General features: G+C 44.9%; 7 protein-coding genes and 3 pseudogenes across 7 annotated transcripts; 6 read left to right on the top strand and 4 right to left on the bottom strand.

Moving 5' to 3' along the window:
- The first annotated feature begins 31,822 nt into the window (after positions 1-31,822).
- Positions 31,823-37,427, top strand: LOC136475830 (calmodulin-binding protein 60 B-like). The gene is made up of 9 exons (XM_066473467.1): positions 31,823-31,980; positions 32,086-32,203; positions 33,969-34,044; positions 34,134-34,192; positions 34,548-35,041; positions 35,113-35,273; positions 35,368-35,571; positions 36,137-36,338; positions 36,571-37,427. The coding sequence occupies exons 2-9, from the start codon at positions 32,112-32,114 to the stop codon at positions 37,131-37,133; spliced, it is 1,851 nt and encodes a 616-aa protein (XP_066329564.1). The 5' UTR covers positions 31,823-31,980; positions 32,086-32,111; the 3' UTR covers positions 37,134-37,427.
- Positions 37,428-40,937: 3,510 nt separating this feature from the next.
- LOC136471212 (CASP-like protein 2C2) lies at positions 40,938-42,728 on the top strand. Its single transcript, XM_066468948.1, has 3 exons — positions 40,938-41,217; positions 41,322-41,472; positions 42,170-42,728. Exons 1-3 carry the CDS (start codon positions 41,039-41,041, stop codon positions 42,419-42,421), a joined length of 582 nt encoding a protein of 193 aa, XP_066325045.1. The 5' UTR covers positions 40,938-41,038; the 3' UTR covers positions 42,422-42,728.
- Positions 42,729-54,591: 11,863 nt separating this feature from the next.
- On the top strand, positions 54,592-69,236 carry LOC136471211 (F-box/FBD/LRR-repeat protein At1g13570-like; annotated as a pseudogene).
- Positions 69,237-73,756: 4,520 nt separating this feature from the next.
- LOC136468624 (uncharacterized) lies at positions 73,757-74,305 on the top strand. Its single transcript, XM_066467124.1, has one exon. The coding sequence runs from the start codon at positions 73,757-73,759 to the stop codon at positions 74,303-74,305; it is 549 nt and encodes a 182-aa protein (XP_066323221.1).
- An 8,488-nt stretch (positions 74,306-82,793) lies between these two features.
- On the bottom strand, positions 82,794-87,457 carry LOC136475829 (4-coumarate--CoA ligase 3). Its single transcript, XM_066473466.1, has 5 exons — positions 86,626-87,457; positions 85,450-86,002; positions 83,564-83,777; positions 83,351-83,453; positions 82,794-83,175 (listed from the first exon to the last, which is right to left on the bottom strand). The coding sequence occupies exons 1-5, from the start codon at positions 87,301-87,303 to the stop codon at positions 83,059-83,061; spliced, it is 1,665 nt and encodes a 554-aa protein (XP_066329563.1). The 5' UTR covers positions 87,304-87,457; the 3' UTR covers positions 82,794-83,058.
- Positions 87,458-106,897: 19,440 nt separating this feature from the next.
- Positions 106,898-109,470, top strand: LOC136471209 (probable small nuclear ribonucleoprotein F; annotated as a pseudogene).
- Positions 109,471-109,638: 168 nt separating this feature from the next.
- LOC136471208 (fasciclin-like arabinogalactan protein 3) lies at positions 109,639-110,800 on the bottom strand. Its single transcript, XM_066468947.1, has one exon. It carries the CDS (start codon positions 110,716-110,718, stop codon positions 109,771-109,773), a length of 948 nt encoding a protein of 315 aa, XP_066325044.1. The 5' UTR covers positions 110,719-110,800; the 3' UTR covers positions 109,639-109,770.
- A 2,689-nt stretch (positions 110,801-113,489) lies between these two features.
- Positions 113,490-118,129, top strand: LOC136468623 (uncharacterized; annotated as a pseudogene).
- Positions 118,130-135,918: 17,789 nt separating this feature from the next.
- Positions 135,919-140,253, bottom strand: LOC136471207 (squamosa promoter-binding-like protein 5). Its single transcript, XM_066468946.1, has 3 exons — positions 139,451-140,253; positions 137,716-137,888; positions 135,919-136,594 (listed from the first exon to the last, which is right to left on the bottom strand). The coding sequence occupies exons 1-3, from the start codon at positions 140,170-140,172 to the stop codon at positions 136,197-136,199; spliced, it is 1,293 nt and encodes a 430-aa protein (XP_066325043.1). The 5' UTR covers positions 140,173-140,253; the 3' UTR covers positions 135,919-136,196.
- Positions 140,254-207,726: 67,473 nt separating this feature from the next.
- On the bottom strand, positions 207,727-209,814 carry LOC136468622 (uncharacterized). Its single transcript, XM_066467123.1, has 2 exons — positions 209,393-209,814; positions 207,727-208,993 (listed from the first exon to the last, which is right to left on the bottom strand). The coding sequence occupies exons 1-2, from the start codon at positions 209,812-209,814 to the stop codon at positions 207,727-207,729; spliced, it is 1,689 nt and encodes a 562-aa protein (XP_066323220.1).
- Between the last annotated feature and the right edge of the window lie 53,004 nt (positions 209,815-262,818).

Here is a 262,818-nt window from a genome sequence, read left to right as displayed (position 1 = left end):
AGCAAGTTCAACTAGTACGGATGGTTATTTATTCACATGTCCCGATATCATCGCAGTAGTCTGTCAATCACCGTACTTTTTATTTTAACTTTTTATGAAATGAAAAACTTAGAAAATAGTTAGAAAATTATAGAAAATCCGTACTAGTTGAACTTGCGGACCGTGTTCAGCTCAGCGAGTATGTTCTCTGTCGAGTGGTAACAGACATCAAGGAGGAGCTTTGATTCTACGAGGGGAGAGCGACAACGGTCGTGGGAGACCATGTTCCCTTCCTCGTAGAATCGGAGCTCTTCCTTGACCAAGTACGGTGCCGTCCGGTGGAGAAATGCTCGCCGAGATGACCACGTAAGCAAGTTCAACTAGTATGGATGGTTATTTATTCATATGTCCCAATATCGTCGCAGTAGTCTGTCAATCACCATACTTTTATTTTAACTTTTTATGAAATAAAAAACTTAGAAAATAGTTAGAAAATTATAGAAAATCCGTACTAGTTGAACTAGCGGACTGTGTTCATTTTGGCGAGCATGTTCTCTGCCGAATGGTAACGAACATCAAGGAGAAGCTTTGATTCTACGAGGGAGAGCGACAACGGTCGTGGAAGACCGTGTTCCCTTCCTTGTAGAATCGGAGCTCTTCCTTGACTAAGTATGGTGCCGTCCGGTGGAGAAATGCTCGCCGAGATGATCACGTAAGCAAGTTCAACTAGTACGGATGGTTATTTATTCACATGTCCCGATATCATCGTAGTAGTCTGTCAATCACCGTACCCAAACGTAGTATATATATAAATATAAACGATAATCAATTGTTATGTGTGTACACTCCCATTCTTCTGTTAATTTGCGGAAATATCATGTGAATTACTTACCTGCCGTAGTAAAAGACGAGAACACAATGACTATTAAAAATATCATTGTTTGGAGATCTAGATAATTTTATAGTTTTTTAATTTTATTTGTTTATAAAAGGAGAAATTTATAGTGTATTAAAAAATGAGTATAGAGAGTAGATGGCAACTGCTTTCTGGGTTCTCGGCCTCTCATGGGTTTCCAAAGCGACTTAGGCCGGGCCCTCCCTCTCATTCCATGCGGCAAGTGTCGTGATGAGACGAAGATTGTGATGGAGTACCGAGTGAAGAAGGAGGGTCCCAACAAGGATCGTATCTTCTACAAGTGTCTAGATTGCAATGTGAGTTATTTTATCGTATTTAATGATTATGGTTAGTTTATACCTATTTTCATGATGGTTGTGATTAAAGTTCTAATTTTTGTTTTAATTTCAGTGGGATGGCAGTGGACTATGTTCAGGCTTCTACTGGGAGGAAGAGTATGTTGAACTCGTGCAAAAATATCTTGCACAATAGGCAGATACGGCGGCTAATGAGGCAGTGATCTAGCCGAAGAAGCCCAAAGATATTGCACAATCGGAGGATCTGTCTGTTTTAGTTGAGATTGGTCGCGAAATCTTTGTGCTCCTGAAATATATTTTAGCTTTAGTTCTTTTAGTGGTAGTTGGGATTGTCTACATTGTAGCGATGCTTTCATAAATTTGTATCTTTTGTGGTGGCACGCATGTTGTATAAATAATTAATTATAATCTAGGTTTTTAATATGGTATTTATGTTATGTAATGCAGATGAGCCGTCATTGGATGTATAATGCTAATCGCCGCTCCCAAGAGTTCATTGACGGCGTGCATTCTTTGTTACGTGCGACCGAGGCAAACAAATGCGACGGTTTCATGTGCTGCCCATGTGCCATATGTAAGAATACGGTGGAATATCCTTGCTCAAGGACTCTTTATTCACACTTGTTCAAGTCGGGTTTCATGCCAAACTATATTTGTTGGACAAAGCACGGAGAAATTGGTGTTGTAATGGAAGAAGGTGAAGAAGAATAATGGGACGATAATGATATTATTCCCGATGGTGCGTACTTCAATGATACTACAATGAGAGAAGCTAAAGAAGAGGTAGCCGCAGAAGATGAGCCGGCTGATGATCTTTCTCAGGTCATTCGTGATGCACAAAGAGAATGTGAAAGTGAAAAGGAGAAGATCAAGTTCGAGCGGATGCTAGAAGATCACAAGAAATTGTTGTACCCAACTTATGATGCAGGGCAGAAAAAGTTGGGAACCACACTATAATTGCTGCAATGGAAGGCAAAGAATGGTGTATCTGACAAGGGATTTGGAGAGTTACTAAAAATCCAAAAGAAGATGCTTCCAAAGTACAATGAATTGCCCGCCACTACCTACGAAGCAAAACAAGTTGTCTGTCCTATGGGGCTAGAAATAGAGAAGATACATGCATGTCCTAATGACTGCATCCTGTACCGTGGCAAAGAGTATAAGAAATTGGATGCATGCCCGGTATGCCATGCGTCGCGGTATAAGATCAAGCGAGATGACCCTGGTGATGTTGAGGGTGAACGTCCGCGTAAGAAAATCCCTGCCAAGGTTATGTGGTATGCTCCTATAATACCACGCTTGAAACGTCTGTTTAGAAACAAAGAACATGCAAAATTGTTACGATGACACAAAGAAGACTGTAAGGTAGACAATATGTTGAGACACCCTGCTGATGGGTCCTAGTGGAGAGCAATCGATAGAGAATTCCTGGAGTTTACAAATGACGCAAGAAACTTAAGGTTTGCTTTAAGTACAGATGGTATCAATCCTTTTGGAGAGCAGAACAGTAGTCATAGCACTTGGCCTGTTACTCTAAGTATCTACAACATTCCTCCTTGGTTATGCATGAAGCAGAAGTTCATTATGATGCTTGTGCTCATCCAAGGCCCGAAGCAACCTGGTAATGACATCGATGTGTACCTGAGACCACTTATTGATGAACTTCTTATTTTGTGGAATAAAGAAGGTGTACGTGTGTGGGATGAGTACAAATAGAAACACTTTGATCTGTGAGCATTGTTGTTCGTAACAATCAATGATTGGCCCGCTCTAAGTAATCTTTCAGGACAGTCAAACAAGGGATATAATGCATGCACACACTGCTTCAGTGATATTAGAGGTGTATTCTTGAAAAAAATGTCGAAAGGTCATGTACCTTGGCCATCGTCGATTTCTTCCTACAAATCACCCCGTAAGAAAGAAAGGCAAGCATTTTAAAGGGAAGGCAGACCACCTGACCAAGCCTCGCAACCGAACCGGTGAGGATGTACTCGATATGGTCAATGATGTGAAAGTCGTCTTTGGAAAAGGACATGGAAGCCAACCTGTTCCGAAAGACGCTAACGGTCATGCACCCATGTGGAAGAAGAAGTCTATATTTTGGGACCTACCCTATTGGCAAGTCCTAGAGGTCCGTAGCTCGATCGATGTGATGCACCTGACGAAGAATCTTTGTGTGAACCTGCTAGGCTTTATGGGTGTGTATGGAAAGCCTAAGGACACATTTGAAGCACGACAGGACCTGCGTTGTTTGAGAGAAAGAGACAACCTACATCCAGATAAGACAGAGACAACCTACATCCAGATAAGACAGATGATGGACGCCATTACTTACGTCCTGCTAGCTACACTCTAAGCAAACAGGAGAAGGAAATCATGTTTGAATGCTTAAACAACATCAAGGTACCATCTGGATTCTCCTTGAATATAAAGGGTATTATAAATGTGCCAGAGAAGAAATTCTATAACTTAAAGTCCCATGACTGTCATGTTCTCATGACGCAATTACTTCCAGTTGCATTAAGAGGAATTCTACCTCCAAATGTACGTCTAGCTACCATGAAGCTATGTGCATTCCTCAATGCAATTTCTCAGAAGGCAATTGATCCAACTGATCTAGCTAAACTACAGAATGATGTGGTTCAATGTCTCGTCAGCTTTGAGTTGGTGTTCCCTCCTTCCTTCTTTGATATTATGACACACCTCCTAGTTCACCTAGTCAAGGAGATTTTCACTCTTGGTCCTGTGTTCCTACACAACATGTTCCCTGTAACACCTCGGGTGTTAGCCTTGCATAACTTGACTTGCATAACATGAGCATGAGCATCAAGCATCCATAAATCATCATTTATAATTGAAACATTTGATCGAAACATATGAAACATTGCTTGTTATTTCATGTTTCTTAGAACATATGCATATGATCATGTATAAATGAATGCAAGTGGGTAATGCTAGTCACTACAACACTTTAGCCACACTTAGGTTAACAAGAGGAACCTTGTTCATGAAGGCCATATTTCATGATCAAGCACTTAAGTGATATTTCATGTGTTGAACTAAATAGCTATATGAGTGACAACTACTTGAAATGCTTAAATGACCTTGCAAATTGTTTTAACATGCTTAGAGTATCATCATGAACAACTTTGGTATTTAAGGCTAGGGCTAGTTTGGTCATTTAGCCATGGTTTGAATGTGTATCATGTTTTCAAAGTGACAAGTTTGACTAAAGTTGAACTAGGTGTTAGGGACCTTGCATGGAGGAGTTCACTAAAGCAAAGTTGTAGTGTTTGACATAAGGAACAACTTTGATTTTTGGGCCTTTGACTGAATCAGCTCCTAACATGTGTGAAATTGGGTTTCAAAAATTAGAGAAATCACAAATTCTACACTTAGCAAATTTTGCTAAGTCGTGAAACCCTAACAGCCTGACAAGCTAACCTTCAGGGCTTTATAACTCGAGTTTGGGTGAGAATTAGAGCTCGATCATTGAACAACAATTGAAGCTGGTACATAGGGCTATAAATTTTGTTTAGACGACTGATGCTTTGGAGCAACGAATTAGCGGGAAATTCAGCGTCAAATCTCGTCGTCAGGCTCGGCCATCGCGCGACTGACGAAACTGAATCGACTGAATCGCGGCGTCATGGCCGACCGGCTTCAGGCTTCGCACGCCGCGTGGCACGGGAAACGGCCGCGCGTCGCCGCCGGTCTGTCCGCGCAGGCCACGCCGCGCCCGAGCGCGCCTTCTTCACGCCAGCACTCGCCCGCAACGCCCAGCGCCTGCATTTTCGTTTTCCCGGCTCCTCCTTCGCCGTTCGCAGCGCCCGCAAGCACAGCAGCAGCGCCGCCGTCGCCATTGACGGCACAAGCCTCGCCTAGCCGCTTCTCCATCACCGCAACCGCATAGCCGTCTTCCCCGTGACTCCCTGCGCCCTACCGTGCCCGCTGTTAGCGCTCGGTAAGCCCCAGCGCCGTGCGCTAGCTCGCCGGAGCTCCGCCGCCAACCCCGTCGTCGCGGCCACGCCGTTTTAGTCTACCACTCCACGCGTTAGTTGATGCGCTAGGTTTCCAGTAGCTCGTAGATGCTTGTCCGCGCGTTTGATTGAGCCTCCGAGGTCGTCACCGGAGTAGCGCCGTCGTCCAGCGTCACCGGTCCGCCATGGCCGCCGCCGCTAGCTCTCGGGTCAGCAATAGGGCCGGCCAAGTGGCTCAATAGGTTCGCCAGGTCATGTAGGTCCTACCCTGATGACCTCACCGCCGGCGAAGCTCGCCGTCGTCGAGCCGCAGCCGCGCAGTGCCCAGCAGCGCCGCTGCTCTGCTCTATGTCGATGACGTGTGGGGTCCCCTGACCAGCGGGTCCCACCTGTCAGCGACAGCAGTAGTGTAGGCTAAACCATTTTTGAATCCAGTTTTGAGTGGTTTTGTTATTTTTGTATCTGCAGATTGGTAACTCCAAAAATGTTGAAATAAATATGGTTGTGTTCCTTAGGAAGTGTAGTATTTAGGAAAAATATGTTCTTGGCTTCAACAGTAGAAATTTTTGGAGATTTAAATAGGGATTTCAAATGTGCTTTTGAATGCATTCAAATTTGTTTATTTTATATCTAGAGTTCCTGTGCTCCAAAAATTATGAAATTTTTGTGGTAGGCTATTCTTGTTATACATGAGCTTGGATAAAAATTTGAGGACCAGTGCATGTGTAGATCTATAGTTGTAGATTTTTCTTTTATAAATAGTTAATCCTTGCATGAATTTTTATAAATTAATTATAAGTCCAAAATTCATGAGATTTATTGGAGATGATACTAGTACCATATGGATGTTAGGAAAAATAAGAAATCTGTTGCTTGACACTTTTCAATAGGATTTTCCATTTATGCTATTTCAAGCCTTGCTTCCTTATCATTTTTGTATAGAATGTTTTACTTAGTAAAATGACCTGAAATTTTTATAGTAGTCCTTTGATAGCATTATTAAGGCTCTGTAAAATTTTGGGAATTTATTAAGCACATCTGATATATATTTATTATTTAACCTAGATATCTAAATAAAATAATAAAGGCAATTTAATAAATAGTTTGGGCTTCACCATTATATTATCTTAACTGTATTTGGTATTCTTACACTGTTGGTAGGTTCTAGGTTGTCAAATTTTGAAGGATTACATAAAGTAGAAGTATTCTTACTTATATTGCATGTTAAGTCACTTCCGGACTGATTCTAGAAAATGATGAGTTGCATGTTGAAACTGATGTGGACTGTAAAAAATGGTTAATAACAAAGTTGTAGAAAATTTGATAAGCTTTCCAGAAAGTCCAAGATCACTAGATTTGGAATTGTCGAACTCTAGTTATGAGTGAAACAAGTAGATACTGTTAATGGCATAGTCGATGCTTTGTAGAAGTAGTTAAGTAGTAAGCAAGAAGAGATATGCACCTACTCAAACAACGTGATGCACTTGTTAACATATATGCATTCGTAATACTCATACCATACTCATGCATCTAGGATCGGAGGAAGAGATCACGTTGCTGGAATTCGAAGAAGCCGAGGAAGGGAACCCGCAGGAGAATCCGCAAGTCCCCGCTCCCGAAGGCGTGGAGCAGAACCCTGAAGAGCTTCCGGAGTGCCCTGACCATTGCCCTACTTCCTTTCTGCGAGGCAAGCCCCGGAGCATTATAAGTCTCCCAGTAATTTACAAATGTTTACTTACGTATTTATGATTGATGCATTAGGTTATAAGAGTTGAATGAAACCACTTGATGCATGTACATTCCTTGTCCAGAAATTACACCTTTAACTGATATAGGTCCAGGATCGAATTTATGCTTAGCCATGCTTAGACCGGTAGAAGTCGGGTGATGTCCTGTCACCTGCGAGATATAGGTGGATACCGGAGCACGGTTGGCTATATCTGCTATCGTGGAACAGAACCATGTGGTAAAAGTAAATTGAGACCGGACGGGAGGTCGATAAGGAGACAACAAGGCATGGAGGTCTTGGGTGTGGACTTATCCCCGTCTGTGTCGATCAAGGACCGTACCGTTGTTGGAACTTCTGACAAGATTGAACGCATGCCTCTCACTTAGCTGGCCGGATAACTCGTTCCGACCGCGAAGCCGAGTAATTCAACTCAGGCCGGGAATCGTTCTGTTGTGCGCTCCTTCCGGGGAACGATCAGACTGAGCCCAAGGGCAGGCTTGGCCTGAGCATCCTGGCATCTGGTGTTCCAGATTGTGCGGCGCAGTACGAACCCACGAAATGTGTACCGGAGTTGTACCAAAGGTGACCTAAGACTATCATGGCTGATAGATCTAGGTTTGTGTTAGGAATAAATTCCCAGCTGGTTGAAATCGATTCGAATCGCCGTCTCTCCCGGATAGTGAGAAACTTGGCTAGCTCCAACATCGTAGTAACTGTGTTATAAAACATGATGGTTCAAATGAATATGGAATTACAATACTTGCTATGGTTACTATTGTATGATTCTAAATAATATACCACATGTTTGGCATAGGATAGTTGCTAACCTAGAAATGGATAGTTATAATTAACTTGATAAAAGAATCACAACTGTACAACGGTTAATTGCCTTTTTCGCAAAATGTTGTCAAGATACGTCCACTTATACAGCCGTGCATAATCCTTGGAGTCATTTTATTCCTGGTTCATGACGGGTAAGTCTAGCTGAGTACCTTCTCGTACTCAGGGTTTATTTTCCCATTGTTGCAGATGGCACTGTGTATCATGGTTATTGCAAGAGTTGCTTCTATCCCGCTGTGGATGAGGAGTAAGCCTTGGGCAGGCTTCCTTAGTAATTCCTATCCTTGCTTTTGTGGACCGTGATCTGGTTTGGCACTGTAGTAAACTATGTTGGAAAACTTTATCTCAAACTTATTTGCTTCCGCTTTTGTTTATCAAACTTGTTTTGTAATAACTTTTATTCGTACTCTGATGATGAAACGTATCTGTGAACTTTATGTAATATGTGGCATGTATGTTGAATCCTGTACGATCTTGGTTGTTGTAAATCGTTTATCGAGACCTGTCGTGGTACTCGACGGACTACTGGGTTTATATGGGTTCAAGTATGACAGTGCGACCGCTTGCGGATTGCCATTATACTTGTATTCTTATAAATTGGTCGGTTCTGCGACAGCTGGTATCAGAGCAAGATTCAACGTTAATTGTCACAAGTGTATTTAAAACAAAAGTTTTTGTTTTCTAAAAACCCTTCTCTAGCAACTAATAGTCAAATAATAGGTATTTGAAATCTAAAGTGTGCCATTGATCACTTTCCTTATGCCCAGATTAAGGACTATTAGGTGGCTATTTAAGTACTAACATGGGGGTTTTTACTTCGTCGTCCATACGGCGTGCTATAGTATGGATGCCATTCACTTGAGTGGTAATGTATGGATCACTGCCTCTATGTCAAGGTAAGATGAGTGTATGACCGCAAGATGTGAGCGTGCGGTCGGGAAGAGGTAGCTTTGGTACGGCTATGTATACATGCTCGCATGTGTACATGGTACGTATTTAATTGTGGGTTTAAATTATTGTTGGGTAGATTGATACGGAAGTATATGTATGGGGATACATATATGGAAGTATTTACAAGTACATTCTGCATATTCTTTATGGGTTTAGGGCTGAAATGAAATTTTTTTTGCAGGAACACTAACAACGAAACGTGTAGCTCGACTAGTTACGCTATTATGAGAGAACGTATGTATGCCACCGTGTCTACCGTTAGAAACAAATTTTTCCTAAGTTTGTGAGGACGTACGGCACGAGCATGCATCATGTTAAATTACCATTCACATAACTACATTTGTTCCTCCCCTTATAAGATTCTTACTCGGTTATGTAACTCTTATCCATTATGGCATTGTCTCACCAAAGGGTACATGTTGATGGTGCAGATGGCACGCACCAAGCAGACTGCTCGCAAGTCCACCGGAGGTAGAGCTCCTAGCCGTCAGCTTGCTCCACGTACCCGTCAACGTCACACGTTCCTTGGAGAGTTTGGGATGCCTACACTCTTGTGGAGAGTGCTCAGCTATGTAGGCTATCCTGATGGAATGGAACCCCGCTACTTCTGGGCGAATGAGCGGTTGGGAGAAGGTCTCTTAGTTACCGTGGAGGCCGTTGTCCGTCCCCGAGGTGACGAGTCTGAGTGGACAGGTTGGTGTTATGAGTCGACTGGCAGGACTGCTGAGGAAGCAGCTGGCAGGGCAGCCTTTGGAATCTTGAGGAATATCATGGAACGTTTTCCTCAGGAACTGGCAGCCGCTTTGGTTGGAGTCTTTCCAAGAGGTAATCCCTCCACTGACTCATGGCAGCAGGCAAGAGGAAGACCCTTGGAAATTGGTGCCGTAGAAAGGCAGAACAGCGATAACCCTGCAATGAGCGCCATGTTTGCAATGATGAGAGTGTTAGATGGAGTTGAAGGTAGCCTCAGACGTGTGTCTGGTGCTCTTGGTCATGCCCGCGAGGACCGACGTCAGCTTCAGAGGGAGCACGACGCCGAGATTGAAAGGCTTACCGAGGAGATGACTAGGTTAACTCATCAGCGGAATGCAGCCTGGTCCCGGGAAGATGTCCTGAGAGCTCGACAGTTTGAGCTGGAACAGCAGCTGGCCAATGCGGAAGAGTACAATGATAATCTGCATGAAGAGGTTCACCTACTGCACAATCAGCTCCACCCTTATGTACCACCTGGAGCCGCAGAAATGGATCTAGAAGGGTACGAGGAAGAAGAAGAAGTGGCACCTGAAGAGGAAGTCGAACCTGAGGAAGGAGATGATTCTGCGTCTGACCTTGATAGTGATCATGATGAGGATTAGATCGCTTAGCGTGTAGTGGGAAGACTAATGTATCACTTTTATTTATGTAATGGACATGTAGTTTGAAGTTGGTATTAGTAACCAGACTATCATGTAATATTAATCGCACGTTTGGGTAAACGTCAATGCAATCCCAGTTCCTTGTCGGTAATCACGCTTTAAATTGCATGCGTTATGAGCACGATAAGGGGTCGAATTGGTGATGTCATGTTGCGAGAATGAATTATTATGCCTCTGTTTTTATTGTGCTTTTGAGAATTTTCTCTAGTAATTTCAGTTTGGCATGAGTACCAAATTCATCTGCAATCTCTTGGCATCGACCAATAATCGCTTATTGTTGCAACTTCGCAGATGACGCGCACCCGTGCAGGAGCTAGCAGCAGCCAGGATGGCAACCATGATGACTTGCCACCCCCACCGCCACCGTCTGCTCAGGAGTTCTTTACCCAGTTCTTGGGTAGCCAGAGGACAATGGAAGAAGCCTTGCGCCTCATCGCGCAAAACACTGCTCGTGGCCACCCACAGCAACCAGGGGCCGAGCCAAATCAGCACAGTACATTCAAGGAGTTTCTGGACACGAAGCCTCCGATCTTCAAAGTGGCTGAGGAACCACTGCAGGCCGATGAGTGGCTGAATACCATCGAGCAGAAATTTCGTCTGCTAAGGGTCACCGAGCACCTCAAAGCTGAATATGCTTCTCATCAGCTGCAAGGACCAGCAGGAATCTGGTGGACGCACTTTCTGTCGTCTCTGCCTGCTAATGCGAGAGTGACCTGGGATCAATTCAAGCTGGCTTTTAGGGGACACCATATTCCCCCGGGCCTGATGCGCATGAAAGCAGCAGAATTTATGAGGCTCACTCAGGGAACCAAGTCACTCACAGAATATATGCACGCATTCAACAACTTGTCAAGATATGCTCCCGGTTTCGTGGACACAGAAGAGAAAAAGATTGAGAGTTTCAAGCGAGGGTTGGGTACCAAACTAATGAAGACTATGGCAAATTCTCGATGTGCCACGTACAATGAGTTTATTAGTGATGCCTTGACCCAAGAAAACCACAACAACTTGCATGCAGTTGCTAAGGGTCGCAAGAGGGCATATGAGGCCAGTGCATCCGGATCTTTTCAGTCAAAAGCGCCTATCGCAGCTAGGCCACCATTTCGTCCACCTGCATCCAAGTTCAGGCCTCCACCACCGAAAGCTCAGAATAACAGGCCACAGAAACCGTTTCGTAAGGCGTTCACTATTGCCTTATCAAAAGGGAATGGTAATCAGGACAGCTCCACCGGATTCAAAAGTAATCAACCTTGTTTCAACTGCAACCAACTGGGTCATTGGTCCAAGGAGTGCCCCCACCCCAAGAGGAATGGCAACCCAAATCAGAACAATCAAAGGCAGATGAATGCCAGGGCACGTCAGGGACAAGTGCATTATACCGCTGTGGAGGAGGTGCCCGCCGGAGAAGTTGTCACGGCCGGTATGTTTCTTGTCAACAAACACCCCGCTGTTGTTTTATTTGATTCAGGAGCTTCTCATTCATTTATGAGTCAAGCATTTGCATCTAGACATGATCAAGAAATAATTGAAGTAAGTAAAGGGGGTTTTAACATAAGTTCAGCAGGGGGAACTGTTACTACCAAAAAGATAGTCAAAAATGTACTCATCTTGATACAAGGGCGGGAGTACACCACAGATTTGATAATATTGCCGGGATTGTCGATAAGTGTAATCTTAGGCATGAATTGGATGAAGTATCATGGTGCTCTTATTGACACTAGCACCCGTACTATCATGTTGAGAGAACCCACGGGAGGGAAAGCTTTTCTAGTTCCACTCTCCCACGATTTCGAACCCCAACATTTAGCCTGTGCTATCCAAGCCACCACCATATGTGATATCCCAGTGGTTTGTGAGTTTCCGGATATATTTCCAGAGGAATTACCAGGTCTACCACCGGATAGGGATGTGGAATTTAAGATCGAATTAGTGCCAGGTACCGCACCCATATCCAGAAGGCCCTATAGAATGCCACCCAATGAGTTAGCAGAACTCAAGGTTCAATTGCAAGATCTATTGGACAAAGGTCTTATCCAGCCTAGCTCATCTCCGTGGGGATGTCCAGCATTGTTTGTGAAAAAGAAGGATAAGTCACTAAGAATGTGTGTAGATTACAGACCACTCAATGCTGTGACCATCAAGAACAAATATCCGTTACCCCGCATTGACATCTTGTTCGATCAGCTAGCGAAGGCAAAAGTATTCTCCAAAATTGACTTAAGATCAGGTTACCATCAGATAAAGATCAGACCGGAGGATATACCGAAGACTGCCTTCTCTACTAGGTACGGCTTATACGAGTATTTGGTTATGTCTTTCGGACTAACAAATGCTCCAGCCTACTTTATGTACCTAATGAACTCGGTATTCATGCCCGAACTTGATAAGTTCGTGGTCGTGTTTATCGATGACATATTGATTTATTCGAAAACTGAGTCAGATCATGAAGAGCATCTGCGGATTGTCCTATCCAGACTCAGGGAACATAAGCTTTATGCCAAGTTTAGTAAATGTGAATTCTGGATGAGCAAAGTACCTTTCTTAGGTCACATTTTATCCAGAGATGGGATCTCAGTAGACCCATCAAAGGTGCAAGAGGTCATGGATTGGAAAGCCCCAACTTCGGTGCATGAAGTTCGGAGTTTCCTAGGGTTAGCAGGATACTATCGTCGGTTTATTCCAGACTTCTCAAAGATAGCTAAGCCTATGACCAGACTACTTCAGAAAGATGAGAAATACAAGTGGACACCAGAATGTGAAATAGCTTTTCACACCCTCAGAACCTTGTTGACTACAGCACCAGTGCTAGCACAACCAGACATTGAAAAGCCTTTTGATGTATTTTGTGATGCATCAGGAATAGGTTTGGGATGTGTACTTATGCAAGAAGGGAGAGTAATTGCATATGCCTCTCGGCAACTGAGAAAACATGAAGCCAACTACCCTACACATGATTTGGAACTTGCAGCCGTTGTCCATGCACTAAAGATATGGAGACATTACTTGTTGGGCAATGTATGTCATATCTATACTGACCACAAAAGCCTCAAGTATATCTTTACCCAGCCAGAACTGAACATGAGACAACGTAGATGGTTGGAATTGATTAAGGACTATAATTTGGAAGTGCATTACCATCCGGGTAAAGCAAATGTAGTAGCTGATGCACTTAGTCGGAAGTCCCATTGCAACACTATGGAAGCACTATTGGAAGATGGATTCAACTTGTTACATCCTGCCGTACTCCACAATATCACAATCAGTTGTTCGCTTGAGAGCCGAATCATAGAGCTACAGCAGACAGATGTAGGAATAAGTCACATCAAGAGAAAAATGCAAGAGCAAGAAACAAAACACTTTAGATTGGACGAAAGAGGTGTATTATGGTTTGAGGACCGGCTAGTGGTGCCGAAAGACCGTGAGCTAAGGAATCAGATTTTAGAAGAAGCTCACTCGTCCAAATTGTCTATCCACCCGGGTAGTAGTAAAATGTATCAAGATCTAAGAAATCGTTTTTGGTGGACTAAGATGAAGAAAGAGATCGCAGCCTATGTTGCTAGATGTGATAACTGCAGCAGAGTGAAAGCCGTCCATATGAAAACCGCTGGATTACTTCAGCCATTGCCTATTCCAGGATGGAAATGGGAGGAGATCAGTATGGACTTTATCATAGGCCTTCCAACGACGCCCCAAGGTCACGATTCAATCTGGGTCATTGTTGATCGTCTCACAAAGTTAGCCCATTTTGTACCAGTTCACACAACATATCACGCGGGTAAATATTCTGAGTTATATGTTTCCCAGATCGTGAAGTTGCATGGAGTACCCCGGACCATAATATCGGATAGAGGACCGCAGTTCATAGCTCGTTTCTGGGAGCACTTACACCAAGCTTTGGGAACCAAGCTAATAAGAAGTTCAGCTTATCATCCGCAAACTTCAGGACAGACAGAGAGAGTAAACCAAATCCTAGAAGATTTGCTTAGGGCTTGTGTTATATCTTCAAAAGGTTCATGGGAGAAATGGCTACCTTTAGCTGAATTCTCCTATAACAACAGTTATCAAGCGAGTATCAAAATGGCTCCATTTGAAGCCTTGTATGGCAGAAAATGCAGAACTCCATTGAATTGGATTGAGCCCGGTGAAAGGAGATATTTTGGTATTGATTTTGTCAATGAAGCCGAAGAACAAGTACGTATCATCCAACAACACATGAAGGCAGCTCAATCAAGACAGAAGAGTTATGCCGATAGACGAAGAAGACCACTAACTTTTGAAGTAGGTGACTATGTGTACTTAAGAGTATCACCCATGAAAGGTGTGAAGAGATTTGGGATGAAAAAGAAGCTTTCACCAAGATATGTAGGGCCATACAAAATCTTGGAACGAAAAGGAAATGTTGCGTATAAGCTACAACTACCACCAGAGATGAGTGCAATCTTTGATGTGTTCCATGTTTCTCAGCTAAAGAAATGTCTTCGAGTACCGGAAGAAGCTATTGCACCCACCAACGTGCAACTTCAATCGGATTTGACTTATGAAGAAAAGCCAATTCGAGTATTAGAAGTGATGGAGAGAGTAACAAGGAGTAAGATCATTAAGTTCTATAAGGTGGTGTGGAACAATCATAGTGAACAAGATGCTACATGGGAAAGAGAAGATTATCTGCAAGAAGTTTATCCCGCCTTTTTCCAAGAATGGTAGGTCTTGCAAATCTCGGGACGAGATTTTTATAAGGGGGAGGGGCTGTAACACCTCGGGTGTTAGCCTTGCATAACTTGACTTGCATAACATGAGCATGAGCATCAAGCATCCATAAATCATCATTTATAATTGAAACATTTGATCGAAACATATGAAACATTGCTTGTTATTTCATGTTTCTTAGAACATATGCATATGATCATGTATAAATGAATGCAAGTGGGTAATGCTAGTCACTACAACACTTTAGCCACACTTAGGTTAACAAGAGGAACCTTGTTCATGAAGGCCATATTTCATGATCAAGCACTTAAGTGATATTTCATGTGTTGAACTAAATAGCTATATGAGTGACAACTACTTGAAATGCTTAAATGACCTTGCAAATTGTTTTAACATGCTTAGAGTATCATCATGAACAACTTTGGTATTTAAGGCTAGGGCTAGTTTGGTCATTTAGCCATGGTTTGAATGTGTATCATGTTTTCAAAGTGACAAGTTTGACTAAAGTTGAACTAGGTGTTAGGGACCTTGCATGGAGGAGTTCACTAAAGCAAAGTTGTAGTGTTTGACATAAGGAACAACTTTGATTTTTGGGCCTTTGACTGAATCAGCTCCTAACATGTGTGAAATTGGGTTTCAAAAATCAGAGAAATCACAAATTCTACACTTAGCAAATTTTGCTAAGTCGTGAAACCCTGACAGCCTGACAAGCTAACCTTCAGGGCTTTATAACTCGAGTTTGGGTGAGAATTAGAGCTCGATCATTGAACAACAATTGAAGCTGGTACATAGGGCTATAAATTTTGTTTAGACGACTGATGCTTTGGAGCAACGAATTAGCGGGAAATTCAGCGTCAAATCTCGTCGTCAGGCTCGGCCATCGCGCGACTGACGAAACTGAATCGACTGAATCGCGGCATCATGGCCGACCGGCTTCAGGCTTCGCACGCCGCGTGGCGCGGGAAACGGCCGCGCGTCGCCGCCGGTCTGTCCGCGCAGGCCACGCCGCGCCCGAGCGCGCCTTCTTCACGCCAGCACTCGCCCGCAACGCCCAGCGCCTGCATTTTCGTTTTCCTGGCTCCTCCTTCGCCGTTCGCAGCGCCCGCAAGCACAGCAGCAGCGCCGCCGTCGCCATTGACGGCACAAGCCTCGCCTAGCCGCTTCTCCATCACCGCAACCGCATAGCCGTCTTCCCCGCGACTCCCTGCGCCCTACCGTGCCCGCTGTTAGCGCTCGGTAAGCCCCAGCGCCGTGCGCTAGCTCGCCGGAGCTCCGCCGCCAACCCCGTCGTCGCGGCCACGCCGTTTTAGTCTACCACTCCACGCGTTAGTTGATGCGCTAGGTTTCCAGTAGCTCGTAGATGCTTGTCCGCGCGTTTGATTGAGCCTCCGAGGTCGTCACCGGAGTAGCGCCGTCGTCCAGCGTCACCGGTCCGCCATGGCCGCCGCCGCTAGCTCTCGGGTCAGCAATAGGGCCGGCCAAGTGGCTCAATAGGTTCGCCAGGTCATGTAGGTCCTACCCTGATGACCTCACCGCCGGCGAAGCTCGCCGTCGTCGAGCCGCAGCCGCGCAGTGCCCAGCAGCGCCGCTGCTCTGCTCTGTGTCGATGACGTGTGGGGTCCCCTGACCAGCGGGTCCCACCTGTCAGCGACAGCAGTAGTGTAGGCTAAACCATTTTTGAATCCAGTTTTGAGTGGTTTTGTTATTTTTGTATCTGCAGATTGGTAACTCCAAAAATGTTGAAATAAATATGGTTGTGTTCCTTAGGAAGTGTAGTATTTAGGAAAAATATGTTCTTGGCTTCAACAGTAGAAATTTTTGGAGATTTAAATAGGGATTTCAAATGTGCTTTTGAATGCATTCAAATTTGTTTATTTTATATCTAGAGTTCCTGTGCTCCAAAAATTATGAAATTTTTGTGGTAGGCTATTCTTGTTATACATGAGCTTGGATAAAAATTTGAGGACCAGTGCATGTGTAGATCTATAGTTGTAGATTTTTCTTTTATAAATAGTTAATCCTTGCATGAATTTTTATAAATTAATTATAAGTCCAAAATTCATGAGATTTATTGGAGATGATACTAGTACCATATGGATGTTAGGAAAAATAAGAAATCTGTTGCTTGACACTTTTCAATAGGATTTTCCATTTATGCTATTTCAAGCCTTGCTTCCTTATCATTTTTGTATAGAATGTTTTACTTAGTAAAATGACCTGAAATTTTTATAGTAGTCCTTTGATAGCATTATTAAGGCTCTGTAAAATTTTGGGAATTTATTAAGCACATCTGATATATATTTATTATTTAACCTAGATATCTAAATAAAATAATAAAGGCAATTTAATAAATAGTTTGGGCTTCACCATTATATTATCTTAACTGTATTTGGTATTCTTACACTGTTGGTAGGTTCTAGGTTGTCAAATTTTGAAGGATTACATAAAGTAGAAGTATTCTTACTTATATTGCATGTTAAGTCATTTCCGGACTGATTCTAGAAAATGATGAGTTGCATGTTGAAACTGATGTGGACTGTAAAAAATGGTTAATAACAAAGTTGTAGAAAATTTGATAAGCTTTCCAGAAAGTCCAAGATCACTAGATTTGGAATTGTCGAACTCTAGTTATGAGTGAAACAAGTAGATACTGTTAATGGCATAGTCGATGCTTTGTAGAAGTAGTTAAGTAGTAAGCAAGAAGAGATATGCACCTACTCAAACAACGTGATGCACTTGTTAACATATATGCATTCGTAATACTCATACCATACTCATGCATCTAGGATCGGAGGAAGAGATCACGTTGCTGGAATTCGAAGAAGCCGAGGAAGGGAACCCGCAGGAGAATCCGCAAGTCCCCGCTCCCGAAGGCGTGGAGCAGAACCCTGAAGAGCTTCCGGAGTGCCCTGACCATCGCCCTACTTCCTTTCTGCGAGGCAAGCCCCGGAGCATTATAAGTCTCCCAGTAATTTACAAATGTTTACTTACGTATTTATGATTGATGCATTAGGTTATAAGAGTTGAATGAAACCACTTGATGCATGTACATTCCTTGTCCAGAAATTACACCTTTAACTGATATAGGTCCAGGATCGAATTTATGCTTAGCCATGCTTAGACCGGTAGAAGTCGGGTGATGTCCTGTCACCTGCGAGATATAGGTGGATACCGGAGCACGGTTGGCTATATCTGCTATCGTGGAACAGAACCATGTGGTAAAAGTAAATTGAGACCGGACGGGAGGTCGATAAGGAGACAACAAGGCATGGAGGTCTTGGGTGTGGACTTATCCCCGTCTGTGTCGATCAAGGACCGTACCGTTGTTGGAACTTCTGACAAGATTGAACGCATGCCTCTCACTTAGCTGGCCGGATAACTCGTTCCGACCGCGAAGCCGAGTAATTCAACTCAGGCCGGGAATCGTTCTGTTGTGCGCTCCTTCCGGGGAACGATCAGACTGAGCCCAAGGGCAGGCTTGGCCTGAGCATCCTGGCATCTGGTGTTCCAGATTGTGCGGCGCAGTACGAACCCACGAAATGTGTACCGGAGTTGTACCAAAGGTGACCTAAGACTATCATGGCTGATAGATCTAGGTTTGTGTTAGGAATAAATTCCCAGCTGGTTGAAATCGATTCGAATCGCCGTCTCTCCCGGATAGTGAGAAACTTGGCTAGCTCCAACATCGTAGTAACTGTGTTATAAAACATGATGGTTCAAATGAATATGGAATTACAATACTTGCTATGGTTACTATTGTATGATTCTAAATAATATACCACATGTTTGGCATAGGATAGTTGCTAACCTAGAAATGGATAGTTATAATTAACTTGATAAAAGAATCACAACTGTACAACGGTTAATTGCCTTTTTCGCAAAATGTTGTCAAGATACGTCCACTTATACAGCCGTGCATAATCCTTGGAGTCATTTTATTCCTGGTTCATGACGGGTAAGTCTAGCTGAGTACCTTCTCGTACTCAGGGTTTATTTTCCCATTGTTGCAGATGGCACTGTGTATCATGGTTATTGCAAGAGTTGCTTCTATCCCGCTGTGGATGAGGAGTAAGCCTTGGGCAGGCTTCCTTAGTAATTCCTATCCTTGCTTTTGTGGACCGTGATCTGGTTTGGCACTGTAGTAAACTATGTTGGAAAACTTTATCTCAAACTTATTTGCTTCCGCTTTTGTTTATCAAACTTGTTTTGTAATAACTTTTATTCGTACTCTGATGATGAAACGTATCTGTGAACTTTATGTAATATGTGGCATGTATGTTGAATCCTGTACGATCTTGGTTATTGTAAATCGTTTATCGAGACCCGTCGTGGTACTCGACGGACTACCGGGTTTATATGGGTTCAAGTATGACAGTGCGACCGCTTGCGGATTGCCATTATACTTGTATTCTTATAAATTGGTCGGTTCTGCGACATTCCCCTTAGAGAGATTCATGGGAGTCCTAAAGAAATATGTTCACAACCATGCTCGCCCAGAAGAAAGCATCGCCAAGGGCTATAGAACAGAAGAGGTCATTGAGTTATGTGTTGACTTTATTCCCGACCTTGACTCGATTGGTGTTCCTGAATCGAGACATAAGGGGAGACTAAGCGGAAAGGGGACACTAGGGAGGAAAACATATATTGGTATGGATGATGATTATTTCAATAAAGCGCACTACACAGTTCTACAGAACTCCTCTTTGGTAGATCCGTATATTGAGACACACAAGGATCTCTTACGATGCGAGTTTCCAGGGAAGACTGAAGCTTGGATTACGCGTAAGCATATGGAAACTTTTGGCGGTTGGTTGCGAAAAAAATGTCAAGGTGATGAGAGCGTCCATGAGCAACTGTATTTATTAGCTATGCAACCATCATGGCATATCGTCACATACAAAGGGTACGAGATAAATGGGAACATATTCTACACAATAGCCCAAGATAAAAGGAGTACCAACCAAAACAGTGGTGTCCGCATAGATGCCACAGACCCGAATGGGAATAAGCAGATATATTATGGACGCATAGATGAAATATAGGAACTAGAATATGTACCTACTTTGAAGATTCCATTGTTCAAGTGCCAATGGGTCAAGGTGACCGGAGGCGGGGTAACAGTAGACAACGAGTATGGAATGACAACAGTAGACCTTAGTAATATTGGGTACAAAGACGAACCATTCGTCCTTGCCAAGGATGTGAATCAGGTGTTCTATGTCAATGATATGTCTACCAAACCAAAAAGAGGGAAAAACGATAATGACTCAACCAAAGAGCCAAAGCGCCACATAGTTCTTTCAGGGAAAAGAGTCATCGTGGGAATTGAGGACAAGTCGGACATGTCAGAAGATTATGAAAAGGATGACCGAATTCCGCCCTTCAAAGTAAACAAAGACCCTAGCATCTTGGTAAATGATGAGGACACTCCATGGTTACGAAGCGATCATAACCAAGGGACATACGTAAAGAAGAAGTTCACTGCTGTGCCCACTTGATGATATAGTGATTTAATGTAGTGTGTGTTTGAGATATTATGTAATAATTGTGAATTCAGATGTTTATTATGTCATGTTTCAAATTAAATTAATGTTTGATTGGGTGGGATTTCTCTCTCAAAAAGGTAAATTAGGATACTGAGTGATGAAAAATTAAAATATTAACGTTAAAATGATGTAAAAACAAATTTCCTGTCCAAAACCAATAGTTTTAATAATTTTAATTAAACACTATATTTTTGCATTAACGAAATAATAAATATTAGTTACATTATGTTTTATAATTCTAACAAAAAATAAAAAAATTTAGGTTATAGATTTTTCCTATGTGCAATAAACAAAAAGAAAATCCATATTTTTAACAAAATAATTTTATGCCTTTTATTTAATTTACTATGTATTTAACAAAAACTATTGCATTTCTATTGTATTTAACAAGACTATTGCTTAAAACAGGCGGGAAACGAAACTGCAGCCCACCTTTACTCCCGGGTGGGAATCCCACCCGGGAGTAAAGGTAGGCTACAGTTTTGTGGCCCGCCAAAAAAAACCCTTTACTCCCGGTGCGTGTTACCAACCGGGAGTAAAGGTATACCTTTACTCCCGGTTGGTAACACGCACCGGGAGTAAAGAGACCTTTACTCCTAGTTGGTAATACGCACCGGGAGTAAAGAGTTTTTACTCCCGGTTGGTGGCTGGCACCGGGAGTAATTCTCTCTGATATATAACCTCCAGCGCCTAGCGCAGATCGATCCGCTCGTCTTCATCCTCGTCGAACACCGCCGCCCTCTTCTTCCTCGCGCCGTCGTCCGTTCGCCTTCCATGACACCGCCGCCCTCTTCTTCCTCGTGCGGCCTCCACCGCGTGCGCTTGTGCCCCTCCTCCGCACGCGCCCGTGGCCCTCCACCATGCCCTCCTCTGCGCTCGAGGTCCTCCACCGCGCCCGTGGCCCTCCACCACGCCCGAGGCCCTCCACTACCGAGCTCGAGGTGATATGTTCGTCGATCTCTTTGTACATTCTTAGACGGTGGCTGGAAACTGAACATTGTTTCACGAATCTAGAACACTGCCTTTGCTCAATAGAAGAATTTTTTCTATCTTCATAGATCAATGTTTGTTAACAAAATTTTATCCAAATATATTTATGTAGGGTTTTTTTGAAGGATTTATTGTAGGATATATAATGGTCAAATAGGAACTCAATTTGGATACCCAGTTTGTAAACTAAGTGTTTTTAGTTTATAAAAAATATCACATGTGATGATGTAAGCAGTTTTGGTTAGACTTGCATGCATGGCTACAGACAATGAAGGAAAACTTCAACGTTTCTTCATTTGTGAACTTTGAATATACAGATATAGTATATTAATGTTGCTAAAGTAATATGAGCATTACATATTTTTTCAACTTTATATCATAGCATCAGAGATCGCCTGTAGAAGAAGAAAATAAATTCTTATCATTTCGGAAATAGTAATGGTTATATTAGCATAAGACACATATACTTACATTTCATAATGACTTATACTTACATTATCAACATAGAATTTTCTTATATGATGAATGACTACATGGTTCACATGGTACATAGGATCACAACATCACGCACCGACACCGCCCCAGCCCGCCTCACGTCGTCGTCATCATCAGCATGCCGGCCCGCCTCACGTCGTCGTCGTCAGCACACCGGCCACCACGCCGACATGTATATATATGTCATTTGTATTCATATGCATGTATATATACGTCGCGGAGCACCGCCGCCCTCGTTCGCCCATGCATTTCTATGTATACGGCGGAGCACCACCGCCCTCGTTCACCCATGTGTACAGACATATATATGGTGGAGTGGAGCACCACCACTCTTGTCACACTGCCCTTTCTCGTGGCCTAGTTGATCAACATTCGTATTATCGTTATTGTTAATGTTAAACAATCACACCAGGGCGAACCGCGCTGTTGATATCACCGACGTGGTTTGCCCTAGTCACCGACGCAATTTGCCCTCGGCCGTTTATGTATAGCCCTAATTCGCCCTAGTACCAACATAGTTCGCCCTAGTGTGGCGAATTGCGTCCTTGGCCGAGGGGCAAGATTTAATAATGCATATTGTTCGTAGATTTTACGCATGTAAGCAAAGATTTGGCGTACTATATATTGGTTTTATTTTTTGAAGCTAGATGGCCGACCTGAGAAACATGGATGAGGAGGAGTTGATGATGAATTTGATCAACACTGGCACTCAAGTTGCTGGTGATGATGGTGCTAAAAATAACGTGCAAGAGGATGTAGATGACGAGAGTCAGTACTTAGCTCTTGAACAAAATGAGCAACAACATATTGGCCAAGTATATATTTTTTATTATTAGCTATATATATTATCATATGTCTTATGTGTGCTCATGACATTAAAAATAATATTTATGTTTTGTAGCCCTCTGGATCGACATCAACAACTACAACGAAGAGTAAAAATGTTCGAGGTCCCAAAAAGCCATTGGAGGGCCGCTTCATCATCTCGGAGTTCAATGTGGATACAGGAGAACCGGGGGGGCTGAATAAAATGAAATTTGTGCACCACTGTGGTTACCTTGTACGGGACCGGCTTCCGATTAGTACCTATGAATGGAAGAAGAAGACCAATGCTCCTCATATCAGTTTTGTCTCCGATCATGACAAGGCATTAATTTGGAAAGATGTCTTGGTACATTTCACGCTCCAAACAGATGGTTATGATGATATAATAGATGGTGATGAATTGAAGGAGCGAGTTAGGGATTGGGCAATGAAGAAGATGGCCACCCAGTTTCAGACCTAGAAGAAACACCTATACACGACGTATGTCAAGAAGAACATAGCACCAGATTTTACTGTCCTAGGCCCGATCTCAAAGCAGAGGCCCTATTGGGATGAGTTTGTACAGTACAAGACTTCGGAAGAGGGTGTGAGTCGGATGATAAAAAACCAATGTAATGCCCAACAGAAGACATACCACCATACCTTGGGATCAGGTGGCTACCCGACTGCCATTAAGAAGTGGAACAAAATGGAAGCAGACCTTCTTGCCAAGGGTATCAGACCAGAATCACTCGAGTGGGGAGAACGTGTAAAAAATTAGTTTTTCGGTCATGGGGGAACACTAGACCAGGAGATAGGGAAGTGCGTTTATGGCGCAAGACTGCAAGAAGCAGTAGAAAGATTGTTTTATGCTTAGAGAGCTACTGCTAGTGGTGCGTTCAGGCCTAACAGAGAGAAGGATGAGCTGACATACGCCATTGGGACTATTGAACATGGTGGCCGAACTAGAGGCAAAGGAAGTGTCTCGTTGGAGCATGGATTCCCTCAGGACAGACCTTCCTACAGAAGTCGCCAGAGAAAGAAGGAAGAAGAGGCACAGCGGCTCTAGAGGTTGGAGGAAGCGGTGCGTGAAGCACAGGAGCGGGGAAAAAACCTTGAAGCAAGAATGCAGGAGGAAATCAGAAGGTAAGTGCAAATAGCAGTGAGTGCAAGCAAGCAGGCATCAGAGCCAGGAATCAACATTAGCCAATCTATTCAGTTGAAAAGCAGCTGTGCTTCCACGGAGATACCAAATCAAGGGGACATAGGACTGCGCTTCCCTGTGGATGACGTCACTAAACCTTGTACAATGTGTGAGCTACACATTCCAAAGGAGAATTCCACAATCAAGGTGGCTATCGGTCTTGTTAATCCTATTGACCGAACCAAGACACCAAGGATTTATGGGAATATAATCCAAGAAGGATATGCTACCATCTCGGTAGATAAAGCTGAAAAAGGTTTTAGTGATTTGCCTCTTGACATTCCTAGAGGTGATGGCGAGAAGACTCTAGGAGAAGCGGAGAAGACATTTATTCTATGGCGCAAGCGCTACATCATCATTCTAGGGATGTCAGCTCCACCTCCTCCTAAACTACCTCACCATAGGTACGTGCGGATGAAAACACTACATCAGTAATTTGTATTGGCTTAAATAATTAACAATCTGCTCATAATAATATGTCATTCCTTTTTTTGTAGCAGATCCTCCCCCAACCTAAATCTAATTGTTCAATCGCCAGATCATCATAGTGCTCTATACGATGACATTGTGTTGGAAGGCGAGGCTACATCCACACCATCTCCAAGGAGGTCTCCAACGCCGCAGCCGCCACCTCCAAGGAGGTCTCCAACGCCACTGCCAACACCTCCAAGGAGGTCTCCAACGCCTCCCCCGCCCCCGCCTACCAAGAAGCCTAGCAAGAGGCCAGCCCCTCAAACGAAGAACCAATCCCCGCCTGCAAAGAAAGCCACCGTGAAACTAAGGGCTATTCCCAAAATAATATCTGAAGAGAAGGAAGAAGGAACTGATGCATATAAAAAAGACATGTCTAGATTCTATGATAAACTTAAAATGAATCAAGAAGCAAGGAGAAACCCGGATAAACCGTACTTCTTCGTAGCTCCAGATATTCTAAGAAAAAAGGTGACTTCTTACCAGCAACAACAGCGGGAATCTCGTAAGCCGTCCAAATCAACGTTATTGGACTATGATCGCACTCTCACCAAGTCAATTGAGGCGGCACAGAAAAAGAAGCAGGCGGGGAAAGGAGTTGCCCAACTCGGACAACAAGCGCACCAATCAATCCCCCCGCTAGTTGTTGGTAATGAATATGGTTCGAATTTAGGATTAATGCATCAGGCAAACATACCTCTGGATGTCGATTTGGATCACCTTGGTGAATTTCTTGATGAGACTGGTCTCGACCTTTACCAGATGTTTGGTGATGGAAATATTGAGAGTGCGGCGGAGGTTGATATTTGAAAGAAAAAATTTATACTAGGCCAGAGTCTATACAACCCTCAAGCCTTATCTGATCTGGGGACGCAAATGTACCTGCTAAACAAGTGGTACATGCAGGCGTCTACCAGTGGAGACTTCTGCGTTGGTGTTAGAATTAGAGACGAACATTGGTTCCGTGGCGATGATGTTATGTATGTTGACTTTGCAGAATTTCATCAACTATGCCACCTGACCTCTCTGGACAAAGTTATCATTAGCTGCTATTGCCTGTAAGTAATAATTCTTTCGATCTTTTATTAAACTCATCATATGTGTGTATATGCATATAAATTATCCTAACAAGTACTATATATATGCAGATTTACAATGATAGAGCTCAGAAAGGAAGGCTGCAATGAAATTGGTTTTGTTGATCCCCATATAGTATTCAAAGACCCAATTACTCCAAAGACTAATTGGAAGTCTGAGTCAGAGAGTAACCTCATGAACTTCTTAGTGAACCAACGCCACAAGAAGGATATACTCTTTCCCTATAACTTCAAGTGAGTGTTAATCATGTCGATCATCCTTAATGGCTCATATGTTGATTCTAGTTAATTAATGAGTGTTATGCGTTATATCCTATAAACACATGTAGCAATCACTGAATATTGATGGACATCGATCTGGTGAAAAGTCACTTGATAATCTATGACTCGATGAGAAAACCACAACAAGACTACCAAGATATAATAGATATTATCCAGGGGTAATTTCGGGATCTCTAGCAACTATATATACACACAAACATGATGATTAACTATATCTGATGACGTGGCAAATTTTTTATTGGACAGTGTTTGGAAAACCTTTATTGAGAAGCAACACATGAAAAAATGCAAAGCGCCACTGAATGTAATCCCTTTGAAAGTAAGTTCCCTGAATCGCATCATCTTTATTAATTAAACATATAGGTTTCACCGGATCACCAGATTGGATGACAAATCTTTTTCTCGTAAAGTGGTGTCTGAGGCAGGAACAGGAAAACAACTACTGTGGTTACTATGTTTGCAAGTTTATCAAGGTGCTCTCCCAAAAAACTCCTACAGAGAGACTCAAAGTACGTTAAAAATACACTATATATTCATTTAATTATTATTATTGATTATGTTACTATGTCTTTTTATATATATATATATATGTACATATATTAATTTATTTTCCTTTAATTCAAACCTGTAGACTCGATGGTTGGAGGAAAAGGTCATACGACAAGACCAAATCAAAGCAATTCAAGAGTCTATAGCCGGATTTTTTAATGAGCAAGTCATCGATTCCAAGGGCGAGTTCTACTTCGACCCAACACTGCCATTGAAGCCAAGCTAGAGGATGAGAGAATCTTGTTATGTCACACCAACTGTAATGCAATCTTTTGTAATATATGCACATGAAATAATATAATGTAAAATACACATATGCATGTATATATATATATATATGCTTGAATTATGTGATTTAATATGTTCATTGTGCTTGAACCGAAACATACTATACGCGCGTATAAATGTATAATTAGCAGCGTACAATACGACTTCGAAAACCTATTTTGAAAAGAAAACAAAAAAATGAAAAGAAAAGAAAAAAGAAAAAAACATTTAGTCCTGGTTCGTATTACCAACCGAGACTAAAGGTGCCGGCCATCGTGGCATGTCGGGAGGCACCTTTAGTCTCGATTGGTGTTACCCACCGGGACTAAAGGTTCTTCTTTAGTCCCGGTTCCTGACCCGGGATTAAAGGACCCCCGGATGCTTGCTCCCGGGCGGGGAACCGGGACTAGAGGGGGTTTCCCACCGGGAGTAAAGCTCTGTTCTCTACCAGTGTATGCAACTATCTATATATGTATCCAGAGTTGATCTCCAATAAATTGTTTTAAATAATGCATATCCTAGATTTCTCTCCGTCAAAGCAACTAATGATAAGCTTTGTCTTATTAACCACCCTTTTATTCATCATTGGACAACAAAATAACTTGAATGCGGCAAATTACTCATAATGTTTAAATATTCAACTTGAGGAAAAGATAATCATACAGCCATGTGTATACTAATATAAATGTAATAAGAAACAAGCGATAGTAAGAAAAATGGAGAGGAATCCTCAAAAGGAAAGGAGAAGATTTTTAAACAAGAGAATCAGAGAGTGAACTTGCACATACGCGGCTAGTATCAACATGCCACGGGGCATGGTGGCAGTCCCGGGCTGGTGGGGTAGCGGCCGGCGTTGAGCAAAGCTTGTGGCCGAGGGTGCCCACCTAGGCGTGCTCCACTATTCCCCGTCAAGTGTTGTTGGATCATCTTGTAGGCTGTTCGGCAGTACTGAAAAATAAGTTAAAATATTGTTCTAACTGATTGTTGCGAGAGAAAATACTGTTATATCTGAAAACACTGTTCACATGAACAGTGTCGTTGTGATTGCGCTGGCCAGCCCAGCCCCAGCCGGCCAGCCAGCCGAACGCGCTCTTGATTTAATCCGTAGTATGCATGAACCTGCCTGGTACAGAGAAAACAGTTATTAATGAGTTAAAAATTAATTTATTGCCGGCGAGTGTGAGGTCTAAGTCCCTATTTGGATCCATGAGGCTAAACTTTAGCCCGAGACTAAAAATTAGCCCTTAGAATAAAGGGGCTAAAGGTTTCCACAAGTTCATAATTCAGGACCACAAGCTCTATGAAATATACTCCCAAACTCAGATAGTCCGTCTCGTAGGACACAAGTTTATACCCGTCATAGTAAATCTAGATGCTTTCTGATTTATTTTGGTTCATTTAATATACTGTTTGGTAAAATTCTAGATCTCAGAAGTAGTATTTTGGATCCAAACTTTCCTGAAAATGTTTCTCTAGAGAAATGTAATTACGGAGTGAAACCACTTAGCTAGCTAGCTAGAGAAGAAACAATCAGAATCAGAACATATTACGAATGTGCCTTTTGCTCGTTCCTCGCTTGCAAGCTAAAATTGAAAAATGTTTCACCTTATTCGATGGGAAAATGTGTATTTTTCTCGAACAAGAAAAACGTATTCTAGCTACAAATGCTATAGATTCTTATTTAAAAAAAATCAAATGCTATAGATTCGGGTTGCCAAATATGGCCTAAGTGTAGGCACATGTGAGTGAACGGTTTCATAAAAGAAAAACAAAGTATCATTGTTACGAAGTTTATTAGTTGCTTACTTGCTTTTAGATCAATAGAGATTTAGGTTAAGGACATTTCCCGCCGTTTTTGGAAACATATACTAACTCATACTCTGAGGATACCATCAATATATTCCTCAATAGAAAACATATACACTGTCTGGATCCGCCGCCATGGTATACAATTGCTTTTGTAGTGTGCCGTCTTGTTGCGAGAAATCACATATTGCTTTGTGTTACTAATTGTGTGATACTCTAAGTCTAATAGGTAGCGCTAACATTGTCGCCCACATCGACCATTGCTATCACATGGATGGAACGTGTTTTATACAGAAATGAAAATTTCAATGCAACTCTATCCTGGCTTAGCTTTACATATGACATCCTCTGTTATGAAAGAAGCCACCTACATATCTCAGTATCATTTGGTGTGAACAATATGATTGCACTAGATATGGTATTATAATATCTCGAAATACAAGAAAATGGTATTTTTAGCTGTACAAAGCTAGGAAAACATTTTATTTCTCTTAATTAAAAGAATCATTGCCATGTTAAAAAGTATTTTTATTTGGGAAATTGTGTTATTGCCCCTTACACAGATGTGCAATTGTGATTTTGTCCACGTTTTTCTAACTTTGTGATTTTGCCCTTAACTGTTCACAAGTCAACGCGATTTTGCCCCTGGTCAACGCAAATTTGCCCCTATTTTTACCGTTGACCAGGGGCAAAATCGCGTTGACTTGTGAACAGTTAAGGGCAAAATCACAAAGTTAGAAAAACGAGGGCAAAATCACAATTGCACATCAAAGTAGGGGCAAGAACACAAGATCCCCTTTTTATTTTATCTAGGTCGAGGTGTGTCGGTGTTTCGGATCACCGGCTAGTAAATTTGTATCTGCGCGTCTGGTTCGGATGGTGTGCTCGGAGGACACAAGGATTTATACTGGTTCGGGCAAAATGTCCCTACGTCTAGTCTGCTGCTGCTCGTGTTACCAGCACTAGTTTGTAGTAGGGGTTACAAACGGGCGAGAGAGGAAGAAGTTCCCAAGTCTCTAGTGAAAAGATCGAATGGAGTTGAGTCTAGTTGAGCTCGTTAGCCGTGTGCTCGTTGCCCCTTCTTGGGGAGTCCCGCTTCCCCTTTTATAGGCGAAGGGGAAGGCGCAGGTTACAGAGAGAGAAAAGGAGAAAAGCTAGTGAGAAGAAGACCTCCGGGGGCAGCGCGTCCTTTTTCTCCTTCATGCGGGTCCCGCCGACGCTGTAGATGGCGACGGGAACGACTCCACGTCGGGCTCCTGTTCACCATTGGTGCCATGCCCCGACGTCATCAGCTGGTCGTGGCATTCCATCCCGTCCCGGCGGACGGCGTGGCGAACCGGCGTGCCTGTCAGCAGCCGTTCGGGGAGTAGGTAGCACGGCGACCACGCACCTGTCACTGTTGGCGATGTGAACCCCTGGGCGTGGCCTGACGTGGCTATGGGTCATGTCGAGACGTGCCCGCTTCCCTCCTGGTGTCAGAAGTTTGACCCCGGGGTCGTACCCGTAAACCTGTAGTGGTTGGAGGCGGTACGGGTCCCCGTCGGGTCAGACGGAGCCCGCGCCCCAGGGGTCGGGCGAGACTGAGCCCGTGCCCTTAGGGTCGGGCGAGACGGCTCCCGTACCCTTGGGTCGGGCGACACAGGGCCCGTACCCAAGGGGTCGAGCGAGACGGCTTCGTACCCTTGGGGTCAGGCGACATGGGACCCGTGCCCAAGGGGTCGGGCGAGATGGAGCTCGCGCCCCAGGGGTTGGGCGAGACGGAGCCCGTGCCCTCAGGGTCGGGCGAGACAGAGACCGTTCCTCCGGGGTCGGTCGAGACTGAAATATGTCCTTGATTATCTAGGCGAGTCGTCGTCCGCGGTCCTCAGATCCCCTCTTCGGGTATCCCTAATACTGATACCCGACAAGGTGGTATGAAATATATTGGGGCTTAAGGTTTGTACTCCTGTTTTGAAGCGAAAAGGTGATTTTGTCCTCATTTTTTTAACTTTATGATTTTACCCCTGCGATTTAAAAAAAACGAAGGCAGACTTTACCCTCTGCTCTGTGAAGTCCCTCTAATGGTGCTAACTACTGAAACAAAGGATAACTTTACCCATGCGTTTTTACCCCTATTTTATTTTGGTATTTGTGTTTTTACCCCTATTTTTAGATCAGCAATTTGACAATTTTGATACATAATTATACAATTCAACCAGTGCAAAACTCAACAATTTTTAGAACAATTCAGTAGCATTTCAGCTAACAATCCATATAAACATAAATTAGTATCACCCATATAATCAGGGACCAGAAACGCAACTAGCTTGATGTCCCACGGTGCTAGACTCGACAGAGCTGAGGAGGAAGAGACAAAATCAAACACTTCACTGCTCAAAATTGAAAGCTCGTAGATGGAATCGAAATTGCTACTGCCCAAATCGAGTTCCTTACCTCGGAAACATATTCTCTAAAACCAAAATCGAGCATTATGCCGTGGAGGTCAAGCTTTCTGCCGTTGAATCGAGCGCCTCAAGCTTCAAGCAAGCTGGGTCTTAAGTGTGTCGTGTGTGCGGTGGGAGCAGATGGGAAAAGTAGGACGTGGAGAGAGTTATCTATCCTAATGGGGTGTGCACGTAAAATAGAAGGCCTAGGGAACCCGTGCGACGTCCTAGCCACCGCCGGCACGAGCCAAGGGGGTAGAGGGAGGGGGAAGGCGGCGGGGAGGGGGAGCGCCACCGCCCGGTGATGCCGCTGAAACCCTAACGTGTGGTCAAGAAACCTCCCAACGTGATTCCTCCCTAACGCGCGACGGTGCGAGCGAGATAGGAGAAAAGCTTTAGGGGCATTGCTATCTTTTTGTCTAGCTGCCTTTTCTTTTTTGTTTTATTTTGGCTATTTAATCCAACCAGTCCCAACGGTGTTAGAGAGTAGGGATAAACGACTGCTTTGTTTGAAAACGACGATGGCAAAAATCACAAAGTTAAAAAAGAAAGGGTAAAATCACCATTGAGATTTGGAGTAGGGGTAGAAACATAAAATTCCCAAATATATTTGTGTGTGTATAAGCGTATTATCATTTTGGGAAAATTTTCATTTTTTTCTATAAGAATAGCATTTCCCTTTCATAAGACGTCAGAGTAGAAAAGGAAGTCATAATTTTTTTTCTTAAGGTAGTTGGGGTACCGGGCCTACTCGCGTGTTGATTATTCCCTTGAGCCTGCTCCATATGGTGGTAATCATTATCTCCTCCCGCCCCCGTCATGAGATCACGCCGTTCGTGGACCGCCCTCGCCCCCCGCCCCCGCCGCGCTCTCCTGCCCTTGGATATTTGCGTGCGCCGAGGCCAAGTTATCCAATCAGATTGCGACGTCACTGTCACTGCGGGGCCCGCTTCCGCTTTTTGCTTCGCACCGTGCCGCCTCGTACCCGCCTTTGTACCATAGACGTCAGGTGGGACCAGCATACCCATCCCAGCGTTGGGCTCAATGTCAGTGATCCATTTGTGATGGACGAGTCGATGGCCGGGTGCGAAGTGTTGGCAGTAATATACAGTACATAGGTTCATTCCCCCCACCACATCGAACTGTGTGCGCGGTCGGTCGCTCCCCTTCCCTTTGTCCGTCCGCGATCTCGGCTGGCCCTCGGCTCGTCTCCGATTCCGGCGTCCGAACAAGGTGAGCAATCTCTCCCCCCACCCCTCTCCCTCCCAACTGGTTATTCGCGCGCGCCGAACTGTAGAGGGGCTGAATCTGACGCGAATTTCACTGGATTCGGTGCAGATTTGCTCGGGGTCCTCGTGCCAGCGATGAAGGAGAAGCGTGGGCTCGAGGACGCCGGCGGCGGCGCCGGCGACGGGCGTCCTGATGCCAAGAGGGCGCGGCCTCCGGCTCTGGCCAGGTGAGGAACTCTCCGGGCTCCACTTTTGGGCGTGGTTAGTTTCGTGATGTGCTTCTGTTTGACAAGCTGTGGAATTAGTTGCATGAATGGGGAGCACTAGCGGGAGCCCTAGACTTACAGTATTATATGCAATCGGAAATTTGTGCCTGGATTACTTTTCCGCTGATCTGTTATGGTAGTGAGTACCTGTGGAAATGGTCCCGTGTGTTTTACCTGTGGAAATGGTCTCGTGTGTTTTTTACCTGTGGATATGGTCCAGGGTGAGCTGAACTCGAGCTCTGAAATCATCTTCAGTGGCTAGTAGTGACTGGTCTGTGCTAAGAGCAACGTTTAAGCTAGGGTTTGGTGCACACTGTTTTAGAATTGGCTGGAATGATGGCAAACTGGTTGGCTGGATCATGGAATTTGGAAGAAACATTATTCTTGGTGTGCGTGTTAGGTTTTTTATGTAGTAGGCGCAACTCGTGAAAGCATGTACCTTAGCATGGAGTATTCATAGTGCTACCTTATCCAAAATGGAAGGTATTTGTATCGAGTATCGTTACTATTGACCTAATGTCTTCGTTAGTTGGACACGAGTAATAACGCTTACCGTTGGGTTTTCGGCAAATCAGGTAATGCCCCCTGTTTATTTCAAAGTTGAAGTAACCGCTGTCGAGTGTGCGTTACCAGGTAAGCAAAAGAATCGAGCCCAGCTTGGTAAGGGTGTAGTTCAGTGGCTGCATGCTCAGCCCACTCAAGTTCAAGTCCTATTCAATGCGGATTTGGGTGCCTGTTTCTTCTTAACGTAAAGTCACTTAATTTCTCCAAGTTTGGTGTACGTTTCCAGGAAGTATGTAAAGATCTCAAGTGAAATTAGAGCATGGTAGCCTATGCAACCATACATTGTTGGTGTATATGAGTCTAGACAGATTCAGGGACCCATGGATTGTTGTAAAACAATAATTAGGAATAGAGTTATCCTTCTAACAGTGGCGGAGCTCTTGGTAGGGCTAGATATGGCCAACACCATACCTCAAATTTGATGTCCTCTTATTTATCCTGGCTATGTTCTGTATTTTTTGTGCACAACGCTACTATGCCACCATACCTTTTATCTGTCCTTCGCCACTGCTTTCTAATAACCAATGTTATAATTCAGTTGCATGTTAAGAGATCTAACTACGCAACAACAACAACAACAACAAAGCCTGTCAATCCCAAGCAAGTTGGGGTAGGCTAGAGTTGAAACCCACCAAGAGCCCCAAGTCACGGTTCAGGCACATCAATAGCTGCTTTCCAAGCACTCCTATTCAAACATAGATCTCTAGGTATATCCCAAGCCTGGAGATCTAACTACGCATCTAACAACATAAATGAGAAAAACGCCAATGCACCTTAGCACACAGGGTTTCACATGTGCAGCGCGTCCAGTCTCGAAAGATTTAAAAAACACTTTTGAACTATACTAAAACGCCAAAAATAGCTCCAACACTAACAAAGTTTAACATGAAAACACTACAGACACGTTACATGTTCCCTCAGAGAAGGACCACAGCTCACAGGCGTCACTGATCATGCTTGGCCACCCCTTTAAGTAGCGATTCCTTCATGCACTTCCAACCTTCCTTCCATAGTTGTTGCACTTGTATGGATGTAGATTTTCTGTTGCTGACAGAACTGGCTCTCTTGCTTGTTTGGCGTTTTATTTTAACTTATTAATAACAGATTTATTAGTGACCTATCACATTCTAGTCGTCGTAAACAGTCTCTATCTACCATGCAGTGTTATTGTTGAAGCGTTAAAGATGGATAGTCTGCAGAGGCTCTGCTCATCATTGGAACCAATTCTTCGTAGAGTAGTAAGAACATTATGTAGAAACTATTCATCAAGCACAAATGCATCCATTCCTTTATCTGGCTCTGACTTTGTTCATCATTTACTTGATAGGTCAGTGAAGAAGTGGAGCGCGCACTGGGCAGACTTGGCCCTGCAGCAATCAGTGGAAGGTATGCTGTTCCATATAGGCTAAATGCATATTTCCTTTAGGTTCTTCCACTATTCCTTCTGCATTAATAGCATCTTAGCAGAGTGTAATCCTATCACCTTCAAATTAAGGAGAATTATTACACACATTAGCTGTGTGCTTATATTCTAGATGTAAATTCACAAAACATCCTTTTTCTTATTCAATTCAACACTGTAAGTAGTTAGTGGTAGTAGTTGCTTCATCAATGACGTATTCATGGAGCCTATTTAAGAATAAAGCATTTTGCTTCACTTGCCATCCTGGGTAGCTTGCAATCCAAATAAGGATGCATGTTGATGCTAATGATTTTTCCCCTCTCCTTTTAAATATGACAGGTCTTCCCCGAAGCGAATTGAAGGTCCAGATGGAAGAACTCTTCAACTCCAATTCCGGACAAGGCTGTCACTTCCCCTTTTTACCGGAGGAAAAGTTGAAGGGGAGCAGGGAGCTGCAATTCATGTTGTTTTGCTTGATGCTGGCACTGGTTGTGTTGTATCCTCTGGACCAGAGTCGTCTGCCAAACTTGACATTGTTGTTCTCGAAGGCGATTTCAACAATGAAGATGAGGAGGGCTGGACAGGGGAAGAGTTTGACAGTCATGTTGTGAAGGAGCGTGAAGGCAAGCGGCCTATTTTAACTGGTGATCTACAAGTCACACTAAAAGAAGGTGTCGGGACAATTGGGGAGCTTACATTCACAGATAACTCTAGCTGGATAAGGAGTAGGAAATTCAGGCTTGGCTTGAAGATTGCCTCAGGATTTTGTGAGGGTGCTCGCATTCGTGAGGCAAAAACAGAAGCCTTTATGGTTAAGGACCATAGAGGAGAATGTAAGTCCCGAAAATTTATCTGTGTATTTCTACTTGACATAGATCTAAACTATTTCAATTTCATTATCTAGTGTACAAGAAACACTATCCACCTAAACTGAAAGACGAGGTCTGGAGGTTGGAAAAAATAGGGAAGGATGGGTCATTCCATAAGAGGCTGAACAAATCTGGAATATCTACAGTTGAGGATTTCCTTAGGCTCGTGGTTCGGGACCCACAGAAATTGCGCAGCGTAAGTTCGCGTGTGGGTGTGTTATTAACTTGTTATTATTATACTTTCATTTTATGTGTTTTGGCTTCTGACTATAAATGCTATTCTGTGATAGATACTTGGAAGTGGTATGTCCAATAAAATGTGGGAATCCCTTGTGGAACACTCAAAGACCTGTGTCTTAAGTGGAAAATATTACATATACTATTCTGATGAGAGCAGAAGTATTGGTGCTATTTTCAACAACATCTATGCATTCTGTGGGTTGATTTCTGGCGAGCAGTTCTATTCATCTGAGAGTCTTGATGATAGCCAAAAGGTTAGTATTGTTATCAACTTAGCTTATATTCAGGATATTAAGTGACATTACATATGTTTTAAGTTGTCTTCCAAGATAAAACTAAATTGCATACTGATGCTATTCTTTGAAAACTATGCAAGACGATGTTTTTTTTTTAAGATCGTGCATGTTGGATACCACAATTGTCAACCTGTAGAGCTTAGAAATCTTAATAAATTTCAGTTCAAAACATGATGTTATGTTACATTGATCTAGAATCTAGATTTGTTCAGATTCCATTCTGCACAAGGATGATGAGGTTGAAAATGTGTTTTTTTAAGTGTCCACTGTCCAGAACTTCCATGTCATTTACATGGAAGGTACCAAAGCTTTGAGAAGTTTTTGAATTATGACCACTTTACTCAATGTGTCAGAGCTCTTATGGCCTTCTCTATTGATGCGGGCATGCAGCTATTCTTGAAAAGTATGAGCTTGTAGTAATTGCCTACTCAATTGAAGTAGCTTTCTTTTCATTGCCCAGATGATTCTTTTAATATTTTTCCTGTAAAAATGCCACTAATTAGGACTTCATTGTTCTTTGCAGCTGTTTGCTGATGCATTGGTAAAGAAAGCATATGATAACTGGATGTATGTCATTGAATATGATGGAAAAGGTCTTTTGAACCCTAAACCAAAGAAAAAGGCTGCATCCACTGGTCAAGCTGAGACACATGCTCCTGCGGTTGGTGCAACTCCATATCAACAACACCTCTCTTCAACGAGCATGCCAGGGCCATCACCATCAGGTGAGCAGCATCTGAGGCCCACATACGATTACCAGAGTTATATTTTCTTGGTTGTTTCAGTTTGTAGCTTATGTTAACTGGAAACCCTAATTGTTGTTGTTTCACCTAAAAAAAAAAGTTGTTGTAAGTACATCAATATTGATAATTTGATATTCAATTTGATAGGAGGCTCTAAGACATGTATATATGTTACTTCATTATTTGAACGCCATGCTTCTTTAATTTGTTTCAGGTGGAACTGATTCCATAGGGTATGGTGTTGACCAATCAGCAACACATCCATCTCAGCTCCAGAGTTCATCCGCCAATGTCCAGCCGCCATATGATGACACATTTTCGTTCTTACCACCTAACATGCTGACAGGATCTGCAAATGATGCCATGGGTCTGGAACTGGGCCAGCTGCAGCAAGTAATTTCTCAAGGCCAGGCAATTCAGCCAGCAAACGTGGGATATGGTGATTGGCCCAGAAACCGTGACAGTCAGTATGCTGATGACTTCACCGAAGACATTCGCGTCAAGAGCCACCAGATGCTCGAGAGTGAGGACATGCAGCAGCTGCTGAGGGTCTTCAGTATGGGTGGAGCTTCTGGCAGTTTGCCAGACGACACGTTCAACTTCCAGCCCTACATGCCCTCTCCCTTACCGAACCTCGGGTTCGAAACTGAGCGTAGCCATTCATCTGGCAAAGCTGTTGTTGGCTGGCTCAAGATCAAGGCAGCAATGAGGTGGGGAATTTTCGTCAGGAAGAAAGCTGCTGAGAGAAGGGCGCAGCTGGTCGACCTGGAGGATTAACATCGTGGCTTTACAATGATCAAGGTTGCGTTGTAAATTACTAGTAGTTATCTGCCCCCTATACCGTCCTGTTACCTTTGAGACAAGTTTCTGAAATGTACAACGAGTAATTTTGCTATCTTGTACAGAATTCACCTTGTTTGCTTGTGTTAGTTGTGTAACATAGCTCTGCTAAGCTTAACAGATGACTATGCTTGTGTACCCCTTTTTCCTAGCTCTTCTAGTGCAGAATACCGTGACTGTGCGAATTTATCCAAAGATTAAAGTGTGTATGTTGATGCATTGCTTTTTGAAGTGTCTTTTGCAGAACTCCCTTGCTGGTAACATTCATGAATTTTATACGAGACCACATCTTTTTGCCTTGAGTAATCAACAAGTAATTCCTAGATTGCTCATTTTGCCCTGTCCTACCGGCAATCTTTGCACCCTTGACCCCTGTACTTCATTAACTGAGCCACATTAATCTATTGAAGGTAGAGCTCCTGTCATCTCTTTAAAAAAAAAAAAAAACTGTTGCAGGGTTCAAAGGACACTGCACTCTTCTACTGGAATGAAAGGGAAACCCGGAACACTTGGATTGGTAGACCTGTCACTGGATGAAGTCAACCGGCAATCCAACATCGTTAGCAGCACGCACCTGCTTGTGATCTTTCACAATTAATTTCCAACAGTGATCTGTGATCTTCCACAATTAATTTCCAACAGTGATATTTTTAATGCACTGGCAGGAACAGTGTACTCGAGGACCCGTCGACGACTGAACTGCGACGGCGTCCAGGTTTTTCAGGCTCAGTTTTCGTAATTTCAGTTATCTGATCACCCATTTCAATTCTGCAATTTCATTTGTTTTTGCACGTATCTTATTCGTACAGACTCTCAAGGAACATGGCCAGAGACTCGTATCCTTGATTGCAAAAGATGGACCATCTGGAAAAGCCAGCCAGCTGCGAACCTATCAAGTGTCTCGGAAATATTCGGCAGATCCATAAATCCAAGAGATGGACTCGTCGAATCGACTAATTTTGAAGTTTGTAATTTTTGGTTATCCGCTGCAAATGAAATACATTGCACGTGCTGGTCGAACTGGTTTTCTTTTCGGTTTGATGTCAGTTCAACATCAGCTCAAAATGAAATACAGTACATTGGAGTGAGTGAAGAACTGAGGGCCTGTTTAGTTACCCCAATTCCAAACTTTGGCACTATGCAAAAAGAAGATTCCCCGTCACATCAAACTTGCGGTACATGCATGGAGTACTAAATGTTGACGAAATCAAAAACTAATTGCACAGTTTAGTTGTACTTTACGAGACGAACGTTTTGAGCCTAATTAGTCAACGATTGGACAATTATTACCAAATAAAAACAAAACGCTACAGTACGCTACAGTGGTCCGGAATTCAGTCGGCGCCAACTTTGCAAGGAACTAAACGTGGCCTGAAGATAGTAGCCCGTCGCATTCCAGGCCGTTGAGGGTTTGACGCGGATTAATAAGGCTCAAAAGGCTGAACATGTGGCCGTGGCGAGTCTCGTTCTGTGTTTCCTTTTTAAATAAATATTAAATGTGCCGTTCTGTGGTTAATGTGTTATAGTACAGTGTACAGAATTCTGATGGTTCCATGGCCTTACACGACAGGCTTACACTCCCAATCAGCATGGCCAATAATTCATTCTCGATAGACACATGGATAATAATACTTATACTACTCATGAATGGGGAAAATAGTTTTTTTTTTCCAAACGACAAAATGGCGAGCAAATTTAGAGCATATTGACAAATATTTTATGTATGCTTTTTTCCCTAATAAGTTCACAGTAGGGGCATGCCCCTCCTGTCTTGCCTCAAAGAGAGAGAGAAGAAAACCACTGGAAAGATGTTCATATGTATCTAGACTAAGATTTTGATTTGCAACAAAGTCATGTGTTTTCTTCTAGCCTGATCAGACTTCAGACCGTATAAGATTTTTTGAAAAAAGACCGTATAAGATAAATAAATACTCTACCCATTCCAAATTATAGTTTATTTTGGCTTTATCATAATGTAAGTCAAACTACTCTAATTGTGACCAAGTGTTAAAAAAGTACTAACATCTATGAGTTCAAATAAAATGCTCTACTAAAACGCATTTCATAGAGACTTTAATGGAACTAATTTGATTTTTTTTTTTGCATTTCTGTATAAACTTAATCGAAGTTGAAAACTTTGATGCAGGACAAACATAAAAGTGACTTATGTTTGGTATGGCGGGAGTACTTAAGAACGCAGTGTATAGTATTTGATTGATGTAAAACTTCGCCTTTAAAATTCCACATGCATGTAACCATCTACTCCCTCGATCCCAAAATAGATGACGCTTTTGACTTATATCATGTTTGATCATTTGTCTTATTCAGTTTTTTTAGCAAATAATAAATAAATAAGTTATTATTAAAGTATCTCTAGTGATAAAATAAGTCGTAACAAAATAATTAATATTTATATAAAAAATTCTGAATAAGACGAACGGTCTAACAAGATGTGTAAAAGTAAAAAACGTCATGTATTTTAGGACGAAGGAAGTAACTGCTACTAAATAGTGTTGTTGGATATTTACACGCCATTGTTTTTTTTTTTGAAGGAACAGGAGGGGCTTTAAGACCCCTACTGGAATTAAATTAGAATGTAATACTTATACATGACACATGGACAATAATACTTATACTACTCATGAATGGGGGAAATAGTTTTTTTTTTCAAACAACAAAGTGGCGAGCAAATTTAGAGCATATTGGCAAATATTTTATGTATTCCTTCTGAAAAAAGAAAACAACTGGAAAGATTCTCATATGTATCTAGAGTCTAGACTAACAGTCTACAAGGAATATTTTCTGATGAATGATTTTGGATTTGCAACAAAACTTTTTTGACCAGACCGTATAAGATAAATAAATACTCTGCCCCACTCCAAATCATAGTTTATTTTAGCTTTATCGTACTGTAAGTCAAACTCCTCCAATTTTGACAAGTCTTAAAAAATATACTAACAGCTACGAGTTCAAATAAATGCTCCACCAAAACGCATTCCATAATTTAATGGAACTATTTTGGATTTTTTTTTTTTTGCATTTTTGTATAAATTTACTCAAAGGCGAAGACGTTTGGTTCAGGACAAACATAAATTTGGAATGGCGGGAGTACTTAAGAACACATTGTATAGTACTCCTATTTGATTGATGTAATCATGTAAAATTCCGCCTTAACAAAAAGTCCGCACATGCATATGTAGCCGTCTAACTGCTAAGAAATAATAATGTTGCCGGATACACGCCATTGTGGTACTCTATTTTGGAGCAACTCCGTAGCGTAGCGTAGTTGTTAGGTCGCGAGGTTCTCCGGTTATGGCGACCCATTAGGGCCCATTCGGTTAGGCATTCCCGGCCTTGAAGGGCCAGGAACATTTCCAGCCATTACAAAATATAGAATGGTTTTAGGTCCGGAACAGTTTCAGACCATTTCGGGCTGGAAACCAACGGGCCCTTGGTGAGGTCAAACTCAAACCAGTAGCATGAACCATCACCACCTGGCGAGACAAATACTAGTCCGTACTACTCTAGTAGCTTGTTACTAGCTCGTGCCCGTGTATACACCTACACTACTAGTTGGATCCGATTGGATTGGGTCCGTCCGGTAGTAAGCTGATCCAACGCCGGGGAAGCTGGACACACGTTACACACCACCGGTGCGTGGCGCGGCGCGGACGGTGCCGTGCCTGTGCCTGTGCCTGTGATGTGCCTGTGCGTACCCACGTCTATAAGAAGAAGAGGCCCTCTCGTGTTGCGCTTGCGGCGAGGAAAACAAGAGGAAGCCGAAGCTAGCGGCCTGCCTAGCGGACAAGAGCAGAGGACCGAGGCGTCGAGCGAGGAGCGACATGGCAGGGGGGCAGCCGCCGCCGCCGCCGCCGTCGTCGGTGAGGACGGAGCGTCTCCTGCGGGCGGCGTGCGCGGCGATGGCGGCGGCGGGGGCGCTGCTGCTGGGGTTCAGCGCGCAGACCAAGACCGTGTTCTTCGTCCAGAAGAAGGCCGTCCCCAAGGACGTGCAGGCCCTCTGGTACGTACGCAGTCTCCTTTGCTCACCTTCTTACCACGCTAGGCTTGCACGATCGCTGGAAGCGCGTAGATTGATGTCCTTGCGTGTGCCTGCCTGTCTCCCAGGGTGCTGATCGTGGCGGCGGCGGCGGCGGCGGCGTACCACGCCGCCCAGCTCGCCCGGTGCCTCTGTATGGACCGCCTAGCCAGCGGCGGCGGCGCCGGCTGCGGGCGTCTCGGGAGAGCGGTCGCGTGCGCCTCCTTCCTCCTCGACAAGGTACGTGTCACGTCTCGAGTCTCGACGCGACGCACACGCTTTTGCTCTTGGCTCTTGATTTCGCCGGGCACCGGAGCAGATCGCCCTGCGCTGTGCCCCAACCGTTTCCATTTACACAATTACACCCGTCGCTCTCGCTCTCGCCTAGTAGCCAGCTCTATCAGATTCTTGGCAGCTCCGCAAACAGAGTAAAGTTCTCGTGCCGTGCGGCACTGCACACCTGCGAGGCTGATCAGAGCGGCGCGTACCCCCGTCCGTCGCCGTGTGTTCCACGTAGGAGACCGGACCAGACAGGAGCCGTGTTCCCTCATCGCTCAGTCACTCGTGCAGTTGCAACTGCATCGGGTGCAGTACCACCAGTACAGGGTACACCAGCACCAGCATCGTCTTCTGACTTTGAGCCTGTTCGCTGGTTGATTTTTAGACTGATAAATTCGATTGGTGTTGGTTTATTATGAGAGAAAAATATTATCGACTGACTGATAAGTCCTAACTGAAACCAAAGATCAACAACAGGCTGTTTGAGCTGCCCGGACAAGACAAAGATAGCAACCCCAACCACCTCCTACTTCTAGTTGTGCCTTCTACTTACGCTGACCGTTACTGCTGCTATACAAATTTGCTCTCGTGTTTTTACTGAGACGGGGTTGGGGAAATGACGAAATGTTTGCTGCTGCCAACTTGGTTTGCATTGCAGGGATGCGCGTACATGGTGTTCGCGACGACGGTGGCGGCGCTGCAGGCGTGCTTCGTGGGGCTGCTCGGCGTGGAGGCCCTGCAGTGGAGCAAGCTCTGCAACATCTACACCCGCTTCTGCGAGAAGGCCGCCGCCGGCATGGTCTGCAGCCTGCTGGCCGCCGCGGGCATGGCCGTCCTCTCCACCTTCTCCGCGCGGGACCACTTCCGCCGCCGCCCCTGCTCCCCGTGCGTGCAGGTGCAGCAGCTCTAGGAGAAACTGGTTTTCCGATACGAAAGCATCCATCGATCGAGCTTGTGTGCAGCGTGCACAGAGGCTGATTTGGGACGGCACGAAAAGCAGGCTAGATAGTGTAAACATGTTGCCGGCGCCTTTCGTTTTGGAGAGAGAGAGAGTGTATATATATATATATATATATATATATATATATATATATATATATATGTATATATATATATATATATATATATATGGCAAGGCTACTGTTTACCGATTAGGGCCTGTTCGATTGGGGCCATTCCTGGCCGGAACATATCCTGGTGATGCATGGTCATATAAAATACAGTAGTATTCCTGGCTGGCCGGATCCGTTCCAGGACTTTAATACGTGAAAACCGAACGTACCCTTCAGGAAAAAGGGAATAAGACAGGACCATTCCGTTTTTTTAGAGTATTTGGTTAGCGGAAAGGAGCACAAGGTCTAACCTCTTTGAAGAATGTTCTTAGAATATTCCTCTAAATCACATGTACAATATGTGAATATCGTACTATATCTCACATAATGTTAAAAAAAATAGTAAAACATAAAATAAAAAAACTACATAATTAGAGTAAAATAAATTAAAATATAGAAAACATGAAGGAAAAGAGAAAAAAAGAAGATAAATGAAAACGAATAAAACAAGAAAATAAAAAAGATAAAGTAAATAAAACAATTGATTATAGGGGAAAAAAAGGATAAACAAATTAAAAAAACTAAAAGGAAGAACAAAACCCATAAGAAATAACAATAACACAAAAGGAAAAAACACAATATAAAAATAACATAAGTGTCGGAGATATGTACCCAGGATACTCGTCACATGGATAACGGTTAGGAATATTTTCTTGATTTCTTGTCCCTATGACAAATTAAGTATGACCCTAGCCTTCAAGGAAATCTTCCTTGAGTGTCAAAACTGCCAAAGAACCTTATCTTGATGGCCTTGACGGTTAGGAATTATTTTCTTTATTTCTTGTCCCTGCGACAAATAAGTATGATCCTAGCCTACAAGGAAATCATTCTTGAGTACCAAAACCGTCAATGAAACTAATTTCCCTTGTCTTCTATATGTAACGGAGTTTCCTTGACGGTTTGTGGCCAAGAATTATTTTCTTGACGGTTTAGGCCATTTTCTCGGCGGCCTTGGGCAAATTGTGGTAGTGAGGAGCCGATGTGCGCGACGGCAGAAGATCTCATTATGTGATTTGCTGTTGGACACTATCAGCTCAATAATTGGTCGAGTATCATTATAAATTCCAATATTTTTGGCACAACACTTTAATCTTTTCTACGGTTTGGGAGATTAAACTGCATGTGAACATCTCCCAGGTTCAATAATGGCAAGACGCGGAACTCCACAGAGCAACAACCAAACCTGAGGCAGCACACATGTCGAGTTGGCTTCGCACAGAGCCTGATCGTGGACAGCACAGGTTCATCAGAATTCACACATGACTGACGAGCGACGAACACACTAGTTCAGCTATCAGACGAGTTCAGGAATCCGTGCGGCCCAACACAGGCGTGTTCAGTCTTCTCCTTGACTTTCCTCTTGCCCCTTCCTGACAGAAACACGACGGACTTACTACAGTTACATGACAGAATTCAGAGGACCTACCGACTCGACACAAACAAAACTCTGTAGCAGTGAAAATTGCCCCGGCTCTGGTCTGTAGGCGTTTAGAGGGCCCTGAGAGATCAGCAGTAGAAGCCATGGCTCGCCTGGGGAGGTGGCGCCTCATCTGCTTACATTGGGACCTCAATGAAATTGACGAACTCAGCGTCGCCAGCCCCGAGGTGGGTAGGCTCGTCGACGAATCGCTTCTCCAGGTCTGCGATCCCGCCCACCAGGTGACCTCTCAGGAGTTCCAGTCCTGTGGCTTTCAGCACCAGGTAGGCGAGGTTGAAGCAGGCAATGTCGAGTTGCTCTTTGGCCTCGCGATCCTCGCATTCCTCCACGGACCCGTCGCCTCCGCATGTCGCCGGGCTACCCGGGGAGCGCTGCAGGAGGAGGGCCCGGATGCCCTCGATGTGGTCCCTCATCTCCTTCTTGTCAACCTCCTGCCACCGCAAACCAAAATCAATCATAAATAAATTAAGATGAGTACCTGATTAGTGATAATTTATGGAAAAGACATTATAGATGTAAAGAAACTATGTAGGGTTATTGTATAATAATTGGAAAAAAAATACATGGTTCTGATTAGGCAGAAAAAAATATGCTCACAATTTCTGTCATTGCACAAGCATAGTGTTTTCTAACTACGATCCCAGCTCCCGCACACAAAGAAACTTTGTTAGTTAGACAACATCTATGTTCAGTGAAGGGAAGCGTTTAAAGCCATACAAAGCATATAAATCCGAGAGATTAGGAAGTACATACACCATTTTAGCACTTCCAAATACCAAATCAAATCGTGCTCGAATTAGTCACTAATTGAAGCCAGTAACAAACCGGCAAAGAATCAGACACACACACTCCCAAAAATGGAATCGTGCCTTAATGGAATTCGTTGCGAATTCAAGCCAGTAGAAGAATTGAACCCACACACTTCCCAATTGCACCCAAATTATTGGAGAAGGGATTTATCCGTCCTAATTCTTTACCATGGGGTTGTTCAGCTATTTTGTGAAGAAAAAGGACGGTATTCTACGGATGTACGTGGATTACCGCCCTCTCAATGCGGTAACCATTAAGAACAAGTATCATTTACCTCATATTAATACTTTGTTCGATTAGTTGACCGATGTCAAAGTGTTTTCAAAGATTGATCTTCGTTCTAGGTATCATCAAATTAAGATCCGGTCATAAAATATACCAAAGACAGCTTTCTCTACTAGGTATTGCCTGTATGAATACCTAGTCATGTCTTTTGGTCTCATCAATGCTCTTGCATTCTTCATGTATCTTATGAATTCAGTCTTTATGTCGAAGTTGGACAAGTTTGTAGTGGTGTTCATTGATGATATTTTGATATACTCCCAGAACCAAGAAGAGCATGCACAACATCTTCGGATAGTACTGACTCGATTAAGGAAACATAAGCTGTATGCTAAAGTCAGCAAGTGTGAGTTTTGGTTAGATCGAGTGTAGTTTTTGTGACATGTTCTAACACCTGAAGGTATCTCTGTAGACCCAAGTAAGGTGCATGATGTGTTAAATTGAAAATCTTCCAAGTCAGTGCATCAGATTCGTCAGTTCCTTGGTCTTGCTGGTTATTATCAGCGCTTCATTCTTGACTTCTCCAATATAGCTCAGCCGATGACCAAGTTGCTCCAGAAAGATGTCAAGTTTGTATGGAGTCTGACTTGTGAAGAAGCTTTCCAAACCCTAAAGAAATTTCTTACCTCTGCTCCTGTTCTTGCCCAACCAGATATTGACAGGCCATTTGATGTGTATTGTGATGCCTCAAGGATTGAACTAGGATGCGTGCTTATGCAGAATGGACGTGTGATAGCTTATGCTTCACGTCAGTTGAAAAAGCACGAGATGAATTATTCCATCCATGATTTAGAGTTGGCTATTGTGATGCACGCTCTAAAAATTTGGAGGCATTATTTGTTGGAAAATATATACATTTTTACGGATCACAAAAGCTTCAAATATATCTTCACTCAGTCCGAGCTAAACATGAGACAACGGAGATGGTTGAAGCTAATCAAGGATTATAATTTAGAGGTTCATTACCATCCTGAAAAAGTTAATGTGGTAGCTTATGCTTTGAACCGAAAGTCGTATTAAGTTAAAGAAGCACCCTTGTCTCTCAACCATGCTGAGGGCTAGCCCATATTGCTCGTCTTGGATTTACTCGAGCAAATTATTATAGAGCAAAGGTACGATGCTTCGAAAATCCCGCACATCAAGAAGTTAATTGTCGAAGGGCGTGGTCCTCATTTTAGTATTGATGATCAAGGTGTAGTGAGGTTCAAGAACAAATTGATTGTTCCCTCAAGTGAGGAACTTAAAAGAAAGATTTTGGAGGAAGCTCATCATTCCAAGTTGTCCATCTATCCAGTAAGTAACAAATGTACCATGATTTGCGCCACTTGTATTGGTGGGCAAATATGAAGCAGTATATCACAAAGTACATCGCGGAGTGTGACACTTGTGGAAGAGTTAAGGTAGACCATATGCGTACCCTAGGATTTTTGCAGCCCTTGCCTATCCTTGTTTGAAAATGGAAGGAGATTTTCATGGATTTCATTGTGGGTTTACCCCACACGTCAGGGCTATAACTCTATTTGGATCATTGTGGATCGCCTTACCAAGTTCACTCATTTTCTCTCGGTGGATACCAGATATTCAGCCAAGAAGTATGTCAAATTGTATTTTGATCAGATTGTGACCCTGCATGGAGTTTCTCTTACTATCGTCTCTGATAGAGGGTCAGTCTTTGTCTCTCATTTTTTGGAGCAACTTCAGGAGTGTCTTGGTACTAGTCTCCTCCGAAGTTCAGCTTATCATCCACAAATTGACGGCCAAATAGAAATGGTAAATCAGGTACTTGAGGATATGTTGAGAGCTTTTACCATTTCTTTTTCTGAGAAGTGGGATGAATGCTTGAACTTAACTGAGTTTTCTTATAACAATAGCTATCAAGAAAGCATCCATATGGCACCATTTGAGACTCTGTATGGCAAGAAATGTAGAACACCACTTAACTGGGTTGAAGTAGATGATCATGGATATTTTGGGCCTGATTTTATCAAAGAAGCTCGAGAGCAAGTGAGCATTATTCAGAGCCATTTGAAGGCAGCTCAAAGTCATCAGAAAACTTATGTGAACAAGTGAAGAAGGACCTTGCAATTTGAAGTTGGTGATCATGTGTATCTCAAAGTGTCACCCATAAGAGGGGCATCGCTTTAGTGTCCAGGGAAAGCTAGCCCCTCGCTATGTTGGACCGTACAAGATTTTGGTCTAGTGTGGTTCTGCTGCCTACCATATCCAGCTCCTAGATATTTTGTCAGCAGTGCAAAATATCTTTCATGTTTCTCAGTTAAAGAAATGTTTGCGGGTCCCCGATGAAGCTGTGGAAATTGAAAGACTTCCCCTTCAACCCAACTTATCTTATATTGAGCATCCTATCAAGATCTTGGATGAAAAAGAAAAAGTGACTAGAAACAGTGTGGTGAAGTTTTATAAAGTTCAGTGGCAAAATCACTCGAAGGACAAAGAAATGTGGGAGCAAGAAAGCTATATCTTGAAGCATTATCCTCACCTTCTTTCTAGTTCATTGAGGTAATTGTTTAAATCAGAATTTATTTCTTATCTCTTTTCCCACACTAGGCACACGAAATCTCAGGACGAGATTTTATTTAATGGGGAAGAGCTGTAACACCCTCGGTGTTACACCCTAAATCATTCACTAAAATATGTCATGAGCATCATACTTATAGGGTAATGCATGTGATGAAACGAATAGGTGAAGTATTTTAACTAAAACGATCAATAAGAATGCAAAATGAAAAGTTACTCCACGATTTGTACAATTATCAAGTATAGTTGTAAAGCAATTTTTATTTAGTAAAATTACTATAGAACTTATATATGGGGCTTAAATAAAGTTTGGACTGTGAACTTTGTAGAAGATGATGAAATACTTGCTGTTAAAAAATAACCTTGCTAGCTAATATTTCTAATGGCTTAGAAATGCAATTTGAAATAGAGTTCAACTCTAAACTTCGAAAAAAATTTCAAGTCGGTTGACAGTTAGACATTGCTATATTTAGCAAACTATTTTGAGGAATTAGGTTAAAGAGTGATGTAGTGTTATAGCTTGATTAAGTAGCCTCATATACCATCTTGAGTGTAGTGAAGACCGTTTATGTTTAGGAGTAACGGTTTGGTCGCGGTAGAAGCTTTTAAAATCCGTGCACAACACATTCCCGGTTTGCTTCCCCCGTGTGGACGCGGTCACCTTGCATCAGCGGTCGACGTCGCCGTGTCGGTGCACCTCGCACGCGCCCTCGTGTTGCCGTGCTGGGCTGGCCGTGTGCCATGGGAATAGTCATGGGCGTTGCCATGTGAGGCCGCCGCCGCTGTCGCGCGGCCATGTCGCGCTGCTGCCCGCCCTACGCGCTGTCGTGTTGCCAAGTCCACCGTGCATCACGACACGCCTACTGTCGCTGCCGTTGCACCCCCACGCTCGTGTCTGCGCCGCAATGCTCTGCGCCCTGGCCCGATTGGATTCTGTGCACGTGGTTGCATCTGCCGTCGTCACGTCATTGATGGCGTTGCGGCGCGTAGGCCAAGCTGGCGTGAACACGCGTGTGCTCGTTTGCTAGTGGCTAGACTAGGTCCCTACGGTTATGTCAACCGCGTCCCGCCAAGGCATGTCACAGCAGAGCCCTAGCTGCATTCCACCGTCCTCGCTGTCTCCCATCTCTCTGTCACCGCCGTCGCCTTGCGCCCATGAGTGTGCCAGAGATAGGTCACCTCTATTCAATTTGGCTCGTCCGCACATACGCCCTCATGTCTCCTCATCGCCCGGCGCCACACCGCCTTGATGATGGCCCAGCTAGGCGCCAATTTGGTGTCTTCCCGATGGTGCGCCGTTAAGGCCGTGTCGTGGCCATGACCGAGGGAAGACCTCCCATCCCTCCACCCAAACCCAATTGCCCACACCAGTAGGTGTGCCTTGCCTTTCTCTTCATCATGCGTGCCTTGGCTTAGTTGCTACCAGTTCCACCCCACCGCTGACGCGACCATGCCGTCGCGGTGCGCCGCCTCACGGCTCGGCTACACGTGGCTAGCTCATCTCCACCACTCTCTTCGCCAACGGTCACCGAGCTAGGCTCACTATAGCCTGTTAATGCTCACTCTCTAGCTAGATGGGTTCGTTGATGCTTGAGTTCACCAGGGTGATCGTGCCACCGTCGTGGATGACCACGTATCGCCATGGCCGGCTCCAGCGTGTCCTGCCGCCCCGCGCTGCCACTAGGTGTAGCTGGTTGAACCGAGGATGAAGACCGGTCCGACCGTCAGGCCAATGGCAATCCTAGGTGGTCGGCGTAGCTGTGCTAGGCCACCACTCGCCACGTCGCCGCGCACTAAGCCACCGCGTGCGCGCTGGTAAATTAGAGAAAGTCGGGGGGGGGTTAAGTGAGAGGGTTTGTGAGTAAGTAAAATAGTATTGGTCCTTGGTTGCGAATTAGGGGAAATGCAAGGTCTCTTTTGCTAAAAAAAATGCTGACGCGCGCGGGACTCTCCCACCATGGGCCGCCTCGCACGTGGGCCTGCTTCACGTGGGCCGAACCTATGGGCCGCGCGAGAATTGGTTTTCCTTTTTCCAGCAAATTAGCAAATATTTTTCTAATTTAGTTTTGAGCCAATTTTTGGAAAATGATAGCAAATTCTGTAGATGTCCAAAAATTGTGAAACTAATTTTGTTAGGTTCTTAAAATTGTGCTCTATCTATTAGTGTATTTAGTTCATATATATATATATATATGTTGATACCAGTGGCTATTGAATCATTTGAGAGTGCTTAATATGATTAGGTTAAATAATTATAGGAATTTTTGTGGTAGATTGGTGATAGCAAAAACCCTAAAAATTTTACAGTAGGTTCATTGTATTATTATGTGCTCACTGTAATTTTTGTAGTTGTATAATAGACTTAACATAAGGGTAGTTAAATGCTCTTTGTTTTAAATATACATTAAATCATTAGTAGAAATAAAGATATATTCTTCATTTGTAAAGCTAGGTGTTTGTTAGTTGAACCCAACACTTTACTTGATGAATATGATAGTTAGCTTAGTATCTTAGTCACTAGAGCTAGCTTAGTAGTTTACCATGTGTATTCTTATTTTAAGAGTTGTTGTTGCCTTAATGCTAAGTGTTGCATCATCATCGCATGTATGTAGAGAATGAGTTGATGGAGATCATGACCATCGGAGATCATGAGTTTGAGGAGGTGATTGAAGAGTACGAGGAGGAGATCCTCATGTAGGAGGAGGTCCTAGAGCCGCCACTGACTGACTGAGCTAACACCACGCCTGCCTAAGGCAAGCCCCGGTGCATAACCGTTATTTTGAATAATTACTAGAAATATATATATGATGTGTATTTACGTTACAGGATTTATATTGAAACTACATACATGGATATATCTACCTATGAGTCCTATTAGCTTAGGTCGAGTAGCTGCCATGCTTAGGTTTTTCGGTAGCGTGAGTAACCTGTCGTTACTCACAATAGGTGATTATTATTATCACTCTCATGATAAAATGGTGAAAATAAATAAAGACCGGGCAGGGATATGGTACGTGTATTGGTGGGTGTAAGAGGTTGTGTCCCGCGACCAATGGAGCATAGCTTGGTTACACTATTTTTCCTGTCCGTATCGGTTAAGTACCGACCGTTGCATTGGAATCTAGTCAGGTCACAGACTTATTATCCCGAGCACATACTTATTTATGGGAGTAGAGAAGGCTCGCTGCTCTCTTGTCGTAGGTTCTGGCTCTTTTTGGACTGACTGATTGAAGGCGGAGATGGTGGAGGTCTAAGCACCACACTGAGTCTGGGATTCATGTGTGGAGGCTTGGAGTCCAAGTTTAGACGGGGACCTGAACCCCTTGACAGGAAAGTGATGGGTTGGTCCTGCTTGTGCCTGTGGTATAAGCGGGGCGTGTGTTTCGGGGTACCCAACAGGGCACATTGATTCGTGAATCATCGGATAATCCGATACGACTTATCTACAATCTAGCACCGTAGTAAGAACTAGAAGATGAAAGATGGTAAAATAGATCTATTTGCTCAACTCTTGCTTGAAAGTAGAACATGTGCTTACCTAGAATGGTTAGATAATGAACTAATCATGACTGCTAATAAGAAACATACATAAGGATTTAGTACTAGTATTGCTTTCTACAAAAAGGAAACTCAGCAACCCATAAAGCTTATCATATCATTTGGAGTCAGAAAATTATTCTCACTAGCCGGGTAAGTCTTGTGAGTACATTGTGTACTCAAGGTTTATTTACCCCTATTACAGGTGCAGCTTAAATAGTAGCTATTGTGTGGAGGATTCTTCTGGTGGGCACAGACGGATCCTTGTATTCTACCGTTAGAGGTTTATTGTAATTCCGCAGTTTAAATCCCGCACTCTGAACTTGGTACTGTAATAATGTATTTCTAAGAACTCTGGTCGTATGAAATGGACTAAGTATTGTAAACTCGTTCTCATTATTGAATACTGGAGGAAAAACGTGGATTATTCGAGTTCTCCCTTGGGGTGTGCTCGACGGAATCCGTCCGATGTAGCTTGCTTTCGGGGTGCTTAGTGTCTGGTGGAAGATAAGCGCCTCCAAAGGTGTGTTATTTTGGACGATTCTATCACACTACCTCCAGTGCCATCTCCCTGATGGCACCTATGAGAGTACTTTGTTGTTATTTTTTTTTTCTGATCCAAGCTATTGCATTTTAGGAGTTCCTTTAGTGTGATTTGTGTTTAATTACTTTATTAGGAATGGGAAGGTCAATTGTTAGTTGTCGAATAACGAGGCCCATACATGAATTTCCAGCTGTGTTTTCTTCTACTCTTTCGTGCTCAAAATGATGCTCGATAAGTGAAGTTAGCTTTCACGTTTTTAGTTTCTGTGAATCATGCATTTCATTTTTTTTACTATGGATTTAAAGAAGCTATCCTTTTTTCTGAAGACATCCTTTTTTATGTGGTCAATGAAGGGATTATGGTCAAAAGCAATTATGGTGCCTATTATTTCAGCCATCTGACATAATCAACACAAAATTTTCTTTTCTTTTAGTTTTGTGTCTTCAGTAATTTTATCGCCTTAAGTTGCACTGAAACATGGCAAAATTACTAGAGAAAAACGTAAAGTTAACTGTACACTAGAGATTAAAGAAAATAAGATTGCCTAGTGTGGTTATAATATATAGGCAGCGTATGCTATGGAAACCAAGGAGCTGTGCAATCTATGCAAACTCTAATCTAGACCACTGGACTCTAATCCGATGGTTAGAGGTAAAGGTGGGTTATTTTAGCACTTAAACCCCCCCACTCATCCCATCTAATCCAAGATTTTGCAAATCACCCCAGCCTCAGCCTCAGCGCCTGTACGGTTCCCTTCCGTCTCCTCGCGATCCCCGTACGGCGCGATACAGCGCCACGACGACGCCCGCGACGAGGCCTGGCCGCGCCGTTTCGTTTACGGCGCCGCCGTCCCTCGCGTTAGTATACAGCGCGGTTGACTCGAGGAGGCAATCGAGGAGCTCGACCCAGCAGCCGCCGGCGCCAGCGCCGGAGGCCTCTGCGGACGGCAGCGGCCCGGCCTCAGCGAAGCGCGCGGTGACGGCGACCCCCAGTAGCTGCTTGTCTTTGGCTGTATATATTGATCGATCGATCAGCTGGCCGGATCGTCCACGACAGTACGTACACGTACGTACGTGAACACTAGATCTTTGGCTTAATTTGCTGCCTGCCTTTCTGACAGTATGTACGATCTAATCTAATAAGGTGTGCTGCACTAGTATTCGTTTACATATAATCTAATAAGGTGTGCTGCACCAGGTGTGCCCGCTGCCGCCATGGAGACCGACCAGGGCGACGCAGGAGAAGGAGCAGGGCTTCCTGGCCCCCGTGCGCGACCTGTGGCGTTGGAGACCGCCGCTGCCGCTGCCGCTGCCGCTGCCACCAAGTCTCAGGTCGCCGTTGATCCCGTCATCGCCGTTGATCCCGTTGTTGCCGATGATCATGCCGTCATCACGATCGACGCGGTCGACGCCGGAGCTGGAGTCCACCTTGAACAGCCAAGCACACCTAAGCCGAAACCTTCTCCGAGTTTAGTAGTAAGTTGCATAGAACATATGGTTTTTTTGTTTGCAAAGAACTAGTTTGCTTGGTCTGTTGCTCATACAATTTTACACTTGTATAGGACACAAATTGCAAAGAACATTTGAAGCCTGTAGTTGGAATGATCTTTGATACTCTCACAGATGTGGAAACATTTTACAAATCGTATGCACACGAAGTTGGTTTCTCTGTTCGTGTTGGTCAGCACAAGAAGGAAAATGATGAAATATTATTCAAGCGGTATTGTTGTTCAAGGGAAGGGTACAGACAGGAGAGCGTAAAAAAAGTTAGTGGTGAATCCGAAAAAAAAAGAAAGTCACCAAATGTGATGGAATCCAGATGTGGTTGTCAGGCACATATTGTTGTCAAGCTTGACAGTGACAAAAAGTATCGAATATATTCAATGGTTGAGGCGCACAGCCATTGTTTTGTGTCGCCAGATAAGAGGCATTTGCTACGATCCAACCGAAATGTCAGTGAGAGAGCAAATAGTACTTTGTTCAATTGTCATAAGGCTAGCATTGGCACATCACAAGCATATCGACTTCTCCATGTCAGAGAGGGTGGGTTTGAGAATGTTGGGTACACAAAGAGGGATTTGCAAAACTATTTCAGTGACCTCAGAACAAAAATCAAGGATGCAGATGCACAAATGTTGTTGGCTGTCCGACAACACAGAGTTTGTTACCTTTAGTTTGTTTTTTTTAATTCGGAAGAACCTATGTTTGATTGATCAGTACCATTGTCGAAGTAAATGTGCAATGTGCTACTGCTAGTTCATTTTGCAAGCTCGTGTGTGCAATTGTTGATCGCCGTGGACGTGCATGCTACTGTGTGCATGCTCCTGTTGTTTGGTTGCGGCACCAGGTGACTTGTGTTTGGCTTGCGTATATGCATGTCAGGTTGTCAGGATGGGGAGGAAAAATGCAGTCATGTCAAGTCTGAATTGTTATCTTATTACATTGCAACTGTACGCTCTGATTAACTACGAACACATAACAACAAAACAAGAACAATAATACTACTAGTCTAGTACCGCCACATGAACACAAAAGAGAGAAGTTTCGTTCATCCAATGTCACGAATCAAAATCCTCATCCTTGTCGTCGCCCCTCCATATCAAATTCTCTCCATTCTTGATCCTCCTCATCCTGGCCATCATCTCGTCAATGGTGATGTCGAACGCGTCCCTCATCTTCCCCTCGATCCTCACCCTTGCGTCCCTGTACAGCAACCACGGCAAGGCCGTCGCGGCCGGCGCCGTGGCTCCTCTCGTGGGCCTCCTCCTATCCGGCTAGCCGGCGGGCCTCCCCAGCGATCCTCCTCCTGACCGGGGTATGGTGACCGGAGTATGGTGAGGAATTCAGAACAACGCCTGCATGGGGCAGTTGTTAAGAGAAGAAAAGTAGCAAGAAATTCCCTTTGCAATCTCCCGATGGTATGCAATCAATTCATATTGAAATTTAGTACATGACAGTGTGTTACTTTTCTTGGATTAATTTTGTTAGCCATGTACTGCAATGGTACTTTTTTAGCTGTCGGTGTTGAGCACTTCAGTTATAATAATAATGCTATTGTTTTTACTGTGTAGGATATTTTATCAACGATCTTGTCGCTGTTGCCAATAAATGACGCTGTAAGGACAAGTGTATTGTCAAGAAAATTGAAGCATGTTTGGTGTAGCCACACCAACCTAAATTTTGATAAAGGTTATTTCAGGCCCTTGTAAGGTTATCATTCAACCCTCAAGGATAAGGAATTTGTTACAAGGGTTGATACAGTCCTTCAGCAGCACAGTGGAATGGGGGTTGAACATATGAAAATTAAGTTTTGGCTGCACAGGAAGCATGCAGATCATATTGATAGCTGGGTTAGCTTCGCAATCGTGTCGAAAACAAAGAAATTTGTTATTAATTTATCAGGTGGGTCTAGGGGTTCATTTTTCGAACGGTTATCATGGGGTGGACGGATAAGGCGGATGGTAGGAGAAGAACCATATAGTTTTCCTTCACAGTTTTTCAGCCCCAACAATTGTTAGAGCCTTACCTTAGTGGATGTGAGTATCACAGATGAAGATGTTCAGTGTATGCTATCCACATGCAATCTTCTGGAGTTTCTTGAGATTTCCTATTGTAGCATGGTTACTAGCATACGAATACTTCATCCATTGGACCGGCTTATGCATTTGGTAGTGGATATCTGCCCAAAACTGCAAGAAATTGTGCTCAACTGTAGCCCAACAACATTCCAGTACAGTGGTCGCATGGTTCCATTGAAATTTGCTTCAACATCCAGGCTGACAAATATTAATGTTGTGTTCTTGACTTACCAATCTGCTCTTTCCTACATGGTCACTGGTTTCCCAAGTACTTCACCAAGGCTCGAGACTCTGACCTTATATTGTTATGAGCGTGAGGTTCGTGATATCACTGGTAGAGAACCGAGCTTTACTCCCGGTGGGGAACCCCCTCTAGTCCCGGTTCCCCACCCGGGAGCAAGCATCCGGGACTAAAGGGGGGGTCCTTTAGTCCCGGATCAGGAACCGGGACTAAAGGAGGACCTTTAGTCCCGGTGGGTAACACCAACCGGGACTAAAGGTGCCTCCTGACATGCCACGATGGCCGGCACCTTTAGTCCCGGTTGGTAATACGAACCGGGACTAAAGGTTTTTTTTCTTTTTTCTTTTCTTTTCATTTTTTTGTTTTCTTTTCAAAATAGGTTTTCGAAGTCGTATTGTACGCTGCTAATTATACATTTATATGCGCATATAGTATGTTTCGGTTCAAGCACAATGAACGTATTAAATCACACAATTCAAGCATAGAAATATATATATATATATATATATATATATATATATATATATATATATATATATATATATATATATATATATATATATATATATATATATGCATGCATCATATATATATTTACATGCATGCATGCATATGTGTATTTTACATTATATTATTTCATGTGCATATATTACAAAAGATTGCATTATAGTTGTTGTGACATAACAAGTTTCTTCTCATCCTCTAGCTTGGCTTCAATGGCAGTGTTGGGTCGAAGTAGAACTCGCCCTTGGAATCGATGACCTGCTCATTAAAAAATCCGGCTATAGACTCTTGAATTGCTTTGATTTGGTCTTGCCGTATGACCTTTTCCTCCAACCATCGAGTCTACAGGTTTGAATTAAAGGAAAATAAATTAATATATGTACATATATATATATAAAGACATAGTAACACAATCAATAATAATAATTAAATGAATATATAGTGTATTTTTAACGTACTTTGAGTCTCTCTGTAGGAGTTCTTTGGGAGAGCACCTTGATAAACTTGCAAACATAGTAACCACAGTAGTTGTTCCCCTGTTCCTGCCTCAGACACCACTTTACGAGAAAAAGATTTGTCATCCAATCTGGTGATCCGGTGAAAGCTATATGTTTAATTAATAAAGATGATGCGATTCAGGGGACTTACTTTCAATGGGATTACATTCAGTGGCGCTTTGCATTTTTCCATGTGTTGCTTCTCAATAAAGGTTTTCCAAACATTGCCCAATAAAAAATTTGCCACGTCATCAGATATAGTTAATCATCATGTTTGTGTGTATATATAGTTGCTAGAGATCCCGAAATTACCTCTGGATAATATCTATCATATCTTGGTAGTCTTGTTGTGGTTTTCTCATCGAGTCATAGATTATCAAGTGACTTTTCACCAGATCGATGTCCATCAATATCCAGTGATTGCTGCATGTGTTTATAGGATATAACGCATAACACTCATTAATTAACTAGAATCAACATATGAGCCATTAAGGCTATGATCGACATGATTAACACTCACTTGAAGTTATAGGGAAAGAGTATATCCTTCTTGTGGCGTTGGTTCACTAAGAAGTTCATGAGGTTACTCTCTGACTCAGACTTCCAATTAGTCATTGGAGTAATTGGGTCTTTGAATACTATATGGGGATCAACAAAACCAATTTCATTGCAGCCTTCCTTTCTGAGCTCTGTCATTGTAAATCTGCATATATATAGTACTTGTTAGGATAATTTATATGCATATACACACATATGATGAGTTTAATAATAGATCGAAAGAATTATTACTTACAGGCAATAGCAGCTAATGATAACTTTGTCCAGAGAGGTAAGGTGGCATAGTTGATGAAATTCTGCAAAGTCAACATACATAACATCATCGCCACGGAACCAATGTTCGTCTCTAATTCTGACACCAACGCAGAAGTCTCCACTGGTAGACGCCTGCATGTACCACTTGTTTAGCAAGTACATTTGCGTCCCCAGATCAGATAAGGCTTGAGGGTTGTATAGACTCTGGCCTAGTACAAATTTTTTCTTCTAAATATCAACCTCCGCCGCACTCTCAATGTTTTCATCACCAAACATCTGGTAAAGGTCGAGACCAGTCTCATCAAGAAATTCACCAAGGTGATCCAAATCGACATCCGGAGGTATGTTTGCCTGATGCATTAATCCTAAATTCGAACCATATTCATTACCAACAACTAGCGGGGGGATTGATTGGTGCGCTTGTTGTCCGAGTTGGGCAACTCCTTTCCCTGCCCGCTTCTTTTTCTGTGCCGCCTCAATTGACTTGGTGAGAGTGCGGTCATAGTCTGATAACGTTGATTTGGACGGCTTACGAGATTCCCGCTGTTGATGCTGGTAAGAAGTCACCTTTTTTCTTAAAATATCCGGAGCTACGAAGAAGTACGGTTTCTCTGGGTTTCTCCTTGCTTCTTGATTCATTTTAAGTTTGTCATAGAATCTAGACATGTCTTTTTTATATGCATCAGTTCCTTCTTCCTTCTCTTCAGATATTATTTTGGGAATAGCCCTTGGTTTCACGGTGGCTTTCTTTGCAGGCGGGGACTGATTCTTCGTTTGAGGGGCTGGCCTCTTGCTAGGCTTCTTGGTAGGCGGGGGCGGGGGAGGCGTTGGAGACCTCCTTGGAGGTGTTGGCAGCAGCGTTGGAGACCTCCTTGGAGGTGTTGGCAGCGGCGTTGGAGACCTCCTTAGAGGTGGCGGCTGTGGCGTTGGAGACCTCCTTGGAGAGGGTGTGGATGCAGCCTCGTCTTCCAACACAAAGTCATCGTACAGAGCACTATGATGATCTGGCGATTGAACAATTGGATTTAGGTTGGGGGAGGATCTGCTACAAAAAAAAGGAATGACATATTATTATGAGCAGATTGTTAATTATTTAAGCCAATACAAATTAATGATGTAGTGTTTTCATCCGCACGTACCTATGGTGAGGTAGTTCAGAAGGAGGTGGAGCCGACATCCCTGGAATGATGATGTAGCGCTTGCGCCATAGAATGAATGTCTTCTCCGCTTCTCCTAGAGTCTTCTCGCCATCACCTCCAGGAATGTCAAGAGGCAAATCACTAAAACCTTTTTCAGCTTTATCTACCGAGATGGTGGCATATCCTTCTTGGATTATATTCCCATGAATCCTTGGTGTCTTGGTTCGGTCGATAGGATTAACAAGACCGATAGCCACCTTGATTGTGGAATTCTCCTTCGGAATGTGTAGCTCACACGTTGTACAAGGTTCAGTGACGTCATCCACAGGGAAGCGCAGTCCTGTGTCCCCTTGATTTGGTATCTCCGTGGAAGCGCAGCTGCTTTTCAACTGAACAGATTGGCTAATGTTGATTCCTGGCTCTGATGCCTGCTTGCTTGCACTCACTGCTATTTGCACTTGCCTTTTGATTTCCTCCTGCATTCTCGCTTCAAGGTTTTTTTCCCGCTCCTGTGCTTCACGCACCGCTTCCTCCAACCTCTGGAGCCGGTGTGCCTCTTCTTCCTTCTTTCTCTGGCGACTTCTGTAGGAAGGTCTGTCCTGAGGGAATCCATGCTCCCACGAGACACTTCCTTTGCCTCTAGTTCGGCCACCATGTTCAATAGTCCCGATGGCGTATGTCAGCTCATCCTTCTCTCTGTTGGGCCTGAACGCACCACTAGCAGCAGCTCTCTGAGCATAAAACAATCTTTCTGCTGCTTCTTGCAGTCTTGCGCCATAAACGCACTTCCCTGTCTCCTGGTCTAGTGTTCCCCCATGAGCGAAAAACCAATTCTTTGCACGTTCTCCCCACTCGAGTGATTCTGGTCTGATACCCTTGGCAAGAAGGTCTGCTTCCATTTTGTTCCACTTCTTAATGGTAGTCGGGTAGCCACCTGATCCCAAGGTATGGTGGTATGTCTTCTGTTGGGCATTACGTTGGTTCTTTATCACCCGACTCACACCCTCTTCTGAAGTCTTGTACTGTACAAACTCATCCCAATAGGGCCTCTGCTTTGAGATCGGGCCTGGGACAGTAAAATCTGGTGCTATGTTCTTCTTGACATACGTCGTGTATAGGTGTTTCTTCCAAGTCTGAAACTGGGTGGCCATCTTCTTCATTGCCCAATCCCTAACTCGCTCCTTCAATTCATCACCATCTATTATATCATCATAATCATCTGTTTGGAGCGTGAAATGTACCAAGACATCATTCCAAATTAACGCCTTGTCACGATCGGAGACAAAACTGATATGAGGAGCATTGGTCTTCTTCTTCCATTCACGGGTACTAATCGGGAGCCGGTCCCGTACAAGGTAACCACAGTGGTGCACAAATTTCATTTTATTCGGCCCCCCCGGTTCTCCTGTATCCACATTGAACTCCGAGATGATGAAGCGACCCTCCAATGGCTTTTTGGGACCTCGAACATTTTTACTCTTCGTTGTAGTTGTTGATGTCGATCCAGAGGGCTACAAAACATAAACATTATTTTTAATGTCATGAGCACACATAAGACATATGATAATATATATATATAGCTAATAATAAAAAATATATACTTGGCCAATATGTTGTTGCTCATTTTGTTCAAGAGCTAAGTACTGACTCCCGTCATCTACATCCTCTTGCATGTTATTTTTAGCACCATCATCGCCGGCAACTTGAGTGCCAGTGTTGATCAAATTCATCATCAACTCCTCCTCATCCATATTTCTCGGGTCGGCCATCTAGCTTCAAAAAACAAAACCAATATATAGTACGTCAAATCTTTGCTTATTACATGCGTAAAATCTACAAACAATATGCATTATTAAATCTTGCCCCTCGATCACGGACGCAATTCGCCACACTAGGACGAACTACGTCGGTACTAGGGCGAATTAGGGCACGAGAAAGGGCGGTGTGACAAGAGTGGCGGTGCTCCACTCCGCCGTATATATGTCTGTACACATGGGTGAACGAGGGCGGCGGTGCTCCGCCGTATACATAGAAACGCATGGACGAAATGCATATGAATACAAATGACGTATATATACGTGTCGGCGCGGTGGCCGGTGTGCTGACAACGATGACGTGAGGCGGGCCGGCGTGCTGACGACGACGACGACGTGAGGCGGGCCGGGGCGGTGTCGGTGCGTGATGTTGTGATCCTATGTACCATGTGATCAACCATGTAGTCATTCATCATATGAGAAAATTCTATGTTAATAATATAAGTATAAGCCATTATGAAATGTAAGTATATGTGTCTTATTGCTCATATAACCATTACTATTTCCGAAATGATAAGAATTTATTTTCTTCTTCTACAGGCGATCTCTGATGCTATGATATAAAGTTTGAAGATAGTCTTCCCGGAAAAAAATATGTAATGCTCATATTACTTTAGCAACATTAATATATTATATCTGTATATTCAAAGTTCACAAATGAAGAAACATGTGATATTTTTGATAAACTAAAAAACGCTTAGTTTATAAACTGGGTATCAAAATTGAGTTCCTATTTGACCATTATATATCCTACAACAAATCCTTCAAAAAAAAAGACCCTACATGAATATATTTGGATAAAATTTCGTTAACAAACATTGATCTATGAAGATAGAAAAAATTCTTCTATTGAAACTGCATCTTGAAATAATGGCACATCATATAGTGATGAATATATGGCGGTTGATGGGCTGGATCATTAGCGGATGGTTCGTAGCGTTGTTTCCAAATAATATATAGCGTGTTTATTATACAAGCCATGGATTTACATCGATCTAATTAATTTCTAAAGTAATTTCATTGGTGATCCTTAATTATACTTGTCATTTAGAGTTCCAAATATTCAAAACTTGCCTTAAGATATGTTTTTATTTAAAATCATTTAGAGTTCCAAATATTCATTTTTAGTTTCTATAGATTTTGTGATTCAAAATTTGGAATTTTCAATCGACCTCGACCGTTGACATGGCTTACACCAAAGTTGTAGTTTTCGACGTGATCTATAACTCGGCAGTGGAGGGCTCAGACGAATGTACAAAGAGATCGACGAATATATCACCTCGAAGCTCGGCAGTGTACGTACTGGAGGGCCTCGGGCCGGCGCGGTGGGGCAACGCGCGGTGGAGGGCCTCGGGCGCGGAGGAGGGCGCGGTGGAGGGCCACGGGCAAGCGCGGAGGAGGGGCACGGGCGCGCGCGGTGGAGGCCGCACGAGGAAGAAGACGGCGGCGCCGGTGTCACGGAAGGTGAACGGACGCGGCGCGAGGTCGAAGAAGAGGGCGGCGGTGTTCGACGAGGAAGAAGACGAGCAGATCGATCTACCAGGCGCTGGAGGTTATATAGCAGAGGAGAATTACTCCCGGTGCCAGCCACCAACCGGGAGTAAAAACCCTTTACTCCCGGTGCGTATTACCAACCGGGAGTAAAGGTGCCTTTACTTCCGGTGCGTGTTACCAACCGGGAGTAAAGGTATACCTTTACTCCCGGTTGGTAACACGCACCGGGAGTAAAGGCTTTTTTTTGGCGGGCCACGAAACTGCAGCCCACCTTTACTCCCGGGTGGGCTTCCCACCCGGGAGTAAAGGTGGCCTGCAGTTTCGTTTCCCGCCTGTTTTAAGCAATAGTCTTGTTAAATACAATAGAAATGCAATAGTTTTTATTAAATACATAGTAAATTAAATAAAAGGCATAAAATTATTTTGTTAAAAATATGAATTTTATTTTTGTTTATTGCACATAGGAAAAATCGATAACCTAACTTTTTTTTATTTTTTGTTAGAATTATAAAACATAATGTAACTAATATTTATTATTTCGTTAATGCAAAAATGTAGTGTTTAATTAAAATTATTAAAATTATTGGTTTTGGACAGGAAATTTGTTTTCACATCATTTTAACGTTAATATTTTAATTTTTCATCACTCAGTATCCTAATTTACCTTTTTGAGAGAGAAATCCCACCAAATCAAACATTGATTTAATTTGAAATATGACATAATAAACATCTGAATTCACAATTATTACATAATATCTCAAACACACACTATATTAAATCACTATATCATCAAGTGGGCACAGCAGTGAACTTCTTCTTTACGTATGTCCCTTGGTTATGATCGCTTCGTAACCATGGAGTGTCCTCATCATTTACCAAGATGCTAGGGTCTTTGTTCACTTTGAAGGGCGGAATTCGGTCATCCTTTTCATATTCTTCTGACATGTCCGACTTGTCCTCAATTCCCACGATGACTCTTTTCCCTGAAAGAACTATGTGGCGCTTTGGCTCTTTGGTTGAGTCATTATCGTTTTTCCCTCTTTTTGGTTTGGTAGACATATCATTGACATAGAACACCTGATTCACATCCTTGGCAAGGACGAATGGTTCGTCTTTGTACCCAATATTACTAAGGTCTACTGTTGTCATTCCATACTCGTTGTCTACTGTTACTCCGCCTCCGGTCACCTTGACCCATTGGCACTTGAACAATGGGATTTTCAAAGTAGGTGCATATTCTAGTTCCCATATTTCATCTATGCGTCCATAATATGTCTGCTTATTCCCATTCGGGTCTGTGGCATCTATGCGGACACCACTGTTTTGGTTGGTACTCCTTTTATCTTGGGCTACTGTGTAGAATATGTTCCCATTTATCTCGTACCCTTTGTATGTGACGATATGCCATGATGGTTGCATAGCCAATAAATACAGTTGCTCATGGATGCTCTCATCACCTTGACATTTTTTTCGCAACCAACCGCCGAAAGTTTCCATGTGCTTATGCGTAATCCAAGCTTCAGTCTTGCCTGGAAACTCGGATCGTAAGAGATCCTTGTGTGTCTCAATATACGGATCTACCAAAGAGGAGTTCTGTAGAACTGTGTAGTGCGCTTTATTGAAATAATTATCATCCGTACCAATATATGTTTTCCTCCCTAGTGTCCCCTTTCCGCTTAGTCTCCCCTCATGTCTCGATTCAGGAACACCAATCGAGTCAAGGTCGGGAATAAAGTCAACACAGAACTCAATGACCTCTTCTGTTCCATAGCCCTTGGCGATGCTTCCTTCTGGGCGAGCACGGTTGTGAACATATTTCTTTAGGACTCCCATGAATCTCTCTAAGGGGAACATGTTGTGTAGGAACACAGGACCGAGAGTGAAAATCTCCTTGACTAGGTGAACTAGGAGGTGTGTCATAATATCAAAGAAGGAAGGAGGGAACACTAACTCAAAGCTGACGAGACATTGAACCACATCATTCTGTAGTTTAGCTAGATCAGTTGGATCAATTGCCTTCTGAGAAATTGCATTGAGGAATGCACATAGCTTTACGGTGGCTAGACGTACATTTGGAGGTAGAATTCCTCTTAATGCAACTGGAAGTAATTGCGTCATGAGAACGTGACAGTCATGGGACTTTAAGTTACAGAATTTCTTCTCTGTCACATTTATAATACCCTTTATATTCGAGGAGAATCCAGATGGTACCTTGATGTTGTTTAAGCATTCAAACATGATTTCCTTCTCCTCTTTGCTTAGAGTGTAGCTAGCAGGACGTAAGTAATGGCGTCCATCATCTGTCTTCTCTGGATGCAGGTTGTCTCTTTCTCTCAAACAACGCAGGTCCTGTCGTGCTTCAAATGTGTCCTTAGGCTTTCCATACACACCCATAAAGCCTAGCAGGTTCACACAAAGATTCTTCGTCAGGTGCATCACGTCGATCGAGCTACGGACCTCCAGGACTTGCCAATAGGGTAGGTCCCAAAATATGGACTTTTTCTTCCACATGGGTGCGTGACCGTTAGCGTCTTTCGGAATAGGTTGGCTTCCATGTCCTTTTCCAAAGACGACTTTCACATCATTGACCATATCAAGTACATCCTCACCGGTTCGGTTGCGAGGCTTGGTCAGGTGGTCTGCTTTCCCTTTAAAATGCTTACCTTTCTTTCTTACGGGGTGATTTGCAGGAAGAAATCGACGATGGCCAAGGTACACGACCTTTCGACATTTTTTCAAGAATACACCTCTAATATCACCGAAGCAGTGTGTGCATGCATTATATCCCTTGTTTGACTGTCCTGAAAGATTACTTAGAGCAGGCCAATCATTGATTGTTACGAACAACAATGCTCGCAGATCAAAGTGTTCCTGTTTGTACTCATCCCACACACGTACACCTTCTTTATTCCACAAAATGAGAAGTTCATCAATAAGTGGTCTCAGGTACACATCGATGTCATTGCCAGGTTGCTTCGGGCCTTGGATGAGCACAGGCATCATAATGAACTTCCGCTTCATGCATAACCAAGGAGGAATGTTGTAGATACTTAGAGTAACAGGCCAAGTGCTATGACTACTGTTCTGCTCTCCAAAAGGATTGATACCATCTGTACTTAAAGCAAACCTTAAGTTTCTTGCGTCATTTGCAAACTCCGGGAATTCTCTATCGATTGCTCTCCACTGGGACCCATCAGCAGGGTGTCTCAACATATTGTCTACCTTACGGTCTTCTTTGTGCCATCGTAACAATTTTGCATGTTCTTTGTTTCTAAACAGACGTTTCAAGCGTGGTATTATAGGAGCATACCACATAACCTTGGCAGGGATTTTCTTACGTGGACGTTCGCCCTCAACATCACCAGGGTCATCTCGCCTGATCTTATACTGCGACGCATGGCATACCGGGCATGCATCCAATTTCTCGTACTCTTTGCCACGGTATAGGATGCAGTCATTAGGACATGCATGTATCTTCTCTATTTCTAGCCCCATAGGACAGACAACTTGTTTTGCTTCGTAGGTAGTGGCGGGCAATTCATTGTACTTCGGAAGCATCTTCTTTTGGATTTTTAGTAACTCTCCAAATCCCTTGTCAGATACACCATTCTTTGCCTTCCATTGCAGCAATTCTAGTGTGGTTCCCAACTTTTTCTGCCCTGCATCACAAGTTGGGTACAACAATTTCTTGTGATCTTCTAGCATCCGCTCGAACTTGATCTTCTCCTTTTCACTTTCACATTCTCTTTGTGCATCACGAATGACCTGACAAAGATCATCAGCCGGCTCATCTTCTGCGGCTACCTCTTCTTCAGCTTCTCCCATTGCAGTATCATTGAAGCACGCACCATCAGGAATAATATCATTGTCGTCCCATTGTTCTTCTTCATCTTCTTCCATTACAACACCGGTTTCTCCGTGCTTTGTCCAACAAATATAGTTTGGCATGAAACCCGACTTGAACAAGTGTGAATGAAGAGTCCTTGAGCAAGGATATTCCACCGTATTCTTACATATGGCACATGGGCAGCACATGAAACCGTCGCGTTTGTTTGTCTCGGCCGCACGTAATAAAGAATGCACGCCGTCAATGAACTCTTGTGAGCGGCGATCAGCATTATACATCCAATGACGGCTCATCTGCATTACATGACATAAATATCATATTAAAACCTAGATCATAATTAATTATTTATACAACATGCGTGCCACCACAAAAGATACAAATTTATGAAAGCATCGCTACAATGTAGACAATCCCAACTACCACTAAAAGAACTAAAGCTAAAATACATTTCAGGAGCACAAGGATTTCGCGACCAATCTCAACTAAAACAGACAGATCCCCCGATTGTGCAACATCTTTGGGCTTCTTCGGCTGGATCACTGCCTCATTAGCCGCCGTATCTGCCTGTTGTGCAAGATATTTTTGCACGAGTTCAACATACTCTTCCTCCCAGTAGAAGCCTGAACATCGTCCACTGTCATCCCACTGAAATTAAAACAAAAAACTAGAACTTTAATCACAACCATCATGAAAATAGGTATAAACTAACCATAATCATTAAATACGATAAAATAACTCACATTGCGATCCGGACACTTGTAGAAGATACGATCCTTGTTGGGACCCTCCTTCTTCACTCGGTACTCCATCACAATCTTCATCTCATCACGACACTTGCCGCATGGAATGAGAGGAAGGCCCGGCCTAAGTCGCTTTGGAAACCCATGAGAGGCCGAGGACCCGGAAGCAGTTGCCATCTACTCTCTATACTCATTTTTAATACACTATAAATTTCTTCTTTTATAAACAAATAAAATTAACAAACTATAAAATTATCTAGATCTCTAAACAATGATATTTTTAATGGTCATTGTGTTCTCGTCTTTTACTGCGGCAGATAAGTAATTCATATGATATTTCCGCAAATTAACAGAAGAATGGGAATGTACACACATAACAGACTACTACGACGATATCGGGACGTGTGAATAAATAACCATCCGTACTAGTTGACCTTGCTTACGTGATCATCTCGGCGAGCATTTCTCCACCGGACAGCACCGTACTTGGTCAAGGAAGAGCTCCGATTCTATGAGGAAGAGAACACGGTCTCCCACGACCGTTGTCGCTCTCCCTCGTAGAATCAAAGCTCCACCTTGATGTCCGTTACCGCTCGACAGAGAACATGCTTGCCGAGCTGAACACGGTCCGCAAGTTCAACTAGTACGGATTTTCTATAATTTTCTAACTATTTTCTAAGTTTTTATTTATATATACTACATTTAGGTACGGTGATTGACAGACTACTACGACGATATCGGGACATGTGAATAAATAACCATCCGTACTAGTTGACCTTGCTTACGTGATCAACTCGGCGAGGATTTCTCCACCGGACGGCACCGTACTTGGTCAAGGAAGAGCTCCGATTCTACGAGGAAGGGAACACGGTCTTCCACGACCGTTATCGCTCTCCCTCGTAGAATCAAAGCTCCTCCTTGACGTCCGTTACCGCTCGGCAGAGAACATCCTCGCCGACCTGAACACGGTCCGCAAGTTCAACTAGTAAGGATTTGCTATAATTTTCTAACTATTTTCTAACTTTATATTTATATATACTTTAACCTTCTTTCATGTAAATATGCAAGCTTAAAGTGATTTTGAGCTCAAATTGCTTACAAATGAAAAAAAAAACCACAATAAAGAACCATAAATATATATAGTGAATAAAATGGCATAAGAAAATGGTAAAAAATGAGAGTATGAGATTGGTAACCTTTACAACTGAAGAATCGACGGAGGAATCGAAGAATGGATGGAGGAACAATGGAGGGAGGGAGGAAGCAAGAACACTACTGCAGTGAGCTTCAAAATGTGCTGAGCTCGGGCTCGGGGAGGAAGGAGGAGACGGCCGATTTATAAAGGGAGAACATTTAGTCCCGGTTGATAGATCCAATCGGGACTAAAGGTAACTTTCCAACCCCGGGCGCAGCCACGACCCGGGAGTAGACCTTTACTCCCGGTTGGAGCCACAAACCGGGAGTAAAAGTATATCTTTAGTCCCGGTTGGTGGCTCCAACCGGGACTAAAGGTCCCTGCCACCTCTGTCTGGCGCAGTAGCCGTTGGGCAGGGACCTTTAGTCCCGGTTGGAGCCACCAACCGGGACTAAAGGTATTTCTAGTCCCGGGGGCAAAAAATTCCGGGACTAGAGCTCATTTTGGCCGAGGATCAAAGGTCTGTTCTCTACTAGTGTATGTCCTCTATGGCTCTATTCTGTACGTGCATGTATATCACTAAGGTCAAATCCATCTTTTTTTTTTGTTTGTCATCTCTGTTGCAGAGAACAATTGTACCTGAAGGGCCTTTCAAATTTACTTGTCTACGGGATTTGAGGTTGGATTTAGTTGTCTCTGGCAAAGAAACCAGAAATGTCGATGTCCTTGATTATGCTTATCTCCTGAAGATTGCTCCTTTCATGGAAACAATGGAGTTGCGTGTAAGTTTGTTTCATTGTGTGGCTTTAGAGTACAGATCTCATATATGACATTTTTGGTTGTGATAAGAATACCAACGACAAAAGAAAATTACGAGGACAGTGATTATTTATGTTGCCTATTGAGCAGTTGGTAATGCTAGCCTGCTAGGAGTACATATCGACATGCAGTAGCCATGCAGTAGTTATTTGTTTTTTTTTTTGTTGAACTGAATATATGATCTGTCTTTCCTCCATAGCGTATATTGATATTTTCCAAATTTTAATGCATGCATGTATTGGTATGTTTCCATTAGATGCGGATCCGGTGGCACCATCTACCATATTGCAAAGAAGACGGAGAGCTAAGGATTGGTCTCCCACACCAGCACGCCCATCTCAAATATGTTCGTATCAGTGGCTTTTTTGGCCACAAAGACCAGGTGGAGCTGGCACTTCACATCCTTGGCAGTTGCATGGTGCTCGAGAAGATGGTGATCACCCCAAAGCTAGAAATAACAAGTAGCCCTTTCGAACCATCAGAGTCTGACTATAAGCAGCATTACGTGGATGGCCAACGGGTCGCCACTGAATTTGTCTGCAAAGCAGACCATCGCAATGTTGTTAATGTGGTAAGGGTGCCTGCTGAGAAGACGAAATTCGAAGCACCTGGACCCCGCGACGGCGAGGAGCAGAAGAGGAGGGCTGTCGCGCTGACAACATAGAGGACGTCCTCGTCCCCTTACAGTGCGCTAAAATTATGGAGATGGGAAAGTAGACTTTGTCCAGAATGTTTGAGCTGCTGTGACAGTGTCGAATCTGTTAGCTCAGTTTAGTTTTTTTTTTCCTGCGATCAAACAAATGCATGTGCCACTAGTCCAACATGAAATATGGAATAAAAATGTTCTATTTGCTAAAGGTATCTTGGAGCATTAAGATAGTGTTGACGTGAATTCCGCTCACATTAAGGGTTAGATCGTCCGAGGCCGCACATAGGCCAAAACATGCAGCAGCAGGAGGCCCAAATAGCGAAGTCGGTTATGCAGTTTAGACGCTCGTTTGTCGCCCAAAACACCTTCCTGCAAATCTCATTGAGAGAGGTGCTAGACAGAAGGGGTTGCGAAAGTTTGAGGTAGGAGAAGAGGGTAGTACATTGGTTTTTTGACTGATTGTGTGTGGAGGGGGTGGTCGTATCACATTAGTAAACCTATTCCACACGAAAGATTTCTCACGAGATTAGACAAGTTCCTATCAAATTAGATTTGAATTGAACTTGTACTGCCAAAACCGGCTCAGACCGGTTTCAAAACTAGCTAGGGTTGGTGTTCTGAGCCTCGGACGAAGACCCCCGAAAACCCAGCCTGGGTCTATTTTAGAAACTGGCATAGGCTCGTTTTGTCTGAGGGTTCCATGATCTAAATTGCTCAAGGTTAATGGTGCAGCTTGAAGTGAGATTTAGGAGGGACAACATGCTAACCTCAAGAGAGATTAATTTTAAGACTAAAAATCATTATTTACATGAAATGAATTTAAAAAAACTAGTGGTCATGGTTAACTTTAGTCTACACAAATATCATTCACCGCTTAATAAAATAGAATGCTTACAACTACACTATCAATATTGTCAGGTTCATAAACCCGGGGTCCCTCACGGACCGGCTTCCCCGCAAAAGCTCGGCCCAATAAAACAGCACGCAACTCATGGGCCAGCCCAAGTACCTGAGCGACAGGCCGGGGGAGCGATCTAATCTCCGACCGGGAGGTCAGGCCGAGGAGGAACATCGCCCGTTTTCCGACTCCGGCCCACCTCTCCGACCGGAGCACTCGCTTCGGTCACCAGCCCGCCTCCGGACGGCCTCTTCAACCGGAAGGTCTGGCCAAAAGCACTGCTTCCAACTCTGACCCCACGCTCTCTGACCAGGGGATACGCCAAGCACCTACTCACTGTTCTTCTCCGACTGGCACAATCAGAGCCGACTGGAACCAACCGACCGGGAACGCCCGCTCGGAAAGGACCAGGGAACGAACGGAGAAAGCAAAGCAGGGCGCACAAGTCAAACCATGATACCAGGACCATACCCTGTACGCCTGCAGAAACCGTACTCTATAACTTCCCTGACACAAACAGTGTTGTAGGCGCCGATATTTTCCCCTACAGTATTGTGGGCGCCATTAACTCCAATACGGTAAGGCACCCCCAAATGCCTCTGGGCATCGACAGTGTTGTAGGCATCGGGATTTACCGTACCAAGTGAACGTGGTGCAACTCCTCACATACCTCTGGGCATCAACAGTATATGCAGGTACCGACGTTTGCCATACCTGAAGAAGACAACGCAACCTCCCACATGCATCTGACATTCTACAGTGACATCAACAGTGTTGTGGGCGCCTACCATTATCTTGTGCCCGCCGGCATGGACAACAAAGTTCAGTAGCATATGTACCCTCACCCTCTCACTTGTAAAGCCATCCCCTTTATCTATAAAAAGGGATGCACTCCCTCCAACATAACTCAGTCCCTATAGATTCATTAGATAGACCAAGTTCACTATTCCACAACCACAGAACCGCCAGGTTCGGACCTTAAGCACATGCTTGAACACTTAGCTCGTAGCGGAGCTCCTATCGCTCTCGGTCCTTCCGACCGGAGTCCGACTGGACCTTTCGTACACCCCATCTTTCTCCTTCTCATTTGTAACCCCACTGCAAACTTCGAGCACCTGGGTTCAGGAATAAAGTCAACGACCAACTCAAACTGGACGTAGGGCACGTTGCCTAAACCAGTATAAACCATATGTCATTGAGTGCTAGGCCACCTTCGATCACAACGTATGGCAAAACCACAAATATTTACGTGTTGGTCACTTTCTGCACCGATAGTTGGCGCCGTCCGTGGGGAAGACGTTGTACGTTCAACACTTTTTAATCATCGGATGGCCCACTTTTCTACCACCCTCGCTGCGGCGGGGTCAGGTGATACGATTCACTTTGACTCACTGGAGTTTCCAACACTCTCACCCATTGGGATGTGGGTTCCACCCGTCTTTAAACCATCCTAGGCCTTCATCTTCGGAAGCCTAGACTTTGTCGCCGACTGGCTCGGCATACTACCCTCCGCGAGGAGGCACTCGTTTCGGCACCCATCGGAGGGGCGCCCTCCATCGACTCCGGGACGCACGACTTCAATGACGCGGCATCTGCGCTTCATTCCGAGCAAACTCTCTGCTCAAACCCCGCTGTAAGTAATATGCGTACTGTTATTTACTCTTTATCTACTATCTCCCGCCGATCATATGAAGGGACCGTACTGCCCACGCTATGAACACCGTACATTCGGTTCCCCTATGGCCTCGCGTCCCCTGTGGATGCGTACGCTTGGAGGCTCCGAAGAATGCTGGCGCCATCCCCCCTCACGTCCGAACTCGTGGGAATGGCGAGCTACGCTCCCGCCACTCTCCACGAACTCCCGGATGACGAGGGGGGAGCGATGGCTCCAGCATCGGTGATGTGGCACCTCGCCACCGTCCATCCCGGGAGTGCGCCATGGCGAACGCTCCGGGACAGCCTCCGGTGGTTGTGGAATCTGCGCAGACTCACACCCCTCTGGACCCGCGTACGAGGGCCCTCGCGTCTGCGCAAGCGCACGCTGAGGAATTATGACAATGACGGTAGAACTAGCCGCCGCCTGCGCCGGCGCGGTCGGTACAGCATGTTGCGCCCCATGCGCCGGCGCGGTCGGTACCGACAACGACATCATGAACGAGGGGAATGATCTCCCACAATTCGCTCAGGCTGGCCAAAACATCGCTGCTGCGGTAATGCTTCTGTGCGGTGTTCCCGAGCCTGTCGACCCCTAGGAGCGGGCAGTCTACCAGAACCTTCGGGTTCTAGTAGAAGTTGCCACTATTCAACAGGTGAAAAGCTCCACATCGTGACTCCGACAAGCACCCTCTCTCCCTATCGGGGGAACAGGGACGCGCCAAATGGATCGCTCCATTCGCTCGACGCTATAGCCGTCAAGCGTGGCTCGAGGGCAGCAGCCGCGCCACGGTCTGACCTAGCGCCTGCCCCACACTGACCACCGATACACGAGTGGCCTGGTCTGCACCAGGACGCTCACAGCATCGTTAGCAACCGGCATCGTGCTCGGCACGATGATGATGTCCACCGGGCGGCAGCAAGAGCAGGTGACATGGATCCCAGCCAAACCATCGAGGGGAGCGGTGAAACGTGCCCCAGGCCCGGTCGCCGACCGGATGACCGGAGCCCTAGCCCTGAGGGTCTGGAGCCATGGGCCTTTGATCGGCGTATCCGGAGAGCGCTGTTCCCACATCGCTTCCGACCGCCCACCAACATCACCAAGTACACCGAGGAAACAAACCCCTATATTTAGCTCGAAGATTTTTTGCTCGCCTACCGAGGCGGAGGGGTGGATGATGACTATTTCATTTAGTATCTCCCCATCTGTGTGGGGGAACATGTTTGGACATGGCTTGAATTCCTCCCACACGGCAGCATCCACGACTGGGCGGACCTCAAGAGGGTCTTCGTCGGGAATTTTTAGGGGACGTATGTCTGCCTTGGGAACTCCTAGGACCTCAAGAGTTGCTAGCAGGAGCCTAGCGAATCCCTACGGGACTACATCCATAGGTTCTCCCAATGATGCAACTCCCTCCCTGATGTCGTCGACGCGGACGTCATCAGCGCGTTCCTCTCTAGGATGACCTATGAGTCCCTAATCCACAAGCTTGGATGCCTGAAGCCCCGTACCACTCGCGACCTACTCGACGTCGCCACTAACCATGCCTCCAGCGAGGAAGCGGTCGGAGCGGTCTTCAATGGAGGTCAAGACAAAGGCAAGGCCAAGCGCACAGACCAAGACGAGGGCCCCTCCACATAGAGAGGCAAGAAGAACAAAAAGGACCAGCACCGACCGGACAACATCGCATTGGTTGCCGCAACTGTCCGCACGGGCAAGCAGCCCCAACAGGGCCTGCCTGACCACTTCAACAAACTCATGGATAGCCCATGCACCAACCATGCCTACCCCATCAAACACCTCTACAAGGACTGCGAGCTCCTCAAATGTTTCCTACGATAGGCCAGCGGGCCGAAAAAAGTGGACGGCAAAGAGGCGGCAGCTAAGAAAGGAGGCACGCCGAGCAAGGACGGAGACAGTTTCCCCAACGCTGATGAATGCATCATGATCTTCGGTGGATATGACGTCATTTGGTCCAAGCGCTAGCACAAGGTACGTTATAGGGAGGCATGCGCCGCCGAGACGGCCGTCCCCTCCTTTATCAGCTGGTCGGAATCTTAGATCACCTTCGATCAGAGCGACCATCCCTCCCACGTCGTGAGACTAGGATGCTACCCGCTTGTCGTCGATCCTATCATTCGCAAGAAGCGCCTCACCAAGGTGCTGATGGACGGAGGGGGTGGCCTCAACATCCTCTACGTCAACACCCTCGACGCCATGTGCATCCCCCGATCGAAGCTCCACCTAGCAGCCTCTCCCTTCCACAGAGTGATCCTAGGAGCGCAGGCATACCCCGAGCAGATCGACCTGCCCATCACATTCGGTAGCCGAGCCAACTTTCGCTCAGAGGTTCTCACCTTCGAAGTGGTGGACTTTCCAGGATCCTACCACGCTATCTTGGGGCGGCCATGCTACGCCAAATTCATGGCAATCCCCAACTACACCTACCTCAAGCTGAAGATGCCGAGACCGAACAACGTCATCACCGTGAGCAACGCCTTCTCAGATGCCTTCACATGCGACTGCGAGCACTACAAGCTCGCCACTACGGTCGTCAACTCGTCCAAGCTCCCACGGCACGGGCAATCATCGATCCTGGCAGTCCTAGACTGCAACAAACCAACCTCCTTGATTCCCTTCCGACCGCTCGAGGAAACCAAGGCGGTGGGAATCGACCCCACCGACCCAACCAAGATGGTTCGGATCGGGACCTAGCTCCCGGCCAAATAGGAACGCGAGCTCATCTAACATGTCGAGCATGGCAGCCTCATCTCGGGCTACGACGTCTTCACATGGTGGCCATCTAACATGTCGAGCATACCACGGGGGGTCACCGAGTATGCACTACGCCTCATCTCGGGCTCGAAGCCCGCCAAGCAGCGCCTGTGTCGCTTCGACGACGAGAGGCGCAGGGCCATAGGCGAAGAGATCGTCAAACTCCTGGCAGCCGGATTCATCAGAGAGGTATTCCACTCCGACTGGCTTGCCAATTCCGTTCTTGTTAAAAAGAAGACCAGGAAGTGAAGAATGTGCGTTGACTATACTGGCCTCAATAAAGCGTGTCCGAAGGATCACTTTCCTTTGCCGCGCATAGACCAGATAGTCGACTCCACCTCGGGTTGTGAGATCCTCTCCTTTCTGGATGCCTACTCAGGCTATCACCAGATTGCGATGAAAGAGTCTAATCAGCTCGCAACCTCGTTCATCACCCCGTATGGTTTGTACTGCTACGTAGCCATGCCATTAGGCTTGAAGAACGCTGGCGCCACCTACCAAAGGTGCATGCAGCAATGCTTCGCTGACCAAATCGACCCGCTCAATCAGCCTGACCAAATCGAGCGGCCAAGACCAACAATCGCCGTCTATGTTGATGACATAGTGGTCAAAACAGCTCAAGCCTATGACCTGATCGCAAACTTGGCCGCAACATTCACGAACCTTCGAAGGTTCAACATCAGGCTGAATCCCAAAAATGTGTTTTTGGGGTTCCAAAGGGGAAGCTGCTAGGATACATTGTGTCCGAGCGTGGCATTGAGGCCAACCCTAAAAAAATCATGGCCATCTCCAACATGGGTCCCATACGCAATGTCAAGGGCGTACAAAGGCTCACCGGCTGTCTGGCTGCCCTAAGTTGATTCATCTCCTAGCTCGGTGAATGGGGGATACCACTCTACAAGCTCCTCAGAAAGACAGACACTTTTGTCTAGACTAAGGAAGCCTAGCAGGCCCTAGGGAGCCTCAAAGCATCCCTTACATCAGCCTCGATCCTCATCGCTCTCGAACGGGGAGAACCCCTTCTCCTCTACATCGCGGCCAGCAACCATATGGCCACGCTGGTCATCGAAAGGGAGGAGCTGGGACACCAACTTAAGGTCCAGTGACTTGTATACTTCATCGATGAAGTACTCACCGACCCCAAGGTCCGGTACCCCTAGGTGCAGAAACTCCTATACGTCGTGCTGATGGTGACCCGGAAGCTCCTGCACTATTTTACCGACCACGAAGTCACGGTCCTCACTTCATACCCACTCGGGGACATCATTCGCAACCGCGATGCCACAGGACGAATCTCTAAGTGGACACTCGAACTCATGGGCCACGACATGAGGTACATCCCCCGTACCGCCATTAAATATTAGGCTCTCATGGATTTTGTCGCTGAATGGACAGAGGTACAGCTACTGACCCTAGACGTCACCCACGAGTACTGGACAATGTACTTCGATGGGTCCGTAATGGCACCCGGCTCAGGGGCTAGAGTGGTTCTGATCTCCTCAGATGGGAGTAGGCTCCGCTACGCCAACCGCCTCCACTTTTTAGCCTCAAACAATGCCATGGAGTATGAGGCCCTCATCAATGGACTACGCATCACCATCGAGCTCGGTGCTACACGACTCTACGTTCACGACGACTCAGAGCTAGTCATTGATCAGGTCATGAAGGAGTCCTCCCACAAAAGCCCCCTCATAGTAGCATACTGCCAAGAGGTGCGCAAGCTCGAGGACAAATTCTAGGGGATCAAGCTACATCACGTCCCTCGAAGGGACAACGATGCCGTTGATTTTCTTGCGAAATTGGCTACCAGGAGGGATCCATCCACAAGCCGGGTCTTCATCAACGACGTCCACGAGCTGTCTGCCCACGTCCTGTAAGGTCCGATCCAGAACCACCCCGACACCCAACCAGTGCTTGGGGGCTCCGACCCCGACGCTAAGCCAGCACCTAGGGGCTTCGACCCCAATGCCAAGCCTGTGCTCAAGGGCTCCGATCCCAGTACCTCCATGATAACATCACCCACAAACATCGCTGTATTGGCACTCGATCAAACCAACTGGCGAGCGCCGCTACTCGCCTACCTCCTCGAGGAGGTTCTCCCTCCTAAAAGGACTGAAGCCCGATGGATCGCTCGATGCGGCAAGACCTTCGTCGCACTCGGTGATGAGCTCTACAAACAGAGTCCATTAGGAGTGCTCATGAAGTGCGTCCCCACCAGCCAGGGGAAGCTCCTCCTCCTCGAAGTCCATGCCAGGATTTGCGGACATCACTCGGCCCTAAGGTCGCTGGTCGAAAAAGCCTTTCGCTAAGGTTTTTACTGGCCCACCACGCTACGAGATGCAGAGGAGGTCGTCTATAGGTGTGAAGGATGCCAGTTCTATGCTCGGCAAACCCATTTGCTGGCACATGAGCTCTGAACCATCCCCGTCACCTAACCATTCACGGTCTGGGGCCTCAACATGGTGGGGCCCCTCAAAAAGGGCCTAGGCGGCTTCACTCACCTACTCATAGCAGTCGACAAGTTCACCAAGTGGATAGAGGCCAAGCCCATTACCAACATCCACCCAGAGGAGGCAGTCAAATTCTTCCTCAACATCATCTAGCAGTTCGGTGTTCCTAACTGTATCATCACTGACCACGGGACTAACTTTACCGGAAAGAAATTCCTAAACTTTAGTGATCGATACGGCATCAAGATCGACTGGGCCTCGGTCGGACATCCACGAACTAATGGTCAGGTCGAACATGCCAACGGCATGGTACTCCAAGGACTTAAGTCACGCATCTTTGACTGACACAACAAGTACGCGGGGCGATGGGTTGTAGAGGTCCTAGTGATCCTCTAGAGCCTAAGAACGACCCCAAACCGATCGATAGGGTTCACACCTTTCTTCCTGGCCTATGGAGATGAGGTAGTGCTGCCCTCCGACCTCGACCACGTCGCCCCAAGAGTGAAGGCTTTCGACCGCGACTGAGCCACGGAGGCTCAACAAGACACAGTCAACCTGCTCAAAGAGGCCCGTGAGACGACCGTCATTCGCTCCGCTCGCTACCAACAAACCCTCCGTAGGTACCATGAAAGGAAGACCAGAGGGAGGATACTCAAAGTCGGTGATCTCATACTCTGGAGGACCCAATCAACGAAGGAAAAACACAAGCTCTCTCCACCATGGGAAGGGCCCTATACGGTGACCGAAGTAATCCAACCAGGCACCTGCCGACTGGAGGACAACAACGGAAACATTTTCACCAACACTTGGAACATTGAACAGCTACGTCGTTTTCCCCTAAATTTGGTCTAACCGCTTTTCAGTCAACACTTGCCCCTGTAAAAGCACCCCAGCCTGAACACTTTCAGCCTGGGTCGCTCGGGGGCTCCATAAGGGTACAATACTGAATACCACCTCTCATTTTTACTCTCTTTTTTACTGTCACATGGTAAACAACTTCGTCTCCGAACGGAAGCGCATTCCTTTTCTTTTGATTGCCCTACATAATTTTTGTTCTTACTCCTAACCGAACGCACCCCGCCACAACCTATGGTTACGAGCAGTCGAGCCTTGCGGGCCATGCCTGGGCTCTTAAAAAAGCTACAACCTGTGGAACTAACGGGCAGGTACGAAAAAGAAAGGACAAAAACAAAAGATATGCTAGGATAAAAACAAGGAACGAATAGTGATTCTATCAAAAAATAGTACTGATGTATTCATTGATATAAAAAACTGTTCACATGGGGACTCACCCACGAACTCAATTATTACATTTTCTACTGCTACTCCAAATACTACTGCGACCGCTCAACGACATCGCCTGAACACCAAAGGAGAAACAACGGCACACGCCGCCGGACATAACTACCTCCACTGGGGCCTTGCCTGGTTCCACTCCCTTGACTTCGGCGAGCGCAACGGGTACCTCAAGGGCATCACACCTATAGATGCTCAACAGATGAGCATGGAGCTCCTGGCCTTCTCATGCAGTCGAGGCATCTCCTAGTCAGGGATGCTACTACCGAGGTATGGCTGCCTTGGCTGGAAAAGATCTCATCAAACTTTATGAACTAGCCAACCTGAGTAGCTGTAGGCGCGAAACCCTCCACCAAAATGATCTTGAACAACTTCCCCTCCGTATACGGCTCAATCCCAAAGAAGGCCTCGTAGACAAATCTAGCATGCCACCCCCTTCGGTCGAAGCCGCCCCTTCTCAGGCAAAGACGGCCAGCACCGCCCCGGGTAGCCTCCAGCTCAACATCATGCTCTAGATTCACGAAAGGATCTGTAAGTCCCCCCCCTCGCTTACCATCTCTCTCACTTAGGAACCGTTGTGGCATACAGACACTCTCGGCTAGGAGGAAGAAGGAGGAGAGACAATAGTTGGAGAACAGGCAAAGGACCGCGATAGAGAGCCCTCTCCCTTCCCCTATTTAAGGAGAAAATGCGACAACTGAAGAGGGGCAAAAGATCAGAGCAAAAAACTCTCTCCCTTCCTCCATTCAATGCGGATGGGAAACGATGGGACGCACCCTGACCACTGGGACGCACACTGACCGATGGAACGACGCACGGTCAGATAGAACGCCACCTGGTAAGACAGGACATGGCCCCCACCACTATCGCACGTCAGGCACAAAAACCAAAGCATCACCACGCACAGGCAGCTCTCTGCCTCCCCAGGCAGGACTTGGAAAAACTCAAAACGGGATCTCTGCCAGGAGAGACCATCGGGCTTCCTAAGTCGATCGAACTCAAAAAACACACTGAGAGATAGGTAGGAAGCGAAGGGATGCCCCATGTAGGCCATGCCGACCCCATCATGAACGACGAGCATGGGTCCCGGTCGGACGTTTCTGACTGAAGCTCTCCAAAACCCCGTCACTCAAAGTCATCAAGGTAAAAACTACCAACCCCCTCTATTTCTTTATAATCATTTCATACATCCATACACACATTCATTCCATATGCCCGTGCCTCCCGGACGATTCGGGCCCTGAACCGCTCGGGGGCCCGAGAACTAAGCATCGCACGTGCAGCGAAATACATCACAACGCTCCGTGTTGCGTCACGAAGCGACAGTTGCCTCATTCAACATGAGCAACAACAGAGCCAGGGGAGAAAAACGTAGATGAGCCTCGTGCAGCCCTTGACCAGTCTGGCAGACAAGGTCATCTCAACCTTCTCGTTCGATCTTGAACCTCTTACCAAGCCCACAGAATCTCCATGAGGAGAGGCCGTTAGGCCACCCGGGTCGGTCTCCGGAATGACCCAGGCATCTATCGGGTTATAGGTAAAGGAGCAGTGGAATGTCACAAGAGGGCTATGCCAACCCCGTCAAGAACGACGGACCCAGATTCCGCTCGATCATACCCGTTAGCGAACTCACCGAACGCATCACTCGAGCTCGAGCGATCAGGACAAGCGACAAAACTCAGCCCCTCCGGTTGTGAGGAACCGAGGATGGGGTAACGCACACAACTCACACCGACCCCTACTAAGGCCCAACAGGGCTCGGAGGCTCAAGACACAAAATGCCTGGGTCTGCGACCCCAAACTCGCTCCATCCGGCTATGCTTTGACCGCGCTCCAAACGCCTAGGTCTGCGACCCTGATCTCGCCCCATCCGACTATGCTCCGACCACGCTCCAAATGCCTGGGTCTGCGACACCGATCTCGCCCCATCCGACTATGCTCCGACTGCGCTCCAAATGCCTAGGTCTGCGACCTCGAACTCGCCCCATCAGGATCCGCGAGCACCGCCTTATCGCCTTGCCTGATCCCTAAACTAACAAACTAACTGCCTCAGCTGCGCGGGCTACACCGAGGCCAGGATCCGTAAGCACCACCTTGTCGCCTCGCCTGATCCCTAAACTAACAAACTAACTGCCTCGGCTACGTGGGCTGCACCAAGGCCAGGATCCATGAGCACCGCCTTGTCGCCTCGCCTGATCCCTAAACTAACAAACTGCCTCGCCCGATCCCACGGCATGCACCGACGCCAGGATCCGCAAGCTCCGTCTCATCCGATCCCCAACAACTAACCGCCTCGGTTGCACAACGATGTCTTGGTTGACAAACACGCCCACTGGCAAACACCCCTAGTCGGTTCTACCCGAACCGCCTAGGGGCTACACCCGTGGGTGCGCTCGCGCGCACCCGCCGACAAAAACAAAAACCTCCCCCGCTGGCAATATGAACCCCCCTAGACGGTTCTGCCCGAACCACCCAGGGGCTCGGGGGCTACGCCCACGGGTGCGCTCGTGCGCACCCGCCGCCAAGACAAAAATCCCCTAGACGATTCCACCCGAATCACGTGGGGGCTCGAGGGTTCCTGACGGGTTCATAAACTCGGGGGCTCGAGGGCTCCTATCAGGTTCATAAACCCGGGGTCTCTCGCAGACTGGCTTTCCCGCAAAAGATCGGCCCAAGCAAACAGCACACAACTCATGGGCCGACCCAAGTACCTGAGCGATAGGCCAGGGGAGCGATCCAATCTCCGACCGAAAGGTCAGGTCGAGGAGAAACAGTGCCCATTTTCCGACTCCGGCCCACCTCTCCGACCAGAGCACTCGCTTCGGTCGCCAGCCTGCCTCTGGGTGGCCTCTTCAACCGGAAGGCCTGGCCAAAAGCACTGCTTCCAACTCTGACCCCGCGCTCTCTTACCGGGGGATACGCCAAGCACCTGCTCACTGTTCTTCTCCGATTGGCACAATCAGAGCCGACTAGAACCAACCGACCGGGGATGCTCGCTCGGAAAGGACCAGGGAACGAACGGACAAAGCAAGGCAGGGCGCACAAGTAAGACCACGATACCGGGACCATACCCTGTACGCCTGCAGAAACCGTACTCTACAGCTTCCTAACACAAACAGTGTTGTAGGCCCCGACATTTTCCCCTATAGTATTGTGGGCGCCATTAACTCCCATACGGTAAGGCACCCCCACATGCCTCTGGGCATCGACAGTGTTGTAGGCGCCGGGATTTACCGTACCGAGTGAACGTGGTGTAACTCCTCACATACCTCTGGGCATCAACAGTATATGCTGGTACCGACGTCTGACATACCTGAAGAAGACAACGCAACCTCCCACATGCATCTGACATTCTATAGTGACATCAACAGTGTTGTGGCGCCTACCATTATCTTGTGCCCGTCGGCATGGGCAACAAAGTTCAGTAGCATACGTACCCTCACCCTCTCACTTGTAAAGCCACCCCCTTTATCTATAAAAGGGGATGTGCTCCTTCCAACATAACTCAGTCCCTTTAGATTCATTAGATCGACCAAGTTCACTAGTCCACAACCACAGAACCGCCAGGTTCGGACCTCAAGCACACGCTTGAACACTTAGCTTGTAGCGAAGCTCCTGTCGCTCTCGGCTCTTCCGACCGGACCTCTCATACACCCCATCTTTCTCATTCTCGTTTGTAACCCCACTGCAAACTTCGAGCAACTGGGCTCAGGAATAAAGTCACCGACCGACTCAAACTGGACGTAGGGCACGTTGCCTGAACCAGTATAAACCCTGTGTCATTGAGTGCTAGGCCACCTCCGACTACAACGTACGGTAAAACTACAAATATTTACGTGTTGGTCACTTTCTGCACCGACAAATATAGATATGATAGAATGATTCATGAAAATGTATAAATTTCTCTAATAAATACCTAAATGAATTATTTCTTTGGATATTAATATAGTTTTAAATGAAATCTTGTTATATTTGTAGTTAGGAACTTTTCATGATTGATGAATATGGAAATGCTATATTTACATCTCATGTAAGCATGTATGTATATCTGCATGATAGCATAGTATGTATGTATTATTTATCTTAGTATTATATGCACCATTAGTAATAAAACTAGGTAATTTACAAGCATACATGGACTCAATTTATGGTTATTTTTCTAATTATTATGCATGATGTGATTTGAATGAAAATTTGAGGGTTATAATAACCATGGGATGAGTATTTGAGACAAATTGTTAGGAATTTAGTTTTTATAAACAATGACAGGGTAATTTGAATGAAAATTTTGAGGGTATAAAATTCATGAGGTTACCTTAGAGTATTATATTCTTCTTCCGTTCTAAATTATAAGTTGCTTTGACTTTTTTGGTACACCAAATTTGCTATGTATACATAGTAAATTCGGTGTAAAAAAAAGTCAAAGCGACTTATAATTTATAATGGTGGGAGTAGTGCATCTTGTTGTCCCTTCAATTAGTAATATGTAATAAGAAGAAGAAGATGGCTACAATGGCTTATCTGATTATCCAGTTGTTTTACTTGCAGACCGGCACTAGATTAGCATCTAACAACTTACATGGTATTGCTGTCTTAAGCTTCTTTTTTTTTGACTGTCGTCTTAAGCTGTTCTATAGGTGCGTGATTGAGCTACAATAACTTGTGACAAACAAACATCCAGGTAACTGAAACATGGTACTCCATAACTGTATTGCCGTAATCAGCCTTGTTCTTTGGGTAAAAAACAATATAGATTATACATCTATATATATCGTTTATGAACATTACACAAACAGGGCCAACAAACAAACAAACTAAAACCTCTTTTGGCAACATATTTGCACAGGATTAATACGTGCCCCTTCTGTTGCCGTTCCATGAATAATGTTACCGCTATTACATTGCTTTTTCGCAGCAGTGTGACCGTCTGAAAAGCTGTATACGGCCTCAGTGAACGCCGGCGGCGAGCCTGGCTCTCAAGTCCTTCCTTAGGATCTTGCCGGACGGGTTCTTGGGGATGGATTCGGTGAAGAAAACCTTGTGGACCTTCTTGTAGAAAACCACCTGCAGCATTACATTTATTTGAGATTTCAGTCTCAAGACCCAGCTCTTTATTTGCAGAAACTTCTGCAACGGTGTTCTGGTCTTACTACTAAATAATTGTTCCTGAACAAATGCGGATAATTTCTTGTATTGGTTTGGTTCAACGGAAGCATAAGAAACATGGTGTTGCTTTTACCTCCTTGGCGACAAATTGCTTGATCTCATCCTCGGTGACTTCAGAGCCTTCGGTCCGCACGATGAAGGCGACAGGGATTTCACCAGCAAGATCATCCTTCATTCTGAGGGAAGAGACGGAGAAGATTTTCAGAATTCAATTAATCCAAAGAAACTGGCAGTGCAGGCTGCGCGTTGTGGTTCCATATGAAGAAGGTATCGATGAGCGACTTACGACACGACGGCGGCGTCCTTGATCTCCGGGTGCGTGATGAGGAGCGCCTCGAGCTCCGCCGGCGGCACCTGGAACCCCTTGTACTTGATGATCTCCTTGAGCCTGTCGACGATGAAGATCTCGTCGTCGTCATCGACGTAGCCGATGTCGCCGGTGTGCAGCCAGCCGTCCTTGTCGATGGTGTTCTTCGTGGACTCAGGGTCGTTCAGGTAACCTGAATGATCGATTGGTGGTAGCATCAAGTTAGTTTGACAGAGCCAGAACCTATCTTGCAGCTCTGACCGGTATGGTAAAACAAAATTCAGCAATGGCAGAAATTGTCAGGCAATTTGATTTTTAATTTTTAAACAAAGAGAGAAAGCAAAGGCTATATCGTCAGATAGAGATCGGTAGGACGAGAGAACGACGGACATGACTCTGCAGCGGACGCGACGTGATGCCGCCCTCGCACTCCCACGCCAGGTAGGACCGACGACTAATCATGCGCTCATATTAGGTAGACCAATAACCTAACCAACTGCCGTTCGGAAGTCCAGCAGAAAAGCAAGCTCTCTCTCTGCATCTGTCCTCGGCTAGTGTTTCGTGTTCGCCGACGCGGTGATGCTGTCGGATCATGCGATTCTGTGGCGGTGCAAGCAGTCAAGCTCAGGTCAGGCGATGGCAATCAGGCAAATGTGACTTGATGAATTGGAAGCATGGTATGGAGGTGGATCAAGTGGAGGCCAGCGCAGCAGCATTGGGCATTTGGTTGGTGTTGGTTCCTGGTCGAGGTCGACTGTTCCACCACCGGCGATGGACGTGAACGTTCATGACCCGCCATGACCATGAGCGTCCAACTTTCTTCACCAAAGTTTGACTTCTCTAAAAATTCTTGTATCTAAAAAAACATGCCAACAAGACTTGCTATGCTAGCTGCAGTGCACCCTCAATTGGTGTGGTGGCCACATGGTCCTTTTTTCGCAAATAAAAAAAAAGGAGACTTGCGACTTGGACGCCGCGGCCGTGCCATGGCGACGATGGGCTGTTTCGGGCAGCTGGAGGAGCGGCAACTACCACGCCCGCGGCTGCTATGCAGAAAACGCGAAAACGTGCGGTGGACGGGGAGCCAAACGTAATGGAAAACTTGGACCAGATCACCACTAACAAATCCCTTTTTAAAAAGTCTCCAGCTACCAAATTGGCGCGAACGAACGGAACACCACCGAGCACGCCACCCCTTTTCTAGCGCGCCTTTGTCGACGAGTGGAATTCTTTCTACCCCCTGTGGCTTTGCAGACGGTGTCAATGGCACGATGCTCCCTCATATGACGATGACGAAAACGACGAAAAAGACGTCGAAATGCCTCCTACACTTCCAGAGAATGGTTGGTGAGGTTCGTTCAAAGCAGAGGATCTTCAACTGCTGATTCACGTGGAACGACTAGTCAGCCGGTTTTTCTTGCATCCTTTATTGCTAGACTAAATGACTAATCATTCAAATGCCCCCACCCCCAGTTTAAATGCCGATTTGCGAATGGGTTTTGGGCGACTGTTGCTGCGTGGCCTAACCGCAGGGACTAAACGGATCAGTTGCAACCTAAGTACTCCGACCAAACAATGGAATTTTTTGTCCACATCACCAAAGCTGTACCCAAACAATGGACTCGTGCTCCACTAGTGCAGCAGCACCACATGGGCCCACGTGACAGTACCATCGGCGTGGCCTCAAGCGCCAGGTCGACGTCAGGGGCGTGGCGTGCGGGGTTGGCGCTTAACGACATGCGAAAGTGAAGCTTGTTGGAAGGATGGATGATAGTCACAGTACGAGTACGAGAGCTACAACAAGCCTACGACTACAACTACAAGGAGGTCAGACAACGACGGCTGGGGTAGTGGGGCGCACGCACCTTTCATGATCTGCTCCCCGCGGATGCAGATCTCGCCGGGCTGGTTCCGGCCGAGGGCGTCGCCGGTGTCGGGGTCGACGATCTTCAGCTCCGCGTTCCGCACCACGGTGCCGCACGACCCGGACTTGACCTGGAACGGCTCCTTGGCGAACGCCAGGCACATCGCCAGCACGGGCCCCGCCTCCGTCATCCCGTACCCCTGCCCGAGCACGGCGTTGGGGATCTTGGCCATGAAGGCGTCCTGGAGCTCCTTGCCCATGGGCGCGGCGCCGGACATGACCATGCGGATGGAGGCGAGGTCGGCGGTGGTCACGCGGGGGCTCTTGGCGATCTCCACCACGATGGGCGGCACGAAGGGCGCGATGGTGATCACGTACTTGCGCACCAGGTCCACCAGCGCGCCGAGATCGAACTTGCGCATGATCACGATGGTGGAGCCCGCGCGCAGGCCCGCCAGCAGCACCGAGTTGAGCGAGTAGATGTGGAACAGCGGCAGCAGGCACAGCAGCACGTCGTCCTTGCTGAAGTACAGGTTCGGGTTCTCGCCGTCAACCTTCATCATGAGTGGTCAGTTTCAGTTAGCACCCAGCAGCTGTCAGTTGCATTTCAGCATTTGCATATATATGAAGTATGAATAAAGTTCAAAACTACTAGTAGTATGTAGTATGTTTTGGCGCCAATGCAAATAACAGAGATCGTCTCGGCACGAATCTCGACGCAGTTGTCCGTCCGGTTGACTAGGCTCTGTCCAGCTGGCTGAAAAAACGGCTCACGCTGATACTGATTTGTTGTGAGAGAAAAATTCTGTTATTTCGCTAAAACGATACGGTTCTTAGATTCGAGCGAGCAGGCACTACTTGTTCGGTGGTGCCGGTGGAGACAGTGGCGGGGGACATGAGGTGGGCCTGCCGCATTCGAACAAATTGAGGAAGCTGCGGCCTGAGCGCGGCCAGCGCCGGGCGTAGAACGACGCCGGATGAATCCACGCCATTATTTTATTTATGATGAGCCGGCCTATTCGCATGACACCTAACGAATGTTCCTCGGCACAGGTTGGCCCAGCTGTCCTGTCCCCACATGGACGGGGATGTCACCGTGGCCGCGGCGACGGCGACAGACACAGAGACGACAGCGAGAGAAAGAGTAAGACGTGGAATACGGCATGGCATGGTGTACCTGCTGCGCGACGCTGGTGATGAGGCTGCGGTGGGTGAGCATGACGCCCTTGGGGAGTCCGGTGGTGCCGGAGGAGTAAGGCAGCGCGACGACGTCGTCGGGGTGGACGTCGGCGTCGGCCTCGAGCTCCTCGGCCGCGATCACCTCGGCAAACTCCACGCAGCCGTCGAAGCGGCCGTCGACGGTGACGACGGGGATGCCCCGGCCCGCGGCGAACTCGCGCACCTTCTCCACGGCGCAGGCCTCAGTGACGATGACCTTGGCGCCCGCCGCCTCCGCCTGGCGGTGGATCTCGTGCGGGGTGTAGAACGGGTTGGCCGTGGTGGTGGCGGCGCCCAGCCGCGCGGCGCCCAGGAAGGTGAAGGCGAACTCGGGGCAGTTGCGGAGCAGGTTCATCACCACGTCGCCCTTGCCCACGCCCATGGCGCGCAGGCCCGACGCGGCGCGACGGGACAGTGACTCCACCTCCGCGTACGTGTACGACGCGCCGGTCTGCCCGTCGATGAGGCAGGCGCGGTCCGCCACCTCGCTCATCTTCCCGAAGCAGTAGGTCTGCAGCGACTGGCTGTTGTTGATCTCGATGTCAGGAAGCTTGGACTGGAACACCACGGCCTGCTCCTCCGCTGCAGGCTCCGCCACCGGCACCGGCACCGCGACCGCCGTGTCCACGGAACCCATCTCTCCGGCCGTTGAGCTTTGCTCTCTTTCTCTCGGAAGGACGAGTTGCTTGTCGATCGGGCAGGTAACGTTGCGCTGGGCGGTTGGTTGGATGGTACTAGAGGAAGGAAGGAGACGATGGCTGGTGCGGTGTGCGACCTCGCCGGGGCTCTGATCTCCTGGAGGGCAGAGGACCGGCAGGTGCCGGGTTATATACGAGCAGGGGAGGACAGGGAGTTGGGGAGTTGGTGAGTGGGGCCTTAGGGGATGACGCGTGGGACCCGGGTGGAAGTGGGAGAGTGGTGGGGTGGGGTAGGAGAGAGAGCTACGGCCTACGGGGTTGGTGAGGGAGTGAGAGAGAGGCTGGGCTCGGGGCTGTGGTTCGTTGACTGGGACGGGGGCGCCACGTCAACGTCGTTTACCAACCCCATTAGCAGCGGCTGTGTGGTGGCCATTTTACGGAATCCTTCTCCTCCCATCGAGCCGACCTGAGCAGAGCTGCCAGCGTTTCCGTGGCTGCGGACCTGCGGTTGGTGATGGCCTAATGGCCACTGTTCATCCTGACCTTCTCAAGTGTTTGAATGTGTCCAGGACAAGGGTTGGACTTGGAGACTAGAGCATCCTGCATTTCCAGAGCCTGACATGGGAACCTTTGTCTTCCCGTCGAGTTTGCCTAACAGAGCCATACCAGTTCATTTGCGTATTGTCAGTTGCCCGTTTTGTAGCTCGATTCAGCTGGCTGTCACAGCTGCTATGTTCAGGTGATGTAGTACGGCCCTCTCGGCGGGACTGATGTGGTTCACCTCCCATAATCCCCACTCATGCAAGTGCAATTTAGCATTCGAAATTCAATTCCTCATCTGCAATTTTTTTTATAGCAGTTCCATAGGGAGCAAGTGATGCAAAGCTGTAAAAACAGGCCACATGATGCTGTTATCACATAATGTTATTCAGCACGGACAGTGAACAACCAAACATTATCAGACGATCTACAGCGTGTCCTCGCTGTGGCGCAATGGTGAAAGCTGAACGTATGCACTTGGGGGGACGAAGTTCAGCTGCTACTGTTGATGACGCCTTCGATATCCTACACGGGCGTAGACATGCTCATATATACCAATTTACAGCCAATTACGATTCAGATACTTTAGCACTACTCTATATTAAGTACTTTATCCATCCTATAAATTATAGGCAACATATCTTCAGCTATAAATTATATTTAGGAAAAAATAGAAGTACTTATCATTTGAAACGGGCGGAGCTCTTATCACATAATCATCTTTGGTTGTGGAAATTCGGTTTATGTCATGAGTCATGACCGGTTCAGACTGGCCCAGCAGGTTCACCTACCATGGACCGTCACGGGCGCAACCGGAGAGCGGCGAAGCATTTCGTCCCGGTCAGCTCGGTTGGTGGGAGCCCGACTCGGGGTGACGCCACGCTGACGCGAACGCGATGGCATCCCAGGAGGTCGCATCGCGGATCGCCCCCCCGGCCAGCCCCCTGCGGTGGCCGCGCCGCCGGCAGCGCCGAGCGGCATGGTGGGTCGGTGAGTGACACTCTCTGCAGGTGGAAAAGCTAGAGCGGGTGGGGGTTCGGGTGTTGGTGGAAAGCTGGCCGGAACCGTCCAAGTCCAACAAAGCTGTGCGTGCGTGGGCGTACGTCGCTGCGCGTCCAAAGTCCAAGCCCAGGCGACGCACGGCACGGGCACGGTGGGTTGTTGGGTGGGCCCGCGGTCCCGGCTGCACCAGCCCCCTCAACTACTGCTCCGTAAATATCTTTGGTACAAGTTCACGTATCGATCGACGGCCACGGCGGCGCGTGCAGCTGCGCGGTACGTCTTGGTGCGGCCAGATGGTGCGTGCAACACTCACTCCCCAGCCTGCCACGGTTCGTTCGTTCACATGGAGCGCTCTGCCTCTCTCGGCACGTGTTGCTACTAATTATTACTGCTCCTAGTAGCTAGTCTGGAGCACCACGATGCGACGACGAATTTGAAGCACAGCACAGGCAGCAGGTGTATATGATGATGATCAGGAGTTTGCATGTGTTCGATCGACCGATCCAAATAGAATGATCGTTCGATGCTGCTTGTGTACTTGTAAACCATACTCTGAGCCGCCTGAAAACCTTACCAAGGCCAGGCGATCGAGTTAGCGTTTCCTGGCTGTCGACGCCACCGGAAACGGCGCAGCTGCTCGCCTGGAAGTGGAAGGGACGATGCCTAATCCCTCTGATGCTTCAGTCGCCTCACCTAACACGTTGGAGCAGCAGCGGATTAATTATGGGCTAAACACTTGACAATTTCAAACGGTTTTTTATATAGTAAATCGGCTTGCTCTAGTGTGTAGTATGTACGCACCCTGACCGGGCCGTCCGTACTCGTGCGCTTCCACTCACCGAGTTTTAAACTGTTGGACCGACCCGACAGACAAAAACTTTGGACCGATACGGCACTACAATCAAAACATGCTCCTTTTTTAATAAAAAAAAAACATTTGCCAGTTTGTACGAGCATGACCGACCGTGGCGTGTTATGCATGCATCACATGCTTGATTCCTATTCCTGAGCCGAGCCTTCCCTCATCCTCTTCTTGTAATAAAAATAGAGTCTGTCTAGTCAATTACGGAGTGCTTTTAAGCTTTGGACACCTGATTTTTTTATATTTTTTAACTATCTTATTACTATATTTAAAATATTTTTCTTCAATGTAATTTATTGGATAGAGTCATGTAATTTAGGGAGATTGCAGATCTCAAAGAAATATATGCCTAATTTTTTAGAAAAAATTAACAAATTATTTCTATTGATTACAGATATCAGAGAAATATATGTCAAATTGTTCATAAATTTCAGAAGAAAAAAATCAAATTGCGGTGGGTCCCACCCTCCCCAACCTTATCCCTTCCCTTCCCTTCCGTGAGCAGTACATGCCCGACGCCGGCGAAACCGCTGCGACTGCCGGGCCTGGGGCCGATGGCGGCGGAGGGAGCGGGCCTGGGGGCGGCGGCGGCAGAGGGAGCAGGCCTAGGGCGGCGGCGGCGGCCAGCTCGGAACTTCTGAGGCGCACGACAGTAAGCAGTGTTGGTTGGGAGAGAGAAAAATCGGGTGCTGGGTTTGTTCGAAACAACCGATTGTAAGGTAGCAATTGTCTAAAAATAATGCTCTGAACTTTGACTGCGGCAGATACAAAACTGAGTTCATTTTGCAATACATTATACGCTTCAACGGCTGCATTTTAAGTGCTATATTTGTAATTTCTCCATCCCTAAATAAATAAGTGTCGTTCTCCGTTTCCTAGGAGTCAAGCTCTTTCAACTTTGATCAAATATATATTAGAAAATACCATTATTTATAGTACACAAGTAGTATCGTTAGATAGATTGTTGAATCTATTTTTATAACAAACTTATTTAGAGATATAAATATTGTTAATATTTTTTATAAATCTTGACACGAATAGCATAGCGACACTTGTTCAGAGACGAGGATGTATGTCAATATCTCGTGCCGATGAGTGATGACACCGTTAGAAACAAGAAGACCGTAGTCCATATACTCCTCGATACTAAAATAATACTCCCTCCATTCCAAACAACAATCCCAGTCCAAACCTTCAAAATATAGATGCTTGGAATTTATACCAAGTCAGTCCTGCCTGGATTCAAACCAAACAGGCCGTTCACAAACCGTGCAACTCCACTGAAACAAACACACCGTTCACAAATAAACCCTGCAACTCCACTGAAACCATCGGCGCCAAAATGCGGACATGCCCACATCCATGCGTCCTCGGACCTCAGTAGTCAGTTGTTTTTTCGAAAGGACGGCAAAAGCTTTGCCGCGATTTTTATCAGACAATGAAAGAAAAAAAAGACATGCTCATCCAGTTTTTTGAGCGGAAACTGGATCCAAACACCATACAACTCAGGAGAGTGCACCACTCGTCCTAGCAACTTTGGTACAACAACTGGACAACTATCACAACTCACACCACTACTTCATCCAACTTGGTCAGAACGACCCAACTAAACAACTCAAATATCAACTAACAATGACCGAAGAAGACAACGTCCTGCCGAGCGACACCAAACAGCAAGGATCAATGGCGAAACTGGAATGCCTAGCCATGCCTCCAAGGAGGAAACAACACTAAACGCGCCGACATGTAGCCCGCCAAGGAAGGTTTTCACCTGCAACATCCAGTACGGTAGGAGAAGAGGTAGGAAAGGACGCCTTCAAGAAGGGAACGATGTCCGTAGACGTCGTCGTCCACGCTTTCGCCCCCACCTCAAACCACCTCCACACCGTCGCCGCCAGAGGCCCAACCCCAGGGTGCGGCGCCTAGACGCCGCCCCTAGGGACGCCGACTAGGAGAAGCGTAGGGGGAACCCGCAGGAGAGTCCGCCCCCCACCGCAACCGGCAATGCCGGCCAGCAGCAGGCAGAACCGGCCAGCTCCACCATGAAAACCAGCCCGAGGAAGGGGAAAGGCAGATGGCAGGGAGAAGAGGGTCGGGATCAGAAGAAGCCCCAGTCGCCCAACCCACCAACGTCCCCACCCCCTACCGAGCCGGCCCCGCAACAATCACGCCGCACAACACCTCCAGCAACCTCCGCGCTGAACTGCCGCCGTCACGCCCGCTCCCCAGTCCTCTGTGGATCTCGGTGAAACCACATCACTGGCACTGGGCGCGGAAGACGCAGGATGCCACAATGGGAGTGCCAAGCACCAAACGCCTGCAGCCCCAGCCAACGGCGCCGTTCCCAGCACCCAGGCTGGAGCCACCGCCACGGACGCATGGGCTGCCCGCCGTATCCGGCAAAGAAACCACCGGTTCCAGCCAGCAGGCCACCGGATCGAGAGGGGATCCATGCTGCACAACCACCGGCCCCAGGGACACCGGATCCGGCCCCCAGCACCCCGAATCCGCTGACCTGAGCCACCGTAGCAGGCGCCTCAGCTGGCCAGCGTCAAAGGGGATCTGGCCACCATCACCGCAGCACGTCGGAGCCTAGGCCAGGCACCGTCCAGATCCAGTCGCCGTGCATGCCGGAGCAGCCTCCTCTCGTTCCCCTGTGAGATCCAGCCGAGACCGGCCAGCAGCTTGGCCAAAGCGGCCATGCCCGACCGGAGCCAGAGCAAGGGAGGGAGGAGGCAGTTGGAGAGGGCGTGGGCATGCTCGGCCGCCGAGCACTCCGACCACCCGCGCAGATCCCGCCACCGGACCCCGGAGCAGGCCCGGTCACGCTGCTCGACGCAGCCCACCGGGATGGGAAAGGAGGGAGGAAGGAGAGTGATGGGTGAGGAGGAGAGCGAGATTGCCGCGCCGCCGCCCTCCTCGCTGCTCGCCGGGCCTCTGGCCGGCAGCTCCGGTGGCGGCGTAGGCGCCGCTAGGGTTGCGGGGATGCCGGTGCGAGGGCTAGGAGAGCCGCCCGAGCCGCCCGTCGGGACGACGCGGGGGCCTTTCTGAAAGGAGAGTCAGTAGTCAGTTGTCGTGTGCAAATTATATTGTTGAAGATTGAAGAAGAAGATATCACAAGGCGCTGCCAATAAACCTGTATCATCCAGTAGTAGTTATTTGTGTAACATACAGTAGTAAATTCAGGGGTGCTGATAACTTACAATTTTGCCAAACACTAGCATATATCCACCTGTGATTTCTTGAGCAAACATCACGGAGGCCTGACAGCTACGGTTACCATAAATCTAGCGTGGTATGCTGCGGTTGCGTCGTGTTGTGTCCGCACAGCGTAGGCCGTAGGGAGCATTTTGTTTCTCCTGGCCAACCAACCTTGACAATGAGAATAGCACCTCTCTCTTACGGGCGTGACATGTGCAAAATAAAAACAACAGCTGAGCAACTTGTATCGAACAAAAGTGACTGAAAATGTGTCTGTGATAGTCGATTGATCGCGATTGCATTCATCCCTTACCAGCAACATTATTATTTGTTAATGAAACGGTACAGAATATGTAATTGTCGTAGGAACATAGCACTCCCAATCATCCCATGAGGAATACAAGAGCATCTCCAAAAGTGTTCTTAAACTCTTTATCTGAATCCTCATTTAGATAACTATATAAATTTCTCTATATCTTGTGTACGCTTTGAATAGCCAATCATGCTCCCCGTCTTTAATTAGCGAGAAACCAAAAATAGATGATGGCAACATTTGAAGACCTAATTAAAGAAGCTATTCGTACCAATATAGAAGAATATAAAAGATCTCTTGGAGTTGTTCTTGCTTCCATATTATTATGAGGTATCTAATTACATGTTTTCTCGGAAACAATAACAATGGAGTTTTTGTAATAATTTATAAATGTCTTGTGCAAAAAAAATTGCCCAAATAAAAAATTGAAGAAATATACTTCACTCGTCAATTTTTTTTATAAACCCCACTTGTCAGATTAGGACAATGTTTCATTCATGAAATTATTTTTTAGAAAACGTTTTAAAAAAATCAAGAATAATATCGACGATAAGGCTCATCAAGTTGCTAACGAGTCGAGGCCGAAAAGGCCCAGCCCAACCACTTTTCTGGTGGCGGTTCATCCCTAATTTCCGGGAGTCCGGTCCCCTAAACCCCGTTGGGCTTTCCCAAACCCTAATCCTGACCGCCGGCCAGCGCCAGCGACTCCCTCTGCTCGAACCGCGCCGACGAAGCGACGACAACCGCTCCAGACCCTGTCAAAATTCTGTGCAACCTTTCAGCGATGCCTAGTTTACAAACTTGACAAAAATCAAGCTTGATAATTCAATTAAAAAATACATCACCATAATTGAATACCAGAAATAGTCTACTTAGCATCATCGTCATCGTGGTCGCTATTTTGTGACGAATCTGAATCTTGATCAAACGCGTTTCATCAACGTCTTCATCCTCCTCTTCGTCAGACGGGAAAGCAGCATCCTGCATCTCCTCTGATGTCGGCTCACACACGTTACTAGCAGCCTTGTCGACCTGATGGAATTCAAGATCATTTAGTTTATATCTTTCAATGACTGAAACATTAGAATTTATGGGTTATCTTTCAATGATTCAGTGTTGGATATGGATGAAAACCTGAGCCATTATTAACTGAAGCCGAACAGAAAGCTTCAGCAAATCTAACACTGTTTATTTTTTTTTTTCAAAACTAACACTTTTGGCCGCGCCTATTTCCATGGCGTGGCAAAACGCCTGTGCCACGTCATGCATGGTGGCGTGGCAAGAGGGATGATGCGGCGATGACCGGAGCGCTGATCGGTGATGTGGCAGGGGCTGCCATGCCGTGGATCTGAGCGGGGCATTGTAATGTGCATGATCATTTCATCCCTTACTAGTATGCGCTGACTGACTTCACATTGCTATTGGAGTAATGAATTGGAATCTATATGACTATCCTCTACTCCAACATGGCAAAGGTATTATTGTAATGTGCATGATCATTTTATCCCTTACTAGTATGCGGTTAGTGCATATAGTACATGCTTCATAGGATCATGCATAACAAATGAAATGTTTAAATTCATAACCTACCACTATTGCTTGAATTATTACTTGATCTAGTGGTTAGTATATGAATTTGTTCATGAGCTAGCGATCCCAAGTACTTGATCTAATTTGGATTGCTAACAAGTGACAAGTACAATATTGGCAAGATAACCCTTGCAAGAGGTGTGAAGAAGCTTGTCATTGGTTCAAACCGGACTTGAAAGCTTAGGCAAATCAATTTAGTTCAAGTTAACCATAAAAGCTCATGATAGTGATAAGAGTACAAGCACAAGACAATAATACAAATGTATATCAAGTCGTATCTAGACTCAAGCATTTCATCAAGAATCTACAAATGATGTCTAGATCAACTCACAAGTGATATCCTATAGGCGGTACTCATGAAGATAGCAAATGTTCAAGAAATGATTTTTATTGATAAATCCAACAAGTGGTTCCATACTAGAAAATTCTTTCAAGTGATATCATATCTACACATGGTATCAATCATGCAAGACGATGGTTCCATAAGTGATCCTCAACTTTAAGTAATCATCAAATGAAGAATGCATCTATCACCTACAAGAGCTCAAGTGTATCAAATGAATGACCCATGCTATCACATAGGGGGAGGTGTCCCACAAATTGATCTCAAGATAAAAAATCTTATGTGTGGTATCTCAAGAAGCCCTACACAAGATACAAGTGGTACAAGTTACAAGTGGTATTTACAAATAGTGTCATTCCAACAATCAAGTGATGTCCATAAAAAATGCAAGATTCAAGCCTCAACCATCTACCCAAAATGCATACCTTTGCATCAATGAGAAGCACATCTTTGATGGAAATTGATGATAAAGGGAGAGAGATTGTATAAAGATACGAAAGCTTTGAGATTGAGATTATATAAGGGGGAGAGATAAGATATAAAAGCTCAAAGAAGTAGAGGTTGGACATGGACATGGATAAAGAGGGAGCAACATTGAAGAAAAGAGATGGATCAAAATTCTTTGACAAGAGAAGCACATAAGTAGGGGGAGCAAGCTCATGAACATTGATTGATTGCATTTGATATGTGCATATTCATGTGCTTGCTTGCATTGCATAAGCTTTCAAATTTAATATGCATGCTTATGTGGTGTATGCTAGTTGTAGAACTTAAATGATGATTTGATAACTAGCATACATAGGATGATAGCTAGACACTTGGTATGCTTTTCAAGTGATGCTAGTACCTTGCTTTTAATGTAGATCTCACAAGGTATCTAGTGCTTTTATTTTCAAGTGATATCTAGCTAACCATGGTGCTAAGGATGAACTTAAAGGTGCAACTCCGATTGGTACATGCTTCAAAGGTTTATTCTATACACCTTAGCATCATTTAGTAGTAATTACTCTCTCACAATTTTAATCTATGCATATGTGCGAGCTTCAAATCAAACACTCTAGCATATATGTAGGGGGAGCAAATACTACCATCTCGGGTTTGTGGTACTTGTCCAAAAATCATTTTCATATGGTAAAATTGCTTGGGAAAGCAACATGAATCCAAAAGAGCTTAATTTCTATATCTTTGTAGAGTTATCATCAATTACCAAAAAGGGAGAGATTGAAAGGTCCTTGTGTGGTTTTGGTAATTGAGTGACAACCTAGGTGGACTAATTGTGTTTATGTGAGATACACAGGTGATTAGTCCATAGGTACATATGTGTGAGCAACATATGCCATGAAGGTGAAAATAGCTTGGAGATGTTGCAAAGCTCACACATGTGATGATGAAGGAGCTCATTGCATATGAGACATGACATTGAGTCATGCGATCAAGGTGGAGAAGATCAAGACAAGACTTGGCTTGATAGACTGGTTGTAAGCGTGAATGGCAAGTCAGAGGCTTTAGAGCGATGGACCGTGTGGTGGTGAAGCTTGAGCAAGACTTAGCGCCGATGGACGAAGGCAACAGTGAAAAGCAAGTGAAGTCAAGATCGGTGAACCAATATGATCACGTGATGATATGAAGTGGATCATATCATTGTTGATCATGTTGGTGCATGTGTTGCATCGACATTGAAGGAGATGGAATGGAATGCGCAAGGCAAAGGTATAACCTAGGACATTTTATTTCATCGGTCATAGATGTGTAGAGAAGTTGATGACTGGGTTTAGGATAGATGGCCGTATTATCAAGAGGGGCAAACTTGTTTACATATCGGTCATCTAAGTGCCACTCGAGTGATCTAACTTTGCATCGTTGCTAGGATTGAGTGGCATGGCAAGTTGAGTGGCTAATCCTTTGGAAAAGGTTTGTGAAAATGCTAACACACATACACATGGTGGTGTACACTTGGTGGTGTTGGCACATTTACAAAGGAGATAAAGTTGGAGTTGATGTGGATCAACTCGGTGAAGGAACGGAGGCAAGGGTTCAAACTCCACCGACGCCCTATATAGAAAAGACAGGGTCTCATAGAGTAGACCGGACGCTGGTCACGTGGTGACCGGACGCTGGGGTCCTACGTCCGGTCAGTGGCTGTAGAGAGCATGCAGGTGTCCGTCTTCGTCCGGATGCTGGTGCTGGAAGGACCAGACGCTGATAGGGTGCGTCCAGTCAGGCTGACGTATGGTGACGTAGGTAACACAGAAAAGTTAGAGAAGGACCGGACGCTAACGCTACGTCCGATCATGACCGACCGAACACGTCCGATGGTGACTAGAACCTTACTAGAAACAACCGTACGTTGGGGTTCTGCGTCCAGTCACTTTGAGCAGCTACGTCTGGTCATCACTTGACCATTAAGATCAAGTGACTGAGGTTGAATGGAGATGACACGTGGCGAGCATTCATTGATCGGATGCAGAGGTCCACCGTTCGATCGATATGACTGGCACGTCCTGTCAACCCAAAAAACACCCAGTGAAGGGGTAACGACTAGTTTAGCCTGTATGGCTATAAATAGAAAGAGGTCTCGGCCATGGATGGAGTTGAGCACCTCGAGGGACTTTGTGTCCATGCTTGTGAGTGCTTGGGAGCCTTCCATCTCACATATGCTTGATAGTGATCATCCGATTATTTGAGAGAGCGATTCTAGTGCGATTGCATCTGAGGTTGCATCGAGTGGCACAAGGTAATCGAGTTGCAAGCTGGTGGTGCTTGTTAGTCTTGGAGGTTGCCACCTCCTATACGGCTTGGTGGTGGTCTCTGTCGAAGCCCGCAAGAAGCTTGTGTGGTGCTCCAGAGAAGAGCTTTGTGAGGGGCATTGTGCTCGCCCCACGGGAGCCGCGAAGAGCAACTCTAGTAAAGCATGTCATTGAGCTACCCTCACTTTTGGGGTAGGTTCTTGCAGTGCTCGACGTGCGGGCTTGGCGGGTGATGCCAATTAGCCGCCGAACCACCAAGTGAGCGGTCGACACAATGGGGACTAGCGTGTTGGCAAGCACGTGAACCTCAGGAGAAAATCACCATGTCAACCTTGTTCTTCCCGTTGGTTTGTAATTCCCTTACACAAGCTTGTGATTACTTTTATATACATCGTGCTTGTGTAGTTGCTCTTATGATTAGTTAGCTTGTGTAGCTCACTAGTTACCTTCTTGCTTGTGTAGCATAGAAGTAGCTCCCTTATGTGGCTAATTTGGTTTGTGTAACCTTGTTAGTCACATCACTTAGTTTGTGTAGCTAAGTATTTGCGCTCTCTAATTTGGCATTGGTTGCCTTATTATTGAGCATTGCTAGTAAGCTTAGATAGCTTTGTGTTTTTGCTTACTAGTTTGTATAGGAGCTCTCTTGTTGCTTAAAGTACTAGTGACATAGGTTTGTGTGACCTTGCTTCTAGAATTGGTTAGGTGAGCTCTAGCTAGTCTGGCACCTTTGTTGCTTAATTAGTATCTTTGGAAGATGCTAGAGAACATAGATAGAGGTGTGTAGTTTTGGCTGGACCGATAGTTTTAATTCTGCACTTGTTTCGGTTAGCCAACGCGATTAATTTTAGAAAAGACTATTCACCCCCTCTAGTCCGCCATCTCGACCCTACACACGGCTCCCAAAATCACTCACCCCATGGGTAGAGAATTTTCAACGGTCAGTAAACAAAGCGCAAAACTGAGCAATCGAGTGACGGTAGCTAAAGCAACTCTTCCAGCAAGCAAGCACAGGCTGACAGGCACCACGCGATGAGAGAGGGAGAGGGAGAGAGATGGAAGGGTGGGGGCGGGCCTGTGCTTGTGCCTGTCAGCCTGTGCTTGCTTGCTGGAAGAGTTGTTTCTATTAATTACCCTAACTGCAAACACAGTTGGTTATATATCATTTGATGAAAGTTAACTGCCATATCTTAGTTCCTATGATCTAACACAAACCTCCATGTGCACATCAAATCAAATAAATTAAACAGAGGTAAGATGAAACAAATAGCTAATGTATGAATCATACAATCAAATAAGACACTAGAATAACAATGACTCAACATATCGGCAAGGTTCGCAAATTCGCAATGCTGAACAGACATTTGAGAAGTCCAGAAGGTAGAATGGAAGTAGCCAAACAACCACTAAAACAAGTAAAAACACACAATACAGACAACTTATGTAGTCATGATTACCCTAAGCATACAATATTCACAATCATTCTGAACGCGTGATGTAAGCTTTGGAGTGAGGTGGTAACTACTTAGCAACATGAAGTACAAAGTATAAGAAACAAGCACGCCCACCCTTCCATCAAGCAAGCACAGGCTGATAGGCATAGGCACAGACCCGCCCCCACCCTTCCATCTCTCTCCCTCTCCCTCTCTCTCTCTCATCGTGTGGTGCGTGTCAGCCTATGCTTGCTTGCTGGAAGAGTTGCTTTTCCGTGGAGCTACTATCACTCGGTTGGTCAGTTTTGCGCTTTGTTTACTGACCGTTGAAAATTCTCTATCCATAGGGTGAGTGATTTTGGGAGCCATGACACTCTAGTGTTGGACGACTCCCCAACACCCGATCGGCAACCGATAAAAAATCGAGTGATTCTGGTCCATACAACACTTGATTTTCATGACCCTTGGATCTAGATCAAATAAACAAAAGAACTATCCAAACAACACAAATAAATAACTAGATTATTTTTATGTAAGTCAAATTAGAAAATATCAAAGGAGAACAAAATAAAACATACAGAAAATAAATAAAAAAACCAAAAAAATAGCTAGATTATTTGCATGGAAGCCAAATTGGAAAATTTCAAAGGGGAACCAAATAAAACATACAAAAAATCAGAAAAAGCCAAAAAAAGATCAAATAATAGTTTGCGGACTATTCTTATTTACAAATAATCAATTTACATTAGTTGAACATAGAACTTACATCCAAACAAAAGTAGTAAAATATAGTACAATAACATGTAATCTCCTCCTATTAAAAGAATGAACATACATACAATACATAGCTAGAGGCTAGGTGATTTGATGGGGCAACATGTCCCTTCACCTGCAAAGCAGTAGGCAACTGCATGCACTCCACTGCATGCACTCCACCGGCGTGGAAGCGCATGGTTGCACGCTCAGAACAACATGCACATGAAGCACCTATAGTTGTGTCACCATCGGCTGCTACAGTAGCACATGCATAGTAGTGCCCCTGCTGTTGCATCTTCATCGGCTGCTACAGTAGGCACAGGCACAGGCACAGTAGTCCCCTGCTGTTGTACCTCCCACCGCTTGCCGCGCCATGCGCCGTGGCGCGGCAATGCTGTGCCTAGATCCACGGCACGACAGCCCCTGCCACGTCACCGGTCAGCGCCCCGGTCGTTGCCATGTCATCCCTCTAGCCGCGCCACCATGCATGACGTGGGATAGAAGTTTCGCCGTGCCATAGAATAGGCACGGCCAAAAGTGTTAGTTTTGGAAAAAAAAAATAAATAGTGTTAGATTTAAAATTAGTTTACAAAAAGTGTTAAAAATAAAAAAATCGCTCAAGCAGTGAGAGGACAAGAGAGCGCAGGGGCAGGTGTTCAGAATTAATGAGAGGCGCCTCACGCATCTAGGTATTGTTGCAGCGCAGCAGCGGCGGTAGGGGAAAAGGCAGGGGAACACGGGCAGCGACAGTGGCACGGCTGTGCGCCTAGGCGAGACATGAGCGGTGGGACCGAGAGTCCCACGCGTCGACACAAGACGACTGGCATGCACGCCCAACCGGCGTGGCCCACGCGGCCACAGTGCCATAAATGGCAAAGCGACGGTGGCACGTACGACCACGTGCGGACGACACCCAACCAGGACAGGGAGAGGCAACGCGATGCAGCACGCGTACAGGAGCGACACGACGACAACGGCAACGTCGCGATGTGAGGCGGCAGAGGTGGATGCGACGGCAGCGCAACAACCAAGCAGCAACACGACAGCGGTGAAAGGATCAAGATGCCCAAGAGGGGGTGAATTGGGCTAATTCTAAAATTCTTTGCAATAATTAAACCCTACACTTAGCCCACTTCACCCCTTGTGCCTTGAATGTGATTCTATTGATCTACCGCATAAAAGTTTAGCACCTTAAGTTCCAATCCTACTCGAGCATGGCAATTCTAAGAATGTAAAGACAAGAATTGAATTGCTCAAATGTTAATGCTCAAAGTAAAGAGAGGAGAAGAAACGCGGCGATGTTTTACTGAGGTATCGGAGAGTCGCCACTCCCCACTAGTCTTTGTTGGAGCACCCGTGCAAGGGTGTAGCTCCCCCTTAATCCGCACAAGGATCAAGTGCTCTCTACGGGTTGATTCTTCAACACTCTGTCATGGTGAATCACCCACAACCGCTCTCAACTTGAGTTGGGTCATCCACATGCTCTGCCGGATGATCACCAAACTCCCGATCACCACCAAGCCATCTAGGTGATGGCGATCACTAAGAGTAACAAGCACGAACTCTCACTTGACCACAACAAGCCTGATGAGAAGGGTGGATGCACACTTGCTACTCTCCTTGCACTAATAAGACCTTAATCTTGGATTCTCAAATCTCAATCACCTCACTAGGTTCTTGCTCTCCAAAGCACTCTCAAGGGTGTTTCTCAGCTGATCAAATGGGCAAGAAACCTCCCTTAGATGAATAGAGGAAGTATTTATACCCCCTAATTCAAAACGAACCGTTAGGAGATTGCGTCAGCGTTCTGCGGGGTGACCGGACGCTCTGGTCAAGGAGATCGAACGCTCCAGTCAGTTCTCCCTGCCATAGAGCCGTTAAGTTGTGATCGGACTCTGACCTGCGTCCGGTCCGCATTGACCGGACACATGTAAGGTTGAGATGATGACTAGAGGGGGGTGAATAGTCATTAATAAAATCTAATCACGCCGGCTAACTGAAATAAGTGCAGAATTAAAATAATTGGTCTAGCCAAGACTACACCCTTCTATCAAAGTTTACAAGCACCTTATAAAGATCCTAATTATGTAACAAAGGTGTTAGGCTAGCTAGAGCTCACCTAACTAGTTTTAGAAGCAAGGTCACACAAACCTATACCACTAGTACTTCAAGCAACAAGGGAGCTCCCACATAAGCTAGTAAGCAAAAGCACAAAGCTACCTAAGCTCACTAGCAATACTCAATAACAAGGCAACCAATACCAAATTAGAGAGCACAATTACTTAGCTACACAAACTAAGCAATGTAACTAACAAGATTACACAAACCAAATTAGCCACGCAAGGGAGCTACTTTTTATGCTACACAAGCAAGAAGGTAACTAGTAAGCTACACAAGCTAACTAATTATAAGAGCAATTACACAAGCACAATGTATATGAAATGTAAATACAAGCTTGTGAAAGGGAATTACAAACCAACGGAAAGAATGAGGTTGACACGGTGATTTTTCTCCTGAGGTTCACGTGCTTGCCAACACGCTAGTTCCCGTTGTGTCGACCGCTCACTTGGTGGCTTGGTGGCTATTTGACATCACCCGCCAAGCTCGCACGTCGAGCACTGCAAGAACCTACTCCAAAAATGAGGGTAGCTCAATGACATGCTTTACTAGAGTTGCTATTCACGGCTCCCACGGGGTGAGCACAATGCCCCTGACAAAGCTCTTCTTTGGAGCACCGCACAAGCTTCTTGCAGGCTTCGACAGAGACCACTACCAAGCCATCTAGGAGGTGGCAATCTACAAGAGTAACAAGCACCATCGGCTTGCAACTCGATCACCTAGTACCACTCGATACAACCTCATGATGCAATCGCACTAGAATCGCTCTCTCACACAATCGAATGATCACCATCAAGCATATATGAGATGGAGGGCTCCCAAGCACTCTTAAGCATGGACACAAAGTCCCTCGAGGTGCTCATTGGCAAGCCATGGCCTAGACCACCTTTTATTTATAGCCCTATGGGCTAAACTAGCTGTTACCCCTTCACTTGGCAAATTTCAGGATGACCGGATGCTCCGGTCAGATCGACCGGACGCACCCTGCCAACGTCCAATTGCTCTACGACATCCATGTGTCGCTCTGTGTTCAACCGGAGCCACCCGATCTCAACGGTTAAGTTGTGACCAAACGCTGCACGGTGAATGACCGGATGCTGCCACGCCTAAGTCCGGTCGTTTCTAGAGAGCTCCTCGAGCCTCTGTTTTGCGACTGGACGCGTCTGGTCCACCATGACCGGACGTAGACTAACGTCCGATCAGTTCTATGCCCGCACATCTGACTCCAACGCCGCCTATGTTGCCATACCTCAGCACTGATGGATGTAGGACCCCAGCGTCCGTTGCACACTATGAAACCCTATCTTTTCTATATAGGGCGCCGGTGCAGTTTCGAACCTTTCTCACCTCCGTTCCATCGCCGAGTTGATCCACATCAACTCCAACTTCATCTCCTTTGTAAATGTGCCAGCACCACCAAGTGTACACCACCATGTGTATGTTTGTTAGCATTTTCATAATCATTTTCCAAAGGATTAGCCACTCAACTTACCATGCCACTCAATCCTAGCGACGATGCAATGTTAGATCACTGGAATGGCACTAGACGACCGATATGTAAACAAGTTTGCTCCTCTTGATAGTACAACCATCTATCATAAACCCAGTCATCAACTTCTCTACACATCTATGACCGGTGAAATGAAATGCCCTAGGTTATACCTTTGCCTTGCGCATTTTATTCCATCTCCTCTAATATCGATGCAACACATGCACCAACATGATCAACAATGATATGATCCACTTCATATCATTATGTGATCATATTGGTTCATTGATCTTGACTTCACTTGCTTTTCACTGTTGTCTTCATCCATCAGCGCCAAGCCTTGCTTAAGCTTCACCGTTGCACGGTCCATTGCTCCAAAGCCTCCAACTTGCCCTTCACGCTTGCAACCAGTCTATCAAGCCAAGTCATGTCTTGATCTTCTCCACCTTGATCATATGACTCAATGTCATATCTCATTTGCAATAAGCACATTCATCATCACATGTGTGAGCTTCGCAACATCACCAAGCCATTTTCACCTTCATGGCATATGTTGCTCACACACATGTACCTATGGACTAATCACCTATGTATCTCACATAAACACAATTAGTTCACCTAGATTGTCACTCAATTACCAAAACCACACAAGGACCTTTCAACATGTTCGATCATGAAAACTGCTCTCTGTATCCTTACTGATGTTGACCGGACGCTGGCGCCTAGAGTCCGGTCACTTTGCTATTCAGCGTCCGGTCAGTAACTGGAACCTGACCAGCGTCCGGTCATCGCTGACCGTACGCGTTCGATCAGTATTCTCTCTCTCTGGAACCTTTCTGGAGTTGACCGGACTCTGGCACCGAGCGTCTAGTCACTTTTCAGTCAGCGTCCGGTCGTAACCATACAACTTCTCTTTGATCAAATGAACTGACCGGACTCCACTGCCAGTGTCCGGTCACAACCGAACCAGCGTCCGATCAACATTTGACCCTCTATTTACTTCCAACTCGAAATCATATGTGAATGAAGTTCGCTCCAATTGATCTTAGGGCTACTCCTGAGCTATCTAGTGCTAGATTTGATAAGTGTGCACCACACCTAACCCATTAGACTCACCTAGATCAAGCTACTAGTCTATACCCCCATTAATAGTATGGCTAAAGGAAAAACAAAGTCCAAAACTACTCTAAGTGTCTCTTCAATACCAAACGACACTTAAAACTAGTCCGTCCTTAACCTTGTCATCCATCCTTTGAAAACCAAAATGATTTCCATCGTAGGGGCATGACAACCATGATTGCCCAATTAATTACCATTACCATGACCTAACTTAATTGTCTCTGCAAAACACACGTTAGTCATAGTAATCTCGTATTGTCATTAATCATCAAAACCAACTAGAGGCCTAGATGCTTTTAAGCCGGATGGGACACCTGTGCGTTAGTGGCACGGCGGTTAGGGCACCGGGCCCGTGTGGCAGCAGCATCGTGCGGCCAGGCCGACCCACCCACGGTGGCCGATCGAGCGCGGTAGAGTGCCCGCACGCGGGGCACTTGAGACGACGACGTCGCGTCCCAGAGACACGATGAACGCGCCCACGCGAGGAAACAGGCCGAGAACGTGTTGTGCACGGTTTTAAAGAGCGTTCAAAAAATCTAAACCGTTGATCCAATCCACAAACCACCTTTGCTATGTCTTAGAGGATATAATAAGCTACCAAAACAAACTATAATGCCACATCACTCCTTAACCCAATTCCTCTGTAAAAATTACAAAACATAGCTTTGTCAATCTATTTTCAAACTTAAGAAATTGACCAAGTCTTGTGTTGGATTTGCTTCAAATTTGATTTCAAAGCTATTAGAAATATTAGCTAGTAATATCATTTTTCGACCTCAGGTATTTCATCGACATCTACAAAGTTTATACTTCAAACTTTATTCAAGTATCACATACATGTTCTATAGCATTTTTGCTTAATAAAAATTAGTTTTAAATCCTAAGTGATATAACATGACTACGGAATTAACTTTCGTTTCGCACTTCCGTCGATCATTTTGAGTTACAGAAATTGTTCTACATTCTTTATTACATGCATTAATATATAAACATGATGCTCATAACATGTTTTAGCAAATGATTTACAGTGTAATACCGAGGGTGTTACATACAACTTTCTAGTTTTGAGTTTTTGCATTTGAGATCGTTAAGATGCTAAAAAAATATAAATTTTCAGCATCATATTAATCACGTACTTTATATTATATATTTAGAGCATTTTAACGACCTTAAATGCAAAAACTCAAAACTGAAAAGCTGTAGATTTCGTCGAGAGCTACAACTTTCTTATAGAGAGTATCTCGATTTGGCACTATATAAGAAAGATACGATTTTTTAGGCGACAAGCGCATGTACGCGATTAATACGATGCTGAAACTTTATATTATTATTTTTTAGCATCTTAACGACCTCAAAAGAAAAAAATTCAATACTGGAAAGTTGTAGATCTCGTCGAAAGCTACAATTTTTATATAAAAATCATCTTCATCCGAAATCATACGAAAAATATACAATTTTTCTAAATTACTCTTCGTCAGCGCTCGACTGACTGTCACGTTGCGCCATGCATGACGCGATAGTATGGTTTTACCACGCCACCGTACATGACGCGGCTAAAAGGGTTAGTTTTAAAAAAGAAGTTAAGAGATGTTAGATTTAAAAATAGTATTAAAAAATGTTAAAAATAAAAAAAAAATTCTAGTTGAATCAGACTTAGACTTAGACTCCGTTCGCGTGCCCTTAAACCTAAGATCTATTTCTTTTTTTTTAATCTAAAACAGTATTTTCCTCCTGTAACGTTATCAAACGGGCCTTACGACCTTATCAGGCGACAAAAACGAGAAAACTATATTATAAAAACATGGCTATGTCGTTAGCCAGGCAACCAAACGTACTCCCAACGAACGGGTCGCCGCAGCCGCAGATGTCGTTTTGCTCGATTGGAGGCTCTATTGCTCGATTGGAGCAGCCTCTCTCCACCCATCGTACTCCGTCCAGGCTCCTAGCTATATAAGCGAATGGATAAGACCAAGTAGCAGCAATCTTTGTGTTCTTTTTTTTTATCAAAAAGAACGTGGGCCCTACTTGAACCCAAACTTTATGGGCTTATTGGGCTGCGGCTGCACAGATAAGCTGCTCGGCTGCAGCCCGCTTAGATCTTCTGTGCAGACAAGCGCATCGGCTGCTTCTAGGGTTTGGACTGCCAGTACCGAGCACGAGGCTGAGCGTGGCCGCGGCAAAGGCAGCGGCGGCGCACGCGGCAATCCCGCTCCAGCTCCAGCCAGCGCCAGCGACTGCCGTTTCGTCCTCGCGGCCTTCTCTCGCTCTGCTCGAACCGCGCCGACGAGCGACGACAACGGCTGCTGTGTTCTCCACCGGATCTCTCGATGTCCTTTTCTTGGCGACTTACGAACAGGATCTGTTCGCTGTTCTTGTCAGTCATCATGTGATTTTGCGTCGTCTACTGTTCTTTTTCACGCTTCCTATCTGTCAACCACCTGAAATCGACCTCGGTTTCAAGCGACGGCAAGTCGATGGTGCACCCAAGCTCATCACTGCCGGTCCTAGAAGAATCGTTCGTTGGTTGGTAGGTAGGCCGGACCGGCAGAAGTGGCAGGGGGCGTGCGGCGGCGACGGCACTAGCACCGGCACCGGCGAAGCCGCGGGGACACGAGCAAGCGGCGGCAAGCGGGGGAGCGCGGCCAACTGCCCCGTCGAGAGGTCGTCTGCTGTAGTTGGGAGGGCATTCACAGTTGAGACACCTAGGTTGAATTCCAGCAAGATTTAGATACTAGCTACGTGAGGTGTATGATTTTGGGATATTTGAAGGAATCAGCTGTGCAATTGGGAACAGGGGAAATTGCGGAAGAATAATTTTGAAGGCGCATAGTGTATAAGTATGTTCAGAGGTTACAAGGGGAAGTTATTTTTCACCTTGATCTTGTATTAGGGCATGATTGAACTGAGTTTTTTTTGGGGAGTGACTACCAAATATTATATTAGTGTAGCCAAAAACCTGATTTCGAAACATAACTGGCCTTTCTGTATCTTTTTACGGATGTCACTGCCAGTACTGCTGAAGTATCATATAATAGCTGCAATTGTTTCTGCTAGCTTAATCCAAAGGTGCATTAATATTTGCCTCCATGCACAGCTGATTACTATTTTGCATTGCGGTTGCAAAATTGCTTGTGATCTCAACATCATGTGAAAAGCATCAAGTTCGTAAGCTGTTAAGCTTGATTCCCAGTCTTGTTAATATGTTGAATCACTAAAGTTGCAGGAGAAATTTATTAACAGTAATATACTTGACTAGATAAATGGATGAGTGTCTCACTGTCTCCTTCCAAGGTGACTTAGATAATGAGATTTAAAATGTTGACCTGTTTATACATTTTTGCCATGATGCTTAATATGTGCTGTATTATTGGTCTATTTTTTCAGTTAAATGTTGAGCCACTGGGTGCATCATGTCATGCATGCCATATTTTTGTGATATTCTTTACGCACCAGACTGTTGTAAATGCCTATCTTCCAATTAATGGCAGAAATCTATCATCTAGTTGACCAATGGGCTTAGTAATAATGAACTACGGAAATCCAAAGAACGAGAGTCTTGTTATTTATGTTTTCTAGCTATAATAAAGGAAGACTTTATGGTACACGTACTCACTAATCAACTCTCGTTTTGTGCAGACTGGGCCAGTTAACCCAAAACCTTTCCTGAACAACCTGACAGGGAAGCCTGTTATTGTCAAACTCAAGTGGGGTATGGAGTACAAGGGTAATATCTCCTTTTTATATTCAGTTTGAACCGGAACATTTTATTTTCCAGACACTGCCCCTGCTCTTAATCAAACTGAAAATCTTTTATTATACATTCCTAGGTTATCTTGCTTCGGTGGACTCCTATATGAATCTCCAGGTACTAATTTGGCAGTTTGGCTGTCATACTATTAGAGTGGTCGTCTATTGAATACTTTTTAGATGAATAGCTAATCATCAATTGGGTCTAAATGACATACAAAATTCATTGCTGTCTTTTTTTTTCCTACTGTGTGCAGCTTGCCAACACTGAGGAGTACATTGATGGGCAATTCTCTGGAAACCTGGGAGAGATTCTAATCAGGTAATGTTTCTTGTTCCTTTCTTTCTAGCTTATGTCAAGCAGTAGTGTTTTGTAATAAATCTAGATATAAAACTGGGAAAAGCTTGCATACATCCTGTCATCCTGCTGCCCTACTCCAACTTCCGATACTTGGAAAGTACTATGGTAGTGTTGATCAAGTTACATGTGAAGGAAGGCTAGGGCTTCTTCAAAACTTAAATTGGTGTGAACTGGATCTTCGGTCGATAGTATCTGATCAAACTAAGCCCTGTTGCATTGCATTATCATTTGGCCCTTGTATGATTCAGTTTTATGTTTCTACATCTACATACAGGTGCAACAACGTTCTGTATCTCCGAGGCGTTCCAGAGGATGCAGAGATAGAGGATGCAGAGTGAGAAGATGCGATCCATGTTAGATTGATAAATGTAATATGATTCTGACGTGTATGTTTCAATATGCCGGTGACAACTAGACCTACCGGATACTAGCTATGATCTTTTGAGTGATAAACATGATGTCAGTAGGGCTTGAGGTGCTGTTCAAACTGTTTTCAGTTAGCCTATGCTGTCATTTTGCTGAATGTGAGTATCAGATTTCTTGAACAACTCTTGCCTCATTGCCTACTACCACGGATTATCTTAATAATGTGAACTTGCACGATACGTTGGACATTATGTCAGTGCAAAACAATCGACGATTATCTGAATGTGAACTTGCACGATACATTACACGTTATATCAGGGCAAAACAATCGGCTCTGTTGGATACTGAGATCATAGAAATGAAATTGCATTGTTGCAGATTATAGCAAACTGACTACATAGGCACGATAAAAAGATGAAATGGATCTAGCTAGTTGATCCAAGCATACTTGAACGCCTACCTGTTGCAGCTACAGTACCTACTTACAAATGCAAATTCAGGCATGTCATGATACCGAGCGCCACAGCTACTCCAGTCCACCAGCTCGCCGCAATGCGTCCGGCTTCGGCGGCCGATGGAACCTTCGCTGCCATGCCGCCGTGTGATCTAGGAGTCGGAATGACTCCTGTCTCACCTGGCGCCGCCGGTGGACTATTTGTGAGGTTTGGTGTAGGCATCGGCCTGATCGGGGACGGAACCAGCGGGCCGGAACCAATGAAAGGTTCATGGTGGGGTCCAGGCGCAGCCACCGGCGCCTGGCCTGGTGGCGCTGCCATGCGCCGGGGTCCAGGCGCAGCCGCCGGGGCCTGACCCGGTGGCGCTGCCATGTGCCTCGCCCTTGGTGGTGGAAACGGCTTCGGGACTCTGACGCCCGGTGGGACGACGAAGCCGCTCACCTGCAGCACGGCCAGGCTGTACGGCTGCGCGGCGACCACCCTCTCGACGGTGGCGTTCCGGAGCCCCGCGGGCGCGGCGGAGGAGATCGTGGCGCGCCCGTCGCGCCCGGAGTAGACGCGGAGGAAGCCGGTGCCCCGCGGAACGGCGCGCATGCCCTGCAGCAGCGTGGTGACCACGGATCCCTGGCCTATGCGCCCGCGCTTCAGCACGCCCAGCCTGGGCTCGTCGATGTAGTCGAGCACGACGTGGAGCGCGAGGAGGTCCGCCAGGAACGAGCGCGGGATTTTGGGCACGCCGCCGAACGCCGCGGCGACGGCGGTGTTGTTGGGCGCGAGCACGGTGACCTTGTCGCGGCTGTTGATGGCGAGCGCGACGTTGGTCTCGGTGAGCATGGTGCTGAAGTTGCTGAACTCCGGGAAGCCGGCGAGGATCTTGGTGATGTCGATGGTTCCCGCGCCCTCCCCGTAGCCTGCTCCGAGGCTGGGCGGCGCGGGGAGGAGGACGGCGAGCAGGACAAGGAGGAAGTGCGCCATGCGGCAGCGCTGGGAGTGGCAGAGCACGCGGATGCGATGCGAAGGTGGTGACTGGTGAGGGGGCTAAGGCTGGTGACCGAGGAGCTCGGCATATATAGCCGTGGATGGGAATTGCAGCTTGTTGAGGTGGCGGGAAGGGAGTGAGAAGAGGCGTATGGACAGTTTGGTGTCTGACCAGTGACCAGTTCATGCGGCGGACACGGGACACGGATCAGCTGAGGGCCTGGAGATTGTAATATGTGGCTGATGTCTTTGTGGGCTGTGCATGAGTGCATGACCGCATTATACTATCTTCAACAACAACACCAAAAAATACAACACTCATTTAACATTTAGGTAGCGCTACAGCCAAAAGGTTCGATACTCATTCGATATCTTTCTCCAACAACAAAACCCAAAGGCGAATCATTTCTGCAAATAGGTTTCAGAAGAGAGGATACTCAAAATAAGTCTCTCGTATATGTACTCTGTTGAAGACTAATTTTAGGTCCTCTGCTACCCATTTTGAGTTTGATGGCCATATGAGATAGTCTTATAATGCACTTCCATCTGCTGAATCTTGAGGCACGTTCGCGCATAGTAACCTTTGTGCATGCAATATCTTGTTGGGCAACGTATCAGGTGCAAACCAACAAACCAATGCAAACTTGGAAACTACCAATCAGGACCACTAGATGTTGATCCAATGGATGTGATAAGAGATGGGATTTTTTTGCGCTTAAGCCCCCCACCCACTGGCCTTTTTTTTTGTGCTTAAGCCCCCTCACCTAATCCATTGGATCAACATCTAGTGGTCCTGATTGGTAGTTTCTAAGTTTGCACAGGTTTGTTGGTTTGCACCTGATACGTTGCCATCTTGTTGACCCCTCTTTATTTGGAGGGACGGGGCACCCTGAATCTACTAGGAATATCCAGGATGATCCTGTCCCTCTTCACTTTCATCCAAACACTAGTTAGATTTGGGACCATCCCATTTAATCTCTAAACACATAGAATTCCAGAATTTTTTCATACGAGCCGAGATGTTTCTGAGAAATTGCTGTAGAATCTACATGTTCTTGACCGGACTTGTAGCGAGACTTCATTCTTTTGTGACAGTCCTGTTAGGCCACTCTCAACGCTACAATGTGGCTAGTAATCATTTAGATTCCACATCTGCGCCTTGCAAGGTGTCAGATTACCCTGCAGAGGCATCAAGAGCCTCGTCTGACACAAATGCAGACGCAGAGACACTCGTTCAAGCATGCGATTAAAGATGGCAACGGGACCCGATCCCCGATTCCCCGCGGGGAATTTCCCTATTAGGGGACGGGGATGGAGTCAAATATGCCCTCACGGGGATCTAAACGGGGAGAAAACGTCCCCCGTCGGGTTTGGCGGGGACGGGTCTGGGGGAGCATTCCCCGTCCCCGATACCCGCATCCCCGCCCCGTTTATATACAGGCTTTGCTCTCTTTCCTGATGGCCCAACCAGCCCACGAAGGCCCAATGTCTTCTGAGTATATATAACAGCAATAACCCTAGTTCTACACCTTTGTGATGATTAATATCCTGCTTCTTGCTATTTAGCTATTTTTGGATTGTGATTCGTGGTGTACTCTAATATTGTGTCGATGAACTCATGTGAATGATGATGAATTAACATGAATAGTGATGAACAAATGCGGGGACGGGGATCCCCAACGGGGATTTTTCCCCTCGCGGGGGCGGGGATGGGGGAGAAATCGTCCCCGTGAGCTTTGGCGGGGACGGGGACGGGGATTTTTTCTCCCCGCGGGGACGGGGATGGGGAGGCAACCTCCGACGGGGAATTCCCCGTTGCCATCTTTACATGCGATGCAGCGAGGAGGAACCTTTACCACGCATTTTCTCGAGTCTCTATTGGATCGAGCGCCAAACCTGCAGAGCTGCTTTTTAGGGGTGTTTGGCTCTAAAATTTACGTCACATCAAATATTTAAATACTAATAAAGAGCATTAAATATATATTAATTATAAAATCAATTATATAGATGGAGGCTAATTTACGAGATGATTTTTTAAAAATAATTAATTTGCCATTAGCACATGTTTTACTGTAGCAACACGTTGTCAAATCATAGACTAATTAAATTTAAAAGATTCGTCTCACAAATTAGTCGCAAGTTGTGTAATTAGCTTCATAATTAGTCTATATTTAATACTCCATGCATGTGTCTAAATATTCGATGCGACAGAAATTTTAGGAGACCTTGTAGAAACAAAACAGGGCCTTAGTATAGCACTAGGAAGGTGGGTCCATGTTCTTAGATTCTGCATTGATCTGCGTTGCAAGCTTTGATAGTCTTGGATCTCTTTAGCCCGTTCGTTTGAACTTATCAGTCGGCTTATCAGCTAGAATCCACAGTGTTTTTCTCTCACAATAAAATAGCTTGAGCTGACTTATCAGCCGACTTTAATACCAGCCGAACGTGCCCTCACATGTAGCTCACCTTTTGATCGGGGCTAACAAGTTTATTAGCCTGTACATAGGTGGTGCCCTTATTCCCCTTAGGCCTCGTTCGTTTAGGGTGAATTGAGGGTAAAAATTAATCCGGCTGATGATTGGTACTATAAATAAACCTATCGTTCCAGCTGAAACCATTCCGGGCACCCGTTCCCAAGTAAACGAACATGCCCTTAAGATGTTTCGGTGTTTCCACTTGGACTCTTGGAGCATCCCTCGCATGAGTCACACCCTGTGATCAAAACTATGAATACGTGTTCGCTCCTAGAAGGCGTAATATATCCACCGATGACATGTGGGGCTCCATGGCTAGGGGGAGTACGCTTTCAGACTTAGGAAGGTAGCCCACCTGCAACCGCCTCGGGGGATCCTCGCGGTTGCTCGTCTGGAGTCTGGACTCTGGAGATTCAAAATTTCCCCCACTTCGGCACCGGCCGGACCGCAACCGCAACCCAGCACTCCCACTCGTCTCCGCGCCTCCACTCACCAATGAAAGCCTCCACCGCCGCGGGCGATCCCTCGCCGTGGCCGCCGCCTGGCGGGTGGCTCTCCGGCCTCGTCTCCGGCGCCGGCCGCCTCCTCGCCGCGGTCCTCGACCCGGAGTCCTCCGCCTCCGACACCACGTCCTCCTCCCCGGAGTCGTCGCAATCGCCACCGCGCCCCGATCAGGCCACTGCCGGTACTCTCTCTCTCTCTCTCTCTCTCTCTCTCTCTCTCTCTCTCTCTCGGTCTCCCCGCTTCAAAAATCCAAGCACGGCGTGAATGCTCCGCGTAGTTTCGTGCTGCCGGTTTTCAGTGAGGCGCCCGCGTCCGCATTGCGATCGTATATTTCTCAATTTTTGTGTACGCGCGCATGCCATCAATCCATCATGGGTGGGTTGGCGGAGGGGCGGAGGTGATGGTGCGGCTGCTGTCATTATCTATTTAACTTACAAATAGAGAGGGTATTGGATGGCTCATGTGTCTAATGCTAATTCTCGAATGGAACCAGGGGGACTGCTAGGTTCTCTGTACGCAGCGTTTGCTAATGATCGAGGCCTCGAGGGCCTTTGCATGATGTTGACCATGTTTTAGGTGCTCGGGCATCATTTCCAAAAAAAAAAAAAAAAACTAACTCCAAGTGTGTTGCTGGATTATTTGTTTTCCATTATCTAAAAAAAGTAATAAAAAAAAGGGTATGATGGTAATCCTAAATCCATGTGATCACTCTATACAATAGGTGGCCATATAGATGCCCGCGTTGCTGGATCGTTTGTTTTCCATAATTGATGAGCTTTGCAAAAGTTGATTTCTCAGTGGCTTAATAAGTTTCCTGATTTATATTTTTCTTATAAAAACAGATCACGGTATCGGGAAGTGTTTTCCTTCTGAGAATCATCAGTTAAATTTGGTGCGCCCATTCTCTGTATCTGCAAACTTATTAAGAAATAAAATTTATTACATTCTGTTAGTATTTAAATCAAGTACTTCTCTTGGAGCATTCGAAATTAATTTGGTTACTTTGAGATCTGTATCATCAAGCTAATGATTTCCTGTGGTTCTAGAGTGGCAAGGAGATTGTTTTGAAAAATTCTGGTGAAGGGTCACTTGCAATTGTCTCAGAGATAGATCCAAAGGATGCTGTAAAGCAGTTGCTTATGCAGGAAACTTACTCACGGTATTATGCCTCGTACATCTCAATTCCTTGATTTATTAATCACTTAATCTTATGATGATATGCAACCTTTTCTTTTCATTTGATGTTGCAATTTGTATGCTCAAACATTTGAGTTCCATTTTCATTGAGTTTTCCTAGTCAGTTTCTGTACAGTCTGCATTTCATTACTGACATTCAGTTTCTATACAGTCTGCATTTGATAACTGTCATTAGCGAATAACCAACAAGTATGCGGCAGCAAAATTCAATAGATCTGAAACTTGCCCTTGTACTAACCGAAAATGAGCACATGGGAGTGGTCATTTAAAGAAACATGTTGAATGTGACACCAAAATTTGATAATGTTCTCCCACTCTTATCCCCTAGTATATCTCTTTAAGAAATAAAAACACAAGTAATTGACACAAAGATTTGAAACTTATCCTACTGGTTATTTATAGAGCCAGTTGCTAAATAAACTGGACTAGAAAGTTTGACTTCTGCACTATATTTCTAATGCTAGGTCGGAGTGTGATGCATTAATAAAGATAATTCAAGAGCGAGTTGTGGACTCAGACGATGAACCTGCTGCTATTCTTCCAATTGCTTGGCAGGCTAACACACAGCAACATCCTGTTTCATACTCTTCAAGTCCGAACACTGCTGTCCCTGCAGTTTCTAATCCTGCTAATTGTCTAGTGTTTGACAACATTGTTGAGAAGGAATGGCTGAAGAAAAGTTCAGCTGCTGCTGAAGGTCCTTGCACCAATAGTCATGACCGAATTCAGCGTGTGAGTCTTCTTATCTTGAGGAATAATTCACCCTGTGGATTTCATTAACTATGTGTTTCCATTAGCAATACATAGAGGTGCATTGTATTTCTCTAACAAATTTTATGCTGCATGTTGCAAAATATGCCGTATTTGTTTTTTTTTGTATTACTAGTTTGTTGCTTTCTTAGTATAATCATGTTTGGTGTAATAAATTTGACAATTGATGTAGTTTTTGCAATTTTGAGAACCTTCTAGTCATTTTTTAGTATGTGCAATGTGTATTTCACTAAACCATATAATTGACAATTGGCTCTCCAAGTAAACATTTTAGATTGAGACAATGACTAGACACCTCTGGATTTTAGGATCTTGTTTGATTACTTCCTTCCGTGTGCTCCTGGAATTATGCAAACAGTTCCGTGAAGCTAAGGACCTTCTAATGATCTACAATTGGCAGCTCAAGTAAAATGTTTACTTTTTTTTGTTGATGTCATGGATTAAACATTTTAGGTAGATGAAACACTGCTGAATCTCATATTATTTTGATTTAATTCCTACTATATCAACTCTGCAATTATGCAAACATGATGTCATAATCATTACTGCAGGCTGTGAAAAGAAGTTACCCAGGGGATATTTTTGAAGATGCTCGAAGAATCAGGCCAAAGCAAAACAAATCAAATTCTCTTAGGAATCATCGAGGTATCAATGTTCAAGGATTTGCTAATTAAGTGACATTGGGGATGCTCTTCTTTGACAAGTTTCAAATTGACTTCTCTGTTTCTTGTGACTACTGCAGTTTCATCCAAAGAGGCTACCGCCAATGCTACTAATGTACCGAGGGGGGTTTCCAGAAGATGTCAGGACGCTATTTAAAGATATTCCCCTTATTGGGACTAATAACCTGACATTTTCTGACTTGGCTTCAAAGGGTGTGTTCGATGATGAACCCTCTGCTGTAGCTGCTGCTGCTCAACACTTCACTTCAACCTCTTGTCAAGCTGACTGGGATAAATGTGGTTCTGGCATGTCATATCCATATTCTAATCGGGTCCTTGAACTACACAACACAACCACTTGCTATGCATCTCTTTCTGAGATCAAATATGGTGAATGATGAACATGATACCATCATTTGTTTCAGAATCAGCCGGAGATGTCTCGTGTCAAGGCAGAACTTTTGGATGAACCTGTCCCTCTTAAGACTGACATGACGCATCTGGTGCAAAAGAATGACAGTATGTTGCCATACCCCAACCACAAAAATTCCTCGAGTTTTTATGCGAGGACGAGCCTCGAGGTGCTGCTACCTACCTTTGTCTCATCTAATATTGTTCGGTTATCTGCAGCACTCACAGTGCGCAATGGCTCTGGTTCTGTCTCAAACAAAACTGTTTTTCAAGGTGACATTGAGGCTGCACCGAGGTATCTTCTATTACTTTTTTTGTACTTTCAAATGGCTCGGTCTGTCTTTTTTGCTTAGTTTTTGTGTCCTTTTTACCCGATATTATTCTTACTCGATATAGATATAGTTTCTTTGACATTCTGTAAGTATCTAATAAATTCTGAAATGCATGATATTCTATCTGCTTTAGTAGCCATGGGCCTATGAAGAATAATCCCATTCATGTTTTCCCCCAAATGAAGAGAGAACTGTAGTCAATAGCAAACGATGAAGTATGAAGTACATTACTCCCTCCGTCCACAAAAGAATGTAATTATGGGATCCGTGCCGGTCAAGCTAGCTCAAATTTAACCAAGTTTTTAGTAAATATTATTAGCATTTATGTTTTTAAATAAATTTATTATGAAATATATTCTATAACTAATCTAATGATACTTGTTTTGTACAATGAATGTTAGTAGTTTTTTATATAAATTTAGTCAAAGTTCACACTGTTTGACTTCTCGAAAAACGAGAATTACATTTCTTTTATGGACGAAGGTAGTATGTTCTAAAAGAATTATGTTTCAGATCAAAACATACCTTGTGCTAGTAATCTAATACCATCCGTTTCAGCTCATCAATGGACTTGCAGACAGAAAAGAGCTCCAGAAACTGCAGCAGGGGATTCAACTTGCAGAACAGCATTCCGACGAAGACAAGGTCACCTGCCAGAAGAAACCGTCCCTCAAACAACGGGAAGACCGTGAGATCATGGAATGGGCCGCCACAGCAAAGGAACCCAGCGGCGGGTCAGGAATCGGACACGGGCCGCGTTCAGGCGAAGAGGTCAGTTGGAAGGCCGAGGAAAGAGTGGAGGTGAGGTGATTCCAAAATCCCTATGCACATTCCCTGTTTACTCCAGGGTTTGATGTAAAAGAATAATGAACCGTGGTATGCATTGTCACTTGTGAAGGTCTCGAAAGGCGAACGATACACGTAGACTACAATTGTAAAGGAAACTTGAGATTACAGCTAACATCAGGTAATTGTTGATGTAGTATTTATTTAGGTCCATAAAAGAAAACCGAAATGTTCCGTGTAGTAGGTAGCACGGTTGGATGTTGGAACCTGCAGTGAGTGTGCTGTGTTGGGTTGGGTTTGCAAGGGTTGGTTACCCACCCATTGCCATTGGTGCAATGGTGGTTCATCCGGTTACTGTTTGCTCGTCAACTTCATATTCGATTCTCAGGCAGCATTGATACAAAACGTACCGCTATACCAGTCTACTGTCTACCACCACTAGACTATTCAGATGCGATCGCGTCATCGCGAGGTGGCCGGCCCGCGGGCCGGAGGGCTCCTGCAAAGCAGGCCTTTTGCATTTGATTCTGAGAGCCTCTCGCGTCGCATGGTCACAGCAAGGTGGCTGAACAGACCAAGTCTTTCCGTCATTGGCTTCCTGCAGCCGAGTACTCCGTATCGCCCTAGACCAGATAACCAAGGCTGGCCTCTGGGTGGATGAGAAACTCGCCGACAGCTAATGCCCCGTTCGGCTTATCCCATATCCGACTTGTTCGTTTTTTTTTTCAGCCAGAACAGTATTTTTCTCTCACAACAATTCAGCCGGAACAGTGTTTTTTTAGCCAGTTTCACCAAAAACTCAGCCAGCCGAACGGGGCCAATACATCGCCATCGTAAACCGGAGCTAACGCCTTCTTTAGTTCCATGTGTAAAGTTTGGGGTGTCACATTGGGTGTTATATGGGGTGTCGCATGGGGTGTTCGGATACTAATAAAAATAAATTACAGAATCCGTCAGTAAATCGCGAGACGAATTTATTAAGCCTAATTAATCTGTCGATAGCTCGTCGAATTCGGTATACGAACCATGATATAGTAAACCAATGGCACCGGGAGAGAGGAGATGACGGCTAGCTCGGCTAGGTAGCTTACCTCGGTGGGAAGCGAACAAGAGCAGCACGGTGCTCGGCGAGGCAGCGGAGATGGCGGCGGTGCTAGGGTTAGCATGGCTCGACGCGATGCGAGGGCAGCTGCGGCTCCGAAGCTCGAGATTGGCGCGGCACGATGCAGGCATCCGATTTTATAGCCGGAAGTGGCTTGGAGCGCAAGGCAAGGAGAGCGGCGTGGGCTGCGCGGATTCCCGGCGACGATAGTGTCCGGCGCGGACACGCTCGCGAGGTAGGAGAAGGCGACTGATAAGTGGGGCCGGTTGGTCAGCGACTTAGCGCAGCGAAAACGGATCGGCGTGGGCGCGCTGCTGGGCCGCGGCGGAGAGAAACAAGGGAAGTGGCCCACACGGAGAAGCGAGGGTTGAGGGAAAAGCCGAGCGGGGCGACTGGGCCGGCGGGGAGAGCAGGCCAACTGGGCCGAAAACCAGTGAGGGAGTAAGTTTTCCTTTTATTTTTCTAAACTAATTTCCAAACCGATTTTGAATACAAATTCAAATCAATTTAAAATTTGATTTCAAAACACACAATAAAAAAATAATATGCAGCAGCATGAATGCATAGACATGTAGGTAAAACTTATATTTGATTTTAATTTAATAAAATTTATTATTTTTCTATGTTGCATGCACACACTATTGCATAAATAAATCTAATTCACCTATTTAAAAGTGATGCAAATTTTAGGGTGTTACATGAGGAGATTAGAATCAAGTGCTAGTTAGACGAAAAACATTTTTTCGAGGGATCCGATCATCTGGAGGCAGTGAAAGGATGAATGGTTTTGTTTTAACTCTGAAGTTTTGGCAAGGTAATATTTCAAGAGCTATCATTCACTATTGGTATGACCAAATGCACTTCGACCAAAATAGTTGCACACGTAAATGATAGAATCGTCGACACCGGTCCAATTAAGAGCTCAAGAAACTCATCCACTCCATCGCCCCCCTCTAGGTCGACATCATCTGCATCAACACCGTTGTCGCCGTTGGGTTTGTGTGCATCCTCAAAGAGAATGTGTTGGGAGAACGTGCGCACATGCATTGTTGACGTACAACCCACTCAGTGATACTCCTTCCATCCCAAAATATATGATACTTTAGCTATGAACCTAGAGATTCATAGCTCAAGTATCATCTATTTCGAGATAAGGAGTAGTCGTAATATCAAGTTGGGCAGTAGGATGCTGATGCTTAGAACGTGAAGGGGCCGAATTCCATGGGAGACCATGAAACATGCTAACGGTGGAGGGGATAGATAGCGCAAGGGTGAGACGTGGATGAGCAAATGTGGGTTTGTCGAGCTCGAATGGGTGATCAACAATGCCTTCGAGCCCCATGGCACGACACGATCAAAGAGAGGAGTGGAGCAACGGCCTGCGGAGACGCACATTCACATTAGAAAGGAGCAGTGTCACACTATACAGGGAGACAAAGTAGAAGCAGTGTCACCAGACACATTGCGCGGAGTCTAATCCCAAGATGCATTGGAATCGTTGGTATATTCATTGGATAATCTCCAAGCCCTCCCGTGGTCATACGAGTTGAGCGGCGCATGTCTAGGCACACTACCAAGTCCGATTTGAAAAACAAATTGGAACCTAGACATAGTTAATTGTTGAATAGATCTCTGAGTTTGTATCGTTGTCCAAGTGATATAGCACAACAAGTTAGTGCAGTGCTTAGCAAATACTTCGTCTCAAAAGACATGATGTTTTAGGATTCAAAAGTTGTCTAAGAAAACTTGATGTTTTATCTCATGACACTAATTCAGGCTCATGGTTTGAGATTGCATTGTGGTCTCTTCACTCCTTTTAATTAGCGCTTAAGTAGCATGGATCAGCTTAATAAATATAGTAGTATATGGGTAATTTTTATTAAGCATTATTTTGTTCAGAAAAAACATCATTTTAGGACAGAGGGTACGGACGAACAAAACAGACATGCAGGCAAAAACAAGGAGATCAACAACGGTCGTTATCCGAGTGAGTTAGTACGTACTACACGTACTATACCAGCCGGCATGCATATGCATGTGAAATGCGTCGTTTTAACGTACGCGATCAAATTCTGCGTGGGGCCATGATACAACAAAAGTTATGTCCGCAGTGAATTCATGGATGTATTATATTAGTTCAGGGGCTTTAGAGTAGCCCTACCACAGTCACTGGGCTGTGGAATAGTAACAAAATTTTTTGTCCGTGAAACTACACAAATTTATGGCTACCGAACGCAACCGAAAAGTTGGGGCTATAGAGTAGCGGCCACCAAATCCGATCTCCATGTTCCCCAAACAGTAATAGCTTAAATATTTGATTTAGCCATAAATAGCCAAATCAATTTTTTTCGTGTGTCTACTTAAGACTCTTGTAACCACTAGGTTATATAGTATTTCACAGCGGCTGCTAGTATTTTACTCTGATGGGGAGTCAAACCCAAAATCGAAGATGCTATTAAGACTCTTGTAACCACTAGTAGGTTATAGACTTTGTTGCTTATGAACTTGTAACCATTCTAAATTATAAGACGTTTTGATTTTTTCAGATACATTGCTTTTCTCATACATCTAGACATAATGTATATCAAAGTACGTAGCAAAAGCTATGTATATCTAGAAAAGTCAAAACGTCTTATAATTTAGGAGAATAGAGAGTATAGTTAGGAAGTTAGAGTGATGCGATTTCAGTTCATCATCCTTCACTCAATTTGGGATCTTAAGAGCATCTGCAGTGGCCTTTATTTTGGTGTGCGACTCGATCATGCCTTAATTCCACCTAAGCTGTGATTCTCTCTATCTCTCTTTTCTAGTACAATCCTTTAAAAAAAACACTTTTCCTTCATGGTTTTTAACGCACGTATTACATTTCTCTACACTACAGTGCAACACGTACTACTACATCCATGATTTTTAGGGGCGGCTGAAGACCATTTCTAGCAACGGTTCGGTAGGGGCGGCTAGTGAACCGTTCCTACAAATCGAATTTGTAGATGCGGTTGATGATTTTTAGGAGCGGCTAGATATAGAGTCGCCCCTATAAATCCGTTTCCAGAAATTCTTGAATCAGGGCAAAAAAATTAGCAATTTTTTTTTTATCTAGGGAGGCCCCCACCAACCATTGCTAGAAATGACCGACTTGTAGCCGCTCCTACAAATCGAATTTGTAGAGGCGGTTGATGATTTATATGGGTGGCTGGATATAGAGCTACCACTACAAATAGAGCCATTTATAGGGGTAATTAATAACACGGCTGTCCTTATAAATTCATTTATAGGGATGGCTCGTTTGACAACCATTTATTGGAACGGCTCAATATAGAGTTGTCCCCAAAAAAAAAGACATTGCTATAAATTGTTTTTTTTAGTAGTGACGGGTCCTATTTCTTTCTTTGAATGCGCATGAATAATAGACTACTGTATTGGAAGCAGTGAAGGAATCGATTCTTGTCTCGTTACTAAAATCTAACTCTCCACGTACTGCCACTGTGGACGCTCTAAGCGATACTCCTACGTTCCAAAAGGATGTGATTTAAAGCGTGAAGGTAAACGTAAACAGACCCTACTTGACAGAAAAGCAGGCGATCGATATACTATGCGCATGCAAGCTTCACACTGTAGACTTTGTATAGTAGGCCGTGCATGAACTAGCAGAGCCAACCACGTGCAGAAGCTATAGGTAATAAGCTACAGCCACAGTTAAGGGGGTGTTTAGTTCGGGTTGCTAAATTTTAGTCCTATTTAATCACTTTTTATCTAAATACTATGATTAAATAAGACTAAATGAACATTTAGCCAATTAGTCGTCAAGGGGTTACTAAATGGGACTAAAGCATAGGCTATCTCATATTTCACTACTGGTCGTTCCCCTAGGTATTAATAAGGATTAGAGCCGCCATAAACAGATTGGGTTTTCATCTCCATATTTGCAATTGAGTTGTTTGTTCTACTTGTTCTTGCTTGTTCCTCGATTGCTTGTAGGAATTACCCTAGTGGTTTGGTTGATCGTGCTCCACAAGATCACGACGGCCGTTGAAGGTGGTGTATCGGTTGCTAAGGTGCAGCATCCTTGGATGGTTGTAGTCAGACCGTGAACGTCATCTCCATCCCTAAATTGAGTTATCCACCTTCTCTCATCGAAAGATTGGGATTCACCCTAGCGGGTTCATATCAGTTGGTATCAGAGCAAGGTTTATCGGTGAGAGACTTCGAATCTTTCGCTGTTTTCTAATTTTTCCTATAGTCCAGAAAAAGCTAAAAAATAGATTGGTTTACCCACAATCCTATAAACCCTTTGAGCCTTTGCTAGCACTGCTTAGTTAGGGCTTGTTGAGTTTTCAGTTGCATCGGTTGTGTCGAGTTGCTGGTCTTAGTGTCTATTCCTTTAGAGTTTTAAGTTCTATCACGTTTTTGTCACCATGAGATCCACCATCACCATATACATCGTTGCTGTGTTTCTGCCACCACGAATCCATATGATGTCCGATTTGGGAGTTTAAATACAATTTGGAAACTTGAAGTTGTCTTCTTTCCAACAGATCTGACCTTGCAGCAAAATTCGATCTGAGCACTCCACAATCATCTTAGAGATTTTAGCATCTGCGGTATTAACAAGAGTTGTTAAATCTGAATTCGAAGGGGCTGTGTATAATAGCCTTATTGTTTGGGTTGTCATAGTACCAAATAAAACATTTAGGCCTCTGCAAAAAAAGAAAGAAAAAGAAGAAAAAAGACAAGAGAAGGAGAAGAAAGAAGGGGCTGAATCTGTTGTTTTCTTCATGCTGTGCTAGTTGTTCTTTTTCAATGACTATCTTTGTGCCTAGGCTCACATCTCTAGCATGGTTTAGCCTAGAACCAGCACAGTACCGCCGTTGAACGATTATTTAGCTTGCTTTTGTGACTAACGTGGTGCTAGTACTTCCTTGCTTTAGCCCACCTATAGCTCCACATATTTCGACTACAGCTTGACAGGTGTTGTTGTTGTGGCACCGATACACTTCACTCCACGGTTGTAGACTTGTTGGTTGCTGTCACCTTCTGTTTGGCTTGGTAAGAACTTGTAAGGGCTTATTTTAACAGGTTGAGTTTGAGAGAATTACATCCGACACATCCTAGTAGTTGATAGGAGGATACATATTATTTTTGTGTTTCTTGTTTTCTACTAATCATGGCAGGTGATATGGAGATTTTTGAGCTGTTGAAACTAGACCCTCATATTCAGGATGTCATTCAACACTTGCCGTTATATGATGGTAAGTTTGATCCTCAAGCTTACATTGATTGGGAGTTAAAAGTAGACAATGAATTTGATGAGCATGACCTGTCCAAGAAACAAAAAATTTGTATTGCCTCTAATATTTTGATTGAATATGCTTTGCTAGAATGAAAACACATTTGTAGGCACAACAAAGTTCCAGAATCTTGGAAAGACTTTAAATTTCTTTTTAGAGATGCATTCGTTCTTGCATATTATGTTGATTATTTGCTTGCAAAATTAGACAACTTGAAGTAGGGTAGTAAGACTGTGAAACAATACTACCATAATTTTAAGATTTGTATCATGTTTGGTGGATTGGATGAATGCATGGAAGATGTTATGAGTAGATTCATGAGAGGGCTCAATTCTGAAATTCGAACCTTGTTAATTAGCAAATCATATTGCCATATTGGTCAATTGTTTTGTCTGGCTCTCAATGCTGAAAAAGAGATTCTATTATCTATGAATACTTGTCAGAATGATGTGACCCATAATGTCCAAAATTTATCCACTCTGCATGCTAATGAAGAGCAACAAATAGTGGAACCCACTACTGATTTTTCTTTGTCACAAAATGAATTACTCGCTGTTCCTTGTGATAAAGAGGAGTTGTGTGCTGATGATTCTTTTACTCCTATGCCACAAGTAGCGAATAAGTGTGATACTTTTGGTTTGGAACCATACAAATGTGCTGAAGATAAGCTTTTTCATCCTATTACATGTGCATAAGATGAACTGAATTTGCTGTCCTCTTTAATTACTTTGGGTTATATTGAATTTGATATTCTGTGTAATCTAAATTGTCTAAAAGAGAAACTTAAATTTGATTCTGGTTTGCCGAGTTTTAATCATTGATCAATCATGCAATTGGCAAATATGACAGCAAAGGAGAATATTTGGTGCATAAAGTTTATATTTGCTCTAATCTGAAATATCCTTTTAGGCCACAATACCATGATCAAATTGAGGGCTGCACTAACACTAATGATGTCTTGCAAAGTTTTCCTAGTTTTTCCCATATGCAACATGATAAATATCAAGACGGGGAGCACGGTTCACTTTTACCTACAACACATACTCCAACAAAGATCAAACCGAGGACGGTTTGCTGTCAAGAAGGGGAGAATGATGAGGACATCATTGGCTCAAATATGACCATGCCAACCACTTCTATACCAAAGGTGCAACCATTCTATATGAGGCTTATCATTGATGCATTTGGTGAATTGATGCTGCACCATGATGTGTGTTCATTCTCATTTTCAGAATTACTTACATGGATCAAGGGAAGGTTTGATTGCATATAGAAAGCATGGAAGGTTATATGAACCCGCTAGGGTTGATCCCGATCTTTCGATGAGAGAAGGTGGATAACTCGATTTTGGGATGGAGATGACGTTCACGGCCCGACTACAACCATCCAAGGATGCTGCGCCTTAGCAACCGATACACCACCTCCAACGGCCGTCACGATCTTGTGGAGCACGATCAACCAAACCACTAGGGCAATTCCTGCAAGCAATCGAGGAACAAGCAAGAACAAGTAGAACAAGCAACTCAATTGCAAATATGGAGATGAAAAACCAATCTGAACTCACAAAGTTGGGGTTTTGAATCAAGTAGAATGGATAGTCTAGTCAACACACACATCTACAAGGAAGTAGCAATGGCTAAACTTTCAACAAATAAAACCCCAACTTTGTGAGTTCAGATTGGTTTTTCATCTCCATATTTGCAATCGAGTTGCTTGTTCTACTTGTTCTTGCTTGTTCCTCGATTGCTTGCAGGAATTACCCTAGTGGTTTGGTTGATCATGCTCTACAAGATCGCGACGGTCGTTGGAGATGGTGTATCGGTTGCTAAGGCGCAGCATCCTTGGATGGTTGTAGTCGGGCTGTGAACGTCATCTCCATCCCAAAATCGAGTTATCCACCTTCTCTCATCGAAAGATCGGGATCAACCCTAGCGGGTTCATATCAGTTGGTAATCAGAGCAAGGTTTATCGGTGAGAGACTTCGAATCCTTCGTTGTTTTTTAATTTTTCCTATAGTCCAGAAAAGCCAAAAAAATAGATTGGTTTACCCACAGTCCTATAAACCCTTTGAGCCTTTGCTAGCACTGCTTAGTTAGGGCTTGTTGAGTTTTCAGTTGCATCGGTTGTGTCGAGTTGCTGGTCTTAGTTTTTATCCTTTAGAGTTTCGAGTTCTTGTCACGTTCTAGTCACAGCCGTGTGCTAACATATAAACCTTCTGTTGGCTGAATCCGAATACATCCTTGTATTCAAGACCGAGTAGGAATCTGAGTTGGAGACCGAATCCCACACCTCTTATCGAAAGATCAGAAACAAACCCTAGCGGGTTCATATCAGTTGGTTGGGAACTGGTTTTAGTCCCGGTTTCCCAACCAGGACTAGCGTTCCGGGACTAAAGGTGGTGTTCTTTAGTCCCGGTTTGCCACAACCGGGACTAAAGATCCTCCCAGCTTTAAAAAAAATAATGCCTCCCACCGCTGCGCCCTGTGAGATTCGAACCCAAGACCTCATGCACTGCCTCGCGCGGAGCTTACCACCCCACCTACACAACACATCTAATAATGGATGGGATGCTTTCCTTTTGAACTAACCCATCGGGGGACCTTTAGTCCGGGTTGGTGTTAGCAACCGGGACTAAAGGGTCTACCTTTAGTCCCGGTTGGTATTACCAACCGGGACTAAAGGTTGGAGGACTTTTAGTCCCGGTTGGTGGCTCCAACCGGGAGTAAAGGAACCTTTAGTCCCGGGGGCAAAAAATGCCGAGGCTAATGCCAAATTGGGACATCGTTCTAAAGTCTGCTCTCTAGTAGTATTTTAGTCACTTTGGAGCCAAACACCCTGACTAAAAGGGACTAAAATGCCTCTTTTAATCTCTTTTAGTCCACCAAACCAAACATGTGTGACTAAAGTTTAGCAGCTGATTTAGCTGGCTAAAATTTAGCAGCTTCAATCAAACAGGGCCTAACAATGTCCTCAAATCATTTAATTAGGGCGGGGTATAAATATATCATCACAACTACTACACTTTTGATATCTTTAATGGAAAAACAACGTATTCTCCCTGAGACCATGGACAAACATAGCAAAAAGGATCGGAGCTACTATAGTTTCCTATTATCCTCCATTTTGCAATATATATCTTTAAGGCATAACTATCTTTAAATCCGAGACAAGAGATCCCGGCTCAGTCTTTTGACGCACTCACAAGTGTAGTGTCTGCGCATGTGTCTATAAAAATAATTATGCCTCTATGATCATAAAAAAAAATTCTACACGAGTGCCATAAAATTAAGCTGGAGTATTTGTGATTGAAGGGACTAAAAGTTTCCTTTCATATCGTTTTGTTCGGCTATACCCAAGTTTCCTTTCAGAAGCGGAGGCGCTACAGGATGGAATTCGTTTAATCCCCCGAAGAAACTCGAGACCACATTTTAGTGAGACAGATGTCCAGGAGCTGGTTTATGCAGGAGTAAGGGGAAGCACCGCTCGGAAGCTGCTGCAGTCTTGGACGACGTCAAGGAGATGGTATCGGCATTTACATGCTTCAGAGTAACACATACGAGGAGATCGGCGAATTTGCAGCTCATCTTTGTGCTCAGTATGTTGTATGCATCAGCTACTTTACAAAAATTTATATGGCTTACATCTCCAAGCTTCTTGTAGAGATGTCTATAATCTAAATATAATGAAACATTTTTTAAGTAATTAAACGATGTTTCAAAAAAAAAAAAATCGTTTCGCTTGGCACTTCGGCACATATAATTCTCTCACGTCCCGCCATTTGGGGGCTTACTCCATATAAGCATATACTATGCTCAATGCTAGCTATTCCGGCTACCTGTCCGATCCCTACCCATGATCGTACTTTCCCTTTTAATTTCTATTAATTGGTATCCATAACGAGCTAGCTCTTATTGCTGTCTATTGCTACAGTGAGTAGTAAATGTGTAGCGGTCCCAGCTTTTAATACGCAGATGCACCGTGATTATTGCTGTGAAAAGATCGCGCGTGTTTCAATCCGATCCAGTGTTCAGAACATGTAAGGAAAATGGACGATGCCTATTTACTTTGGATTTTCATATTTGATAACCAATACAACTAAATTAGACTAATGAAATTATAAATAATTGTTTTGTAGTTCAATAGGATGCAAGACGTGACTTGGACAAAGACGACATGACGATTCGATGATCAACACCTTAAGCAAGACTCTAGAAGCACAAGAGAAGATCCAAGATATCAAGCAAACTCCAAGCACGAAGATAAGAATCAAGCCAGACGCAAGACCGCGAAGAAATGAGCTTCACAGAGGTGACCGGACGCGGCCCTTATAGCGGCCGGACGTGTCCGATCAAGATGCTCGGCAACAACAGGCGCCAGTAGCAGCGACCGAACGCGACGATAACACCGTTCACTCGCGACAATATCTCAGCACTGACTGGACGCTGGCGGATAATCGACTGGACGCAGGAACTGCAGCGTCCGATCGAGTCCAAAGAGGTTCCAGAGCGGCGATAGCGCAACCAGATGCGTTCGATCAACAGTGTCCGGACTCGGCAGTGCGTCCGATCAACGCGCGCGCTCTAACGGTCGGGACGACCGGACGCGTCCGATCAGGACGACAGCAGCGTCCAGTCAGTAGCGAAAAAGTGAGTTTCATCCCCAACGGCTACTTCCTCAGTGTGGCTTATAAATAGACCCATCAACCGGCCATTTTGAATATAATGGAGCTGAGAAAACATACCAAGGGTGTTAATACACCATTTTAGTGATCTCCACTTGTATAGTGCTTAGTGATTCATTAGGTGATTAACGTAGGTGCTTTACGAAGTTCTTAGGTTGATTAGACCACCGTTTAATGTTTAGTGAGGTTTGCATACCTCTTACCACTCGGTGCTTGCGCGCACCATTGTTGTACATCGGATAGGCTTATAGTCTTGCGAGATCACACCAACCGCATTTGTGGTGTGGCCGCCACAGTGTACCGGAGGGAACAAGGTCTGCGACGTTTCGACCGAAAACTTGATAGTGAAGACGGCGGGGAGCATCTGGGAGAGGCTTGCCAGAAGGCACGTCGGAGACCCACTTGCGCGTGGGGAAGGCCCGAGGCTATCCACAGAGTTACCCGACCGGGAGCTTGGCCCTTACGAGGTATTCCTTGCGAGGGGATCCAACGAGGACTAGGGGAAAGCTTACGTGCTTCTCGATACCTCGGTAAAAATACCAGAGTCGTTGACGGGAGTTTGCATATCTCCACCTTGCTCTTTAGCTTCCGTATTTACATTGATTGTATTACTCTTTTGCGATAGAGATAGCAACACATTAGCAAAACCGTAGTTGCACATTAAGATAGTTTATCTTTTGCATAGGTTTTGCTAAGGTTAGAAAAAGAGGCCATAGTTTAGAGTTATAGTTTTAAGTTACATAATTCACCCCCCTCTTTTGCGGTAGAGATAGCAACACACTAGTAAAACCGTAATTGCATATTTAGATAGTTTATCTCTTTGCATGGGTTTTTTTAAGGTTGAAAAAAGAGGCTATAGTTAAGAGTTAGAGTTTTAAGTTGCCTAATTCACCCCCTCTTATGCGTCACGGTGCCTTTTAATTGGTATCAAAGCCGGTTGGCTCAATTTGGACCTTTGGCTTCACCGCCGTTGAGCCGACGCTATTTAGAGTGGTTGGGATGGATACCTCTAGGCCTTTGCACTTTGATGGCACTAACTTCCCCTACTATAAAGCTAGAATGGCTTATCACCTTGAGATAGTAGATTTAGGTGTTTGAAGAGTCACTTGTGACGGGATAAAACCCATTAAGAATCCCAATAAACCCACAAAGAGTGAAGAAAAAAATTCATTTCAATGCTAGAGCTAAAAATTGTTTGTTTGAATCTTTTAGCATGGATGCGTTTAACCAAGTGTTCACTTTAAATACGACACATGAAATTTGGTTGAAACTCCAAGAGCTTCATGACGGCACAACTAATGTCCGTGAGCAAAAACATTGTCTAGCTAAACAAAATTATGATTCTTTTAAAATGGATGATGATGAGCTTGTTCGTGATATGTATTCATGTTTGAATCTAATTATCAATGAGCTCTGTTCAATAGGATTAACGAAGCTAGATGACGCGGACATCGTGAGGAAGATTATCTCCGTACTACCACAAAAAAATATGCAAGTATCATCACTATCCTTCACAACATGGAGGATTTGAGTACCATGACCCCGGCCATAGTCATTGGTAAGATAGTGACATTTAAAATGTCACGCGAGATGGGTCAAGAAGAAGCATCTTCATCAAGCAAAGACAAAGCTCTCACATGTAGTGAGAAAAAAGATGAAGGGCAAGCAAGTTGAGACAAGCTCAAGCTCAAGCTCCTCAAGTGAAGATGAAGAAGAAGATGAGGATGAGGATGATGATGATGAAGATGAAGATTCAAGTGATGATGATCAATCTTCCTCCTCCACCTCCGACCTTGATGAAGAATCAATCAAACTTATCAACAAGGTGGAGAAGATGATCCAAAGGCTCAATGTCAAGGGTGTGCCCATCCAAATTCAAGATTTCATCTTCACCAATCAAAGAAATGAGCAAAGAAAGAAATGATGCTATGGATGTGGTGAGTTGGGGCACTTTGTGGAAGTTTGTCCAAACAAGCCCACACCCAAGACAAAGAAGAAGGCGTGTAAGGACAAAGCTCTCACATCAATAAGGTCATGGGATAATTCTTCAAGTGAAGAAGAAGACTATCACAAGAGACGAGGGCACAAGCACTCATCATCAAGCACCTCACGTATGCGCCTTATGGCATGAGGTAACAAAAAGTCTATCCCTAGCGATAGTGACAATGATAGTGATAGTGATGATGAGCTACCTTCTTATGATGAAATTGTGTAATAAAATCTTAACTTTGCTAAAGTTTGCACTAGTCAACAAAAGAAGCTTAAAAAATTAAAAAAAAAACTAGATAGCTCACAACAAGCTTATGCTACTTTACTTGAACAATATGAAACTTTTGCCAATCTTAATATGGTGCTATCTACTAAAATTGAGCAACTTGAGGCTAGTGCAACAACAAGTGCATGCACAATCAATGCTGAGCAACTTGTAAAGAAAAATGAAAAATTAAAAAAAAAGTTAGCTAGCTCACAAGATGCTTATAAAAGTTTGTTTGCTAAAATGAAAACTATGTGCAAACATTGTGATGAGCTAACTAATAAAGTTACTAATCTTAAAGCTGTCGGTACTACCCCCAACGAGGCACCTAAAAAGAAAAGTTTTATTTTTGACATGCTTAAAAAGGATGCCTCTACTTCTTGCAATGATTTATGTTTAAACTCACCCTTTTACAACCAAGTTTGTGTTGAGAAAGTTGTTGTAGATACATGCACACAAGAGATTGCAATAGAGAATGAGCAACTTAAGCAAGAAGTGGCTCGCCTTACCAAGGACTTGACTCAAGTAATAGGCAAAATAGAGCAAGCCCAACTTCATCAAGATAACACCGTCAAGGGAGTGAAGAAGCTTGATGAAGGACAAACCATGGTTTGCTACGTATGCCATAAGGAAGGCCACAAGTCCTATGAGTGCAAGGTGAAAGAATAGAGGAAGAACTAATAAGAAAGAGAAAAACAAAAAGGAAACAAGCAAGCTCTCCAACACCTACACCAACAAGGTGAACAAAAAGGCCTCCACACCTTATCTCTTGAAGAAGAAGAAAAATGACAAGGTGGTGGCCGTCAAGGTGAACAGGCAAGACAATAATGGGGCCCAACGCATTTGGGTGCCAAAGGAGATCATTTCCAACATGAGGAGCACCAAGAAGGTTTGGATCCCGAAAGGAAAGTGAGGAGTCCGTTTGGACTTCGGGGAATTTAGAGACTTGGTATAGTTTTGGGTGTATTTCATGGGGTGCATCACATTGGATCATCACAATTGCCAAGTGGGTTAGTGAATACTATGGACCCAAATCCCCCTTTCCATGTTAGGTAACTAGATTTAATTTCTTGCAATCTCAATTAGCATCTAGTTCCTTTTCATGTCTAGGTTTGCATTTGCATGCTTAAATATTTTGCCTTGCATACACTAGGTATATCTTATGGTAGGCTTGCTCGGTTTCACTCTTAACCCTTGGAGCAAACCTATATGGTTTAAATTGTTTAGGAACACGACATATAGCTTGTTTTAGAATTGTTCATCTAATATGTGCCAAAGTCCAAATTGTAGATAATTTCTCCCGAATATTACTTTCGAAAATGATTCTCACATTCATATGATGTCATCTTTCAAGTGGTATTTTTTATTCTAAAATCAATGTGCATGTCTCCTATAAGTATTCTATACTTGTGTGCATAAATTTAGGGAGATGTTACTCTACAAGTTGGATGGCTTGAGACTAACACCTTTTCAAGCTTATCATGTGTGTAGTAGTCTCATTGCAAGAAAAATGGAGTCCCCGGAGTTAAGCATCATACTTCAAATATCCATCACCTATTGCAAGTGATTAAACTCCCTTGAGCATTAATTTGCCAATTATGCATAAACTATATTCTTCATCATATGTATGTATATATTTTGGGGGAGCTTAGTCTATGTAATATGAGAGTCAAATTTTGTGACCTATTCCACTCCACATACAAAGGATCACAAAGTTTGATCCCTCCCTTGTGCCATTAATGTCTTTCTTTTCGGTGTTTGATTCCAAAGGGGGAGAATTTGTAGGACCAAAAGCAAGCCCGATCATAATAATTTACAAGTGGTAATGGTCCGAGAAAGGAAGGATAATGGATTATGGAGTTAGGGGGAGGCTTAAATCCATAATGCCACATGAGGATATTTGCAAGGGCAAGATAAGTTTTCAAAGATGTTTACATGTGGTATTTTTAGCATTATATAACCTTGCCCTTTGCTTTGTATCCTAGCAAGTAAATAGTTTTTAAATTCTAAATTTTTTTATTATTTGCTTGTTTTGGTCGTGTTGTCATCAATCATCAAAAAGGGGGAGATTGTAAGGAAAATGGACCCTAGGCCCATTTACTTTGGATTTTGGTGTTTGATGACTAACACAACTAAATTGGACTAATGAATTTGTAAGTAATTATTTTGTAGTTCAATAGGGTGCAAGACGTGACTTGGACGAAGGTGACATGATGATCCGATGATCAACACCTTAAGCAAGATCCTAGAAGCACAAGAGAGGATCCAAGATATCAAGCAAAGTCCAAGCATGAAGATAGTAACCAAGCTAGACGCAAATTCACGGAGAAACGAGCTTCACAGAGGTGATCGGACACGGCCCTTATAGTGACCGAACGCGTCCGATCAAGATGCTCGGCAACAGCAGGCGTCAGCAGCAGTGACCAGACGCTGAGGACTAAAAGTAACCAGACGCGATGATGACACTGTTCACTGTCACGACAATATCTCGGCACTGATCGGACACTAGCGGATAATCGACCGGACGCAGGAACTACAACGTCCGATTCGAGTCCAGAGAGGTTCCAGAGCGGTGATAGTGCGACCTGAACGCGTCCGATCAACAGTGACCGGACTCGGCAGTGTGTCCAATCAATGCGCGTGCTCTAACGGTCGGGACGACCGGACATGTCCGATCAGGACGACAACAACGTTCGATTAGTAGCAGAAAAGTAGATTTCGTCCCCAACGGCTACTTTCTCAGTAGGGCTTATAAATAGACCCCCAACCGGCCATTTTGAATATAGTGGAGCTGAGGAAACATACCAATGGTGTTAATACACCATTTAGTGATTCTCCACTTGCATAGTGCTTAGTGATTCATTAGATGATTAGCGTAGGTGCTTTGCGAAGTGCTTAGGTTGATTAGACCACCGCTTATATGCTTGCTCTAGGTTTAGGCCTAGTGTTTAGTGAGGTTTGCATACCTCTTACCACTCGGTGCTTGCGCGCACCATTGTTGTACATCGGAGGGGCTTGTAGTCTTGCGAGATCACACCAACCACGTTTGTGGTGTGGCCGCCACCGTGTACCGAAGGGAACCAGGCCCGTGGCAGTTTGGCCGGAAGCTTGATAGTGAAGACGGCGGGGAGCGGTCCGGGAGAGGCTTGCCGAAAGGCACGCCGGAGACCCACTTGCGCGCGGGGAAGGCCCTGGGGCTATCCATGGAGTTACCCGACCGGGAGCTTGGCCCTTGCGAGGGATTCCTTGCGAGGGGCTCCAACGAGGACTAGGGGGAAGCTTGCATGCTTCTCGATACCTCAGTAAAAATACCGGAGTCGTTGACGGGAGTTTGCATATCTCTACCTTACTCTTTAGCTTCCGCATTTACATTATTTGCATAACTCCTTTTGCGGTAGAGATAGCAACACACTAGCAAAATCGTAGTTGCACATTTAGATAGTTTATCTCTTTGCATAGGTTTTTCTAAGGATGGAAAAAGAGGCCATAGTTAAGAGTTAGAGTTTTAAGTTGCCTAATTCACCCTCCCTCTTAGGTGTCACGGTCCCTTTCAGAACAATAAATGGAACGAGGGTTATTTCTTAACCATTTAGGATTGCTGTACCTGGACATAGGATTTACTCCACTTATGTGACTAACCATTCAACAAATCATTGTGCCAGTACAACACATGCATTTTAAAAATATAAGTAGTGTGTACTCGTTCAAAAACTATGATGTGTTAAAAGGGTTGTTAGTGGCCTTTTTACTAAGGTGGAGGAAAAGAGAGTAAGAGAGAAGAGAAGTGAATGAGTTGTAAGCTTAGAGCTAGTTAATGCACATGAACTAAGGAACGTTATGATTTGTGAGAGGAGAAACTGAGTCATGGATAAGCTAACCACTATACGAGTGGACTAATAGGTGAGCTACAAATATCCATACAACCAGCATTGGGTTATATTATTATTATCCTTGCTCTTATTAACTTTGATATTAAGATTTCATAGGCTTTCCTTGTATAGGTGTGCACCAAAGCAAGGCCCACATATGTGTAGATGTGTTTCAGTCTGGTTTTGTATTGGATGATCTTGAGGCATGTCCAAGGTTTTGGGGGTTGTCGGTGGATTCAGCATGAGGTGTGACTTTGGTGTTCGATGAAAGGCTATGTTCATATATGGAGCATCAACCAAGGCCACTAGGGAAGAAGGAGATGAAACGACTCGGATAGAACAACTTATTTTTGGTCCTTTCCAATGTAACTGGGGATGTATTATGTTAAGTCTTAATATAATTCAACCTTCCTTTTGATTTTTTTTTTTTGAAATGGAGGTCATTTCCATGGACAGTCTGTTAGCTGGGCCCATGAAAGCATCTTTAGAAGCGATTCTTGATTCAGACGCCCCTGAAAAACATGGACGTACGCCTCTAAAAATCATTTATGTTGTAGTGTTTTTAACACTTATTTAAATTGTTTATTTAAGGAACCATTCCAAACTAATGATCCATGTAATCCATTTTACTACTAATTATCTTGCCTTACCATAAAAAGTTAAAATGTCTCAAAATTCAGTGTCCAACTCAACTTTATGGACAAGCAGGTGGTACGTGGTTTCCAATATCAAAGACTCAGATGTGGTAATGTAACGTACAAGTTATATTTGAATAAAGCTTCCTCCATGTAAAAAGCAAAGAAACACATGATACATGCACCATACCATACACCCTAGCTATATTAACCAACCATCAGTAGTAAACTCAGACACATACACGTAATAATGTACATTTTTAGCAATAGGAAAAAAGGAATGCACATACTACACCAGCATTTCCCTCTAGTAACAAAAGTCCAACACTAGCTAGCTAGCTAGCTAGCTCAAGTACTAAACACAGTAAAAAGAAAAGGCTACTAGCCACCCTAGAGTGCAACCAACCTAGCCCTTGTTGCTTTCCTCACGTCATGCATCTCATCTCAGAAATAATGCAGCGATGCTATAGGCTTTCCCCTCCTCCTTTTACGTGCATGCATGCATCGCACTAGATGAAGTCCACCTCAAAGAAACCGTTGTAGCCGCCGTTCTGCTGCTGATCTGACACCGACGAGCACGACAAGATGTTGCCGCCGCCTCCGCCGCCGTGGGCGTTGCCGCTGTGCTGCTGCTGCTGGGTCTGCATCACAAGCGAGGTGATGAAGTGGCGATTCTCTTCGTCGTCGTCGTCGTCCCGCCGGCCTTGGACCCGCTGCATTAGCATGGAGTCCAGGCTGCCGTCCTTCTCGTGCAGCGGAGGCGCGGCCAGAGACAGGGCCGTCGGCGCCGCCGCCACTGCCGCTGCGCTGCTCGCCTGGCCGTTGTCTATGACGTCGAGGCAGCTGACGCCGCTGCCGTTCGGCGAGATGGCCGTCGACTTGGCTGCTGCCGTGTTGCTCGCACCTGCTGCTCGTCGTACATACAATGATGATAGCCACGTCAGGACGTAAGGGGGCATACAAAAAAAAAGTTAGCCAAAGTATATAGTGATCGAAGCACATTGTTGCAGCATGGAGTATATCGATCTGATCATGTAGCAGGGGTTGCATCTATCTATCTACTCTCTGTCCCGATATATTAGTCGTTGTAGCCTTGAATGAGGTGCATCAAACGTTGTTTAAACCTGGGCGTCATTGTGTCCGGATGCATGGACTACCCTGTGAACCTGGACGCTTAAATGCTGTGCCAAAATGACAAACATTGCGGGACGGACGGAGTATCTATCTATCTATCTATCTATCTATCTATCTATCTATCTATCTATCTAGTGTAGGATTGGAGGCATGCAGTATATTGATCCCACACACACGTACATTGAAACTTTGGCGCCATGCATGCATGCATGAGTGCATGTGCATGTACGTCAGGTCATCAGATGTGATGATGAAGTAGCATCGAGGTGCATGGCATGACATTTGGCACATATATACTACACTACATAGGCATATAGTAGCTACAGTATCTTTCTGTCCAATGGTTGTAATGTGCTTGCAGTACTGCTAAACAGTTGAGTTGGGTCCGTTTCAAAAAAAAAAAAAAACACTTGAGTTGGATTATACACGGTGTGGTGTGCTATATATATACCCTAGCTTGATTGGAGAGAAAACTATTAACAGTGAAAATTAAAAGTGATGATTTCGCTTTTAAAAATCAAAACCTTGTAATAAATAAATAAATTTGTTAACATGCATATTCTTTTGGCGAAAACTGATGGATAGATCTACTTACTATTGCATCTAATCATCATCGGTTTTTGTATCTGTGTGACTACTATGTGAGAAAACGATGGCCTAATTATATAGGCACATGATCGAGTTAGGTTATTGACTTGAAATTTAAAATCAAGAGCTGAGATCTAAACCTCAAGGGTACATTTTTTAAAAAATGATTTCAAATTGTCCCTGCAAGCACCCTCATTACAACTAAGCGCCTTAATTTCAATTCAAAGACTGTACTTTTGTAATAAGATGCATGCTGATGACATCAGAGAGCTAGCTAGCTTAGATGATCTAAAGCTTTGCTCTTACTCTTGAGATCATTACTGTAGGAGGTAGTTATGCAAGTATCTGCTTTGTTTGGTGGCGGCGACGACGAATCGCTTCCCTGTGCACTGATGGGCTTCCGGCGGCGGCGGTTGTGCTCGGTGAGCCGCTTTCGGCAGCTCCTCTTGGCATCATCAAACTCAGCAAGCACATGAAACCTATCCAAGAAATGAACCAAGATAAATATGATATTGGTATCCATATATTGGCCTGTTCGGTATAGCTTCATGAACTCGATCTAAAAATATCTAGAGCTACATATAACTCCAAATTTTTATGGAACTAGAGTTGAGGAGAATCCTTTTAATTCTAGACTAGAAGTAAAAATAGATATTTAAACCACCTCGTTTCAGTTGTTATATATATGCAAACTCTAAATCTCACTTGGAGCTGGGAGGTGAGCTACGTACGTATGCTAATTAAATGTGACCTATATATATGCATAGTAGGCCCACATACATACTCCATATATAATCAGGTACGTACGCGTAGATGGCCTGTGATTGTGAAGACATACATATAAATACGACCGTTTGCAATAATGATGATTGATGAAAGTGTGGGTGCAGTGGTCAATGTTTGGTAGTACTCCAGTGGTGAAGTGAAAATGTGCAGATGAGGAGTAGGGCCTTGTTTAGATTGCAAATTTTTACAATCTGAACACTGTAGCAAGTTTCATTTGTATTTGACAAACTTTGTCCGATCATGGACTAACTAGGCTCAAAAGATTCGTTTCGTGATTTACAACCAAACTGTGCAATTAGTTATTTTTTTAACTTACATTTAATACTCCATGTATGCGTTCAAAATTGATGTAATAGAAAGAGAGTGAAAAAACTTAAAATTTTGAGGCAATCTAAACAAGGCCTAGATGACCCCAGCCCCCCTGGTCTCTCATCTTAACTTTATCACATCTATCTGACGTGACGCTCATCATCTGAGATGATCGCCGGCGCGCCAGTCCTACTTGGCACTGGCAGCAGCACCTACTAGCTGACTCGACAGGTTGCAGCCTTCTCACTGATTTTCGTTTTTTTCCCGGTTCCATGCATACATTAATTAACTGTTTGGTTGTTAGTATACGTATGTACTTGATGCTACTATATCCTGTAACCCTGTACAAAAAAGTGAGCGATCCCAGAGAGAGAGAGAGAGAGAGAGAGAGCAGAGTTGGAGTTAGAGAGAGAGAGAAAGAGAGGACCAGTAGCAAGGTAGGAATGCTTGCATGATTGTACTCTGCATGATATTGAACCAGACTAGAAGAGGAAGACCACTCTACAATCTATACATCTGCGTGAGTGCATGTATGATGAGTACTATACGCTAGAGAGATGATCGTCGTGCTCAGGCGCCCATGCAATGCATGCATGTGGCAGAGAGCGTAGCTGTGCATGCATGCATGCCTTGCTTCGCAAATTGCGTCCCATGTTATGTAGTAGTAGCACCGTACTGGTGCCCATACGTTACGTGACAAGGCAAAGCGACAGTGCAAGAGACAACAAGGAAAGGTCGTCGCAAAAAAAAAAAAAAAAAAGACAACAAGGAAAGGTGCCTCAACAGTGCCCGGCACGGCACACACGTAGGTAACGGGCTGGCCGGCCAACGGGCCGGGCCGGGTGCGTACGTGTGGGCAGTGGGCACGTGTCCTGACAGAGCCACCTGACCCAGGCCGGGGGCATGCATGCATGCAGGGGAGGGACGTGGAGGTACACGTACGTACCTGCTGCATTGCTGGCAGAAGCGCTGCTGCTTGCCAGCGGCGGCGACGGCGCCGGCCTTGGCGTGGTACTCGCAGACCTTGTGGCGGCGGTGGTAGTGCTTGGCGGCGGAGAGGTCGGCCTTGCAGCCCTCGGCCTGGCACCTTGGCGGCTGGTGGTGGTGGGCGGCGCTGAGCCCGAGCCCCAGCACGCCCATGCCCATGCCCATACCCACGCCGAGCCGCGACCGCGTCAGCAGCCGGTCCACGGCGAGCACGTCCGCTGGGGAGAAGTAGGTGCGGCGTCCGAGGTTCAGGCCGATCCTCCCGCTGCCGCCGGCGCCAGCGTCCACGAGGGCGCAGCCGCCGTCCTCCCGCTTCAGGAACCCTCCCGCACCGCCGCCGAAGGGGTAAACCACATCCGCCGCCGTAGGCACGCCCGGGAGCGTCAGCAGCAGCGACGGTGGCATTGCCGCCATGGCGGCCATACTTGGCGGCGGCGGTGCCAGCGGTAGGCTCGCGGCAATGGGCAGGAGACCAGATTCTTGGAACGGTAACCCAGCGGCCGCGAAGTCGAAACTGTCGTATACTCCTAGGTGGTTGTTGTTGTTGTTGTGCTGCAGTATCGGCCTCTCGACGACGCCTGGCATGGCCATGCCGGCGTCGAAGCCGACGTAGGGCTGCATGGGGCCGAAGGAGAAGTCGACGTCGGTACTTGCTGGCGACATCGCGTTGGTGTTCATCATCCTACCACTACTGTGTACGTGTACAGCAGCCAGAGGAGGAGGGAGCACAGCACAGGGGAAACGGGACGAAGCCGAGGAGCGATCGAGCTGTGTGTGCGTGTGAAGCAGTGGTGGCCTTGTGGGTGGTTAAAAAGGCTTTACTTGAAGGCAGTGGAAAGAGAGAGAAAGAGACGACAGTTTTTTAGGGAAGAAAGAGACGACATTACTCTCTGCATTGAAGGGGCATAGCGAGCGAGCGAGCGAGAGAGAGAGAGAGAGAGAGGGGGAGGGAGGGAGGGAGGGAGGGAGATTGAGAGCTGCTAGATAGAGAGAGAGAGAGAGAGAGGGAGGGAGGGAGGGAGGGAGATTGAGAGCTGCTAGATAGTAGCTCTACGTGTTACTCACTTGTTGCCTTGTTGGTGCGCCGAATGTTTGTTTTTTCATTTTTGAAAAGCTACCGGCAGAGAGAGAGAGAGAGAGAGAGAGAGAGAGAGAGAGAGAGAGAGAGGAGTGCGCCGTGTGTTGTGCACGGCCGGCACGGTAATAAACTCTCTAGTCTCTAGCTACTTGCCCTTTTGGTGAAACGCACACGCTCTCCTCTCGATCCCTTTTGGTGAAAACTCTCTGCAAATAAAGCGCACAGTGCGTGAGCTACGTACGTGTGGCCACCCACATGGTAACATCTTGAAAACCACGTACGTTGGCGCGAGATGCATGGACTTTTGTCATGTTACTGCACTGCATGCCCACCAGCTACCCTGTGCTGATCAGATCAGAAAGGTAATGGCGACGGGCCGGCGGGCCGGCGTACGACGGCGACGAGCCGGAGCCGGGTGAGGGTGGTGGTGGCCGGGTGGGGTTGGGGGTGCCTAGGCTTTTTCTGCTTCGACCGGCACACATGAAGCTAGGGCAGGCAGGCGGGTGCAGTCGAGCAGTCGTGCAGGCGATGCTGCATATATGCCACCGCTGCCGGGCCCTAGCTAGGATCGGAGTCAGAATTCACACAGCTAGCCGGACGGCCAACATGATTGGCCAGCAAAGTCCGTCGTGCAAAATTATTGCCCCCATGCACATGCATGCATATATTGCTGATATATAGTAGCTACGATCACAAATTAAATGCATCGTGAGTTTATCTCGGGTTTTTGTCTTAACATAGTTTCTTTAAAATTAAATTTTGTCTAATTAAATGTCTTTTCTCTCTTAGCATTTACTAATCACATGTCTTCGTCCCATAGTTCTCGTATGGACATGGTTCTCTATATAAAAACCATTTCTCTCTCTCTATTAACTACAATGTCACATCAATATTTTACTTAGTTGATATAATAATTAACTACAATTGTGATCGGCCTTTTCACGTGGGTCTTTCCAAAGTATTCATAGAATTGCTCCTCTAATTTATACCACGAATCAATAGTACAATCGGGCAAAGATGTAAACCATGAAAAGGCAGTACCAGTGAGAGATAAAGGAAAATTTTGTACTCTCATATAGTCTTCCGTACCGGCATCACCCAACTATGAGAGAGATAAAATAATGTGTTCTACAGCGATTTACTATCTTCACCACTAAATTTATAAAAAATAGGTACTCACCAACCATGAAGAGCTTCCAAGTAATCAAAGTGTAATGGGTATGATGAAAGATCCTAAATGGCTAGAGGGGAGGGTGCCATGCAATTTTGCTCTAGCTCTACACAAACAGGCAAGCCACCTGCCAAGTGTAGTTTCTATGATTTCTATGGATATCACACAATCAACTAGACTTCGTCACTACCACCAAACTAGTGAGCTAGCAAAGATTAAGCTACAACTAATTAGCTACTCAATAGCAAGGTAAACTAACACTACACAAGTATATCAACAAATGTAAAAATAAGAGGAGTAGTGGAAAGTACTGAAGCGGCAAGAGATAAATCAATCACAATGAATAACTGAAAGGGGACCGTGACGCCTAATTGGGGGGGGGGGGGGGTGAGTTAGGCAACTTAAAACTTTAACTCTAAACTATGGCCTCTTTTTCTAACTTTAGCAAAACCTATGCAAAAGATAAACTATCTTAATGTGCAACTACGGTTTTACTAATGTGTTGCTATCTCTACCGCAAAAGGAGTAATACAATCAATGTAAATGCGAAAGCTAAAGAGCAAGGTAGAGATATGCAAACTTCCGTCGACGACTCCGGTATTTTTACCGAGGTATCGAGAAGCACGCAAGCTTCACCCTAGTCCTCGTTGGAGCCCCTCGCAAGGAATACCTCGCAAGGGCCAAGCTCCCGGTCGGGTAACTCCGTGGATAGCCTCGGGCCTTCCCCACGCGCAAATGGGTCTCCGACGTGCCTTCCAGCAAGCCTCTCCCAGATGCTCCCCGCCATCTTTACTATCAAGTTTCTGGCCGAAACACCGCAGGCCTTGTTCCCTCCGGTACACGGTGACGGCCACACCACAAACGTGATTGGTGTGATCTTGCAAGACTACAAGCCCTCCGATGTATAACAATGGTGCGCGCAAGCACCGAGTGGTAAGAGGTATGCAAACCTCACTAAACACTAGGCCTAAACCTAGAGCAAGTGCATAAGCGGTGGTCTAATCAACCTAAGCACTTCGCAAAGCACCTACGCTAATCACCCGATGAAACACTAAGCACTATGCAAGTGGAGATCACTAAAATGGTGTATTAACACCCTTGATATGTTTCCTCAGCTCCACCCACCTCATTTGGCCGGTTGGGGTTGTATTTATAAGCCCCACTAAGAAAATAACCGTTGGGGACGAAATCCCGCTTTTCTGCTACTGACCGGACGCGTCCGGTCGTCCCGGTCGTTGGAGCCGCGATCAACTAATCGGACGCTGCCAGCGTCCGGTCACATGCCACCGGACGCGTTCGGTCGCATTTTCGTCGCTCTAGAACCTCTCTGTACTCGACCGGACTCTGCTGTCCTGCATCCGATCGACTTGCCGCCAGCATCCGGTCACTGCTGCTGACACCTTTTTGTTGAGCCTCTTGATCAGAGTGTCCGATCACTTTCCCAGTGTCCGGTCCAGCGTCCGGTCACCTCTGTGAGTTTGTTTCTTCGCGATCTTACGTACGGCTTAGTTCCTATCTTCGTGCTTGGACTTTGCTTGATATCTTGAGTCTTCTCTTGTGCTTCTAGGGTCTTGCTTATGGTGTTGATCATCAGATCATCAAGTCACCTTCATCCAAGTCACGTCTTGCACCCTATTGGACTACAAAACAATCACTTGCAAATTCATTAGTCCAATTTAGTTGTGTTGGTCATCAAACACCAAAATCTAAAGTAAATGGGCCTAGGGTCCATTTTTCTTATAATCTCCCCTTTTTTGGTGATTGATGACAACATGACCAAAGCAAGCAAATAATAAAAATTTGGAATTAAAAAAAATCTACTTGCTAGGATGCAATGCAAGGGGCAAGGTTATATGATGCTAAAAGATACTACTTGTAAGACTAAAAGATACTACATAACAACTTATCTTGCCCTTACAAATGTCCCCTTGTGGCATTATGGATATTAGCCTTGCTTCCTACAAATTCTCCCCAATTACATAGACTAATCCATAATCCACTATCCTTACGTTCTTGGACCATTACCACTTGTAAATTATTATGATCTAGCTTTTGGTTCTACAAGATAATGCTTGCTTTTGGTCCTCTAAATTCTCCCCCTTTGGAATCAAACACTGAAAAGAAAGACATTAGTAGCACAAGGGAGGGTCAAATTTTGTGATCCTTTGTATGTAGAGTGGATTATATCACAAATTTGACTCTCACATTATATAGACTAAGCTCCCCCTAAATATATGCATACATATGGTAGAAGGCAAAGCATATGCATAATTGGCAAATTGTTGCTCAAGGAAATTTAATCTAAATGATGCATGGAGAAGGCATATAAATATCAAAATAAAATCAACATGATAATATCGGTTTGGAAATACCACATGTGGAAACCAATTTGATTTCTACCACTTGTAATAGGTGGTGGATATTTGAAGTATGATGCTTAACTCCGGGGACTCCATTTTCCTTACAATGAGACTACTACACACATGATAAGCTTGAAAAGGTGTTAGTCTCAAAGCATCCAACTTGTAGAGTAACCTCCCCTAAGTTTGTGCACACAAGTATGGAATACTTGTAGTAAACATGCACATTGATTTTAGAATAAAAATACCACTTGAAAGATGACATCACATAAATGTGAATCATTTTCAAAGATGATATTTGGGAGAAATTATCTACAATTTGGACTTTGGCACATATTAGATGAACAATCAAAAGATAAGCTATGTGCCATGCTCCTAAACAATTTTGAACCATGTAGGTTTGCTCAAAGGGTTAAGAATGAAACCGAGCAAGCCTACCATAAGATATACCTAGTGTATGCATGACAAAAGATATAAGCATACAAATGCAAACATAGGCATGAAAAGTAACTAGATGCTTAAAGATACCAATTTGTAAGAAATACCACTTATATGAAATGCAAATTGATACTACTTGAAGGAAATTGAATTTAGTTACCTAACATGGGAAGGGGAATTTGGGTCCATAGTATTTGCTAACCCACTTGGCAATGATTTTGTCCATCATGATGCACCCCATGAAATGCACCCATACTTTGCCAAGTCTCCAAATTCTCTGAAGTCCATTGGACTTCTCACTTCCCTTTAGGGATCCAAACCTTCTTGGTGCTCTTTATGTTGGAAATGATTTCCTTTGGCACCCAAAAACGTTTGACCCCATTGTTGGCTTGCGTGTTCACCTTGATGGCCACCACCTTGTCATTTTTCTTCTTCTTTAACAAGTATGGTGTGGAGGCCTTCTTGTCCACCTTGTTAGTGTAGGTGTTGGAGAGCTTGCTTGTTTGCTTCTTCTCTTTCTTCTTTGTTCCTCCCCCATTCTTCACCTTGCACTCATAGGACTTGTGACCTTCCTTGTGGCACACGTAGCAAACCATAGTTTGTCCTTCATCAAGCTTCTTCACTCCCTTGGTGGTGTTATCTTGATGAAGTTGGGCTTGCTTCGCCTTGCCTTTCACTTGAGTCAAGTCCTTGGTGAGGCGAGCTACTTCTTGCTTGAGTTGCTCATTCTCCTTTGCAACCTCTTGTGTGCATGTATCTACAACAACTTTCTCAACACAAACTTGGTTGCACAAAGGTGAGTCTGCACATAAATCATTACAAGAAGTAGAGGCATCCTTTTTAGACATGTTAAAGATTGAACTTTTCTTTTTATATGCCTTGGTGGGGATTGTACTAACGGCTTCAAGATTAGCAACTTTATTAGTTAGCTCATCACAATGTTTGCACATTGTTTCCATTTTAGCAAGCAAACTTTTATAAGCATCTTGCGGGCTAGCTAACTTTTCTTTTAATTTTTTATTTTTCTTTACAAGTTGCTCATCTTTGATTGTGCATGCATTTGTTGTTGCACTAGCCTTAAGTTGCTCAATTTTAGTAGATAGTTCAACATTGAGATTAGCAAAGTTCTCATATTGTTCAAGCAAAGTTTTGTATGCTTTTTATGAACTATCTAGCTTTTATTTTATTTTTCCGAGCTTCTTTTGTTGACTAGCGCAAACTTTAGCATAATTAAGATTTTGTTGCACAATTTCATTATAAGTAGGCATTGCATCATCACTATCACTCTCACTAGAGGATGAGCTTTCGTTACCTCATGCCATAAGGCACATACGAGAAGAGCTTGATGATGAGTGCTTACGCCCTCGCCTCTTGTGATGGTGTTCTTCTTCACTTGAAGAATCATTCCATTACCTTATTGATGTGAGGGCTTGGTTCCTGCATGCTGTCGGGTTCATAAAACCCGGGGTCCCTCGAGGACCGACTTCCACGCCAAGGCTCGGCCCAAGAGTCTAAAACAATAGGCCGGAAGGGCGGCCCAGTCACCGACCAAAAGATCTGGCCGAAGAGGAACAGCGCCCGCTCGTCGGCTACTTTGGCCCACCTCTCTGACCGGAGCATTCACTTCGACTCTAGCCGCCTCCAGACGCCCTCTCCGATCAGAAGACCTGGCCCAAAACACTACTTCTGACTCTGACCCTGCGTCTCTGACCCAGGTTCGCAGGAACCCTGCTCACCGCTCTTCTCTGACCGGCACACTCAGAGCTGACTAGAGACATCCGACCGGGGACGCCCGCTCAGTGGGAACCAGAAGACATGCGGAGAAAAGCAAGGCAAGTCTCACAAGTCAAAACCACTGTACCAGGGACCATACCCTGCACGAAACAGTACTCTGCAGCCACCCTGACACAAATAGTATTGTAGGCGCCGACATCTCCCTCTACAGTATTGTAGGGGCCACTAAAACTCTCATATGGTAAGGCCTCCCACGTGCCTCTAGGCATCGATAGCGGTATGGGCACCAGGATTTACCGTACCGGGTGAACATAGCAAGACTCCTCACATGCCTCTAGGCATCAAACAGTATTTGCAGGTACCGACATCTATCATCCCTGAAAAAGGCAGCACGACCTCCCGCATGCATCTGACATTCTACAGTGATATCAACAGTGTTGTAGGCGCCTACCATTATCTTGTACCCACCGGCGTGGGCAACAAGGCTCGGTAGCATACATACTCTCACCCTCTCACTTGTAAGGCCATCTCCTTTATCTATAAAAGGGGACGCGCCCCCTCCAAGAAAAAGGGGAGAGCCCTTCTTGAAGATAACAAGCATCGATCAAGTTCACTAGCTCACAATCACAGAACCGCCAGGTTCGGACTCCAAGCACACACTTGAACACTTACTCATAGCGTAGCTCCCATCGCTCCCGGCCCTTCCGACCGGAGCCGACCGGACCTCCTGTACACCCCTTCTTTCTCCTTCTCGTTTGTAACCCCACAACAAACTTCGAGTACCTAGGCTCAGGAATAAAGTCACTAACCGACCCAAACTGAACGTAGGGCATGGTGCCTGAACTAGTATAAATCCTGTGTCATTGAGTGCTAGGCCACCTCCGATCACAACGTACGGCAAAACTACAAATATTCACTAGTTGGTCACTTTCTACGCTGACAGTTGGTGTCGTCCGTGGGGAAGACGTTGTACGTTCAACACTTTTTGGTCATCGGATGGCCCACTTTTCCACCACCCTTGCCGTGGCAGGCTCGGGCGATACGATTCGCTTCGGCTCGCTAGAGTTTCCCGCACTCTCACCCGCTGGGATGCAGGTTCCACCCATCTTCGAGTCATCCTAGGCCTTCCTCTTCGGAAGCCTAGACTTCATCACCGACCGGCTCAGCGTGCTACACCTCCATGAGGAGGCTCACGTCCTAGCACCCATCAGAGGAGCACCCTCCATCAACTCCGGGACTCATGGCTTCGATGACGCGACATCTGTGCTTCTTTCCGAGCAAACTCTCTGCTCAAACCCTGCTGTAAGCAATATGCATACTGTTATTTACTCTTTGCTTACTGTCTCCCACCGATCACCTGGAGGGACTGTATCACCCACACCACAAACACCGTATGATCGATTCCCCTATGGCCTCGCGTCCTCTATGAATGCGTATGCTCGGGGGCTCCGAAGGATGCTGGCGTCATCTCCCCTCGCATTCGAATTCATGGGAATGGCAGGCTATGCCCCTGCTGAACTCCCGGATGGTGAGGGAGAGAGCGATGATTCTAGCATCGGCGATGTGGCACCCCGCCACCATCCGTCCTGGGAGTGCGCTATGGTGGATGCTCCGGGACAACCGTCGGTGGTTGTGGAGTCCACGTAGACTCACATCCCTCCGAACCCACGTGCGGGGGCCCTTGTGTCTGCGCAAGCGCACGCTGAGGAATTACAACAACGGTGGTAGAGCCAGCCGTTGCCTACGCCGGCGTAGTTGGTACAGCACGTTGCGCCCCATGCGTGTGGCTCGACAGGTGGCGTTCGTGGTCGCGCCCGTCAGGTCCAACATGACATCATGAACAAGGGGAATGATCACCCCCAATTCTCCTAGGCAGGCCAGAACATCGCCGCTACGGCAATGCTTTTGCGTGGTGTTCCCGAGCCCATCAACCTCCGAGAGCGGGCAGTCCACCGAAACCTCTGGGTTCTAATAGAAGCCACCACTGTCCAATAGGCGGAAAGCTCCACGTCGCGACTCTGACCCACACCCTCTCTCCCCACTAGGGGAACAGGGACACGCTAGATGGATCGCTCCATTTGCTCACCGCTATAGCTGTCAGGCGTGGCTCGAGGGGCGGTAGCCCCACCACGGTCCGCCCTGGCGCCTGCCCCACATTGATCGCCGGTACCCAAGCGGCTTGATCCATACTAGGACACTTGCAGCATTGTCAGCAACCTGCATTAGGCCCGACACGATCATGACGTCCACCGTACGGCTACAGGCGACATGGATCCTGGCCAAACCATCGAGGGGAGCGGTGAAATGCACCCTAGGCGTGGTCACTGGCCAGATGACTAAAGCCCCAGCCCTGAGGGCCTAGGACCATGGGCCTTCAGCTGGCGTATCCGGAGAGCACCATTCCTGCAGTGATTCTAGCCACCCACCAACATCGCCAAATACACCGGGGAGACTATTGTAACATGGCTTCGGTGGGTGGCGAAGGCCTCCTACTGTGAGGTGTCGCCAAGGTGTCTTCGACCGTCTTAGGGTGGAAACCCAACGCTGACTAAAGGAACTTTCCTGGCTATGCTCAAAGGGCGTTGAACGAGGTTCAACGCCCTCATCGTGGATTTCACTAGGGCCAGGCACGCACGTCTCCGACTGCCCAGGCGAACGCCGCCCCGTTTCGACTTACGGGCATCTCCGGTAATAAGGGTGGAGGCCCCCCTACCTCTAAACTAATCAAATAAACAATCTTGCCTAAGTGTGTGCAGGTACTCAAGCGCAGGCGCTCGTGGTCTGCACAAACACGCCAGCATGGCCCCTGTGCGGCCAGGCGGAGACCTATGGATGATGTCTCCAACCGGATCGGTGGAGACCCGCCAAGGCGACGGCGTGCCCCTGAAGGTGGAGGCCAGCATCGAGAACCATGGCCCCCGCGTGGCCGGGTGGAGCCTCATGGGTGATGTCTCCGACCGGCCGGTGGAGACCCATCGAGGCAGCGGCGCGCCCCTGGAGATGGAGGCCAGCGTCGGGGATCCAGGCCTTTGGGCCAAAGACCGAGGCGTGGTGGGCCGGCTGCTCATGGAGGCCTATTACTTGAAGACGGTATGGCAGGATTGCCCCATAAACAAGAGGCTAGCGGTGGAATATTCTAGGAATGTATTGTAGCAGTTGAGGGGCATTGTAATAAATTCTGTTATGAAGTAGTTGAGCCCTATAAATAGGGAACACTTGTAACCGTGTAGATGGTTGGTGAATGAATTAATGAAACCCTAGTTCTTTGTGCCAGCTCTCGACAAGTTCACCTGTCGAGCCTATCCCAAGCCTCTGCCCAAGGGTGACCCCTGACGGGCGGAGGCCCCAGTCTGCCCCACGGTGGGCGCTAATGTTGAAACTACCATGGCCGCCCAACGGCTACTCTCAATGAGACCAACGGCCGCGCCAGAGCGGGCCAGGGGGGAAGTAGCAGGGCCTCGCTCGAAGTCGCCAACAACTGTGGCCTCCGCCCCCACGGACGCCTTTGGTCCAGGCGTTTTGAGCTCACGGCATGCTCAGGCGAACCACGATCTCAAAAGGGAGGAACTGTTGTAACATGGCTTCGGCGGGTGGCGAAGGCCTCCGACAGCGAGGTGTCGCCAAGGCGTCTTTGACCGTCTTAGGGTGGAGACCCAGCGCTGACTAAAGGAACTTTCCTGGCTATGCTTGAAGGGCACTGAACGAGGTTCAACGCCCTCATCGCAGATTTTGCTAGGGCTAGGCACGCACATCTCCGACCGCCCAAGCAGACGCCGCCCCGTTTCAACTTACGGGCGTCTCTGGTAGTAAGGGCGGAGGCTGCCCTACATCTGAACTAATCAAACAAACAATCTTGCCTAAGTGTGTGTAGGTACTCAAGCGCAGGCGCTCGTGGTCTACGCAAACGCGCCAGCATGGCCCCTGCGTGGCCGGGCGGAGACCTACGGATGATGTCTCCAACCAGACCGGTGGAGACCCGCCAAGGCGATGGCACGCCCCTGAAGGCAGAGGCCAGTGTCGAGAACCATAGCCCCCACGTGGCCGGACGGAGCCTCGCGGGTGATGTCTCCGACTGGCCGGCGGAGACCCGCTGAGGCAGCGGCACGCCCCTGGAGATGGAGGCCAGCGCCAGGGATCTAGGCCTTTGGGCCGAAGACCGAGGCATGGTGGGTCGGCTGCTCATGGAGGCCCATTACTTGAAGACGGTATGGCAGGATTGCCCCACAAATAAGAGGCTAGCAGTGGAATATTCTAGGAATGTACTATAGCAGTTGAGGGGCATTGTAATAAATTCTATTATGAAGTAGTTAAGCCCTATAAATAGGGAACACTTGTAACCGTGCAGATGGTTGGTGAATGAATTAATGAAACCCTAGTTCTTTGTGCTAGCTCTCGACAAGTTCACCTGTTGAGCCTATCCCGAGCCTCCACCCGAGGGTGACCCCTGACGGGCGGAGGCCCCAGTCTCCTCCACACTATCTGAAACCGCTAGTTTCAACAGAGACAAACCCAGGCATTTGGCTCAAAGACTACCGGCTCGCGTGTCGGGCTAGAGGAGTGGATGATGACTATTTCATCATTTAGTATCTTCCCATTTGCGTGGGGGAACATGTTCGGGCATGGCTTGAATTCCTCCCACACGACAGCGTCCACGACTGGGCGGATCTCAAGAGGGTCTTCGTCTAGAATTTTCAAGGGACGTATGTCCATCCTAGAAACTCCTAGGACCTCAAGAGCTGTCAATAGGAGCCCAGCGAGTCCCTGTGGGATTACATCCACAGGTTCTCCCAATGATGCAACTCCCTCCCTGATATCATCAACATAGACATCATCAGCGCATTCCTCTCTAGGATGAACTACGAGTTCCTAATCCACAAGCTTGGCTGCCTAAAACCCCATACCACCCGTGGCCTGCTCGATGTCGCCACTAACCACGCCTCTAGCAAGGAGGCGGTCAGAGTAGTCTTTGGCGAAGGCCGGGACAAAGTCAAGGCCTAGCGTGCGGACCCAGATGAGGGCCCCTCCACACAGAGGGGAAAGAAGAACAAAAAGGATCGGTGCCGATTGGACAACACCACGATGGTAGCCATGACTGATCGCATGGGCAAGTAGCCCCAATAAGGGCTGTCTGACCACTTCAACGAACTCATGGACAGCCCATGCACCAACCATGCCTACCCCGTCAAATACCTCTACAAGGACTGCGAGCTCCTCAAACGTTTCTTCCGATAGGCCAACGGGCCAAAGGAGGGAGACGGCAAGGAGGCGGTGGCCAAGAAAGGAGGCATTGTAGGCAAGGATGAGGACATTTTCCCTGATGCTAACGAATGCATCATGATCTTCGGTGGGTCCGACACCATCTGTTCCAAGCGACAGCACAAGGTTTGCTATAGAGAGGCATGCGTTGCCGAGACGGCCATCCCCTCCTTCCTTAGCTAGTCATAATCTCTGATCACCTTTGATCAGAGGGATCATCCCTCCCACATCATGAGACCGGGATGCTACCCGCTCATCATCAACCCCATAGTTCGCAAGAAGTGCCTTACCAAGGTGCTGATGGATGGAGGCAGTAGCCTCAACATCCTATATGTCGACACCCTCGATGCCATGCGCATCCCCCGATCAGAGCTCCACCTGGCGGGCTCCCCCTTTCATGGGGTAATCCTGGGAGTGTAGGCATACCCGCTCAGATAGATCAATCTGCCCGTCACATTTGGCAGCCAGGCCAACTTCCGCTCGGAGATCCTCACCTTTGAGGTGGTGGACTTTCCAGGGTCCTACCACGCCATCTTGGGACGGCCATGCTATGCAAAATTTATGGCGATCCCCAACTACATCTACCTCAAGCTAAAGATGCTGGGACCAAACAACATCATCACTGTGAGTAGTGCCTTTTTGCACGCCCTCATGTGCGACCGTGAGCACTACGAGCTTGCCACTGCGGTCGTCAACTTGTTCGAGCTCCCATAGCTCGGGGAGTCATCAGCTCCAGCAGTCCTAGACTGCAACAAACCAACTTCCTTGATAGCCTTCCGTCCGCTCGAAGAAGCCAAGGTGGTGGGAATCGACCCCGCCAACCCAACCAAGATGGTTTGGATTGGGAACCAGCTCTCGACTAAATAGGAATGCGAGCTCATTGACTTCCTGTGTGACAATCGCGATGTCTTCGCATGGCAGCCCTCTGACATGCTGGGGATACCACGAGAGGTCACTAAGCACATGTTGCGCCTTATCCCGGGCTCGAAGCCCACCAAGCAGCGTCTATGTCGCTTCGACGATGAGAGGCGCAGGGCCATAGGTGAAGAAATCACCAAGCTCCTAGCAGTAGGATTCATCAGAGAGGTATTCCACTTCGACTGGCTCGCTAATCCCGTTCTTGTCAAAAAGAAGACCAAAAAGTGGAGAATGTGTGTTGATTATACTAGGCTCAACAAGGCATGCCCGAAGGATCACTTTTCTTTGCCGCGCATAGACTAGATAATTGACTCCACCTCGGGTTGCGAGATCCTCTCCTTTCTAGATGCCTACTTAGGCTATCACCAGATCGTGATAAATGAATCCGATCGGCTCATGACCTTGTTCATCACCCTGTATGGTTCGTACTACTACGTAACCATGCCTTTTGGCCTAAAGAATTCTGGCACCACCTACTAAAGGTGCATGCAGCAATGCTTCACCTACCAAATCGACCCACCTGATTAGCCTGATCAAGTCGAGCGGCCGAAACCAACAATTGCCATCTATGTTGATGACATAGTGGTCAAAACAGCCAAAGCTTGCGACCTGATCGCAAACTTGGCCGCGACATTCATGAACCTTCGAAGGTTCAACATCAAGCTGAACCCTGAGAAGTGTGTTTTCGGGGTTCCAAAGGGGAAGCTACTTGGATACATCGTGTCCGAATGCGGCATTGAGACCAACCCCAAAAAGATCACGGCCATCTCCAACATGGGCCCCATACGCAATGTCAAGGGCGTACAAAGGCTCACCGGCTGTCTGGCTGCCCTAAGCCGCTTCATCTCCCGTCTCGGTGAACGGGGATGCCACTCTATAAGCTCCTCAAAAAGACAGACGCCTTCATTTGGACTGAGGAGGCCTAGTAGGCTATGGAAAACCTCAAAGCGTTCCTTATGTCGGCCCCAATCCTCGTCGCTCCCAAACAGGAAGAACCCCTCCTCCTTGACATCGTGGCAAGCAACCATGTGGTTAGTGCCGCCCTGGTTGTCAAAAGGGAGTATCGACGAAATATGGTTGGCAGTCTACCTAGGGGTATACCCAAGGTAGTAGATTATTGGCAGATAGATGCACAAGCTACAAACAAGATGGTGATGCAAGACAGACACGAGGTTTTATCTAGGTTCGGCCACTCTGAAGGCGTAATACCTACGTCCTGTGTCTGATTGTATTGCTGTATGTCAATGAGAGATGTTTTTGAGAGGGGTCCCCTGCCCACCTTATATAGTCTGGGGGGTAGGGTTACAGATCTGGAAACTAATCCTAACCAGTTACAATTGCCATAGGTGACCGGATAAGGATCCCTATTCTAACTGACTAGGATCTTGCTTGATCTCCAAATCTGCCTTGATTCCTTGCGCAGGACTCCGAGCAGATTGGCCGGGCCGCACTTCATCTTCTAGTGGGCTAGACCCCCTAGTCCGGGCTGGCCCAAGCCTAGCCATAAGGGTATAGGGGTTAATACCCCCACAGCTAGTCCCTGAGCACCATGTATTATGTTGCGACACGCCGTTCGATCTTCTTCGACTAATGCGATCTGTCTTCATGTCATCTCCAACTGGCTAAAACATTGACCAAGCAAATGTGCCAGTATTCTGGTCAGCATAGAGAGCAGTAGACCACGATTATAGCTGAAGATTCTGGTTGTCCGAAGAATGCATGGTGCTCTAAAGAAAAAAGAAAAATATTTCTTTCCTGATCAAGTGTTCCCACTTGTATTTCTGAAAAGAAATATAAGTGACCCTTGTACAATAGTAGTTATGGCTAATAGTCAGAGCGTAGGGGTCAATAAAATAAGCACATTCACCGCAAGGTGAAGTGTGCCCACTTAGTCCCCGAGCCTGGTAGTAGGTGATGTAGGCACGTGGTGCCAGGGTCTAAAAAGAATTCCTAATTAAGTTGAAAATCCAATCATCGTACAAGCGATATGAGATACACCAGCAGGTGCATCGTACCGATGTAGTCCCCGAGCTTGCTGGAAGGCGAGGTGTCAACCTTGTAGCAAGGTCTAAGTGAGAAAAAAAATAAATGCCTCTCAACTGTATGTGAGTACAAATCACATGTAGCCGAGGAGAGCGGTCTCCAAGCAATGATTGAAGAGTGATCGGGGCAGTCCCCGAGCACGAGAGTCCCCGAGCACGATGGTGGTATGGATAGTCCCCAAGCACGATGGTGGTCTGGATAGTTCTCAAGCACGAGGGTGGTCTGGTCTATCCCCAAGCACAAAAAGTGTGGAAAAAAACCATATGCCACTTGTACTATTATTTCATATATTTATTTATTTGGTCTGACAAGTCCGGTCTAACACGTCTGGTCAAAGAAGTAGACGGGTATAGCACGTCAAACTGCCTTTTGTCTTGTCAAGCGAACAGTTGCGTGGCACCTATCAGTAGGTGCGTCAGCGTGGGCCCTCCCACACTGGCAACGAAGAGGCACATATATTGGCATAGATCTCGAGGCTGTGAAAACAACCATCTACGATGCGTGTGCACGTCTCCCAAGAATTCTAGGTAGACAAAATGGCATAACTCTTGGGTTAAATACAATATAGGATAGGTAAGTTACTATTTACTAAACCCCATTGCCATTCACAACCGTAGCTTTCTTCTTCCTCTCACCAACCCTAATACATCCGAAATCACCACCAATCAATCCACCGCCATTTCCCCGTTCATCAGCAAGGCCAGAGTCATGGCGAAAAGTGATGCGCAGAAGAAAGCAGGGGTCATGGCAAAAGAATGGTGAAAATTGAAAAGCAACGAGCAGATCATTGAAGACCTCGTCACCATGGGGGTACTCCACAACAAGTAGATCGTAGGATGGCATGCGCCGAAAGGCGAGGGGTACCCCGATCCACAACCAGGTGAGATCGTGGTGTTCGAGGATTTCTTTAAATGGGGATTTGGGGTTCCAGTATATTCGTTTCTTCAGGGGCTCTATCTTTACTACGAGATTGGGATTTGCAATCTGCATCCCAACTCGATCCTCCTTGTCGTCACTTTTATACATCTCTGCGAAGCATATGGTGGCTTCCAGCCCCACTTCAATTTTTTCTGCCATCTTTTCTATCTGTGGAAGAAAGGAAGCGGTGGTTCGAAGATAGCTGGTGGTGTGTACCTCAACCTCCATGATGACATGAAAGCCCAGTACCTGCACTGCCCATGGAACACATCGCTCAATGATTGGTACAAGAAATGGTTCTACATCCATGAAGAGTCAAACACGATCACGTTGTGTGACGTGGGCTACATTCTGAAGAAGAAGACAAGCTAGTCGGAGAAGCCCGAGCACCTGGAACAGATTCTAGAAATATTTGGAGTGATCCCGTGGAAAAAAACTAGATGGTCCAAGCGTGGTCAGGAGCTTCATTAGCCGACGGATCCAGCCCTGCTAGAGGAGGGTACATCCTGGCTATGAGTATCAAGGGAGCATGGACCCGATGAGGATGAGGTAGGAGGCGTTTGACAAGATCAAAGTCAAAGCCAGAATTAGCGAGCTATTTAACTTAGCTGATCCAAATTATGCCAGATTGAGCGACATCGAGCACGCTTTCAAGCTTGCCTGACCTCCCCCAAAGGTAACTCATATTACCTTGTACCCGTAGTCTTATATTGTGGTAGGATAAGTGGAAACTTACTGTGTTCACTCCCTTTTGTTACCCAGGTTAATGGTCGGGATAGAGCAACAGTGTTTGTGTCACCACCCCCTAGAGTAGAGTGGCCACAAGGAGCTGATCCCACCACCCAGACCAGCGTCGAGATCGAGGACGAGGACATCGATTGGGCGGTGCTCAAAGTGGGAGAGGATGCAGTGGCCAAAGCCACTGGTAAACGGTCGGCTACCCCCAAACAGCCGAAGAAGAGATTAGTAAGCACCCTGCTCACCGAGGGGGGGGGCGCTAACTATCAATGAGCCCGAGGGGGACCCGAAGGAGAACCCGGCCTGCAAGCGTCGACAGGCAATTTTTGCCTAGCCAGACGATGGCGCAGAGGAGGGAGAAGATGCAAATGCCTTTCAACTTGTCTCTTGGAAAAGGAGGAAACAACTGGAGTCAATGGAGCAAGGAACGTGGCCGGCGACGGAAGCGACAACTCAACCGAACACACCACCGACCACTGCAGCGTGAAGGACAAGCGGCGGAGGAGTCAAGGACCAAGGCCCAGCGATAGTGCTGGATGTAGAGGGAGACTAGGAGTCACCCGCACAGCACGTGGAGCAAGTACGGCCGAAGAGACGTGCCTTCTCCACATCAATCTGCGCTTCCAACATGTAAGTATTTGTAATCTTAATATGAATTAGCAATTTGCATTTAATATGATTGCCTTATGAACTTATCTCGGATGTACTAGCTCGTCATCCACTGAAAGTCCAGACTAGCTGGCCGGAAGTGGCATGGCACCGCCAATAAGTGTAGAGCAGACTGCCCAGCAGCCGATCACCGAGGAACCCATAGTAGAAGATCCATTGGGGCCTCAACAAACAAGTAGTCAGACAACAGTCCCTAAGCAGGTGGTCGAGGGAATAGCCGAGCCGAGCATGAGTGCTCCTAGCGCTAAACCTGCTAAGGGCAACACCTCAGCGTCGAGGGTAACAGAGTAGACTGAGGAGCAGCAGCCGGAGGTGAGAGCACAGACCACATTTATCGACGCTGCAACCCGTGGGAAGGCTGTGGTGATCATAGATGCTGCTGATGCCGAACCAGCACCGGGACCCAAAGAAGGGTCCAAAGAGGATGAGGTGGAGGAGGTCCTGGGCCATCCGCAAGACAAGCGACAACATGTTTATGTGTCACGTTGGTGGAACGACCAATGGGTTGTCCATAAGGAAATCCCGGAGGTCAAAGAAACCAAGAAAGTTGAACGGGCGGTGAAGCGGCTTGTTACGGAAGTGCAGGTAAGCTTCGCTTCACCTGTTGGTCTTGCGGTTTAGTCATAGTTGTCTTACTTAGCTATCTACACTCAGGACTTAATGAAGACCGCAAGGTACCACAAGAGATGCTTCGACCAGATCGAGGGGATCGCTACAAACAACAAGGAGCTAACAACGGAGGTGGAACGCTTGCGCCAGCGAATTGAAGCCGCCAATCATGAAAAGGCGGTGCAAGAGTCCTAGAACCAGAACCTAGTCGTCCAGCTCAGTAATAAAGAGTGGGAAAGAATAAGTAAGTTGCCATTTTATCATACCAACTACCGACAAGTGCTGCTGCGTTGTTGGTAGTAACAGTTGTAGTGCAGGCTTAGAAGCTGAAGTGATCCATCTCCGAGAGGAGAACAATCATGTGGTCGGGGAGTGTTATCACTTAAACGAGGACAATAGAAAACTAGTGCAAGACCAGTCACAGCTTTGGGACCACACGACCAAGATGACAGAGGAGCTAAAAGGTAAGTTGTCCAACCACCTTTGCTCATTTTTGTTGCCTACCGTAGTTTGGCGTAGTATAGCGTCTGAACAGCATGTGCGATTTGCAGTTATAAAAATCAATGCAAAAAAGCATCTAGAGGCCATGATGAAAGACCGTGATGGCTGGAAGGGGTAATGCCAAGAGATCACCAAGGACCGTGACACCTGGAGAAGCCAGTGCCAGGAGGTGGCAAAGGGTATTTTGCCGGTCCTTAACCTCATCGATCCGGCGCTAGCAGAGGATGTGCCAAGGACGCCACAGCTGGGATTGATCGAGAGATGCCAAAGGGCATGGGGATGGTTCTAGGAGTTCGTGAAGGAGGTGGGAGAGTACGTATGATGAGGACATCACTCCTTCGGATGTACCAGCTGATCCTCCAACCGTCATGCAAGGTCCAATGACCCGGGCTCGAAAGCGACAACTCAATTTAGAGGTGAGCTCATTCTTAAGCGATACTTTTCATACTTTTGAGAATAGACTACTACCTAATGATGTTATCTTGATTAGGAACATTGGAGAGGGTCATGAAGGACTTAGAAGAAGTGGTGGAGGTGATGATGACCAGCAAGGACGTCCAACACAAGCCAGAGGCCCAGTCCAACAAGAATTCGAGTCTGCCTTGGCCTCTAGGACCAGTCTGCCTTAAACTGGTTGCCCAGGACGCATTCGGACTCCGTTTTCAATGATCCACATATGGATGGAAAGATAATTTGATAAGGAAGCCAATCCAAGTGGTTTCACGTCAAAAGCTATTCGACATCAACGGAAATCTTCGAAACAAGTCAGCATCTAGAATCTACCAGGGTGCTACGACACCGTCTTTTGGTCCGTTGGACCATGTATCGAGTTTGGGCCCATTAGGGGCGTGTCCAGGGGTCTTGCACAACCCTAGAGTCTTCATGAACAGCCACCGCCCCTCCATTAGGGTTTGGGTTTTGTTTTAGATCAATCTATCATTGAACAGTCGCCGTTATCGGTTTGCAAGACCCCAACTTTGAGTGCTTAATTATTCATCTGCAATTGTCACTTCAATTGAGTTGCATTTTATCTTGTTCTTGCTTGTGTTCTTCGATTCACAGCAGGGATTAGCTTTCTTGGTGAGGTCAACCGGATTGTGACATGGTTGATAACCAGAGGAGACGTGGTGCTAAGGTTGCAGGGTTTGGGTCTTTGTGATCTGAAGCCGGATCGGTGTGTCGCTCTCCGAACAAATCATTGTTTATCTTGAACCTGACGGAAGATCAGGACCCCCGTCTCCATTAAGTGGTAATCAGAGCTAAGGTATACCGTCAGGTTCACTTTTATTCCCTAGTTTTGAGTGTTTCGCATTCGTCCCATAGTCCAGTGCCATACTCGTTTTTTCTGTCCTAGAACCTTCCGCGCCATAGCCTTTGCATATTTCAGTTTCAGAGTCCGTCGTATTGAGTTTGTGTCCTAGTCGAGGTCTTGTTGCTGGTTAGGTCATGTTAGAGTCTAGTTCGTGTGTTTTCCCCCATTGTTTCCATCAAATCTTGGCTGTTGTGACCAATTTTGCACACATTGTTCCCGTTTTGTCCTCTAATTCGGAGCCAATTCTTAAAACTGGTCCAGTTTTCGCATACGAACTCCGTTTTCGACGTTCCATATATACAAATCGATCAGAAAAAAATTCGGATCTATCCATCCCCAGCATAGCTGGGGTTCGGAATTTTTAGATTGGTTAAAAAGTGGTCACAAGATCCTCGTTTTTGTGGTCATAAGGTTTTTGTCGATTTTGATCCAGTTTTCTAAAAATTCCACAGGCCACGTCTTACACTTGTTTGAGCTCATATTTTCTGTGGTTACTTCTTTTGTGCTCCTAAGTAAAGGAAAAATATCAAAAAAATAAAATAAAAAAATCAAAATTTCTCAAAAAAACAACGATAGCCCAAAAAATAGAAAAAAAAGAGAAGGACAAAAGAGGAACAATATTTAGAGGAGCACATAGAGAAGACTAAAGTGAGCTGTGTTAGCGTGTGCTATCTGGTTCCTTATTTGTGTTGCTATTTCCATCCACCATACTTGTTTTTCTCATATCTATCACTTTGCTATCCACCATACTTTTGTCACACACCTGGTACTTACAACACTTTAGACCAACAACGAGAACAAGTACTTTGGACTATAATTCAGCATTACTTTCTGTTACTAACTTGTGTGCTAGATATACATATTACTCTTTGTTTGCCTTCCAAGCTCCACAAACTCTTCAGATCAGTACAGACAAAGGGCCTTGCAATCTCGGTACCACTGCCTCACAGGTATCACGAACCAGCCGCCGGTTGTACCGCCCACTGCTTGTGTTGGTAAGAACTTTGTAAGAGCTTGGTAAGACGCTTCCACTTGCTGTGAAAAGTGACACCACTGCAACCACGTAGTCATTTGGTAGGGATAACTTTCACCTATTTGTTCCTATTTTTGTGTTTATGGCAGGAGGTGAACAGACTGGAGATAACAATCCTAAGGGTTTCAACGAGTGTGTCAGTCAAGAGCAACTACAAGCTGTTGTAGAGGATGCCCAAAAAAGGATGAATGAGGCCGTCAGGAAGGCCGTCACTGACGCACTCATTGAGCTCAACATTGGCAATAGCATGGAGAGATTGGACAAGCGAATTTCCACGCTAACCGACAAGGTTACTGAGTTGGAAACCTTTGTGGCGGGCAACAACGACGCCTCCGGTAGCAACACCGATGGTCAAGACACAGTGTATGATGCCAACGGGAACATAGGTCGAGTAGCTGTCCGACAAGAGATTACAACAACGTCTTCACCGCAACACGACAGGTATGGGTGGTGTCCACCACCACCACCATCAAGGTAATAATCACCGTGTGCCCGATGATCCTTATGCTAAAATTAAGTTCACAATACCATCTTTTTTGGGTCATTATGATGCTGAGGGATATCTTGATTGTGAGATGATGGTAGAACAAAAGTTTAGTGCCCACCTTGTACCTGAGCAGTATAGAGTTAGACAAGCTACTAGTGAGTTTAAGGATTTTGCTATTATTTGGTGGAATGGGCTAGCTGCACAGGATGCTTTACCTGGTATATGGGAAGAACTTAAGGTAGCTATGCGTGATCGTTTTGTTCCTCCTTCTTATCATAGAGACTTGCGTAAGAAATTGATGCGATTAGAACAAGGAGATAAATCTGTACAGGATTACTATGGTGAGATCCAAAAGGGATTGATGCGCTGTAGTGTTGTGGAGGGAAACGAAGATGCCATTTGTCATTTTTATTCAGATTTGAGGCATGAGATTCAGGACATTGTTGATTATAAAGAATTTAACACTGTCAACCAGTTGTTTTAGTTTGCTATGCTTGCAGAAAAGGAATTGCAGGGGCATGAACAATAGGGCAAGAGCAAGGTCAGCACTAGCACATACACGCCACGCTTGGCACCATCTTCGGGGCTGACCAAGCCAACCACTTTTCGGATGCCTCCACCAGCTAGTAAGCGACCAACAGCCTCTAGAGTTTCCGCTACACCTAAGACACCTCCCGCACGACCTTTAGATTTAGGTAAAAATTCTTTGCAGGTGCCTACTAAGAGTTCCTCATCTGTTGCATCGATGGGATGCACTTTGGGTATTTAGTGCCACCGCTGCCATGGCATTGGCCATGTGCAGAAGGACTGCCCAAGTCAGCAGGCATATATTGCTATAGAAGATGGTTACATCAGCACCTCTGACATTGAGGATGAAGAAGACCAAGATGCAGATGAGGAGGACGGTGAAGTCCATGGTGATGAGGCCACGGCATCCTATAGGAGCATTATTGTATAGCGGGTGCTCAGCTCACAAGTCCAGCAACCTGAGAAGCTACAACGCCATAACTTGTTCCAGATTTTCTCCATCATCAGCGACCGTCGAGCACGTGTCATTATTGATGGAGGTAGATGCAACAATTTGGTGAGTTCTGATTTGGTCAAGAAGCTTGGCTTGACCACATGGCCACACCCATGTCCATACCATATTCAGTGGCTAAATGATTCTGGTAAAGCAAAGGTAACACAAACTTGCAGATTTTCATTTTCCATTGGTTCTTATGCTGATTCTATTGATTGTGATGTGGTACCTTTGCAAGCTTGTTCACTCTTATTGGGTCATCCTTGGGAACATGATAATGATGCTACACACCATGGTAGAAGTAATAAATACACTTTTGTGCATAAAGGAAAGAAAATTACTTTGGTACCTTTGACCCCTGCTTAAATTGTACAAGCTGATAGAGAACGTGCTGCTAGTTTCAATGATATTCAATCTGAAAATTAGCAAGTTGCTAATTCTATTTTCTCACCTAAAAAGGATAAGTCTACATATATTTCTAAGGCTGAGGGGATTAAATTGAAGGGTGGTGTTATGCTTGCAACAAAATGTGACTTTGTTGAAATTTCTGATGATAATATTTGCTATGCTTTGGTATGCAAACGAGCTATGTTTTTGCTTGATGATATTGTTAGCTCGGTACCTCCTGCTGTCACTAACCTTTTACAGGAGTATGAGGACATTTTTCTAGCTGAGATACCCTTGGGGCTACCACCTATGAGAGGGATAGAGCATCAAATCGATTTGATTCCGGGAGCAACCTTACCCAACCGTGCTGCTTATCGAACCAATCTTGAGGAGACTAAGGAAATTCAGCGACAAGTCCAAGACCTTTTGGACCACGGGTATGTACATGAAAGCCTTAGTCCTTGTGTTGTTCCTATACTTTTGGTTCCTAAGAAAGATGGAACTTGGCGTATGTGTGTTAATTGTAGAGCCATCAATAATATTACTATTCGGTATCATCATCCTATTCCTAGGCTAGACGACATGCTAGATGAGTTGTGCGGTTCTATAATTTTCACTAAGATTGACTTGCGAAGTGGGTACCACCAAATTAGAATGAAACTTGGAGATGAATGGAAAACTGCGTTTAAAACTAAATTCGGGTTGTATGAGTGGTTAGTAATGCCTTTTGGTTTGACAAATGCACCTAGCACTTTCATGCGCTTAATGAATGAGGTTTTAAGAGCTTTTATTGGACATTTTGTGGTAGTTTACTTTAATGATATATTGATTTACAACAAGTCTTTTGATGAACATATGGATCACTTACGTGCTGTTTTTAATGCTTTACGTGATGCACGTCTATTTGGTAACCTTGAGAAGTGCATCTTTTGCACGAATCGAGTTTCTTTTCTTGGTTATGTTGTAACTCCATAGGGAATTGAGGTGGACGAGATGAAAATTGAAGCCATAAAGAGTTGGCCGGTTCCCCAAACTGTCACACAGGTAAGGAGTTTTATTGGTCTTGTAGGATTCTACCGCCGCTTCGTCAAAGATTTCAGCACCATTGCTGCCCCATTGCATGAGTTGATGAAGAAAGGAGTGGTATTTCATTGGGGAGAGGCACAAGAGGAGTCCTTTGACACTTTGAAGGACAAGCTTACACATGCACCATTGCTGCAACTTCCAAACTTTGGTAAGATTTTTGAGCTAGAATGTGATGCTAGTGGAGTTGGCATTGGTGGTATTTTGATGCAAGATGGTAAACCAGTTGCTTACTTTAGTGAAAAATTGCATGGTCCTGTTCTTAATTATTTCACGTATGATAAAGAATTGTATGCACTTGTTTGTTCTTTGGAGATGTGGCATCATTATTTGTGGCCTAAAGAATTTGTTATTCATTCTGATCATGAATCACTTAAGTATCTTTACTCTCAAAATAATCTGAATCGTAGGCATGCTAAATGGGTTGAATTTATTGAATCTTTTCCTTATATTATCAAACACAAGAAAGGGAAGGATAATGTGATTGCTGATGCTTTGTCTAGAAGATATACATTATTGTCCCAACTTGATTGCTGGATTTTTTGTCTTCAATCCATTAAAGAACAATATGCGCTTGATCCTGATTTTAAGGATGGGTTGTTTAATTGTAGAGAGGGATATGCATGGAATAAGTTTATGATCAATGATGGGTTTTTGTTTAGAGCTAACCGCCTATGCATTCCAGTTGGTTCCGTTCATCTTTTATTGTTGCAGGAGACACATGGAGGCAGATTGATGGGACATTTTGGTGCCAAGAAGACGGAGGAGGTGCTGTCCACACACTTCTTTTGGCCTAGGATGAGGCGTGATGTGGAGCGATACGTGGCTCGGTGCACCATATGTCAAAAAGCTAAGTCGTGGTTGAACCCACATGGTTTGTATATGCCTCTTCCTGTTCCTTCTACTCCTTGGGCTGATATATCTATGGACTTTATATTGGGTTTGCCAAGGACTAAGAGGGGGAGGGATAGTATTTTTGTGGTGGTTGATCGTTTTTCTAAGATGGCACATTTTATTCCTTGTCATAAGAGCGACGATGCTATTCATATTGCTGACCTATTCTTTCAAGAAATCATTTGCTTGCATGGTATGCCTTCTACTATTGTTTCAGATCGCGATGCAAAATTCTTGAGTCATTTTTGGCGCACGTTGTGGAATAAATTGGGGACCAAGCTGCTGTTTTCTATAACATGTCATCCCCAAACTGATGGGCAAACTGAGGTTGTGAATCAAACATTGTCCACCATGTTGAGAGCCATTTTGAAGCGCAATTTGAAGATGTGGGAAGAGTGTTTGCCGCATGTGGAGTTTGCATATAACAGGATGGAACATTCAACCACCAAGGTAAGTCCTTTTTAGGTAGTGTATGGTTTTAACCCCCATGCTCCTATTGATCTTTTGCCTTTACCTACCACTGAGAGAATACATAGTGATGCTAGAGAGCGTGCTGATTTTATTCGTAAGTTGCATGAAACAACTAAAGTAAATATTGAAAGAATGAATGAAAAGTATAGAATTGCTAGTAGTAAAGGTAGAAAAGAGATTAAACTTGAACCGGGTGATTTGGTTTGGTTACATTTGAGAAAAGATAGACTTCTTGAGCTGCGTAAGTCTAAATTAATGCCAAGTGCAGCTGGTCCTTATAAGATTATTGAGAAAATAAATGATAATGCATACAAACTTGAGTTGCCACTCGAGTTCGGGGTTAGTCCCACATTTAACATTGCAGATTTGAAACCTTATTTGGGAGAAGAAGATAAGCTTGAGTTGAGGATGACTCCAATTCAAGAGGGGGAGGATGGTGAGGACATCACTTCTTCAGATGTACCGGCTGATTCTCCAACCGTTATGGAAGGTCCAATGACCCGGGCTCGAAAGCGACAACTCAATTTAGAGGTGAGCTCGTTCTTAAGCGATACTTTTCATACTTTTGAGAATAGACTACTACCTAATGATGTTATCTTGCTTAGGAACATTGGAGAGGGTCATGAAGGACTTAGAGGAAGTGGTGGAGGTGATGATGACCAGCAAGGACGTCCAACACAAGCCGGAGGCCCGGTCCAACAAGAATTCGAGTCTGCCTCGGCCTCCAGGACTAGTCTGCCTTAAACTGGTCGCCCAGGACGCATCTGGACTCCGTTTTCAATGATCCACATATGTATAGAAAGCTAATTTGATAAGGAAGCCAATCCAAGTGGTTTCACATCAAAAGCTGTTTGGCATCAACAGGAATCGTCAAAATAAGTCAGCATCCAGAATCTGCCAGGGTGCTGCGACACCGTCTTTTGGTCCGTTGGACCATATATCGAGTTTGGGCCCATTAGGGGCATGTCCAGGGGTCTTGCATGACCCTAGAGTCTTCATAAACAGCTTCTACCCCTCCATTAGGGTTTGGGTTTTGTTTTAGATCAATCTGTCATTGAACAGTTGTCGTTATCAGTTTGCAAGACCCCAACTTTGAGTGCTTAATCATTCATCTGCAATTGTCACTTCAATTGAGTTGCGTTTTATCTTGTTCTTGCTTGTGTTCTTCGATTCATAGCAGGGATTAGCCTTCTTGATGAGGTCAACCGGATTGTGACACGGTTGATAACCAGAGGAGACGTGGTGCTAAGATTGCAGGGTTTGGGTCTTTGTGATCTGAAGCCGGATCGGTGTATCGCTCTCTGAACAAATCGTTGTTTATCTTGAACCTGATGGAAGATCGGGACCCCCATCTACATCAACATAGGCGCACATGTGCTAAGCATGGTATGTGCTCACTACCCCTTGATCAATCTCAAGTGCCTGGAGGTTGGATACCCAAAGGAGGTAGATCTAGATAAGGCTGAGGAGCTACGGATGACCCAGCTGGACTTGTCGGCGAAAATAATTGGCGATATTAACCTGTGTGGAGGTGCGACACCACCCATACAGGGAATGCCGTCAACAAGTCATCTAGGAGTGCCATCATTTTCAAGCCAACCGGCGAAGCCTGCGGTCTCAACCAGCCAGGCATCGACGAGCCATCTTCTTCAGCTCGATCAATGCCAGAGTCCCCGAGACCCTTGCACGATGTTAGGCCTAGCGAGCAGCAGGTGCCACGTGCCCCGACTAGCCAATAATATAGGCTATAGCTATAGAAGAAGATGTAGTTGTGTTATTGTAAACTTGGACCTTTTTAGGCAAGCTTGTAATAACATAACTGTATATCAACATTAGCTTGTTTGTTTTGTAGAAAATGTGTTTAAGCTCGGATATCATGCTGATGTAACTAAGTTAGAACGTGTTGGCATTCTGTTTAGTTGTACCAGTTTATTCGACATGTCATCCTGAAAGGTTTGTATGGCCCTAGTTTGTCTTGCAGTCGGAGTGTGAGGTGCGTAGCTTGTGCACACATAGAAACACACAAGTCAAACCAGAGAGAACCTGGCGATCACCCATAGCGTAGAGAGCGGATCCCATGTACGCGTTGGGAGGAACCAAAGACAGGGCCTGCTCCAAAAACCCAAGAAGGAATGGTGGTCGGTTTTAACTGGTAGAGTTAGAATAACAATAGACTTCAAAATGACATATTAGAGTGGTCGGAGAAATCATAATAGCTTTATTGAAATAAATCAATAGTACAAGAGGGGTACATATCTTAGTAGCTAAGCGTAGAAATGCCTAAGCTTGTCGATGTGCTAGGAATTGGGTACGTCTGTGCCATCTAGGCGAGCTAACCTGTAAGATGTAGGGCATGTAACCTCCTTGATCATGAAGGGTCCTTCCCATGGGGTTGCAAGTTTGTGGACACCAGCTTGATTCATCTTCCACTTCAGGACCAGGTCCCCGATCATGAAGAACCGCTCCTTGACGTTCTTGTTGTAATATCTACGCAAAACAACAAGGTATTTGGCTGTACGTACGCAAGAATCAAGCCGCTTCTCTTCTACACTATTCACTTCTAGCTCCCGTACTTCATTGGCCTTGTCTTTGTTGAAGTTCTCTACCTGTGCTGATCTGAAGGCTATATCTACTGGGAGCACTGCCTCAGCGCCATAAACCATAAAGTATGGTGATACACCGGTATTGCGACAGGGCTAGGTTCTGAGACCCCAGACCACAGCTGGTAACTCTTTGAGCCATCCTCTAGGAGCTTTGTCATTCTCTCTGTACATCCTCTTCTTGAGTGCGTCTAAGATCATACCATTTGCCCGCTCGACCTGTCCATTAGCTCTAGGGTGTGCCACCGAGACGTATTTTACTACTATGCTCCTTTCATCGCAGAAGTCCCAAAAAGTGTTCCCAGTGAACTAAGAACCTAGATCAGTGATGATGTTGTTGGGTATGCCAAAGCGGTGGATGATCTGGTCGATGAACGCGATAGCCTTTTCTGAAGATGCCTTGACCAGGGGCATGTACTCTATCCACTTGGAGAATTTGTCGATTAGCACAAAGACGCATGTAAATTTCTTAGAGGCCGGTTTGAAAGGCCCGATCATATCCAGTCCCCAGCATGCGAAGGGCCAAGAGGCTGGTATAGTCTAAATCTCATGTGCTAGTATGTGGATTCTCTTGGCGAAGAACTGACAACCTTCACAATGGCGGACTAGCTTCTCTGCATCGGCTATGGCTGATGGCCAATAGAACCCTGCTCGGAAAGCCTTGCCAACCAGCGTTCTTGAGGCCACGTGGTTGCCGCAAGAGCTAGAGTGGATTTTGTCTAGGAGATGTTCACCATCCTCCTAGGTTATACACTTCATCAAGATTTCCTCCTTCGCGTTCTTGCGCCACAATTTGCCATCGACAAGCAGATAGTGCTTACTGCGACGCATCAGGCATTTGTTTTCTGTCCGATCGATGTAACCGCTACCATCTGTCAGGTACTTGATGAAAGGTACTCTCTAGTCAGGCTCCTTAGTGGTCGGAGGTGGTTTGGTGGTGTTTGACACCGGAACCGTAGCCACCAATAGTTGGTCTGGAGGCTTGTCGACCGCGGGATCTCCTTCTTTGATGGAGGGTGTGAGCAGGTCTTGAATGAATACACCATGTGGGACTTTGGCTCGGGATGATCCTAACTTTGACAGCGCATCTGTTGCTTGATTTTTGTCCCGGACCACATGTGTGCATAGAACTTGCCTTCCATCTTTCTGATCGATTTACAGTATGCGTTCATCTTTTCGCTGGTCGTATCCCAGTCCTTGTTGAGTTGGTTGATGACCAGAGCTGAGTCTTCATAGACATAGAGACACTTGACACCAAGTTTGACCGTGATGCGTAGACCATGTAGGCATGCTTCATACTCGGCGGTGTTATTAGATGCCGGGAAATGAATCCTGAGGACATATCGGAGCTGCTCCTTGGATGGTGATACGAAAAGGACTCCTGCCCCTGCGCCGTCGATGTTGAGAGAGCCATCGAAGTACATCTTCCAATACTCGGCAGGCCCCTAAGAGGCAGGTGTGCTTAAGTCTATCCACTCAACGATGAAATCGATAAGTGCTTGAGACTTGATTGTAGTACGGCTTGCAAATTCCAAGGAGAAAGGGCATAGCTCCATTGTCCATTTGATGATGCGCCCGTTCGCATCCTTGTTGCGAATGATGTCTCCCAGAGGGTACTCAGTCATGACCACCACACGATATCCGTCGAAGTAGTGTTTCAACTTTCGGGATGTAATTAGTATGGCGTAGATCAGTTTCTGAATCTGTGGGTACTTGGTCTTGGATTCATTGAGCACCTCAATGATGAAATAGATTGGTCACTGTACCTTGTAGACATGGCCGGGCTCGTCGTGCTTGACCACCATGGCAGTGGAGACCACTCGATTAGTTGCCGCAATGTAAAGCAGGAGGATTTCGTCTTCTTTGGGAGCAGTGAGGACCGAAGGTGATGTAAGGAATTGTTTCAGCTGTGTAAAGGCAGCGTCTGCTTCCTCCGACCACTCAAACTTCTCGGATGCTTTGAGCAGCTGGAAAAACGGTAGTCCTTTTTTGCCTAATTTTGATATGAAACGACTGAAGGCAGCCATGCATCCGGTAAGCTTCTGAACATCCTTCACCTTTTTGGGCGGCTTCATGTCCAAGACAGCTTTTACTTTCTCTAGGTTAGGGCATATGCCAATGTGACTGACGACATTGCCGAGTAGTATACTAGATGGAACACCAAAGATGCACTTCTTTGGGTTTAATTTCCATTGGAATGTGTTAAGGGCTGCAAAGGTATGTTCTAGGTTGTTAACAAGGGTGTATGCTTCCTTGGTTTTAACAACTACATCGTCAACATAAGCCTCGATGAGGTCGTCTTTTATCTTGTCTTTGAGGCAGGCCTGTATGGCGCGTTGGTAGGTAGCCCTAGCGTTCTTGAGCCCGAATGACATGGTCATGTAGCAGTAGGCGCCGAAGGGCGTTATGAAGGATGTCTTGATCTAGTCATCCTTTTTGAGAGCGATCTGGTGATAACCAGAGTAGCAATCGAGAAAGAAAAGCAGCTCGCAACCAATAGTTGAATCTACGACCTCGTCTATGCGAGGTAAGCCGAAGGGGTCTTTAGGGTAGTGTTTGTTGAGATCAGTGTAATCAACGCACATTCTCCATTCCTTATTCTTTTTGCGTATAAGAACCGGGTTGGCTAACCACTCCGGATGATACACTTCTTTGATAAATCCGACTACTAAAAGTCGTGTAACTTCTACCCTAATAGCCTCCTTTTTGTCATGAGCAAACTATCGTAGCTTCTGCTTGATGGGTTTGGCCTTGCCATTGACATTTAAGGAGTGCTCGATCAAGTTCCGAGGTACACCGGACATGTCAGTGGGTTTCCATGTGAACACACTTACGTTGCTTCTTAAGAACCTGATGAGCGCGTCTTCCTATTTAGGATCTAGGTTGGCCCCAATAAGGGCCATTTTGCTGGGATCACCCTCGACCAGCTGGATCACTTTATGCCCTTTGGACTTGATGTTCTTGCATGGGGCCTCAAGCTCCAGGATCTCTAGGTGGTCGTCTAGGGTCTTCTTAGCGTTGAGCATGGTCTCAGCCATGCGAATAGAGAGGTCGTGAGCCTCTGCAATTTTGAAGCTATCATCCTCGCAGGTGTAAGCTGTGTATACGTTGCCCCTGAGAGTTAGAACCCCCTTCTCAGTAGGCATCTTGAGCACCAAATACCTATAGTGAGGTATGGCCATGAACTTGGTGAGCGCTGGTCGACCAAGGATAGCATGGTAGGTGCCCTCAAAGTCAGCGACCACAAAGTTGACGTAGTCGGTTCGGAAGTGGTCTGGAGTACCAAATTGCACAGGTAGCGTGATCTGCCCGAGAGGTGTAGAGCTATATCCGAGGAGAACACCCCAGAACTATGCCTTGTATGGCTTGAGATCATCCTGGGTTATCTTCAGGGCTAGCAAACTATTCTTGAACAGTATATCGATGGAACTGCCGCCATCAATCAGCACTCTATTGAACTGAACCTTGTTGATACAAGGATCAAGAACTAGAGGAAAATGCCCTGGCTCAGGTATTGCGGCCCATTGGTCCTTTCTACTGAAGGAGATCTTGCAGTGAGACCAAGGAGGGAGCCACGGATCAGCGATGAGGTTGTCGGCATTAGCCACGTTCAAGCAAGCGCGGGTGAGCAGCTTGCGCTCTCGCTTGGTCTCGATGGACACTCTACCCCCAATGATGGTGTGGACGTGGTCAGTTGGCTTGACATACTTGTGATGAGGATCTACGTCTTCATCATCGTTGTCCTCGTTACGCTGCTCCCCTGTGTCGTTAGGCTTGTTGGATGTATCCGGAGCCTGTTGGCGCATGTAGATAGATTTGAGAACACAGCAATTCTCCATGGTATGGTTTGACTTGGGATGGAGCTGGCAGGGTCCTTTCAATGCTTTGGCATAGTCTTCTTCGTAGTTGCGATGTCCACCACCTTTTTTAACGGTGTTGACTTCGCCATCATCTTCCTGAGCATGCTTGCCCCTATAATCGTCACGGTGATTACGCCGCTAATTACACTGGTCGCGGTGGTCACGGGAATCATTGCGCTAGTTGTGGCGATCAAAATTGTTGTTCCGACCATGGTTGCCACGGTAATCATCATGGTGTGGGGGGTGGTCGGAGCATGGAACCCTTACTACTTCTTCGATGATTATCTTTTTAGCATCATCGGCATCTGCATATTTTTTAGCAGTGGCTAGGAGCGCTATGACCGATTCAGGTCTTTTGCGGAGGAGCTTGTCCCTTAGGGCATCATGGAAGCAGAGACCAGTGATGAAAGCTTCGATTGCCTCATTGTCGAAGATTGATGGGACCTTGATGTGCATCTCTAAGAAGCGTCAGATGTACTCGCACAGTGGCTCATCTTTGCGATCTCAAATCCGCTGCAGATCATATTTGTTGCTGGGTTGTTCGCAAGTAGCAATGAAGTTGTCGATGAATGCTTGCTTGAGCTCTTGCCAAGAATCAAAGTAGTTCACTAGCAAGTTGACCAGCCATTGGTGGCCTGCATGGCCGACGGCGACTGGGAAGTAATTAGACATGACATGGTCATCAGCCATGGCTGATCTGCACATGGTTTCATAGAGCATGACCCATAACTCGGGGTTCTCCTTGCCGTCGTACTTATGGAGTTTTTCAAGCTTGAAGTTTTTGGGCCATATGACTTGGCAAAGGTGAGGAGTAAACTGCTTCAAACCTAGAGAGCCGTGGGTAGTATCATATTCTATATGGCGATAGCTTTCGTGGGACGCATGATCGTTGGCTCTTTGGTTAATGCAATCACACAGATCGCGTTCTCCGAGGGAATGGCGGAGATCGTTATTGTCGTCATGGCGATCCCGATTGCCACGTTGGTTGACCCTGCAACCATGGTTGTCATGGCGATTGTCATGGTTGTCTTGTCGATTATCGTCCCGGTTGTTGTGGCGGTTGTCATCCTGACTGCCATCATGACCACCATTTCTGCCTTGACGGTTGTCTAATGGGTCGTTGTTGCGCGAGCCACATTGGTTGGGTGACTTGAGTACTAGCGACTGTAGCTTGATTCAACTAAGATGAATGGAGCCCGGGCTTGGTTTGCAATCTCTGTGGTCTAGGCTATAGCAGCCGTTAGGTAGGCTTGTACATCATCACGAATTGCCTGGATTTCTGGGGTATTGGGTAGTCGTTGCATTGTTGTCATAGCAACAACTACGTTGGCGCTTGGAGTCCTAAAGACCTGCTTTTCCTCTACCCTATCAAAGGCATTGTTGAGATTGCATGGCTAGAACCTTATGCATCGTGCCTCCTCTTCTGCCTCAGCTTTGGCTTGTCTACGATTAAATTGGTCAATATTGCGTGCTTCACGTGCTAGCCTTTCTTGTTCTGTTTCACCAACTGTCGGTGGTTCGCCATTACTGACAACATTGATTAAGTCTCCTCACCTTGGTGGGAAGGATGGGAATCGTGGGAACCCCAGGGCGTGGTCTAGGATATATAGATCATATTTAATGCCTTCATTGTCATGATGCTGGAGCTCGGTGTGGATGGAGCCATTAGATGCGATGCCAAACGGGGAGCTTGAGCCACCCTCTTGAACTATGTGGACTGATCCTTCTTAATACTCCTCAATCCAAACCATGTTGATGAAGTTGCATAGGCCGTAGGGCCGAGCCTGGTAGTTCTCCATTGAGGCTTCACACTCAGAGGGCCGAAGACCCGTCATGGGGGTTGGTCGGCGATGAATGGAGCACCCTTTAGGAGTAGACATGACCATGAGATCCATACCGAGTCGTGCAGGATGACTAGCCCAAGCTGGTCAGGTAGATCTGTTGTGGGTAGTGGTTACCTACTCATTAGGTTGATTTTGAATCGAACTTACCAGAGCTAGGGTTTCAGCAAGCTTGGTGCCAACCCGATCGATAGAGTTGAGCAGGTTGGTGTTGTCGATCTATCTCCCTTTGTAGCGAGGAAGCGGACGACGGGTTGTCGGCGTGGCTGAAGACAATGCTGGTGTGGCTGAAGCCAGATCCACTGTGGTCAGAGCCGTAGCCGATGCAGGTGAAGCAGTGGTCGACACAGATTGAATCTGTGCCTCCTCCGTGGTCAAGGCGATGAAGTTGTCGGAGCTAGTGGTCTAGGTGATCTGGCCGATGGTGAACGTGAGGCCGTTCGGCGTAGCCATGGAACCAGGGATGATGACCATCTTGTTCATCTGGAGAGTAGTACGCACACCCCCTACCTGGCGTGCCACTATCGATGAAATATGGTCGGCAGTCTACCTAGGGGTATGCCCAAGGTAGTAGATTATCGGCAGACAGATACGCAAACTACAAACAAGATGGTGACACAAGACAGACATGAGGTTTTATCTAGGTTCAGCCACCGTGAAGGTGTAATACCTACGTCCTACGTCTGATTGTATTACTGTATGTCAATGAGAGATGTTTTTGAGAGAGGTCCCCTACCCACCTTATATAGTCTGGGGGGTAGAGTTACAGATCTAGAAACTAATCCTAACCAGTTACAATTACCATAGGTGGCCGGATAAGGATCCCTATTCTACCCGACCAGGATCTTGCTTGATCTTCAAATTTGCCTTGATTCCTTACGTGGGACTCTGAGCAGATTGGCCAGGCCGCACTTCGTCTTCTAGTGGGCCAGACCCCCTGGTCCGGGCCAGCCCAAGCCTAGCCGTAAGGGTATAGGGGTTAATACCCCCATAGGGAGGAGCCGGGACACCAGCTCAAGGTATAGTGACCCATATACTTCGTCGAGGAGGTACTCACCGACCCCAAGATCCGGTACCCCTAGGTGCAAAAACTCCTATATGCCGTTCTAATGGCGACCAGGAAGCTCCTGCACTACTTCACCGACCATGAAGTTGTGGTCGTCACTTCATACCCACTTGGAGACATCATCCGCAACCGCGACGCCGTGGGGCGGATCTCCAAGTGGGAACTTGAACTCATGGGCCATGACATTAGGTATACCCCTCATACTGCTATTAAGTATCAGGCTCTCGTGGATTTTGTCGCCGAATGGACGGAGGTCCAGCTACCGACCCCGGACATCACCCACAAGTACTGGACAATGTACTTCGACGGGTCTGTAATGGCACCTGGCTCGGAGGCCGGAGTGGTTATGATCTCCCTAGATGGAAGTAGGCTCCGCTATGCCATCCGCCTCCATTTTTCAGCTTCAAACAATGCCGCGGAATACGAGGCCCTGATCAACAGACTACGCATCGCCATCGAACTCGGCGCTATGTGACTCTACGTTTGCGGTGACTCAGAACTGGTCGTCGATCAGGTCATGAAGGCATCTTCCTGCAAAAGCCCCCTCATGGCAGCGTACTGCCAAGAGGTGCCCAAGCTCAAGGACAAATTTGGGGGATCGAACTGTATCATGTCCCTCAAAGGGACAACGATGCCGCCGATTTCCTTGCAAAATTGGCCGCCAGGCGGGATCCATCCCCAAGTGGGGTCCTCATCAACGACGCCCACGAGCTATCCGCCCGCATCCTGGAAAGTCCAATCTAGACACACCCCACCACCCAGCCAGCGCTCGGGGGCTCTAACCCCAACACCAAGCCAGTGCTTGGGGGCTCCGATCCTAGTACCTCTATGACAACGTCACCCACGAACATCACCGTATTGGCACTCGACCAAACCAACTAGCGAGTACCGTTACTTGCCTACCTCCTCGAGAGGGTTCTCCCACCCAAAAGGACTGAAGCCCGATGGATCGCTCGATGCGCCAAGACCTCCATCACGCTCGGTGATGAACTTTACAAACAGAGTCCGTCAGGGGTACTCATGAAGTGTATCCCCACCAACTAGGGGAAGCAGCTATTCCTCAAGGTCCACGCTAAAATTTGTGGACATCACGTGGCCCCAAGGCCGCTGGTCAGAAAAGCCCTTTGTCAAGGTTTTTACTGGCCCACCATGCTATGATATGTAGAGGAGGTCATCTGTAGATGTGAAGGATGCTAGTTCTACGCTTGGCAAACACATCTGCCGGCACAGGAACTCCAAACCATCCCCATCACCTGGCCATTCATGGTCTGTCGACATGGTGGGACCCCTCAAAAAGGGCCTAGGTGGTTTCACTCACCTGCTCGTAGCAGTCGACAAATTCACCAAGTGGATAGAGGCCAAGCCCATCACAAACATCCGCTTGGAAGAGGCGGTCAAATTCTTCCTCGACATTATCTACCGGTTTGGCATTCCTAACTGTATCATCACTGACCACGAAACCAACTTCACCGGAAAGAAGTTCCTAGACTTCAGTGATGGATATGACATCAGGATTGACTAGGCCTCAATCAGACATCCACGGTCAGGTCGAGTGCGCCAATGGCATGGTCCTCCAAGGACTCAAGTCACGCATCTTCAACAGACTCAACAAATACGCCGAACGATGGGTGGCAGAGGTCCCAGCAATCCTCTGGAGTCTAGGAATGACCAAGAAACCAATCCATAGGGTTCACGCCTTTCTTTCTGGCTTACAGAGCTGAGGCAGCGCTACCCTTTGACCTTGACCATGGCACCCTAAGAGTGAAGGCTTTCGACCGTGACCAAGCCACGGAGGCTCAGCAAGACGTAGTTGACCTGCTCAAGGAGGCTCGCGAGACGACCATCATCTGCTCCACTCGCTATCAGCAAACTCTCCGCAGGTACCATGAAAGAAAGATCAGGGGGAGAATCCTCAAAGTCGGTGACCTCGTACTCCAGAGGACCCAATCGACAAAGGAAAAACACAAACTCTCTCCACCATGGGAAGGACCCTATATGGTGACTGAAGTAATTCGACCAGGCACCTACCGACTAGAGGACGACAACAACAACGCTCTCACCAACACTTGGAACATTGAACAGCTACGTCGTTTTTCCCTTAAAATTTGGTATTACCACTTTTTTAGTCAACACTTACTTCTGAAAAGCACCCCGGCTCGAACAGTTTTAGCCCAGGTCGCTCAGGGGCTACATAAGGGCATAATACCAAATATTACCTCATAATACCGAATATTACCTCTGTTTTTGTTGTCATGTGGTAAACAAATTTATCCCTAGATGGAAACACTTTTCCTTTCCTTTAAACTATCCTACATAACTTTGTTCTCACTCCTAATCAAACGCACCCCGCCACGACCTACGGCTACGAGCAGCCGAGCCCCGCGGGCCATGCCTAGGCTCTTAAAAAAGTTGTAGCCTATAGAACTAATAGGCAGGTGCGAAAAACAAAGGACAAAAACAATAGCTATGCCAGGATAAAAACAAAGAAGGGATAGTGATTGTGTCACAAAGAATAGGACTGATGTGTTCATTAATACAAAAACTGTTCACATAGGGGCTCACCCATGAACGATGAGCGCAGGTCCTGGTTGGACATTTTTGACTGAAGCTCTCCGAACCCCGTCACTCAAGCCATCAAGGTGAGCATGTGTTCATTAATACAAAAATTGTTCACACAAGGGCTCACCCATGAACGACGGGCGTAGGTCCCAGTCGGACATTTCTAACTAAAGCTCTTTGAACCCCGTCACTTAAGCCATCAAGGTGAGCACTACCAACCCCTCTATTTCCTTACAATCATTTCATACATCCATACGCGCATTCATTCCATACGCCCGAACCTCCCAAGGGCTCGGGAACTAAGCATCACACGTGCAATGAAATGCATCACAATGTTCTATGGTGTGTCATGAAGCGGCGGTTGCCTCATTCGACATGAGCAGCCAATAGAGCCAGGGGAGAAAAATGTAGATGAGCTCCGTGCAGCCCTCACCCGGTCTGGCAGACCGGGTTATCTCAACCTTCTCGTTTAATCCTAAACCTCTCGCCAAACCCACAGAATCTCCATCGAGGGGAGGCCGTTAGGCCACCCAGGTCAGTCTCTGAAATGACCCAGACATCTGCCGGGTTATAGATAAAAGAGTAGTGGAATGTCACAAGAGGGCTATGCCGACCCTATCACAAATGATGGACCCGGATTCCACTCGATCACACCCGTTAGTGAACTCACCAAGCGCGTCACTCGAGCCTGAGCGACCGGGACAAGCGACAAAACTCAGCCCCTCTAGTTGTGAGGAACCGAGGATGGGGTAATGCACACAACTCACACCGACCCCTACTATGGCCCAACAGGGCTCGAGGGCTCAAGACAAAAGCCTAGGACTGCAACCCCAAACTCGCCCCTTCTGACTACTCTCCAAAAAGCCTAGGACTATGACCCCAAGCTTGCCCCTTTCGACTGTGCTCCAAAAAACCTGGGTTTGCGACCCTGATCTCGCCCTATCCGGCTATGCTTCCAACTATGCTCCAAAAAAACTGGGTTTGTGACCTCGATCTCGCCCCATCCGGCTACACTTCTGACTGTGCTCCAAAAACCCAGGTCTACGACCCCGATCTTGCCCCATGACTCTGACTCACCCGATCCCACGGCGCACATCGACGCTAGGATCAGTGAGCTCTATCTCGTCCAAAACTAACTCCCTCGCTCGATCCCACGATGTGCATCAACGCCAGGATCCGTGAGCTCTGTCTCATCCAAAACTGACTCCCTCGCTCGATCCCATGGCGCGCATTGACGCCCGGATCAGTGAGCCTTGTCTCATCCAAAACTAACTGCCTCACCTAATCCCACAGCGCGTATCGATGCCAGGATCAGTGAGCCATGTCTCGTCCAAAACTAACTGCCTCACCCAATCCCACGGCGTGCATCGACGCTAGGATCAGTGAGCCCTGTCTTGTCAAAAACTAACTACCTCACCCGATCCCATGGCACGCATCGATGCCAGGATCAGTGAGCTCTGTCTCGTCCAAAACTAACTGGCTCACCCGATCCCATGGCATGCATCGATGCCAGGATTAAAGAAGCTCTATATCATCCAAAACCCTTGACTGACTCCCTGCTCAATCCATGGCACGCACCGACGCCAGGATCCACAAGATCCCTCTCACCCAATCTCTCAAAACAACTAAAAACTGCCTCGGCTGCACAACGACGCCTTGGTCGACAAAACTCCATCTCAAATGAAAAAACTCCTCCACTGATAGCACAGGAAACCCCCTAGAGGGTTCTGCCCAAACCGCCCGGGGGCTCGGGGGCTACACGCGGGTGCGCTCACGCGCACTCGCCGGCAAGACAAAAATCGCCCGGACGATTCTACCCGAATCACCTGGGGGCTCGGGGGCTCCTGTCAGGTCCATAAAACCTAGGGTCCCTTGAGGACTGGTTGCCATGCCAAGGCTCAGCCCAAGAGTCTAAAATGACATGCCAGAAGGGCGGCCCTGTCACCAACCAAAAGGTCTGGCCGAAGAGGAATAGCGCCCACTCGTCGGCTACTTCGGCCCACCTCTCTGACCAGACCATTCGCTTCGACTCCAGTCGCCTCTAGACGACCTCTCTAATCAGAAGGCCTGGCCCAAAACACTAATTCCAACTCCAACCCCACGTCTCCAACCCAGGTTCACAGGAACCCTGCTCACCGGTCTTCTCCGACCGGCACACTCAGAGCCGACTAAAGACATCCGACCGGGGACGCTCGCTCGGTGGGAACCAGAAGACGTGCGGAGAAAAGCAAGGCAAGGCTCACGTGAGGAGGATTGATCATCTTCACTTGAATCTTCATCATCATCATCATCATCCTCATCTTCTTCTTCATCTTCACTTGAGGAGCTTGAGCTTGAGCTTGTCTCAACTTGCTTGCCCTTCATCTTCTTTTTCTCGCTACATGTGAGAGCTTTGCCTTTGCTCAATGAAGAGGCTTCATCTTGACCCATCTTACGTGACCTTTCAAATGCCACTATCTTGCCAATGACTATGCCTGGGGTCATGGTGCTCAAGTTCTCTATGTTGTGAAGGATGGTGATGATGCTTGCATATTTCTTTTGTGGTAGCACAGAGATGATCTTCCTCACGATGTCTGCATCATCTAGCTTTTTTAATCCTGTTAAATGGAGCTCATTAATAATTAGATTCAAACAAGAATACATATCACGAACAAGCTCATCATCATTCATTGTAAAGGAATCATAATTTTGTTTAGCTAGACAATGTTTTTGCTCACGGACATTAGATGTGTCGTCATGGAGCTCTTGAAGTTTTAACCAAATTTCATGTGCCATATTTAAAGTGAACACTTGGTTAAACACATCCATACTAAATGATTCAAACAAGCATTTTTAGCTCTAGCATTGAAATGCATTTCTTTTTCATCACTCTTTGTGGGTTTTTCAGGATTCTTAATGGGTTTCATCCCGTCACGAGTGACTCTCCAAACTCCTAAATCAACCACTTCAAGGTAACAAGGCATTCTAGATTCATAATATGGAAAGTTAGCGCCGTCAAAGTGCGGGTGGCTAGAGGTATCCATCCCAACCACTCTAAATGGCGTTGGCTCAACGGCGGTTAAGCCAAAGGTCCAAATTGAGCCAACTGGCTCTAATACCAATTGAAAGGGGACCATGACGCTTAAGAGGGGGGTGAATTAGGCAACTTAAAACTTTAACTCTAAACTATGGTATCTTTTTCTAACCTTAGCAAAACCTATGCAAAAGATAAACTATCTTAGTGTGCAACTACGGTTTTGCTAATGTGTTGCTATCTCTACCGCAAAAGGAGTAATAAAATCAATGTAAATGCAGAAGCTAAAGAGCAAGGTAGAGATATGCAAACTCCCATCGAGGACTCTGGTATTTTTACCGAGGTATCGAGAAGCACACAAGCTTCCCCCTAGTCCTCATTGGAGCCCCTCGCAAAGAATACCTCACAAGGGCCAAGATCTCGGCCGGGTAACTCCGTAGATAGCCTCGGGCCTTCCCCACGCGCAAGTGGGTCTTTGACGTGCCTTTTGGCAAGCCTCTCCTAGATGCTCCCCGCCGTCTTCACTATCAAGTTTTCAGCCAAAACGCCATGGGCCTTGTTCCCTCCGGTACACGATGGTGGCCACACCACAAACGTGGTTGATGTGATCTCACAAGACTACAAGCCCCTCCGATGTACAACAATGGTGCATGCAAGCACCAAGTGGTAAGAGGTATGCAAACCTCACTAAACACTAGGCCTAAACCTAGAGCAAGCGCATAAGCGGTGGTCTAATCAACCTAAGCACTTCGCAAAGCACCTACGCTAATCACCTGATGAAACACTAAGCACTATGCAAGTTGGGATCACTAAAATGGTGTATTAACACCCTTGGTATGTTTCCTCAGCTCCACCCACCTCATTTGGCTGGTTAGGGGTTCTATTTATAAGCCCCACTGAGAAAGTAGCCGTTGGGAACACAGTCAACTGATCGGACGCTGCCAGCATCCGGTCACATGCCACCGGACATGTCCGATCGCATTTTCACCGCTCTGGAACCTCTCTATACTCGACTGGACTCTACTATTTTACCTTCGGTCGACTTGCCGCCAGTGTCTGGTCACTGCTACTAACGCTTGTTTGCTGAGCCTCTTGATTGGAGCGTCTGATCACTTTCCCAGCGTCTGGTCACCTTTGTGAGCTTGTTTCTTTGCAATCTTGCATACGGCTTGGTTCCTATCTTCGTGCTTGGACTTTGCTTGATATCTTGAGTCTTCTCTTGTGTTTTTAGGGTCTTGCTTATGGTGTTGATCATCAGATCATCACGTCGCCTTTGTCCAAGTCACGTCTTGCACCCTATTGGACTACAAAACAATCACTTGCAAATTCATTAGTCCAATTTGGTTGTGTTGGTCATCAAACACTAAAATCCAACGTAAATGGGCCTAGGTCCATTTTCCTTACAATACCAAAGATGAAACCATGGTTTATCCCAAGGTTCACTTGCTTGTCACCAAGCTAGTCCCTGTTGTGACGACCGATTAACTTGGTGGTTCACATGCTAATAGGCACCATGCCTAGCTCAACACTTGGGCACCATAAGAACCCACACAAATGAGGGCACTCAACATCATGAGCAATTTACTAGAGTAGCTTTTGGTGCTCTGCTGGGGAATAAGCTCAAGAACCCCTCATAATATCACCGGGTACGGCCATGAACAATCACCAACACATGCCAACACTCCTCTACTGCTCTAAGCCATCTAGGTGGTGGCAAGCACCAAGAGTAATAAGAGAAACCTACAATGAAACACAATCACCAAGTGCCACTAGATACAATCACTCAAGCAATGCACTTGGATGCTCTCCAATCTCACTAAGATGATGAACAAATCAAAGGAAGTGAATGAGAGTGAATGGCTAGGCTCACAAGGTTGTATCAGTTGTAAAAATGGCCAAGACAGTGGGTGTCACGGGGTTGGAACCGCGACAAGCACTGTTGTTCGAGTCGGTGTCAAAGTACAAGTCTTCGGTGGCTCGGGTGGACTGAAGAACACAAGAATCACAGAGAGGACGCACCGGTTTATCCTAGTTTGGGCCAATTGGTGTCCTACATCTAGCAGCTGATGATCCTTATATTCAAAAGCACCCAAAATCAGGGGTTACAATAGGGTTGTAGAGAGATTTGGTAGGGGGTTAGCTCGATGCTAGTCCTAAGGTTGCCTTGCCATCGGTGGAGCCTTTCCCTCATCGAAGAGGAGGAAGACGACGGGATGCGGTGGAGGAGCTCTCGGTGCCCCTGTCTGGGTTGCCTTGCTCTCGATGCTGAGCAGAGGCCAAGGAATGGAATGATCTGTCTTCTGATGATCCTCCCCCTAGGTCTAACCTTATCCCTTATATAACAAGATATGTCGGGTATATGGTGGTTTGGTGGAATGAGTCTATGGTCTACATGTGCCGAAGACTAGGAGGGCCTTACAGCGACATGTTGTGGACCGTGGCGGTGTCGTGGAGCCGAAGAAGCCTTGGGCATTGTCCGGCTGCTCTGTTCTGACACTTGGCGTGTTCGGCTATGTTGGCTTGGACCGGCCTCCCCTAGGTGGACCTTATGGAGTCTTCTTGGCAGTGAAGGAGGTCGACTCTAGGGGTTGACGTGCGAGCTTTGGAGCCTCTGAGCCCTTAGAGGCCATGGGAAAGCTTTGTGTTCTTATGTCACACCCTGTGAGTGACCTCACAGAAAAGTGACCGGCAATGCCGCGCCCAAGGGGCAGCGCCGGCGAGCTCCCAAGCCTCAATAGGTTGGGGCACGTCTTTTTGTGCATGGGCCTCGGCTGGCGTCGTTGGCCTAGCAAGAGCTAAGGCCCGGGCTAGAGTGTTGGCGTAGATCATGAGCCTTAGGGCTCAGGTGAGCCCCCAAGCCCCAAGCGGAGGTCGCAGCATAGTCAGGCTTGGCAGGGATTCTTCTCCAATGGGTGTGTGTGAGCATACCTGATGGGTATTGCCCCTGAGTGATCCTAGAGGGGTTGATCAGGGGATCTTCTTCATTCAGGAACCATTGGACCCGAGATTTAACATACCCATATGTTAGGACCTCGTCAGGAGCTCCTGAGCCCTTTGTGGTCTCACTTGGCGTGATGGCAATGAAGCGCTGAATTCGATCTTTTGGTGACCAAACCCTCCTTGGCGGGGATAGCTTTCGCTGACAAGGGTGTTGTGCCCTGCTTGAGGCCTTCTTTTCTAATGTGATGGGCGTTGCTCGGCTATCGAAGTTGAGCGATGATGGTGTTGATCCCTTCATGAGCCAATGTTGCATAGGTCTTTGACTCGAGCGAGGGCTTGGTGAACTCATCTAGGAGTTGCCAACCTTAGGCTCGGGGTGCCCTCCTTTTTGATCGGAGCCTGTTGTGGGTCAGCATCTAGGCTCTGGCTTAAGGCCATCCGATCATTCGGAGCACCATGCCTTCTAAGGGTTGCGGTAGCAGGTCCTGATCCTCTCAAGCTAGCATTCTAGGACCGACCTTCTATGGCATAGATGAGGGTACGGGGAGCGCACTAAGCCTTGGACAGAGGCGTTCATTGGGCCCACTGCTCAGCGGTTCCCGCCCCAACTCTAGGGAGTAGGTTTGTTTCGAGGGTGCATCACTTGAGCGCCCGTCGATTGGGGGGTCAGGTTGCTTCTTCTAGGGAGCTGGTGCAGCCCCTAAGGCCATCATGGGGCCTCCCTATCAGCGGGAGCGGTGGCTTCTGGGCATGTCACTTCCACTGACGCCTTGTGTAGGCGGTTGATGGTGTCTAGGCCGTCATGCCTGATGGAGGAGTTATGGCATGCACCTTGGCACCATCTCACTTCATTTGGGAGATGGGAAGTCGAGGCTACGTGCAGCAGATCTAGTGGAGGAGGAGTCACGCCACTTGGTGCATGTGGATCCAGGCCATCGATGATAGCCGGTGGGCCCAAGGGGAGTCAGATCCCCTCAAGTCCCACGAGGAGGCGTGCACAGAGTGGGCAGCGCGCATGGTGGATAGTGGAGCAAGGACTTGACTCATTATCAGTGGTTCCCAGACTCCATCTTTATTGCACGACCGTCATCACGCAACCCCCTTAGGCATGCTATGGGGATTGAAGAGATGCCTGGCCAGTTCCCTAAGGCCCCTTCTAGTTGCTGATGGCTGATCAGAGGGCCCAGAGCTACTCACAGCGCATCATCTAGGCTATAAAGGGGAGCCCTAGGGGACGTGATTCCTTCGTTCCCTTCCACCGGTCCCTTATCTTCTTCCTCTCAGATCCATCTCTTCTGCAGCGATGGCGACGATGAAGTGCGATGCTTCCCTCCAGGTGAGCCTGCCTTGGTCCGATGGGCGATTGCTTCTTTGATGGTGGAAGGACCCCAGCGAAGGGTAGTCATCGGCGCGGCATGGAGGGGGATGTAGAACCATGACGTTGGGCAGGAGTTCGGCGCCTCTATGCGGCCAACTGCCTAGGCAACCGCTGATCGCCCCTCGAGTGCTGCCAGCGCCGATGCTTTCCCTGTGCTAGGGCCCGTTGAGCCCCTGTCCCGCTGTCCTTCCTTAGAGAGGGGAAGGATCCCAGCAACTTGAGTCATCAAGGTCCTTCCATTTTATTAATGGAAGAGCCAGCAGCCTAGGGGTCCGCTGGGCCTCTGTGCCGGTGAAGCCTGGTCAGTGCCGCTGGCTCTGGATGGGGATCGGCTATCAAAAAAATGCCCTTCCTCCCCAGTAGGCTCCCGAGCACCAGTGAGGTGGGGTCGGCCCTGCCTTCATTGTGCTTATCTGTGTGCCATGGAATCTCGGTCAGGAGTCCCGACCGAGAGACCGCGGCTTTCGCCCCCGTGGCGGTGGGTCGGTAGCGGTTTTTGCCATCGTATATTGTAATCGGGTCAGTCCCAATTAATGAAATAAAATTACTTTCGTTTGTAATCTCATTGCTCTTGAGTCATGCTTAGATGCTTAGTCCTTTGTTGGGATGAGCTATTATGACGATGGCCTTGTTGGCCAAGATCACCGCTCCCGTACTAGTAGCGGGTAAGTCCGTGAGAACCCCAAGTTTACGATCATTCCGTGCCCCAGTCTGTCCCCTAGAGGGGTGATCCTCGACTTCCTGATCGAGCCACTCATATAGTTCCCGAGCCCATCTGTCGGTACTGGGGGGCTCGCTGCCTCCCTCGATGGGACACCGCGAGCGGCTTGGGATCAATACTCGGACATCGCTCATCTAGACGGTCAGGACGCTTCTGGTTGTCCCAGCTACAGCTGCATGGGCTCGTCTCCTAGCGTCCCTTCACTTTACGTGCTTTGGGTGGCCTTGAAGCCCAATGGGTTGGCCTTAGAACCCTCGCGATGCCCCTTCTGGGGGCCCCTAGACCGTCGTGTGGTGTTGTGGCTTGATCCAATGAAGGATCGGGAGATAGGAGGATACCTGCAAAGAAAATAGAATGGACACAAGAGAAGGGGAAGATGAAATAGCTGGTAACACGGTGGTCGAGACCATTCTGTTAGCGCCTTGCTAATCCTTCGCCCAGTCCCCTCACTCTATCTGTCCCATCCTTGCCTTGCTCGGGGGCCCTCTGCAGTAATCCTCCTTCAAAAAGGTCAGTAGGCGGTTAGCTCAATCGATCCTCTGGTGCAGCCGAGCTACCGCTTGGGTGGCTCGGGTTAAAGGAGACAATTATAGAGATAAGCGAATCAAGAGGTTTGGGAGGACGGGACTTATCTTGGTTTTTGTTGTTGGAGAGGTAGGCTAGCGAAGGAGGTCGGTAGGTGGGTCATGGCTCGAGAGACGACGCTTCTAGGAGGATGGCTCAGCGTTGGCCTTCCCTCATGGGGAAAGGTCGGAACCCACCTCAATCGGATCAACCCCTTCTTGGGGGCCGATCACCTAGATGGAGGGGCCAGCTGAGCCACCAATGCCGCTTGGAACCTTGACCGCCTTGCCGATGCTCAGTCGATCGAGCATCATTGCTGCCTTGGCTGCTTCTTCCACCGGCGCCCATCCTTCATCATGGCAGGGTGTCGGGAGCACAGGGGGCAACGAGTGCGGCCGCTTGGGCGATGCAATCCTATTCAAGTAGTAGGCTTGCTCGAAGCTGCCCTCGACAGTGATGCCCCCTTCGGGCTAGGCATCTTGAGCTTCAGGTAGGTGTAGTTGCAGACGGCCATGAACTTGGTGAAGCATGGTCGACCAAGGAGGGCATGGTAGACGTCGGGAAAGTCAACCACCTCGAAGGTGAGTGGCTCCTTACGGAAGTTGTACGGCTGGCTAAAGGTGACGTTGAGTCAAATGCATCCGAGGGGCACGACTTCCTTCCCTGGCACGACCCCGTAGAATGGCGCCTTGCTTGGGCATAGCCTGCTCCAGGGGATGCCCATCTTGTCGAGGGTGCTGGCGTAGAGTATGTTAAGGCCGCTGCCCCCATCCATCAGCATCTTGGTGAGGCACGTGGTGCCCACGATCGGGATGATCACGAGCGGGTAGCACCTCGGATGAGGGACGCGATCGGGGTGATCCTCCTGGTCGAAGGTGATGGCCATCTGCGATGATCGGAGTCGTGTCGTAGCGGCGAGGGTGTGAATGGCGTTCACCTCCTACTCAGTGATGCAGCGCTGCTGGTGGGATTCACACTAGCCTAGAGCAAAGCCTTAGCTTATGGGTCCACACCTGATGATAGAGGTGTTAAATAATGCATATTAGGTCTTAGTCTATTCATAGATATAATTATAAAAACTAGTAGTTGTAGCTTCTTTGCCTCTTTGCCCTTTCTTTCTTAAACGAAATCTGATGTGGAATTGAGGATCTATACTTCTATACTTCAATGTATAAGAACAACTTCAATAGGAGCTCTCAAATCAGGAGCCATGCTTTTGATTTAAGGACTCTCCCTACTTTTGAGGGCTAGTGTGGCCACTGGGACATTGCCTAGGATTTCACCGAGGCAGCGGCCGACAGGGATCTGAGGACTTGTCGGGGAGAAAAGCCGAGATGTTGTTTGGGAGGGGGGGGGGGGGGGGGGAGCTCGCCCGGAAGAGGAGCGTGGCTGCTAGGATTTGAGGACTCATCGGGGAGAGGAGCCGAGACTGGGGCTTGCTAGGAAGAGGAGCTGGGGATAGCGTTGCCGATCGAGGGCAGGGCCTCGCCGGGGGAACCACGTAGGAGAGAGGTTGTCGTGGAGGGGCCAGCCAAGGGAGCTCCGCTAGGTGAAGGGAGTTGCCTGGTGAAGGGGTTGCGTCGTCGGGCGAGTCACGCCATGGCCCATGGGTGGGGGCTCATCGAGGATGGTGGAGGACGTGGGTGGGCATCAAAGGTCAACGGACGTGCGCGCGGGAAGGCAATGACCCCAACCATCGTTCTAGAGCTGAAGCAGGTCCCTGGGAATGAGCTGTGGAAGGATGATTTGAGGGGGCCTCTCAAATTTGAGGGCCTTAGTAGGGACTATGTTGGAGTTCTTTTTTTTTTTTTGCTTTTAGCTCTCAAATTTGTTTTTTTTTTAGTCTCTCTCAAATTTGTTTTTAGGCCCAATACAAATAGAGGCTCTACTAGACAAATTTGTTTTTGAGCCCAATACAAATAGAAACTCTACTTGAGTTGCTATTATAGGACTAAAAGAGTGGCCCTATTTATATTTGAGATGCCCTTATAGCTATAGCTGGTGATAAACGGTTGCAGACGCCCTTAGCCTGAGTACTCGATCGATTGGTACAGAGTGCATATGGGATGATATCGGATCCTAATTAATTAATATAAAATCCGTAGTGAAAACGAGAGAAGCTAAATTTGATATCTCACAACAAGAACAAAGCTATAATGCTGGATTCAAGTGGTGATCATACAGCAGGTACGTACATGGTGTATAAAAAGAGGAGTACTGTCAACCAATTACTGTTACTGACTGTTTACTGTTACTGTTTACTGTTTACTGTTACTGTTACTGTTTACTGGATGCAATGGGTGGTGATAGCTTGATGATCGCAAGATTCTAACTAGCTCTATAGCTAGACTGCTAGAGGTATAGGGGTAATCAATATGAAGATCCTACATTATTTTGTGCTTATGCATCGAGGCTCGTTTGTATAACGAATGAATTAATGCGATGTCTCCGGCCTCCGTCCTCATCAAGCGGTGATGAGCCTTGATTGATGCATGCATCTTCTATTTTATTCGGGTTAGAAGGAGCTGAGATCAGGTGTAGTCCTCAAATTAAACTTTTCTAGATAAAACTATAAAATTAAACAATGAAGCCACACATTTTCAATAAGGCCCCGTTTGGATTCTTAGAATTGAATTCATTTTAATAATCATAATTTAAACACATATTAATTAAGCTAATATAGTTGTATATGGATTATATTTGTATATTATTGTTGGCTATACGAGAGATAAGGTGTTGCATTTCTACCGTATGAAAGCGAGTTGAAGAGCGTGTTATAAGTTGCAAAGTAGAAACATAGAATGATGATTTATAGAATCAATTTCCATCTCCCACCTTATGAATTTGAGATAAGCTTATATATGAACTTTTGGAAAGTGGTGGAATGTCACATTCTAAACCAAATAGCCTAATTTATTAAGTAGATTTTAATTCCTCCAAATGAAAGGATCCAAACGGCCCCTAAGCGAAAAGCTAAGAGTCTCACATGATCGAGTGATTAGAGCGGTACACCAACATATATTGATTTATTAAACACGTTATATACATTTGTATACTAAAACACTTAGGCCTTGTTTGGATGCACGTGTATTTACTTCAATCCACATGTATTGGAGTGGAATATAATGGAATTTAGTTTAACTCCACTCTAATCCACTTCAACACATGTGGATTGAGATGAATACATGCGCATCCAAACAAGGCCTTAGGTGTTGTGTACAGACACTTCTTTTCTGACGCTCTCTTTGTTATAGCACACCACATATGTTGATTTGATGAAAACAAATAATTACACCTATAAATTATATATTTTATTGTATTGTATACCTATATAGCACACCACACCTACTCATAAGCTGGAGTGCATTTTTTTGAAAATATATGAGTCCTAGAATTGCATTTTTTTGGACCCACGTAAGTATGTAATAACTTTCCGTTGTGATGGTGCAACACAAGATTGACACTGCTAAATTCTAAAGAGAAATAATTTTATGACATGTAACTCTTTTCAGTTGCTTAATTATATTTTTTTACGAGAAATATACTCCTATCCCGACATTCTAAATCCTAAGTCATTCTATTTTTTTCTAGATACATAAATTTTGCAACATATCTAGATATATGTACAGTAAAACTATGTATTAACAAAGCTGGAACAACTGATAATTTAGAACCGAATGAGTAGTTTTTATATAGATAATGCTCTACGCATCAAGTTACAGACACGTACATGTGGTCGCCTCATGACAAAATTAGCTTGGTGGAAAATCATGAGAAACCTAGGTGAACTTATATATACTATATATTTATGATTGGAGAGAGCGAGTACGAAGCAAGCAACTTCACATGAAACCACCATATGCATATAGAGAGCATCCATTTAATGCATGTTCTTGATTTAATTTCAAAACGAGAGAGAGACAGGGCAAGTTAATGAGAGATGCACTCATTAACTCGCGGGATCTTGCTTTATCTAGATGCCACATCGTTGGAGTAGTATTAACGTGCCATAAGATCACGTAAGGATATGCAAATTAATTCCGGTGCCGACGTTATGCCGCTCTCATGCAAGGGAATTAATGGCGCGCGCTGTACATTTCGGCCGCTCGTACCGGCAGCGTTACTGCGTTAGCCCAGGGTTTCAATATAATAATGTCCCGCGACGAGCCAGTGCACTATAGCACAAGTACGCGCCATTTACTTACTCGCTCCATCAGCTCGATTATTATCTCCCACCACTAAAAAGAAAATGTGGATATTTTTTGGTGCGATATTTATTTTGGTTCGTCCGTCTATCCACGCCTGCGATCCCACGATATTTTCCGCATGCTACGTCCTTTGGTGCGATCCCGCACCCCTCGCTCTATCCCGTCCACCCTCACCATGCCGCCGCCGCACGCGTCCGCCCGGCTCCCGCGCCCTACGGGATACAATGGTGACGAGGCCGGCTCCCTCCACGTGCGCCTCACCCACGCCGATCCAGGACCACCGCGCCAACGCCCGCGCCTTCGAGATCTTCGCGGCCCACCGCACTGCTTGGATGGATGCCGAGCGTCGCCTCCAGGTCCACGCCGCCGCCGCTGCTGGAGATGAGGCCTCCCCCTCCACGCGCGCCCCCTCCTCTGCGACGCGACGGGCCCCGCCGGTGGCTGCCGGCATGGCTGCCTCCCCAGCGCCACCTCCTCCCTCTACTCCGCGTGCGGTCTTGTGCTACAGGAAACCCTAGAGGTCGCGAACGCCCAGCGCCGAGCCTACCCCCGCTTCCTCTCTCTCTCTCCCTATGTCGTGTGCAGCCAGATCCAGTGCCCCCATGGCTGGAACCGTCGTCTCCTCGCCGGATCGAGGGCGGCGGCGCCATAGCAGCGGCCATGGACCTTGCCCTCAGCCACCGCCCCACGCAGCCGTTGCGCCGCCGCCTCCCCAGCCCCGCTGCACCACCACAGCCCGCCCCTTCCCGTGCCACGACAGTGATGGGATACAAGTACCTAAGGCACAAGATCCACGTCACGGATGCGGACTTCTCGGAGAGTCGGAGGAGGACAAGACGCGGGCTTGGCGCAGCCGCCACCTCTCGCCCTGCCCGAGAAGGAGCAGCAGGTGTCCGGCGTGGGGATTCAGTTGCAGATCTCCATTCTCGTGCTCGGCGCCTCGACCATGAACTGTGTTACCACCACTTCTACTAATTCGCCGAGGCCAACGCCCCGCTCCTCACTGGTACGTACTCGTCTGCCCTACGCACCATGCCTCATGTCCCTGGCCGCCCACCTATGGCGTGTGAATCTGGAAGTAGGATGGTTGAATGGATCGACACAGATCTGTTCATACATTTTTAATTTGATCGCATTAACAATAGTAGTGTATGTGTTTGTTACTTGCTCAATTCTCATCCTTCACAGTAGGGAAGTTTGATTTAATGCAGAATTATGAATTGTTTCCTGGCAATAAGCTCTATGAATTGCAGGATGTTAATTTAGATGCCTTCTAATGATGCAAGAATTCTCTAAACATACAATCTAGGAAGCACATATGGAGGTCGAGTTGTTAGTTGTTTGTTCAACCCAGCCTTGGTTTTCAATTATCTAGGGCCAGGTTACATAGATAAGAAATCAACGGTCATTTGTCTGTATGCCTAACAGAGCTTACTGATATCACATTTTCAATTTTTTTTTCATTGCTTTTCTATAAAAGGCAAAGAGCTTTATCTAAACATTGTTCACATTTGGTGCCAAATAGCAATACTAATTCACCCATTTTGTTGATAATGATTGCTATTGGTTCGGAGGTCATACCGTCCCAGTGCATTCTTTCAATTTTTAAACTTGATTAGACCTTGATTTTGGTAAGTATTCTACAAAATGCTCTGAGTTCAGGATCACTTATGTAAATCATATATGTGAGGGATATTGCAACTTCTCCAATCATGTGATGTCTGCGAAATTTTTTTTGGCTTAAAATATTCCCCTCATTTTGCGGCAAAAGCATCATTTGCATTGTTTGGGACGGTTACTGAAAGACCGACAAAGTTGTTGGTGCTTATCTAGAGATCTTATATCTTGATAATTTTTATTTACGTGGCCACATGCTTGCACCTCTGCTAATGTTACTATGGTTCTGGTTTTCTACTGTGTTTCTTATCATGTAAAAAAATACTATGGACTTGGGCTCCTGTAGAAATGTGACTGTTTGTTGTGTCTGGGTGTTTCCAACTTGTGTTGATAAGAGGATAATTGTTATTAGTAATGAATATTCCATGTGTTTGTGTGTTTTTTCTTTTCTCACCTATCTAATAAGTACAGCTATCAGATTGCATTCATTTAAAACATGTATACGGTAAAAATCTATGGAATTCTGTTAGAATAAATCTAACAGAGAATAAATCTATGGAATATGTCAGCTTATTGCATTAAAGTATCTGAACATGGTGATTTCCTGACCTCAGTATTTAAACAAGAACAATACATGAGTATCTTTCTTGCTGCCCATGTACTTTTAGTTTCTGTGCTTAACCCGTGTTTTCTCCTTCATGCACATTTTTTTGTGCTCCTCGAAAAAATATTGATTGGAAGACTGCATTTTATAGCTTCTGTTATTTTAGGATGCTGTTATTTATTGAGCTCTTAAATCCTTCTTTGCTTTGCAGCACACTTCATAGTGCCATTACAGCAACCCAAACATTGCAAATCTCTCCACACGCCACAGGTTAGTGCCTATTTTTATATTCATGCTGTTTACATTGAATGTATATTGATTGGAAAATCAGATTTTACAACACATGTTGTTTATTAATGCTACTGTTTCTTCCCTTTTCAAATTCTTTTGTTTGCTCTACAGCAGACTCTATGCCTCCATTACACCGAGCAAAGCATTCAGCTCTTTGCACGTGTCATAGGTCACTCCCTATTTTAGAATTACGCTGTTTACAGCTTTATATTTCTGTTTACTTATGCGAGTATTCTTGTAGCCATCTCTCTATAGGCGTGTGGGCTCACAGTACTGTAACATAATGCAGACATGATAAATACGCTCCACTATGGCCATCACTTTATATTGCTATTGCCTTTCTAGAATGGCGCAAATCAGGTTTGTGCTGCCGCTGGGTGATGACTTGGACCAGGTGTGTACCGCTGTTCTCATCTCATTGGTTCTTCAATTTAATGCTATTGTTGATCAATTTAGTTGATTTATGGACCCACCTATGAATTTGCATTTTCCAAGCCATTGCGGCCGACCTGTGTGACTCTGACCATGCCACGCATTATGGTCCCTTGTCGTTGTTTGGGGTAGAAGCAGCCGCTGCTCACAGTGCGCTACCTGTGCAGAGGAGATGTGCTCCTTCTGTTTACTGCAGGTATTGATTTTCTACTATGTTTCTTGTCATGTAAAAAATACTGTAGACTTGGGCTCCTGTAGAAATGTGACTGTATGTTGTGTCTAGGTGTTTCTGACTTGTGTTGATAAGAGGATAATTGTTACTAGTAATGGATATTCCATGTGTTTGTGTGCTTTTTCTGTTCTCGCCTATCTAATAAGTACAGCTGTCAGATTGCATTCATTTACAACATGTATACGGTAAAAATCTATAGAATTCTGTTAGAATAAATCTAACAGAGAATAAATCTATAGAATATGTCAACTTATTGCATTAAAGTATCTAAACATGGTGATTTCCTGACCTCAGTATTTAAACAAGAACAATACATGAGTATCTTTCTTGCTGCCCATGTACTTTTAGTTTCTGTGCTTAACCCGTGTTTTCTCCTTCATGCACATTTTTTTGTGCTCCTCGAAAAAATATTGATTGGAAGACTGCATTTTATTGCTTATGTTATTTCAGGATGCTGTTATTTATTGAGATCTTAAATCCTTCTTTGCTTTGCAGCACACTTCGTAGTGCCATTATAGCAACCCAAACATTGCAAATCTCTCCACACGCCACAGGTTAGTGCCTATTTTTATATTCATGCTGTTTACATTGGATGTATATTGATTGGAAAATCAGATTTTACAACACATGTTGTTTATTGATGCTACTGTTTCTTCCCTTTTCAAATTCTTTTGTTTGCTCTACAGCAGACTCTACGCCTCCGTTACACCGAGCAAAGCATTCAGCTCTTTGCACGTGTCATAGGTCACTCCCTATTTTAGAATCACGCTGTTTACAGCTTTATATTTCTGTTTACTTATGCGAGTATTCTTGTAGCCATCTCTCTATAGACGTGTGGGTTCACAGTACTGTAACATAATGTAGACATGATAAATACGCTCCACTATGGCCATCGCTTTATATTGCTATTGCCTTTCTAGAATGGCGCAAATTAGGTTTGTGCTGCCGCTGGGTGATGACTTGGACCAGGTGTGTACCGCTGTTCTCATCTCATTGGTTCTTCAATTTAATGCTATTGTTGATCGATTTAGTTGATTTATGGACCCACCTATGAATTTGCATTTTCCAAGCCATTGCGGCCGACCTGTGTGCCTCTGACCATGCCGCGCATTATGGCCCCTTGTTGTTGTTTAGGGAAGAAGCAGTCGCTGCTCACAGTGCACTACCTGTGCAGAGGAGATGTGCTCCTTCTGTTTACTGCAGGTACTGGTTTTCTACTGTGTTTCTTATCATGTAAAAAAATACTATGGACTTGGGCTCCTGTAGAAATGTGATTGTTTGTTGTGTCTAGGTGTTTTCGATTTGTGTTGATAAGAGGATAATTGTTATTAGTAATGGATATTCCATGTGTTTGTCTGCTTTTTCTGTTCTCGCCTATCTAATAAGTACAGCTGTTAGATTGCATTCATTTAAAACATGTATACGGTAAAAATCTATAGAATTCTGTTAGAATAAATCTAACAGAGAATAAATCTATAGAATATGTCAACTTATTGCATTAAAGTATCTGAACATGGTGATTTCCTGACCTTAGTATTTAAACAAGAACAATACATGAGTATCTTTCTTGCTGCCCATGTACTTTTAGTTTCTGTGCTTAACCCGTGTTTTCTCTTTCATGCACATTTTTTTGTGCTCCTCGGAAAAATATTGATTGGAAGACTGCATTTTATTGCTTATGTTATTTCAGGATGTTGTTATTTATTGAGCTCTTAAATCCTTCTTTGCTTTGCATCACACTTCGTAGTGCCGTTACAGCAACCCTAACATTCCAAATCTCTCCACACGCCACATGTTAGTGCCTATTTTTATATTCATGTTGTTTACATTGGATGTATATTGATTGGAAAATCAAATTTTACAACACATGTTGTTTATTGATGCTACTATTTCTTTCCTTTTCAAATTCTTTTGTTTGCTCTACAGCAGACTCTATACCTCTGTTACACTGAGGAAAGCATTCAACTCTTTGCACGTATCACAGGTCACTCCCATTTTTAGAATCACGCTGTTTACAGCTTTATATTTATGTTTACTTATGCGAGTATTCTTGTAGCCATCTCTCTGTAGGCGTGTGGGTTCACGGTACTGTAACATAATATAGACATGATAAATACGCTCCACTATGGCCATCACTTTATATTGCTATTGCCTTTCTAGAATGACGCAAATCAGGTCTGTGCTACCGCTGGGTGATGACTTGGACCAGGTGTGTACCGCTGTTCTCATCTCATTGGTTCTTCAATTTAATGTTATTGTTGATCAATTTAGTTGATTTATGGACCCACCTATGATTTTGCATTTTCCAAGCCATTGCGGTCGACCTGTGTGCCTCTGACCATGCCGCGCATTATGGCCCCTTGTCGTTGTTTGGGGCAGAAGCAGCTGCCGCTCACAGTGTGCTACCTGTGCAGAGGAGATGTGCTCCTTCTGTTTACTACAAGTACTGGTACAATCCCTGGTTGGGGATTTTTTAAAGTATTCAGTTTTTAAAGCTTTTTCGTTGTTTCCCAAATTAATTAAATCTGTAATAAAACCACTACTTACATGACGTTGTTGTGAATTAAAAACTGGATCATCAGGCAATCTACTTATATCTTCGTTAGAACCACTGGTTTGGGTGGTTGCAGCTTGTGTAGTAGACGAAGCACACACACAAAAAAATATTCATGTTTCTTCTTCTCTGATATTTTTTCAGGTGTCACATTTTTTTCTCTGGTTCATTGTGTGCTTATTCTATTTATAGACTTGTGTTCTAAAGTTCTTCAGTGAGGCTAACGCAAATTTGCTGCTCCTAATAAAGATTTCTTGGTTTATCTTCTCTGCTTCCTAGAAATAGAAATTCATAGCATGTATGCATGTGGTTTTTCATAGTCATAACTATTTCAACAATCATCGGTTCATTTCCGTACTGGGACAACTTAAGCTAGAGGATGCAACACTTTTACAACTACATTAGTTTGTGTATATATACTGACATACCTACTCCCATTCTTTTTCCTATGCAACTTATATTAGTCAAGTCCGCCATTTAATGGTTGATTTCAGTTGGGAACAAAGCCAGATTGGACCCACTGATAAAAAACAATGCTCCAGTTTACAAATGAGAACAACAGGTGTGTTTTTGTTTCATCATATTTGCAAATTCTTTTGACAGATGTTATTATCTTATTACTTGTATTTGTTTTTGTTATGATCAAATCTAAATGATTATTGGTCCTTCTGTGGCTTCTCATTTTAGTTTCTACTATCTATTCCTTATTAACTTTAACACTTCAAGTTTTCACGTCTGAAAGATTAAAGTTTGGTCAGTTCCAAAAGTCGGACTTAGTTTTTGACACCGAATGAGTTGTTAGATCTCTAGGAAATTTATCATTTGTGAGTGTCTTTAACTTAGTATGCATGGCGTGTGAGCTCTGATTCAGAATACATCGTCGTTTGGAGTAGCGTTGCCTTGCCCATTAAGCTTCAAATACAGTGCAACATTTTTACACGCTTCAGCTTTTCATAGATGCAGTGCCGCTCATATGTACAAATTCTATTTGTAGTTCTTAGGATTGTACAGATTCTATTTTTAGTTCTTAGGATTGTTCCATCCAAATCAGAAGCTAATTATTTGCTCTATTCATTTTAGTTGGCAGTGTTATCATACACCGTGATTTTCACCACTACAGATGGACCTGATGGATCATCGTGCCATGCCAACATTGAAAAGCTCCTGCAAAGCCTTCTCTAACGACTTCCTGCTATGTACAGGTTACCTTCCATTGGGGTAGTCACAATGGTGAGATTCCTCAGTGTTCCATTGAAATTATACATGCCATGCTTTGCCTTTATCACTCACACTAAATTATTTTGCATTTGGGTTCCACACACTGCGCTTCACTGTTTAACATGGTGAAATTATGTGCTCCTACGATAACTATATCTGCCATGGAGTGGCCTTTATTACTACACAACCTGTACTTCCGATGTCTTTGTGTTGTATTTTCCTAAAGTGCTTAGAAGCGTGTCCTCATATTGTCGCTTCATGCCATCATCCACATATATTCCTGCTCCTTGTTCTTTAAATTGCACCAATTACAGCTCTCCAAAGATAGGGACTTAGTTTACTCATTACCCTTATTATATTGTGCTGTTCAAGGTTACCTTCTCTGCCCACCATATTGTTTCTATATGTTTCTTTTCTAGATTCTTATTTAGCGGCTCTTGACCTCCTTTTTGAAGGTGTCATGGCTACATTCTCTTATATGTACCTGACATGCATTATTCTTGTTGCCTTGACATGTTAGACCTCCCTTTATGTCACGGATCACTCCAATGCTCGCAGTTCTGAACTCATCTCCAACAACTAAAAAGAACAAAAGTAAGACAATTTTTTGGTGTGACTTTTTTTGGGTCGCTCCTCCCTTCCGTCCGTGCGATACCGCGGCTCCAACCTCGCCACCCCGCGAGCGTTCAAAAGGAAACCTCGCGCCGGACGAACCAAAAGGAAACCTCCGCCAGTCTCCTGATTCCACGCCTCCCTGCTCCATCCACGTTATCTTAGCCACATCACAAAAAAGATCTATAAAGTAAAGTTTGTGAGCCTGCGACGCCGCGCTCTCCGTGACTTGTGTTAATTTCACACACTTTGTTTTTTGAATTAAATGTCACTTTAACATTGGTATTTAATTTTTACAGTATTGTTATCTTATCGTGCGATTCGTGTGTTTTAAGTACAAAATGTTAGCTATCCCGTAGCAACGCACGGGTACGCTACCTAGTGAAATTATAAAATTGGACGCGCGCGAGAAATAAATAAAGACACACGGCGCGTCGTGCCGCGCATTTGTGACACGTACACTGTCCAATAGATACCTCTTCGGCATGGCTTCTCTCGAGGGGTTTTAGCTCTGGCACTAATTACCTAGGTAAAACTCTGCCAAACATTATTAGCTCATGAAACGGCTCTATGCATGAGAAAAAAATGCAGAGAGAAGAAAGAAGAGTGACGCCACCTAAATATGGATTCTTCAGCTAATCTATCTTACATGAAGCCATTTGCAAAGAATTATACTATACCAAAGAGAGCCTTAAAGGCTGCTAAGACGAACTCATCATGATGGGTCCTCATCGTGATACTTTCAATAACATATTCTTAATTTAACATGTTTAGTAATGATTCATGAACAACTAGAACTAATAGAACAAAATAAACTAAACATAATATCACACCTTAAATAAGAATCAACACCATCAACATCCATTTCTTCTCATGATAAGATACTTCACGGATTTCTTAATGCAGAATCATTAAGGATGGTATTGAGATCAGTAGTTTCTCAGGTAGCATAGATATTTTTCCTTTCCTCCGCACCAGATCGACAAATGTTTCTTTGTCTATTTTTCGGGTAGCATTCAAAAATTCTCAACACCTAAATTAGAAGACATATATGACTATACAAGCAATTCGCAATTACCGGTACCTACAATGTACAACATGTTAACATTTCCCGATTGAGCAAGAACAAATAGAAAAGAAAGAAAATCACTAACCTCCGTGGAGTCTTCAACCTTAAGCCTTGATGGATATTCAATGTAATGCCACAGAGTCCAAATAACATTGATCCACTCCACATGCTGAGTAAACCACATGCTACCACCAACGCGCTTACACTTTTGTCCTTGTTTCATGTAAAATTCTTGAGTGAACCACACTCAACCACCAACTCGCTTATGCTTTTGTCCTCGTTTCATGTAAAAGGACTAACCTATGGATGGTGGAATGGACTCTAGAAGTTGTATATGTTGATTTAACCCACCCTCAATAATAATTAAGGTGGTGCACCAGATGTCACATACACCCCCCTCAAAGGGTCTAACATCCTCATCACCCCAACACACCAATACTGGGGCCAACAATGACCAGGGATCCCTCTTGGCACACGCGACCATGTCCACGAAGCTCATATTTGATATCATTTATAATGTTCTAGAGTCAAAATAGCTCATATCCACTCCACACGTAGAGTGAACCAAACACGACCACCAACCCATTTACCCTATCGTCCTCGCTTCACGTAAAATGATTAACAATAGAGCAGTAGTATAGACTTAGAAGCCTTATATGTTGATTTAACCCACCCTTAGCAACCAAGGTGGTGCTAACCCTCCATAATCTCACATTAGCATACAACATGCTCGGCCACTATGGGCCAAAATTTAGAGTCGGTCGGATGCCACATTCAAGTTCAAGGAGGCTACAGGTTGTTATCACAATATCATGGCTCCGCGACTTAGGGCAGTCTCAATGAAAGAAACTAGTAGTTTCTATAACATAGGATACCGCATCAAAAAGTACTGCTTTCCAACCCATGGTTTCTATGAGTAATAATTATTTTCTCTTTCTCTCTCCCAACTCTATCTTCTTCCTCCAATGGGAATGCGACACAAGCTCCCTAGAAACTGGTGGTTTCTCCCCAATGGCGATTTCATGGTTTCTTGGTGCATTGGGTCCAAAGTAGACCTGATTTCTTCATGAAGAAACCATTTCTATGATTTTTGCTCTCTTTCTTCATTAATTACGTTGCTATGTCAACGTTTTACCTACATGGCAAGTCATTTAATGAGGATAGAAACCATCATCAATACACCATTGGGACTGCCCTTAGTGACTCACAACTTATCGTTGGGGCTCATTGGGCCTCGACCCTTGGTCATCGTCTCCATGGCCATCGATGCGGCCCTCCGTCTTCAGTTGCTCGGTCATGCGGACTCACGGTCAGCTGGAAACCCCTACGCTCGGATTATTGGAACTTAATTGGTCGCTGTCGCTTGGGAAACACCAAGATGGGAGACAGAACGACCGTTCTGTGAGCATGGAGTTGGGACACGAAACATAGAGGGCGATGGATGGTTCGCTTGGTTGGTTGACCCTTTTTTTTGTTGGGCCATATTGACTAAAGGGATGAGGGTTGCATATATGGGTCTGGCACCCTCCCCCGTATCGGGATGGGACTAAGGAGGTTGCACCCAATGCACCCCCTAGGGCCAGCCTAGCACGGACAACTCAAAACATTAAATGGTGAAGGCCTTGTGTGTGTCTATATATATATATATATATATATATATATATATATATATATATATATATATATATATATATATATATATATATATATATATATATATATATATATATATATATATATATATATATATATATATATATATAGGGAGAGGCTATTCAGTAGCCGGCTACAAAATAAGTTATTCTGTAGCCACCTCTATTTACTATAATTTTATATACTAATTTACCGTAATGTCAATACATATTTACGATAGTTGGGTTACTATAACACATAAAGATATTTACCATAACATTATATTAAACCACTTAGTAAGGAGTTACTATAATCTCGTAAATTAACATAGTAATTATCGTAACTCAAAGTGGCTACAGAATAAGTTATTCTGTAGCCAGCTACAGGATAGTAGTTCTATATATATATATATATATATATAATGCAAAAAAATACTACCTGATTCTTTTATGCCCCTAAACTTGTCCTAGGCTCCAGCACTAGTCCAAACGGATTTTGACCTACTCCATATGCTGATGTGAATTATTGACTCAGCGCTCACGTGGATCTGACATGTTGGATCTAGTACTTCTAGTGCTGCCATCTAGGTCCTAAAATTCTAAATTGTCATATCTAGGTCGATGAACTTGCTCAATGGGCCATACACGCTACCTAAACTTGCACGACGGTGCCATCTAGATCCCTCCCTTCCAAAATTGCAGATCCAAGCTCCCAAAAATGTGCACGAGTTTTCTATCTTTACATTTCACTACCAAATATATGCATATGTTCTCCCACGCTCAATTGAAGCCTGGGTGAAACTTAAAGCGCTGATGAGATTGAGCGTTTTTAAGCTTTCAGTAGGGTTCGCCACGCGCTAGCATGACATTGTGGAGGTTTCAGTCGTTGACAAGATAATTGAAAGGTTATCGATTAATTGCGCTACAAGGATTTAGCTACAACCCTTACTATAGAGTACCCTCATTTGCACCAGCTCCTAAAACCTTATCCAGTATTTACATATCATCACCATGTACCACTAGGAGTAGTAAAGACAAGCATTTGGAAAAGTCTTTTTTTCCGAATCATTTGGGAAAGTCTTTGCAAGCGTCCATTTTGACTGTTAGTTATTCTTACAATAATAACCCTGTTTGGCACAGCTCAGCTTCACCAGTGAAGCTATTTGTTTGAAAATAGCTTTATGGGCAGCTTTGTAGCTGAAGCTGAGCTGTTTTGTAAATACTGTTTGATAAAACAACTTCACCAACAGCTTCGTGAGAGAGAGAACGTGCTATGAAAAGCTACTTAGTGACCAATGATAAGCTTAGTGACCAAAAATCAAAAAATGGTAATTTATGATGTGGATGGCACCACCTGAACCCGCAAGAATGTTTTTTTTTCGCCTCTCATCTAGGTACAATTGTAGTATCTGTTCATAGACAGACACACACTCACACCACACACATTCACACACACCGCACTCACACCACATGTACACAAACAGATCCTACAACTACACCTAGATTCCACGATCGCGTCCTTTGTGAGATCACCGGATCCATGGATCCGTAGACGACGAGGTGCGTCGCATTCCCTTTGTGGTTCCACGCGCGAGAGGCAACATAATTATTTTGAGGACTAACCCCGATAAGACACCAGGAAATCGCAGCCGCTGGGGCTCGATCCCTGGCCGGCAAGGTCCCAACCACCGGACCTTGCCACCCGAGCTACGCTCGGTTCTCAACCCGCAAGAATGTTTTACTCTATATAACAAATAGCATATTTTTTATGCAATTGAGCATTGTTGGCTCGTCAGTCGTCAACATATCAGATCGATGGATTCGACCGGACAGGAGCCAAGGCCCGCCGGACGTTCGTACGCGCTGTTTGTAATCAGGCGGAACGAGCGAGCATTGAAGCGGTGAGCAGCAGCGGATTTTCCAAACCAGTCAGCATCGTTTCAGCCCAATGAACAGGCTGAAGATTGATCTTATCAGCAGTTCAGCACTCAGCACTCTCTTCGATCGTGTCGCATGCATCTTGACTAGTAGCAGCTTGTTTGAAGCTGCAGCTTTATTCATCGTCGACCGCCATGCATCCACTGTTCTGCGTGATGACTGCATGCATCTCTGCGCGCATTATATGTCTGCAAGTGCATGCCACGCGAGCACATCATTCGGTCATTGCAGGCTGCATGCGCTGTATCGATCGATAGATCCATCGATTAATTACTCTGGGCAAAATAAGGCTGATGCTTCTGATGAATTTATGCATGTGTCCATTGGGTCGATCTCGTCAGACGACGTGCGTCGTCAGAAGTAAAGAAAAAGAGAAGCATGCAGCCAATCAAGTGATCAACGCATGAATGTATGCATGGTGTATCTATTTGTCCCATTATTGTAGAAAAACGACATGCCCAAGCACTGCTCCTCAATCGCCAATGAGCACAGTTACTCAGCGATCAACTTTTGGCATATACGGCTAGCTGTTTGCGATCAATATGCAGCAGGATAGATAGATAGATAGATAGATAGATTGACAGGTATAGATGTACCTTCCAAGTGTCTTATTGCAGAGAAGATACATACATATGCTGATATGCATATGCATGCACTGCAATGCACCTGTCAGAGTAGTAGCAGATGCACTGTACCAGGTTTTTTTTGCATTGGATCATGTATGTATATGCATGTACCGATGTACGTATAGTAAAACACTGGTTTGGATGTTCCCTAGTTTAGTCCTCATAGAGGCTGCTCCTTCCCTTTGTGTTTTTTCCCCTTTGTTTTGTACTTGGTTCCTTGGTTTAATTTCAGTTTCCAGTAGTAGGGGCTCCTTGCCCTTTCTTCAAAAAAAAAAAAAAATGGTTTGGATCGAGGACCATGCATCACCTGATGTACATACAAATATACAGGATTAATTACCCCCGGCCCATGCCTGAATCGGACCCGGGACATGCATGCATGAATGAACGTACGTACATGCATGCAGCCGGACGTATATGTATGTATTGACCTATATATATGTACTCTCCATGTGACATGTACAATTTACTATCATCTGTACTGGATTTATGTACGTGAAAACTAGTCGGCTAATTAACCGGTTATACTTGTACCAGACGATTTACACTTAGATCTTGCAAAACCTAGAGAGATTAGCTAGGTTTAGGACGGAGGTGGTGACAGCACGCACGTACACATCGTCATGCGCTATATAGCTAGAGCGATGTGACATTCGCTCAGCTGCAGCCTGCAGGCCTAGCTAGAACACATGAAGCGTACTAAGGCTTATAAGTTTTTTCGCTTTCTCTCCGTTACATCAAATCTTTAGACACATGCATGGAGTATTAAATATAGATAAAAAATAACTAATTACATAGTTTGATTGTAAATTACGAGACGAATCTTTTGAGCCTAGTTAGGCCATGATTGGACAATAATTATCAAATACAAACGAAAGTGCTACAGTATCCCATACTGATTCCTAACCTCAATCTAAACCAGACCTAATTGCGTTGCAGCACTAGTTGCTCACCGGTGCAGACGGCCGTGCTAGCGATGCTCGCGCAAGACATAGCTAGCTTGTAGCCATGAGGCTTTTGGAGCCAGCTATCTGCCGGCCGGTACACCACAAACGACACTGGCAGCGGTCAGGACACTTCAGAGCCGGCCCAGGCAATGCAAGTGCGCGGGCTCAGGGGCTTCTGCGATTCCGGTCGTGGCACGCACGGGTTTGTGACGACGACGACGGCGATGATTGGGGCCGGCCTTACCACCAATATTATTGGCTAGGTACACACTAGACAGGTTAAAAGTCCACCGAAACTGTGCCTAATTTATTTGTTATATAAGTTCCGATATGATACTGCCATCCATGGATATTGGATATCCAGGCTCGGGCTGAAATGATGCTGGCTGGTTTGGTGTGAGAGAAAAATACTGTTTTGGCTGAAAATTTACGATTGTTTACGACCAAGCGAACATGCTGATCATTGTCCGGTCTAAATGCGGCATAACTGCTCGAATCGAGTCTGATAGAGAGCAATCGACAATGATGAGGCCTACCATTGCTGCTTTCGGACCCGGCAATGACAGAAAGATATCACTACCAGGTATAGCCCCTTATTAATGGGTAGTGATAGAGAGTAATCGATTGATAATGTATATATTACAATTAAAATCACTCCGAATTAGAACACTCGTGTTTGTATAATTATGGCTCCGCATATAAATGCTGAACTTTTCCACCCTCTCTCACCACATCCTCCACATTCCTATGATCGACGGTAACTCTAAATCAAACAGAGATGGGTCTCTTAAGTTTTGCCTCTAGAAATGACCCTCGTTTTCATAGGCAAACCTCTTATTAAGAGGCCCGCCTCTGTTAATTGATTTTAGGAGGCGGGAGTGTCTCTGTAAATAGTCCAACCGTCTCTGAAAAATAGTAAGGTATTTTAGGAGACTCAGGTGTTTTTTTGTCCACCTCTAAAAATAAAATGAGTTGTCTCCTGAAATCATTTTTTTTAGTAGTGCAAGTCAGCTGGGCGTGCGGTCCGCTCAGATTGCCGGCACCGAGAGAGGACGAAGGAGATGAAAGAGAGAAGAGAGGAGACTTTCTACAATTGACACGTGGGTCCCGTGAAAGTAAAGGGAGTAAGTTTTTCTTATTTTGCTCGAGCATTTCTCTCCGATCCTATAGTCTGAAACTATGTTTTCTCAATCCCTTTTAAATAGATATAGAGGATTGGATTTTCTCAATCTGATAGAGTTGCTGCTCTAATAAGCTCCATCTTGTTTCCCATGAGGTAGGCCACAAGGGCCATTTTGTACCCGTCGAAACAGGTCTAAAGTGACATCTATGAACCATGTAAACACCTCAAAACTGCGTGAGACGAGGCAGCTCCTTCTTTTCAAGCGTGCGATAGCAGTAAATTGAAGTGTCCTCTACGTTGCTCATTAATAGGCAGCACACTTTTCTACAATAAAAAAAAATATGCAGCACACTGGAGCTAGCCTGTGTCATATAAGAGAGCGCGGTTTATCTCGAAAGGTTGGAGACGATTGAACTCTAGAAGAGGCGGAGACAAGGGAGGGGGCGAGGAGGGGCCCATGCCCCCCTATAAATGTAAAATCTCCACTAAATTTTTTGAAATTCAAATAATTTTTGAAAATTTAACACTGCTGGCCTCCCCTAACATTCAAAAAAATAACTTCCTGGCTCCGCCCCTAAATTGTACTCCCCCATCCCAAAAAAAGTGACATTTTTTTTTACTTTTAGACATCGTGTTTGACCATTTGTCTTATTCAAAAATTTTGTATAAATTATAAAATAAATAAATAAATAAATTATTATTAAAGTATCTCTAATAATAAAATAAGTCATAACAAAATATATGATATTTATACAAAAAATCTGAATAAGACAGATGGTCAAATAAAATGTCTGAAAGTAAAAAACATCACTCTTTCTAGGACAGAGGGAGGAGTAGCCAGGCCTTATGAACGAACAAAAAGACATACAACAGTGGCTTGTGATGACATCTGTTGAGCAGACACTGCTCCCGCCAACCGCTTCATCACTTCAGGATCAGGGTTTTTAACGAAGTCTTCCATCAAATCCCTAAATTTTTTGGCAGCCTGCTGCTCAAAAAAATCCTTCATGTGCTCCTTATGTCGTTCTCTTTTCTTATACATGCCTTTCCACTCTTCACCAAACCCTTCTTTCCAGGTGGTTCTGGATGAGACGCCCCATACACGACCTGGATGCTCGGGGTTACCTACAACATGATATTTAATGTCAGTGTCGATTTCTATTTTACTTGAACAAAATGGAAAATATAATTTTGTTACCTAGAGCATGGGAAAGGCTGTCCCTCTCCCTCTGTGACTTGAAGGCACCTGTCTTTTCCAGGTTTGTTGCTTCCAAAACCTTCTCGGCAACTGGCTTGATCTCATCGGGACAGGAGATCTCATCGCTCTCAGTGTTTGCCTTCCGAGCGCGAAGCCAATTCGCACTTCGTTCTGGCACTATATCTGTCAATGCCAACTTGCCCTCTCTCCTCTTTGCTTCGTCTTCTGCCCTCCATTTAGGAATCTTGGTCTTGTAACCGCCAGTGCCGAGGTGGTGGTGGTACTTGTTCTTCTTCGCAAGTCTTGAGGCGGCTTGGCTCTTAGCCTTGGAGTCGTCGGAGTTTTTTATGACACTAAAATGTGCCCACTGTTCTGCTGTGATAGGGTACCGCTTCGTTGGGTCCCGCCCCTTCTGCAGCCACTTTTTATTCATATCATGCCTATAGCCCCGGAATGATATTGCTAACTGCTTCATGACATGACCCTTGACCAAACCTTCTGTTCCCTCCGGGAAAATAAACTTAGTGCACAATCGAGTCCAACAATTCTTCCTCTTTCCTTCAGGCACCATACTCCAATCACTCCAGGTGATATCAAATTCTTCCTTTACTAACCATCCAATGGCGGCCCTAAATTTGGGTAGCGCCTCTAGAGGTGCTAAGGGCTCTCCGCTCGGGCTAATCTCTGTAATCCTATAAACTTCTTCTGGAAATCTATTCCTTCCTCTATCTCCTCATGCCCGATCACTCTTTTTCTTTGTACTTCTTTGCTCGGAGGATGTCCCGGTCATTTGAGGCGCCGTGTCCTTATGAACATCTTGTGACTCTACCTCCATTTCGGCAACAACTTGAGAGAACACCTCCTGTCAATTCAATTGTTAGGTACATACATACACATGCATTATTCTCTCGTATAGACAATCTACGAGCATATATACCTCATCATCATTTGGCTCATCTTCAGGCTTGTAATTAGGGTCACGTTCCAACTCAAGACGGACCTTCTTAGCTCTAGGAGATTCACGTGGTGATACGCTCAGGCTCCTATAAGGTTCGGATCTAGAGGAGTCAGATCCCCGTGTACCTATCTGGGCATCGGCCTACTCAGCATTTGATGGAGTACTCATCTGCATGAAATATAAGTATAACCACGGAATATAAGTATAAACATGGAATACAAGTATTAACATGGATTACATAGCCTAATCAATTAGCGAACCTATTATTAACAAACCTAATTAACTAACACTAATTTGCAAACCCTAAATAATGAATATTAAATAGGAAACCCTATTTAACAAACTAATTATTATTTCACAAACCCTAATTATGCATGAAATATAAGTATTAACATGGAAAAAACATAGCTAAATTATGGAAAAAACCCTAACAAAAAACATAGTAAGCCCTAACAAAAAAAATTAGCTAATTACTAACAAAATTACCTAACAAACACTAATAAAACATTACTAATTAATTAAAAAAAAGGCAAGGCGGCCTGCCAGGCCCAGCAGGCCCAGCAGGCAACGCCGCCGGCGCTCGGAGGGGCGCGCGCGCGGCGGCGCACATGGCAGCCGCCGCCGCACCGATCGGAGCCGCCTCGGAGCGGAGCTCGGCGGTGGCGGGTGTGCACGGCCTACCTCTCGGCGTTCCGGCGAGGTCGCGGCGGCGGCGCGCTGCGGCGGAGCGAAGCTCCCTCGGCGGCGGCGTGGAGGCGTGCCGGCGGAGTGGAGGTCCCTTGGCGGCGTGGCGGCGGCGGCTCACGACGGTGGCGGTCCGGCGAGCGGTGGAGGAGCGGCGGCGGATTTCGGCAGCCTGACGGCGTCCAATTTCTGAACTCGCGCCTCCGGGACTTAGAAATTTTCGCGGGCCACGCGCGGGAACTTATATTGGAGCACATTAGTACAGGCGGGCCATATTGACCACCGCCTGTAAAAATCTTTTCACAGGCGGGCGTCATTGACCGCCGCCTGTACTAATATATTAGTACAGGCGGCGGTCAATGACGCCCGCCTGTGAAAAGATTTTTAATTAAAGGTTTGTTAATTAGGGTTAGTTAATATTTCATGTACCTAGGGTTAGTAAATAATATAGAATCCAAAGGTATACAAGAAGGGGAAAGAGGTTTTAATTAAGATTTGTTTAATTAAGTTAGAAAATAATATCATAGTCCAAAGGTATACAACAAGGGAAAATGTAAACATCTTGCTTAATAAGAAAGAGTAGCATTAGGTACAAATGATAAGTGATACATTAGTTACATGATAAACAATCTAGCGTGCTACAGTCCTTCCTTGTCCATCATGGCGCACCCAGGGCAAAGAGGTTTGCGGGATACTTTTCTCCACATTTTTTATCTTTTCTTCAAACTTTGTAAAAAGAGACATCTCGCTGAACTGGTTAACATCCTCTAAATCCATTACACCATCAACTCCTACAATTTGTTGCTTTCCAGGGATTGCTACGTGCTTTGGCTTTTGGGTACTTTTCTTTTCATTCGTAGATAGAATTTGTTCCACATAGAACACCTGTGCAGCACGGTTAGCAAGGATCCACGGATCATCTTTGTAACCTACTTTACTTAGATCAAGAACTCTTTGGCCATAGTTATCCACAGTGACATGTTTATCTTGAACCCATCGACATCGGAACACTAGAATCTGCAGGCGTGGACCATATTCAACCTCCCATATGTCATCAATGAATCCAAAGTATGTAGTTTCTTCACTAGTTGTTTCATCTACAGCCTCACATCGAATGCCACTATTCTGTGCCATGCGCTTGGTGTCCCTAAAACTGGTGGAAAATGTGAAGCCACTAATGTCATAGCTCTGCCATGATATGACCTGGCTTGATGGTCCAGATGCTAAAATCTTGATGGTTTCTGATTCATCTGTCATGTCCAAATTCTTTAGCCATGCGGTGAACCGACGCTTGTGTTCCTTGTGTACCCAATCATTTGTGCATCCTAGATTCTCCTCATGAAGCTCTTTCATGTGCTGCTTGGTGAATGGGTCCATTATTATGAGTTGTTGTAGTATGCTGTAATGTACCTCTAGGACTATGTTGTAATCTGGCAGGATGAATGATTTCCGTCCCATCCTCCCTCGTCCACCAAGCCTTCCCTCATGTCGCAACGGAGGCAAACCAATTGATACCTGGTCTTTTAGGAGATTATTACATAATGGTCCTCCAGACTCAATGGCCTCTTCTGTAGTGTATGCCTCTATCATGGAACCCTCCGGATGAGCACGATTTGACATATAGCCATTCAATATTGACATGAAACGCTCATACGTCCACATTTCATGGAAATACATGGGGCCCAATGCCTCAATTTGAGGCACCAAATGAACAATAAGGTGTACCATGATATCAAAGAACGATGGGGGAAAGCACATCTCCAACTGGCTCAATGTCTCTGCAGCAAATTTCTGTAGGGACTCTAACTCATCACCGATAATTACCTTCTCAGATATCTTATTGAAGAAGTAGCACAACCATGTGATTGCCATCTTTAAGAACACTGGATTTATAGCCCTGATGGCAATAGGAAGAAAAGTGGTCAGCATTACATGACAATCATGTGAGTTGTAGTTGGTGAGTGTAAGGTCTTTCATCGAAACAAGACTCCTTATGTTGGAGCAGAAACCAGATGGAACTTTTAAATTCTTCAACCACACACACATTGCAAGTTTCTCCTCTCTGTTCAGGTTATAGCTTGCTGCCGGTAGATGGTACTTCCCATTCTCTAGGAGTACAGGGTGAAGTTCTTTTTTGATCTTTAAATGTTGCATGTCTAAACGTGAATTGAGACCTTCCTTTGTCTTGCTCTTTATGTCTAGCAAAGTTCCAACTACGCTGTCAAACACATTCTTCTGAACATGCATACCATCGATCGCATGTCGTACGTCTAAGTCTTTCTAGTACGATAAGTACTTAAAGAAAATAGACTTCTTCTTGAATGTGTCCCCCTCATTTGCCTTCACAACCTTTCTTGGTTTCCCATCTTTGGTCTTTTTTCCAAACACAAACTTGACATTCTCAACTATCTTATACACTCTGTGCCCTTTACTATAACCTGATGGAGCAGTAGATTTTGATTCATCCATATTGTCAAAGTACTTATTCATCTTTTGTAAGCGGTACTTATGGCCTGCCGGTAGCCACCTCCTATGCCTCATGTACACTATCTTGTTAGATGGAGGAAGAGACACGTGCCATGTTCCATCTATGCACTCTACACAACCAACCTTTCCCTTGAACTGGCCTGATAATGAGAAGAGAGCAGGATAATCATTAATTGTGACAATAATAATTGCTCTCAGTGTGAATGTCTCTTTGCGGAACGCATCGACCATTTTCACACCCACTTCCCATAGTATTTGCATCTCTTGCATTAAGGGCTCTAGAAATACATCCATATCAACTCCAGGTTGTGTAGGTCTAGAAATAAGAATGGTTAGCAAAAGATATTTTCTTTTTTGACACAACCATGAAGGAAGGTTGTATATTGTCATGATCACTGGCCATGTGCTGTGCGTGCTGCTCCTCTCGGCAAATGGATTCATTCCATCAGTACTCAGAGCAAACCTTACATTTCGTGGATCCTCGGCAAAGTCTGGATATTTCTTATCGAATTCTTGCCATTGCTTTGCATCGGCTGGATGTCGTAACTTTCCATCATCTTTCCTTTCATCAGAAGCATGCCAGGTCATAAGTTCCGCATCATCAGGGTTTGCAAACAAACACCTCAAATGATCAACCACAGGGAGATACCATATCACCAATGCAGGAATTCTTCTCAATGCATAATAGTCCACTTCGATATTGCTAGTGGGCTTTGAACGTTTGTCTTGTTGAGTCTTTGTTTGCGTCTTCTTTCGCTTCCTCCCTAAAGAAACAGAGGCTGCATTCTCTTCCTCTCAATAATCTTTATTCGTCTTGTACCTACTAGCACCACAGTTTGGACAACTGTCTAAGTCTTTATACTGATCACCCCGATATAGAATACAATGATTTCTACATGCGTGGATCTTCTCAACACCCATCGTAAGTGGACTGACTAGCTTCTTTGCATAGTACGTGTTAGCAGGCACTTTGTTCTCCTTAGGAAGAAGGTCTCCAAGTACACGCAATAAATCATTGAAACTAGCATCGGACCAATCATATCTAGCCTTAATCGTCAAAAACTGAAGAACAACCCGTAGTGTCGACCACTCTTTGGTACAACCTTTTGACTCGTCGTACAAAGGCTCTTCTGCTGCCTTCTTCAAGGCTTCCATTCGCTTCATGAAGAATATTGATGGATCCGCACAACGGTTCATTATTGCCTCTAAGAAATCTGCATCTTCAATGGCATCAGTGTTAACATGCTGAGTTTCATTAACATCGGACGTAGAATTATGAGTTTGATTGACATCTGGCATAGCATGATGGGTTTCATTGATATCTGGCATAGCATCACATTCATTGAGATATGGCATTGGACCCTCCACATTGATGTTACTTGCAGTGTTGTCAGTTGTCCGCATATAAGGTGTAGAACTACCCTCACCATGTTTTGTCCAAATCAAGTAGTCCTCCACAAATCCTCTGCAAACCAGATGAGAAGTGATTGCTTCCACATTGTCAAATACCACAATATTTTTACAGTCTGCGCATGGACAACATATGTGCTTCGCCTTTGTTCTCTGAGCATGTATCTTCATGGCATCAATAAATTTTTGGACCTCCACTACATAAGATGGGTCTAATCTTGATAAGTTGTACATCCATAATGACCTCTCCATATTTATCTGTAATTAGTTAGGAAAATATTGTATGTCACTCTAAAAACAAAACGAAAATAACCCCTCATAACTAAGATTCTATCCTCCATCAATTAAATAGATATGAAAACCTACCTCTTACAGAATTTACAAAATAAAAAAATTAAATAATTATTTAAACTCATTTTTATAATTATAAGAATTAATTAAACGGAGATGGCATCTTGATTAACAAACCCTAAGTATAAGCAAAAATAACAAACCCTAAGTACATGAAATACTAACTAACCCTAATTAATAAACCATTAATTACTAACTAAATTAATTAACTAACCCTAAGTACATGAAATATCTAACCCTAAATAATAAACCATCAATTACTAACAAAAATTATTGAAAAACCTAAGGTACATGAAATAATAACTAACCCTATATAACAAACCCTAAGTATAGACAATAATAACTAACCCTAATTAACAAAACATTAACTACTAAATTAATTCATAAACCCTAAGTACGTAGATTAAAAAACTAAATTAATTCACAGTTTATAATTATAGGAAATAAGTATAACAATCGACAAGACTTTATAAAGTGTTAATCATTATTCTATTACATAGATCTACTCACAAGAATTCTAAAAAGTATTTATTTTCTATAATCCGAGCAAGATACAATTTACTATGAATTTACAAAAAAAAAAAGCTAAAACTCTCTCCCTTGCCCTAGCTATGAACCCTAACCCTAACCCTAGATTTAGAGCACCTCCAATACAAGAATTGAACCAAAGAATCACTAAAAAAATGGCGGCAACGACACTAACTAACCTTTTGGAAGTTTCTCACCAAAGAAATGAAGTTCAAAACCTCCCCCCTTGGAATCGCCACTTCTCTGTCCGCCACTGTGCACACAGCACGCGAGTAACTGTTCTTGTCTGGAGGTGGACGAAGGGAATTTATAGCAGCATTAACACAGGCGGTTGGTAAGGAGGACCGCCTGTGTAAAACAATTTACACAGGCGGCTCTCCTATCTCTACCGCCTGTGTAAATACGTGTATTTACATAGGCGGTTTATAATGTCAGCCGCCTGTGTAAATGGTATTTACACAGGCGGTTGTCATTGTAAACCGCCTGTGAAAATACACGTATTTACACAGGCGGTAGAGATAGGAGAGCCGCCTGTGTAAATTGTTTTACACAGGCGGTTCTCTTGCTGGGCCCACCCTATTTTTTGTACTAGCGTCATGAAATTGTGAACCGCCTGTGAAAAAAAACAACGTGCCAGCAAAAATGATTTCTGTAGTAGTGGTACATGCATGCAGCCGGACGTATATGTATGTATTTACCTATATATATGTACTCTCCATGTGACATGTACAATTTACTATCATCTGTACTGGATTTATGTACGTGAAAACTAGTAGGCTAATTAACCGGTTATACTTGTACCAGACGATTTACACTTAGATCTTGCAAAGCCTAGAGAGATTAGCTCGGTTTAGGACGACGGAGGTGGTGACAGCGTGCACGTACCCATCGTCATGCGCTATATAGCCAGAGCGATCACTACCGGAAACCGTAGTTTTGCCGTGTGCCACAGGCACTCGGCAAAGGTCGAAAAACACTCAGCAAATGATTTGCCGAGTGTAACATTCGGCAAAGAGCACACGGCATCTATAGTACCGGCAAACAACAGCTTTGCCGAGTGTTTTCTGTCGAGCACTCGGCAAAGAGTTTGCCAAGAGTTGAAAACGACACTCAGCGAAAAAAAGTACGTGATGGAGTGGAAACGGTCACGGCACATTTGCCGAATGTCAAATATTAGGCACTCGGCAAAGCTTGCCTTTTTGCCGTGTGTGAAAGGTTGGGCACTCGGCAAAGCTTGCCTTTTTGTCGTGTGTCAAAGTGATAACACTCGGCAAAGATTCTTTTTTTGCCGCGTGTCAAAGAGGGGCACTCGGTAAAGTTACGCCTTTTGCTGTGTGTTAAAATATGGGCACTCGGCTAAGACCGTTCCAAAATCAATAGAATTTGGCTTCTTTGCCAAGTGTCAGAGGGCGGACACTCAGCAAACATGCCATTTTAGTCCCAGAATGCACATAATTTTGTCACGTGTCCACTTTGTCGAGTGTTTTACACTTGGCACTCGGCAAGATGCCTCTTTGCCGAGTGTATCAGTTTATTAGGTTCGGTCACAGCCACGTACCACATTCAAATAAACATCGCATCCATCACAGATAGTTCACAATATGCATCACAGGTAGTTCATATAGATATATCGACAACACATAGATGCAAATAAACTTCAAAAACCACAAATAGGAGTCACAGGTAATCCACAACCACAAGTAGTCACAGCTCATTCACAACCACAAGTAGTCACAGGTAATCCTCAAATGCAAATACAAATAAAATCACAAGTACTTAGGCCACGAGTTCACTACGACAAGGCTTCACTTAGGCCACGAGTTCCACTGTGACTGGGTTGGGTCATGAGGCTCATTCGATGTCGCTGATTGATGCTGCACAAAGGAGAAGAGATTGGCATGTGTGAGACAAGATTAAACAACACAAAAAACTATCAAGCATGAGTTGCTAGTTGTTTGCTAAAATTTTCTCTTAAATAAGTTGTGCTGCAGGCATGACTACTACAACAGTGCCACAGAAGTGGTGCTGACAATATTTGCTAAGTGTGTTCCTGCTGATAGTCTAGTCATTGATTTTGGTGAACAAATGTGAAAGCATCTAGGCCCCTAGTTGGGTTTCGGTGATTAATGATAATACGTAATTACTATGACTAATATGTGTTTTGCAGAGACAATTAAGTTAGGTCATGGTAATGGAGATTGATTGGGTAATCATGGTTGTCATGCCCCTACGATGGAAATCATTTTGATTTTCAAAGGATGGACGACAAGGTTAAGGATGGACTAGTTCTAAGTGTCATTTGGAGTTGAAGAGACACTTAGAGTAGTTTAGGACTTTGTTTTTCCTTTGGCTGTACTATTAAGGGGGTACGGACGAGTAGCTTGACCTAGGTGAGTCTAGTGGGTTAGGTGTGGTGCACACTTGCTAAATCTAGCACTAGGTAGCTCCAAAATAGCCCTTAGATCAATTGGAGCAAACTTCATTCATGCTGGTTCCGGTGTGACCGGACGATGGCGCAGAGTCTGGTCAGTTCATTTGATCAAGGTGAAATCGTCTGACATGATCGGACGCTGAGAGGTGAGTGACCGGACGTTTAGTGCTAGCGTCTGGTCGACTCCAGTAAGGTTCCAGAGAGGGAAAATCATGACCAGACGCTGTGCAGCGTTCGGTCACAACTTAAACACTGGGTTTCGGGGAGAACTGACCGGAGCATCCGGTCAACATGACCGGAGCGTTCGGTCACCCCGCAGAGGCACATAACGGTTCGTTTTGAACACGAGTGTATAAATACTTCCTCCATTCATGTGAGGGGGTATTTTTGCTCATTCCAATAGCTGAGAAACATCTTTGAGAGTGCTAAGAAGAGCAAGGTCCTAGTAAGGTGATTGAGATTTGAGAATCCCAAAGAGAGCCCTTATTAGTGAAAGCAAGAGTAGCAAAGTGTGCATCCACCCTTCTCATTAGGCTTGTCGTGGTCAAGTGAGAGTTCATGCTTGTTACTCTTGGTGATCGCCATCACCTAGACGGCTTGGCGGTGATTGAGAGCTTGGTGATCATCCGGCGGAGCTTGTGGATGACTCAACTCAAGTTGTGAGCGGTTGTAGGTGATTCACCACGACGGAGTGTCAAAGAATCAACCCATAGAGAACACTTGATCCTTGCGCGGATTAGGGGAGAGCTACACCCTTACGCGGGTGCTCCAACGAGGACTAGTGGGGAGTGGCGACTCTCCGATACCTCGACAAAACATCACCGTGTTTCTCCTTCTCTCTCTACTTTGAGCATTTACTTTGAGCAATTCAATTCTTGTCTTCACATTCATAGAATTGCCATGCTAGAGTAGGATTGGAACTTAGGTTGTAAGACTTTTTGTGCAGTAGAACATTAGAAACACTTTCTAGGCACAAGGGGTGAAGTTGGGCTAACTGTAGGGTTTAATTATTGTAAAGAAATTTAGAATTAGCCCAATTCACCCCCCCTCTTGGGCATCTTGATCCTTTCAATTGTTATCAGAGCCTCATGCTCACGTATTTAGACTTAACCGTCTAGAGAAAGATGTCTCACGAGGATGGACCTCCTCCTATCTTTGAGGGGGATGATTTTCCTTATTGGAAAATCCACATGGAGGCGTACATAGAAGCTCTAGATGTTGGGGTACTTAGAGCCGCCTCATAAGGCTTTTCCCAAAACCTCGGGATGCCACACACCTATAAGGCGATGAGGTGAATTACGAGAAATGGAATGCAAAGGCTCAAAACACCATCTTTAGAGGCCTTTGCAAAGATGTGTTCAATCGGATGAGGAACCACAAAGACACCCATACACTATGGTCGGATATTTGTGCGCTCCATAAGGGAACTAAGAGCGAGCATGAGGAATAATATCATCTTGTTATGAAAAAGCTAAATTCATTTGAGTTGCTTTCCAAAGAGAGTGCTAATGAAATGTACTCACGCTTGAATGTTCTTGTAGAGAAAGTCAATGGGCTTGGACTCACTCAAATGCAACCATCCGATGTTGTAAGAAAGATCTTGAGTGTACTCCCCATTGATAAATATGGGCATATTATGACCGTGCTTCATCAAGGTGATCTTTCCACCGCTACACCAACACAAATCTTAGGAAAGATCAATGCTCATGAGATGTACATGCACATAACACAACAAGATGGCTCATCCTCTACTAAGAAGAAAGAAAAAGACTTAGCATTCAAAGCTAGCCAAGAGAAGGGCAAAGCAAGAATTGAGTATGAAAGCTCAAGTGATGATGAAGTAGATGATACAAGTCTTGCTCTCATGGTGAGAAGAACCACCAAGATGCTAAAGAAGCTCAACAAGAGTGGCATCAAGTTTGATGGAAAGAAAAAGAAGTTCTTCACTAGCTCTAGAAGGAGGCCAATCTCGGAGATGGATTGCTACAATTGTGGAGAACTTGATCATCTAGCACACCAATGCACAAAACCCAAGAAAGACAAGTACAAGGGCAAGAAAGATAACTCAAGTAATGAAAAAAAGGATGAGAAGAAGAAAAACAAGCCATACAAGAAGAAGGATGGCAAGAAGAAGGAATTCCACAAGAAGAAGAAAAGTGGGAAGGCATACATCGTCGGTGATTGGCTCACGGACATTGGTTCATCAAGTTGCTCATCCGATGATGATAGTGATAATGAGAAGGTTGCCGCCATTGTGGTTGACTCTTCATCATCTTCACTAAAACCACCGCTATCATCCTCTACACACCTATGCCTTATGGCAAAGGGTGAACAAAAGGTATCAAATGATTGTGATAGTGATAGTGATGATGATGAATTTGAATCACCATATGATGAACTTGTCAAATTGCTAAACAAATATACTAGGATCATTAGTATGACTAGAGCTAAGAATGACAAGCTAGAAGCTAAGAATGATTCTCTTTTAGCTAAATGTGATATAGCCGAAAAGCCTAGTGTTCAGCTTACACTACAGGAAACTCGAATACTTCTGTGGGTGATGAATTTTTCTGTGCGTTTTTCTCTATACACACAGAAAAATTCGTAATTTTTCTGTGTGTTTCAAAAATCCTGACAGAAATATTCAAAAACCCATAGAAAAATTGCATGATTTTTCTGTGCATGTTAATACACACAGAAAAATTGACATTATTCTGTCGGTCTTTTCAAAACTCACAGAAAAACTATATACACGCACAGAAAAACTATATAAAAAATGATCCGTGTCAATACACCCAAACGCGGCCACCCATCCCTATCCCAAACGCGCCGCCCGCACTCCTGTCGCTCCTAGGTCTCGCAGCGGCCACCCCCTCCTCTCTTCCATCGTCGTGGCGGCCACCCCCTCCTCTACCGGTGAGGCCACCACCCCCTCCTCCACTACAACTCCTCCCTTCCCTTCCTACGGAAGATGGTGGTGGCTGCCCGTGCAAGGCCGGATGGTGGCACCTCCGCCCCCAGATCTACCTCCTGCCGCACCAAGGAGCTTTGCCGCCCGCCGCCCCTAGATCTGCCTCCCCCTCCTCTCTTCCACCGTCGCGGCGGCCACTGTCGCCCCCAGATCTTGCGCGGGAGATCTTGTCGTCCTGGGGCCTAGGCTAGGGTTACCGCCCCCATTTCGTGCCTCTCCTTCCTCCTCTGGTTTAGTGCGCTCTCTCCTCTTCCTCCCCATCGAGCTCGCTTGACCTATACGGTCAACCTCCACCGGCGGATTCATGTTGGTCCTCTAGTGCTCCAATAGTATATCTCACCTACCCCCATCTCCTGTCCCTCTCTATGCGGTGATTTATGTTGAATCGTTTGTGGATTTTGTTTGTCATCCACTAATATTAGGGTTCATGTTCTTAGATACTTAGATCTGGGCAACATTTTTGTTGGTCTACATGTTTACATTTGCTTTCATCTTGTTCCGCCCTCAGATCTGTGTGATGTGCACCTCTTATTTGTTGTACACATGTGTTGTCGCCTAGATTTTGCACATGATGATGCCTAGTCCAATTTACAAACTAAGCAAAGTGCCTTGGTCGATGATGTTTACTTAACCTTAGATGCTAGAGGAGCACCCTATGGTGTGGTAGCCATGTCTTGCTTAAGTCCATAGCTCTGATTCTAGTGAGAGTTCTTTGTGCTGAAGCATCTAGAATTTATGACACTGATGTTCAATCTCTTGATATGACTATGATGTTCAAACTCTTGATATCTATTTGGCCAATGATGCAACATGAAAAATAAACTCCAAGGTGGCTGCAATTTGTTTTTTGTGCATTCTGTATGATTCTCATGACTGTCATCAAACCATGGGACATGATCTTAGTTTTCTTCTATCTGTTTTTTTTTGCCTTGGCAGCCACCTATGATTGAGTATCTGGAAATTGTACCAACATATCATTAAGTTGAGGCCTCACTTACTTTGTCAATGATGATATCATATTAAGCATGCCAAGAACTGATGACCTTGAGCTTGTGTTGAGGTACTAGAACTTTGTTTCTTACTCTGTTTGTTTCTTATGCTCCAAGCTCAAGGTCAACCGAGGAGCAACTGATATCTGAGGCCAATGTGTTGAATACTATATCATTTGATCACCATCTTATTATTGGTATTTTGTGTACCTGGGCTACATGCCATGCACAGGTCACTGGTTTTGCGTGCTAATCTACGCTGACTGTTTAAGACTGAGACTTTGAGTACTATAAGTGGGTCCTAACTCTTGTAGAACTGTTAATACCTACGCCTTGTCATCATATTTTGTTCAGCGCTCGTGACCTATTTTTTTCTTCTTATTATTATTTTGAGATATCATCACTACTCGGTGCTAGTATATAACTAATCTGTTCCTTTGCACTGCCTTACTTTCTCGAGCCTTCTCATGCTGATCATTTGTTGAAGGCAATGCTTAATTCAATATATTTGTAAAAGCTGGGTCCTTTAGATGGTGCTTTTGTTGTAACATGGGAATATTATGGGTTCAACTTCTCACACGGAATATTATGGGTTCAACTTCTAGAAGAATGTTCTTCTCCTCTATTGTTAGTTCAAACTGTTGTCTTGGTGGAGGTGGACCCCTCTTATCCGGTCTCCTTGGGGGTCTCCTAGGATTGTTTCTTTGGTTGCTCCAGTTACCAGATTTGGCACCTCATCCATCTGTTTTCTAGTCCTTGTTACTAGAATCAGCTGTCTCTTTCCATTGAGTAGTACCTTGTGAGTTCTCAGCAGGCATAGCATTCTAGCCATCCCAAGAATCTGATTGCTTAGCATCTAAATTGCCCACTGGTGTTACAACTTACAAATGGTTCGATTTCATTCTCTGATCACTAGTGTGCCGATAGATTGGCACAGTCATTTGGTTTCTTTATTACATGAATCAAGGAAAGCATGCGTCTAGTGTTTATAATTGTCCAATTAATAAACAGAAGTCAGCTGATATAGAAAGTTTGTGGTATACATACCATGATCTGTATCTTGCTTTATATGTTATTACTTATTAGTTCTTGGTAGTGCCATCCTCATAATTTGTATGTGAGTCATTGATGAGCCTCTATGATCAGACTGTACACTTCTACTAGTGCATACCTTACTGATTTTGAATTGGCCTAACATTGTTCCAACCTTTTCAGAGTTTGAGATTGGCACTTGATTTGTATCATAGCTGTCTTTAGTGTTTTTCTTAGTGTATGGTAGATGTGCTGATACAAGCATTGCTGATATAAACCATGCAGTCTAGTGTTCATGCTGCTATACTTAGGTTTGCAGTTTGACATCTGGAAGTTAGCTGCCAAGTTACTACCACTTTCGCTTTCTCTTGGTTGTTTTCATCCAGCCTTTTAACATTCTTAAAACTGTTTGGTGCTGTGTGAAATGGTTGAGTATTTGTGTGCATGCTCCATTTGGTTTACTTCCATTTGTAATGTGTTCTGATGTCCTTATCTGTAATGCCATGTCTTCATTTAATAGAGAATGATATAGTGCACTGACCATTTGTCCAAAATCTGAACACTTTTAGGCATGGGAATGAGTTTGCACCTATTGTCGGATTCTTTCTCACTACACACCCATCTAAGGTACTTCTTCCTATTGGCCTGAAGCATGTGTATTGACTGCAGAGAGGTTATTTGTACCGAGTATTCGTTATAGGATTAAAATGCATTCTATTCTTTGAATTATTGACAGTTCATCACCTGTATGCTAAGGAAAATTGTCCTTTTTTATATATTTGGGATGAACTGTTGAATTAATCAATAAATCTACTAGATTATGACTCATGTTTCTTTTATTATGTTTCGGCAGGAGGTATCAAAAAAGATAGTGAATCATAACGTAATATGCTTTATAATTATCTTAACCTTCCATTTTTTGTACTTTAATTTTCAAGCATTTCTTTTATTATCACTTACTAAATAGAAAAGATGCATTAGCTATAGTATTGTGCAACTAGTTAATCCATTTGAAGTAATGCATAGCACATTCCATGCACTGATATATAAAAATGAACTTGGAAGTGTGATGAAATAATAGAAGCTAGAAGGGAAAAATAATCGAAGTGAAGGTTCGCTCACCACCACCACCATTCCTCTGTTCCATGCTATCTGGCTTACCATCCTCTCGTCTGCTGATCTGTATTGCCTTTCTTTGCTTGAAGGTTCTCAGCATGAGCAGGTTGGGCATGACGGAAGCCGTCGTCCCGCTCCTGACGAAGTCCCAGACCGAGGTAAATCACATCACGCGAGCCTGAATGAACTCAGAATACATTGTGCATGCTTCTTGTGACTGGGCTGCTGCTGGCAATGCAGAGCTCCGGTGGCCTTCTCCTGTCCCCGAGGTCAGGCTTAGGCTCAGGCAGGCAGCGGGTAGGCGGAGGCAGCCTGTCATTGTCTATTTTTGACATAAGTGTTGACTATTTGTGTATTATTTGAATGAAACCTTATCGGTCATGCACAGAAAGTACTGTATGGAAAATATATATTTTAATATGCTATTGCTACTGTTTTAAAATAATTTTTTTGTGTGTTTAACTCTTTTTTCCTATGAGGCTGGCTACACAAAAATATTTTTTTAATCTGGGCGAAATGAATTTTTCTGTGAGTTCACCTAGACCGACAAAAAAAAATATGTGTTTTTTTGTGCGTTTATTTCTTTTTTCTGTGTGGATTAACACACAAAAAAATTAGTTTTAATCTGGGTGAACACAATTTTTCTATGCGTGTAACACCCCACAGAAAAATTGTTTCTGACAGCGAACACACAGAATAATTGGATTTTTCTGTCATTATATTTCTATGGGTATTTTTCTGAGGGTGCACCGTCAGAAAAATATTTTTCTGACGGTATTCGCATTTTTCTGTGTGTTTTCGCACACACAGAAAAATGCGAGATTCCAGTAGTGTTAGAGAAGCAAATGATGCTATATCATCCAAACTCAAGGAGCTCAAATAATTTAAGAAAGAGCTTAAAGATAAACATGATAAACTTGAGAGGATACACAATGAGCTCATTACTAGCCATAATATGTTAAAAGAAGAATATACCACTCTTAAGATTAATCATGACAATCTTGTCATTTCTCAAGAATTTCTATCCAATGAGCCATATGATGCTACTAACGATGTTGTTAAGATTGACATAGCTACATCATGTGATGATTTGATCATTGAGAGCATTGAGCAAAGTTCTAGTAGCAAGGGCAAGCAAGTGGTTGAGGCCGATAATTATGATGAGTAAGAATGATAATGAAAAGCTAAAGAAAGATCTTGAAGAGCTCAAAACCACCAACACTAAAGTGCTAGAAACTCTTGATCATGATGGTGACTTGATTCTTGAGAATGAGAAGCCCAAAGAAGATAACAAGAAGCTCAAATTAGAGAAAGAGCATCTTAAGATTGGATTAAGCAAATTCACAAGAGGCAAGCATCTTCAAAGTGAGCTACTAATGAACACCATCATGAAGATGGATAAAAGTGGTATTGGGTACTTGGCAAACCAAGAGAAGAAGGCTCAAGCCCAACAACAACACAAGTCAAACCCAAAGCCAAAGAGATGTTTTAAGTGTGGACAAGAAGGCTACTTTGGCCATGAGTGTCAAACTCCACCACCACAACCCTTGCCCAAGCATGCTAGACCTTTTGCTTTCAATGGTCATTACATGCTTAGAAAGGATTCTAGTAGAAAGATGAAAGTCATGTTCTTAGGACCTCCCAACAAGAATAGGCCTAAGAAAATTTGGGTAGCAAATTCACTTGTTGATAAGGTGAAGGGCCCTCAACAAGTTTGGGTTCCTAAAGCTTGATCTCTTATATATAGGTGAGCTACAAGACTGGTGGAAGTCATTAGGTTATTGATAGTGGTTGCACGCAACATATGACCGGCGATCCTCGTATGTTCACCTCACAAGATGAAGAAGTAGATGGACAAGAAATAATTATATTTGGAGATAATTCAAAGGGCAAGGTTAAAGGATTGGGCAAAGTGGCAATATCAAATGATCATTCTATCTCAAATATGCTATATGTTGCTTCATTGAGCTTCAACTTGCTATTCGTTGGACAATTGTGTGATCTTGGCTTCCCATGCTTGTTTACCGAGAAGGAAGTTGTTGTATCTAAGAAGGATGATGATCAAGTGATATTCAAAGGATTTAGATACAACAACCTATATCTAGTAGATTTCACCTCCAAAGATGCTAACTTGAAGACTTGTCTATTCACCAAAACAACACTTGGGTGGCTATGGCATAGAATACTTGCTCATGTTGGGATGAGCTCACTCAAGAAGCTAATGAAGAATGATTTGGTGAGAGGGTTGAAGGATGTAAAGTTTGAAAAGGACAAGCTTTATAGTGCATGTCAAGCCGGCAAGCAAGTTGCAAATACTCATCCAACAAAAGCTTTCATGTCAACCATAAGAGTGCTAGAGCTCCTTCACATAGACTTATTTGGACCTACAACATACAAGAGTTTGGGAGGAAATCTTTATTGTCTTGTGATTATTGATGACTATTCAAGATACACATGGGTGTTCTTTCTTCATGACAAATCTAAAGTTGCATCATGCTTCAAGAAGTTTACCAAGAGAGCACAAAATAAATTTGAAATGAAGCTCAAGAAGATTAGAAGTGACAACGACAAAGAATTTGACAACACAAACATAGAAGCCTATTATGATGAAGTTTGGATCAAGCATGAGGTCTGCACAACATATACTCCTCAACAAAATAGTGTAGTTGAGAGAAAGAACTAGACATTGATCACACTAGCAAGAACAATGCTTGATGAGTACAACACTCCCAAAGCTCTATGGGCAGAAGCTATCAACACCGCATGCTATGTATCCAACCACCTAGTCCTTCAAAAGTTTCTTGGCAAGACACCTTATGAGTTGCTCAATAGGAAGAAGCCAGACGTCTCCTTCTTTAGGGTGTTTAGTTGCAAATGCTACATCTACAAGAAGCGACAACACCTAGGGAAGTTTTAAAGGCGTTGTGATATTTGTTTTCTTGTTGGTTACTCATCAAAGTCCAAAGCACATAGAGTATTTAATCATGCCACCGGCTTGGTTGAAGAAATATATGATATGGAATTTGATGAATCTAACGACTCCTAAGGAGCACATGACAATCTTAATGATGTAGGTGAAGAACCATTGAGGGAGTCTATGAAGAACATTCTGGTTGGAGACATCAAGCCTAATGATGATGAAGATGATGTACAAGTGATCAATCCTCCTTCATCAAGTGTGCCACAAGATGGTAAAAAAGATGGGAGAGTAGAAAATGAAGACACTCATGTCTCCCATGACTAAATGGTGACACAAGCGCATGATGTTGATGCTCCACAACCCCCCCCCCTCAAGTGGTTGATTAAAGAAATTCACCTCTACTACAAGCTCATCCATAAGATCTCATCATAGGGAGTCCATCAAAGGGAGTAATGACTCCGTCTCAAAAGCTTGCTTCGTTTATTGAACATCACTCCTTTGTCTCTTGTTTTGAGCCTACTAAGGTAGAAGAAGCTCTTCAAGATTCAGATTGGATAAATGCCATGCATGAAGAGTTGAACAACTTCACTCGCAATGAAGTTTGGACTCTTGAAGAGCGACCACAAGGTGCAAGAGTCATTGGAACAAGTGGGTGTTCCTCAACAAGCAAGATGATTAAGGCATTGTTGTGAGGAACAAGGCAAGACTAGTTGCAAAGGGGTTCTCTCAAGTTGAAGGTTTGGATTTTGGAGAGACCTTTGCACCGGTTGCAAGACTAGAAGCCATTCGTATCCTCCTCGCATATGCATCACATCATGAAATGAAACTATATCAAATAGATGTGAAAAGTGCATTTTTAAATGGCTTTATTAATGAACTAGTCTATGTTGATCAACCTCTTGGGTTTGAAGACCCTAGATACCCTAATCATGTTTCTAGGTTGTCTAAGGCGCTATATGGGCTTAAGCAAGCCCCAAGAGCTTGGTATGAGCGCCTTTGGGACTTCCTCACTGAGAAGGGCTTCACCATTGGGAAGGTCAACACCACACTATTCACCAAGAAGCTTGATGGACATATCTTCATTTGTCAAGTGTATGTTGATGATATCATCTTTGGATCATCAAATAAAGATTCTTGCAAAGAGTTTGGTGAATTGATGTCGAAGGAGTTTGAGATGTCAATGATTGGAGAGCTTAAATTCTTTCTTGGTTTTCAAGTCAAGCAAATGAGAGAAGGGATTTTCATCTCTCAAGAGAAATATACAAATGATCTTCTCAAGAGATTCAAGATGGATGAATATAAGCCAATCAAGATATCAATGCCAACTAATAGACAACTCAACCTAGATGAGGAAGGTAACATGGTTGATTAAACTCTCTACCGCTCTATGATTGGTAGCTTGTTATATTTAACTGCATCTAGGCCCGACATCATGTTTAGTGTGCGTATGTGTGCTAGATTTCAAGTTAATCCTAAGGAAACTCATTTGATTGCTGTTAAAAGAATCCTTAGGTATCTTAAGCACACACCAAGCATTGGCCTTTGGTATCCCAAAGGAGCTATATTTGAATTAGTTGGCTATTCTAATTCGGATTATGCCGGTTGCAAAGTTGATAGAAAAAGCACATCCAGAGGGTGTCATTTGCTTGGTAGATCACTTGTGTCTTGGTCCTTCAAGAAACAAAATAGTGTGGCTTTGTCTACCGCTGAAGTGGAATACATTGCCGCGGGTGCTTGTTGTGCACAAATACTTTATATGAAACAAACTTTGCTAGACTATGGTGTAGTTCTAGAAAAGGTATCTCTTTTGTGCAATAATGAAAGTATGGTAAAACTTACAAATAATCCGGTTCAACACTCTCGCACCAAGCACATAGATATCCACCATCACTTTCTTAGAGATCATGTTGCAAAGAATGATATTTCATTAGAAGGTGTAAGGACTGAGGATCAATTGGTGGATATCTTCACTAAACCGCTAGATGAGGCGAATTTTTATCGATTGCAGAATGAGCTCAATGTTCTTGATTTTAGTAACTTCACTAGAAAATGAGCTTGTGTTGTCCCTTGCATTGCATTGTAATATACAACATGTTTAATTTTTGGTAATACACATAGGGCTTGTCTAACATGGTTAAGATAACCGCCGAAAAGCGAGTGAAGAAGCTCAACCTTGGATCAAACTTGATAAGCAACTATATTTACTTTCAAGTATTACATTGCATATGCATGGATGTTGTTTTGTCGTTTCTCTTCAACCACCCTTTTATTGTCTATTTTCTTAAAAAGAATCATAGCCTAAGGCAAAATAGTTTGAAAATTTTGAGGGTTTGAGAGAGGTCACTCACATGAGTCCCAATTGGTGTTTATTTGGGTCTTATTAAAGTTGGGACTTGATTAGGAACAGACAGCATGAAGGAACTTTAAACATTTGCTAGAAAAGAGTGACTGGACACTGCACCAGACTCTGAAGTTCAGCGTCTGGTCAGTTCATAGGAGGTGAACCTTGTTGCGAAGGAGTGACCAGACTTTGCTGTCCAGCATCTGATCAGAAGGCGTTCTAGAGTCCGGTCGAGCGAAGACAAAGGAGACAAGGTGGACCGGACTCTGGCTACGTCTGGTCAGTGGTGATCAAAAGCATCCAATCATGATTCTAGGGGTTTTGGATCTCTCTAGAATCGACCAGACTCTGGGTGGCAGCATCCAGTCGTTGCCATCGGAGCGTTCGGTCAGTAGAAATCATGTGGGTTCAGGACTTTTTCTCTGTTTCCTTTTCTGTCTCATCGGGGAACCCCTTATAACCAAATCCACTGCGCGTGACCTATCCACATCCACTGCGCTGACTTCACTGCTCCTGCCTGCACCACACCTGTGCCCTAGCTGTGCCGCCATGCCATCTTCTCTAGCACCGCCTCTCGCATTGTCGTGATATGCCATCTGCACCCGCGCCCATGCCTTAGCTCCACTCATGCTCGCACTGCTCCCACTCTAGCACCACCGTGCTATGCTGACCTCGCCGTGCCACCGTGCCTGCATTCACCGTGAGCCCATGCCCTAGCGCTACCGATTGATCCTTGCCAGAGTCCCTACTTCCCTCACCAGCGCCTTCAGTGCCTACATTGCATCTTCCCTACCGCCAATCCACGCCGACCAATGAACCCTAACCCTAACTTCATAAGTGTTGATCTGGTGGTTCTCTGATTTGTTCCTTATTCTTCGGTTCATTGGTTCATCAGGTAGCAAGCCCTCATTTCTAATTTCGTATCTATTGCTTGCTTCTTAGGGTTTCGTATCTCTAGATATATTGTAATTATTCATATATCCGATCTATTCTAACGTGTAGCGAGTTGGTGTTTCAGAGGTCATCTTGGAAGTTGTCAGGCAACTCAGGACCAAGCTCACAAGTACGGATCGAGGCCAAGCCTCGAAAGTGATAGTTGGCAGTTGATCTTTGTCAAAGGCAGTATTTTGTTTTAGATGGCCTATGTCAAGAATGTCAGTGGTGGTCCAGGTGATGAGGATCTAAGGCGTCTGCCTCGCTTGCCTACTGATGCAAAAGGCATGGCAATGAAGAAGCTTGCAATGAAGAAGCGCAAGTATCCAGATGCTGATACAGCTAGAGCAGCCGCAGTTGTAGCCGCCGCAGAGCGTGCAGAGGCAGGAGGTGCTAGGAGTGTTGTAGTGATTGTAGAGCAGCTTTCTCCAGCTCAGAGGGCCGCTATCTAGGAGATTGAGCATCGTCATGGTGGTCTAGCTAGGACAGCCATGGTTGGAGGATGGTGTGTCGCTATTGATGAGAGTTAGCCTTAGGGGGAGTCATAGCAGGATCCACAGCCAGCAAAGCATGCTCAGGAGGGAGAGCAGACAGAGGAGACAAAGCAGGCACCTCAGCCACAGTTATGCTGCTCTAGTCATACCCGTACCTTGGTGACACCAAGGGCAGAGACATAGCGGAGGGGTTCTCATCCGCCACCTAGACCATAGGGTCCGCCTCTAGTGACTCACTTGGATTTGGGGGCCACCATGGCCAAGCAGGTGTAGCAGCTCAGGTTTGTTTCATTTAAGAACTGGTTCCCATCTAGGAGGGATGAGCGTGCATCAGAGGGCTTCTACACACCACTGTAGAAAGATTTTTATAATCCATATCTTAATAGTGGAGCAGTATTTAGGTCTCAGAGGGTGTGCAACATCGAGTCTATTGTAGCAGCAACTAGAGAGCATATTCGCCCTTACCTATCTTATTTGCTAGGGCTGACAGACTTTCTCGAATGGATAGGCTTATATGTTCCATCTTGGGTTCATGAGTTCTATGCTATACTGTGGATTGACCCACAGCACAGATTTATACACTTCACATTCAGAGGCAGAGATTACAGGCTGATGAGCTTGCTTCAGGGTCAGAGAGATACTTAGGCTTTAGGAGCAGCCCATTTGGCTACATGAGGTGTACTATGGCTAGACAGAGCCTCCCAGATGCCCTCACGATGGTCTTATACCCGCTATAGATCTAGTCCACCAATGCTTCACAGAGCCTTTCGGCGAGGGGTCGAGCAGGACACCCAGAGACCTCACTCCTATAGCTAGAGTGCTTAATGCTATCATAAGGGGGACACTACTTCAAGGATGGGATGTCACGAGGGATTGACTCGCTTTCAGCTGTGGCTTTTGAACTCTCTAATGCAGTAGACTGTATTTGACATTTAGGATCTCCTTCTATCAAAGATGGAGGATACTATTGTAGAGGGGTTCAGAGGTCACCGACAGTTGCCCTATGTCCACTGGATTACTTTTCTAATACACAAGATAGTTACTGTGAGGCACCTAAGATGTTGGTAGAGTATAGTGGTGCTACTACAGAGTTCCCTGCATACAACATGACTTAGATGCTCCACCATAGTACAGGGAGGACACCTAGCCAGTCACACCATCGCCCAGAGGTGCCAGAGACTACAGCCCAGTAGGATGAGACCATCAGGGGCATAGCAGCTATAGAGGAGGAGGAGCTTGATGCTTAGCAGGAGGGGATGGTCGAGAGCAACCCTAGTGATAGCTCAGATGATGACTACCAGGCTATCCCTCAGATGCCTCCATGACGACATGATCATGAGGCCGACAGCTCTAGCTCAGCTCCACCTACACCATAGATAGAACCCGCTCTATTTGCTATCCTTGACCAGATGAGGTAGGATTAGGCTTGCCAGGCCTAGGAGACCGCTGCTACATTTGCACAGTTCCAGACTAGGTAGGATGAGTTCCAGCGATAGCAGCAGGCTATATAGCAGTAGCAGCAGGCCATGCATCAGCAGTAGCTCCTCATGCAGTAGTAGCTCCTTGGATTTATGCAACATGTTGTGATAGCTATTGGGGCTCCACCGCCATAGCCTTCACCCTAGATCGGCCAGCCTGCCACCACTTCTATGACTCTAGTTGTATAGCCCAGTGAGCTTCAGAGTCAGGGATAGCCACCAGCACAGTTTCCTTCTCCTACAGAGTAGGTGTCCTAGTGGTTTGCCTCATCAGTGCCAGCCCCGCAGTTCACACCTCTTTAGACGGGCTTCACACCAGCTCAGACTTCCTCGCTACTAGTGCTAGATACTATAGTTTCTAGGAGCCTTGGTGTCACATTCAGTGAGTTGACAAGGCAGCCTACTCCGCCATATCTACATGTCCCAGGTCCTTCCACAGTTGCACCTATTACCGGGACTATAGAGACGCTCCCTTCTTCTGTTGCATCATTAGAGCCGCCTGTTATAGTCATACTTGCAGAGTCTCATGCCGCACTAGTTCCTGATCTGACCCAGACTGCCTCAGCATTGCTTCCAGCTATAGAGAGTTAGACAGCTCAGATCTTAGGATCAGATGATGATTGCACATAGTTCTAGCTCGCTCCTCGTACCTCAGCGCCCGACTCGTCCGCTGCAGCCCCACCGATCGACTCTTAGGTTTTGGTGTTTGACGCCAAAGGGGGAGAGGGGTCGAGTATGTTAGACTTAGGGGGAGCAACTTATCTAGGGGGAGTTTAGCTTATCTACTATATTTGGTTTTTATGTGTGATACACTATTATGCATTCATGTGTTTACTTTCATGCATCAAACTATATTTATGTGATAGTGATATCTACGTGATTGTGATAGTTATGTGATATGTGACATGTGTGCTCTCTACTTTGAATTATTTTTGTGTCAAATCACTTGTGTTATGGTCATTTGCTTTGCTTCCGCGTTTTACTCCAATGCAAATGAGCTTTATTACTTGTACTCATGCTTATTTCATATCTTTTGAGTACATCATGTTGGCTTGGGTCATATAAGCTTGCCTAACTCTTTTGTTCTTATTGACAAAAGCATATATAAACCAAGCATTTTAAAAACCTCATCTCTTTCACATACTCGAGGTTGTATTATCATCAATCACCAAAAATGGGGAGATTGAAAGCATCTAGGCCCCTAGTTGGGTTTTGGTGATTAATGACAATATGTAATTACTATGACTAATGTGTGTTTTGCAGAGGCAGTTAAGTTAGGTCATGGTAATGGAGATTGATTGGGCAATCATGGTTGTCATACCCCTATGATGGAAATCATTTCAGTTTTCAAAGGATGGACAACAAGGTTAAGGATGGACTAGTTCTAAGTGTCGTTTGGAGTTGAAGAGACACTTAGAGTAGTTTAGAACTTTGTTTTTCCTTTAGCCGTACTATTAAGGGGGTTATGGACAGGTAGCTTGACCTAGGGGAGTCTAGTGGGTTAGGTGTGGTGCACACTTGCTAAATCTAGCACTAGGTAGCTCCAAAACATCCCTTAGATCAATTGGAGCAAACTTTATTCACATATGATCGAGAGTTGGAAGTGAATGGAGGGTCAAATGCTGACCGGACGCTGGTTCCGGTGTGACCAGACGCTGGCGCAGAGTACGGTCAGTTTATTTGATCAAGGTGAAATCATTTGGTGTGACCGGACACTGAGAGGTGAGTGACCGAACGCTGGGTGCCAGCGTTTGGTCGACTCCAGTAAGGTTCCAGAGAGGGAAAATTGTGACCAGACATGTCCAGTCAGTGCTGACAGGACGCTGTCCAGCGTCTAGTCACAACTTAAACACTAGGTTTTGGGGAGAACTGACCAGAGCATCCGATCACCCCATAGAGGCACATAACGGTTCATTTTGAATATGGGTGTATAAATACTTCCTCCATTCATGTGAGGGGGTACTTTTGCTCATTCCAATAGCTGAGAAACACCCTTGAGAGTGCTAAGAAGAGCAAGGTCCTAGTGAGGTGATTGAGATTTGAGAATCCCAAAGAGAGCCCTCATTAGTGAAAGCAAGAGTAGCAAAGTGTGCATCCACCCTTCTAATTAGGCTTGTCGTGGTCAAGTGAGAGTTCGTGCTTGTTACTCTTGGTGATCGCCATCACCTAGATGGCTTGGTGGTGATTGGGAGCTTAGTGATCATCCGGTGGAGCTTGTGGATGACCCAACTCAAGTTGCGAGCGGTTGTGGGTGATTCACCGTGATGGAGTGTCAAAGAATCAACCCTTAGAGAGCACTCGAGCCTTGCACGGATCAAGGGGTAGCTACATCCTTGCGCGGGTGCTCCAACGAGAACTAGTGGGGAGTGGCGACTCTCCGATACCTTGGCAAAACATCGTCGCGTTCCTCCTTCTCTCTCTACTTTGAGCATTTACTTTGAGCAATTCAATTCTTGTCTTCACATTCATAGAATTGCCATGTTAGAGTAGGATTGGAACTCAGGTTGCAAGACTTTTTGTGCGGTAGAATATTAGAAACACTTTCTAGGCATAAGGGGTTAAGTTGGGCTAACCATAGGGTTTAATTATTATAAAGAAATTTAGAATTAGCCCAATTCACTCTCCCTCTTGGGCATCTTGATCCTTTCAAGATGGTGTGTTCTGCTCATATTATTATTATTATAGTTCTCTTGTCTTTTTTACTGTATTCACTGATCTTGTTTCTCATTTTAGTTAAGTGTATCCATCGAAGTCCGTGGTGAAGAACCATACCATTTTCAGCCCCAACTGTTTTCTAAGGTAATAATTGTCCATTCTATTTAGATGTTGCTTTTCATACTTGTTATCTATTAGACTAGTACTAAGGTGTAAGTTACACCATGTAACCTAGCACCTTGCCTTCAAGACAAGGGTCAGATACAGAATATAAATTTATTTTTGACTTCTAGCTATTGAGTCTTAATCAAAAAGGTCAAGAGTCTTAATCAAAGGATGCCATTTTGAATAACTTTAAATAACTGACAATCTCTAGATGACATTTTGAATAACTTTACTCTCTTTCAAAGGATGCAAAGTAAGATTAATTCTGCATAAACTAAATTATAAGGTTGTAAAGCGACTCACATGGCCTGAAATAGTATTTAGAGCAAGAGGAGGGGCTGGAAATGGTGGTGGAGGTTGATCGATTGCAGCATAAACACCCCTCATATATTCAAACATCTGTAGCTCCATCCTCTACCGCTCTGCCACCATCTCTGCCTCCATCTTCACCTCTAGCTCCTCTCGACGCCTCATTTCTTGTTCTAGCTGAGCCTACAATATTTCATCCCAATGTTACAATGCAATACAAAAGTATGTAAAAATCAATGAACGACGAATAAAACAAAAATAACTTGGAGTGCGTTCATCTGGAACCGTGTAGAGTCCGACCGTGGGCGTATCGCCGGACTAGAACTCGTGCTCCATGCTCGAATCTAGGAGAGAGTGGGAGTACTAGCCGTGTCGATGGTGCCATCACCAATCCAGAACCGGCCATGCTTCTTGCCTCCTCCCGCCCTCATGACCAATTCTCCATCAAGGTCATGGGCGCTCGGATCATACTCTAGGCCATGGACCTGCCTTGCCATCGTTGTGTATCCTTCGAGATGGCTGTGGACGGACTCGTTGTTATACGCCGAGGGTGGGTCCTCCGGGTTGTAGGCGACGTCGGACGTCACCTTCCCCTTGTGGGCCAAAGCATATGCCATGAACTGGGTGCAGGACTAGCCACCATGTGACACCGACTGCAAAAAAAAGCAACATGATTATAAATTATGCACAGTTGAGCCTTAGAATAAAGAAATAAATTCGTGTACCCATCTAGCAGCGTATTCTGAGAGGTTGAGGTTGCCTTGATGGTGTGTTGGACCTGGCATCAGCAAACGCCGCTCTCGGCAAGCGTTGTGATTCTCCTGCCACGTGGGGTCGCACCACCTTTCCACCATTCGGGACCAACACTTTAGATCATAGGCGCACCAATGCGGAGGCACCTACGTCATCAAGTATATGACATATAAGAAGATGAAATTAAGCACAATTAATCTTAGAAAAAATAAGTATTAATATTTTATATTTACCTTCATGTATTGTTCCAAGGTCAGGCTCATGGTTCTTGCCATCCTTTTAGGGATCCTCTCTCTAAGAAATTCCACGTGGATCATAGGTTATCCTCCTCATACCGCCCACCATTGTTCAATCAGCTATAATTAAAAAAAAGTAAACCAATTAGCACAGATAATACATGAAAATAGATGCAAAATAAATAAAACATACTTAGAAAATAACATGGTATGACAAATAATAAATCAATTAGCACGGATCATACATGTATTAGAAATAATCATCATCATCGGGATTAGCTGGATCATAGATCTCATCATGACTATCATGCATGTCGATATAATCATCCCCGTGCTCTGAAGGAGGAATGTCGTCATCACCGTCGTTGCTTAGATGTAATTGTTGAAGTAATTCTAAGTCCTTCACATTCTGAACCTCATCACTGGCGTCCTCGTCAGCACCACTTTCATTGTCTACTTCCATTCCCCGAGCTTTGGTTAAGTCTATCTCAAAACTCCCTTCGAGCCCATCTTCTTGAAAGAACTCTTCGTCATATGTGTTGGGGTCTATGTTGTAATCTTGATTGTTTGGGACAGGTAGTTTACCGTGTGGCGATACCTTGTACACAACATCCCAACCCTTAAGACGGTCTATAGTTTGGCACGAGTATGAGAGATAATAAACTTGTATTGCCTGTTGAGCCACAATATAGACATTGTCTCCTAGTAAGACGAATCATTGTCGAATTTTGACTAGCCCAAGATTAGGGGTCCGCCTCACTACTTTAGGATCAAACCAATGGCATTTGAATATAACGGGATTAAGAGGTTTGCAACCATGAAACATGAGTTCATATATTTCTTCAATTCTTCCGTAATACTCAACCCCATCTAAGCCTTGCATAAAAACTCCGGTATTTGTGGTTCTTCGATTGGGCCGACTCTGCTCATGGCTTGTTGTGTGAAAGCGATATCCATTCACGGCATAACCAGTAAATGACCTGACCCTATAGGCACAACCATCGGCAACCTGTCTCAACTCGGCACTCATAGACGCATCGGTTTGTCCCTACAAGTTCAAGCAGGGTAGTTCATTATATTAGTCGCACATACGAGTAACTTGTAATGTCAAACTAAGTACGAGCTAAAATGGACAGTACCTTCTGTTTGAACCAAGAATTGAAATTGGGCATTCCATTTTCCGCACCCTCTCTAAGAAGGGTCAAAGTTTCCTACGGGGTAGGTCCCCTTGATTCTCGCCAGAATCGTTCATAAAATTCCCTGTACCAACGAGAAACAAGGGAGTTGGACACAAAATTGTGACTACTTGAGAAAAAGTTTGTTAAGAACTTACAACATGTATGGCTCCACTTCGGATAGGTTGGTCAACACATATAGCATAATAGTGCGCCACTCTTCATGTTTCAAGTTCTTGTTAGTCGCACCACTTGCACTTCCTAGTTGCCCTTAGAAAATGCTAAGGTTCGATTCATCTTCGTCAGCATTGTAACGAGGAAGTGGATTATGCACCCTAGGAAGATTGTCAACCTAGTATTTTGTTGTGAAGTTTGACACCTCCTCCAAAATGTATGCCTTTGCTATGGATGCTTCAATTTTGCATTTATTTTTATGTTTAGTTCGAAGAAACTTTTGAAATCTCTCAATTGAATAGCACCAACGGCCCTGCATAGGCCCCCCCATTCGTGCCTCATACAGGAGGTGCAAAATCAAATGCTGCATCGGATTGAAGAAGCCAGGTGGAAAGATCTTCTCCAACTTACAGAGCAACACATGCGTCATTTTTTCATGTCTGCAACCACGGTATGAGATAACTCCTTAGCACAAAGCTGGTAGAAGAAATTGCTCAACTCCACTAGCACTATCGAGACATGCTCAGGGACATAGCCTCGAACCATCACCGACAGTAGCCACTCAAGCCATATGTGGTAGTCATAACTCTTGAGCCCATTGATTCGCATAGTAGCTAAGTTCACTCCCCTCTTCAGATTCGCTGCATACCCATTAGGGAATATTAACATTTGGAACCAATCTAGTACTTCCCTCCTTTGGGCCCTCGTCAGAACAAAATCAGCCTTAGGCTTTCTCCATGACTTCCCGTCTCCGAGAGGCGCCATGTCTAGTGTTGCTCTATTGCATAACCTCGCCTGATCCACTCTAGCCTTAACAATATCCTTTGTCTTATCAGGAATGTCCATAATTGTACCAAAAATTGCCTCGGTGATATTCTTTTTAGTGTGCATTACATCAATGTTATGTGGAAGTAGAAGGTCATCAAAATAGGGGAGGTTCCACAAGCACGACTTGTGAGTCCATGCATGTTCCTCGCCATATCCTAGAAAATGATCTCCTTGGTCATTGACCTCGAGAGCGTCTAACTGGGCATGAACCATGGCACCAATCATCATCTGGGGTGCAGGACCTTCAACTACTACATCTTTCGTAAAGTTCTTGATGTCTCGTCTAAATGGATGGTCAAGAGGGAGGAATTGTCGATGTTTGTCGAACAAAGAATACTTGCCACCCTTTATCAACCAAATGAACATTAGAGACGCCTTGCATACTAGGCATGGGAACTTCCCATGAACACACCAGCCATAGAATATCCCATATGCTAGATAGTCATGCAGGGAGTACTGGTACCAAACATACATTTTGAAGTTTATCTTTGTAGCTCGGTCATATGTCCATACCCCTTCCTCCCAAGCATGTATCAAATAATCAATCAGAGGCTCCATGTACACACTCATATTATTCCCTAGGTGTTTAAGAATTATCAACGACAAGAATATGTTCTATCCTTGAAAAAGGACGCCAGGGGGGAGATTGAGAGGGATAACAAACATGGGCCAACAAGTGTATGAGGCAGGCACCATTCCATAAGGATTGAACCCATCTATTGCCAGCACAACACATACATTACGAGCCTCTAGAGCTTTCTCACAATGAATCATATCAAACCTTATCCATGCTTCACCATCGGATGGATGCACCAGCTTCTCAGGATTATATCGATGTCTGTATTTGTGCCTTGTCATCTGTTTTGCAGATTCCTCATTCATATAAAGTCGTTGGATCCTCGGTATGAATGGAAGGTACCGTAGGATCTTCACAGGGATGGCGAGTTGCCTCTTCTGACCATCACCAGAGTCTACCTTCAGGAACCTAGACGATTTACACTCCACATAGTACTCTGCTTCCGCATGTTCTTTCCTAAATAAGATGCATCCCTTCGGACAAGCATGTATCTGCTCATATGGCATCTTAAGTGCACAAAGGAGTTTCTGTGCCTCATACATGCTCTTTGGCAGGATGTGACCATCCGGGAGCAGACTACCAACAACTGTCAACATAACATCGAAGGCTTCTCGACTCAAGCTAAATTGGGACTTTACAACCATTAGGTGTGCAATGGCATCTAGTTGAGAAACCTTGGCATGCCCGCAAAGGGGTTTTTGTGCCGCAGACAACATATCGTAATACACCTTTGTGGTTGGCTCTAGCTCCTCCTCCCTATGTCCTTCATCAAAGTGTGCTTCATGATAGTCATTTAACATGTCTCCTACCCTGGCATCAGCATCATAATCCTCGATGCATTGTCTCATGACCTCGTCTCTCACATGATCGGATTCGCCATGGTAGATCCACTGGGTATAGTCCGTCGTAAATCCATTCTTGCAAAGATGTTTACCCATGACCACCTTTGTTTGTCGACGCTTGTTTGCATAAATGTTGTAGGGACACCAAGTGCCACGTGCTCCTTTAACCCTTACAAATGCTAGTTCCAAGAAAGCATTGGTCTTCGCAATCCATTCATCGGTCATCGAACCCTGAGTAGAGCGGCCCGTGTATATCCACTCATGGTCATCCATCCTCTAACATATCACCAAGTAATATAAAAATCAATTACATCTACAGGTTCCTATACTGTCTAATAGGTGAAGATAGGTCCTAATCCCACCCGAGGATGTGTAGATGGGGTTAGTTTCCATTCTCTACTCCTATCCGAGATAGAATTTCGGTAGCACCTCCCCGCTGTTCTCCAAATACATGTCCTGGCTGGGAGATTGTGTATCCGGAGAACAACAGGGAGATGCTGCTGAAACTCTATCTCGGATCCAAGTAGAGTATGGAAACTAACTCCGTCTACACATCCTCGAGCTGTCCAAAAAACGTGGACAATTCGAAACAGATACGGTTATAGATATGCAAAGATCTACATATTTCCAAACGTATCTCTTTCGAACGGGAGACGCCTAGCTAAGTTACGTGATATACAAACATGATATGAAAAGAGGGTTGTAGGATGCCTCACCTTGCTGTCCTGCAAAGTGACGAGTCGAGGACGGTGGGAATAATCCTAGCAATAGCCTCTCCTGCAACAAATGAATATAATAGTGTCAATTGTAAATTTTGACAGCACCTTCCTTGCACGGTGAGGTAACCAAAACCTGCAACAAACCAACGGCATGATGAACGACAACCACATACACATCAAACCAATGGCACGATGGACGACAACCACATACACATGCTACGATGATCACAATAGGAGCTTGTTCTTAACTTCAAGACTTTGCGACAAGAAAATGCATCTTCATGACGGAACTGATCAATTACACTGAACTAAGCTGACTGGTACTATAGTGCTACTTTTATTTTTGTATATGACTGAATGAATGACTGAACGAACATACATATATAATGCTGGTAAATTTACAGTTAGTTATCACATAATCGAGTCTCATTAAAATTTACAGATAGATGCAGTCATAGGCTCCCATGTTCAGCTAATGCAGATAGATGCAGTCATAAGCTAATAACATTGAGGCAATACAGATAGATGCAATCAGCTAAACATGTCAACACTAGCACTCCAAGTTTTAGACAAAGCAACCAAACATTCTAATAAACAATCTAGAGAGGGAGGAGGTAGTGAGCAGAGGAGAGAGGAGCAGGGGATGGCAGATCGATGTGCTTACCCTCCACTATGAGGAGAGGAGTGGGAAGGGTAGCGGTCGTCGAGAGCAGAGCAGCAACCTAGTGCGGAGGGGCATGGTCGGCGGGAGCAGAGCAGCAGCAGCCCAGCGCAGAGGGAGACTGGAGGCGGCTACCGTCGAGGGCGACCAGAGGCCGGCGGAGGGCGGCGGGCAGTCCACAGGGGGTGGCTCACTCGTAGGGACCAACGACGGTGGCGCGTTTTTTTCTCTCCGATTCGATGAAACAGTGTGTGGCGTGCGGGAGGCCGGTGTGGAGGCGGTGTGGGCAGGCGCACGGGGCTGGCCGGCAGTGTGGGCGGGCATGGGACCAGTGGCGGGGCCAGCCGGCAGTGTGGGCGGGCGCGGGACCAACGACGGGGCCAGGCGGCGGTGTGGGCGGGCATGGGCGAGATTGGGTGTGTGTGCGGTTACGGGTGTTAAGTTTTTACTGTGGTTAGAGGGAGGTTTATCGAGTGCCCGCGATCTAGCACTCGGCAAACCCCCGTTTTGTGTTTTTTTAATTTTCAATACCTAAACTGTGTATGTGTGGGCCCCTAAAGATGTTTGCCAAGTGTCCTAGATTTGACACTCGTCAAACCCATCTTTGTCGAGTGCCAGATTAGGGGCACTCGACAAACCCACTTTTTTCATCTGATTTTTTCAATTGATTTTTCTACCAATATTATTCAATTATAATATACCAAATCTCAACATGGAGTACCACATGTTGTATGTAGAGTGTAGAAAAAGTTTCAAGGCCAGAAGTGAAAAAAAGTTATTATTTCATGCAGTTTGTCGCTCAAATTCAATGTATATCAATTAAAATTCTATAATTGCACTTAACAAATTAAGATTATCGAACGGATCCAAAAAATTACCAAAATTACACATGAATCAATCTATGTTCTCTATTGCCTATACAAAAAGTTGTGAAGTCAAACCCCAATTCGACCGTCACTTTGACTCCAAATATTACCAAATCCTTCTCAACGCTACGATTCTTCTTCTGAGATACATCGATTTGTAAACATCGTATGTGATAGATTATCTGAAACCTTCTCAATTTTGTACCACAGCCTCCACGTATGATATCACGAGATCTTGACAAGTCTCATGATTTTCAGAGTTCGTTTGTTTTTTTTAGAATTTAAAAACCATTCGACCACACGTTCGTGGTCGGGTTTCATGAACAAGATGTTCAAAATTTCCTTTCATTTCCCGGGCAAGGCCTCAAAATGGACTCAACAACATGAATATCATTTTTTCCACTCATTTTATTCCATTATTTGAATCACTTGTAGTTCAAATTTGACTTATACCAAAAATTCCTCTAAACGTAATAAATTAATTAAATATATCAAATAGATCCAGAAATATACCAAATTTTAACATGTAGTAACACATGTTGTATGTGGATGGTAGAAAAAGTTTGGAGGGCAGGAGAGGAAAAAAAGTTTTAGCTTTGCCGAGTGCTGGGGAAAAACACTCGGCAAACTTATAATTTTGCCGAGTGCTAGAGAGAAACACTCGGCAAACTTATCATTTTGCCGAGTGTTGGGGAAAAACACTCGGCAAAGTTGCACTTTTGCTAACGACGAGCACGCTGTCGGACAGCTGTCGCACCTGCCGGTCATGTGATAATATTTTGCCGAGTGTCTTCTATTCTACACTCGGCAAATCGTGTTTTTTACCGAGTGTAATATGTATGCCGAGTGTCTTCTTCACTACACTCGGCAAATTAGTTCTTTGCCGAGTGTCCGATGAATTATACTCGGCAAATAAAAAAACGCTCGGCATCTTTATATTTCACTACCAAATATATGCATATGTTCTCCCACGCTCAATTGAAGCCTGGGTGAAACTTAAAGCGCTGATGAGATTGTGCGTTTTTAAGCTTTCAGTAGGGTTCGCCACGCGCTAGCATGACATTGTGGAGGTTTCAGTCGTTGACAAGATAATTGAAAGGTTATCGATTAATTGTGCTACAAGGATTTAGCTACAACCCTTACTATAGAGTACCCTCATTTGCACCAGCTCCTAAAACCTTATCCAGTATTTACATATCATCACCATGTAGCTACCACTAGGAGTAGTAAAGACAAGCATTTGGAAAAGTCTTTTTTTTGCTAATCATTTCGGAAAGTCTTTGCAAGCGTCCATTTTGACTGTTAGTTATTCTTACAATAATAACCCAGTTTGGCACAGCTCAGCTTCACTAGTGAAGCTATTTGTTTGAAAACAGCTTTATGGGCAGCTTTGTAGCTGAAGCTGAGCTGTTTTGTAAATACTATTTGACAAAACAACTTCACCAACAGCTTCGTGAGAGAGAGAGAGAACGCGCTATGAAAAGCTACTTAGTGACCAATGATAAGCTTAGTGACCAAAAATAAAAAAATGGAAATTTATGATGTGGATGACACCACTGAACCCGCAAGAATGTTTTACTCTATATAACAAATAGCATATTTTTTATGCAATTGAGCATTGTTGGCTCGTCAGTCGTCAACATATCAGATCGATGGATTCGACCGGACAGGAGCCAAGGCCCGCCGGACGTTCCTACGCGCTGTTTGTAATCAGGCGGAACGAGCGAGCATTGAAGCGCTGAGCAGCAGCGGATTTCGCCAGCCTATAGTATTTTTCTCTCACACCAACCCAGCCAGCATCGTTTCAGCCCAATGAACAGGCTGAAGATTGATCTTATCAGCAGTTCAGCAGTTCAGCACTCAGCACTCTCTTCGATCGTGTCGCATGCATCTTGACTAGTAGCAGCTTGTTTGAAGCTGCAGCTTTATTCATCGTCGACCGCCATGCATCCACTGTTCTGCGTGATGACTGCAATGCATGCATCTCTGCGCGCATTATATGTCTGCAAGTGCATGCCACGCGAGCACATCATTCGGTCATTGCAGGCTGCATGCGCTGTATCGATCGATAGATCCATCGATTAATTACTCTGGGCAAAATAAGGCTGATGCTTCTGATGAATTTATGCATGTGTCCATTGGGTCGATCTCGTCAGACGACGTGCGTCGTCAGAAGTAAAGAAAAAGAGAAGCATGCAGCCAATCAAGTGATCAACGCATGAATGTATGCATGGTGTATCTATTTGTCCCATTATTGTAGAAAAACGACATGCCCAAGCACTGCTCCTCAATCGCCAATGAGCACAGTTACTCAGCGATCAACTTTTGGCATATACGGCTAGCTGTTTGCGATCAATATGCAGCAGGATAGATAGATAGATAGATTGACAGGTATAGATGTACCTTCCAAGTGTCTTATTGCAGAGAAGATACATACATATGCTGATATGCATATGCATGCACTGCAATGCACCTGTCAGAGTAGTAGCAGATGCACTGTACCAGGTTTTTTTGCATTGGATCATGTATGTATATGCATGTACCGATGTACGTATAGTAAAACACTGGTTTGGATGTTCCCTAGTTTAGTCCTCATAGAGGCTGCTCCTTCCCTTTGTGTTTTTTCCCCTTTGTTTTGTACTTGGTTCCTTGGTTTAATTTAAGTTTCCAGTAGGGGCTCCTTGCCCTTTCTTCAAAAAAAAAAAACAAAAAAAAAAACAAAACAAAACTGGTTTGGATCGAGGACCATGCATCACCGATGTACATACAGATATACAGGATTAATTACCCCCGGCCCATGCATGAATCGGACCCGGGACATGCATGCATGAATGAACGTACGTACATGCATGCAGCCGGACGTATATGTATGTATTGACCTATATATATGTACTCTCCATGTGACATGTACAATTTACTATCATCTGTACTGGATTTATGTACGTGAAAACTAGTCGGCTAATTAACCGGTTATACTTGTACCAGACGATTTACACTTAGATCTTGCAAAACCTAGAGAGATTAGCTAGGTTTAGGACGGAGGTGGTGACAGCGCGCACGTACACATCGTCATGCGATATATAGCTAGAGCGATGTGACATTCGCTCAGCTGCAGCCTGCAGGCCTAGCTAGAACACATGAAGCGTACTAAAGGCTTATAAGTTTTTTCACTTTCTCTTCATTACATCAAATCTTTAGACATATGCATGGAGTATTAAATATAGATAAAAAAATAACTAATTACACAGTTTGATTGTAAATTACGAGACGAATCTTTTGAGCCTAGTTAGGCCATGATTGGACAATAATTATCAAATACAAACGAAAATGCTACAGTATCCAATACTGATTCCTAACCTCAATCTAAACCAGACCTAATTGCGTTGCAGCACTAGTTGCTCACCGGTGCAGACGGCCGTGCTAGCGATGCTCGCGCAAGACATAGCTAGCTTGTAGCCATGAGGCTTTTGGAGCCAGCTATCTGCCGGCCGGTACACCACAAACGACACTGGCAGCGGTCAGGACACTTCAGAGCCGGCCCAGGCAATGCAAGTGCGCGGGCTCAGGGGCTTCTGCGATTCCGGTCGTGGCACGCACGGGTTTGTGACGACGACGACGGCGATGATTGGGGCCGGCCTTACCACCAATATTATTGGCTAGGTACACACTAGACAGGTTAAAAGTCCACCGAAACTGTGCCTAATTTATTTGTTATATAAGTTCCGATATGATACTGCCATCCATGGATATTGGATATCCAGGCTCGGGCTGAAACAATGCTGGCTGGTTTGGTGTGAGAGAAAAATACTGTTTTGGCTGAAAATTTACGATTGTTTACGACCAAGCAAACAGGCTGATCATTGTCCGGTCTAAATGCGGCATAACTGCTCGAATCGAGTCTGATAGAGAGCAATCGACAATGATGAGGCCTACCATTGCTGCTTTCGGACCCGGCAATGACAGAAAGATATCACTACCAGGTATAGCCCCTTATTAATGGGTAGTGATAGAGAGTAATCGATTGATAATGTATATATTACAATTAAAATCACTCCGAATTAGAACACTCGTGTTTGTATAATTATGGCTCCGCATATAAATGCTGAACTTTTCCACCCTCTCTCACCACATCCTCCACATTCCTATGATCGACGGCAACTCTAAATCAAACAGAGATGGGTCTCTTAAGTTTTGCCTCTAGAAATGACCCTCGTTTTCATAGGCAAACCTCTTATCAAGAGGCCCGCCTCTGTTAATTGATTTTAGGAGGCGGGAGTGTCTCTGTAAATAGTCCAACCGTCTCTGAAAAATAGTAAGGTATTTTAGGAGACTCAGGTGTTTTTTTGTCCACCTCTAAAAATAAAATGAGTTGTCTCCTGAAATCATTTTTTTGTAGTAGTGCAAGTCAGCTGGGCGTGCGGTCCGCTCAGATTGCCGGCACCGAGAGAGGACGAAGGAGATGAAAGAGAGAAGAGAGGAGACTTTCTACAATTGACACGTGGGTCCCGTGAAAGTAAAGGGAGTAAGTTTTTCTTATTTTGCTCGAGCATTTCTCTCCGATCCTATAGTCTGAAACTATGTTTTCTCAATCCCTTTTAAATAGATATAGAGGATTGGATTTTCTCAATCTGATAGAGTTGCTGCTCTAATAAGCTCCATCTTGTTTCCCATGAGGTAGGCCACAAGGGCCATTTTGTACCCGTCGAAACAAGTCTAAAGTGACATCTATGAACCATGTAAACACCTCAAAACTGCGTGAGACGAGGCAGCTCCTTCTTTTCAAGCGTGCGATAGCAGTAAATTGAAGTGTCCTCAACGTTGCTCATTAATAGGCAGCACACTTTTCTACAATAAAAAAAATATGCAGCACACTGGAGCTAGCCTGTGTCATATAAGAGAGCGCGGTTTATCTCGAAAGGTTGGAGACGATTGAACTCTAGAAGAGGCGGAGACAAGGGAGGGGGCGAGGAGGGGCCCATGCCCCCCTATAAATGTAAAATCTCCACTAAATTTTTTGAAATTCAAATAATTTTTGAAAATTTAACACTGCTGGCCTCCCCTAACATTCAAAAAAATAACTTCCTGGCTCCGCCCCTAAATTGTACTCCCCCATCCCAAAAAGAGTGACATTTTTTTTTTACTTTTAGACATCGTGTTTGACCATTTGTCTTATTCAAAAATTTTGTATAAATTATAAAATAAATTAATTAATTAATTATTATTAAAGTATCTCTAATAATAAAATAAGTCATAACAAAATATATGATATTTATACAAAAAATCTGAATAAGACAGATGGTCAAATAAAATATCTGAAAGTAAAAAACATTACTCTTTCTAGGACAGAGGGAGGAGTAGCCAGGCCTTATGAACGAACAAAAAGACATACAACAGTGGCTAATGACTCTCACTACCCCAGATCTAAACATCACTGCCGGTTCAAAAATCCACTTCACTGCCGGATTCTGAACCGACAGTGGCATACCGGTAATGATGGGGGGTTGACATCATTGCCGGTCCTTAAAAACCGACACTGATCTACAGGAAACAATGTCGGTCCCTGGCTCTGCCCGACAGTGTCCAGTTGAACAACACTGCCGGTTTGTAGTGCCAACTGACAGTGACGGTTGCTTTAAGAGTGTCGGTTCTTGGCTCAAGCTAGCAGTGTTGAGCAAGCCTACACTGTCGATTCATGGATCAAACCGGCAGTGTTGTAGTAAATATCAGTGTCGGTTCATGGATCAAACTGGTAGTGTTCTTGTAACTATCAGTGTCGGTTCATGGTTCAAGTCGGTAGTGTTGAGCAAGACAACACTGTCGGTTTGTTTCTAACCGGCAGTGATGGTTATGACAACACAGCCGGTTTGTTGCTAACCGGCGGTGATGGCCCGCTCGTATTTTATTATTTTATTATTTATTTTAATTTATATTTTTTCATGATATCAGGTTTCATTTTATATACGCTATGTAGACGACAGGTCCATCAATATTAAATATTACAAATGTTACGATTACAATTCAAATGTTCTTATCCACGTCTCGATCCCTCAAAATAAAAAAGAAATATTCTTGGACTTCACACATGCTTCTCGGACTTCCTACAATAATCTGGCGAGCCGCTCTGGCCCATCCTGGTACTTGTACTTCACGGATTGTGCAATGAAAAATACTCCATATTTTTCCAATACCTCGGCTAAGATAAATTTTGCCAGCTCCGATTGTAGTGCGACGATCTCCATGTCTAGCAGCCTTTCGTGCTTAAATTTCTTGCGCTGTCGTTCAAAAAAGATGATATCCAAAGAGGAACAGTAAATCATTTTGTTGAATTATTAACAAACATAAATGAAATGGAGATTATACATACCAACTTATCGGCTTCTTTTTTGCCGATGTAGCGAAGCATTGCCAACATTACATAAAACCCGCATTCATTGTTTTCCGCCGGCTGTGATAGGTACTTTCCCTCCATTTTGACAACCTTGAATGGGACCGACGTCCCACCGATATGTCTTCTTTGGACACTGAGCAACATTAAAAGGAGAAATATTAGAAAGCGGTATGTGTGATTAGAAAATAATAGTTATTAGGATCGCTTACTAATTCAGTACTGCCACCAGTGCATCCAGATGATGAAATGGTTTTTTCTTCGAGTCCCACACCTCGAGCAGATTTTTGACAAGATTAACATAAATGAAGACGAAATGGTTGCTGCAATCACATAATCCTAATTATCGAATAATCTTAACGAAAAAAGAAGCATAAAATTAAAAGTCGAGAACACATACTCGCAGTAGTAGGCTAGAAGTATGTGGGTTTTCTTCTTCATCGTGAATTCGTCGAAAATAGCAATCAATCTCTGTTTTAGGTCTTCCATGTCACATCCATAGAGGCCTAGACATGTCCTCTCATTGACTCGCATGGGGTCCAAGAAGCCTATGTAATCCCATTTGTTTTTTAGAATGCAAAATTTTGCTATACACCTACATAAAATCATAGGAAGTGCTCAAAAGTTAACAATTTATGTCTTGAGAGAGTAGTTAATTGTAATATCGTGCGTGTAGGATACTTACATAGTCCACAGCGTCAACATTTGAACATCGAGAGAGCGTTTCTGGTATAGCTGGAACAAGCACTCCCACTCGACATCGAACTTCTCTTCTTTAGGATATTAGAAAACATGTGGCGAATGGATAATAACCTCAAAATCAAAGTCATCCGTCTCTGTTGCTTTAGCCATGTAATATTCACGTAACTGGCGCATATATGTTGTCAGATTTTTATACTCATGATCGGGAACCAAAAGATTGCCCCTTTCATACTTCATTGCCGGTGTTCCCGTCCCTTGTACATCATAATAGATGTTCGCGGCCTCTTCCATGGTTAAATTAGGGTTGTCTTCGACTAACTTTATAATGTTCCTTAAATCTTTATTATGTATTTCTTTGTTTCTTGTTGTAGCGTATTTATTCTGTGTTTGCCTTTTGAATTCGGACTTCAACAAAAACAGAGGCAGTGAGGCACATAGATTGAAGAAACTAACACAATCTTCCTTCGAGATGTGTGTTGTAAATTTGTCTTTCATCAAGGTGGTAACGCTGCCACTGAATGAACTTTTTCTTTTATGTTGGTCCACTTTGGGAGCATTAGTGATCGAATCCATGGACCTTTTCTGCGACTGTGAGGATGTCCTTGATCTTGTTTTGGGCTAATGTGGAGGAGGATGACGACGAGAATTCTGTTTTCCTAACACTAATGAAGATGGAGGAGGAGGTGGAGGAGTCTCTTTTCTCGGGACTGATGAAGATGGAGTCAGACGAGGAGGAATAGAAGGAGACCTCTGCCTTCTCAGGGGTGATGGCTCCGGATGAGAAGGGGAGTGATCTCTGTTGGGAGATGGTGAGTGATCATCATGGGTGGGCGAAGACTCGCAGTCGTCCTCATCATCAGAGGACAATTGATGGTCAAGCTTAATGAAGCGCTTGCGCCAGGAGACTTGAGAGCCCTTGTTTTGACCAAGTTTTTGCCTATCTTCCGCTATGGGGTACTCAATGGGTATCTTATTATACTTCTTATCAAGTATTCTATCAATGGTGATGCAAGCGTACCCTAGTGGAATTGGGCGGCCATTAATTGTCCCATCTCCTATAGGCCAGGCCTGGCCGAGCATCACCTTGTCCTTTGTCCATTCCTGATGGATGTACAACCTAACATTGATGGGTTCAGTGATGTCATCCACCGGATGAGGCACATTCGCCTCTTCTTCATCGAGCGGGGTCGATCCGCGGCTGCTGCGACCCCTAAACTATGGGCTAAAGGCACTAGGAGTAGGGTTTTGTGATACTTCTGACCCCTTGGACAGCAAAATTTGCTCGACTCGCGCTTCAACGGTTGCCTCAATCTGTGTTTCTATTCTATCTTCCATCTCTTTTAGTCTCCTCAAATGCTCTGCTTCATGTTCCGCTCTACCCCTCGAGCGGCTCCGGTAAGTGTTAGATTCTTGAGGGAATACTAGTTTCCAAGGAACAACACCGGTTCCTCTAGTGCGACCAGGGTGCTCCTTGGTTCTAAGTGCTTGGGTGAACATGTCTTTCTCCCTATTAGAAATGCGAGTCCCTTGCCTCACCTCCTTAGTTACTTGGGAGATCCTCTAGATGAGTTCGCTCATGGGTTGATTTAAGGAGCTAAAGCTCCCGTCCTCGATGTGCCATACATTTTTCCCCATACAGTATAATACCGATCTGGGCTCCCAATCGGCGGTCTCAACCTAAACACCTTCCTCAACAAGGCGATCCATCTTTTGAAGTTCTGCTTCAAATTCTAGCATCTTTTTGGCGTAGCCACGAGAGCCGAGATGATGAGGATTCATCACTTTCTGTGAATTCTCCTTATTCTTCCTGCTCAGTTCTAACTACTCCTCGGATAACCTGTATTCCTTGAAATTCTATCAGAAGTCCTTCTGCTTGCTAAACTGTCCACCATCGAAATTTGGCTCTTTATTTTGGAGGACAAAATTCTTGTACAATGTCCCCTTGAAATTCTTGAAGCATGTCCCCATGATTTCTTTTGCTTTTTTTCTTGACTAACTCCCTGTCATACTCGGCAGGGAAAGTGAAATACTCTAGGATCTTGATATCCCATATGTAATCCTTCTCGCTTTCGAGAACCCTCCACCGGTTATCATCTTTCTTAATCCACTTCCTGTACTTAATCAGGATGAAGTCCCTAACAAGTAACCCAAGGATAGTCTTGTATTTGGTCAAAGCTATAGGCGGTGAGAGTGGATCCCCGAATTCATCGAACTCAGTAATGTGCCAGTGTGCATTCCTACCAACAGGAATCTTTGACATGTCTCGCTTGGATCTGGCCTTCCTGCTACCCAAACCCTCTGGCTCCTCGACCGGTGGAGGCTCTAGCTAGAGACACCAAGTAAGCTATGACCCTCTCAATTGATTAGCATGTGTGGCTACATAGTGACACGATACCAAAGTTACCTGGCCATCTTGGTCATTTTGACCTAGATCGAGTAGGCAGGACGGGGTAAATGGCTGCTCGTTCTCACCGACCTGATTGACATCGTCACCGTTTGTCAGATCATGCGGCTCTCTCATCCCAACGATATCAGCCGCTTCTTATTGCTGATCTGTTCTTCGACAACGGGGTAACAGGCGACGATGAGTCATGGCTATGACACGATTGTGGTTAGTTTTGGCCGCGGACAACTACTAATAGCATATGTTCATATATATATAATTTGTTTAATACAAAGTCTAATAATAAGTTCACATACAACAAAGTCAAATAATAGCATATGTTCACCTAGAACAAATTCATTGTTTGATTGACCACATGCAACAAAGTCCACCTACTGTTCTATGAAACTAAGCCTACATCAACTTCCAAATAAGAAAAGCAATGACCATAGCCATAAATAAAAGCATGACATCTTTTCAAGACCAAGGAGCAATTCTCCTAATCTTCACATCTCTGGCGGGTGGCTTCTCTTCGATCTTCAGTGCCAGCGGATGGCCATGGTTTGTATTCATTGGACCATAGTAGACTGGTTGCCCATGGTTTGCATGGTAGGCCAGATGACTATAGTAGGCCCTCAAAGCTTTAGCTTTTGTGTTGTATTTTTTGTGCAAATTACCAGGGTAGCGATTGACTTGAGCATAGCAACCTTCCTAGGTTCAATAAATCCTAGGCATATGACCAACATGCACTACATACCATGCCATGGTTGCCTATACATTTAAGTAAATTAGGCATGTGGTAAGTGGTAATGGTAACTCACTGAACAAGAGTTATTATTCAAGTTATATGGCCAAACTAAATCTATTTAATATTCTTTATCCTTGACATTCCAAACTAAATCTATTTAAGTAAGAGCATAAATTCTTATCTAACTCTTACACAAACAGAACACTCTCTACCGTCACAAATAAGACGTCCACAGTCATTAACGTGTACCTTTGACTGCTAGTTTCTATTGCTTGCAATAATTACAAAGTACAGAGATATCATAACATTATGCAACTACTATTCGAGATAGATATGCTCATATCATTGTCACATATTCAATCTAACTATGTCAAGAGGTGTTGATGATCAATGTTTAAATACTTAGACTACACACAACGCAAAAGGTCACTTAGCTGTGACTCGAGGGAATAACTTGTTGCGACAACATGCAAATAACACCAATGGTTCTTAAACAGTTTAGGGCCATGATTACTAGGTCCTCAACAAATCAGTCTCTTTAAGAAAAAACTAACTGGTTTATGTAACAGCATGTATATATAAGGATAGCTAAACCAAGGAGTAACAACATGTAACTCAATTGAATAGAAATCGACTGCTATTGGGAAGACAACAACCGTGGGGCAGTGAGCCACGCACTCACCATGGGGGTGAGAAAGCAGCTGTCCGCGCGTGCTCCTGAAGGCCTCGACGGTGCTCCGGTGTCAGGCGGTGGATGGTGTGGGGTGTGCTCTAGCGTGGGGCGATGCACGAGCGTTGGCGTTAAAGAAGAGGAGCGTGGGGCTAGGAACGGTGGCGCGGGGGGCGATAGACGGTTGCTTCGGCGTGGGGCGGTGCATGGGCCTTGGCGTCGAAGAATTGGAGCGCGGGGATAGGAACGGCGGCGCGAGGGGCGGTGGACGGGTGCTCCAATGTGGGGCGGTGCACGGGCGTCGGCGTCGAAGAAGAGGAGCGCGGGGAATGGTTGGCGCGGGGTTGAAATTTGGATAATTTCAACCCGCGGCGGCCTTTTATACCAGACCTCATCACTGCCGGTTCTAATTAGAAACTGACAGTGATGGTGGTACATCACTGCCGGTTGTAAGTAGGAACCGAAAGTGATGGTGGTACATCACTGCCGGGCCATTCTTTAAACCGGCAGTGATTTCCATGTAACGGTTACAGCATATGTAACTTATCTTTTCCACTTCTTTCGAATACCTCCTACTGGCTCAACGGTTAAGACCCCGCAACTTAGCCCCCGATACCCGTGTTCGAATCCCGGGCGGTCCAATTTTTTTGGTTTAATTTTATAATTTATTAAGCAGTCTAAAGATCAAAAAGATAAAATAAATAAACCTTAGCACACATCCTATACTAGCGCAGCGGTTAAGTGTCTAAACTCTATAGTCCGAGACCCGAGCTCATACCCGAGGGCTGGCACAATTATTTTTTAATTTTTTATATATCACTGTTGATTTTTAAAATAAACCGACAGTGATAACAAGCATCACTCTCGGTTTTTCTCATCACTGCCGGTTTTTTTGAAACCGACAGTGATGTTTATATATATTAAAAAACTCTTTTATATACTGAATAAATAGAAACATATGTATTCCTATGTTGAAATGGTTTGAAATTTTTTTGACATGCTTATACACCCAAATTAAGATCTCACATAGGATCTTAGGTTTTTCTAATCATTTTTTTATTAATTATATTTTTCTGTGTGCTGAATGAGACAAAAGAGGGTGAATTTCATCTTGGACCCAATAGATTTTTTCATCCACCTCCATACAATTCTTATCCCTAGGGCACATTAGATCCTGTGTAAAAGTTTGGCACCATTCCGGATCTTTTCGTGGGTAGACTCAGTTCAACCTATAATTAAACAGTCTCATCGCGCGGAAATTCAATTAAACCTCAGAAAGTAGCAAACCATCTCCGGAAAATCCAAAACTTGGTGTTTCCTTCACACGTGGCACGTGCAATCCTAAGAAAAAGTTTGAAACCAATACAACACCGGAATGCATATGAACCACAGAAACATTGATAACATATGTGTATAGTCAGAGTTCGATGAAAGGGCACATGTACCTCTATGAAGCATGTATACTCCGCCTATGTTAAAATGGCTTGAAATTTTTTTGGCAAGCTTGTACACCCAAATTAAGATCCCACACAGGATCTTAGATATTTCTAATCATTTTTTATTAATTATATTTTTCTGTGTGCTGAATAAGACAAAAGAGGGTGAATTTCATCTTGGACCCAATAGATTTTTTCATCCACCTCCACAAAATTCTTATCCGTAGGGTATATTAGATCCTGTGTAAAAGTTTGGCACCATTCCGAATTTTTTCATGGGTAGACTCAGTTCAACCTATAATTAAACGGTCTCGTCGCGCGGAAATTCAATTAAACCTTAGAAAGTAGCAAACCATCTCCGAAAAATTCAAAACTTGGTGTTTCCTTCACACATGGCACGTGCAAGCCTAAGAAAAGTTTGAGACCAATACAACACCAAAATGCATATGAATCACAGAAACATTGATAACCTATGTGTATAGTCATGGTACGATGAAAGGGCACATGTACCTCTATGAAGCATGTATACTCCGCCTATGTTGAAATGGCTTGAAATTTTTTTGACAAACATGTACACCCAAATTAAGATTCCACACAGGATCTTAGGTTTTTCTAATCATTTTTTTATTAATTATATTTTTCTGTGTGCTGAATAAGACAAAAGAGGGTGAATTTTATCTTGGATCCAATAAATTTTTTCATCCACCTCCACAAAATTCTTATCCCTAGGGTACATTAGATCCTGTGTAAAAGTTTGGCACCATTCTAGATCTTTTCGTGGGTAGACTCAGTTCAACCTATAATTAAACGGCCTCGTCACGCAGAAATTCAATTAGACCTTAAAAAGTAGCAAACCATCTCCGAAAAATCTAAAACTTAGTGTTTCCTTCACACGTGGCACGTGCAAGCTTAAGAAAAAGTTTGAGACCAATACAACATTAGAATGCATATAAACCACAGAAACCTTGATAACCTATGTGTATAGTCATAGTTCGATGAAAGGGCACATATACCTCTGTGAAGCATGTATACTCCGCCTATGTCGAAATGGTTTAAATTTTTTTTGGCAAGCTTGTACACCCAAATTAAGATCCCACATAGGATCTTAGGTTTTTCTAATCATTTTTTTATTAATTATATTTTTCTGTGTGCTGAATGAGATAAAAGAGGGTGAATTTCATCTTGGACCCAATAGATTTTTTCATCCACCTCCACAAAATTTTTATCCCGAGGGCACATTAGATCCTGTGTAAAAGTTTGGCATCATTTCGGATCTTTTCGTGGGTAGACTCAGTTTAACCTATAATTAAACGGTCTCGTCGCGCGAAAATTCAATTAAACCTCAGAAAGTAGCAAACCATCTCCGAAAAATCCAAAACTTGATGTTTCCTTCACACGTGGCACGTGCAAGTCTGAGAATAATTTTGAGACCAATACAACATCAAAATGTATATTTCTAATTGCCCAACAAATATTACACGAATTACATACATGATAATAATTAAACACACAAAGCCGTACATATTAAAATTAGAACTCAATTAAACTATGACCTTGAAAACCTAGCTAAATAAACATTAATTACTATTAGAATCACTGTCGGGATCGATCGGGCCACGCACACTAACATGCCTCTGTAGCCATATATGGTAATTGATGTCACGGATTATATATCCGCTTGTATCGATGAGGTCCAATGCCCGTATGAGTGCACTCTCTTATGTCTCAATACCAAAAGAATGGTTGGTCATAGATGTAACCTACTGAATGACCATTGCCCCTGTTAGTAATCCTTATGCAGTACTGGCGTCCTTCTATAGTGAGCTAACCGAGGTTTCCATTACAGAAGTCCCAATTGTACCCGAGTTACTCCATAGCTTGGTCTAGAATGGCCCACAAGCCACATACAGCATAGGTAAGGTCCTGTAGCACAATCTGCATGTGGAGAAAAAAAATTAGAGAATGTTATTACAATAATATACAATAAATAACCACGACTCAGGTATAAGTGACCATTTTACTACATCCGCATGGTTGTAGCTTACAAACCATTCGCTTGCTTGTGGGATAGGGATATCACCAGCATTCAAAGCAAGTGCCTTAAAGTGCGAGAAATCTGGCACATCATAGCAAATACGTCGAAGTACCTCTAAACAGATACGCACGGCACTTAATTGGGTGCTTATCATGTCCGGACTCTGTATTCCCGTCCTGTGGATATGGTTCCGATGATTTGAACCCCTCACAGGGATGAAAAAACTGAGTTCACACGTCCATAGTCGAACACTTGTATTAGATGCCGTGTTCTCAACGATGTCCGAGATAAAGAACCAGCTAAGTGTTGTTCGCAGCCAATCTATTAGGGATATAGTCTGCGACATATATGCATGCAACAATGATATTAAACTAATTACACTTATTTGTTAGCATCAAAAAACAAAAGATGTTAGAAAATATTTCATACAATAGCTAGAACAGGGAGCCGTGGAATGGCCACATTATGAGCGAATGGCTCATTGCTAGGGTGGAAACCTAGTTCTTGTGGTGGGGGAGGTCCGTTGTTCATACCACCTTATTGATAAAATACAAAAAATGAACATAAAATATATGCACAAAAAAATTCTTCCAAGTAAAATGTGGCAACATAATTAAATATAGATCGAATGTAAGTAATAAGAATATATATAAATATAGAATGCAAAGAAATATGAATATAAATATAGATCAAATGAATATAGATAGAATAGTGGAGAAGACAACATATCAATACCATTGAAAAATATAGGAGCCATGATCAAATCACATAGAGAGAGAGTGGATGTCTTGAGAAGTGAGAGTGAAACATGAGAAATGAGACTGAGAGAGTTCGTGGATGGGTGGGATCGATATATGTGGCCGGCAGTTTATTTTATATAGGGGGACATGGACATCACTGTCGGTTTTTAAATAGAACCGACAGTGAAGGTGGCTATCACTGTCGGTTTCTAAATAGAACCGACAGTGAAGGTGCATATATATAAAGGATATATTTATTTAGATACTATAGTGGGAAAGTTTTAACAAGAACGATATATTTATTTAGATAGTAATGAAATACATCAAAAAATTACAAAAAATTAGAAATAAGTTACATATACGATAACAAAGACCTTATATGTGTACACCATTTTTGTGGACTACGATACATAACGATATATGTGGTTTGTTGTGAGAGGAAAACATTATATCATGGCTGATAAGGCCTGATTGAAACCAACATGCATGGAGAGGCTTGCTCCTGGCCGAGGGCCATTTTATAGGGGCTAGCGGTTATGGTACATTTTTATTTCTGAACTAAAGTTATCGGAGTAGGTGGGAGCAGTGTTCCAATTGTTGTGGTCCTGGAAGCAGTGTTGGCATGTGAGGAGCATCTACACATTACTGTCGGTTTTAGTTTAAAAACCGACAGTGATAGAAGCTATCACTGTCGGTTTTAAAACCAAAACTGGCAGTGAAGGGCCCTGCCGCCATCTTTTAGTAAAAAATATAAAAAAACACTGTCGGTTTGGAGCCTGTCATCGTAGCCTTTTGTAAAAAATATAAAAAGTTTGGCCCGCCTGAGATTCGAGCACGGGTCACGGGGTCGAGAGTGCACGGCCTTAATCGCTGAGTTAGGATAGGGAGTTCGTTTAGAATAGTTTTATTTTTTTCTTTTATTCTATCGTAATGCACTGCTAAATAATAAATGTAAAATCAAAAAAGTTTGGTCCACCTAGGATTCGAGCGAGGGTCTTAGAGTACAGAGTGCGCGGCCTTAACCGCTGAGCTAGGATAGAGAGTTCGGTTAGTTTGCTTTTCTTTATTTATTTATTAATAAAAATAATGCAGTTAGTTTATATTCTAAAATAACACAAAAATTTGTGTCTTGATTATTTAATTCTATGATAATTAATTAATGGTCTATAATTATCAAATAATAGTGTTTGTGAACATCATCTTAATATTTAAATACATAGTCAATAATTAAATTGTAGAGATGCGCACAAAATATAAATTAAATATTCAATGCGAATTACTGATACAACATCTGCATAATGATTACATAGTTAACAATAATCTAACTATCTTTAGGTGCATCAACAATGAGGTGTGATCAATTCGTACGTAAGCAGGTTCGTCACCATCTTGAAGGATAGGTAGGGGTATGTTCACCCCGAATGGATGTATTTCCTGATAGCCCCTGTAGTCTTCTTCGTCTGTCACTCCATCAACACTAACAATCTTCCTTTTCCCTTCGAGGACTACTTTTAGCCTTCCTTTTGTCTTATTGTCTCTTGCATAGAAGACTTACATAACATCTCTTGCAAGGACGAAGGGGTCATCTCTGTATGCGGTCTTAGTGAGATCAACGGTAGTGAACCCTTCACTGTCAGTGTTGATTTCCTCGAGCCGGACCCACTGGCAGCGAAAAAGAGCTGTCTTCAATAGACCGTAGGCTAGCTCCTATATCTCCTCTATGAAACCATAGTATGTCGCCTGCACATTGCCATTCTCGTCGTGAGCATCAAAACGAACACCATAATTTTGGTATGTGCTCTTTCCATCTTACTTTTTTATGTAAAATGTGAATCCATTGATCTCATACCCTTGGTACTTAAGATATGTACTCGAAAGCCCCTTGGCTAAGGCATCCAGTTGATTACCCAACTTTATTCCAAGCAAGCAACGTCGCAACCAGCTGACAAATTCCTCCTTATGTTTTTTATCTAGCCAAGCCTGTGACCTGCTCGAATACAGAGTTTGCAGCGATTGCTTGTGCTCATCAATGTATGGCATCACACCCTCGGCTTGCTGGAGAATAGCGAATTGTGCCTATCTGAAAGAAATAGGGTCGTCTACTATAACAGATTTCTCCCCGATCGTTCCTTTGCCACATAGTCTTCCCTCATGATGAGATTCTGGAATTCTGACCCTTTTGATGTCTAGATAATATGTGCAGAACTCAATGGCCTCCTTCATTGACCATCCTTCAACCATGCCCCCTTCTGACCTGAATCTGTTCCTAACATACCTCCTAAAAACTTTCATCAATCTTTTGAAAGGAAACATCTGATGTAGGTACATTGGGCCAAGGGCTCTAATTTGGTCAACAAGATGAATGAGCAGATGCACTGAGATATCAAAGTAAGTCGGCGAGAAATGCATCTCAAGCCTAATGAGAGTTTTGGCTATGTCCCGCAGTAGCTGCTGTAGCGTGGATACATCAATGACCTTTTTTTAGATCGTATTGAAGAACGAGCAAAGCTTTATGATTGGGGCGTGGACCTTTGGGGGGAGGATACCACATAGGGCAACAGGGAGCAGCTAAGTCATAATGACATGATAGTCATGGGCCTTCATCATAGTTAAACTTGAGTTCTCTCATATTCACTAGCCTCTTCGGGTTCACACAGTAGCCCATCGGGACTTTGAATTCATTGAAGAAAGAAATAAGCGCATGCTTTTCTTCCTTCTTCAATGTCCATGATGCAACTAGAAGTTTAAACTGACCATTGTCTAGCTCCATAGGATGCAGCTCCTTCCTGATTCCTAAGTGTTGCATGTCCAGGCGTGTGGCTAGTGAATCCTTCGATGTCCCCCCGGTGTCCATCAAGGTGTTAAGAGTGTTAGGGCACATGTTTTTAGTGATGTGCATGGGATCAAGACAGTGGCATACACTCAGAAATGGCCAGTAAGGTAGTTTCTAGAAAACCAATTTTTTCTTCCAAATGCTCCCATCAGGCGCTACTACTGTATTGTCCCCCTTCCCAAGGACAACCTCTAGTTTGTTGAGTTCTCGAAGTATCGCAGGCCCGTCTCGATATTTTGGAGCTAAGTGTTTCTTAATAGCACCATTGAAATATTTTTTGTTCCTGCGGTAAGGGTGATCCTTAGGTAGGAACCTACGGTGTCTCATATAAACTATCTTTGAGTTATTTGACAGATTTACCGCATCGGTGTCGTCCAAGCACTCGACACATCCAGTATAGCCTTTTGTCTTCTCTTCGGACAATGAACCTTGACCTGATAGGTCGGTGATTGTAGTGATAAGTACTCCCTTGATCGTGACATGTTCCTTTTTGTACTCGTCCCAAATATCTGGCACACCCTTTTCAAACATCTCCACTAGTTCATCGATCACTGGTTCTAGAAACACATCGATGTCATTACCAGGCTATCTTGGCCCTTGGATCAGTAGTGGCATATGGATGTACAACCGCTTCATACAGACCCAAGGTGGAAGGTTATATATATAGAGCGTCACTAGCCAGGTGCTATGATTGCTTCTAACCTGGTCGAAAGGATTCATCCCATCTGTGCTCAAAGCAAACCAAAGGTGCCTTACCTCTCCACTGATGTCCTTATAGAACATAGTATTGACAGTCCTCCAGTCATGCCCATCGATGGGGTGCCTCATCATTATATCTTTCTTACACTCTTCGCCATGCCAGCACAACAGCTTGGCTGACTTTGCACATGCAAACAGCCTATGCACCCAAGGAGCTATAGGGAAATACCAAATGACCTTTACAGGACCTCCTCTGGTCTTGGTACCCTCATCTGACAGTCCTTTCTTGTACCGTGGAGCTTCACACTTGGGGAACTTGTCCAAGTCTTTGTATTTTTCTCCACGGTATAATATGCAATCATTGGAACACGCATGGATTTTTTCAACCTCAAGGCCGATGGGGCAGATCATTTGCTTGGCCAAGTATGTCTTTTCTGGTAACTTATTTTTTTCTAGGAGCATTTTTCTTATTATACCTAATAACTGATCGAAGCCTTTATTGCTCAATCCGTTTATCGATTTGAACTCTAACAGCATGATGTTGGCTTCCAGTTTGATCATTGGATAATTCCTATACAATGGTGTTTTGCCATCTTATCTTATTTTCTCTAGCTTTCTCAGCTGTCTTTAACTAAGACATCCAGTCTCTACATTACGTAACAGCTAAGAAATGCCATCGTTATCCTCGGTGTTGTCAGCTAGCGTGTTCCTAAACACATTATTAATTATGGCTATAGGTTCTGTGTTTACACCGGATTCCTCGTCAGCATCGTGGATGGCTACGTCAGGCATGTCCACATCATCATCGTTTTCCTACAGAACATTCACACCAACCTCGCCATGCATAGTCCATATCGTATAGTTTGGCATGAACCCCCTGGTAATCAAGTGTGATCATATAGACTCAATTTAACGAAAGTCCATATGATTCTTGCAATCTTTGCATGGGTAGAAGATAGGGTTCCCATTCCCAGCATGGGCTTTGGCATCGGTGATAAACTGGCTGACGCTATGCATGTACCGCTTGTCCGTTCAGGATAGATGCATCCACTCTCGATCCATCTCTGCACAAAAAAAATACTGAGATAGTAATTATAAAGAATTAATAAGAAATTGAGCTTCATGAACAACAATTGTAGCTCGAAAGTACTATTTTTGGAAAACATTATTGTACACTAATTCTTGAAAATTTGAAATTGGTAGCCCCGGCCCTATAAATTGAAAATTGTAGTAAAAACAATTATTGCACAATATTGAAGAACAACTGTTCTACTCTACTTCTAAGAACTAATTATAGCATCACATACTAACAATGATGATCTTGACCACCTTGGAATAATGAGCTAGGAATTTAAATGTGTTCATAGACACCAACCTTTTGGATGATGGATTCATCACAATTTGAGCCTTGCACAAATGTCCAATTAAAAAAGTGCTCTCTAGAATGGAGAAAAAACTAGAATGAGAATCAAGCAATATAGCCATCAAAATGAGCCTAATTAAGCAACAAAATCAAAGGAGTGGATGTTTGTCACTAACCTTAAAGCAAAAAGATCAAGCCATTCTTCAAAATCCAAGCACTAGCTTCATGGTGAAGAGCAGACACAGCAATGGAGGGAAGGGTCCAAACGCGCACCTCTGTTCTCAGGATGGAAGAGAGGAGGAAGGAGAGGATGGTTGTAGCCTTTTGTGTTGTAGACTTATCACCGTCGGTTCTTGGCTAAAACTGACAGTGATAGAGCACAATCACTGTCGGCTCTTGGCTTAAACTGACAGTGATGAGTGGCCGCCAAAACACTGCCAGTTCAAGCCACAAACCAGCAGTGATGTGGTCCTTCACTGTCGGTTTTAGCCCAGCCCCAATCATTTTTTCATTTTCAAGCTCATAACCGGCAGTGAAGGTACATCACTACCGGTTCTCACAAATCTGGCAGAGATGATGCCGGCAATGATGTGTAAATCTAGCGTAGTGTCTGTCCCCTCATCCCTGCGTGCGGGAACCAAATTACTGGCATCGAGTAGGAGATTATGGCTCCATTCAGCTGGTGAAGTTGCTGGCTAAAACCGGCTGGAGCTGATAGTCGGCATAGTGCTCAAACTAGCCCACATCACCGCAATCAGCCGGCAACCAGCAAGCAACAGCATTCAAAAAAATGGCCCCACATCCTCATTAAATGCAGTTTGAATTCAAATTTAAACACCTCCCTCCAAAGACTGTTTGTGCTATTTAACAATGAAACAGCTCAGTACAACACCACATAATTTCGCCCAAACTGCATTAGCTCCTGAACTACAACAGCTTAACAATGAAACAACTGTTGTACACTCTACTAACACCAGATTTACTAAACATGCATCAAGCTGAATATGATCTAGAACGACAATAGCTTTGACATACAAGCTGAAACAAAAACAACTGCAACAAGTTGATCAGCTCTGAAACATCAGCTTTCAGCTACAAGCTGCAACCAAAAGAAATCCTAAACATGCATCAAGCTTCCTGAGATGACTGAGCTCCAACTTGTTCAATCGCAGCAGCAATGAATGCCCCCACCAGCTTTCATCTGGACAAAGACGTCACTTGCATCAAAATGGTACCGCTAACTGCAACACTCAAGCTAACCATGCTGGCAGAACTAATAATGGGAGGGAATCTTCAAGAGTTGTTACTCATTATAGAACCAGAACACTTGCATGCTTCTTAGGCTAAAGATCCCAGATGCAACGTGTGCCACTACAAGCAGTCTTGTTCTGTCTTGGCGCAGATACAGGGCCTATGGTCTCAAGAAAGCAACGACAAAAGACAACATGATTAGCAACATAGCAATAAGAACTAAACCATAATACAAAGTGAGGGTATATATTCCCTTCAACCTTGACCTCTTAACCAAGTGTAAAATTTACCATTAAGTGAGCCCCGCTACTTGAAGTATATGTTATGATTTAGTTGTCAGCTAAAGATAAAAATTCAGCTAGTAGCATCATTGTGGTATGGTATACATATCCCAATTGTGTTGTATGAAATGTGATAGTCTGCTAAGAGTGTACTAGGAGTTTAGCTTCCAGAGCTCAAAGTGTTGGCAATGCTAAAAAACTGCATCATGACTTATCCATCCAGTTGTCATATTACAAACAAGAGTATGGAAGCATAGATATAGGACAACGATTTTCTTACTAATACCTGAAGCAACAAAAAGAAGTGGCCCTGTTGCACCATGTAGGCAATTACTTCACCTGCATGTGAACATATCCTCAGTAGACCCAAACTAGGCAGCCATGATCAACAGTGCATGACTTATGTTATACCAGCCACAAAACAAAATTGTTACACTTACGTTGTCTTCCCAATGAGTGGCAGTCCATATGTTATCCACTCGCGGACATGTTCCATGTCATTAGGATCTCCCAACGCCATAGCTGCCACTTGCCCCAAAGGGCCAAGGTCTGGCGGCTGCCTCACCCGCACTTGTTGATTCTGACCCTCCAGCTCATGCACGTAGTTGTGCAGTCCACAAAGCGCAAGAATTATCTAGGTTTGCTTGGTCCCCGGATAGTGCGGTATGCCTTTCAACATGTGCCACTTTGCTTTCGCTGCCCCAAATGTCCTCTCTATGACATTTCGTAGCTTGGAATGATGCTAGTTGAACAGCTCCTACACGTCTGTTGCCTCCCTTGTCTAGAACTCCTTCACCCAATACCTTTTATTTGGATAAGGCGTGAGATACCTAGGGCGAAGTGCGTAACCAGAGTCCACCAAGTAATAGCGGCCTGCAATAATTTCACAGCAACCGAACAGTTAACATACAATTAGCTACAGCCTTACACAACCAAATTTATCTAAGTCCTACTAACCTGACGGTGGATGTGGGAAAGAGGCATCAGCTTCTGCCTTTCTTTTGACCCGCATATCATGTGCAGAACCCTCCGTCCCTGCCCTAATATATGTGAACCTCATGTCAAAGTCATAGACCGCAACCACATTTTGGGTTGGCCTTCCTTTCCGATTAATGTGGTCATCACGGACTCCTTTATCAACTATAACATCTATATGAGTGCCATCCATGGCGCCTATGCATCCATCAAAAAACGGCGAGTACTCCACCAATTTAGCGGGCATTACTGCATAACTAGTGTCCCTAGGCCTAATTATGTCATTTGCAAATCTAGTCATGGCTGCTAGAAAATGGGCAAATACCTTGCTACATGTCCCCAACCCCCTCCTAAATCTCTCATGCATTTGTCTCTATCATTGGTTTGTACCACATGACCATAGAAACATAGCTAAAGCTTCAATTGATTCTAGCTCCCTACTGCCTTTTAGGCCATAGCCATCACGTAGTATGCTATGCAACCTAACTAAATTTCTAGGTCTCATTCAACAGTTTTCATAGCACCTACTAGGATCTGACAATAGATTCTCTACCCACTATCTTCCGGTAGGCTCAGGCAGTGGGACATAAGGGTTACCTTGTCTCGGTACCTCCAGCATGTCCCAGACTACAATGCCTGCAACCATAGCTACAGTAACCACCTCGTTGAAGCTCATCTCACTTGAATTCTGACTTTCCTCGTCGCTGTTGTCCATGCCCCTAAATGCTGCCAAGCAAAAGTATAAGCACATTTACAAGCTACTGTATGCCACAGCTCCAAGGCTATTTTCTTATGACAGTGGCAAATTACAACAAGAAAATCTAAATAGAAGTATAACAAAATAAATAATTGAGAATCACTTACCTACTGCTACTTGAGTAAGCCCGGGAAGATCATGACTTAGATTCGTGAAGAAAATATGCTTAAATGGATTACGACAAACAATATTTGCTTTGAACGGACTATTTCGCTATTAGTTTCATCAGCTATCTCCTTCCTCGACCCAGCTGCAACAATTCAACTATAATTAGCTACAAAGTACCATTTGGATATACTGAATTTATAGTTTAAAAATTAGTATACTTTAGCATTGAAGACCATCAGTGACAATATAATTTGATATAATCATATCTGATCAGTCATGAATCATGTAGCACCAAAGTAAAAGGGGCAGATGAATTACCAAAATCTATAAATCTCTTTCTTGAAGGGTGCATAAACTCAGCAGATTCCCTGTCACCATCAATTCTGTGGAGCTGCAGCACCAGCGGCCGCCAGGTTACAATGCCTAAAGATACCATTGCATATGAGTTGTTATCAAACTATAACTACACATGAGATGTTATCAAACGAGAACTGTATCTCACTTAAACTGGAAAAGGCATACACACCTTCAAGCTTGTCGATTACTGATGACCTCTGCAAACAGTCCCTGATGTGCCTGCAACAGAAGTACCCAATGCTGATGTGTTAAAACATAGATCACTTTAAAGCATGTGTTTACAATGAAATAATTTATAGTTACAACAACCAAGTCATGACTGGCAGCTGAAACAAAAACATCGCATCATACAACTGATAACAGGTTCTGGAAAAAAAATACAACATATGGTTTTTGGGCAAAGTCCCCGTTACAAGACATGAAACCTCCACACATCTAGGACGACAATGAATGTAAAGGATACAAGTCGACACTCAAATGCCACTGTTGCTTCACTCCAAGATCAACATCCCAGCTGCTGAACTACTTCTTGTTTTTGTTCCTTTGATATGTCAGCCA

Source organism: Miscanthus floridulus, chromosome 8 (assembly GCF_019320115.1).
Source record: "Miscanthus floridulus cultivar M001 chromosome 8, ASM1932011v1, whole genome shotgun sequence".
In the NCBI taxonomy this organism is placed as follows: domain Eukaryota; kingdom Viridiplantae; phylum Streptophyta; class Magnoliopsida; order Poales; family Poaceae; genus Miscanthus; species Miscanthus floridulus.
The sequence above is the reverse complement of the archived record's forward strand: the minus strand, read 5'-3'. Positions and strand labels throughout refer to the sequence as shown.

Excerpts from the sequence above, each read along its gene's own strand:
- LOC136471212 (XM_066468948.1), top strand. The coding sequence starts at position 41,039 with ATGGCAGGGGGGCAGCCGCCGCCGCCGCCGCCGTCGTCGGTGAGGACG. Across the intron at positions 41,218-41,321 it reads AAGGACGTGCAGGCCCTCTG|GGTGCTGATCGTGGCGGCGG; the intron begins GTACGTACGCAG and ends CCTGTCTCCCAG. Across the intron at positions 41,473-42,169 it reads CCTCCTTCCTCCTCGACAAG|GGATGCGCGTACATGGTGTT; the intron begins GTACGTGTCACG and ends TTTGCATTGCAG.
- LOC136471207 (XM_066468946.1), bottom strand. The coding sequence starts at position 140,172 with ATGATGAACACCAACGCGATGTCGCCAGCAAGTACCGACGTCGACTTC. Across the intron at positions 137,889-139,450 it reads TTCTGCCAGCAATGCAGCAG|GTTTCATGTGCTTGCTGAGT; the intron begins GTACGTACGTGT and ends TTTCTTGGATAG. Across the intron at positions 136,595-137,715 it reads CTACAGTAATGATCTCAAGA|CAGGTGCGAGCAACACGGCA; the intron begins GTAAGAGCAAAG and ends TACGACGAGCAG.
- LOC136468624 (XM_066467124.1), top strand. The coding sequence starts at position 73,757 with ATGGACGGAGGGGGTGGCCTCAACATCCTCTACGTCAACACCCTCGAC.
- LOC136468622 (XM_066467123.1), bottom strand. The coding sequence starts at position 209,814 with ATGGTCGATGCGTTCCGCAAAGAGACATTCACACTGAGAGCAATTATT. Across the intron at positions 208,994-209,392 it reads AAGAAGTCTATTTTCTTTAA|GGCTATAAATCCAGTGTTCT; the intron begins GTACTTATCGTA and ends TATTGCCATCAG.
- LOC136475829 (XM_066473466.1), bottom strand. The coding sequence starts at position 87,303 with ATGGGTTCCGTGGACACGGCGGTCGCGGTGCCGGTGCCGGTGGCGGAG. Across the intron at positions 86,003-86,625 it reads TCACCAGCGTCGCGCAGCAG|GTTGACGGCGAGAACCCGAA; the intron begins GTACACCATGCC and ends CTCATGATGAAG. Across the intron at positions 83,176-83,350 it reads AGCAATTTGTCGCCAAGGAG|GTGGTTTTCTACAAGAAGGT; the intron begins GTAAAAGCAACA and ends GTAATGCTGCAG.
- LOC136475830 (XM_066473467.1), top strand. The coding sequence starts at position 32,112 with ATGAAGGAGAAGCGTGGGCTCGAGGACGCCGGCGGCGGCGCCGGCGAC. Across the intron at positions 35,274-35,367 it reads ACCCACAGAAATTGCGCAGC|ATACTTGGAAGTGGTATGTC; the intron begins GTAAGTTCGCGT and ends ATTCTGTGATAG. Across the intron at positions 36,339-36,570 it reads GCCAGGGCCATCACCATCAG|GTGGAACTGATTCCATAGGG; the intron begins GTGAGCAGCATC and ends AATTTGTTTCAG.
- LOC136471208 (XM_066468947.1), bottom strand. The coding sequence starts at position 110,718 with ATGGCGCACTTCCTCCTTGTCCTGCTCGCCGTCCTCCTCCCCGCGCCG.